Source organism: Zootoca vivipara, chromosome 7, assembly GCF_965207765.1.
Source record: "Zootoca vivipara chromosome 7, rZooViv2.hap1.1, whole genome shotgun sequence".
NCBI lineage: Eukaryota > Metazoa > Chordata > Lepidosauria > Squamata > Lacertidae > Zootoca > Zootoca vivipara.
Window position 1 is genome coordinate 16127656 of NC_142590.1, and position 250486 is coordinate 16378141.

Below are 250486 nucleotides of genomic sequence, written 5' to 3' on the forward strand. Positions count from 1 at the left end.
TTTAGCTTGACTGGCTTTGCCATTCTCTTTGAAAGTGATGGATTTAGGAAGCAAACTGAGGGGGTGTCATCCATTCTAATAATAAGTGTGTGTGTGTGTGTGTGTGTGTGTGTGTGTATTCTGTCAGAAGGGCTCCTCCTGCTGGTGGCATGAAGCATTGCATATTTCTGATTGTATAGCAATATACAATGAGTATCTCAGCCTGAGATAAGTGCTTATCACAGTGAACTCCATATTTCTTTGGAGGCATAACACTATTTCCACTAAAGTGGCTTAAGGTAAAAAGTGATGAAAAGCAGCTTACAACTAGACACTGGACAATAATGTACAGTAATCTTAATTATATATATATATAATCATCTCTCTTTTTGCACAGAGCTGGTTGTAAATATGGAACAATGATTAGATGGTGTTTATTAAGTCATGTACTGTAGAAGTTAGGATACACTTAATATATAAAGATTATTTAGCAATATTTGATTCAGCCTACTGAACCCTTCTTTCTCATTCCCTCACTTTCCCCACTTGGACTCCTCTTTAACCCTCTTCTTCCCTGCTTTTATTTTATTTTAAATTTTCTTGATTTTCTGTGTCTTCATTGTAAGTTATGTCATTATGTCACTGGTTTATTAAGCACTTCATCTGTATGAAAATGTTGTGAGTTGATCCAGACTTGTACTCAGCCGAGTTTCACTAATGCTGGAGGAATAGGGGGACAGGGGCAATTTTTACCAGTTCTCCTTCCCCCACAATACCCCGTAGCACCTGAAAATCTGTTCTGGGTGTTTAGGAGACCCTTTGGACCACCATGAAATGAAAAGGGGGGGTTGCAGGGCAAAGAGGAAACCAGCAAAAAATGAAAAGAAAAGAAAAATCACCTTTCTTCCCTTCTCCAGTGGATCTTGGTGCCTTCTGCCAATAGAAATTATTATTATTATTATTATTATTATTATTATTATTATTCTCCGCCCATCTGACTGGGTTTCCCCAGCCACTCTGGGCGGCTCCCAACAGAATATTAAAAACACGAGAAAACATCAAACATTAAAAACTTCCCTAAACACGGTTGCCTTCAGATGTCTTCTGAAAGCCAGATAGTTGTTTATTTCCTTGACATCTGATGGGAGGGCGTTCCACAGGGCGGGTGCCACTACTGACAAGGCCCTCTGCCTGTTCCCTGTAACCTCACTTCTCGCAGTGAGGGAACCGCCCAAAGGCCCTCGGAGCTGGACCTCAGTGTCCGAGATTAATGATGGGGGCGGAAAGAAACTTTCTATTCGCAGATGGGACCCTCTGTATCCAATCCTATATGTTTTGTATCACAGTATATTTACATTATCCAGGCTCACATTTTTAAAAAAAATGCATCACTGCATTTTAATGGTTATTTGGAGGAGCAAGCAAACCTTTTTTCTATCCAGTACAGGTTTATTACAAATGCCATGAGGAAAAAAATTAATTTTCTCTGCACAGGTTAACTCAGCTTTAAGCTGAATGCTGGACTGACTGTCACTAAGTTGTCAACTGCCGGTTATGAATAGTGTACAGAAGGAGAACAAGTTGACCTTGAACTCACTAAATGTTTTATGACTAGCACCCATTTCCAGGGAGAAAAAATACGAATATGTTTTCCAGATTTTACAGCCCCTCTCTCCTTTCCTTAAGGCTCTCTAGTACCAAATGCTTTTCATCTTATCAAGGTGCTCATTATAGGGAAGGTTCAGAAAGCAAAGAGCATCGTTTTAATGATGAAGGTAATGCTTGGAGAATATAAGGAGCTGACGCCACTGCCTTTCCCCAAAGGCAACACAGAATATTGCAGTTGTCATGCCATGCTTCTGCAAAAGACCATTTGTTTTTGAGGAGATTCCCGTGCAATATATAACATACACAAGTAATAAGGGAAAGTCTGCATTTCAGGGTTTTTCTTCATCCTTTTTCAAAGCCGGGTTTTGATAGGGAACTGCACAGGTATAGGGAGAGCAGCTACTTTACTTCAGTGTAGAATTTATTGGGGCCCTTTCTCCTGACATATCAACAGAATACTTTTGACTCTTTCGGGGATTGCAGACAAAATACTTTATATGGCTCTACCTAAAGTTAATGACTTTGAAAGCTCTGCAAATCCACTGATATGAGTTTATGTATCTTCTTGGGCTGCCACTTTAAGAAGCACAAACCTATTTAATAAAGAAGACACTCTTAAACATCATTTGAAGACACATAACGCTGCCAGTCTGCCTGCCTTTCTATCTAAGATGCTACCAGGAGCAATGCTAATTTGGAGGAGCGAGGAGTGGCAAAGACTATTAGGAGCACCTGGAGGTGGAACAAAGAGGACATGTTTGGCGGAGCACCCTCATGTCAGCCATGGGTGCCGCCTTTCAATTTAATGCATTTCCAGAGCTGGTGGAATGAATTAATGCATTCGCAAATGACATTTTTTTCAAAATAAGGTATAAACACAATAAAACAGGAAGAATGTTGAGGAACAGCAGGTCCAATTGCAATGGTTGGCTCAGGTGATATGTTGGAAGGATTCTCCTGCCATGGAGAAGGTAACCATTTTGGCACCAAGGAAACTTCCCTGGGGAAGCCATTCTACAGGAAGGACACTTCAAGCGAAGGATCGCAAGACACTGCCCATTACTGAGTCTGTCTAGCACAATAAAGTCCATGTATCTGGTTAATACCCACCTAACATCAGTGAATGAGAGGGATCCAGAAAAGAACCACAATGGGTTTATTGAGTATGACTAAGCTGACTATCACCATATAATCTATAATCTTTAATTATCCTCATTTTTTTGTTGGTTTGTTTTAAAGGATTTTTTTTCCTAGTAGAAGCCCCCCACCCTTCATTTCAGGAATCCTTGGCAGGAATCCCTGAGGGGTTGTGCTCTCTAGCAGTAAGATGTTTCCCCTCAGCCACTGGCTCCATTTAGAAAGTTTCATGGGCCATCTGATTATTTGTTTGTTTATTAGGAATTGTAGGAGCAAGAAAGAAGCAGCCTCAGCTGGCTGGCTGAAAATATGATTGTATTTTGAAATATAGTATGGAGAGAATCTATATTGTGTGCCTCATGGAAAGCAGTTTGAAGAAACATCTTGACCCAGAAGTTCCATTACCCATTTTAATTGAAATTGGTTACCTTTTTTTTTCCTTCAGAAGAAGAAGAAAAGAGGAGGGAAAGAAAGAACTGAAGATCAAAATACCCATTTGACATTTCAGTTTGGGCATTTCCTGCTAAAATGCTACTTGTTCCTGTGTGGTAAATGAAGAAATGCTGTTGCCGGAGTTGTCACACACATGGATTGCCAATTGGTTCTGAAAGCACCAGTCCTGGAACTGAATTGTCCCATTCAAGCTCAGGGGAATCTCTGTCCCTTCAACTTCAAGTCAGCTGTACATTAAATCCCAGAGAAGTACATTAGTTCTGTTTATAGGATTGCTAATCTTTTGCCTTAACAGGAACTGGCTCGCAACTTTTGCTGGCTCTAAAAAATCTTTTTCTCACTCTGCCTCCCCACCCCCAGCTTAGCTAACTATGGATACGACTGGACACAAATATTGGGTGAGAATGTGTTGTGAATGTGATCTGGGCAGTCGTGGCGTCTCTTGTCGTATAAAAGATTTCTCTCCTCCTTCTTGGCAACAGGCAAGCTGGTCAAAGTTCACCTCCTGCATTAGGCATGGTGAAAGGAAACCGGAGACCCGTTCCTTGTCTACTGACACACTTACAAGACAAACACATGCTCCATTAAAAATAACACAGCTCTGCTGTGATATGTGGCCCTCCCATGTCTTTGGAGTAAAAATGTGCTTCAGTGTGCAGTGTTGAGCTTCTTAAGATATAAGGTTTCCACTTGGCACTGAGGCAACTCAAAGAGTTATGAGATAGAAGGCAGCTGATTTTTGACTTTTTATTTTGCCAAGGGGGCGCTCCTCACTCACAGCCTCATTCCAAAGCTAAGCACCCTTGTCCCTGATTTTTATCATTTGCTTGTTCTCCATATTTCTCAAGTCAGTCAAGTTCCACATTTGACAAATTCTGGTGACTCCTTTCTTTTCTGTCCCTGGCAGCTGCAAGTGAAGGGGGGGCGGGGGGCGGACAGGTTGTATTTGCTTTTCTTTGTTCCATAATGTGATGGTTGCAGAGTGTAATGTTTCCTTCTTAGCACATCTTGCTATTGTCAAGAAGTCAGAGATTTTAATGCAGGTTATGTTGTGACCATAGCTTAGGGTTCTCTGAAAGAGGGGGTGGGGGTGGAATACCAGCCAGATAATGGCTTCCCATTTTCAGGCACCAAACTCTGATTGCCACATATCACTTGACAAGAACAACAATGCAGAGCCATGACTGAAGACAAAACAAACCTTGATTTATGTATTTTAAACCACTGCTGATTATGAGTGATGTAGTGTGGGTTGCCAGCACCCGGGGCTGCGCAGACTGGGGGGTGGGAGGGAGGGAAATAGACAGCATATGCATGCACATTCAACTACCTAACGGCATCACCCAGGAGCAGGGCCGTCTTAAGCATGTGTGGCGCCCTGGCTGCAGAGAAAAGAAAAGAAGAGTCATTCCATTGTCTGGAGAGGTCACTTCCTGGTTTGCATGGAGAAGCCATTTTCAACGGAGCCCAGCAACGGAAGCACACTGCTGCATTGAGGCAGCATTGGGTGTTGAAATCTTGCACCCCCTAACAATTTTGCGCCTGGGGAAAACACCCCTGTGCCCCCACACACTGCACCACTGCTGATTATTCCCACTGTTTACTTTCATCTGCATTAACGTGGACAGCTTGAAACTGGTCTGGAAGTGGTAAAGTTTAGCGCTGCACAGAACTGGTGCTGGTGCTGGTTGCTGTAAGTGCAGCAGAGAGCTCAAAAATCTCTGGTTCTGGGGCAATGGCCACATCTATGTCTCCTGGGCTTCTCTCTACAACTTTGACACACAAACACTCCTACCTTTCTTCAGCTATCACGGGATTTACTGTGCTGCTGAGTATTTAAGGCTGGACACTTACTTGAGACTGGGGGTAAGTTTCATTGAGTTAAGAAGGGCTTGGGCTATGTAAGGGGCAAGGGCTTTATTTGTGCAGCATGTGGGTAGGTGCAGGACTTTTCCATTTCATCGCTTTTACTGCCTTTCCCAATAATAAGTTGTTAGGCCAATTCCTTCCCCTCTATTCCATGATCAAACTAATATATTTCTGTGTGTCCTGGGAGTATTCTGTGTCCAAATCATAATCTTATTTTGGGTGGCTTCTTCTCACTTCCAGATATATAGACACATGACCAACCAAGCTCAGAATGAGAAGGGATTCCCTCCCTATTACATTTATATTGCACCTTTCTTTCTTCACAGAACCCAAAATGGCACACACATGGTTGCCAGGAGTTTTCCAATCCAGACACTGATCAGACCCAGACCTAATAAGTTTCAAGAAAGTGGTGACCTCATGTGCCTTTCAACCATATCCTGAGAACCACCTTTTTTAAAAACGGGGGAGAGGGGAAAGGAGAAAGTCCTTTACAAGCCATTTGGGTGCGGTACTAAAGGTAAAGGACCCCTGACAGTTAAGTCCAGTCACAAACGACTCTGGGGTTGCGGCGCTCATTTCTCTTTACTGGCCAAGGGAGCCGGCATTTGTCCGCAGACAGTTTTTCCGGGTCATGTGGCCAGCATGACTAACATGCTTCTGGCGAACCCAGAGCAACACACAGAAGCGCCGTTTACCTTCCCACCGCAGCAGTACCTATTTATCTACTTGCACTTTGACGTGCTTTCGAACTGCTAGGTTGGCAGGAGCCAGGACCGAACAACAGGAGCTCACCCCATCGCGGGGATTCAAACTGCCGACCTTCTAATTGGCAACCCTAGGCTCAGTGGTTTAGACCACAGTGCCACCCGCGTCCTTGGGTGTGGTACTAATGTTCTCAATTTATCTTGGACACTATGGGAGCATTCCCCTACTTGGGAGGAAGGGCAGGGAACCCCTCATCTGAAAAAAAACCAAAGGGGGGAACCCACCTGTCAGGGGGCCTGGTATGGCTACTCTAGAGTAACGACTCCAGCATGGTCTTTTAAGGCTTTTATTAAGTGCTGATTATTTACAGTGTTCAGAGCAGTAAAAATGCATCCTTAAGGTGAGGTGTCAGAACTCCCGAATGGCGATTGGCGCGTTTTCTTCCAGCACCACAACTTTGGCAGACCCAACCTCTTCCCCCTACGTTTGCGTCGCAATTCGGGAGTTGGGGGGATTGGCCTCCCCCCCGTGCGTCCAACTTCCTGTCCCACCTGAGGCATGGGCTCCACAACCCTGCCTGAGCCTCGGACACCACTTCCTGACTCTCCGCTGGAGGCAGAGCTCTCCTTACTCTCTCCAGCGCTTGGTGATGGGCTGGAACTTAAGATGGGAGGGACTTCCCTGTATCCCTTGTCCCTCACACCACCTTTGTATCTTTACCAATTACATAATGATATTTTCCCTTTAAATCTGGCAACCCCAGATCCTTAAAAAGAGGCTAATCTGCTCTTCCATAATGCCATTCCTAGTGAAGAATACACAACATGGAGCCCAATTTGAGCTGGCAGCCCTGCCTATGGAGGTGCTACAAAAGTTAGCCATATTCCACTCTGGGAAAATTTCCAGAGAAATCATGAAGGATGTGAGTATGAACTGCAAGAGTAGGCTATACATTGCTGGTGGTGAGCCGGGGGGGGGGGGACCCAAAGGTGACTGCAGATTTATTTATGGAAGCATAGGTGCTGTTCATTGCCTTTGGGGGCAATTACTATTTGAAGGGCTGTTACACTCCAGCAAGGCTTCTTCCCTTTTTTTATGCTCTCCCCATCTATCCTCAAGGCAATAGCTTGAACAGAATCTAATGGATTTAACACAGTTGCTTTAAGCTTAAGTAACAAGCGATAACTGGGAGTTTCCCCCCTCCTTTCAATGGGTTTAGTAATGCAGACACACAAACAGCACACTCACCAAACCACCCAGCAGTAACGAGGACAGTAAAATGGAGATTACAGTGTCACCAGCTAAGGAGCCGAACCATATTAGTTGTTCAAGTCTAAGCATCCTTCAAGCCTTTTAGTCACCCATAAGAGTAGTTTTGTGTCAGGGAGAGTGGGGACAAGCATGCCACGCCCATGCCCTCCATTTCCATTGTTGTCCTGCTTCTCCTTCAGAAGTCAATCAATCAATCAGATTTTATTCGACCGTCAGTCAGAAATAAACATTTATCCATACAAAAATTAAAACATCTAAACATCTAAAGGAACTTAAAACTTAAACCAACAATAAGAAGTAGGCTATACATTTAGAACCATGTCAATGCTGTCGATTTTGACTTTATGCCACTTAAGGGCCAAAAAAAGAAATTTGACCACCAAGGAGGCTGTTGTTCCAGTAAACTTGTTTAGCAGAAACAAAACCTGTCTTTCTCTGGCTGCAGGGCTAAGTTGGCCTAGGAGTGGAGCTATGAGTTTTTGTCTAAAATCTGCATAGAGTGGACAGATTAAAAGAATATGTTCAGTTGACTCAACCACTCTCAGGGCACAATGACAAAATCTCTGGGCATATGGGACTCCCATGTACCTTCCCAACAAAACCTCCGATTCCAGGACATTTAACGTAGCAACAGTGAGGAGTCTACAGTATTCTACATAGTGGATTTCCACAAAATAAGGGGCTGGTGTAATCTGAAATATCTGATCCCCCAAGAACACCCCAGGTTTCACAAGGGCAATGTCCTCTTGTCACTCAATCTTTGAGAGATCACAGCTCTGGCTTGACTAAATGTCATAGACTCCAGGAAAAGATGTGACAATCCGCAGGCCTGCACTTCATTTATGATCTCCTTTTCCCACGATGATTGGAAATCATCCCTCAATTTCAAGGGGGCCATGCCCATTGGGTTGAAGCATAGCTTGAGCAATAGCCAGAGTTTTGCCTTCAAGGCCACATACTTGCCAACCAACCTCTAATCTCATGACCGCCCCCGCTACAGAAGGGGGGATCCTAAGGATGGCTCTAAGAAATCGTGATTGGATAGATTCCAATCTGAGAAAATCCCTACGGGCACCCAGGGAAATGCCCACAAACAGGAAGGGAAGGACTTTCATTTGAAACAGTCTCAAGGTAACTTTCACTGACTGAGCTTGGTTCTTAGCATATAGAGATCTAATCATCATGGTTGCTTTAGACGCGTTTGTAGTTATATAATCTCTATCAGCCAGAAAGGACCTATTTGATCGAATTACTTGTCCCAGATATTTGAAGCAGTTAACCTGCTCCAATATAGCACCATTCATCGACCACGAGTGAAATTTTGGTCTGGCGGAGAAGACCATAATCTTGGTCTTAGCACAATTAGGTTGAAGCTCATGCTGTACACAGTATTCATGGAGTGCTTGTAGCATTCTCCTCAGCCCAATGGGAGATCTGGCTAGGAGTGTGGCATCATCAGCATACAGGAGAACATTTAGTAGACAACCAGCTAATTTAGGGGGGTGGTAAGCATTATTGGCCATGTGGGCCACCAGCGAATTAACGTAGAAATTAAACAGTGCTGGGGCCAACAGGCAGCCCTGTCTTACTCCCCTAGAGGTGGTAACAGGGTTAGACACTAGACCATTATTATCTCTAGCCTGACTCCCAGAAAGGTGTTCGTATGCAGATTAATGATCAGATGAAGAAGACAATGATCAATTGTCAAAGGCCTGTTTAAGGTCAATAAAGGCCACATGCAGAGCTTTTGGGGCTTTGCCTGCATACTTTTCAGCCATGTGGTTTAATATTAAGATTTGGTCCATTGTAGATCTTCCGGGGCAAAACCCTGCCTGTTCATCTGCAATGATATTATTAATCTCCAGCCAGTTTGTTAACTTGTTTAACAAGTACCTGGAGTAAATCTTCCCAATGACATTTAACAGGCTGATCAGCCTGAAGTTGCTTGGCTCTGTGCGTGTGCCTTTCTTGTGGATTACTACAATCAGAGCGGAGCAGAGAGGAATTTTGCTGTATTATTTATATATGTATAAAGAGCCGCTAAAAGCGGGATCCACCAGTCTTTATTGGCTTTGATGGCATCAATAGATATAAGATCATCTCTGGGCCTTCAGAAGTTGAAGGCAGAACTTCTGCAGGAGAGGCTTACTGCGCACAAAGAGGCATTCTCATGTCATTAGAAACCTGATAGGTTCAAAATCACATGGGAAGCTTCCATGTATACTGATGGCCTTCTGCTTTTGGAAGTTCACCCTCCAGCTCATGGATGTTTGACTTTTCTCACACAGTGAGGCAAATTATAATGCCTGAAGAGGACTCTAAGCATCTCTAAATGTGTGAGAAGACCCAGCTTCTTGAAAATCAGTGCAAGTTCTGTCACTGATTTCAATCTAGAGTTCAAGTGACAATATCCTCAAAATTCTTCATTGTGAATGCTGATGTTGAAAATCCTCCAAATCCTCCAAATGCTCAAATATTTGTATTTCAAATCTGTATTTGGCATTCTACCACATTTGGTTCTTCACTAGTTCTTGATAGTTGACGGTATTTGAGACTTGGCATGCAATGCTAATTTAGCGCTTAGCAGTATTTGTTAGCTGGCATATACTGTTATCTGGAATTTAACAGTACTTGATAGCTGCCCTGCTATGGTATTTGACATTCAACATCATTTTATAGATGACATGCAATTATACTTAATATCTGATGGCATTTGACAGCTGACAGATTATGGCAGATTGCCAAGAATCTGAGGTAAGATTTTACATTTGAAAAAAGTAATTTTGACATGCAAAATTTGAGTAAAAAACTGAGAAGTAAAAGTGGAAATTCACTGAATTTTGAATATTTGTGAATATTTTCCACTCTATTTTCCATGTGGGTCCCTTACATAAAGGACCATGTCACTGAAACCCTAGCTGCACATCCTCCCATTGATCCAGATATCTTGGCTTGTATCCAGTGCAGTGCTAAGTAACTGTCCCACCAACACAAGAATTTCTGCTTGCACAACGGGACTTTTCCCCTCTCCTTCCCCCGTACCCCACCCTAAATCTGTTTTGGAGTGCCCCCAAGCTTCTGGAACAAATTTGGGGAGGGTGCAGGGCGTGGTGGAAGGAGGAGAGCAGGGATGTATAATTTTGTAAGTAAAAACCCCTGCACTGACAAGACAGTTACCTACCGGTGCACTGAATACAAGCCCCAGTTAACCAAATATTATGAATGCTCCCTAGGCCATGACATAGTGATGAATGTGGGATACAGATGGCTATACAGTTGTACCTCGGAAGTAAAACGGAATCCGTTCCGGAAGTCTGTTCAACTTCCAAAACGTTTGGAAACCAAGGCACAGCTTCCAATTGGCTGCAGGAAGCTCCTGCAGCCAATCGGAAGCTGCGGAAGCCGCGTCGGACGTTCAGGTTCCAAAGAACGTTCGCAAACCGGAACACTCACTTCCAGGTTTGTGGTGTTTGGGAGCCAAAACATTCGACTTGCAAGGCGTTCGGGATCCAAGGTACGACTGCATTAAAGCTCTTCCTCCCACGCCATAGCATGCCATCATATTGATTGTAGAAAACTTGGTCATGTTTCGTTATAACTCAGGATCGTTTGGTTCTTTTTAGCATGGCATGTGTGCTGTCCTCAGCCATTGTGTAGATTTTTTTGTGACAGCATTCCTGAAAAATAATACGTACCGGTGATTTCAGCAAATATGCCTTCAGCCAGGTAATTTGATTCTCAATCACAAACTTACTTGCCTGTCTTTAGACTTTGCTCACCTGGCAGCTCTTCTCTCCTATGACGACACACATAATGGTGAGAAAAATTCTTGACTCACAAACATTGGGATTTTCACCGTTGTAATGTTCACTCATATTTTATTCATTAAATATTGTCAGTGCATTTGGCTATTTTAGACTTACTGTAAAACACACCATTATCACTTTCACATTTTGAGCATTTGTCAATACTATACCAGCCAGCCTGTGTATTTATAATTATGCACATTTTCTCCCCCTCTCTAAAAGGCCAACAAATTTTCAATTAAGCTTAGTTCAGAAGTGCCCTTATTTAGCAAATTTGTCCTTCAGTGGGATTACTAGTGCTTTTTTTAAAGAGCTCTAAGATACAGCCAGATTGTTTCATTCTGTCAAACCCAAAATAGGATACAATCAAACTCTAAATCAATAGCACTTTTTATTCCTACAGAATTGATGCATGGCATCTTTCTTCACACAAAGACTTAATGTGTTGTAAATTAATTATCTGCAATGAATACAGGGTCAGTGGACCTTGGAATGAGGGGGGTGCAGTGCTAAAGCATTCCGTTACCTCCCACCACTTCACAGATCTTACGAAGTCTTCTATAAATTTGACTGTAAGGCCTACTTTCTGCAGGGGCTGTTAGCAAAAACTGTTAATGCTCATCTAAGGATGGATATGGAAGGGGAGGCATGCATTGCCATAAATTTGCTGCCCAAATTCTTTGCTTAGAATCTTTGCTTAGTATTTGAGATCTAAGGGTGGCATCCATTGTTTCCCATTCCCAGGATAGACCCATTGAAATCAATCTGTTTCTTTGTGTTGGTCTACTCACCCTAAGGCTGCAATCTTATTTCTATGGAATGCACATGGAAACTCCCATAGACTGCAATAAAAGTAAACTGCAATCTGTGGCCCTGATCAAACTTTGTGTGTATATAAGACCCTGATGTTAGGAAAGATGGAGGGCACAAGGAGAAGGGGACGACAGAGGATGAGATGGCTGGACAGTGTTCTTGAAGCTACGAACATGAGTCTGACCAAACTGCGGGAGGCAGTGGAAGACAGGAGTGCCTGTCGTGCTATGGTCCATGGGGTCACGAAGAGTCGTGTCCGACTCAACAACAAAAAGAGCCACTTATGTCTCAAACATTCAGTAGAGAGACAAGGGTAGCATTAAAACCAGCTCCTACTCCCCATCTTGAACACCTGATCTGCATTGCTATGAATATTTCACTGGGTTGCATAGATCACCCTTGGAGTTTGCACACACAGCACTCATTTGCGCATATGACTTTGCATTCAGCTAGGATTGCATGTGCAACTTCCTGTGTCTGCACAAGCATGAGATACAACCTAGACTGATCAATGTGTATCTTTAGGAGTAACGTCTCCTTGTGCCTAGTCCTTGTGTCGAGTTTATTGTGTATTTAAATGATTAAAACACTGGTTTTTCACTAATGGCAGAATTTGACATTACAGCAAACCTGAGTGAGTGCGGGGAGATTGAGGGGAGGGACTGCAGAAGGAAAAGTGATGATAGGTGGGAGGGTTAAATACTTGAGACCACTTTGCATATTAAATACATACTGTATATGAGATGATTTGAATTCCTAAAGCTGCAATCCTGTACAATTGGTCTGCTTAAATCCCATTTGGGTCAGTTCTTCATGCACAGGATTGCAATGTGGGCAAAGAAATGCTTCACTTTTTTATTTTTATTTTTGCTAAAGCAAAAGAAATGGATGGTTGTTGGAGTATTACGGTGTGCAGAAGCGCTACAGAGATAAATGAACTCTCAGCCGTGAACACCTTGATTAAAAAGCTTGAGTTTGCTAACTTCTGGAGTTCTCATTTTAAAAAATAAATAAAACCAAGATGGAGAGGAAACTGCCATTATTTCTCTAGAATTGCTTAGCTATTAGTAGCTATAGAAACAAGGTTACTAGGTAGTAAAGACGAGCTCTCCACAAAACACAATATTACTTAGATTTGAGAATAAGAAAGAGAAACAAGCCACCGTACTCAATTAAATGATTTTTTTTCCTCTCATGATGAATTGACAGGTCAGGGGAGATGGGCCTAGGATTGTGCTGGGAAACCATTCAGTGCTGTGCTGCTTTATTAGATTTGATTTTTTCCTAAACAGATGTCTATTGTGTCCCTGTGTTTTGGGAAACTGAAGAACAACAGGAACTGGGGCTCCAGGCACGCATGCCATTTTTAATGCTATACCTTAGATCCAGCACAGCAGGCATGGGGCAGATGGGGCGGCATGTGGAGCCGGCTCTTCCATTAGTGCCCCCACTTGCTTGCCTTGGCTGCCACCACCAGCCCAACTCTTGTGGGGTTCTTCAAAGCTCTTGCCCACACCCTCCCCACACCCTCACCCTTTGAGGAAGAGGGCCATTCCTCAGAATGAGGGGTTCTGGGTGAGGTACCCCCAAGAGAGTGTATGCACCAGCACACTTTTCTCCTCTGCGCTTGGAAGAGAACTGAGCATATGTGGTGTGCACACAGAAGCTCTAGGGGGCAGGCCTTGCATGGAGGCCCCTGCCTCTCTCCGACCATGAATACGGGGTTTGAATGTTTGGGCAAACATCTGAATGTGCACCCTGCTTCTATGTTAATGTGTAATTTTAAAAACAGCCCACACAAAAATCTGCAATTGCATGCATTTTAAAAAAAACAAACCAAGGTTTTTGAATTCATTGGTTTGTATTCAGTGCATCATTAAGGAGATGGTTGCATCAGTGCAAGCATGTCTGCTTTCCCAACAGAAAAATCTCCCCTCTCCTCCCCGTTTGGGGCTTGTCTCAACCCTCCGGAGCAGATTTAGGGAGGGTGATATAACAGTGTTTGCCATCCTACATTTGTAGATAGCACTTTACTAATCTGTTGTTGGGATTACAGATTTATTTTCTTCGCATTAAAAAGAAGTGCTGTATTTGACAATGACTCCAATTAAACATTAATAAGATGTGAAATTGTGCTACAAAACAATGTATCTTGAGGTACAGCCACATAGGAATGACATCTGGGGTCTATTTCTATTGAGTGTTGAATGATGTTGTCTTCATTTTGGGAAGGGGTTGCACTGGAATGAAGCCTGTTTCACTCCCCTTGACAAAAGGCCCTGCCACTTATAAATCTGTTCTCTCCCAGTCCAGTTGTTAGTGTCAAAGTCTTTCAGATCAGTAGGACATTAAAATTATACAACTACAGTAGGAAGCGAGTGCCCCTAATTCCCAGCTTGTGCATCACAATAAATAAATATATAAATAAAGCAACAGTTTCTAATTTCTAATGAAAGTTCTACCAAAACCTTTTCATCTTTGATTCCTTCTGGCAGATTATATCATTTTACCTGTTTGGTGGAGCTTAATCACAGGGATTTGTTTTATTACTAGCTAGATGCCCACTACTGTATATGGGGAGAATGCTCACACATTGTGCAATTTGCTGTTGCTATCTTGGCACTTTCAAGCATGGGAGTGAGCAGAGGGAGAGGACTGGTCAGCTTGCTGCTGATCTCACAGCAGCCCTTAACTACACTGAGAGTCTCTATCAGTAAATAATCACACTCTCCCAAAATTGTAATCCCAAGATTTCATGTGTGGGCTCCAATTACTCAGGCTCCAATTACTTTAAGATCAGCCCTGATGAGACTGTGGAGGGTTTGGACTGAAAAGCACCTTCTAGGTCCCTGGTGTCACTATTCAGAATACAGACTCAATGACTTCTTATGGAAATGGGGGGGGGCACTTATTGGAAATTTTGTCACCTCTCCCCCACCCCAAACCCCGGGATGATGAACCCAGCCACCTTTTATTTGCAGTTGCATAAGCACTACACTACAGCATGGCCATAAACCTGTACGTTCAACCGCTGAAATACACACCCAATATGTAGCAATGGAGATATATGTTACTGCTTTATGAATGAACACTGTTTTTTATTACTGGACTCTGTATTTTTGGAATTACCTAAGAGCCACCAATAGGGAGCTCTAGAATCTGACAGCTAACCAATCAGGTACTACCAAACAGTGACCCCTATTGCTGAAAGCAGGTAACCAGTAGGAAATACTTCAGCTCAGCCTTTGCACTGTTGACTGAATCCCCCCCCCCCTGCTGTGCAGATAATGGAGAAAGCTCGTAAATTGTATCCCTTCTGGCATCCTGGCCAACTCTATTATGCTAGTGTAAACCCTGGTGCACCTGGAGCCCAGAATAGCAGCAAATAAAATCCGCTCATATGTCAGCTACTGATAAGACTTGTCAAACAGTTCTTCCAAAGTCTTCCTAAATTATAAAGCTCCAAAATACAGGCCAAAAGAGAGCAGGTCTAGGAAGAGCGAGCCATACAATGGGCACCACCAATGAAAAGCCCTGCTCCATGTAGCTCCTGCCCTGTCATTTGATAGGGTGCCCACTTGCCCTCCTTCTTGACATGGAATGATCTCTCTTGGAGTCTCCAGGTCCAATATAAAGACCATAAGAAGGGAGAGCAGGGACCTTGAACTGCTTTTGCAGTTCATCAGAACTATCCAGCAATATCAAGTTATAGGAAAACTGGTGCTATTAACAGTAACCCTTCTAGTTGGTTAATTGATTTGGCAACTTCCATGCACATGATTTCTAATCCTAATTCTCCCCCAAAGAGTTAAATGATAACTCATCAGAGGCAGCTACAGTTGCAAATGGAAACAAAATATCTGTGAAAGAGGAGCAGGTTTACTCAAGTGTGTTGCAGGTAGAAATACTGTTTGTAATGAAGTGAGAGCAGTAGTTGCTCGAAATAACAAATAAGAAAATTTTGAGAATTTACATGCTAGATTAAAATTGATTAATTCATTGAGAAGGGGATTGGTGGGCAATCTCCTCCTTTATTTCCACACTGTGGCTGCAGACCAAATCACCTGTCAAGAGAGCTATGAGATTCAGGTGAGACTTATATGCCTTGTCAATCCCAGCAGGTATATAACAAGAAGACCCGGCCTGCAGCCAGAATCCTAAAGAGAAGCACTCCATAGCATTTTGTCACAGATTCCATTGTAAAGACCCATGGACACCTGCATCCACATGGGCTGAAGTCATGTGGACCTCCTTATCCGCATCTATCTCCCTTGCTGGATCACAGCAATTATGCACATGTTTAATCTGATTTATGATATACCTCTTGGGAATGAAGGAAATTTAATAAATGTGTTGAGGATGTTTGGGAAACCCCTTTGTTCTTTTTATACTTTAAAGCAGAATTGGGTGGATCCAGATCATGAACTTTTCATTGCAAATATAAAATAATGTGCCCACATGTGTCAGGAGCAGTTAAATCTCTAAAATCATCTCTTTCTTCTGAATCAGCTATTTTACACTGCTGCATCAATGCAAGGAAATTTTATTATCCACAGATTTCATTCCAGTCCATCCATTATGGTTTACTGGAAGCTCTACAAAAAATTAGGAGTAACAGCTGGAATGCTACTGGTGGACATCTCATGCTGGGAATGATCAATTGCATCATAAAGGGTTTTTTTAAGTCTTCTGTTCTGGCTATACAGGAGATGGACATCAACTTTTAGTGGTTTTTCACTTCCCCAAAGTCTTGCATACTTGAACTCTTCCATGTGGCAAAACTACGTGCAAAACGAGAAAAAAGATGATTGACAATCTATCAACACGGATATAAAGAAATTTCATAGAATATACAAATAAATTATTTTTGCAGTCTTCTATAGAAAGAAGTGTGCTTGGAGAGGCAAATATTAACTCTTCTTAACTGACATTCAGCATACAGTATTTTTCCTAGCTGGAATTGTTGAATATGTATTAATGTTGATTTTGATTAATATTAGAAGATACCTTTGCTAAAACTCATCACACAGTTGAACACAGTTTTCAAAAGTGAGGGGCCCATACTAGATAGTTGCTTTAAAGACCCGGGTGGACAGAAAGGTATTCACTTGATGCTGAAGGCGTTGGAAGTTTGGATGCAACTCAGCCTGCTGAGAAGGGTTTTCATGGGTTAAGACAGAGAGAGAGAGAGTGGAAACCTCCAGATTCCCAAACTGTCCATGTAACTCCATAGCTATGCCAACTACTCTCTATCTTATTGATGTTTAGACTCATAGGTCTTTGTTTGCTGCCTCTTTACAACTTCCTGCTTCTCCTCACAGTCTTTCTCTGGATCTCGAGGTGAGATGTCATCTTGCATCTGTCTTCTATGAACAAAGAGGAAAGCATGGCTTCTTTGTTTCTCCAACTGGGTAGTTGACTGGGACTGTAGAACCCTTTCATACCCTCCAACATTTTCCCGGTGAAAATAGGGATGGCCTAAGAAAAAGCGGGACATATCGGGATCAAATCAGAAACTAGGGCAGCTTCTGTAAATCCAGGACTTTGCGGATCTGCCCTTTCCTATCAAGAATGTACTTCTTTTAATAAACGTTAACCTTCTTGTGCCATGTCAAGTCTCAGTCTGAATACCATTCAACTCAAGTTGTCCTCCCAGCAAGGATTCATTTAGCTAAAGTTATGCTGCTGCATAAAAGCCCTATATGCCACATAGGTGGCATCAGGCATGCTGCCCTGGGCACACTGTTGCATAATCGGAGTGCTTGTTGTTGTTTAGTCATTTAGTTGTGTCTGACTCTTCATGACCCCATGGACCAGAGCATGCCAAGCACTCCTGCCTTCCACTGCCTCCCGCAGTTTGGTCAGACTCATGTTGGTAGCTTCGAGAACACTGTCCAGCCATCTCATCCTCTGCCGTCCCCTTCTCCTTGTGCCCTCAATCTTTCCCAGCATCAGGGTCTTTTTCCAGGGTGTCTTCTCTTCTCATGAGGTGGAGTGCTACTCCCTAGCTAAGGTGCTCTAAAGACATCATCTTTGGTCAAGATACCAACTACCTCTGTCATGGAGGGTCTGTCAAGGGTATTGTAGTGGGCCAGCAGACTACTTTCCAAAGTTATAGTCCTACGAATAACCAAAACACATATTGGCCTGCATGAATGAGCTCAAAAGTTCAAGTTGATGTGTTTCAGAATAACCAACTATGCATGCTGCATACATTTTTTATTTTTAAAAAAAGTCTATGGAATTCATGAGCCATTGTTTTTTGTAGTGTTTCCCCCCCCCCCCCCATCTTTAAGATTGTGGGACAAAGCCCACACAGAGAAATTACATGCAAAAATGTTGGGAAAATGGAGTGTTTGAAATCAATTCTAATGTTAAATGCAAAGGACATCCTTGGCTCATTAAGTAAAAATATCTCATTTAATGAGCAGGAAAGCACTGGAGCACACTGAACCTTGACACAAAGCAAATTATTTAAGTGATAAATTAAATTTTATGGGGAATGTAAAAGTTAATAATACTCTGGAGTAAGGTAATAAATGCAGAGGTGTAACTAACATCACTGACTGCTTTACTTACAAACATGCCATATGTACTCAGTTACTTTCAAGGGTAATAAAAAGAAGACATGGCAGAAATTTTTGGCAGTGAAGACTTATGTCTCCTTCCCAAGCAACTTCTGTGTTTCTAGCAACGTCTTTCATTTTCCCTTTTCTTCTTTACTTTTCATTCTTCCCCCCCCCCAAAAAAAAATTTGTCTTGTTATCATAAAAGCTAACAGTGCATTCCTACACGTCTATACAGAATTTATTCCAATGATGGCAGGCTTAGTTTACCTTCTGAATCTGGAAAGAGTATAACTGCAAGTGAGCTGCTTCTGAAATGGTCTTCAGAAGGACCACTTGGCCCAGCTGAAAAAGCCAGTGGTTCACGAGTCAGTAGAAAACTATACAAGTTTCTCAGAGTTTAGGAGTGCTGGATATTGTAAACTTGTGTCATGTTGTGACATTGTGTCTAGTGAAAAGACAACCATTTTTATGATTTTTTTTCAACACCTAAAGAGATCTCTATAATAGCTTTTCATGGCAGGTGGTTACTGCTGGGTAGGGTTAGGAACAAATGGTAGTTGGATGTAGCCAGCTTGAGATTTTGCAGCTATCAGAGGAGCTCTGAAGGCATCCTGCTTGCTTATCTGGTCAGGGCCTGCTCTCCCATGGTCTACTGATATATTTGTAAATAAAACAATACTGTTTAAATGTCATAAGTCTCAAGGACATCCCCATCTCAAGATACTGAGCCTGGAAGAATGTGGTTGGTGCTGCATCTGGATCATATTTGCAACCTTATCAACTGACACAAACATAATGGGAGAATGCAAAGTTCTCAGTAAGTGATACGTGACCCATGGACTACAGTCACTATTGTTAGAAAGGGGGTGGCCAGATTGGTTCAGACTCTCACCTTTGACAAAAAATGTCCAACAGTGCAGAAGTTCTGGAACATGATAGATATACATAATAGGTGTTTCTCAATATTTGCATGCAACAGCAAAGTCACGTATAGCACACAACTGAAAGTATCCCAAGCAACCTTCTAAACAGCGCTGAATTGGTAAAAATTGATTATGTTTAAGAAAGTGCAATAAAGCAAGGAATTAAATTTTTAATATCAACACCATGGTTTCCATTTACCTGCTAACTCGAAGTTCGTCAAGCTTCAGGGATTGTTGAACCTGTAAATTTCAGGTTTATCCTAATACACGCATCTTTGCAAAGCCACTTTCACGAATATAATTCATTTTTATACACACTTTACCCCGGCATATGCATTTTATGTGGGTTTACTTAATACCCACATTGCATTGTTTCAGCAGGACAGCTGCATTGCAAAATTCAGAGAAGTGCAAATTTCAAATGGTTTCTGATGTTTGCTTTGCATGTTGTTTTGGAAAGTTGGAATTAGGTAAACTCACCTTTAAATGTAAACTTAGTCAAATTTCTCCCCTGTCCCTACTTCTGATCACATTCCAATCAAATACAAATGCATATTATTATTATTATTCCTAAGAATGATTTGACAATAAAAGTACAACTGTCCTCCCATATACATTTACCTGGAAGTAAGTCCCATTGAACCCAACAGGGGCTCCTTCTGAGTAGACATATTCACTAATTAGTGGAGTTCTCTGAGTGTTTTACTCTAAGCTTACCCTTGATATCCTAAGGACTAATCAATAAGTTTCCTTTTCTTCTTAATTAGTGGTCTTGTGTGTGTTTTCTCTTTTCCCTTGCCTATGTTTATTTCAAAAATAAAATTCCATGTTAAAATGCAGCAGCATTGAGTATCGCAAGATGTTAGTGTCCAAAGATGGTGCGACGTGGCCTCACCTGATTCTAAGATCTCATTCTAAGATCTCCTGTTGGAGGATGTTAAAAACCATGAGGACTAGAAACCAACTCTTCAAAGATAAACTAGATATTATTATGATTTTGCACACAGAATCATCCAATTGTAGAGTTGGAAGGTACCCCGAGGGCCATCTAGTCCAACCCCCTGCAATACAGTTCTTTCCTGTTTCTCAGGGAACAGAAGCACACATGTGAGGAAAGAGCACCACTGTCCAGTGATGTTTGTATCACACCATGCCCATTGGCACGAATGAAATTTAGCATGACATGTCAGTATATCAGTCAAAAAGCCACTACAGTTCCTTAATGCAACAGCTACAGTGTGAAACAAACAAGTGGGACAGAAGCACTTACACAGCATTCCTCACATCTGAATGTACCATCCATAGAATCCATAGAATTGTAGATTTGGAAGGGACACTGAGGGTCATCTACTCTGACCACCTGCAATGCAGGAATCTCAGCTAAACAGTAAATTGCAAGAACTCGGGCCAGGAGGAAGATGAATTTCAAGTAAGTCTTCAAAAGGTTTTATTTATGTAATAAGATGAATTCAAATAGGAATCACTAAAGACAAACATACTTGGTACACTCTGACCATTAAAACATTGCTGATGAAGAATTGGCGAAACAGGGCCTTGTCCTGGGGTTTTTTCACGGGGATTTATTTTAATTTGCCTCACTATCATACTAGAATTGATTCCTATTTGAATTCATCTTATCATTACATAAATAAAACCTTTTTGAAGACTTACTTGAAATTCATCTTCCTCCTGGCCCGAGTTCTTGCAATTTACTGTTTATTTCTGGAATCTCAGCTAAAGCATCCATGACAGATGGCCATCCAACCTCTACTAAAAACCTCCAAGGAAGGAGAGTCCAAAACCTCCCGAGGGAAACCGCTCCACTGTCTAATAGCTTTTGCTGTGAGAAAGTTCTTCCTGATGTTTAGTCGGAATCTCCTTTCTTTTAACTTGAATCCGTTGGTTTGTGTCCTACCTTCCAAAGCAAGAGAAAACAAGCTTGCTCCACCCTCCACCTGACAGCCCTTTATATACTTGAAGATGGCTATCATATCTCCTCTTTTCCAGGCTCCCTCTACTGTTTCTCATAAGGCTTGGTTTCCACACCCTTGATCATCTTGGTTGCCCTACCTACATGATGCAGGGCTGCCGTTGCCTAGCCTTTTCCCCATTCCTACTGCCTCCCTTTCTTCAGGGAAAAAAAATTCAATAGTGTTCTCAATCATGTGTAGATTAAAAGATGCAATCGCACAAGTTAGCTATTTATATATTTCCCGAATCGCACAACCAGATTTGTTTTACACAGCAGTTGCGTGGAAAGCATCCTGCAGAGAAATGCACACACACGCAAGGGACTGGCAACAAAAGGCAGCACTAGCCACATGATTTAAATTAATTAAGGCAGCACTGATGCCTCCAAAAGAGGTTGCATTAGCGTTTTGACTCTTTGCTGGGGGAAAGCTATAATTTACATGTACAATATCCTTTCACGTTGCCTATTAATTACATCTACAGTGTCTCTGTTTACAAGCAATCCATTTGAAAACATATGCTGCAATAATTAAAATGTTATTATGCTGACAGCGCCTTTCTGGAGGAACTTGTAACATCTGTATTGACCGTGATAAGCATTGATTATCTCAAGTGATATAAATATTTGGGGAGCTAATAACAATCAGGTAGGAATTCAGTTCATGCTATAGGCAGCAGAAATAAATTACAGGAAGCCTACATCAAAGCCGCCTCCTGCATAAGTTTGTTTTGATACTTAATGGCTCCCAATAAAGCACACAGAGAGAAAACTCTTTGGAGATTTAACGCATAAGGAAGTGCCTTAAGGAAACTTCCCATCCTGTTGGCATATAGCATTTCAGTACATCTGTAGAAGCTTACATACATGGTGAAGTTAGGAAGCTGGGATGGAAAGGAAAATTAGGACCCTTGGTAAAAATAAAATACCAGCAAACCCAATCCAAATTCACAGTCTTCTAAGATTTTCTTTGAATAGAGTGGGGTGTGTGATCCTAATGGCATGAAAGTATGCAGACTCAATGAGTATAGGAGAGATCAGGATTGTACCCACCTGCCTCTTCCCTGGCCTAGTAGCAAGGATTCAGTTCACATTTAAAGGCAAACCTTCCTAGTTTGCATTTTCTGAAACAAGACCTGAACCAAAACACAGGCACCTTCAAAATATACACTTCTCTGAATTTTATAGTCCTCCAGCCCAGTGATGTGTAAAAAGTACATATACTAGTGAAAATTGAGCATACAGATTCATATATCAGTGAAAATTACATACCCAAAAGGCATTATACTGGGGAAATTGGTTTGCAAAAATGTGTGTATTTGTGGAAATTGCATAGGTTGCCAAAGGCTGCAACTTCAAATATAATCCACATATGCTCTTATTTCGTTTCTTTTAGTTTTTAATGTCTTCTTTTTACATTCTTGGTTGGTGTCTTTCCCACCACCCTACCTCACAACCCACTGTGAGCCAGGCATTATCTTATCTTCCTTATAACCACTGCACAGTCACAGTTTTTCCATGGTGCTTGTTAACAGTTTGTACTATTCAGAAATGCACAGATTAAGCGTCTCCCACTGTTATTGTGTCCTTGTTTCTTTCAGACCAATGCCCTGTGTTTTCTTCCAAAGCAGCCAGATTGGGAAAAAGACATTGCAGTCACAATAGCATGAGCTAATGCTTTGCAGACACAACAATAGCTGCTACTTGCACCTCACATAAACTACATTTAATTACCTTTGGGTTGCTTGTGTCATTCAAAAACATTCATTTACAGCTGCAAATACTTTAAAGAGACTTCTACAGTATATTGCACGGGACTCCATGATAATATGTTATATTGCTTGCTGTTCTAGCACAGAAAAGTATTGTTTTAATTATTTTTATTGATTTTTGGAAGTAATTGAAACTTATAGTTTGCTTAATAGCAGTTTAAACAACCCATTTTGGTTCACTAATAAACTGAACTGAACTTTAGTTTGACATTGGGACTCGATTATTATTATTATTATTATTATTATTATTATACATTAAATAAATTAGGCGTTGAGTAGCAGATTCTCTGGGGGAAACAACAGCAAAATTGACTGAAACATCTCATCCAGAAGTAAAATGTTGAAAGGGGACTATGGTTTTAACTGGTAACTGGTAATGGTAGGCAAAGAAATCTTAAGCATAGGAAGCTGCCAGAACTTATTTAACTTAAACCAGCATTAATTACTCCTATTGAAACAAAATAAAAAAATCATTCCAGTAGCACCTTAGAGACCAACTAAGTTTGTCATAGGTATGAGCTTTCGTGTGCATGCTCTAAGGTGCTACTGGAATGATTTTATTTATTTTTTGTTTTGACTGCGTCAGACCAACAAGGCTACTTACCTGTAACTAGTCCTATTGAAACTGTTCAGTACTGCCAGCTGAGCCTCCTAAGGCGGACAGAGGGAAAATAAGCCTTTTAATCAGAGTTGAATTACACCACCATTTTTGCCAGAGTAAGTTATGCCTGATTGTCAGATCATGTGACCGAGCTGAACTGAGTTAGGATCCAGGGTAACTTCCACCCTGCCTGGTCCAACCCATACCTCTTCAATGGAACACCCAATTTACATGCCTAACATTTCATCTATCCCCCGTATATAAACAGATTGAGCCTTGGGTGCTTCAGATGCCCAGGGGTGATATGAAAATAACAGCCATTCCCAAGACTACCAAAGTTAGTGGGATCCAGATATATTGTTTTCCCCAATCCTGCCTCATTATGGGATTCTAAGAGGAAGGAAAGAATGTTTGCTTGAGTGCGAGGAGAACCCTCTGCATGAGTTTAGAGTGAGGCAACCACCCCAGGCAGCTCATAAAAGCATAGGGGGGGGGCTATTTATTTTATTACTGTGGCATTTTTACTGCCAGGGAGCAAAAAAAAAAAGTGCTCGTGGGATTTCGGCAATTCTATGCCAGGCAATGTATGGCATTGGTTGATGGGTAGCATTCTCCTAGTATTCAGAACTACGCAAGTCGTATCAAAGCTGCCCTAAAATGTTATCACGACAAGATAGATTAACATTATTACTTAGCATTCATGGAATTTGCTCTACTGTGCTAGTTACCAGCTCCCAACCTGAGCATTTTACTGCTGTTGGGAGAGGGTCTGTTTTGAAAAGTGGGGATCTGGACCCTTGCCCCTCTTGGCTGAGAAAAACTTAGCAGGGAGGGGGCAGGTGGCTGGGCCAGGAAGGTTATTAATGCTGCCATGAAGGATAAATGATTTTGCACAGAAGCATTTAGCTCAAGAAACAAAATGAATGAAAACAAGTTGTGGCAACCCTAAACCTTACCAGCTAAGATCTTTCCACCTGGATAAAAGAGCCACTGTGGTTGGGCAGTTAGAGTTGGGGATGGGGACTGCAGAGTCCCATGTTCAAATCCCAAGCAAGCCATGAAGTTCAATGGGTGACCTTGGGTCAGCTGCCATCTCCCAGCCTAATCTACCTTACAAGGTTGTTGTGATGACAAAATGAGTGGGAACCATGTGCCTTGAAAGAAACATAGGAAATACAAATACAATTTTTAAAATGTCATTTGTTGAAGTTTTCCTCTTCTCTACCCCCTCCAAAATACACTGTATATTTCAGAACAACTCTTATTCAGATAATTTCTAACAATATTTTTTGTAAGCAGTCAAACTGATTGAAAAGGTCTGATTCAAAAGAAAAAGAAAGGAAAACTGTGGTAAATGCTCAACAACAAAAGAGAGACAAAATAAGTGGGGGAGTGAAAATTAAAAATTAAAGAAAGTGTAACAGGCTGTTCTAGTGACCTTGATGTAAAATAATCCATTTAGCTGCCAGCAGCTTTCCTGCTATTCATTCTCATAGTCTGTGGATAACTGTGGCAGAAGGAAATTTGTGAAAACATAATTATCTCTTTGTCCCTCTTTTTAAAATAATGATGATGGTGATAAAATAAAATAAAATGAGGGCACTTTGACCATTGCATTGCAAAACCTCTTTGCATTGTCACTGTAAAAAAGAAGCATGATTTGTACACAAGGATAAATCTTTCATGTTTCTATCAAACATTAATAATAAAGGTTTTAATATTTATTGTTACCCATGGCCAAAGACTCTGAGTTCCCACTCCAGTCGGGTTGACACTTCGAAATAGGGATTGCCTTTGGGGTATGACTGATTGGGATGGTGTTCGTAATAGGGATTCCCCTTTGGAATATCACACTGGTCCTCAGTTCTGCTTAATCTTCTTAATATTCACTTTTACATATTCATCTGTAATCAGCCTTTATCTGGAATTCTAATGTGTTCTCAATTTATTTTTCCTCTTTGTTTTAATGCTGGCACAATCCACTCTGGAGAAACTCCCCCATCTTCATCAGGACTTGTTCCATCTTCATAGTAAAATGACCCTCCGTGCTGCATCGATTCCACAGGGCTGTGTTTCTCCCCACTGAAAACTATCACCAAAGTTTCACTTCGTTCCAAAGCACATAAAGACCTTTTCTGTGATATTCAAAAGTGGATTGTTGTTTTTCTAATGCCTGAGCAGTTTTGACCACCACTGCGAGATTTTGGCATCCTCCCCCATGGTGGCCAAGCAACTGTTCAAAGTAACAGGAAAGACACAGTGCCAGAGGGAAGATGGCTCAGGGGAATTAAGATAGGCTGCGACTTTGACCTCCAGGTCATTGTTCTGAATACGACCCAGGAAATGGAGAGATCAAAAGTTACTGCCATCTGACAGCTGGTGCTCTAGCTCAAAAACATTGCATGTTCTGTAGGATAGTATCGGGTCATTTCCACCCATGCATTTACAGTATCTTTTCAGTTTTCCAAATGAAATACATGCAACACCAACAAATATTTAAAATGTTCAGATATATATTGTGGTTGAATCTGCATAGCTCTGCAATTGTTCCCAAGTTAGTTTCCAAGCCCAATTCAAACTGTTCGTTTTGACCTATAAAGCCTTAAACGGCTGAGAACCGCAATACCTCAAGGACCGCCTCTCTCCATATGAACCTTTTGACTACTACTACCAATACTGCTGCTAATAATAATAATAATAATAATAATAATAATAATAATACTTTTTTATTTATAACTTGCCCATCTGGCTGGGTTGCCCCGGCTACAATGGGCAGTTTCCAGCACATATAAAAACATTCAAAATGTATTTTACACATTTGTTTGTTAGCTAAATAGTTGTCTGCCATGCAGATAGTTGCAATTCATGGCAAACATGAGACAAATAAGATGACTAAAATTATATTTTTAGAATGATCAAGGATGGGGGACCTGCAGGCCCTCCAGGTGTTGTTGAACTACAACTTACATCAGCTCAAATGTGCATGCCCAGTGGTAAGGGATGAAGGGAAAGATAGTCCACAAACATTTGGAGGACCACAGCTTCCCCAGACCTGCTTAATACTGATCCATTTCAGGCTAGTTTTTCTAGTTGAAGACTTTTTTTATTGTACAGCATGATATATTAACTGCTCGGAATCATTCTGTACTACTGTTAAATAATTTGATTTAGAGACGAGAGAACAGTAAGCGGAAATATCTATCACTGTGCCATTGATCAGTATTCAGTGAGTGAATTGGACCCTGAATCCAGAGTGTTGAAAAATAGCTGGAGAGCAACTTACCTAATGACAAAGTATACTGTACTTCCTCCATTGGAAGTGATTGTAATCTAATCTTCAATACATTTTCGCAGAATGCTGACATTGTGGATTGCGCCTCATGATATATGTATCATGAAATTACGATTAGCAATAAATTAATGACCATTTAAGGCAAATAGAACCAGCTGAAAGGCTGGCTGTTGCTGTCTTTAAATGTTTAATGATAACATATACGGTATGTATGGGTGTTAGTGATCCCTGAATATATTGCCTATGGAACAATTAAGGCAATATATGCAGAGAATATCCATTTTTCTTTTATGATTTGTGATCATTCTGTGATCAAAAAACTCTTTGAATCACATCTAAGATTACTCAAAGGCTTTACTTAAGGCCCTATAGGATTACTTGTTTTTCTAGTTAACAACTCATCACGGTAAATGCTATGTAAAGCAACACAGGTGGCCGATCCTCTTAAGAGTCACATCAAAGAGGCCACCATGAAGTTTTAGATGTGATGCAACAGTGGTCTGAATTGTGTCTGTCACTGATCACCAAAACACAATGTATGATGCATGATTAACATAACTTTCAGTTCTCAAAACAAAACGGTGGAAATTTGTTTAAACTAGAGTACATAATCACACCCTGTGTTTTTCCTAGGTGTACAGCAATTCATAAAGGCACTATTAATAATAAGCTAGGGCAGGCCTCTCTTCATCTAGGTCCGGTCCTGGTATATACAGGAAATCCTTGAGATGATGGGGTTAAAGAAATCATTTCATTCTATTTTGTTTTCTATATCTTCTTCTTTATTTCTATATTTAGGCCCGGGCAGGCCGCAGGCCTGGTCTTCCTGTTATATACCTGCTGGGATTGACAAGGCATATGACCCTTACCTGAAACTCACTCAGAGTAGTGACTAGTGGGGTGCCACAGGGTTCTGTCTTGGGCCCAGTCTTGTTCAACATCTTTATCAATGACTTGGATGATGGGCTTGAGGGAATCCTGAGCAAGTTTGCAGATGACACCAAATTGGGAGGGGTGGCTAACACCCCAGAGGACAGGATCACACTTCAGAATGACCTTAACAGATTAGACAACTGGGCCAAAGCAAACAAGATGAATTTTAACAAGGAGAAATGTAAAGTACTACACTTGGGCAAAAAAATGAAAGGCACAAATACAGGATGGGAGACACCTGGCTTGAGAGCAGTACATGTGAAAAGGATCTAGGAGTTTTGGTTGACCACAAACTTGACATGAGTCAGCAGTGTGATGCAGCAGCTAAAAAAGCCAATGCAATTCTGGGCTGCATCAATAGGAGTATAGCATCTAGATCAAGAGAAGTAATAGTACCACTGTATTCTGCTCTGGTCAGACCTCACCTGGAGTATTGTGTCCAGTTCTGGGCACCACAGTTCAAGAAGGATACTGATAAGCTGGAACATGTCCAGAAGAGGGCAACCAAAATGGTTAAAGGCCTGGAAACGATGCCTTATGAGGAACGGCTTAGGGAGCTGGGTATGTTTAGCCTGGAGAAGAGAAGGTTAAGGGGTGATATGATAACCATGTTCAAATATATAAAAGGATGTCATATAGAGGAGGGAGAACGGTTGTTTTCTGCTGCTCCAGAGAAGCGGACACGGAGCAACGGATTCAAACTACAAGAAAGAAAATTCCACCTAAACATTAGGAAGAACTTCCTGACAGTAAGAGCTGTTCGGCAGTGGAATTTGCTGCCAAGGAGTGTGGTGGAGTCTCCTTCTTTGGAGGTCTTTAAGCAGAGGCTTGACAGCCATCTGTCAGGAATGCTTTGATGGTGTTTCCTGCTTGGCAGGGGGTTGGACTGGATGGCCCTTGTGGTCTCTTCCAACTCTATGATTCAAAAATAACTCTCCTGACAGGTGATTTGGTCTGCAGCCACAGTGTGGAAATAAAGGAGGAGATTGCCCACCAGAGAGCAGGTACTCTATTATTCTAATTAGGCCCCAGTGTTTTTCTTACAATCCCCTTCTCAATGAATTAATCAATTTTAATCTAGCATGTAAATTCTCAAAACTTTCTTGTTTGTTAATTCGAGCAACTACTGCTCTCACTTCATTACAAACAGTATTTCTACCTGCAACACACTTGAGCAAACCTACTCCTCTTCCTTTCACATATATTTTGTTTCCATTTGCAACTGTAGCTGCCTCTGATGAGTTATCATTTAACTCTTTGGGGGAGAATTAGCATTAGAAGTCATGTGCATGGAAGTTGCCAAATCAATTAACCAACTAGAAGGGTTACTGTTAATAGCACCAGTTTTCCTATAACTTGATATTGCTGGATAGTTCTGATGAACTGCAAAAGCATTTTGAGTTTGCTTTCTGTTGCCACCCTGGAACTTTTCTTTAGTATTGCCACTTTGTTTTGTACGATTCCTTGCAAATGAAGGAAAACAACTTTTCTGCTTGTATATGTTGATAATATAATTTTGGTTACTGAGAACAAACAAGATTGTACAAAAACAAGATTAGGTGTAGGCCTGGCCAGGACTTAGGGCTCCTGTGACAAAGGTGACCTGTGTGCTTGTTTGCTTGCTTAACAGCTGTTAGGAACTTCTAGGTCCCTGCTCTCCCTTCTTATGGTCTTTATATTGGACCTGGAGACTCCAAGAGAGAGCATTCCATGTCAAGAAGGAGGGCAAGTGGGCACCCTATCAAATGACAGGGCAGGAGCTACACGGAGCAGGGCCTTTTCACTGGTGGTGCCCATTGTATGGCTCGTTCTTCCCAGACCTGCTCTCTTTTGGCCTGTATTTTGGAGATTTATAATTTAGAAAGACTTTGGAAGAACTGGTTGACAAGTCTTATCAGTCGCTGACGTATGAGCGGATTTTATTTGCTGCTATTCTGTGCTCTTGGTGCACCAGGGTTTACACTAGTGTACAGAGTTGGCCAGGATGCCAGAAGAGATACAATTTACGAGCTTTCTCTATTATCTGCATAGCAGGGAGTGTTCATTCAACAGTGAAATGTTATAGCCATTGCCACCTGGTGCCCTTCAAATGTTTTGGACTAAAACTCCATTCAGCCCCTGATAGCATTTCTGGCTTTGGCTGATTGGAGTTGTAGTCCAAAATAAATGGAGGGCACCAGGTTGGCAGAGGGTTGTTTGGGAATGTGTGAGACTCTGGAATTGCTGGAGCTAAGCTGCATGGACTTGGTCAGTCCACCGGATGTGAATCCGTGGCACACCACATCAGCATATAATCACTGAACAGAGACATTGGTTGGATAGCCACCTGTCATGGATGCTTTAGCTGAGATTTCCTACATTGCAGGGAGTTGGACTAGATGACCCTTGGGTCCCTTCCAACTCTGTGATTCTATTATTCTATGTTGTTGTCTTTTAAGACAGGGCCACTGCTCATTGTGAGAGGCAACCCAGGACTTTTTCTTGCCTCCTTACCAGCAGCAGCCAACTCTTCCCTGCAGGTTTAGCTATGGGGAGAGGGGGTTTTCCAGTAATAACTATATTTGCATCACCCAGAGTGATATGTGGATTTTACTAACTCAGCTTCTCAGGATGCGAAAATTATCATGTTCTGCAAACAAACAGGTAGAAAACAGTGTACCTTTGATTTTACTGATTTAGTGATTTTAGCCCCAGAGCCTCAAACTGAACTCTCTTAGGGGGATAAAAATGTTCCGTCCAGTTGCTAAACAGCCAGCGTCTGCTGTATGGTAGAGGTTTTTTGTTGTTGTTTTCCACTCCAACCTAGGAGGATAATTCCTCTGTGAGGCTAATTAGTATTCTCTGAAAATGTCTAGAATATCGATCAGAGATTTGAGGATGCTATTGATGTACAGTAGTCAGTTACGGTTGGCTGAAAATTTCCTTTAAGGGGAATTCAAAAGAGGGAAATATATTAAAGTTTTGTGACTTCCATTGTTATGTAAACTGACAGCTTAACTGAAAAATAAAAGGTACATCCTTTCAAATTCTTTGAGCTTTTACAATTCCCATAAGTTCAGAGGCAATCATAGAAATTGCACTGAAATTTTTTACAGAACGAATCCACATTCTAACCATTCAGATACCTTTAATGTTTTCTGGAAACATTTCTGAGCACATAATAACCCCATATATATTGGGGTTTATTGGTACATTGACTAGGGAGGGGGTGCCATCTTCTTCTCCATCTCTGACAGCAAAGTATCTTGAGCCAGTGATGTGTGCATGCATCTCCTTTGATTTTGTGCCCAAGGTGGCATGGTTCATTGCCATCCATCTGTTTCGGGAGTCAGTGGCAGAGTGTGCCTTTGGGGGTGAAGTCAAACCATTGGAGAGTTACAGCACCACCTGTGGCTGCAGAGACCAATGCAGGAGAGACATGTTTTGTTGCAGCTGGGGCAAACAAAGGCATCTGGTTGTGCTGATGGAGGTGTACCATGGCGTTTCTTCTTTCTGCGCTCCTCCCAGTGGTCTTCCCTCCTCTGGTTATTGCTGTGGATACATGACCAAGGCAGCATCATGATGGACATTTTATGCATGTTTCCTTAGACATGCACAACTTGTATCAAGGCAACAGGGAGGACTGGATGGTGATATAGGAATAATAATAATTTATTATTTATACCCCGCCCATTCCCCACAATGGATGTCTGTGTGTATGCCTAGAGAGATTTTGAGATTAGTCTGAGTTGTTGTTTTTTAAGTCCCCACAGTCATGAAAATTCACCAACATTTTAGTGCTTTTAGAATTTCTCCTAAAATCCACATTTAGATGTAGCTTTAACCAACAATAATATCTTTTGCATGTTATTGCTTTAATATATGTGTTTTAATACACACTTTACCTTGGTATGTACCATTTTTTGTACACATTACTAGGCAAACTGCATTACAAAATTCGGAGAAGTGTTAATTTCAAAAATTGTGTTTCGGTTTGTGCATTGGTTCAGTAAGTGCAGATTCGGTACATTCACATTTAAACACAAACTGAATCAACTTTCTCCCCCATCCCAAATCCTCAGGTGTGTGTGCTGTGCCCTGGTGGACTATATTATACCCATATTATACAGTACAGGATATTCCTAAATATGAACACCAAAGTGATCTTGGGCAAGTTGCTCTCAGAAATGCCCCTCCCCAACACTAAAAAATATAGCTGAATAAATGGCAAATTTCTTCCTTCTAATGCTGTTCCCACACCAGCCACCTTTGCCCTGTTTAATCTTAGGACCAGATTACACTCCCTTAAACTCCTTTAGCCTAACTGACCTTACAGGGAAATTGTGAAGCAAAAAATGCTTCTCGGAGCTTCTTAGAGAAAATAATGCTTTTTCTTCATTTAACTCGACTCATCACTTATATGTTGATATAATGCATGTTTTTCTTTGATTTATTTATTTTTACACCATGCCTCCCAAAAGGTTTCCCCATTAATATTAACGGATATTTGAATCTCATTACTCTGATTTATGCCTTTTCAATATATCTAAAGCTCCGTCAATACAAAGTTATCAGTCTCTTGTGAGAGCCTGGCATAGGACTGAAACTAGGAATGCTCTGGGACATATCCAAGAAGCCAAGGAGGTTTTAAAGTATCCCCTGGACTGTAATGGAGAGATATGCTTGCAAAGAATGGCCGTCATTATGTTTCATTATTTAATGCCACCACAGATTTAACCAGTTATAATACAGAATTATTTTTGCGCACAAAAAGTATGAATGGCCATATTAATCTCCTAGCCCTGGATTTGTAGCATGAAGTCTTCTAATCCTTCTGGTTTCAAAACCAGTTTGCAGGGGGAAATTCCACTACTTTTGCTCAGCTCCTTTTGCCATGTAATGTTTAATAATGTTTCCAAAGGAAAATGAGAAATCATTTACATTAATTCAATACAGACAGATGTGTCTATTATAAACTAATTCATTGCATGCATGCGTATGTGTGTGTGTGCTGCATCATTGTTGAACCACTCATTTTGAGGTCCTTTCTGCCCTACAGAAAAATTTTCTGCTGCCAACCTGTTTCCCCCCTACCCTAATGAAAATCAGGTTATTATAGGAACATAGGAAGCTGCCTTATACTGAATGGGGCTTTTGGCCTGTGTGAAGTATTATCTGCACTAGCTATCCAGGGTTTCAGATAGGGGATAGTCCCAGTCCTACCTTGAGAATCTGGGGAGTGAATCTGGGACCTTCTGCATGCAAAGCAGAGCTATGGCCTTTTTTCAGTCCATCGACAGGTGCAGACTTTGGGTCATACAACCAGATTTCTGAGCAAAGGGATAAGAATCTTAATTCCTCTAACTTTCTGGAAATATCCTTGGTTCTAATATTGATTGCTAATTACTAGGCTTGCCTGTTTTCTATTGCTGTGTCAATACGAAGGATAGTGTTGCTGTTGACATACTTCAATAGAATTGATATCTGTATTAAACACTGGCTGTTAGACTATCCCCTATGTGAACTATCTCATATTTACGACGCAAATGGACAAAAACAGATTGGAAACAAGCAGTTATGTTCAATTGCAATAAATACTCTGAAAAGGCTCAATAAGCACATTTCTGGGAATATCAAAAATGATTTGAGCAAATAGCACAGAATTACTAACGGTTTTTCAAAGTTGTTCAGCAGAGCAGGAGTAAAGCCAAGCATTCAGTTTGGCTTTACTCCTGGATGCCTGGGGTTTGGAAGTGGCAAGGAACACTTTTGTACAGCTTTGGCTAGCATGCCAAGGGTATCCATTCCAAGGAATGACAGATCTTGCCACAATGGCATATGCCTTTGTTATATTGGATGGAATTATCAACGTAGCATCAAATGGAGCATGTGCTCGATGGTCCACTCGCCACTGGGCTTTGCCAGGAGACCTGAGCGGAGGGACACCTCTGCCCAATCCAACCTCACTACCAGCCCAGAGTAAGAGGAGTTTGGATTGCTCTGTAAAGCGATATGAGTAGATGCTGTGGCTTTAGTAATAACAGCTTAACTGCTCAACGCTGGCAGTGACTGAAATCAGGGGCAGACTTTGGTCTTTCATATTTCAGCGGTGCCCTATGCAAGGCCAAAATTCACCCCGTGCCAGACACACCTCTGCTGAAATAGAGCAGAGCCTGCTACACGCAGGCAGTGCCCTGCAGAACTGGTTTTGGCTAAGCTCATCTCTTCAGCTGCAATGTTTACCCAGGTGGCACTGTGGGTTAAACCGCAGAGTCTAGGGCTTGCTGATCAGAACATTGGCGGTTCGAATCCCTGCAATGGGGTGCGCTCCCGTTGCTCGGTCCCAGCTCCTGCCTACCTAGCAGCTCGAAAGCACATCAAAGTGCAAGTAGATAAATAGGGACCGCTCCGACGGGAAGGTAAACAGCGTTTCCGTGCGCTGCTCTGGTTCGCCAGAAGCAGCTTTGTCATGCTGGCCACATGACCCGGAAGCTGTCTGCGGACAAACGCTGGCTCCCTCGGCCTATAGAGCGAGATGAGCGCCGCAACCCCAGAGTTGGACACGACTGGACCTGATGGTCAGGGGCCCCTTTACCTTTACCTTTATGTTAACCAGCTTTTCAGCCCCAATGCTGATTACTTGCCTCAACATGCTTTTACTGGTCAAACTAGCATGCAGTGACTGGCCATCCTAGCTGAGTGTAGAGGGAAGTTTGATTAATAAGGCTTTACTATAAATTCTCTAGTGGCCCTGTGTGGATTGAGTCTTACTGATGCTTACAATGGGTCCTATAAATGCTTGTGCTGAGGCCTACAGCCCCTTCCGGGAGAGTGGGCTTGTGGGTATTTTTACTGGGTTTATGTGCTCAGAAACAGTTGCTGGTTCAAAACACACCTGCTAGATTACTAATTGGAAGGAGATGGATGGATCCTGTTAACGCCAGTTTTTTAAAAAGTTGCCATGGCTGTCCATCTTGTTCTGGGTACAATTCAAAGCATTGGTATTGACCTACAAAACCCTAAACGACTCAGAACCCATGTCCTTCAGGGTCTGCCACTTCCCACATGAACCTGCCTGTGAATTAAGATTTGCCTCAGAGACCCTGTTCTGTCCCCACACAAAGAGAGAGGCACACATGGTCCTGAAGGGAAGGTGGATGGTCACTGGAGGTTAAGCCTTCCTCCAGTACTGTTTTTCTAGAAAAAAAGAACTGCCAGAACTGACCATGAACATCTCCCTTGTTCTCTTACAATGGCAGTGGCACCCATCAAAGAGGGGCCGGAACCAAGTTCTGATGAGCTCCAGCGGGGGGGGGGGTGAGCCCTGCTTCCTACATCATGGTGCCCAGGCTGTGGAACTCACTCCTCAGTAAGTTTTGCCTGAGAGCAAGATGGCTGTCTTTTTTACCGTTTTTAATTGTATGAGGCCTTTTAGATTTCTGTGTTTCTTGGATTTTATCTAGTCCGGCTACTGTTGCATCACTCTGTGACTTACTTTATATTTTTGTATTGGCAACTGCTCTGGAATGGGGGTAAAAAGTTCAGCTCAGGAGAACTTACTCCCACCCCATGTAAGAGTGCACACTGTAAAGGTTGCAGCCTTAATAAAATGAATGAATAATTTAAATAAAGTTACAAAACTTTCAGATATTTCTCAGTGCACACCATTTTTTATATCCTGAGGCAACTGATAAAGATCTGTTTCCTTGTTGTGCACCCACAGGCCATATGCTGATCAAATATATTATTTCCAGTTCTCTTCAAAGTTACTTGTGTCCCTCATGCATATATTCTCTCTGCACTTCCTTGCTGATTACTGGTAGGAGATTTAGACAATTCTCTCGCTCTCTCACACACATTCTTATGTCATTGTACTGTTTATGGGTTTGAACAATAGAAAGTTAATAAGTATGTTTATCAGGAAATCTCTCTCTCTCTCTGTGTGTGTGTGTGTGTGTGTGTGTGTCTACAAAATACGTTATAAATGAGGGATTTTTTTATATTTAGATATACCCAGCACACTACTATGCTTCCTCCGCCCCCAATGTGAATGAAATCAACAACTTTACAGTGAAAACCTATGCATGCCTATTCAGATGTAAGTCCGACTGACCTCAGTTATGCTTACTCCCAGGTGAGTATAGGACTGCAGTCTTAATATTCTAAGATGGTGGGTGTTCTCCCCACCCCTGGCTGAGATCTGTAGTTTGGTTTAGGATTTTAAAAATTGTCAGAGCTATCAGAGTGAGGAAAATGCCTCAGGCAGCTGGTTTGGGGTGTCATGAAAGGGCAGCAAATTGCTAGTGATTTAAATTATTATTGCTGCATTTTACTCCCTGGGAGAGGTGTGTGTGGAATTTTCTGTCTAAACATGTGCCAAAGTAACTTGTGTGGGCTTGGGTGCCATGACTCGTGGGGGGGGGCACCATATGATGATGATGCTCCTCCTCAAGCAACAAAATGTCTAGGGCCTGCCCTTGGTGATTCCAAAGGAGAAGACTGAATCCAATGATTGGGGAGGCACTTTGGGAGCCTAGCTCTCTCTGTTAGTGGCTCGTGTATTTCCAGTACACTGTATTGGATATCATAGCTTTGTATGGGATGGTAGTACCTCTCTATTGCTCCCTTGATATCTACCCTCTTGAGCGAAACGAACAAAGGAATATTTCCTTCATCCAGTTAGAATGATGCATTGCAGAAGCAGCTATGACAGATTAGGAACTACATATGCAAACAACTGCCTTTGTTTGTGACTACAGATTGCAGCTGCTTCTGGAGCTACATTCACAACCCCTAAAACTGAAAGGGGAGCTATGAATGCTGCCCCAGTCAAAGGCTGGTCTTCAATCCACTTGTTTGGAGAAAGAGGATGCAGAATCCAGCCCATTCTCACAGATCCTATCAGTCCTATCAAAGTCAACAGCACCTGGAGGGAACAATACTGGGGGGGGGGGAGGAGCTGTAGCACAGACTCATCCCACGGGACCTCAGAGCCAAACAACTAAAGGTAACATTGGAAAGGACTTTGAGGAATTTGCAGCTATTCACAAGCACTGCTGGACTGGATTCAATGCCTTGTCAAGTCCTCCTTCAGCAACAACATAAAAATCAGCCCAATTTTATTTTGTCTTCCTAAAATCGCTAAACCTTAACTGGAAACAAGTCTTTCTTTTAAATATTGGCAGATAAATTCTTGCTGAATGGCTGGTTTAAAGAAAATATTTCAAATGATAAATCCTAACTGCACCACTTCTACTCAAGGTCCCTGCAGCATTATCAAAATTTGGCACTGTTTTACATCCCCGGATTCTTTGAAAAGCAGAAGAATGCTGCAACACTAGATTAGCCGTACCAAGAAGATGCTTTGGTCTGCACCCTCGTCGCAGGATTGTATTTAAAATGCTGACAGCTGTTTGCTTCTCTTGTGATTTTTCTCTTCCTGCTAAATGCTTGTGAGAAAACAGGGTCTTAGAATGCACTAGAAGCAATATACCAATTTCCTTGATGTAGTATTGTGGATAAAGTCCATGATAAAGTACTGTGATAAGAGAACAGAGATAAAACGTATAATAAATGAGGGGATGTTCCTCATGTATCAGACCCAAAGAGTTGGGACAAAGGAACGAGCTGTGATAAGAGCGGCAAGGATAAGGGTCTAGCCAGCAACTGGGGCCATTTGGGGCATTTTGGCCAAGGGCCAAGCAACGTCCATAGCTCATTGTGGCCCTGTTGTTTCTGTCGCCCTCCACCATCTAAGGTGGGGTGACCATTTACGCATCACCAAGAACAAATGCATCGACAAAGAAAAGCAGGCAAGAGAGGACACAGATTTGCATAAAATAATTTATATGTACCAGTACAAATTTTTAAAAGCATCTATAATTTAAATAGAAATAGAATGATCTTGCCGAAGTGCGGGGAGTCTATGACCAGGTGGCCTGTGTGCCTGCTCAGTCTGCTGCTACCGTAATTGTTGATGGGCAACTTCAAGGCTCCTCCTCTCCCTTCTTAGGTTTCTTTATCTTTATATTGGATTTGTACTAGGTAAACCTTCAAACAGAGGACCTTCTGATTCTGCATAACGGGTGGTCTATGCATCCCTCCATATTCCATCTAGACCACCTTGTTCTACTTGGCCAATGTGGGTTCTGGAGTAAATAAACATGTTTCTCAAGCAGGGCTTATGTCCAGATCTGTGGTTGTTCATATTCATACCCAAAAGTAAGATGCTTGGAAGCTTCTGGCACTCTTAACAGTGAAGAAATAAGTCCCATTGAGTTCAGTGAGGCTTACTCTCTGGTAAAGTGGGTACTGGATTGCAGCTGTGCAGAGCAACCTGATTAGGGTAAGGGAGAGAGAATCTGCCGTGGCAGGACCACCAAATCCCAAACTCTCCCAGTTTTGCACTGGCAAGAGCAGAAAATGTAGGACTGCTTGAACATGGAAGAAGTGTGTGTGCTCCAGGGCTAGAGTACCCCCCCCCCCGGGGTCAGAGGAATAAGGGGGCTTTGGATCCTGTGGATCTAATGTATTTCCAAATCTGCCTCTAACATGCCCCCTCCCAAAGGCTGCCTTTTTGCCCTCTGTGCAAGCTACTGGTGGATGGGAAATGGTATGAGTCCTTTCCATGGTGGCTGGGAGGGGGATTCTGCGGGTGGACCTCCTTCTCCACCCACAGAAAAGGAGAGCCACAAAATCCTACAGCCCATGAGATGCCCTTGTGAGACTGCACCCTAAGTCGCTAATTTAACAGAGTTACAAAGTGCAGACCCACTCTTGTTAAGCCAAAACAAGTGAATATTCCCAGCTCATCCTCACGTCTCATGTTATATTGCTAAATGAACACTTTGAGAAAAGGGAATGTTTGTTTTCAGCATTCTGGTTAATCTGCAGGGAAACACAACCAGGGTTGCACAAAAGACAGGCAGGAACCCTCCCACCTGACAGCAACGAGGAAATCTTGATTTCAAATGCTACACAATCGGCTGACACTTTTTATGGTCCAACAGCTGCGTGACTCATTTATATGGGGTGGGAGTGGGGGTGTTTTGTTTTTTTGCCTGCCTTAGCACTAAGAGGACTGGTGTAAATAGGAAGTGATGAGGAAAATCAATTCAAAGCAAACACTTCCTCCTCCCTTCAAGGCTAAAACAGGAAGAGATAGGAAAGCCCAGGAAGATACTTGATAGATATTCAGCTCCGTAAGAGAAAAGGAAGTAGGCATGTTGAAGCACCAGGGTGGTTATTTTTGAGTTGTTGAAAGGAAACGGGATACAGTGCAGAAAGGATGCAGATAGGACGCTTTGTGTTTCATAGCAACAGAAGGGAAGAGAAGCTTCTGTGCAAAACTGAAGCCCATCAGTGGGCATGAAAGAGACAGAACGGATTAAAGGGGTAACAAGGAAGATGCTGCAGAAGGTTTCTGTGCCACCTACTGAAGCCAAGTAGGGATGGGGGAGAAATTCTATTCAGTTCACATTCTCAGGGTCAACCTACCTAATGCCCACTTTCCAAAACAATATGTGAACTGAAACACAGCTGCCCTTCGAAATACTCCAATTTTTCCAATGCAGTTCTCCAGGCAAGTCATGTGTAGAAAAATGAAAAGAAAAAGGAAAAAGTATATTAGGCAAAATTGCAAACAGGTCTGTACATTAGGATAATTTTGCATGGTTCGTTTTCATGAGATATTTTTTTAAAAAAAATCGCAAATTAATGTGGCAATGCAGAGAACTGAACTTAAGTCTGGGGAAATGAAAACTTGAGAGAACTTGAAATTGACAGATTCATCCATAGAACTGTAGAGCTGCAAGGGACCCTGAGAGTCTTCTAGTCCAAGCCCTGTGATGCATGTCTAGCTATAATCCTGCTGTCATTGAGAGCCAGTGTAGTCAGGCCCGGCTCTAGCGGTAGTCTCGGTGGCGCAAAGCCGTGCTGCGCGCTGCGCCCACCCACCAGGGCGGGGGCGCCGGAGTGATCTCCACGCCACGGCACCCGACCTGCTTGAGACGGCCCTGAGTGTGGTGTAGTGCAGGCATCCCCAAACTGGGGCCCTCCAGATGTTTTGGACTACAACTCCCATGATCCCTAGCTAGCAGGATCAGTGGTCGGGGAAGATGGGAACTGTAGTCCAAAACATCTGGAGGGCCGAAGTTTGGGGATGCCTGGTGTAGTGGTTAAGAGTGGTAGACTCGTAATCTGGGGAACCGGGTTCACGTCTCCGCTCCTCCACATGCAGCTGCTGGGTGACCTTGGGCTAGTCACACTTCTCTGAGGTCTCTCAGCCCCACCCACCTCACAGAGTGTTTGTTGTGGGGGAGGAAGGGAAAAGAGATTGTTAGCTGCTTTGAGACTCCTTCGGGTAGTGATAAAGTGGGATATCAAATCCAAACTCTTCTTCTTCTTAATTGATAACAATGATAAATAATGATGAGGTATTAAAAAACTCTTTGCCTTATGGTGTCACAAGGTGTGACAATGGAGCACATAAGTTGTCACAGCACAGTTCCTCCGACCGGGCACTGAGCCAAGGGGGCAGAAAATTGAGAATATCCATAATTGAGAAGATTCATGTGTGGCACCAAATTTGGGGCTCGACTATTACAAAAAAAAATATAGGTTTGCCAAAGTCCGCCCCATTTTACCAAAGTCCGCCCCTAGTTGTAATTAGGAATCATCTGAAATAGGAGTGCTTTTTGTGAACATGTTCAGCAGCCGGGGGGGGGGGGGGAGGACACTACCCTTTCAGTGACTGCATGGAAGCTGTTCAGAAAGCTGGCAAAAGTGTTCATTCATGAAGAAGTCTTGACCAGGGGTAAAAATGGCACCAGTACAGGACAAGAGAAAGAAAACAAACAGCAGCTACCGGTATGTAGAGCTTTGTGGTGGTCATTAAGGAATTGTTTTGGAAAGTTCCCCTGGTATATTTGCAGCCTGAGAAAGTAAAAGGGCAAACATCCTAGCTGAAATACTTGGGGGGGGGGGAATGGTTGTATATTTTTACAGACACCGAATTCCAAATGTATAAGTCCAGCATAGGCAGAATAATGGGGATTCCTTTTTGCAGTGTGCTTCCTTGACAAATTCCCAAGGTTGCCACTTGCCAAATATATTTCCCTGCCCCTTTCTTTAGGTTAAACATTCATTTGAGAGCACTTTAGTTTAAAGGGTCTTTAAAGTGCTACACTGTGAAAACTCACTGATGCACCAATCGCCTAATCATTCAGGGGGAAATGGAGAGGAAAATAACTCTGGATTTGAAAACATAGAAAGCCACGTCATGCAGGTTCAAAGCAAATGCACTTGGACAAACATGGTAAGGAAGTGAAAGACTGGAGGAACCTTCAGGATACAAAGGCATCCTCAAGGAAAGATGGAAAGCCAAAGAAGACTGTGACTCACTGGTATTTGGGGCTGTGTTTAAAGAAGTGTTTCTCCAGAGGTTTACCAGGAATCAGCTGCCTACTCAGACCTTTTCCCCCCTCCTGCAGACCTAAATGTTCTCTAACTAAAATAACATTGCTTTGATAAGATTTCAACAATTAGACAATCTGTGTATAGGAAAAAAAATCTGTTTTTTCCCCCGTAGGCACAGACCTAGAAACCATTCTTAAGAGTGGGCAAGGGACAATTAGGTCTGTAAACAATTCATCTACTTGTTGAATGAAGAGAAGAAATGGCCAAGGACTCTGGGCCAAATTGTTCCACCTGGGATGCCTATAGTTAGAAAATAAAAGCATACCTGGCACCAAAACACAATCAGAGCAGTTGTGTGGTGAAACATCTTGCCGAACTTTAGTTTAGATTCTCTTCCATAAAAATAAACATCCGCAGATATAAAATCGTGTATCAGAGACAAAGCTAGACTAAAACTAGAGCTAGTTTTCTTTGCATACCAGTTTTGTTTCAAAATGATGAAGCGTTCAAAAATGCAATTGCTTGTCTTCTGTCAAAAATTATGCCACAGGATTACACCCCCTGCCTAGTGCATTTGAGGCCTATTGTTGTCAGCACACAGTAGGATCTTCCTGTGGGGGCACCTTTAAGTATATAATATTTTTTTTAAAAAAATCTTCTTCTGCCACCGTGTTTCAGAAAAGAAAAAAAATCTAGCTTGTTTTTGGAAGCAAATATGTTGATCACTTTTCTGAACCTTTATATGGTCATTAAAGTGTCGTTTCATGGGGCCAACAGTGGTCTCAAATCACAGAACTTTCACAAAATATCAGTGGGATCCCATTGCTTATATGGAACTAGTGACTGATGTCACATAAGACAGCTTTCCCTGACTAGCGCCCTCCGAGTGCTGTTGGACTCCAATTCCCATCAGCCCCAGCCCTGATGGCCAGGGATCAAGAATTATGGGAGCAGAAGTCTACAACATTTGGAGGGCACCAGGTTGGGGAAGGATGGCATAAAAGTAGCTAAACTACAACCATCAAACTATGTATTCTCGGATCAGGAAGATAAGAGGATGTGGTCATAAAAAGAGGGTGAAGTTGAGTGGGCAGGGGAGTGCCAGTGCCAACATATTTCCAGCAGCCTTTGTCTTGTCTTATTTTCCTTTGTTTCCTGGCTTCTCCTCTGTATCGTCCCTGATTCCCTAAACCTTGTAGATATCACTTTAATTGTTGTGTACTTCTGTATGCCTGCATTTATTGAAGCTTTGCTTCCAGATCAGTCCCCAAGGCAGGTATTGCTTCTCTCTATGATGTGAGGGGTGTTGTTGCTAATCATGCAAATACTGTAGGTTTTAGCTAGAGAAATGACTGCCATTATCACAAAGGCACTCATGCCCCCCTACAGTCAGGAGTTCCTGTCAAGTTCTCCCTTTTTTAAAGGGAAATTCCCTTATGCTGAATAGGCTTCCTCACGAGAAAAGGGAAAACTTGACAGCTATGGTTCCTGTATATGCATATGTCAGCAGCATGGCACCCTCCAGATGCCGTTGAGACCACAACTCCTATTATCCCTGACTGGTTATGCTGACTATGGCTGATGAGAGTTGTAGCTAGCTCTGCATGAAGGGGAGTTAGGCAGACTGACTCCAAGATGGAGGGTTGCAAGCTCCCCCCAAATACACTATGTTACTTTCTCCTTCATTTCCTGATGGTTTCTTTTCAGCCCCCAGCAACAAGGCAGTTCAGGAGGGCAGGCAGAGTTACTCAGGCCTGGAACACATTGTACGATGGAAACAGTGCAGGCAGGGCTGACCCAAGACATTTTGGCACATAGGGCAGGCCCCAAAATGGCATCTGCCGCCCTGCCAGAGGAGAAGGGGTGAGGGACAATCTACATTAGGAACAAAGTGGGAAAGAGAGATGTTGGCACCAGGATCTGTTGCCCCAGTCAACCCTGCTGCCTGAGGCGGTTGCTTCACCTTACCTCTTAGTTGGGCTGGCCCTGAATAAAGATCTACATGACTGGGATCTGCTACCCCTGTGAATTCTGATGCCTGAGGCAGTCACATCACCTTGCCTCATGAGTGGGCCAGCCCTGAGTGGAGGACTTAGAGCAGGAGTGGGGAACTTCTGGACCTTCAAATGTTGCTGCACTAAAAACTCCCATTAGTTGTAGCAAGCTTGGCCAGTGACCAGGGATGATGGGAGTTGTAGTTCAGCAACAGCCAAAGGTTACCCACCCCTGACTTAGGGAAAAATCAGGGAAGAGAAGAGAGTTGCAGGGGATGCAGAGAACCAGCAAGGGAGGCATTCCCACCCCACCCCACCCCCCTCACACAGCAGAAGGTGAAGCAGAACCAGCTGTCCACATCTCCCTCCCCCTTCCCATTTCTTATAAACCCATTTCAAATGAGGATACAGCTAAGCAGTCATTTTCAGAGCCATCCAGTATGTAATTGTTGAGGAGATAACCGTAATAACTGTCCTCACAAATTTATGGCTGTATATTGTGTGGCTCTGAATGGCTCATAGTTACATTAACGGTGTTCGCTCTGATTGTTTTCTTCACCGGACTGTAACGCAACGTGAGCAAGGGGCAAACCTTATCAGCCTGATATGTGACACATGCTGTGTCATGCTCTCCTAGGGCTGTGAGTTTTTGAACTTTTCTGCGCCTGCACAGGGCACAGTTTAACAAACTAAAGCCGAGTTCCTCTAGGTGTGGCAAAGGCAGCATTTTATGCCCAGGCAAACACTTGATAGAACAAGTCAATGAGGCAAACCTAGAATCATAGAATCATAGAATCATAGAGTTGGAAGAGACCACAAGGGCCATCCAGTCCAACCCCCTGCCAAGCAGGAAACACCATCAAAGCATTCCTGACAGATGGCTGTCAAGCCTCCGCTTAAAGACCTCCAAAGAAGGAAACTCCACCACACTCCTTGGCAGCAAATTCCACTGCCGAACAGCTCTTACTGTCAGGAAGTTCTTCCTAATGTTTAGGTGGAATTTTCTTTCTTGTAGTTTGAATCCGTTGCTCCGTGTCCGCTTCTCTGGAGCAGCAGAAAACAATCTTTCTCCCTCCTCTATATGACATCCTTTTATATATTTGAACATGGCTATCATATCACCCCTTAACCTTCTCTTCTCCAGGCTAAACATACCCAGCTCCCTAAGCCGTTCCTCATAAGGCATCGTTTCCAGGCCTTTGACCATTTTGGTTGCCCTCTTCTGGACACGTTCCAGCTTGTCAATATCCTTCTTGAACTGTGGTGCCCAGAACTGGACACAGTACTCCAGGTGAGGTCTGACCAGAGACTTATTGACTAGCAACCTATCAAGACTTATTGACTAGCAAAACTGCTCTTGGAATGTACCCCTTCAGGCTATGATGGGGGACTGCATGTTTTGATGCTTCCCTGTACAAACAAAACAAGAGCAATAAAACTGGCATGCCAGATAGAAAGCCAGAAGACTTTTCTCTTAACTTCTGGTTTCCTGTGTACAAGGTATTTGCTTTGTTATGTGGACAGCACTCAATCATGCCGTTACTCCACCTGCAGCCTGAAGTGGAACAGTCCAGAAAGTTTTACAGCATGCTCTGCTATTTGTAGAGCCCTGGCCAAAATCTGCCATACTGTGACTAGCACAACAGTGGCAAAGATGCACTTACACTTAAATGAGTGCTATTAATAGGTTTGTCTTCTCTTGCACACCACTAGTAAGCTCTGGTCTTTGGGCTGCACCTAAAAAACAAATGGAACATCACAATGTATTGCAGATGAAGGTCTTGCCAAGAGCATCATTGATGACAAACGGCTTCATCCTTTAGCAAAGACTGCAAGAAGCCTTTGAAGTGTTTGCCTGGAAGTTCAAACAACAAGTTCTTTTTTTCTTGCCCATCTCATTTTATTCTGTGATGAACCTTAAAGTTAGCCCTGTTGCATGGTTTCTAGTGGGACTTCCAGAGCCACTTCATGCCAGTGAGGAAGGAACAGGAAACACCAGTGCCCCATGCTTTCTACTCCTCAGCATTATCTCAGTGTGCAAAATAGATCTCAGCAAGTGAGAGCAGCCCTTCCAATAGGCAGCCTGAGGCAGCAGATGCAAGGGCATGGGCGTACCCAGTATGGGGCAGGGGGGGCAGCTGCCCCCCCACCAAGCAAAAAATTATTGTATTTTACAGACCATAACCAGCACTTTTTTCCTCCAAAAACTGAAGGGGAAAAGTCACTGGGGGTTATAGAGCAAAGGTGGCTTTGCTTTAGCGAGAGCTGCTCGGTCTCCGCTTGCTCGGGGGGAGGGGCGGGAACACAGCTGTAACAAAAACACATCAAATAAATAAAGCAAAGTGGCTACCGGTAGTTAAGCAGTTAAGACAATGGAGCAGATATCATTATCCAGGTGTGGTGAGGGGATTATAGCGGATGAATAGGGAAGGGAGAGAGATTTCCCTGATTGAAACAAAAGATTTTTTCCTGGTGGTTGTCGCTTGACAGGATTTTGGGTTTGACAGGATTTTGGGTAGGTGGGGGTAGGTGGGGGAACTGAAGTCTCTAGCTTCATTTGCTTAATGTGGGATACATGAGTTTAAAAAGTAGAACGAAGGGATACATTTCAGAGATACAGTGTCCAACAATCAAAAATGCATAACCTAAGGGTAACAAGTTTTCCTTTAGGTTTATACATTTGTATCCCCTTTCAGGCAAGATTTGATAGCGGCCCTGTTTAGGGAAGTTTTTAATGTTTGATGCTGTATTGTTTTTAATATTTGGTTGCAAGCCACCCAGAGTGGCTGGGGAAACCCAGCCAGATGGGTGGGGTATGAATAATAAATTGTTGTTGTTGTTGTCGTTGTCGTTGTTGTTGTTAAGGTGTGCCTGTTAAAAAGATCAGCCCTGATCTGAATAAGTGGTAACACCTGTAGATATATCAGAAATATTGAAAACGGAAGCGGCTGGCTTTCCAGCTGTGCAAACATGCACAATCTGATTGACACGAGAGGGTTCTCCACCACCACCACCACCAATATTAAGCTATAACCTTTGAATAATTCTGTATGATCCCATACCCCGTACCATATGCTTAATTTCTATGGCCACATTGCAGCGTCTCTGATGCTTTGCTGGGTGTTCCCTGCCAGAAAACAAAAATTTCTGTCTAGGGGAGCACCTTTTCCAATTGCTATGTAATTTCATAAATTGATTGTGCCATGAAAATTCTGTAACCCTGAACTTTGGTATGTTCAGGTAGTGTCATTATGACAGGAGGGCTGCGGAAGATCTTGCTGAATCTGCCAGATGCAACCCTAGCAAGTGCTCTTGCTACAGGGAAGACGCTGCTCTTAACAGCAATTTTTTCCCCAAATGATTTTTATTCAATTTTCCAAATAAACAAACCAACACACAAACAAAAAATAAAAACACAGTTTCAATTTCTCTTATATCTCCTCATCTCAGTTCAATTCGTTCTGCCGAGCTGTGACTTCCCTGCCTCCCGCCATTCGGCTTTATTGATCACTCTTATCTCGCAGTTCCTTTTTACCCACATTTTAAACCAGTTCATAGGATTTATTTCAGTTCTGCAAGTGTCTTTAAACTTCTACAGTTCTTCTCCATATAGTCAATGAATTTACTCCATTCCCTTTGGTACTTTGTCTCTCCTTGGTCGCGGATCCTGTAGGTCAACTTTGCTAATTCTGCATAGTCTATCATTTTCGTCTGCCACTCCTCAATCGTCGGTGTCTCTTGTAATTTCCATTTTTGGGCTAATAAAGTCCTAGACACAGTTGTGGAATACATAAATAGTCTCTGATCTCTTTTTGCTATTTCCTCTCCCATTAATCCCAATAGAAAAGCCTCTGGTTTTTTGGAAAAAGTATACCTAAACATCTTTTTCAACTCATTATATATTATTTCCCGAAATCTTTTAACTTCTTCGCTTGTCGACCACATATGATAAAATTCACCATCTTTTTCTTGACTTTTCCAGCATGTTTTACTACTCATTCTATACATTTTGGCTAATTTTACTGGTGTTAAATACCATCTATACATCATTTTCATAACATTTTCTTTCAAGGTGGTGCTCTTAACAGCAATTTAACTCAATAGCTCCTGGGAAGGAGAGAGAGCCATTCCTGGCCTCACTAATTGTGACCATTACATTTCCTTCAGTATGGGAAGAAGGTTGTCTATATTAGTGACACAGGGACATAGGGATGGACAAATTTGTCAATTTTTTGTTCCCTCGGTTTCTCGTTTTTCCAATCTTAAATTCAGTTCTCATTTCTGCAGCAATTTCCTTTAAAAAATCCTCATGAAAATTATTCATCATTTTAGTTTAAATTTCTCCAAATAAACATATTTCGGTCTGCAATTTTGAGATATATACACACTTTTTGCAAGCAACTTGTTCTAATATAATGCGCTTTTGGTGTTATCACCAAGATATACATTTATATGCACATTTCCCCTTAATGTATGTATTGTTAACTGGAGAACTGCACTGCAAAATTCAGAGAACCACAAATTTCTAAGGATGTCTGTGTCTGCATATTGTTTTAGAAAGTGTGAATGGAACAAGTTCTCAGTTAAATGCAAATGAACTGAATTTTTGCCCTATCCCTCTGAGCACCTAATAGACATTCCCTGTGGCACCAATGTGATTGGTCATGAGACTCTCACCCCTGTCTTTCTGAATGAGACACTCCAAATATACATTTTTACTTACTTTGTTCCATTTTGGTTTTTTGTTCTCTATTTCCCGCAGCAAGAAAGCTGCTCTACTTCACCAAGGCTATCCCTATCCACTTCCATAAGGTGACAAGAGGTTACTTTCTCCTTCAGGGGAGCTTTTAGACCATGCAATAGGTCACCCTTGCACATAGTCTTCTACCCATCGAAGGGAATTTTAATGATGATGTTTCAATGAAAATGTTATTTGCCTACTACTATTGTTTTAACTGGTCCTCTCCGTGTTGCCATTTATGTCTTATTCCACTGCTTTCGATTCTAAGTTTTAAATATCTTTATGTGAATCCCAGCCTTTCCTAATCTGTTTATATTTGCAGCTAGTTTGCATTTCATACATAGGCTCAGTTTAGCCATATGCCTTATTCTCTATTTATGTTCTGCTTTATATAATCCCTCATGCAACATATAAATAAATTGTATTGCACATGCAGATTAAGGTCTGTGCATTATTGTTGAAGAGATTTCACAGCACTTTGTAATAGGCTTGCAGATTTTATATTTGTTGATGTTGGTAAATTAATGTGTATTTTATTCAGTTGTTAACGCTGCACCCCACTTTGGGACAGTTGGTAGTGAAAAATGAGTAGTAAATCATATGCCAAGCAAGTGCAGAAAAAGTGTTAGCAAAGAATTCAGCACTGTGAGAATCTCATCTTGGTTTTTTGAGCAAGACTCTAGTCCTTATGGCTGGAAAGATGGATTTGAAAATGTGTAGACATTGGATAATGAAATCAGGAAAGTTGCAATGTCCTTTGTGATGAAAAGGAAGAACTCAAAAAGCTCTCTAATATGTTATACAATTTTTCAGTAGTTTTTTTAATTTTTAAAAAACCGCCAAGGACATAAACATATGATTGTGAATAACAGTGTTAAATTTTAGAGTAGGAACTGTAGCAGTCTGCAAATCATAAGGTGGGACAATTTTTTCAGGATAAGTTATGGCCTTAATGTGAAACCTGACATCTATGTCTACAGGATGTGCTGGGAGTACTTAAACAGTGTGTGTGATTTGAAGTGTTTTCTGATCATTACAATCCATTGTATCCATTAGCGGTGCCTCATCCAATCTGGAAGTCAGAACAGTCTTTGAAAAATATATATATAGGAAGGTCATCCATTTGCTTTCAATAACAGTACAATCAATATTTTGCTTGGAAACCTTTCCTCCTCTTTTACATTACCAAAAATAAATAAATAAAGACATTATTTGATCATCATCAGCTTGTAATTGTTTGGATAAAATTATATAGGTACTTGAATTCCTCTTCCCATATACCATTTCTCCAACAATCTTCTGAGCTGACACCTTTAAAAGCTGCTTGCTGAGTTGAGGGGCAGAAGGCTACACTCATTATTTTAGTGCGTCCTTTGGATATTATTGTTGCATAATTATTAGGGTTTGTTGCATTCATTTTATGGCTAACAGCTTTGAGAGCTTCACCAAGAAGCAATCTAGCTTTAAAAAAAAAAAAAAGTGGGTAGGTTGGTAGGTAGATCTGTCAATACCCATGAAAGTATCCTTTCGAACTGAAAACAACTAAGGGCTTATCTACACTTCCTCTTGTCCTGCTCCTTTCCCCACCCCAGGGAAAGCCCCTCTTTAGCACTCAATCAGAGCAAATGGCAATTCGGGTTCTCCCCAGATTGGCATTTGTTCTGGTCTATCGCTAAACAGCAGGTTTTCCCTTGAAAAGGGATGGGGCAAGAGGGAAACTGCTTGGACCTATGCCTAGAAAGTGCAGGTCAAGCAGAAAACAGCTTGGGCCCATGCTTTCTACACATCACACAAACGGAAGTTTGGACAAGCCCTAAGTTGTATCTGTCTCCATCACAAACTGCTCTGTTTCTCTGAGAAGGTAGATAGAAGGGAGCGGGGATTTCTCCAGGGCTGCTCTCCAGTACCAGTGACACTTTACCTTTGCTCTTAATGCAGCCCTTATGCCCAGAATCCCTTTTAACATCTGTGAGGGTAAATAAATGGGCTGCATGTAAATGGATGTGTTAAGAATCACCACACTTGGGGGATCTGTGCAGTGGAGGCAAATCCAACCCCTGCATACCTGACACTTAGGGTCAAACCAACACATGAAGCACTGAAAGTTCCAATGTTTGAAAGTCAGCTTTTTATTTTACTAACAGCAGCTTGGAGGGCTACAGTGCAGGGGAAGAGAGACTCTAACCCAGGCTTCCTCAAACTTGGCCCTCCAGATGTTTTTGGCCTACAACTCCCATGATCCCTAGCTAGTAGGGACCAGTGGTCAGACGATGATGGTGATTGTAGTCTCAAAACATCTTGAGGGCCGAGTTTTAGGTAGCCTGCTCTAACACCACAGTCATAAATGACACTCCCCACCTTCAAATCTGCTTCAGACCACAGAAGGGGAGCCTTGGGGACTTAAGAGGTGAAGCCTGCATATTTTCCCTTCTGCAATTCACAGTAGCTATGGAGTAGGAAGCATTTGGATCAGGGCTCTGGTGTTGGGAAAAAAATTAGGCCTCTCCAGCCCTGTGTTCCGTCTCCCCTCATGGTTTCTTTTTATAGAACAAAAAGCTGTTAATCCATTCCACACATCAGGTGTCATTTGACCCTGTGTGGCCTAGATTTCACAATGTACACCACAAAGGGTGAGTGGAACAGTAGTGACATTTTAAAAGCAGTTCCAGTTTGATAGATCATCCTATTCACCAAGCCAAGCCTTGCTTGCGAATTGACGGTCTTAAAGATACCACCAGCTATCAGCTCCCAGCAATTATTTATCAAAATGGCTTCTCTGTGTTTGGATTTGTTTTCTCATAATGTTCTTGTTGAAGGTAGAAACCCTTCAAGCATCGCACAGTATGTGAGGACCAATCTAAACAACAGAAGGGCATTGGAATAGCACATCCACTAACAGAGATTAAAGCAGAGCCAATTAGATAACATGTTTGACTAACAGGGTCGTCTTGCGTTGCCTCTAGGAACATGGAGTCCTCTTTGTGTTACAATGTGGTTTCCCTCAAGGACAGAGTCCGTATGGGCACTTTATGCTTCATTTCGGGCTGATTATATATTCTATAGACAGAATAGAAAACGTGTTTGCATTTGCAGCCTCTTGCCTCTCTTTATCTAATCAAGGAAGCGCAACCAGATGAACCCATACCCTTGGTGAAATATGCCACCTCTGCTCCTTGTTTCTGAATATCTGCTTATCGCAAGTGATTCGTTCAATGCTCCCACAAATGGAGAGGGGTTGTGTTTGCCAGAGAAAACTGGATAGCACCAGAAAATAGGTTATCCTCTTCAATCGGTACTGCTGAACAAGTGCAAGAATGAAAATAAAAACAGGCCGATATCATAAACTCACTGGGCCAGGACATGGTGGAGAAATATTAACACAAATACACACCCGTTCTCTCCATCACAAATGACCCGATTCACACAAGCTTTACCCCTCAACAAAGAAATACAATGCAATACAAATCAAGTATCTCACATAGATTTGCCTTACCTGTGATGTTAGGTGTGTGGGTGTTGAGAGGGGCATGTGCTTCAAAAGGGGATCTGGTTCACCACAGTGGCCCTCCGGATGTTTTGAACTACAAGTTCCATCATCGTTAACCATTGACAATCCTAGCCGGGGCTGATGGGAACTGGAGTCAAACAACATCTGGAGGATAGTGCTGGACCACATTAATCACACCCTGTGTAGGTTCTGAGGTGCACATACCACAACCTGAGATGGGTAGCACAGTGGCACTGCCACCATTTTCTCTTATTGGTGTATATTTGGATACAAAGTAGACCTTACTGAAACCAATGGGACGTATTAGGTAAAGGTAAAGGGACCTCTGACCATTAGGTCCAGTTGTGACCGACTCTGGGGTTGCAGCGCTCATCTTGCTTTATTGGCCAAGGGAGCCGGCATACAGCTTCCGGGTCATGTGGCCAGCATGACAAAGCCGATTCTGGCGAACGAGAGCAGCACACGGAAACACCGTTTACCTTCCTGCTTTAGTGGTACCTATTTATCTACTTGCACTTTGACATGCGTTCGAACTGCTAGGTTGGTAGGAACTGGGACCGAGCAACGAGAACTCACCATGTCGCAGGGATTCGAACCGCCGACCTTCCGATCGGCAAGCCCAGGCATAGGCAACCTTGGCTCTCCAGATGTTTTGGAACTGCAACTCCTATGATCCCTAGCTAACAGGGCCAGTGGTCAGGGACCATGGGAGTTGTATTTCCAAAACATCTGGAGAGCCAAGGTTGCCTATGCCTGGGCAAGCCCTAGGCTCTGTGGTTTAACCCACAGCGCCACACATTACTTCTGACTAAATACAGTTCCATTTATTTCCATGATTCTACTCTAAGCACAACTGAGTCTTCAACCCACAGCAACCCACAGCAACAAAAAGTTGTAAGTGGGGGATCATGTGTCATGAACTGGAAAGATGATGGTGAGGAGAAAGAGGTAGAGAGGATTCTGGCGAGGGGTGCAGCCAGGACTAGGACACACTGGGGCGGGCAGGGGGTGGGGAAGGAAGTACTCACAGGGTGATGGAGTATGGCAAGGGGATGGTGGCCAATGCACATCACCAGAGCCAGAGGGGCCCCTGTCCCCACAAACACGGTGGCCTCTGAGGTGTAGGGAACAGCAGGAGGCTGAGCAGGCAAGGGCCCACAGCCCAGCTCCCTAGATGGCCAGGTGGGGCTTGTTAACTCTAGGAGGAGATGTGTGATTCCTCTACTGGAGTAGGCTTGGAACAGGTGGGGGTTATATGCCTCATTAAGCCCAGATGCTGCAATCAGCATGCCAAGTACAAAAGGGAAGCAGAGGTCAGGTGCTGTCTGCCCAACTTTCCATGTTAATGGACCTTGGCTTGGATACTCCTGGACCTCTATGAGACTGTGTTTTGAGTTTGACTCTGTATTGTATTCTGACTTCAGACTTGGCTACTTGGATTGATCCTGGACTGTGCTTCCTTTGGACTTTGCTTGTGTGGCTTCACTCCTGGACTTGGACTTTGGGCTTGGTCTGCTGACTTTCTGCCAGGTAGGCCAGGCCATCATGTTGCATTTCTACACAATCTAATTTTTTAAAAAAATACAGCTTGGGGGTAATCCTATATTTTCCCCTGTGTTGGTCCCACTGAACTTGGTGGGGGTTACTTCTGAATATAGGACTTCAATGTTTATCTCAATTAATGCATTACAGCAGGAAAAACAGGATGAATGAAAAAGTAGTAAAGGAATTAATAATGAAATTAAGGAGAATCCTTAGAAGAATCCTTTACTGCTGTGAAAATTGGAAAATGAACTTCCCAGTCAATCTCAGTTCAGTGGATTAACTATTCTGGATGAAGCTGCATTGACAGAGCAGGCACATAATCTGGGCAAAAATGCAGGGGAAGGGGGCAACAGAAATGCTTTTAAAAAACTAAAATATCGTCATCACTTGAATTACTTTGCAGTTAACTTCTCAGTGGATTGTGGCTCAGTGTTCCACAAAATAGCATCTGCAAGCAATTATATGGCTGGTTACTTGAAATAACTACCGATATGTACACTTCTCCTCTCCTTGAGGTGGCAACTTCCTCATTGCAAAAAAAAGGGGGGTGGCGAAGGCGGGGGGGTGATTCAATTTGCATAAAGTTTGCACATGCTTGTGCATGGATGCAAATTTAGCAATTATTTTTAAAATGTAATTTCAGTATATTGGGTGAAGACTGTGACTAGGTCACCGGTGTGCCTGCTCAGTCTGCTGCCCAGGAGATAACTTTGGATGGGCAATTTCAAGGTCCCTCCTGCTATACCTTCTTTGTCTTTGAACTGGACTTGGACTGGACTGTCACCAACTTTAGTTGGTAAGACACCTATGGCCATTTCCGGATCAGGGTGGCCTGACCACTGTCATCCATCCATGGGCTGGCAACCCCCAGGCTCAATTACTCCAATGCACTCTTTGAGGTTGGTCCAGAAGCTGCAGCTAATGCAAAATGCAGCACCTTGGCTGTTTACTGGGGCTGTTGCTGAAAGAATTGCATTGGCTTCCAATTAGATGTGGCTGTGGCATATTGGAACCAGAACACATGAAATATCATCTCGCCCAACCCATCACTGTGTTCTACAGAACAGGACCTCACGCAGATACAATGTTATCAGGCTGTGTGTGTGTGAGAGAGAGAGAGAGACAGAGACAGAGAGATCTGATTCAGGCCTTTAGCGTTGTGGCCCCTACCCTTTCAAATTCTCTCCTATTAAATATTAATCAGGTGTCATCTGTCATCTTTTTGGCGCCTACTGAATACCTTCCTCTTCCAACAAGCCTCCAGCCACCTTAATCCTGTCTTGCCTGGGGTTCTCGGAGCAATACTGCCAATGGCAGCAAGAGACCCTCAGCCTGCAACTCATCATCAACAACAATAACAGCAACACCATCACCCCAACTAAACCCATTAATCTTAGTGCATTGTAAGAGAACTGTTTCAGGAATTTAACACCTTGTCCTGAATGCTATACAATGCTATACAGTGATTTTCAGCAATGGAAACAAAATCCAGTCTACTTGCATTAATTGAGATTTACATGCTTTTTATTCTCGTTTGCAGTTGTGTATGGGGGCTGGCAATACAGGGAGAATGAAGTGTAGCCTTTGTAATACTTTCCAGCACACCAACTAAGCTTAGTGGAAACCCATCCCAAACAAGCTCAAAATAAGTGCAGATTTAATCATACAGTTGATCGATAGTTCTAAAAGAAATAATGGCTTTGCCGTTGTGGCTTGGTTGTAAAAACATTATTTGGCCACAAATATTCTTAAGACACCATTAAAAAAAAAGATCCACTTGTGTAAATCAAAGAGTGTAAACCTTGCAGAGCAATAAGACTGATGTCTATTATCCAGATATGACTGATTATCCGCTTATCCAAAGCCCATCTAAATGCCAATCTCCAATGCACAAGGCAAGCAGAGCTGTTTCTATTTATAGCTGGCAAATAACTTGACCAGACTGGATATCTCAGATACACTTTTTTAAAAACCTCAGAGCTTTCTAGGGAACGAATTATCTCCATAAGAAAGGGCCAAAGTTAGCTATATTTAAGGCACATTGGACTGGATCCAGGCTTAGTTGCACTTGAAGCAGGTCCCCTGAAATCAATGGGATTTAAGTTAGTAATGACCATTGATTTCCATGAGTCTGCTCAAAGTATGACTCTGGATCCAGCCCACTGGAAACAAATCAGCCCTGACTAACTCAGTCAAGTTCCACCGTTCAAACAGAAGTAATTCAAAGAGAGTTAGTCACGCTTGGACCCAGGGCTAATAAATGAAACAATTAGGTTGCTGTAATACTGTATGCAGTATTGGCAATGGTCCATGTTTGCTAGATTATGAACACTTATCTGCCATTCATTATTCGGTATGGTTTCTTCATTTGCACCTTTTCTATCTTATCACAGTTGTCAAAAATTGGTTGAAACCTTTTCGGTTTTTTGGATCTTAGAACCAAGCTGCAGCACTTGTGAAAAAAAACAATAAACCATAAAGTTCATTAAATCATTAAAACTAATTCACATCTTGATCATTATGTTTGGAAGTGAGCTTTGGCTGCAATCCTATGTCTACTCAGAAGTAAGTCCCATTGAATTCAATGGGTCTGGCACACAGAAAAGTGGAGTTAGGACTGCAGCTTTGGTCCTTTGTCAACCTATGAGAATTATTCAGACTGCAGCCTCAATTGTATCAGCTTGTGGAGCTCTTGATTGGCATATTTATGATGGAGTGCTATTGGGGTGATTAGTTTTTTGGCATGAAATGGGATGTAAGAGAAACTGAAACCTGTTTCTTCGCCCCTTACTAGTAGCCAGTTTGTGGGATTTTTGCTCATTTCCAAAAGGGGGTCTGGTTACCCACTGCTCCAGTTTGTTTGTTTGTTAATTTTCTATTCATAGTCCTTCCCATTGGCGGAGGAATGGGGGTGCGGAGGGAGCAGACCGCCCCTGGCACCACTATTCCAGTAGGGTGCCATCATGGCGCCTCCCCCCCCCGAACACGTACCACACACCCGTGCGCACGCCAGGCGCCACGCCCCCACAGGCGCACGTCGCATCCCCAGAACATGCGCCACGCCCTCGCCAGCGGCATACCATGTCCCCGGATGCGTGTCACGCCCCCTGGAGGAGCTGCCAGCCATGCTGCCACCTGCTCTCCACAGAGCATACAGCTTCGCCACTGGTCCTTCCTACCTGTCAGTTACATTCAGTGTGAGACACTGCTGTCAAAGGTATTGTGGGATTGGGTGGGAGAGAAAGAGGAAGCTACTGATTTTTCATTATTTTGCTTAGTGTATGTGCAGAGCTTTTGTATCAGTGTTGCGAGGATAGGTTATTTATCTGTTTGATTGTTGGCGGTGCAAGAGGTTGGAGAGCTCAGCATGATGGGTTACATTTAATTGATTGCAGCAACATTGTATGTACCCTTGTTAACTATGAAAATCCTTTAATAAAAACAACTATAAAGAAAAGGGGGGAAATCTCCTCCCAAAGGAGCCCAGGAATACAAATGCCAAAAAGTTCAAACAATACAATTTAAAATATTTAACAAATTTAAAACCAATCTTAAATCCATCCAGAAACTTTGTAAAACAAGTTTAAAAGGATGTAAAAGCATTTAGAACATCTAAAAACATTTAAAAGCCACCATGGTGGCTAATTTCATCTTTCAGCCATCCAATGCCTAGGTGAAAAGGAATGTTTGTAATTTCTCCTAAAAGTCCAGAATGATTGAGACAAGTCACAGGTCACCAAGGAAGGCCTTCCAAAAATGAGGAACCACCACCAAAAAGGCCCTATTGTGGGTCAACACCAACCAGGCAGCAACCAGAAGTGGCACCTCCAACCACCTCCTACAGATTGGAGAAGAGAACTCTGAAAGTAGCATCCATTAGTACATACAGTTCTTTATCAAGTAGAGATTATTGCATCTACTGCCTCCAGATGGTTTGGGGCAGATATCATGGATATAATACATTAATACATGTTGTGTGTTCTTTATGCTATGGTTTGTTGTTGGTGTTGGGAGAAAATATAAATGTTTGAGGGATGAATAGGGAATTCTATACAGCAAATGATAGTCACTTGCAAATCCTGAGCATTTTGATCAATTGAAAATATTTGGAAGCCTGACTCTCTTCATTTTGCTTACTGCAGCCTTTTCTTGGGCTGCTCACAGAGCACCAGCAATTTTGTTATCATGATAAATGACCCCCCCCCCCATAGATAAGTCACTCTTCTTCTTCTTTTTAACCTAGAGCCACAATTTGCTTCTTCCTTTACGTCACAGACTATTTTTCTTTTCTTTTCTTCTGGGTGACAGATTTATTACTTTCCTTCTATACACACACAAAAAACCAAGTTGCCAACAATTGCCTACTACAACACAATGCTGTCACAAGAACTTTGGGTATTTCCAGCCTGAAATTATGCACAATATGAGATTTCCTGTGTGAGCCTGAAGCAGCAAAATCATGTAGACACATCACAGGACTTTACAGAAAGAGAATGCAACAGCTAATGAGTGCACTAGAATTAAACTATAGAGTATTGCTTTCAAAACAAACAAAAAAATTACCATTAATAAGACATAATTTAAAAATTCAAATATTGGAATATCTATATTCCTTCTTTCCGAGAACCTGGGTTGTTACTCAACTAAAGTTTACTCAGAGTACACCTGCTGAAATTAATATACATAATTAAGTTAGGTTCATTACTTTCAACAGGTCTACTTTGAGTACAACTTGGTTATACTCATAATCACTAATGGAGGAAGTCAACTTAGCATTAAGCAGATCATTCCATCAGCAGAAGCATTTTGACTTGCCTGACGGAATGATCTACCCTAGCCTTCCACTGTGCACTGTTCCAGGAATTCTCCCAAAACTGACCAATCCCCCCAAAGATGTCTGTGTGGCAAGGCTCCCCTGCCCCTCAACTGGATAGGAAGAACTAGATACAACACCACTTACTGGGTCAAATAAGGCCCCAACTTTATTAGTTACAGGTGTATAAGGTTTGGCATGGGCATAAACATTGACCTCCTGCCCACATACAGGGACATACAGGCTGTAAAACCTTAAAATTGTGCCCTTTCCAGTGAATTCTAAAACGTTCCCTTTAAAAGCTTCTTCCAACATTTCCCACTTTCCCAGCATAGAAAAATACCACATGTTTGGTAAGTTATTAAATTATTTACTTACAAAAATATCCAGAGGTCAGATTCATTTGCTTTACCATACATCAGTCAGAAAAAGATGAACAGACAGTAAAACATACTGTAGCTTGGTTACAAAATGGTAAACGTTCCTAAACTATTGGTATAGAAAAATATTAGTTTCAGACTCCATTCTTGCCTGAAAAGAGGTTGGTTAAAGCCATGCAACTGGAGGGAGCAGCCCAGAGCTTCTCACACACTGAACTTAACATGTAGACAGAGGGAACAAAGGCTTTGTTACCTATTTTCTCCCAAGGTGAGGGGAAGCGACATAGGCTAAGCCTGGAAGGACAGTTTACACTGTGACATTAACCTCTTCATGCATTAACTGCTGAGGTGCACAACCTGACAGGGGACCCACTGCTAATCCCTGGAGTAGGGTGTAGAACTAAGAGCCAGAGGCCAAATGCCTCTATCTGGCCCTCAAGACTCGCCCCAGGCTATGCTCCACTTGCAGGCAACAGCTTTCATTGGCCCTGCTTCATTCCCCTCATTGAGTGCTTTCCCTTGGCTGGAATAGGTCCTTAAACTGTGAAAATGCCTCTTGTCTGGGTAGAGGGGTGTGGGTGTAGAAAACCTCTGGCTCCTGCATGCCAACCTCACTTTCCATCTCTCACCACACCCACTTCATGTCTTGTCTCACCGAAAAACAACATGTGGCCCTCAGAAGGTTGGCCAAGAGGGAACGCAGACTGGGATGGAGAAGATTCCCACTCCTGCTCTAAGAGCCTCTTAGCCCTGCCACTCCTGTTGTTGTACTGAGAGGAGCCAAGAAAAGACTAGGACCCCCCCCCCTCTCTCTGATGGTGCTGATTGGGCCAAGAGGAAGAGACAAGCAAGTGGGTCATAGCAACAGTGGCACAGGCATATGGGGTGGACTCGGTCAAGGAGGTAGCAGAATGGGCCTGGTAGCAGCACCATCCCACTCTCTGGTTGGGAGGGAAGTGAGCCACTGATTAACAGGCTATACACAAAAAACAACAAAAGGTCTTGTAGTGCCTCAAGACTAACAGATTAGGCTAACACAGTCGTACTTACACAACAATGACAAGGCGTTCTTTACACTCTGTTGTTTACCCATTTGGTTAATTCCTCTAATCGCTCCTAGATTAGATTAAGCAAAAAGGTAGTTTGCAAATCGCCATCACTTATAAAATGCTAGGGTACCCCCATGTTATAGCATTTATCTTAAAAAAAAACAACCCACAAAAACATAATTTCTCTATATGTCCATCTGTGCACATGTCCAAATTAAATTCTGTGTAGATGGAATCCTTTGGACAGATCACTTTTGGAAAGCACTGGTGGCTGGTATGGTTAAGGTTGGACAGGCCATCTGTTTTGGTACATTGAACAGAACAGATGGTGAGAGACTTGGTTAGTGTAAGGTAGTGGCTAAGAGTGTGAACAGGGAAGTCCCTTAGTTTACAGCTCCCCATAGCTGTGGCCTCCCTGAGGAGCCGTAGGCAAGCCAGAATCTTTGAGCTTCAGTTTCCATCTGCAGTGTGAACGTGTTCATAACACTGAATGCTGAAGTGCCAACCAGTCCTCCTGCCAACTAAGAAGGAATTTCCCCACCAATCTGCGCCTCACTCTATCCAGAAGTAAAATAAAAAAATTCCTTCAGTAGCACCTTAAAGACCAACTAAGTTTTTATTTTGGTATGAGCTTTCGTGTGCATGCACACTTCTTCAGATACCTGAAGAACCAACACGGCTACCTACCTCTATCCAGAAGGCTTGCTACCATAGTACCGGTAGCACCATGGCAGGCAGTAGGGCCAGCCCTATCATAAGGCAAAGTGAGGTGGCTGGCTTAGGTAGCAAATGCTGAAGGTTTGAACACATCAGGTACAGCTCCCTTGGCCATTCCTCCTGAGTACCCTTGCCAGCTGCTTTTCCTCTTTTGGAGGACAGAGATATGGCCTGCCATGCAACCCCAGAGCCGCACAGCCTGCCATGCATCCCCTCATGGGAGGTGGTGGATGCTGTATAGATTTTTACCCAGTATTGAACTAGAGTTCAGCTGCCAGTCTGGTTGGCTTCTGTAGGTGGAAGTAGGTGGTTGGAAGTGTTGCAGTTGTACTGGAGGCTGGTGAGTTTGCATGGGTGGGATTTAGCTAGAGAAGGAGAACTTGCATGCTTCCTAGGCTTCCCTCAAGTGCTAGACTGATAATCTCAAGGTTGCTGGCCTCACTTCCAACTTCTTCTTCATCCTTACCTTGGAAGAGGAGACATCTCTGTATGTCCCTCCCACAGAGATGGAAGAGCAAGCACGACTCTTTGCATATCTACCTTTTTTAGATACTGTACATATAGGATCTTCCCTATCAAACGTGTTTCCTTTAATAAACTTGGATTTCTTATTTTTCTGACGTCTCCATGAGATTGCATCCAAGGGTAAAAGTGTGCTCTTCCAAGCAGGGATTCAGAGTTAAGTTCAAGATCCACTAATGCATTTAATCACCATAATATATACAGAGAGAGGGGGGCTTGTTTTATATGTGGCAAAACATTTCAGCTTCTGCCTTTATCTGCTGCTCTGACAAAAATGAAATTATGTTGCTTCCAAAGTGGCAATTAGAGTTTTTGGGTTGGATTGCTCAGAATGGCTTCAGTCACTGAAGCCAAGCAATGTTGGAACTCTCCTCCAGGTTGAGGCATTGCGGTATTAGTGTGTCCAGGATGTATGTCCAGAAGTTCACTCTCTTTGTTATCTTCCTTGGATCCATAGCAATCACTGATAAGTCTGACAAGCTGTGGCTCTCAGAACTGAAATATTTGTACCAACTGGTTGCTCTGTGTGTATGTGTTCAGACACATACTACATGCATATACATGCTTTTATTCCTTTGTATGTTTCTACCCATGATGCCCGTACTCCCAGTTTCAACACTGCTTATTGCCTTTAGCAAATATGAGAGCATGCTCAAGATGATTTTATGGAATTTAAATTGCCTTCCCAGCTGCAATCTTGTACACACACACAACTGCCTCCAGCTGAAAACACTCCACTCCAATAGAGCTACAACTTGCTTCCCCTCTTTTTTGAATCTGCCCTGGTCTTAGTACAGCTTTCAATGATTTTCACACAAGTTATGCAAGTGTGAGGAATGTCAGAACTAAATATATACAGATGCCTTACATGGTTCCTATGAATTACTTGTCTAGGAGTGGTGAGCATTCTTAAGAGGTGCTTATCTTTATTGATTCACAGAGAAGTCTGTTTTCTCTAAGATGCTTTTGGGACTGTTGAAAGAAATAGTGCCCCCCCCTTTCCCAAGCCCATTCCATGCAAGAAAAGAAAATAAGTTGGGTGATCATTAGCCAGTTTTTATGTTATTTACTGAGATAAGGTTTATAGCTCTGCAAGAAGGCAAAAAAGGGGGATCTCTAGCACTCCTAAGACAGCATTTTAACACAGAAAGGTAGATGCCAACATACAACAAAGATTCTGCCACTGTTTTACCATACAATAGAACTGATGACAATAGGACATTTGTGGTTTCCTGTTGGTGGGTTCTTTCACATGACATGATAGTGGCTTAAGATCATACAATGTTTTGCAGTGGCTGGAAGAGGCAGTGGGATGAGCCTGCAACTGCTTCCTCCAGAGCATGTAAGATGCTCTCCACGGGGGCCCATCTCCTCCTATTCCCTGCTGTTACCATCATCCATTCACTTTCCTCTCAGACCTCAGACGACGTCTACATCCCAGAGAGAGAGAGAGTGCACCAGGCATTTGGAAGTTGGCTGGAACTTAGCCTGCACCCAGTTGAGGCTCATTTACTTGAGGGAGGGCAAGTGAACAGTTGCAACAGCAAGATGTGGAGACTCCATGGTGTGGCAGTAGCCCCCCAATGGTATCAATTTCACACATTTATACACAAACACACATAATTTCTGAAGGGTATGTGGTATGGACCTCCCTTATATCTCTGTCTGTTTCTCTCTCTCTCTCTCTCTCTCTCTCTCTCTCTCTCTCTCTCTCTCTCTCACACACACACACACACACGAATGCCTTGGCATTTGAGAAGTTTCCATCCCAGTTAGCCACTGCCCAGTCTCCATGGTCAATTTCAGACTGAATAGTTTGCTTGCTTCCACCATAAGCATGGTAACTCTTGGCTGTCAAGTCAATGCAGATGTCAAGATGTTGAACCTGGGCTAGAGAGAACTGGATTCAAATTTCACCTCAGATACAATGATCCCTGGATAAATTTGGGGTGGCAGCTCCCTTAATCTACTCTGCCGTACACTCTGTCCAGTCTCAACAATCTGAGATATCTGTGTCCCCAACCCATTGAAATCAATATATGTAATGTCATCTCGGAGTCTTTCTTGAGTGCTTGAAGAACATTATAGAAGAGACGAAGTTATAATGTGCCCATTATATTCACAAGTAAAATAGCAATGATAACAGAGGTCTGTGGTGGGGATATAGTTGAGGGAAACTCAAGTTTGCTACACTGACATCTTTTATGTGCGGGTGGGATACAAACTAATAGCAAGAACAAGCGAGCAATATATTAAAATGGGGATGTTTTATTCCATTCCTGCTTCTACCATGACCAGTTTTCCTTAGGCAAAAGTGAGGAGATTCTAGCATGAAAATATTGCACAACTCAATCAAGTGGGAATTGTCTGGATCAATATGAACCCCACAGATGTCATGAGCAATCTGATGAGATATCAGTGTCCCCAACCCAGGGAAATCAATACCTGTGATGTTGTCTCAGACTTTCTCCTGCAACGTTCTTCAGTCACTCAAGAAAGGCAAGTTAGAATGTGCACCATTAAAACAACTACTACCACCACCAATTCTTCTGATGTTGGGAAACAAACTTTCCTTTTGCACTCTTGCCAACACAGCTGCTAGGACAAAAGTAAATGGATGGGGTGAGATCACTACATCCTGATCTCATTCTGAATATAATTGCTTGGAACATTAAAGACAAGTGATAAGATGGGAATTGAGCACTGAACCCAAGAATGGCTGTTGCTTTTATCCCAGCAAGGAAAATATGCACCTTCATAACAAGGGTTTTGTTTTGCTGGATTCTTGGTTCACTTGGACTGAATGCAACTACAATTCAGATGTACATTTGAATTGTTGGGTGGATAGGGGAGGTGAATAATATTTTGTGGTTCCATTCATGGTGTGGAGGGTTTCCATTCCACTGGAGCACAGACTGTAAAAGAGCATGTCCAATTGCATTTTGAAAGCTCCGTGCAAATATTATTGTGCACAAGTATATCTGTGCTAATGTGATAGCAAATTTATTTTATTAATTTGTATTTATATACTGCTTTCAGGTGCAATTTCCCAAAAGGTTTACAAAAAATAAAGGCATAGTAGTCATTTTTCAAATGAAAAAATGCTCATTTAAACAATGAGTGGCAGCTTTCTTAAATTCAGTTTTCTCTTCTATTAAACTGTGTTCAAAGACCTAAGAAGCCACTCTGTTGAAGTCTTGCTAACAAGCACAAGTTAGCTCATTTAATTGATGAATCAGTTGCAAGCCAGATGTTTATCAACAAAAAGTATTTAATGAATGTACAGCTTTGATAAACACTAAGCGAGGCTAATGAATAAATTAGTAATAAACAATGCAACCCCATACTGTACATGTCTACTTAGAAGTAAGTCCTGTTGAGTTTAGCCTTGTTTCCATGCAAATGCATATGTGCTTGTAGCCCAAGCAATTAATTTCCTTTCTTATGGATTTCTTTTCATATTTTTACCCAACAAGTCTCACGTTATTGGGTTTACTCACAGGTACAGAACTGCAACCAAAGTATATGCATATATACAAATTAACAGTACTAGATGGATAAGACAAAATAACAGTGCACTGAGATATGATGCAGATGGTTTATTTACTATTTACATTACAGTACTGTAATCTAACCTAGAGGTTACCAGAACATAGACAATACTGTATGTTAGGCTATCCCTCTCCAGATGAGACATAGCTGGGCCACCATCCAAAGCCAAAATATTAATGTAGTAGAACATGCATATTAATATTAACTGCATAGATATTTTACATATTATATGTGTTATATTATTTTAATATGAATGTCCAAATAGGCTTCAGAATTAACCTTAGTTGTTATATCTTTTCAAGTTTTAAAAATTAATTACGTGCATTGGTTTCTTTTTCTTGATAAATTTATGATCTGACCTGAATTCACCAAAATGCCATTTACAAGTTAATGGTTAAACTTGCTATTTGTCATGCCATTAATACTAGACAAGCAGCACAATTCTTACAACTGCTGAATGGGAAGGTACATAAAGACACAGTAAGCAGTTCAAGACCTTATTAAAACATGTCTATCAAATGAAGAGGTACAAATAAGGTGTCTGATTCATCAAAAAGATAACTCCTGCAGACAGCACACACAGTTCCCTGGAGTATCTTGCAATATAGCTTTAAAAAAATGGAAAAAAATTCCCTACACAGACACAAACACTTTAAAATGGGGGTGGATTCAGCAAAGTGAGCATTTCAGTGAAAAACTCCAAATAAATGATGAATTCTGCATAAATCTAATCTCTAAAGACTGGAGCAGACAAGCAGCACCAGACCTCAGTCTGGAAATCTGGGTCTTGTCTGCAAATCAATGGGTGGGGGGTGGATTATTTGTAGCAGAGTAGTTGTGGGAGGGGGGTTTCCCATTCCCCCCCCTCCTGTTTACACAATCATATAGTATGATGTTTTGTTCGATTAGATTTTACAATTTCAAACTTATATCTGAATGACAGTCCTCTCGTTCTGTTGATTCCGTCCCACGGGGGTGAAATTTGATTCAGTTTGCATTTAAAGGCGAACTTATTTAATTAGCACTTCCTAAAACAATATGTGAACCAAAACACAGCTCCCCTCAAAATGTGCACTACTTTGGATTTTGCAGTGCTGTTTCCCCAGCAAATTAATGTGTTACAAAAATGTATTTGCTAGAGTTTTCTGCCTAAGAAGGCATTTCCAACGACAATAACTCCCATAGCCCTTGTTGTAAAACAGCAGAACTGGTTGCCACTTTGTTTCCAGGCCCAAGTCAAGGTGCTCACTGTAGTGCTTAAAGACTTAAATGAAACTGCTTGCAAAAATGTGTGTGTTAGGCAAAATTGCATTAAAATGTGTATAATAGGGGAAACTCCTACTGAAATACTAATGAGACTTCCTGAGAATTTTTTCAATCCCTAGGTCAGACTACCTTTCTTCATGACACTGGCATACGAAGGGGGGCGGGGGAGCGCACTGCCCCGGGCACCATTTGGGGGGGAAATGCCATCGCGGCCGCCCCCCGCACAACCCTGGGCGCACGCCATGCCAGCCACGCCCCTGCCTGTTCTCCGCTCTGGGGGCTGCAGCATGTTGGTCCACCACTGCCCTCAGTTCCGTCCTCAACCTGAAGTGGTACAATACAGGTTTCAGCTTTGTTGTGTGGTTATACTTCTCCTACACACTGTTCCCAAGACAAAAATGAATAGTAGATGAGATTATTCTGCTTTTGGGGGGAAGTAAGGTGTTAAAGGGACCCAGGTGGCGCTGTGGTTAAACCACTGAGCCTAGGGCTTGCTGATCAGAAGGTCGGCGGTTCGAATCTCTGTGACGGGGTGAGCTCCCGTTGCTTGGTCCCAGCTCCTGCCAACCTAGCAGTTCGAAAGCACGTCAAAATGCAAGTAGATAAATTGGAACTGCTACAGCAGGAAGGTAAATGGCGTTTCCATGTGCTGCTCTGGTTTGCCAGAAGCGGCTTAGTCATGCTGGCCACATGACCTGGAAGCTATACGCCGGCTCCCTTGGCCAATAATGCGAGATGAGCGCGCAACCCCAGAGTCGGTCACAACTGGACCTAATGGTCAGGGGTCCCTTTACCTTTTTAAGGTGTTAAAAACACATTGTAGCTGTAACATAGATGTCAACCAAAAAGGGAATAGCTCCTTGTGGAATGATCTCCCAGTGGAAATGAGGCAGCTTCTAACCATAGGGCGTTTCCATTGACAGTTGAAAATATACCCGTTTGCCCTGGCATTTGGGCCACTGTGGTTGCTATATTGGTTGACAAGAGGTCCAAAGGGTGGCAGCATGAGAACAGGCCTTTTCTGCAATGGCTCCCCATTTGTGGAACACTCTCCCCAGGGAGGCTCACCTGGCACCTTCATTACATATCTTTGCACAACAGACAAAAATGTTTATCTTCAGCTAGGCCTTTGGCTGATTAACAATTGATGGCCTTTTAAATGTGTTTGTGGGAATTTCATGGAATTCCCTTCCCAGTGGTGTATCTGGCACCTTCATTTTATATCTTTCCTCAAATGCTAAAGGTGCAGCTCGTTATCATGGCATTTGACTCCTGGACTATATTTAAGGGCATTCCTCAATTTTTGTGATTGCAATTTGTTTTAACTGATTTTAATAATATATTTGTACACTATTATAATAACTCATCCTGCAGTGTTATGATGAAATAGAAGCTTGTATTCAATGGTGTGCTAAATAGGCATCTTGTCACAAGATTTCCTGCTTTCCTGCTCCTGTGCACTCCCTAAATCTGTTCTAGAAGCAGAACTCTTGAAGCAGATTTGGGGAGGGCATGGAGTATGCATAATGGAGGGTGGGGAAAGAAAGTCCATTGTGGAAGTAGAAATCCATGTGCTACTGGGATGAGGGAGTTTGAGGAACCCATAATAATGAATAATAGCAATAATAATAGATTCTTTGGTCTTGTTATGTAAAGCACTTACACGTGCCTGTGTAACGTGAGTGAAAATGCTTGTGCCTGAATATATTGTCGTGCCTGTGTAACGTGAGTGAAAATGCTTGTGCCTGTGCAAAAAATTAACTTATTTTGTATGAGATTTAGAGGAAATTTCTGGCGGCTGTGGCAGCTGTGCTCCTCTTAGGCACTTTAGTGTGGTGGAGTGTCTAATAGTATTGCTGTGCAGGGGAAAGAGTAGGGTAAGAAGGCGAGGATTTCCATGACCCCCTTGTCTCCCCTCTCCATACTGAAGCACTGGATAAAAACTGAGGATTTTGAGGCTCTGGACTGAGAATTCTAAACTGATAATCTGGCAACATTGTTCTCCATTGCAAAACAAACGGCAAGCATCTCTTGGGGAAAACCTTTGCTATTCCGCATGGTAAGCCCTTATTGAAAGCTTTTTTTACAGTTTAGCCTCTCTGGCTGATGTGATGAAATTGCCTTCATTGTAGTGCAGATGTTCAGGAAACCCGGCTGCAAGATGGTTCCTCCACAGTGAGATCAAATGAGCTCAGCCCTGTATCTGCATTAAACATTTTGTCATGCTAATGCCTTGTTTTAAAAACGCTTTGCTGGTGATGAAAACAGGAGGCAACGTGTACAACCCAAAGAAGATAAAATAACCCTGCTTCAGCTCCATGGAACTACAGGCCATCTAAAGAAAACTAGGAAGGCCATACATAGGAAGAGGTCAGGACCACCCTGGGCAGAAATAGCCCTCACTGCTATCTATTTCCACTATGTCAGTTCCAGGGAAAGTGAAGTAGATTCATAGGAATGGACCTGCCACTGCATTCATTATCTTCTTCCCACTCATAAAACAGTCTTCAAGAAGGCCTGAGTTTGAAGTATGACCAGCTCAAGACATATGCTGTGTGCACCAAAGGTATGCCCCAGAATCCAGAACAGAGGATGCTGGGACACAACTTCATTGGACCTGCCCAATATATGTCTGCCCCTTGAATTGTTTGTGCGCTCAGGCCGAACTCTGGCCTGGAGACCCACCCACAAACAGCCAACACGTAGCTCACAGAGTGAATGCCATTTGCACGTACCTCACTTAAAAAATGGCTGCAGCATCCAAAATTCATGTGATGCAAACCTGTGCAAAGGGGTGTATTGCCAAAGTTAATGAAGGAGCTGTTTTGATAAAGCAGAATGGGGCAAGTGTCTCTGCAATGGAGTGGGCAGGTTGTTGTCCTTGTCTTCTGCTTAGGGTTGCCAAAAAACCAATCATTTCCCAGACTGGCCATTGAAATGATGTTCATTCAACCAATGCTGAGGACTGAAAAGTTGGCAAGCTTTAGATTCTGTCAGGCAGTATTCCATGAGCCGCTGCATTCTAGTCAGGCTCTTCCTTTAACTTACCAGTTCCATAGATGGTGGACCATGGATGAATATGGTACTGTATTCATCGAGACCAACAAAGTTCTGCATTAAAATTGCCTGCCAGGGCTCCAAACCCCAGCTTATCCTAAAGTGCCAATACTTTTGAAATCAAAAGCTGGCAGCTTCATTTATACTTGTGCAGCTGGTGGCGTGTGACACAAGGGTCTGTGGCATTTGCCTGCAGTATTTTGTGATTCTGTGGTTTGCAAGCAACTTTCTGGTCACAGTATGTGCACCTCATATATATTTTTCTGCAAAGCTGGGGCTGTGAGGAGGAGAGAGATGACTTGAATTTGAAGAAAGACAGACAGTCAGACACATGGTAGGTAGGGCAGCAAGGGCCTCCTGTTGAAGTAATGGACATTATGCTGCAGTGTACAGTGCCAGGGAGGGAGAGAAAACGAGCTCTTGTACCATGTACAGTGCTGCACCCAGTAACCATAGTGTGGATCATGCCCTTGTCAAATTTACTGCCAGTTCCTTGACGCAAAAGAATGTTTTCTTAAAAGGACAGAACAGACATATTCATGAATAGCTAGAAAGTCACTTTGTCTCCCTGAATGTCATTATCCTCTGGGAAAGATTGGTCCTACCTAGATATATGTTGACAGAGGATCCAACACCTAGAGGTTGACCCCCCATAAAATATTTGAGGGGTCTGTGCCCCCCAAAGTTGATGAGCCTGGCCATTCAAATGGGGTGTGGGTGTGTTGTCATGTGATTATGTGGAGCAGGTCTTACACACACTGAGAGCCAGTGTGGTGTAGTGGTTAAGAGCGGTAAACTCATAATCTGGGGAACCGGGTTCGTGTCTCCGCTCTTCCACATGCAGCTGCTGGGTGACCTTGGGCTAGTCACACTTCTCTGAAGTCTCTCAGCCTCACCCACCTCACAGGGTGTCTGTTGTGGGGGAGGAGGGGAAAGGAGATTGTTAGCCGCTTTGAGACTCCTTTGGGTAGTGATAAAGCGGGATATCAAATCCAAACTCCTCCTCCTCCTCCTTCTTCTTCTTCTTCTTCTTCTTCTTCTTCTTCTTCTTCTTCTTCTTCTTCTTCTTCCTCCTCCTCCTCCCCCCTCCCAATATTTTTCTTAGGCTCCCACCCTTGTACATTAGGAAAGGTAGTATCTAGGTAGAAATTAGGAAGGGTAGAAATGTCAAATCAACCACTGCTGCCTGATGGGTAGTCACAGGAGTGAGACCATAGCTAGCCTCTGCGAGTAAGCAAGCGGGTCTTGCTACTGTTTGATGTGCCTGACAGAACTTTGGAAAGCTGTAAATTAGGATATCTCCATCAGAGTGTTTCCACGGCCCATAAGGACAATAAGCCTTTTGTGTGCTTTAGTGACGTTAGGACTATGTTATGCCATCAGAGCGACTCAAAACACCCTAAATAGCTTATTAAAACAATGGTGTCAAAGCAATGGAGGATTAAGGAAAAGTACAAAGTACCATCACGTAGCAGGCCGCTTTCAACATTTGTTGGCGATCAAATCAAATAAGATAAAAGAGAGGACACCTAATTCATTATCAAATCACTTAGGGCCCTGTTCTTTAAGGGAGATTCCCTAAATCTATCTTCGTTTTCTGTAAACTGAGAAACTGAGGGCTCATTTTGGATGAATGCAGGTATATTTTCTAGATTCTAAAGTGTGGTTGAAGTGATTTGAGCACACATTTGCTGCATTTGGAGACATTTGGTTCTTGGGCAGAGAAGGTGGATCACACTATCTCAATACATTTGAAGTACATACATGTGCATGATCTAATATCTCTATCTCCTCCTCTTCTTCTTTTGCCTGAGGCAAAAGCCTCAGAAGTGCTGAAATTTACAAGGGAATTAGGATATCAGATATATCGCTTAAACCCCCTCATCTGATGTAAGGAGACACAAAGGTGTTACAATATTGGTTCCCAGAGATAAACCACATTTACATATATATATATATATATATATATATATATATATATATATATATATATATATGGGAATGGTAAAGTAACACCTTTTCTGGGTTCTAGGAATGTGGATGCTCTTGAGTAATCTAGAGCTCCCAAACTTCCAAAAGAGTTATACTCAAAAAGCTTGCATTCCTCCAAGGAAATCTTGGCATGCCAGTACTGTATATTTGGATGTGAAGTTTATTCTTAAAGGGAGGAAACTATTGCAATGTGGCCTCAACTATTTCTTCAAGTGCACTACCACACTCTCCAGGGCCCTCGGTGCAGCAGAAACATTCCTAAGCTCCTGACCATGTGCGTTCATGCCATTCTAGTACTAGTCTATACCAGAGAGGAAGGCCCATTAAGAACTTTTCCTTAAGGACTTCTGGGAATTGTAGTTGTAGCTGCAAGAATATTTCTGAACATTCTGTGCCATCGCAGCAGTTAATCCAATGATGTGGGACCAGAAGTTCAAGGAAGCAGAAGGGAGAAGCAAGCTGTAGGTGTCAGTTTTTAGTTTACGTTTTAATTGTACACTAATGGACAAATCTTAGACCAGAAAGAGGAACATTCTTTCAGTCATTTCAATCATTTTCCATCTGATACAGTCATAACCAATTAGCCTATTTTTAACTAATGGACTCATAGCCATTTCCCTTTTGAGACACAGGAGGGGGGAAATCTGCCTTACTGTGTTCAAATTGGAATGTCAGATAACAGCACCAAATAGGGAGAATTTCAAGAATGAAAATATAAAAAAATCCCACTGGAAGTCTCATTAGTTCAGTACTAAAAGCTTGTACAATCCCAAGCATGTACACAGGCTTCATTAAATAAACAACTATTGATTATACTCGAAGCCTAGGTGTAATTGCATAAAACTCTTCAGTGGAGGGGAAGAGGATAAAAGAAACCATCAGGATGACATCACTCAGATGCAGGCAGTGTTGTCTTCAATTTTGGGGAGGGCATCAGGCAAGATGTCTTCAGTGAGTATGTGCCCCTTCACCTACCCTAAATTATGAGGGCTGCTGCCATACTGCATACCTATCTGCCAGCATCAAGGAGGTCAAGTCAATGAGGGGAAGTATACCTGTATACTAGTGGGGTAGACATATATGAGAATAAAGGAGAATTTAAAATTGAGAATGCTGAAACAACCATCACTTTCAGAAACATTGCGCTAAACTTGAAGGACAGTTTTTATTATTTGCATGATCATTTGAAAGAGTTCTAAAGAACGGGAGAGCTTGCTGCTATTTTGTGACATTTTTGGTCGTTCCTACTAAGGTATTGCCCTAATATGGATTTTGGAGGTTTTAAAAAAATTATGGACCTTTGCTGAGAAAGCAGAGCTCACTGTATAGACTGGGAATCAAAGGGGTCCTTTGTGTTTTTGCAAAGTTCTTCCAAGCACACAAGCTGGAGGAAATCCCTCTTGAAAAATACAGTTGTGACACATCCGCTGCAAAGTAGTACACCATGACTGTCCTGTTTAATTATTAGTATTTTCCACTATTTACCTGGCTGCAGCAGAACTTTGCATGATTTATTATCTCTCATGCCAGGTGCTGTGCTTCTCACAATACCAAACAAGATGCTCATGAATCAAAATGGCATAACTTCCAAGTTATACACATTTCGGGGGGGGGGGTGGCAGCTTGCCATGCCTCTTAAAGGTTTGCAGCTGTGAAATCTCTTCTCTTTGAATGTGTTGCCCACTGCATTCATATGAGGGAGTAGAGCAGGACCACCTGTGCTGGCACTGGCCCCTCTGTGGTGCCCCTATCACCCAGTCTCGCCCATCTTCCATATGTTGGAGAGAGAAGATTTGCAGCAGGAAGCCTAAAGTCAGAGCTGGCCCAAAACATTTTGGCACCTGAGGTATATCCCAAATTTGTGTCAAGTAAGAAGGCGTAAGGGAAATTCTACATCAGGAACAAGAGGGGAAGATAGATCTACATTGGGATCTGCTGCCAAGGTGGACCCTACAGCCTGAGGCTGTTGCCTTGCCTTGCCTCATGGATGGGCATAGATTTATAATCCTAACCTGAGGGTTTTGGATTGCCTCATTTAATAAGACACTAGTTGCAGGTCACCATGCAGCCAATCCATTTGTGAAACACAACCATGAGACAAATGGGTAGGGTGAGGCAGAGGAAATCTATATGTAGGAAAAACATCCTGTATGAATTCAAACCAATTAACTTTTATAGCGAGCAGAAGTAACATCTAACCTGTTCTGGTCTATTGCGGGTAAGAGGCCGTCTTGGCAGTATGGCTGGTTTCCCTGCAGTTCTCTTCTTTGCCCAAAGCTAGCACAGCACAAAGGCATCCCTTGATTTAGATTAGATTCAGGTTCTTCTGTGGGCTTGCGTCCTTACAGGAGCTGTGAAGTAGCTCCCCGCACAGTTTCAGACTTTGGGGGCCTGTATGTGGAATGGCAGAATGGCATGGTGGAGGCACCAGCTTGTCCTTACCTCAGACAGTAGAATGCCCTCTTCTGTCAAGTCACTTCATCCAAATTGACCCACCAATTGATTCTACTCATTTGCACCTCCAAACATGCAACTAAACGGATGAAATGGGCCTTCCCATGTGAAATGTTGATTCCATCATTCAATGGGATTTCTCCTAACTTAAATTTACTGCATGTTACACCAATACTCAGGCATTAGAGGCATGGGAAGCATAGCTGCCAAGTCTTCCCTTTTCTCACGAGGAAGCCTATTCAGCATAAGGGAATTTCCCTTTAAAAAGGGAGAACTTGGCAGCTATGATGGGAAGCTGCCTTAGATCAAGTCAGGCCATTGGGCCATCAGTACTGTCTTCACAGACACTCAGCCGCTCTCTGGGCTTTTAGGCCCAGAGTCTTTCAAAGCCCTCCCTAGAGATTCCAGGAATCAAACCTAAGACCCAGTGGCAGACCTACATTTTGGGGGTCCTGAAGCTTGAAGTTTTTAATATTAATGCTGTGTTGTTTTAATATTCAATTGGGAGCCACCCAGAGTGGCTGGGGAGACTCAGCCAGGTGGGCGGGGTACAAATAATAAATTATTATTATTATTATTATTATTATTATTATTATTATTATTATTATTTATTGAGATCCCTTTGCAACTAGCAATGAGGTCTGAGTAACCATTGTTATCTTCTTCAATGGGGTTGTTTACAACAACCTTTATAGCAACTGTGCTATTGAGACTCAAATTGTGGGAAATATAAGCAACAAAAAATTAATCAATTTGAGTCATGCAACTCAAATTGGGTCTAGACCTTATTTTTTTAAAGCAATGTGGACTAGTCGCTTCTGCAGCCCCTCCAGGATTACAGGCCCTGAAGTTTAAGCTTTGTTAGTTTCATAGTAGATCTGTCCCTACTGGGACCTGCTGAACAGCCCTTTCTTAAAATCCCATCTTCTAGATAATGCAAGGATGAAACCAAGCCAGTTTAAGCCCTCCTGTTCCATTCCACCTTTGGGAAAAGAAAATCTCTCCTCTGTTATGGACTGAGAACTGCCTGGCGTCCTGAGGTTGGCCTCACAGCACCTGCTGCTTGTTCTGTAAACACAAATTCTTTCCCACCAACTGCCCACTTAATAAGAGGAGGGGGGAGAAATCTGGCATTTTCTCACACTGTGTTCTGCAAAGCTATCGTTTCTAGCAAATGAGCTTTCCAGATAAGCTTCAATGTGGCTAATGTACCTCGTTAATATCATTTCTCTTAGCATGCCAATAGTTTTAGACTGACGAGTCGTTAAAAGGTGGGCAGTTGCCGGGAACGTCTTTAGAAGTTAAGGGCAGGAACATTTGCTGCAGCTTGTATGATGAGCAACCTTTTTCTGTGTGTAGTCTCAGTTCTCCCCCCACCCACCCACCTATGGGCAGCTAGAATGAAGCCTGTTCACCATGAAGTTCCACCAATACAGTTGCAATTATCAAATAGAGGGTTTCCATTAATCAAGCCAGAATCTAACAGCAATACTAGGAAAGGTCAGGTTACGTCCAGCCAAGCCGTGTAGCACCTTTTTCAGAGTGGGGGCTGTATTGCCTTATGCAATGGAGGCTGGTGCCCATTGGAAATGGTAGGGTGGGAAACACACAGCCCAACAGGAAGTGGAGGCAGAGCCAACTGGTTTTGGCTTGGGCCCCCATCTTCCTCCCTGCTGAGTTCTACAGTGGCAACACAGAGATTAAAGAAGAGGTAGCTGCCAGCCAGTGCTACCCTCTGGACTGGATACAAGTAAGAGGGCAGGCAAGTGGAAGATGACTTCCCCAGTGGATCATCCCCCCCACACACACTGCCATCCTGGGGCAACCTTCCAGGGTTGGGTGAGGCAAGAAAACTGGGCAGAGCATGGCCCGCCCCCAAAAAATTTGGCATCTGAGAAGCACCACAAAATGGCAGTGGTAGCGCCCCAGCCAGGGAAGAAGGTTGAGTGAAGACCTATTCCTGTTCTAGCAAAATCACTCATCTCTTAACATTAATAAGTTACCAGCCACATCAGAAAATAGCGTAAACAACACAGTGGAGGTATGGACCAATCTGCTGGCCATGCAAGGACTGACAATAAGGATACATCTACATGGCAGTTTCACACTATCCGTGTCGTAGGGACACAGCCTTAGTCTGTGGATCTGCAAATCTGCCCAAAATTGGGAGGCAGAGTCAAAATACCTCAGAGCACATGCCTGTACTTAGCTTGAGGGATGCTGAGCCGTTGAACTCCTTGCCACAACTAAAATGCTCTGGAAAATAATTTAGCAATTTCCAAATATGGATTAGATATCAATAGAAAACAATATCAGTTAACTGCCAGCTGATTATGCCAAACTCCGCCTCCATCAGCTGCCATTTTGTGACTGGCTCTGCCCCTATACCACAATTTTGTGACTATAGTGGATCTCAGTTGTTTTCAGTCATCTCAAGTGGGTTCTGTGGGGTTGAAGTTTGAGATCGCCTCTTTTACATAATATATAGAGTGGTGATTGGCTCAGTTCTGTGAAATGCATTTCAGCTGCATGGATGTAGGATGACATCCATAGCATTCAGCCATTGTACCTGAGGGGAAAGCACGGTTTAAATTGCATTTTTACTATGTTTTGATGTTATTGACAGCCATTTTACTGCATATTAGGGCTGCAGTTGCATACTGATGAGTCACAGCTGGCTCCTGAATGAGGCTTACTTCGGGTTGCCACCCGTTCCATATAATATGGGATCGTCCTGTATTTCAAAATAAAATGCTGCCTCCCATATTGATTTAATACAGGACATAGTTTGTCCTGTGTTGCTGAATTCATTAGCCTTCACTTCTCCTCCTCCTGCCTCCACACTGTCCCCCCACTCAGAAAGCAGAAAACAAATCCACATCCTCTTTGACCCCACTCTCCTAATCAAGGTGTGAAGGCCTGGCAGACCCCTCAAGTTTCCCATCATAGAATCATAGAGTTGGAAGAGACCACAAGGGCCATCCAGTCCAACCCCCTGCCAAGCAGGAAACACCATCAAATCATCCTCTGCTCCTTTTGCCAATGTGCCAAGAAGAGAAACCAAGTCTCATGGGAAGGAGCAGAATACAGTGTTGGAGTCGCAGGTGTTTGAACTTGCTACCTCCCTCCCACCCCCTGCCCAAAATGTTACGCCTAAGCCACCAATTGGAAAATGAGATGTCCCGCCTACCGCCCGTTAAGCAAGGAGGATAAGGGCGTGAAATGCGGGGATTGTGGAAATCCTAAGCGTGCTTCCTCAGGAGTAAGTCCCAGTGGGCTTTGGTTGCCTAGTAGATGTGCCTGAGGTGGCAGCTGCAACTCGGTATGTTATAACCAGGTATATAATTTATTTTCACCAACAAACAACATCATAACCTTCATAAACTGGAGCTCTCAGGGGAATTAGGGCTTATGTGAACCCTGTTCGGATGTTGGAGGCTCTGAGAGGAAGAGAAGCAGAATTTGTTGCTGTCTCTCCCCACCCCCACCCCCACCCCCACCCCCAATTTCTTTTTTCTTTTCTTTTTTTGCTACGTTTCCACATTTATCATTCTTGGGCAGAAATTCAGCAGGTGGGAAGGATGTGAGTCACTGAAATGAATGCACATTACCAACTTAGATCCATCGGGCTACTCTATGAGTATGACCAACATTGGAAACAACTCATAGTGTTCAATGGGCTTTAATCCCCAGTGTTTAGGATTTATGAAAGCATATTTCGAGAGAGAGAAATATGTTCAATGATACATATTTAAATGCACATCAACATGCAATTTTTGTGTGGATTTTGATCCCTTTGTGAACCACCCCAGGAAGAAGGGTGGTATACAAATTGAACAGTAAATCATTTCAGCACCGGGGGGGAATCCGCCCTGTCCTGTATTTTGCAGCAACAAAGGTGGCAACCCTAGATTTACTAACAAGAAACCAAGCCATTAGTGTCATTGGCCCAGTCCTGTGGAATACTCTGCCAATAGAAATTCAGCAGAAACCGTCTGTTTTGACTTTAAAACTTTAAAAGTTTTTTCTCTTCCACCAGGCCCAATCAAGAATACCTCCTTCCATGTCTGCTTTTAACTTTTATGGTTTTTATTGTACAGTTTTATGCTTTTATTGCTGCAAACCGCTTTGAAATATATGTATTTATGACACAGCATTATGCAAATATTTTAATAAATTAATAAATCAGGTTGCCAGGTTAATAGCCGTGAATACTGGCAATGAAGGCTTAAGCAGGTATTACTTCCATGTCAGGGATTCTAAATCTTAAATAGTGACCAAATTTAGACAAAATTCTGTTGGTGAGTCTTGCTCAGCAAAACGTTCACAAAGAGGACTGAGGAGAAACTTTCTTCATCTTAGTCAGTTTTTTTTTTAAGCCATTCCAACTGCGAGTGAGCCATTATTTTCCCAGGATAATTGTATTTAACCAAGTAATAAAGGGCTTAAGCGATTGAAGAAGAAAAAATACTTTACACTTTTAACCGGTGACTATTCGACAAACAAACTAGGGTTAGTCCCCTGTCTAATGAATAGGTACAATAAAATGTTTGTGTCAGACAGAAAATCGCCATGGGCTAGCCCCCCTTCATATTGCTTTGGGATGTAGAGCAATAAATGGGTTCGCAAGCCTAGGCTAAGGGGGTGAGTGTTTGCTGGTTCTGCCTTCCAAAGGTATTTACAGAAGCCCAAAGAGCCCATGGCTGTTGTTCACTCTGTAAAGAAATGATGACATCAAGAGGCCAGGTCACAGGCATGAGTTTATAGGTATTACACTTTACATTGGGATGGAAGGAGGGAGGGGGTTATCCATTCAGCATGATCTTCTGACCCCCCACAAGTTTACAGCCTTCCTCTCTCTGCTTCATAGCGCCTCTCCAGCCCAGAGTTAATCATTTCTCCGCTTGTTATCTGCCAAGAGTTCTTATCTCTTTTTTGCTGTCACTTTATAACAGGGTCCTCTTATCAACCTGTTTAGAGTCACGTGACCAGGGCAAGCCTATCCCTGCTCCCGATTCCTCTGATTAGGGACCATCATGAAACGGGATGGCTGGTTTACAGAGGGTCACTAATGCTGGAAAAAGTACAGAGTCCATTGAAAAGCAGGCCTGTTACTTTCTGAATTATTGGATTTGTGTATGTGCGTGCGCAAGTGTGTGTGTGTTGTTGATGGACTGTTCCCTGACTTTCACTGAAGGTTACTGTAGCCAGTATCCCAAGGCCAGAAAAGTTTACAAGCCTCACCTTTTGCCGTCCTCAATGCTGTATACCTGAAACCCAAGGGCACTATATATTTGCACCTAATTATGTCTTCTAGTTCGGATACCTGCAACGCACAGGAACCTATAAAACATGGACTTCTTCCAGGTGGTAAGTAAAACCTTTTCTGACTGTTTTGATAAGCCGGTCCAACAGAACTAAATCTCAGCCTTATCAGCCATCTCAGACTAAAACGTCATTATTATGGGATCACTTCCCACTTGTCTAATTTTTGCTTCAAAAGAATATGAATCCCAAAGGATATGATATACATTTAAAAGTGCAAGTGTTGATGTATGAATAAGCATGTTTTTTCTTCAGATGAAATATTTTTAATAAGAGCACACTGCCCTGTAAAGCACTTTGTACTTCAAAGTCACATTTATTTCAATGTGAAACACATGCTTAAATCTCTTACATTTAAGTAAACTGGACTTTAAAGTGAATTGCAGTTAGATTATGCCTGCCAAGTGAACTGTATAATAATGTTTGGGGCGGGGAAGGACAGAAAATTATGCTGGACCATACTTTATTTGTTTATAAAGTTGCTAAGAGGGCATTAGTGGTGTAGGAATAAATTTGAATTCAGGTTGACCCTTGTGAAATGGCAGTTGGCCAAATCCACGATATTTCTAAATTGGTGTAATCTGACTTGTTAAAGAATGATCATTGTCAAACACACATTCATATGGACATTAATCTTTAAAAAGTTGGAGTTACATGACAGTCAGTGAGAAAGTATTTTAGCGTGCTGTTTTGTAATAGTGAGTATAAGAGTTTTTTTATTTAGGCCTTTCCTGCTTTTTTGTGTTGTTTTGCCTTATTTCATGGAAAATTTATTTAGCAATTTCTGGTCCTTGTTTAACACTCCACCATCCATTGGTTAACAAAACTGAAACGTCTGGGTACTTTCAGTCAGTTTTTAAAGTTTGATTATTATTTTTTTACATATCTATAGATAACCCTCTTCATTTGCACTGATATTTGACTGGTTTGATTATATGTAATTTCTCTTGCAATACTTTTGAACCTGTGGTAAAATTCCTGCTCCATTAAAGCCAACAGCTAAACCTCTGAGCATTTTATATCGTATCAGCCTTGTATATAAAATTTTGGATGAAAAGTAGAGCTGCCATATGTCCTCTTTTTCATGGGTAGAGTCATAGCGATCTATAGTTAAAACCAGAAGTCGGCAAATATGTCTTCTTTTTTGCCCTTCAAAATATGGCAACAGGTTGGGCTATACAGTAACTGGAATGTGAACAGTGAATTGGTCTTAGGCTGTTTCTTTTATACATTTAACAGATTAAGGTTGCAATCCTAAACACACATTTATTAGGCAGTGATCCCCAGTGGGACTTAATTCCAAGTAAACACGCCTAGGTACATGGTTATATTCTATCAAGTTGCAAGCAAATTCATGCTTTGCAATACCATCTTACATTGTTTACCTTATGTTTATCTGGGAATAAGCTTAACTGAACACAGTGGGATTTACTTCTGAGTAAGCATGCATAGGATCTGTTTTTAATGTGTTTCTCACGCAAGAAAAATTGAAGTGATATACATGTATGATTGTTTAATATAACACACACACATCCCAACTATTCAGAAATGCAGCGTTTTCATTGTTAGGCAGCTGTGAAAAATACCAATTCTTAAAATCAAATCAAATGTCCAGAATATACCTTAAAATGGGGGGGGGGCCTCACAGAAGGGGGAGTAATGCTATATTGTGTCCCCCTGTAAAGCTTGATACACAGTGTTTAAAATTGTACTCCCAACTCTAGTTGCTCTTGTTATAACTTCCAAGTTTTCTACTGTAAAAATGCCTCCTTTTGCTTAGAGTTCTGTGGTCATTCTGTATGAAAATGACAGATCTGCAATTATCAATCCTTCCTAAGAATCCATCTGTATGAGTTTTACATAAAAGGGATTATTTCCCCCACTATTAAGATTTTATTGCCGAATGGTATGTATGTTGGAGGGAAGCTAATAAGCACGCAATGTCCTGCTCTTTAATACACGTGCAGCCTGATCATCTGTGTGTATATTCAAAAGTAAAACCCGCTGAGTTCCAGAGGACTTAACTGGTGAGTTTAAAAAAAATGTAGAGGGATTATGCTACATGAAGTTTTGTATGCACACAAGTGCGTAAACTCATAACAAATAAAAACTGTACATATGTAAAACATACCACAGCAGAGTATTGTTCTATAAGTATGCACTGTGGTGGAATTATAAGCACTAATGAGAGTAGTGGAGTGGAATTATGTAAACAGCAGCCCTTCCTCAAGCTCTTCACAAATCCCAGTTGGCACTTTCCATGGCAGTTGTAAGTAGTGCTTTATTTTCTTTAAAAATGTTTAGGGGTACTCTCATTTTCCTGCTCATATTGAAATACTGCCCCTCAATGAGGCCAAACTTAGATTCACAAAATGTTTAGGGGTATGCGTTCCGCTGCGTCCCCCCCCCCCAGAAAAAAAGCACTGGTTGTAAGTCTTCTCTGTCCACCTCTCCCAACTGGCAGTGGATTGCCAGTTTGTTTCTTGGCCAATTTCTGGGTACTCGCAATGATGTTTAAAGCCGTAAGTGACTTAGGCCCCAAATAGCTGAAAGACTGTCACCTTCTGTAGACTCCCTTTGGTGTTAAGATCAGCAGAGGCCCTCTGATAGGTCCTTCACCCTTAGAGAAGTTCACAGGTGCGGAGGAGAATCTTCTCTGCGGCAGCTCCTAGGTTGTGGAATTCCCTCCCCTCAGAGATGCAGCTGGTAATTTCATTTTACAGTTTCTATTGCATGCTGGAGACACTCCTCTTTTTTTACCCTAGCCTTTCTCACGCTTGAGATGTATTAGAACACCCTGTACTCTTGTGTCTGTACTGTAATTTCTTTTAAATTATTTTTAATATTATATTTTTAAATTGCTGTAACCCACCCAGGACTTTATAGTGAAGGGCAGGCAAGCTATCAATTAAATAACAATAAAACAGTAGTAGTTGTTGTAGTAGCAATAATCACAACTACTACTACTACTACTGAGTATACTTGGCTAGCCAAGTCTTTTTTTAGTTTGATATTTTGAATGGCTTGGATTACATCTGGGTATACCAGGTATTAAGTATAACGGGTGATCCTCAGAGCTACTCTTGTGAATGTGCTGTTGGGGGGATACATTTTTTAAAAAAATTAAATGGCATTCTAAATTCAGGGATGGGTGATTGTCATCATGGAAACTCAGTGGAAATAACTGATACAGTGGTACCTTGGTTCTCAAACTTAATCCGTTCTGGAACTCTGTTCCAAAACCAAAGCATTCCAAAACCAAGGCACACTTTCCCATAGAAAGTAATGCAAAACAGATTAATCCATTCCAGACATTTAAAAACAACCCCTAAAACAGCAATTTAACATGAATTTTACTACCTAACGAGACCATTGAGCCATAAAATGACAGCAATAATCCATGTAAAGGTAAAGGTAAAGGGACCCCTGACCATTAGGTCCAGTCGTGACCGACTCTGGGGTTGCGTGCTCATCTCGCATTATTGGCCGAGGGAGCCGGCGTATAGCTTCCAGGTCATGTGGCCAGCATGGCAAAGCCGCTTCTGGCAAACCAGAGCAGCAGAAGGTAAACGCCGTTTACCTTCCCGCTGTAGCGGTTCCTATTTATCTACTTGCATTTTGACGTGCTTTCGAACTGCTAGGTTGGCAGGAGCTGGGACCAAGCAACGGGAGCTCACCCCGTCACAGGGATTCGAACCGCCGACCTTCTGATCAGCAAGCCCTAGGCTCAGTGGTTTAACCACAGCGCCACCTGGGTCCATGTACTGTACTATAAAATAAGACAGTATTGTAGATGATAAAAAATAAAATTATTATTTTTTCTTACCTGCACCAATGATAGTCATTGTTTGGATTGTTTAGATCCATTTCCGCAGTCACACAATCAATCAGTAGCTGAACTGGGTTCCACACGGTCACAAAAACAAATTAACCGAAAAAGCCTCAAAAACAAAAACGCAAAATAAATAGCAAAAACAAAAGCGCTGAACTTAATTCATTCTAGAAGTCTGTTTGACTTCCAAAATGTTCAAAAATCAAGGCACAGCTTCTGATTGGTGCAGGCACCACGGAAACAATAGCAGATAACTGCATTGGACATTTGGCTTCCGAAAAACGTTCAAAAACTGGAACACTTACTTCCGTGTTTTCAGCGTTTGGGAACCAAGGCGTTTGAGAACCAAGGTACCACTGTAGTCTGGAGACAATTTTATAGAAGATGGAAATGACAGAAATTTAGAGCAGACTCCCCCCCCCCCCGCCCCGCTCCCCCAGTGTTAAATTCTGAAGTAAGTTTTCCCTGTTCATGTGAAGTTGTTGATTGTTGTTGACCACCATAACAGAAATAAAAGAAAGTGTATTAAAAGCAAATGGGGTGATGTGGGGCGTTGGTTAAAAATAAATAAATAAATAAAGTTCCTATCAGCCCACATAAAACTCACCAAGCAGTCCAAAGCAAAAGTCAGAGGGAGTATCAGATTGATGTGGGCAAATTGGACACAAAATTTCACCTAATTGTTACGCTGCTGTTTTTACTACTTCCCACTATGCCTGAACATACATACATACATACATACATTTTTTATTTCTAACAATGTGCTAGGTGCTATGCAATCATCATCACCAATGTCGGGTATTTATTTATTTATTATTTAAATGCACATTTATGAGGTTATAATTATATTCATGCATGCGTGTATGTGTGTGTGTGTGTAACATACAATGAGTTGTAATTATTATAAGAATATAAAATTATTAATAAGAATATCATTATAGTCCATTTCTATCATACACTTCCTCTCATCAGAAACAATTCAACATCAAATATTTTCACAGCTGAATAATTGCTATGATAATCCGTATAAATTATCTCATGTGTGAGTTCAGAAATTTGTACAAAACTAAAGGCTTTAGGTGGTGCTGTGGGCTAAACCACTGAGCCTAGGGCTTGCTGATCAGAAGGTCAGCGGTTCGAATCCCTGTGACGGGGTGAGCTCCCGTTGCTCGGTCCCAGCTCCTGCCAACCTAGCAGTTCGAAAGCACGTCAAAATGCAAGTAGATAAATAGGAACCGCTACAGCGGGAAGGTAAACGGCGTTTCCATGTGCTGCTCTGGTTTGCCAGAAGTGGCTTTGTCATGCTGGCCACATGACCTGGAAGCTATACGCCGGCTCCCTCGGCCAATAATGCGAGATGAGCGCGCAACCCCAGAGTCGGTCACGACTGGACCTATTGGTCAGGGGTCCCTTTACCTTTACCTAAAGGCTTTACTCCTGGCAGAACCGTAATAAGATAAAAAGAGCCCTGTTGGATCATGATGAGCGCCCATCTAATTCAGCCTTATATTTCCAATGCAAGCCTTCAGATAGCTCTGGGAACCATACTGTACACAGCTAAAATTGAAATTAGTTCCTTCATCCACTTTTGCTTCTGGCCCCGCCCACCACAGGCAAATGGCCCCAAGAATCATAGAATCAGGAAGGTTGCCTAGAAGGGAATGCAGCCCTCCAGCTGAAGAAGGTTCCCCTCACCCCTGGTGTAGATAATATTGAACTAGGTACTATGTCACTTGTCTGGCTCAGTACAAGGCCAGTTCTTATGTTTCTATCACAGGGAGGCCTGGGAACTGGAGCTAAGTAGCCTACTGTGCTGACTTCAGGTTTGGCAGGCACTTTGGTAAGGTGTTCTACTAGAATCATAGAATTTTAGAGTCGAAAGGGACCAAAGGATGATCTTGCCCAACCTCTGCAAAGCTACACTTGTTGTTGTTTCTTGCTGTTATTGTGGACTCGTTTCAAGGCTACCCAGTGAGCTTCATAGCTTAGCTGGGATACACATCTTGGTTTTCTAGAGTCACATTTAACACACCAGTGACCATTGCACACTGATTCTCTTTGGGCTATAGGTGAGCTCTCTAGTCCTTGCCCATTGCCCATTCATTTCAATCAATCAGTCATTTTATTTGTATGCCACCTTTCCACAGTTGAAAGCTCAAGCTAACTTGCAACACATGAAAAAATTACATAGCTACAAACATAACAGAAGCGGTCATAAGCAACAAACAGAACAACAAAAAGCACACAACCAAATTGGACAATTTCCACCTAAATCATTAGGTACAAAATAAAAATACAAAAAAATTAACAGCAACAACTCCACCGCAACAACAACAACAACAACAAAAACCTTAAACAATAGCCCACTCCATTTGCACTTTTCTCTGGACCAAGTTGTCACCATGTCCCAGATGCAGAGGACAAGACAAATGGAGATTACTGCTTCTCCTTCCTCCTTTCAACGCTTGCTTAGACAGGGCATGTAAAGAGAAACCAACAGCAGGAAGGATAATAAACAAGGCCAGGAGTGTCTAGGGATTGGCACTGGGCCTCTTACTGGGTTGTGGACTCCAACAAGTGCCTAATGATGCCAAACCTTGATGCCGGCCCTGCAAACATACCCAAAAATTGGGGGAAATTTAAATCTTGGTTAATTTCTAGCCTTCTCCTTTTATTCCTCTCTTAGTTTCACATAAAACTCGTAAAGGTGGCCTCTAATGCAGTGAGAGAAAGTAAGTCAAACCCCCAGTTATCAACTGGAGTTCTGGAACTATTTTTAAAGTACCCTATATAAAATCACTTACCAGACTTTTTTTTTCTCTCCCACCCATTGTAAAACTACAAACTTCCTGATAATAATGTTTAGGAGTTTGGTATGTTTGACTAAGGGAGGTAAAGCGGAGCACTAACTTGAAAAACTGGCCTGGGTTGGAAGAGAAAAGGAGCCACTCCGTCACTTCTACCTGTGAAATTTTGCAGCTCGTGTAACATTTATTGTTATCCATCTAATACTAATGGCAGCCTGAAGCACCAGCCTATTGCAGGGAGTGCCTTATTGACCTTATCAAAGAGCAGATGATATCCCTAGGGCAGTCTCTAGTAAATATGAGCTTGAGCAGGGAATTGACTCCTTGGGGCAGAGACCTGCCTACATTTGTTTGTTTCTTAGTTCATAGCCTTCCTTTCTTCAGAAAAGATTATAGATGGTTCTTTGGCTTATCTTACTCTGCAACGCACTGTATAATTCAGCCTTCCCCAACGTGGTGCCCTCCCGATGTTTTGGACTCCAGCTCCCCTTATCCCTCAGCTTCAACCACACTGGATGCAACTGATGCAATTTGGAGTGCAAAACATCTGAAGAGCGCCAGGTTGAGGGGAGGAGGTGTAGACCAAAGTTGCGCTAAAAAACGAAAATGATAATAATAAAGTCCCTGGTTCAAATTTTGCCTAAGCCATGAACTGCCTCTGAGCTGTCAGCCACTTTTTCTATGCCTCAGTTCTTCCATCTGCAATACAGAGATAATACTACACTTCCTGAAATATAGAAAAATAATATATGAGAAATTATTTGAATATTCTGAAGTATTATTCTGATATGAATATGGGAGTCTGAATCCTATATCAAGATCAGTAGGAAAGTATAGCCTTTCTACCTTATGTAACTCCTCAAATCAGACTGATTGTGAAAGAAATGCAATTAACACCTCAAGATATTGACTCTGATCCAACCAAAGATAATCATGATTAAGGTTCCAATAAGTCTAAATAAGATCTTTTCAACATACTTCCAAGTTATGTTTATAATCTCGTGAACATTCTGATGAAATCAATGAAACAAGTTAGTCACAGCAACTAGTTGTGTTGAATGTTCTCATGCAAATGTTTATGATGCAAAAGGGAATCTTCAAAGGGGCTGAAATGTTTCCTGAAACTTCCCCAACCTGCTGCTTCAATGCAAGTTAGACCAGAGGTGGGAAGTCTGTAGTCTTCCAGATGTGGTTGGACACCACCAATTATCGTCAGCCAGCATGACTATTGGCCAGAGATAGTGGAAGTTTTAATCCTGAAACATCTGGAGGGTCACAGGTTCTCTACCGCAGGGTTAGTCCGTCTTCCTAGTGGTAAGATCCCTATCAGTTTTGGAGCATAATGACATTTCAACCAAATGGTCAATCAGATATGGCTCTCTATTCAGTGCAAAGCTAGCTCAGAACAAGGAGAATGCTCCCTGCTGTCACTCTGAATGGGTAAACACAGCCTTCAAAAGGGGTGCGCTTACATGGGTTTCAAGGGTGTTTTAAATGCCTCCCCAACTCAACAGCTAATGTTATCTGGCAAATAATATGGCACTTGCCTAAGACTGACTAGAGCAAGGCTTACGTCTAAGTCAAGATTGCAGGATTGCACTGTAAATCCCATTGATCTCAATGGATTCCAGCAGCAATCCTATGCACACTTAGTTGGGGGTTAAGCAACCAAGTGGAATTTGCTTCTGCACAAGCTTATTTAGGATTTTGCCGTTAGTCACAATTAACTTACACTGTCTTGGTTTCATCACCTGGTGACAAATTCCACTGAAATCAAAGGGACATGTAGCCCAGTCCTAGGCAAGCAAGTGTGCAACTTTAATTCCAATTTAGTAATGGATGGGAGGTGGGGAGTGGACTGTTGAAAATTGGCAGGAAATGCATATTGCTTAATACTATAGGAGAGCATTTGGACCAAAGTCCTTCTGTGTTCAATTGAGTTTGCTCCCAGGTATGTGAGCAGAGGAATGCAGCTTTCAACAATGAAATGTCCTCATGCCTTGATGTGGGAAGGAATATAACTTTCTCCGTTGATACACGGGGAAGTCTCCAATGACATTTTCAAGGGATCTATTTTTCTTTTTTTAATATTAATTTTAAAATGTTCTGGTTGCGTTTACACTGAAATAAGGGTTAAGAAAGACTGGGCGACTGGGAGGAGGGAAGTTACACAGCGGGCAGCCAGGAATAGGATTGCAACATCCATCTGCTCGATTATTCACTTTCGCAATCCAAAGCGAAAGAAGGAAAGAAAGAAAGAAAGAAAGAAATGTCAGACCCTATCATCGCGTCTTTTTAGTTTCACTTTGCGCCCCTGTTGTGGACAAGACTTAAATACAGTACAGTATGGGCGGTTCAATTCGAATTCGGTTTTCTTTTTGGAAAGATCCAAGGTTACAGCAACCAGAGACGAAAACGTTCCTGATCCAGAAATTCGGGTTGCAGTTGCTTTGGGACAGGAAGGAAGGAAAAGTTTGGAATGCTGTGTACGATGCGAATGCGGAATGGTGGAAATGGAAACGCACCAGGACATTTAGCCGAGTTGACACCAGCCTTTTCCCAGACAGCTCCGCCGCGCGCGGTTTATAAAAAGAGCCTTGGTGGACTCTGGACCAGACAGTTAAGATCGGCTCTTTCCCCCGCGGCCCCGGCCCCGCCCCCGCGCCTTACGAAAGGCACATTTTTCCACTGTGTGCCAATGTGATCTTTGCATCTTTGTGGAGGTTCGTCAGAGACAAACATTGCCTGCGAGTGGATCTCGACGCGTTCCTCTTCGGTTTTGTGAAAATCGCCTTGCCTTATTAAAAAGATTGTCGCTTAATATAAAAAAGATTTTAAATGCAGAACCCAAAAGCACACTGCTTTGGAAAGAATTCCCAACTGCTTCCAAACTTTGTTTCCAAGTAAGCAGACACAGGAAGGGTCAGTGTGTAATATGTCCCGCCCCCCGCCCCCTTTTCGGGGGATGAGAGTTTGTTAAAACTGCAGTCTTCCACTTACCTGAATGGGGCTCCCATTGAGAATTCACGAGGGAGTAATTTCAGAGTAAGCATAAAAGTAGTTGGTTAAGATCGCACCTCTTTTGTGTGTGTGTGTGTGTGTGTGTGTGTGTGTGTGAGAGAGAGAGAGAGAGAGAGAGAGAGAGAGAGAGAGAGAGATTTCTAATCCGCACAGTGGTTTTGTGTGCTTTTAATATCGGCGTTGGCAATTGACGCTAAGAGATAGGTGACATACCCAAGGCCAGCTACTGAGTCTGTGGCAGAGGAAGGACTTTAAAAAAAACACGCAACTGGGCTAAGTCACTCGCTGCTCACTGGAACGCATAGGCACACTACCATTCTAAGCCATATTACTTGGAGAAAGGTTGAAGTGAGATCAATGTGACACATCCTCCCAAGTAAACATATTTAAGATACCTATTCCCCGCCCCCATGTGTACATTCTTTGAGGATGTAATCTGCTACTACTAAGAAAGAGTGCCTCCAAGTCGTTTATGGGTGAAGTGCGCGAATACACGCAGCATTTTGTGGGATGAAAAAATGAAGAGGAAGCCTGCCTGATCTGATCACCTGAAATCCAAGCAAGTTCTTTGACTCTGAGACGAACGTAAGCAAAGACCTTGCTCTCGACCAGTTTATGATCGGGCAGCGCAATCCTGCACTCCTCTTCTTGTTTACTCAGAAGTAGCTCCTATTATGTGTCTTACTCCCTGGTAAGTGGAACACCAGAGTGAGAAAGTTGGAAGCAGCACGTGCTTAAAACCAGGATCCTGGGACGTCCTATTTTACTGAGTGGCACATATTAAATAGGTTTAGGATGACGTTGCGATCACTTTTTTCCCCTTGGCAGGATTGTGCCCTGTATTTCAAAAGGAAGCGGGGGGGGGGGTTGCGAAAAAGGCGCAACGAAACGTCCTAGAGGGGTGAGAAATGGCAGAGGCCCGGTGACTTGGAAAATGTTTGCTCTGGGGTGAATTCCCGCTGATAGAGAATGAGTTACTGTCCCGCTTCACTTCAAATAAGCTCATGGCAACGTACAGAGAGAACACAATAAGATCTTTCTACTGGATGACACCAAGGGCCCGTCTCTTCCAGCAACCAACCAGGTGCAGGTCCTGAACGCCACAGTACTCTCCCTGCTTGGGATTCCCAGCAAGCGGTGTGCAGAGGTATCCTGCCTCCAACCATGGCTAGTAGCTTTGATTGCCTTATTGTGCAATTGTCCAGTCTCCCTTTCAAAGCCATGTAGGTTAGTGGCCGTCGCTACCTCTTGTGAAAGCGAATCATATGGTTTTAAATGCGCGATGGGTAAAAACAGGACCTCCTTTTGCCCCCCTGACACTGGTCGCGTCTCTCCCCCCCCCCCATGCATGATATTGTATTTCTCTGTCATCCCCCCCCCACTCATCATTTACACCTCCTCCCTAAACTAAAAAGCCACAGATGTCACCTTTCCTCCTAGAGGCGTTATGCAGGCCCCTGGCCATTTGGGTTGCTCTTTTTGCCCACTCTGCAGCACCCTTTTTGGACAGCCATAAACCTGAACTCAACGCAGCGCCATATAGATTTGTCCAAGGACACTGTGGCACCGGTAGTTTTACTCTGAAACCCTCTCCAAATGATCCGTAGCATGGACTCCACCTTGGTCACAGCTGCCACACGCGTGGACCGCCGTTTTCATGGACACCAATAGTTCAAAGCGCCTGAAGTTAGGCGGAGAAAGGGATTCCCCGAGCGCACCGCGCTTCCCACTTTCTTCCACTGACTTGCATTTGCCATCTTCATGCCCATTCATTCACCCAGCTTGAAGAGATCCCCTGGGAGCTCTCCATAATCCCTTCTTGTGCTTACGACCCTGAGCAATTTGGTGCCATCCGCGCACTTCCTCTCCTGTTTCTTCGCAACAACCCTACATTGACCCAAGCTCAGCTGAAGAGCTTTGTGTGCCGGAGGTAGGATTCGAACCTGGCTCTCTCCCCAATCCCAGCCGGACATCTTAGCGCTCTAACGCACTGGCCAACTCAAGTTTCTGAGCTCGGGATCGAAAGACTTTGAAATGCTACAAACTGTATTTATTTGTTATTTTACTCGCTCCGCTGTTTTTCTTTCTTTTCTTTTCCCCTAAAGTGGGCTTCTATCTTGAGTGGAAGGAGGGCGGGTTTATGCTTTCCCCTCCTAACGAAGGCTTCTGAAGCCTCCCTGAGCCATCATCTTTGATAATTGTAAGCGTCAGTCAAAAGCTTCCGCCAAAAGTCTGGGCGAGCTCCGCAAGCTCGGGAGAGCCGCGTAGCGCCGAGAGAAGTTAGCAGAAGTTGGTGGTGAAAGGGATGGGAAAGTGGGCTCGAAGGAAAGGGCGCCAAGGGCCATCGCTCAAGGCGAAGGGAAATGCTAAAGCTCTTGGTTAAATTAAAGGCAGACCCGGGAGAGACTTTGCCTTGAAATTGTCGCTTTGGAGAAACGGACTTGGGCAAACAGGCGCAGCCCTCTAGTAGGTTTACACGGGACAGGGTGTCTCTCTAGTCCTGTAGTCCTGTCTCTGGCCAGCGCGGACTCCAGAGGAAAGGGACGAAAGTCCCTATCTCCCCCATCTCCCTTCTTTCTAGAGGATTTTCGGATAGGTGATAGCGGGGGCCTTCTCCTGTGTTTGCGCCCTAAGGGTGTGGATGGGCAATCTCAGATATAACATCGCAGAGATAATTTTCCTAACACTTTCCCACGGAAAGCGAGTGGTGCCTTGCACGTGTGAACACGGCCTCTAAGCCAATTTATTCCGCGGGCCCTATAATTTTTGGGTCCTAATGCAGCATCTATACCAAATACAGTAAGGCCAAGGCATTTCAGCCCCGCTCCCAACCCCCTATACGCAGAAATGCCGCCCCCCCCCCCATCGCTGCCTTCCAATGAAGTAGGTTGAGGGTCTCGGTCCTGCAATCCGTTCTTCTTATGCAGGTTATGCATTATGTTTGATGTGGCTTATTCCCAAGCCATGGACGGGTCAAGCCCTGGACCGCTGACCTCTGTTGGAATCTTGGCATGCCTTTAGTAGCAAATTGTTCCTCCTCCTCCTGGGAGGAAGGTTTGAAACTATCTAAAAACAAGCGCAAAGAGTCTGGACATTTGGACAAATAAAACTCTCCTTCGCCCTTTGAGGCATTAGCGGTTCGGCGTGGGTTATAGGTGTAAAATAGCTCAGCTATCTGGGTTTGACCTTATTACTTTCTTTCACTATTTTCCATCGTTTAACATCTCTGTAGTTTGCAGAGAGATAACTGCAGAAACATGCCTGCCCTGTGGGCCACGCCCAAGAAGGATGAGGATAAAGATGCTGAGAAGTGTTCTGATTGGTCAAGCATGGCTTCCCCAAGTCTGGCTGGTGAGGCTCTAAACTTCTCCCCGACTTCAGCTCAGGGTCCTTCCTGCCTTTAGGACCAAAACAATGCCTCCAGTCGCTTGGGCTACCTCCTAGAAATCTGGTGTCGCTCTCTTTTACTCTTGTTGTGCAATTGACTAGCCAACAGACTTAACATCAAGGCACTTTCACGGAGCGAACTAGAGGCCCCACACATTCTCCACCCTCAAGCAAATTTAGAGCTGACTTCCTGGTGAAGTTCTACAGTCAAATTAATCTAATATCTAAAAGGGTCTTCTGGAGAGCCTACCATCGTTCAGGCCTGTCCGCCCTTTTCTCTCCCCTTTTGTTTTGTTTTTTTCCTAGTGACCAATGGCATTGGAAGATGAACCGATCCTCAACCCAAAGCGCACGGATTCATCATCATCATCAACAACAACAACACTTTGAGTCCCAGGGAAATGCAAAACAAACAAACAAACAAACAAACCATTGTCAGTCATTTTGGTGGGATCAATGAAAACAAGGCTGCTCTTGGTTGGCTGGTGAATCGGCAGCCTCAGGACTAAGCAGCGAACAGATTTTTTTATTGCACCCATATATTTAAGGTTCGGGAAAAGCCCAAAGCAAAGCCAGGTCCAAGAAAGAAAGAAAGACCTAGGTAAAAAGTGGCCCAATGCTTATCCACGCTGAAGTGACCAAAGGACAAGAAAACCTTTTAAAGAAATAGCCAGATTTCCAAACTGTGAACGGCATCGCTGCCTGTGTCACATATAGAGGATAAAGTTATTAATGTCGTAAGATATTTCCAAGCCTAAACAGTTAAGAGTGAGGAAGCCTAAGGGAGAGACCCTCTTGGGTCCTGGAGTCTAGGAAGATGATTCGCCGTTCCTTTGGGGGCATTTCTGTGCAGCTTGAGAGGGGGCTTGCTGAAAGCAGAGATGGTACGGTAGGGAGTGCAGATGAAAACCTTTGCAAGAAACGCTGATGGGGGCTTTCACTGATTGGCTCTTTTAATTCGCTGCGTGGAGCCACAGGCAGGTCGGAGCGACTGGGTGATCCGGCCTAGCTTGCGGGCCGGCAGAGAGAAATGAAGTCCACGCCATTAAAAGCAAAAGGTCTTAATGCCGCTTAAATAAAACTTGAAGATCAGGATGTCGAGGTTTTAATTAGGTGATGGTGCAAGAAAACTGGAGAACCAATAGCACCCAAATAAAGAGTGCGGTCCTGTTTCTTCGGGACGCTCCTTCACCATCACCTGATTAAGCGTTTCCCAAAATCAGCGGAATTTTTAATGTGTTTCATAAAATCCGTAGAACTTTTAATTAAACCTAAACGCTAGAACCGATTACTTTTGTTGTTGTGGTGGTGATGGTGGTGGTTGTTGTTGTTAAGAGAAGTATAGAAAACATTCATTTTTACAGCCCTGGAAATGGGTTTGCGTTTCTAACTGAGGTGCAACGAGGTCTTCCTGCCCGTTTCCCAGTATGTTAGTTCTGAGCTGTTGTTTCTCCAGCTTGTCACCGAGCAGGAAACAGCAGGTGAAATCTTGATTAATACAGTTGAGAAAACAATAGCCATTGCCAGTCCTAACAGATGCTGATCGGGGCGCAACATCCCCCCTAAAACGGGCTGAGACAGTAGAGAATTCTGCTCACCAAAATGAAAGCGCAGTTAACGCGCTCACAAACCCGGCTGGGAAACATGTCACTTAAAACAGGCGCATCGTGTTCGCTGGTGACTTGGAGGATTCGAAGAGATGCATAAATCAAGCCTTGGCATGGCTCAGTTCCGAGTTCGCCTCAGGGTTGTTTTTTTTAGGAAGGCGTGAGGCGCCCGCCCGATCCACCTCAACTTAAGCACGCTTAACTCCCACGGATGGAAGCCTTAATAAGCACGTGCTTAAGATCTCTTTCGCGGGAACTAAACGTGCTTCATTTTGCCCGGAGTGCCCTATTCATTTATTGTTTTGTTAAACGTTCGTCTTAATGTTTGTGACAGGGCGGCAGTAAGTGGAAATGGCAAGGACCCATCTCCCCGGTCTAATTCAGGGAAACGTAAGCATGCCAGTGGGGGAAGAAGAGGGGAATCTATTTGCAAAACCTTTAAGATTATTTTGCAGCATCTCAGGGGACATAACCGTGACGGCGCCCTCTGGGATCTCGAGCTGCCACGCGCAAAAGAGTTGCAACTCATAAGCGGGGCGCGCCGAGGGAGAGAGAGAGAGAGAGAACTCTGGGTCTGTCTAGACTAGAGAGAGACAGAGCGCAAAGTCTTGAGGTTTCGTACAGAATGAAGCAGGCAAGATCAAGAACAACTACAAACACGCTGCCATAAGCGCCTGTATCTCGTGGCATTTACCCCGGGGTAAAAGCCTTTCAATCACGGCACAATCCGTTTCTGTCCTAAGCGCCTCCTCTTGCTTCCTCTTTCCCACCCGGTCCCTTGGAGTTGGGTTACACAGCAAGGAGGATCCTGATTCCCCGCGCGCCCCAGCCGGGCCAAGGTCTCCTCTGGTCCTGGCACCAGGGCATCTCCTTCCCCAGAAGTGCCTGGCGCACGGCCGCCTGTGCCTGTTTACTCGGAAGTCAGTTCCGAAGTGAGCACCACCATAGCTGCCTCTGAAGATCGCAAAGCCGGAGCAAGAACATTTAGCCAAACAGATGAGTTATCTGCACCTCTGACAGCCCCCGGGAAGAACCAGGGAATCGGAATTGCAGCCTCCGGGACATTTCTTTCTTACAATGGAAAAGAGCAACTCGGAATCACAGTGATCAAATGTGTCAGGCCCTAATCCCTCCCCCCCCCCACCGCAGGAAGGAGCATGAATGTCAACCTTACCCGGGTGGTGGTGGAATAGGAGGAGGAGGATGCAAAAGAGGAGTGGGAGAGGGGGTCGGAAGAATTGTCTGGGCTTCTTCCTCATTGGCTGAACCAGCAGAGTCTGCCCCCGGTTTCCTCCCCCCCCCCGTTACACCCAAACGCTCACATTCACACGCCAGCCCTCCCCCCCCTTCCCTTTCCTCCGCTGGGAAGAGCCTCTTTCCTCGGTACAAAGTGGAGTTGGGCGGCTCCTCGGAATCTATGTGAATCCGGAGTAGGGAGACTTGGAAGTTGGCGACTCTCCCCCAACGCGCGGAGAGGAGGGTTTTTTTGGGGGGAAGAGGTGGACCGGGCGAGCGTGGGGGGGGCTCCGCTGGGCAGGTTGACCTTCCCGCCCCCTCGCCTTCCCTCCCTCCCTCCCCCCGTCCCAAGCCCGACCCCGAGCGAGGCAGCGCTCGCGCCTCATTCCCGAGCCGGGGATCGGGGCGCTCGCAGTGCGTGCAGGCTCCAGCCCACCCGGCTCGGCGTCCGGCAGTTAGCAGGGGGGGAGGAGCGCAGCTGAGAGCAGCAGCAGCAGCCGTCTCCTCTCCGCGCTCCGGTGCTGTCGCTGCGTCCCGGTGCCGCTGTGCCACGGACGCGCAGGCAGCGCCGCCCTGACCGGCTCGCGGCTGCCGCTTTGTCATGCTGCCCAAAGTGGAGACGGAAGCCCTGGGACTCGCCCGGGCGAATGGGGAGCGTGGGCAGACGCCGGAAAACATGCAAGGTAAGCACCGGGTGCTGGGCGCGCCGAGAGGCGAGCGAACGGGTGGGTGCGCTGCCCCGGCAGGAAAGCGGGCGAGCAAAGAAGCCGGCGGTCCGAAACCAAACCGAGCGCCTCCTCTCCCCCTCCGTGCCGGGAGGGCTCCCTGCAGTCTCCTCCCCTCCGGCAACTTCAAGGCTTGGCGGTTTTTGGAGCGCGTTGGTTCCCAAGCGGGGTGGACTCCAAAGTCCACTCGCGGCCGGGTTGTGATGCTCCCGCGCGTGCTTCGCCGGCGAGGGTGAGCGCATTTTTTTTTCCTCGGGAGGAAAACGTTCGGAGAGTCGGGTCGGACCTGGGAACCTGGGCACTTACTCCCAAGTAAACGCTGCCCGGCTCCTCTTTGGAAGGAGCAAGAGGGCACCGGGAAGACCCCGATGAGAATTGGTAGGGCAGCTGGTGGCGAGCGGGTTGCCCGAGCGCACGCGCGTTTTACTCGGAAGCAAGTCTCGCTCATTTGCAGCGCCCTGCTCGCGAGTAACTGAGCACGGCACCGGGTGGCGAGCGAGGGTCCCGCCGCGAATTTGAAAGTTGCAGAGTAAGAGGTGGGACATTTAAAGCGGAGGGCGTTTAAATAGTTTCTGATGGAAAAGGACGGGATCAACTTTTGTTGGGGTGCTAGCTTTCAAGTAACACGGGAATCCTCGTCGGGCACAATCCGCGCGGAAGCGTTCTTTCTTTCTCTGACCTCCTCCCCCCACCCCACTTTCCCAGCATAGTTTTGGGTCCAAAAGCTTGTTTTCGCCAAACGCAGAAGACTACCAAAACGGTCGGTTTTGGTAGCCTATGGTTTATGTTGTTGCCCTGGGGCCAGGGTGGGGGAAGAGAGACTGGACGGCAGGCGGAAATTTGTAAACCTCTACCCGGAAATCACGGGACGCTTGTGCCTTTCTTGGACACCAGCAGCAAAAAGTGAGGTCCTTAAACTTGGGAATAAGTCCTTTTGCTTTGCAAGTAAAAAAGTGAAACACGTGTGCTTAGGGAGAGTATCCAGACAGGTTTGGGGGACAACTATGGGAAGTTTTTTTTACACACGAGTACACACATACACTTTTCTGTAGCAGAGGGTGAGCCGCACTATGACAGAATCAGGAGGCGGCAGCATCGTACATACAGCCTTTCAGTGAGGCAGCCAGTTAAGAGGGCTGGGAGACCTTTCAATGGGGAAGCAAGGTAGTAGAGACCGCCACCCTCGCCGCCCCTGCCCAGGATCAGAGGAGACGTGTACAACTCTGGACAAGGGAACCTGCGGATTCGAGACTGAACTTGAAACTGACAAGGTCACCCTGGTGGTCAGAAGGGAGCTCATTTATTCTAGCCTGCTCATCTCATTCCAGCTCCTATAGATCCCAGTGGGCTGCGATTCCCGGAGAGAGCGGGGCAGGATTGCAGCGGAGAGCTGTTTCCTATCTCTAGAGCCTTGTTTCCTGAGGGGCTTTCCTTCCTAGCAAACTGCCAGCAGCAGGAACCGGAGTGCCCGTCTGCAATGGGGCGACCGATCCGAGGGTCTCTTCTTGTCCCCCCGACCCGTCAGTCCTGGTGACTTCGGACCGTGTCTGCTACCGGGCTAAAAACAATGTTTCCTTTCCACGTTGTTGGCGCGTAGTGGTGCCAGATTGGAAGCACAGACCTACCGAGGAAGAGCGCGCGGGAACCGTTTGGTTCAGCATCCTTCCGGGCTGCAATTCAGCGCCTGGGGCTCAACAGAGTTTTTGAGCGCTTGGCGCTTCTCGGAAGGCAAGAGGGCTTCCTCAAGTTTCTGAGAGGGTCGGCTGGGTCTGGAAGCGGGGATGGGGGTGTGTGCGAGTAGAGTTGCCAGTGTGGGTGTCTTCAGAGCTGGGGAGATAAAAGAGGGACCAGGGAAGCAGGAGAGGTTATTGGGGGGGGTAATTGGGTGTAGAGGTCTCCTAGGTTTTCCCAATAAGATTTAACAGCTGATCTATATCTAGCATACTCTTCAGTCAAGTGGGGGAGGGGAAAGTGGAGAGAAGATGGGGAAGGGTCTCTGGGGAACTAGTACAGGCTTGTCCCAGTGCAGATGCCTATTCTCCATGCACTTGGAGGGCTCAAGGGTGGGTGGGTGGGTGCACTGGTTCCACAAACGGAATAAAAATTACTGCCACAAATATATCCTAGTAGGGACTTCACCAGATCGGTTTGGAGAACCACTTTAGCAACTTACACAAGCCTCCCAGAAGATGTCTAGGAGAAGAGTAACAATTTAGGGGTTGAGAAGTCTGAAATCCTAAGCATTGGGGGGGATTGAACTCCATAGGAGCATCTGCTTCCGAGTAAACATGGTCAGGATTGCACTGTTGACACTGCAACCCTCTCCATGCCTAGTCAGAAATTATTCCCATTGACTTCGCAGGACGGGGGTGGGGGTGGGCTTCTTCTCTAGTATCTAGGATTGCAGACTGACCAGTCAATTGTTTTCCATGGAATTTCCTTCCAGCTGAACATGCTTGAGGACGGGAAGCCCCAGGCTGCGATCTTAAGTGCACTGCTTTGACTTACAGGGAGTTGGGTTCTTTTAAAACCAGGTCCTCCAAGTTAACGTTGTTCCAAGCTGGCGGTTGTCAAACCCCACAGACACAGGCTTGCGGCTCCTAAGCACATCATGTTATCTGGAATTACTTTACCAAGTACTGTACAGTACTGTAATTGCATTAGTTGGGAAAGCCTGTTCGCGCGCCTGGCAGTCGGCGAAACGCGTTTCCGAGCTGGGTGATGCCAGTAGGGATCTCCGTCGCCTCTACAAACTCGATTCCCATAGATTTCGGGGTGGGGGGGGGAATCCATTTGTTTCGGCTTAAATGGGACCTGGGTCGTTCCAAGAGTTGACGCTGGCAGGAGGGACGAAGCGACGGGAGTCCCAGGAAAAACATAACTTTGAGGTGTGAGAAGCGCAAACGGGGTAGGATGGGAAATGAACCCTGAAACTCTCTGCCCTGTTTACCCCCCCCCCCCCACTTATGCAGTGGGACTTGCTTCTGAGCTAGGAAGTTGCCAGACATGAGTGTGCCTCACTCCGGAGCTGCTACACAGGACAGGTCAAGGAAGCAAACCCCTCGAGGCCTTGTTTATTTTTCATTTCCAAGTAGGACCCTCTTTAGTTACAGCAGCCTAAGGCCTGCATCTCTCCATCGCATTTCACCACCAAAGCGATGTAGCTGCAGCATTATGTGAAGGGGGGGGGGGTTGTATGCGTGTGTGCAGAGCACAGCAAAGAGATGCCGAAAGTTCAGAAGTTAGAAAACTGCTTTAAGTCATTTTCCCCCTCTTCTCAATGAATGCACAATATTGGAGCCGGGCAACACTTTCTAAGTGTTTTTAGAACGCGCAGAAACTCAACTGCAAAAAGTGTGGGGCTAGGAGAGGTGTGCGTCTGTAAAGGAGGGGCTGTCAGTCACCTCTTTAGAAAGACCCCAATCCAGTCCCAGAATTAAGTAAAACAAAAACCAACAAAGCAAAACAAAGCTGTCTTTTATTTTAAGGACATTACCTTCCGGTAATGCGGAATGCGGAGGAGTGGGGAGCTTCCAAGTTTGTGTATGTGTCCCTTTTCTTTCTGAAACAGGCAGCCGGAGGCAGCCAGCGGCCCCGCTTTCCCTCAGGCCGCAGGTCCTGAAGTCGCCGGGAGCGCTCCTGAGCTCGCTCTCCCCCTCCTCCCTTGTTCTCTCTCTCCTCGCCTTGTTAATTTCACTTCCCACCTTCTGATCCCCGAAGAGGCTGGCATTGCGGTGGAGAGGGAACCGGGGGTGCTTCGCTTCTTCTCTGACCAAGCTTTTCCCTGCTGGAGAAGTCTGCTTCTCCAAAGGCCCCGCGCGTTCCCGTGAGCCACGCTCGCCACTCCGTTGCTAGACCCAGTTCATGCCCGCGTACATTGCGAAAAGTTGTAAGGAACGGCTTGAATCGCTCGGCTTGACTCGATCATCTAATAATAATAATAAGATCAACCCTCTTTGAATCTTCCTTCCATTCACCCCTGCTTCCGTCTCCCGTCCGCGCATCTATCATTTATTCAAACACCTTCCTGGGACTCTGATCCGCCTCCAGTTGCTGCGCCAAGGAGAGAGCGGAGCGCGCACAGCGGCGTCAACAGAGGGGATCGGGGTTTCCGTTTAGACGATCTGCTGACTGAGCTCTTTTTTGGGGGGTGGTTTGGGGTAAGTCCATCGCTTTCCCACCTCCCCACCCACCTTCGCGACGTCCCAGCCCCTGTAGCCTCCCACCCACAGCATCACCCGGCCCCAGCCTTTTATTTGGGGTTTCTGCTCCCACAGGCAAAGATTTTCCTTCAAAATACCCAGGGAGTGCTTTGTGGGGGGTCGAAGGATAAAGACTCAGGAGACCGGCAGATCTTCCTGTTCGTGTTGCGGGCATCTCCCCCCCACCCTCCTGAGCCGGTGGGACACTCGACCTTTCTCTCCACCCCTTTGCAGGAAACTGGCTCACTTGGTGAGTCTCTCGCCCCAACGCGCTGGGCTTTCCTCTTTGGGCTAACTCTTAGGATCGGAGCAAAGAGTATTTCCTCGGAAGTCTTTCTCTTGGCCACCGAGCAAGAAGATTCGAAGGAGTGGGGGGGCATGCCTGTTGAAGAACTTTATTCCTTGCTTTAGTTGACAGCCTTTGCAAGAGTTTGGAAGCTAACAACTCGGCACGCAGCGGGATCGGACCCTTTCCAAAGCTGGAGGAGTTTGCCTTGCTCAGGTCGAATTAGGCATAGAAGAACTTTTGGTCCGAGGAACGGATTTAGACAAGTTGTAGCGGAATAAGATTTTATAGCTCCCATTTTTCATTTTTGGTACTGTTTAAGAAATTGATTTTCAACTCGGATTAATTGGCTTTATACTGTACAGCTGAATTGGAGGTTAGGTAAATATTAAAAAGTTGGCTGCTGCAACACAGAACTTCGGGGAATGAAACAAAAGCTTCTTATTAAAAACATGGGGACTTTTGATTGTTACGTTTTTCAGATGAAATGCAAATTTTCTTATTTTTATTTGGGGTGGGGGCAGGGAATCTCCTAATAGTAAGTTGAAGAAAGCCTAAGGCTACTGCCCAGTGAACTTGGAAGTGAGCTGCTTTGGGCTTAATGGGACTTACTTGCAAGTAAACATGCCTAGGATCCAGCTTGAAGTCAAATGATTTTGGGGGTGAGGTTGTTGGACTGGGAAAGGTAAACTGAGCAAAGTACTGTCAAAAATGCTGGCTGTGAATGGCTTGGCAGACTTAATTCTCCTAAATGAAATATGGGAAGAAAAGTTATTGGTCACTAATTAAAATGTTTGGTGTTGCTGTTGATTTTTTTATTAATTTCTTTATAGAAAACTTTCTGACTTTGGCTGTGTAAAGGGGATGAATGTCCAGGAATTGTTTCCCAGTCCCAAAAGTACCGTAATAATGGATTAAGTTGAGGTGAAGGGGATATTTGCAAACATTCTCATGGCATGTTATTCTCTTTATTTATTTTCCAGTGTCTCAATTTAAAATGGTGAATTACTCATATGATGAAGATCTTGAAGAACTGTGTCCAGTGTGTGGAGATAAAGTCTCTGGGTATCACTATGGACTCCTTACCTGTGAAAGCTGCAAGGTTTCGTACATTTTTTCCTTTTTTATGGGAAGGGAAGGAGATTGATAACTTTATCAAGAAAAGGCTTGGTAATTGCTATTTCTGTTTCTTTTGATGGGGATGGCAGAATATTGTGAATATAGGTAAAGTTTCTTTTTGGAAGAAGTTTTGTGAAGAGCAGGAAATATCTCCCTTTTTTAGTCAACAGTAAGAAGAACTCAATAGGGTGTTCTGTATACACTGTGGCTATATTTACTGCCTTTAAATATTTGGTTGTCGTGAAGTGATGTAGTTGTAGAGGAGCTTTCGCTCCCAGCTGTCCTCAATATTGATTTTAGTTGATTTATATACATTGAGTATTATTGTTCCTGTATCTTGTTCTTGATAAATTTCAGGGCTGCAGTATTGAAGGCAACAGTTTCAAGTTTTTCATCTTTCAGGATGAAAATGTAAATTTCTGTTGTCATACTTTTTATGCTTGCACACACACACACACACACACACACACACACACAATATTTTATATCAGTATTCATTTGGACGTAAATCAAGTGGAAATCAATTAAATGATTTTTTTAAAACCTCATATATCATGATGAATATTTTTGCATGTGTATTTCATTTTAATACATAATATGTACATAGGATTCAGAATTATAGGCTGCTCCCATGAAGCCAGCTATTAAAGTCAATCAATTTATTTGATCTGAAATAAATAACTGGACAGCTGTAAAAGGCGGTGGTAAAAGAATCATATTTTGAGAGTGAAATGTTCTAGTAAAATGGAATTTAAGACTTGTTTAGTTCCCTGTATCCCTGTACAAAGCAATATAGCTTACAGTAATTTTGCTCGCTGATAGACACGTAATTTTGGGACTATAACATGAAGAAATGCCCCACTAACCTCAGGGATTAACGGTACAGCCCTATGCATGTCTGCTGAGAAGGAAGTCCCACAGATTGCAACCACACTCCTCAAGAAAGTGTGCATAGGGTTGCAGCTTAAATGCTCAATATGCTGTTTTTTCATATTACTGCAAATGATCCTAATTATTAGAATACTTAATTATAGTATAGCACATGACTTTCCCCCCCTTATTAGTAGCCGTTGTAGTTTATATAGTCCCAACAGAAGGTCTCTGCCCCAGTAAGCTTATGCTCTAAATTTATACAGCTTGAAAACAGAGGGAGAAGTGGGCAAGAATAACAAACCAGGGGGGACAAGGAAGGCATCAGTGAAGATAATGGATAGGAGAAAATGTATTTTGCAAGTAGTTAGGTTTTGCCTCAGTGGAATGTTATTGCCTCAGTGGAAGCTGAGAGATGAGGGGTTAAGCCCAAAGCTTTGTGGAAGAGATGGGTGCAGACAACTCCTCTCTCTTGTACTGGGTGAACAGACTTTTTAAAATTCTGCATCAAATCACTCAAAAATACGAATTCAAACATAATTTTAATTCATACCATAAAATTATAAAGACTTTTTCGGCAAACTGTAGAGGATTGCTAGGGATGCAGTAAGGAAGGCTCACTGAAGCCTGTTATAAATCAATACTAATGCAGACTAGCCCCAGAAAACTTCTGTCTGTGGCCTAAGTGGGTTTCCTATAAGAGACTACATGAAGAAATATGGAATCAAGCCTGCTGCTTCATAAGTGCTCAATTGGCATAATGACGGTAGAGAAGTGAGTTTGGTGGAGGTTTTTGAAATATGGCATAGACCCCAGCACCCCGCCTGTCCATGCAAAACAGGTGAACATTTTGTATCTGTTTTACAGGGGTTCTTTAAACGAACAGTCCAGAACAATAAAAGGTACACATGCATAGAAAATCAAAGCTGCCAGATTGACAAAACTCAAAGGAAGCGTTGCCCTTACTGTCGGTTTCAAAAATGTCTAAGTGTTGGGATGAAGTTGGAAGGTAAGGCAAATAGTTGTTTCTGCATATTTGTAAAACACATAATATGTAACTGCTCTGCAGCATATTTAGAGTTGCTGAATTTCTGTCACTCTGGACTATTCCAAGATTCATGGCTGATCAAAACTATTGTTTCTCGTGGCTCCCTGCATGCAACTTTTGTTTTTAAAGGACTCCCCTATAGCATATGTACAGTAGCTATTGTGCTGGGAGGGTGGTTTAAATGTGTGCATTAGAAATGGCAACTCATAAGTACATATAACTTTACAGTTACAGCATAAGACTGTTGAGTATTCAAGCTAACAGTAAATACAAGAACAAATAAAATTCATTCGTTTAAGCAAACAGAATTAAATAAGAGTAGATATCATAGATTATTTAGGGAGAGTTTAACAGTTCCTACAGCAAGATTTCTAGCCATATATGAGAGTTTTAAAAACACAGCATTAGAGGTCTTGTATACTGGCAATTTTTCTCATGCACAATTGGTCATTCTTAGTTATCAATGGAATTCCTTGCATGGACAGGTTGTGCAACTGAGCAAATCATTAACTAAATAATCATTGAAAGTATGACTAGCATTCAATAGAAAGGGACCCTACTTTTGTTTTACTTTGCTTTCCAATAGAAGTCAATAAATATGAGGAAGTATAAAATATATTGGATTGGATTTAAGGTTTTCCTAGTATAGTTTTCCTAGTATATTTTAATAGTTCACTGAAATTATAGTATTCAACATTAGGAAAGACAGCTGTCTCTTCCCCTTTCTAAATTACTAGTTAGTTTGAGTTCATATCTATTTTAACAAGTCACAAATGCAAGATAAGAATTGCATCATGCTGCATTCTTTTACTCATAGCAAATTACCATTCAAATGTCTGGAAAATTCATTTTACTTCAGAACCAAATGTTAGCTTAAACAGAGATTTTGGGTTCTTCTTTATTTACGTGGCTATGGATGTTGCTGACTCAAAGTTGTGATAGCTATAAGGTATATAGTTTGGCCCCAAAATGAAATTCAGTAATGAGTTTAACAATGGATATTGAGATGCTAACACTTTTGCCATATTTTATTATGATTTTATGATGATCTACTTGGTTATGTCTCAGGTGATAGTGATTGCTAATTTGAAGCAAATGCTATATGAAATTTTTATTAGGGTTGCAGTGCTTCAAATATCAAGAAATGGGATTCAAAATGGCAGAAAACTCTGGCCCTATGTGTTATAATTTAGATATATGATGGATAGAATTTTATTTTATTTGCGGCTGATTTCAAGGTTGATTCTGAATGTAGAATGTATTCAGTGTTCCATTTCACAGCTTTTTAACGGTGGAATCCTGGACATCCTTAGCCTACAATCCTACCTGGGAAAAAGAATGATTAAACTCAGTGGAATTTACTTCTGAGTAGACATGTACATGATTGCACTGTTAGCGTGGAGAATGGAACTTGCATGAGATTTTACTGTACATGATTTTGCCAAGGTTTTAAAAATGGACTAGGCATAATTACTGCATTTTAATACTTCTAAACTTTAACTGACAGTAACCTAAGAGTTTATTAATTTGCGGTGACTAATTTTAATCAGTGGGTCTGACAGTTGAGGCAGACTTGTTTATTTCTGAAGCTATTTAGGTTCCAGCATGAATGTGAAATATTTGTCATGCTGATACTAAGGGGTACCTTTTGATAGCTGAACAGTATGGTACCCTACACTTCCTTCAATACCACAGAAAGGCGCCTTTGGTGCTTTCACAATATGGCATTTGATTTAAAGATAATTGATGGAACAATTCATCAGTTACTCACTTAAACACAAGTAATAAGCAAACTTCCTTCAATTAGTAGACAGCCTTATTTTCGTGCACACAGATCTACAATATGTCCCAACGTACTGCTTACAAAGTGTAGTCCACAAACCACTTGTTTCAGAATACTTCTGCGTAACAGGCAGTTGAGCCTACATTTGTTGCAATCTAGGGGGCTGCAGCAGTCCAGTCTATGGTCCACAGAATATAACATACTGTGTTTCTCCGAAAATAAGACACCATCTTATATTTATTTTTCCTCAAAGAAACCCCCACTATGGCTTATTTTCAAGGGATGTCTTTTTTATTATTATTAAGTCTGGTACAGTTTAACCTACAAGGTTAAACTGCCTATCACTATGGCTTATTTTCGGGGTATGGCTTATATTCCTTGAATGCTTAAAAATCCTGCTTTGGCTTATTTTATGGCTATGTCTTATTTTCGGAGAAACAGGGTAGTAGAGGTAATAGAAGTAATCTTGCCAAATACATGCTCAGAATCTGCATTTTGCAAGATATGACATTAATAGAGGAGCAATACGTGGACAGGAAGAAAGGATGCCCAAGCCATCCACCTCCTTTCCTCGCAACCCCCCCCCCCCCCTAGGTAGGCTTGAATCCTATTTCTCAGCTCAGCTGGAGAGAGAAGTATTTAATGGATTTGCAAAGGAGAATCAGATGTCAGGGGCAGGATTAAGCACCACACTGCTAATTTTCTCTTAAAATATTCCCCTCCCATAACAGTGCTATGAGGGAATACCTCACCCAAAATGTTGTGCATAGACTTGGATGTCAGTTCCCCATCAAATCTTCCCTTTACATATATGCCTATCATATTGCTACATAGTCCAGTTGGCACTGTGCAGCTTACCTGTGGTACCCCTGAAAACACACACATGCATACACAGGGAGAGTCTTGTTTCCGGGCAGGATCAGTGCTTCTGATCTTACAAAAGTACAGCAATCAGAAACTGGCCAATGGTGTTTCATGTCGCACACATTGGAACAATTTGTATAAAAATGGTATACCACTGCAGCCAGTTAATAAACCTTCCAAATCAGGTATGCAGTTTTAGTTGCCTGCAGTCAGAAACAGTTGATGCTTTATTATTATTATTATTATTATTTTTAAATTACCTTGCCACCCTTCTGCTCTTGTATCATAATCCAACTTCCCTTTTGTTACCTGCAGAACGGGAAGAAGAAATGCATGCCCTCACAACTGTAAATGCCCGTGACATTTATATACATGTTTCCTTGATTGTGATACATGGACTTAAATTCTAGTTCATAAATTACAGTTTAGGCTGAAATCATTAATTGTTAACGCCTTTATGATAATGTATAGTCCTCTGTGTACCTAGGACTTCTAATACATTTTTAATGGACCACTAATCCTTAAGATAAAAGCTTAGGAACGTAACCTCCAGCCATCTCAGCATGTCACCAAGCTGTCAGAGGCCTTTCTTGCTATCTAATTGCCATTGGGAAGGGCAGGGATGGTGAGACCCTCTCGCTGCCGCTTTCAAAATATGCTGTGGCAGAGACCACTGCTATGTTCCCTAAGGCAACTGTTGGAGTGGGTTTCCTTGACTTCTTCCCCATCCAAATTCTCTTACAAGCTGAATGGCCTCAGCAGTTGCAGAATCAGCTCATCTCTGGGGTGGGTGACACCTGCCTATATACTGTATAGCCTATTTGGAGAAGCATCTCCAGAAGCTAGGGGTGCAGGGAGACTCAAAAGTGTTCTTAGAATGGCTAAACCCAAACAAAATACTGTTAACACTATTATAGCTGTTATTCGCTCACCCACCCCACAAACATTTCAAACAGCATGGAACCCAAAGGCTTTGAGAATTTAGTTAAGAGCCTCAAAATTGCATCCTCTCTATGGGCTGACGGAGATTTTTTAAAAAAATTACAGATTCCTAGGGCGGCTTACCAAAAGTTAGAATTATAGTAAAGCAAATTGAAAGGAAAACATTAAAACACCACAGAATAAAACAGCAGCATTAAAGCAATCAGCAGACTAAATCAACCCAACACTAATGTACAGAGGATTAGTAAGCTTTGGATAACAAAAAGGTTTCAACCTGAACCAAAAATGTTATTAAGATAGGTGGAGAAACCTGAAGAAGAGCCTCTGTTGAAAATATTAGTATGTGGAAACAAACAGCTTTTTAGATGTCAGAGCCAAGCTGTGAAGGGCTTGGAAAGTAAAACAAACAAACAAACAAACAAACACAGCACTTTTGAATTGAACCCACAAACAATCTGAAAGCCAGTGTAGTTGGTGGATCACAGGTATAATGTGATCATAACACCCGGTCAGAGTTAACAGCTTCACCACTGTAATTTGGACTGATTGCAGTTTCTGAACTGCCTTCAAAAGCAACCCCATGTACAAAGCACTGCACTGGTCTAACCTGGAGGTTACACGGATCACTGAGACCTGAATACTTCCGTTCAGGTAAGTTCACAGCTGGTGCTACAGCAGAAGCTGGTAGAAGATGCTCCATGTGCCAAGGAGACAACCTGTACTTCCGGTGACAAATATGGTCCTTTGAGGGGACGGTCCTCTTCCCCCAAGGCATTTATAGTCTAAAAAGATCCATACTGTATTGCTAAATTAATTTGAATACTGTCATTTGCTTCACAGTCATAATTTAACGCCCGTCATTTTTTCACCTCCCCTTTCAACAGCCGTGAGAGCTGACCGGATGCGTGGGGGTCGAAACAAGTTTGGACCAATGTACAAGAGGGACAGGGCACTGAAGCAGCAGAAGAAAGCTCTCATCCGAGCAAATGGACTCAAGTTGGAAGCCATGACTCAGGTGATTCAAGCAATGCCCACTGACCTAACAATATCCTCTGCGATCCAGAATATCCATTCTGCCTCCAAGGGCCTACCTCTGAACCATACAGCCTTGCCTCCCACAGACTATGACCGAAGCCCCTTTGTAACCTCTCCCATTAGCATGACAATGCCGCCGCATGGCAGCCTGCAAGGCTACCAGACCTACAGTCACTTTCCGAGCCGTGCTATCAAGTCTGAGTACCCCGATCCTTACACTAGCTCTCCTGAGTCGATAATGGGCTACTCTTACATGGATGGTTATCATCAGACAAGCTCGCCAGCAAGTATTCCTCACCTGATACTGGAACTCTTGAAGTGTGAGCCAGATGAGCCAGGGGTCCAGGCAAAGATCATGGCATACTTGCAGCAGGAGCAAGCCAACCGAAGCAAACACGAAAAGCTCAATACCTTTGGGCTTATGTGCAAAATGGCTGACCAAACCCTCTTCTCGATTGTCGAGTGGGCCAGGAGTAGCATCTTCTTCAGAGAACTCAAGGTACGCTTCACACTTGTTTTCTATTGCATTACAATGAAATATAAATATGGTTTGCCGTTTTGCTTGGCATGACTTACATTCACTCACTACTCTTTGGTCAAATGGCACTGTATAAGCTGTGAGCGTGGAGCTGTTCTGCTCATCTGTTATCCTCCCAGCATAAGGTATAAAAAAAGTCAGATCTCTATTCTGCAGATTTCCAGATCAACAAGATTCTGGTGAGCTGGAGTGTCTGTCCAAGGGGGGCTTCTTACAGAGTCTACAGCTGTCTAGTACGACACTTGTGGGAGTGGAGGAGAATGTTTGCTGTGGAAGATAGAAGATGTTCTTCCTTTGCAGGCCTTTGGCATATTTGCATGTTCCTCAGAAACGAGATAATGGGGGGTTTTGTGGGGAGAGGGCTACTGATATTAGAGAAATAGGGAAAAGTCAGACCACTGGTAAGGTATCTTAGCAGAAGCAGGACTGAGAGAAAGGTATCTACGAATCTCAGGGTTTGTTGTGAGCTATGAATGGCTTCAAGTTTGGTCACAGACAGCACAGCTTGCTGAAAGAAAAGCATAAACCAGTCACTTGAGCTAATGCCAATCATTCATAAGACCAGATGGAACAAGTATGGGGGAGTCACTGGGCCCAGTAACTCCTGGGTAGGGCAGGATATATAAACATGTTGCAAAGAGAACCAAAATGCCTCAACTTCTGTGGCTCTGTACAGTTCTGATAAAATGAATATTATTCTGGTTGGCACAGTTTCCAGGAGCCTCTCAGCAAAATACTCCAACAACTTGTAGATATCAAAATAACAATAGGTGTGCTATCTGAGGAAGACATTTTGTGCTTTTGAGCACTCCAGAATGCAATGTTTTCAGGACTGGGGAGTACCCTGCGCTTTGCAAGTATCAAATGTGCATTTACTGTGCAACACACACACACACACACACACACACACACACACACACACACACACACACAAACTGCTAGTGTGTAAAGGCCCTCAGAGTTACATTCCTATAATCTTTAAGAGTGTCAGAGAAAAAGGTCTACTCAAGTTCCTGCCCATAGATAAGCAAAAAGAGTAAGAATAAGAAGTCACTGACAGAACTGAAATGGTCAGCTAATGAAGTGGTCAGCAGTTGGCTTAGGAGGAGTGGAATCAATGCAGAACCCTAGAAAGAAAGGAATAATGTGAGATGTGTTGATGGCAGTTTTGAAGGAGGCCAGAAAGGGGGTTGGGGGGCATTTTTGCAATTCACTGACGATAGGACTAGGAACAATGGAGCTTAAACGCTAGGAAAGCAGCTTTCTTTTGAGCATTAGAAAACAACAATAAACAACAATCACTCTCCTGTGGAAGCAGGTGTCCTGGGAGGTTGTGGAATGTTCTTTCTGAGAGACTTTCAGTGGAAGTTGGAAAATGTTTCTGCCAAATATTGTTCACATATAGCACAACCTGCCCTAGGGAAAAGGGCTAGGAGCAGGGGACTCGTTCTGATTCTAAAAGTCTTCCATTCCCAAGTGTTACTGAGGAGTATGTCACATTTCAAGGGGGAGGATGGGAACGAACAGCAGGATTGTTGCAGCCAGGCCTTGGCTGATCTCACGAGTTCGCATTTATATTGCAGTCGTTGCTTATTGCCGATATGTAGTTTTCTTGTTGGTTTGCACAGCATTCCTGCTCCTGAGAGCTGTTCTACACAGATGCAGAATTATTAATATTAATGATTAACTATTGAATTTATATACCGCCCTATACCAGCAGGTCTCATTGTAGTTCACAATATAAAATCAGAATATAAAACCACAAAGTACATTATAAAAATGAAAACAACAATCCAATAACCACCTCCAACCCATTTTAAAAGGGCATGGGTTGTTTTTTTGTGTTTAGTGACACATTATTTCCAAATTAAAAAATTCCTTCAGTAGCACCTTAAAGACCAACTAAGTTTTTATTTTGGTACGAGCTTTCGTGTACATGCACACTTCTTCAGATACCAAAGTAGATGAAAAGCTATTAAGACATATACTGTATAGTGCAAATCTAAACTAAAAGACATTGTCTTAATAGACAGGTAAAAATAACCAGAAGGACTGAAATCATGTGCAAGAGGCTGGGGAGCTAGAAAGGGCTATCCTGGCACCGAAGGGAGAAGAAGACAGCAGGGAGAGCATTCCACAATTGGGGTGCCACTGCTGAGAAGGTCCTCTTAGACAGCAGGCAACTGCAGACGGTACTTTGATATCTTAAAGCACATATGCACATGTGAAAACAGGCAGTTCTTCAAGAACTCTAGTCTAACCTGGATGTTGCCAGAGCATGGATAACTGATGCAAAGCTATCTCTGTCCAGGTAGAACCACATACAAAATGCCCCCCCCCAATGTTCCTTGCTTGCATGAATTAGCATGCCAAGGAAGATGTCTCTATCTTTGCCCTCTGATATACTAGTTTACTCTGCATAAAGAGGTTTGTTTATTTTCTTACTCACTCACTCAGTTTAAGGCCCATGATCCTTCCACTTACAACTTCAGCTGATTCAATCCAGAGTGATGCCACCTCGGTCTGCACGTTCTGCATCACGTGTAGGCCAGCCATTCACCTTTGCTCTTTCAGTTCCACCCCCTCTCTTTATAGTCTATATATGCTTTTTCTGTTTCCCCTTACTCTCCACAGTTTTCCTTACCATCACAAAATGAGGAAGCTCATCCATGGGCAACTCGTTTGCATGAAGGGATTCTTTTGTGCTTTGCTCTTGAGATGGTAAAGAAAAGACACAGGGATTCATTTCTACCACTTCACACCATACTGTCCCTTCCTGAATATGCCGCTGCCGCTGGGGGAAATGTTGTTCCTTCAACCTATACAGTACTGTGGTTATTGATAAGGCCTCTGTGGTTAAGGGAAAGAAATTGAGCGTCCCTCTGGAATTGCTGTCGTAGAATTTCCCCTTGTATAGAAAAGGCTTTTCCCATACTGCACCAAGACTAGTCCATTCTGCTACTGCTACCACATGGGAGGCCAATGAGAAAATGAAGCAACAATATGGAGGGCTGCACATTTTAGAGGCATTCCTAAGGCAGTGCTGCAGCCAAGCTGGCCTTGGTCCTAATCAGTCGATTGCCTGTGAATCCTGTTTGCTGCTTAGAGTAGTTATGGGGAAGAAAACTCTTTATAAGCAAATAAGGGACATATGTAACAAATATTTACAGAGTAAAGGTAAAGGGACCCCTGACCATTAGGTCCAGTCATGACCGACTCTGGGGTTGCGGTGCTCATCTTGCTTTACTGGCCAATGGAGCCGGCGTACAGCTTCCAGGTCATGTGGCCAGCATGACTAAGCTGCTTCTGGCGAACCAGAGCAGCACACAGAAACGGCGTTTACCTTCCCGCTGTAGAGGTACCTATTTATCTACTTGCACTTTGACGTGTTTTTGAACAGCTAGGTTGGCAGGAGCTGGGACCAAGCAACGTGAGCTCACCCCGTCGTGGGGATTTGAACCACCGACCTTCTGATTGGCAAGCCCAAGGCTCAGTGGTTTAACCCACAGCGCCACCCGAGAGTAGAGAGGTCTTATTCAAGATGCCAGCCAGTCAGATATGCCCTTTTTACATTACTCCATTCCATCCCCCTTTTTTTCATGCTACGTCCTCCAGCAAACACTAAGCATTCCACACACACTGATTATGCTCAGTCCTCAATGGGCTATTTGTGTGTGCATTGGGTGGTGCCCTTTTTTTCCCAAGCCTGCTGCAAATGGCATTCAAGGTGCCATTTCCACTCCATAAGATCACACACTCAGAGAATGTGATCACTCCTTGTTTGGTTTCAAAAGTTTTATTGGGGGAATTCCCATGATTTCAGCAAGCCTTAAACACACATGGTTCTGTGAATATTCTGGTAAATGTTTAACTTGCATATTTTCATGAGCGTGCAGATGTTGGATGTGTTGTGCCCAATTCTGTTTTCCTCGGGAACTCATAGCGTGCAGTTTATTTAGTGCAAACAATGCAACAATCGGCATCAAGTTGTAGCATACACTTCTGGTCGTCATTCTATCTCATGCTCTATGCCAGAGGACTTGAGAAACATATAACAAATCTTGAGTGAGAAACCAGAAAATTGTTCTGGGCACAGTCCATACCGGACTGTCTTATAGCCCTCCATCGTTTCAAAGAGGCTTGTGCAAGAAACATACTGCAGGATTACACCCTTATTTCTTGCCTCTCCCTACTGTGGCAACATTGTGGTTGTAGAGTGAGTTATACCATAAATAAAGCAATAAAATATTAGTGGGCATTAAAACACATAGCAATGTGGATGTGTGATGTTAATTAGTTTAGACCTGCTCCTCAGAATCTCCATGTCTAGGGGGAATCTACTGCTGGCTAACAGATGCAAGGGACAAGAGGGTGTGACTGTTCCCTTCCACACCACCCTTGTAAGCTTTCACAGGAGCATTTGGCTGGACACTGTTAGAAAACGAAGGCTGGTCTCTACAGAGCTTTCATAAAATCACAGCATTTTAGTTGGGAGGGACCTTAGAGCTCATCTAGTTCAACCCCTTGCTCAACTGATCTGATCTACAGAACTCTTGTTATTAAGTATTTGTGCCTAAAAATACACTGCTTTATTATATGGAAGGCATGGTCTTTCAAAGGTTATAAAGGAATTCATAAAAGAATGTGAATGTTATGTGTATATTGTACTGAAGCAAAATTAGGAGTCCCTGAGCCAAAGCTGTCTTGCTGAAAAATGCCACCAGGCTCCAAAAAAAGGGAGCAGTTGTAATGTTTTATATAATGCTTTTGGAGCACTGAAAGTAAACTGTACATCAGTCCCAGAGCAAGCATGGCTAGTGGCCAGGGATGATAGGAGCTCTAATTCAGCAGCATCTGGAGAGCCAAAAGTTCTCCATGTCTGACATACATCATAATTGCACTGCAGTTATTAAACAGGCCCTGATGCCTATTTCTTATGCATACAAGAGTTGACAAAATAACAGAATGTTGGGAAGTGGCTAATAATAATAATAATAATAATAATAATAATAATAATAATAATAGAAGTCTCATTGCTTTTGGTGGGTCCACTCTAAGTATGACTAAGTATGGGGAGTGGGTGGCGCTGTGGTCTAAACCGAGCCTCTTGGGCTTGCTGATCAGAAGGTCAGTGGTTCGAATCCACGTGATGGGGTGACCTCCCGTTGCTCTGTCCCGGCTTCTGCCAACCTAGCAGTTCAAAAGCATACCAGTGCAAGTACGTAAATAGGTACCGCTGTGGTGGGAAGTTCAAACGGCATTACCATGCACTCTGGTTTCCGTCATGGTGTTCTATTGTGCCAGAAGTGGTTTAGTCATGCTGACCACATGACCCAGAAAGCTGTCTGTGGACAAACACCAGCTCCCTTGGCCTGAAGCAAGATGAGCGCCACCCCATAGTCATCTTTGACTGGACTTAACTGTCCAGGGGTCCTTTACCTTTTAATCCTAACCCCATTTATCACAGTGTAAGCCCCACTGAACTCGGGAGGACTTACTACTTAGAATTGCACTGTAAGTCTGGATCCAATCCCATATATAGAGTTGTCACCATGAATGTATTCATTTATACAATTATTTTTGTTTGTGGTGCCAGGTGAGAGATTTGTCCAGGCCTTTTAGAACTTTAAAATGGTTTTGTTTTGAATGCTGGGTTTTTACAGCCTGCTGTGATCTCTTTGTACATGGTTTTATTGCATTTTTCTGTTTTGTGTGGAAGATGCTCTGGAAGCTGTAGCTGAAGAGCAGCTAACAAACGATGAAGCCTGTGTGCATAGCACCTTACAGTGTAAGTCAAAAAGGTGCTTATCTTGATTTCTTGTATTAGGTGGCTAGGAGCTTCTAATTCAAGTTTGGCCAGAAAGCAAAAGCAGATGGGGAATAGGTACTGCTGTAGCAAATTTATTCATTTTACATCCACCTTCCTTCAAGGCAGTGTACCCACAGCTGCCAGGCAATCCACAGTCCTCTCAGAAAATGGGATGTAGGAGCACAGAAAGCTGTCTTGTGCCAAGTCAGGCCATTGGTCCATCTAGCTGAAACGGGGACCTTCTGCCTGCTCCATCACTGAGGCCAAATCAGTGCCACCGAGAGATGCTTTCTGGCACCAAGTTGTCAACCTACCAGGGTGAAGGGGAAGCAGAGGAGCAACAAAATCCCTCCCACCTCTTGGTAGAATATTATGTGCGACTAACTTAGCAAGTGGTTAGAAGTACAATCCAGTATGTTGCCTCCAGAAGCAGGCCAAGACACTTGGGTGTCTTGAGGCAACGTCCATATTGGCATTCCATGATGCTAAATGTATCTTAATATCCAAAATAATCAGCATTTTGTTGCCCTTTAATGGTATCCCAAAATCTGCTGCATGGGTAGTCTGTTTCATCCCACTGTGGTGGGTGGTCATCTGTAATCCCCTCACATTCCTTGTCACAACATGGTTCTGGTGTCATTATTGCTATGACCACATTTTATTCCCTTTTCTTGCCACAGTGTAATAAACACTAGGATTGTACCATTAAGACAGCAAAGCTATTACCCATCCTGGCTGCTATTGTAGTCCAGTAACATCCAGAGGTGCTGAGGTGTGTGAGAGAGAGATACAGATTTCCCTATCCCAGAATAATAAAAGCAGAATAATATAGCATTTGTGTCAAGGAAACAACAGGTTGAGTGGGTAAATTTAGTAGGAAAAAATGTTTGGCCAGATGGACAGACATGCTTTTAGCAAAACTTTTATTTACTGCAGTGTTGCTCCTTTCAATGTTGCTCCTAGCAACTGGAATGATACTAAAAGCTTTCTTCATTGACATGAAGGCAGCAATCCTATGCTTCTGTGTCAAGGAGCAAGTCCCACGGAACACAGTGAGGCTTACTTCTAAATAAACACACAGAGAGTCAAGCTACCTAGGAGAGAAGTGATCTGCTTCCAACTAAATCTGGCTCGCTCATTTGGTGAAGGAAAAGTTTCTTTGAAAATGTGTTGCTAAATAAAAATCTTGGATGAAGTTCGCTTAATGATTTTTTTTTAAAAAAAAACCAACAAAACCAACTAGGGTAACAATAAACACAGGAAATATACATGAATAAAGTGTTCTGAAAAGTCAAGCCACAAGTCTTTAACGACTATAAATACCACCTAAGCTAGGTCACTATTATTAGCAAAGGTTGAACAAAAGAAGAGGTCCAGAAATAGATACGGTGGCCTGAGTTAAGGGATGGTATGAAATGTCTTGTTTAACCTTACGCAGATATTGTTGCCATAGCATAGGAAATGGTTTTTGCTGGCTCATGTGTTCTGTGGGGATGAAGGATGTTTCCATGTTGTCTGTTTGCCAAGGAAATTCCTTAACAGGCCTGTTTGCTAAACAGAGGAAATATCAGCCTACTGGGGTGTCGCTGGACGCGATGGGAACATCTATCTTCATTCTGTTGCTGGCTGTGATCAGTTTGGGCTGCAGGCTTGTACGGGCGACTCTATATTTATAGTGACAGTGAGCATTTATGTTGCACATCTGAGTGTTCAAAGTCAGTGGTGTAAAATAGAGAAAAATCTCTTCCAGGTATTGTTGCTCTTGGTCCTTTAACCACCTCGCCGTCCCATTTAGCACCATCTGCTGTCATCCTTCTTCTTTAAAGAAACAGGTGTGATGTAAACATGCCCTCTGTTTCTGATGTCCAGGCTGTGAGTGCCATAGAATCATAGAACGGTAGAGTTGGAAGGAACCACAAGGGTCATTTAGTCCAGCCACCTGCAAGTAGTTTATATAGCCAAAAGGGCTATATAAACTACTCTCAAGAGGAAGGTATTGGTGGCCAAAGGGGTCTCCCTCCTGCAAGGTTTGCGGAAGTACAAATGATCTGGGGGTGGGGTGGGGTGGAGCGGGGAGGGGAGCCTAAGGGAGGAAGGACTCCTAAAAACAGTTCAGTGAGGTTTGAGCATGCTCATTTGCTGATTGACTGTTGGAGCAAAAGAAGGAAAACTTCAGAGGAGGGATGGAGTGGAGATGCTAGCAGTCATGAACAGCAGCATTCCACACCAAATCATTTAGTTGCAGGACCCACTTGTAAAAAGCCTCTGAGTATATATATGCCAAATTCCTTTCTCTCCTTCCTGACCAATTGAAGCCCCCCCCCTCCCCACACACTTAGAAGGAATAGATTTTCTAACAGTTTTTGTCATTGACAGCCTAATACAAAATGATGTTTATGCTGCATAAGTTTGTATCCAAGCTTGTTATGTATTTGAAGGACACATTGGAGAAGGATGTGTTTATTCTCTTCTATTAGCACACATTTACACATTGGAATATTGTTTCAAACAAAAACCTAGCTTCCAATCTATTAAAAAAAAAAGATACAGACCATCCCAGCAGGGTAATAAAGTTTTCCTGTGTTCCAATAATAAAGCCTGTCCATTCCGTACCAGCAGTTTCCAGTTCCTTTGTGGCTGGACAGCTTGGGAAGACGAACTCACTCCTAAGTAGCCAACCTGCAGTATCAGTGAGGGAGTCGGAAACAGATGTTCACCAGGCTGTACAATTTGTTGTCACTGTCAATATTACGTGGCACTTTTCCCAACGGAAATTGTTTGTGGATGGAAAAGAATGCAACGGTGGGGGCATGAGGGGGGGGCATGTCAAAAAGGGCTTGTATTTCTTCTGCTAGGTGTAAAGCTCTTTTTAAGGGAAAATGATTACATGGGAACAGACCTTAATATGCTGTGGACAGGTAGCTTAGATTTCATTAAAATTTAGCATCTGTTCTGCCAAATTCGCCAATATGTTTGCGTACAACTTTTTCTGTTCTCAGAAGTACTGTATTATGAAATATCAGAATATAGCCAGAGTTAAATGTGTTTCAATCTGAATTATTCCAGTTGAAGAGATTTTGAGCATGAGGATAAATCAACTTGATTTCTTAAAAAATGATTTAACTGTGGCAACGTCATGTCCAATATGTTTAAAAAGACAAGAGATTGGGGGCAGGGAACCTTATATCCATTTTAAAACTGCAAAAGAATAATTGTTTTAATGTATTTTTAAAGACACTTTCATAACATAAAGTTTGTGTTGTTTTTTAAAAACCAATTCGATTTAAATGTTTGGCCAGAGCAAAAGAGCCAATCTTATTCCAGGTATCATGAGCGGTATTAAAGATATGCATACACTTTGCTAAAATGCTTTTAGAGTTTTTAAATATCTTTTCCCCGAAACTCCCTAATATATTTAGTTGTGGAACAGATGCAGAAAACCGCCTAGAAAGCTGACTATACCATTTTAATATTCATAAGTATTATTAAAAAGATACATAATATGATCCATGATAAAGGATCTAGATATAATTCTCATGCAATCATATAATTCTTCTGTAATTTCCCATTATCAAACCATTATGCTTATATGTAAGTTAGTTCAACAAAAGTGTTTGGACATTAAACATTGTGTTTAATTTGACTAAAAAAATTCACCTTGAATCAAATACTTTTAGTCTAGCGTAATTCAGTTGCCAATCAGATTTTAAAACAAGATTGTATGTAGCTGACCTTGTTTGTTCCCATGAATATAATATCTGTTTGGGTCTTCAACATAATGATGTCTCAGAAATAAACATGAAGCTTAAAGAAGATTTAGCTATAATTACAAAGTTGTAGTCTGAGTAAAATCATTGTTAAGCCACAAAACAATAGTTGGATCTATTCCTTTTTTTAAAAAAAGGCATTTATATTTCAGTAATGGTTTTTTTTAAGGTATCACCAGCCACATAATTAGCATTACTTTTTAGCAATGTTTAGTATAGGATGTTTGAAATGCTTTTGTCAAAACACAGAAGAAATTGATCTTCAATATATAAGATTTTTTAAACTGCCACATCATTCCTTTTCAAGGGTTCATTGGGTTTCCAGAAACCTTTATAACATTAGACATAATCTCAAGGCATATTGTTAACAGTAAACGGTAGTTTCATTAAACGATTTCCTTTAGACAGCCAGTTTCCCTGCTTCACTTTCTGTTTTCATTTGTGGTAAGAACAGAATAAATAAATGCTGTACCTAGACATTGGCAAAATAACTCTCTAAAAGAGTATGTGAATGTAATCTGGTAAAGATAGAACGCCGGCTTCCCTCAAACCACCATTTTGCAAATCAGGTTCCAGCTTTGGGAAATATATACAATCTCCTCCTCCTTTCTCCACAGCAAATTTCTGCACCTTACCTGTTCAGCATTAACCAGCATGCAGTTGTACATAGTTAAAGCTAACAAAGTTTTCTCATAACTATAGTCTGAAAATGTACTTCAAACCATAGCTTCAAATTCTGATTTACAAAAGAACCATGGTTAGTGTTGGTGTGCAAGTAACTCTAAACCTTGGTTATTGTTGACAAAGGAAGAGGGGGGATAATTTTCTTTAGGGATGGTAGAGGTAGAAGAATTCATCTCTGAGGCTGACTCCTGATTTACAAACCATGGGGAGTTGATGTTACATCTGTACCAAATCTCGGCTACTGACAGTCTTTCAAACTACAGATGCAACCCAGTGAGACTTAATTTGGTTTGAACTATCTTGAAACCCATTCCTAAATACTCGTAGTTGAGTATCTGCCAGAGACACTCATGTAGTATCAATACAATATTGGTGTATTATTGTCACGATTCCAGTCAGCACTGGGTGGCTCAGTATGATTGTTGTCACACTCAGAACTGCTCTGGGGCAACATTAAGCCCTATACTTTGGAATGGGCTAATTGGATTTCAAGTTGGAACCAAACTCAGGTTAGCTGTCACAACCTTTTATACATTTCATTGTAGGCAAGGATTTCTTAGACTAGCCGAATAGACAGGAGGAAAACCTCACCTCCCATCTCACTTTTTGGTTCTTACCTGCCTACATGTTGTTGGGGGTAGGGAGCAGATCTCTTGCTTTGCTCTGATTTTAGAATGCTATTTTCACAGCGATTTGCAGTGTGATTCTAATCATGTCTGCTCAGGATTAAGTCCCAGTGAATTCAGTAGGACTTGCTTTCAGTGGAAAGTGCAACCACTTTCCACGCAAACACTCATTTTTCGCTCCAAAGAATCATAGAATGGTAGAGTTGGAAGGGGTCACAAGGGTCATCTAGTCCAGCTCCCTGCAATGCAGGAATCTTTTGCCTAACGTGGGGCTCAAGCCCTCAATCCTGAGATTAAGCGTCTCATGCTCTATTAGCTTGAGCTATCCTGAGTTCAGAGAAGGGGAGATGATTACTTCACAGCCAATCAGAGTGGGAGGAGCGAGGAGCCCTGCAGACTTTTGGAACTGCTCTGCAAAGCCAGCAACTCACACATTTTGATTTGTAACTCGGTTTATGGAAGGGTTAGTGACATGCATTCATTCATTCATTAAAAAAAAAAAAAGCAAGCTCAGACTCTGGGGCTGCTTGCGGGCATGGGCCCTAGTGCAGTTGCTCTAATCGTACCATGGATACCAGTAATTCAGCCTTGAGTTAGTTGGATTCAACCCTATATTTGAAATTACTCATTTCTTGTCATGCAATTTTAATTGTCATAAGGCCCTGTGAGAGCCAAACTGAGTGCAAAGTCATTAGAATACATAATAACAGGCAGATATGTCTTTACACTGAAGTGTTTCATGGCCAAGCTAGACACAATGTTGGAGAACTGCAACCACATCTCTCATGCATTCATTCAAATGAAGCTGGGGGAGGAGTGTTACTGTTTTCCCAATGATATTTTCCTGATGTAAATATTCCTTTTCTCAATCTCACCCCACCCCAGGAGAGGGGCAGCCCTACCTTCATGCAGAATGAAGCAGTTGCTTCAGGGGGGCAATTTGGGTGTCCTGTAGAGTGCAGCGAATTGTTCGTTATTTAATTGATTGGGTCTGGATTTTATTGTCAGGATGGGGAAGAAGCATTTGTGGGATTAGGTGCCAAAATAACTTTGCATGCCTTGGACATTATGTGCCTTAGTGGGAGAGGGGTACCCTTTGTTGCACTGCCCCAGGTGGAACAATGTCTTGGAATTGGCCCTGCTTGGAAGCTGGTATTTGTAGTATTCAGGAAAATATATGGGTACACATACAGCCAGGGGCGTAGCAAGGGTTGTGTTGGAGGTGGGCCGCCCCAGGTGCCACCCTAGAGGGGGGTGACACTCGCCGCGCCCCCCGCGACTCCCAAGCCACGCCACACCGCTTGGTAAAAAGCCTCCCTGGCCCACCCCTCGCCTCTGCGGCTATGCCCAGCAGGAAGGAAGAAGCAAAGTGTGCGCCAATAGAGCAGGTGACGAGCGAGCAAGCCAGCCGCCACTGTGCCGAGAGAGGCTTTTTACCAGGAGGCTGGAGGCTGGCAGGGAAAAGCGTCCCCTTCTACCCACCCACTGCTCCCAGCTCCGGCACCCCACTATGTAGCACACATGCGTCGATGCGTCACTGAGTAGCAATGCATGTGTCGTACGTAGCAACACTGCGCATGCGTACTATGTAGCGCCGCCCCGCCCCCGGGTGCGCATCACGTTTGCCGCTCCCGGTGCCCGAGCGGCTTCCTACGCCAGTGCATACAGCTTCCCTAGCAGGGATAATTTACACTGAAATAACAACATAGGAAGAAAGAGTCAAATTCTGTGGTTCTAAGGGAATCAGGGGAGGCAAAAAATATGAGATCTAATCATGGATGTCCAACATCTCATCTAGTTTGACCCTCACTGTAAATGTTCACAGGTGTCTCAGAATAAAGTTGAACAGTTACATTCAGGAATCGAGCTTCATCATCATTCACTGGATTGTAAAGGCAGATAATAATTTATGAAAAGGGGGAAAATTAAATATCCATACCAGACAAGCCATTAAGTCACTGCAGGAGTGAGGGTGGATTGTAATAGGCCTTGTTCTTTCATCTGCACCCAGCAGAGAAACCCTGAATGCACAAAACAGCTGGGACATGTCATGTGTACAACTTGAGCTGATGAATTGAAATAATAAATTCATTCTAATTAAGGTTTGGTTCTTTCCAATTGACTATTTCCTGTAGTTGAAAGCCACAGCTTTATACGCTATGCGTTTTCAAATCAGGATTGTAGTGTATATTACATTTTTTTATTGTACAAATATCGTTGTCAGCGAAGTTGTTTCTCAATGTCTACTGCCCTGTGTTCTTTGGGAAAATGATAGCTTTAAATTATTGTGAATTAGAACTTCTTCCTATCCATTGCAGTTATTTTCCGTTTTCAGAATGGGGATGACACAACAAAATAACACTCTGAATTGTATTGCTACACCAATTTGCTCTTTATTATATTAGTTTTCCACATTAAAGCAGTTGTTGCATCATTTTTGAAAAAAAAAATCCTGCCCTACTCTGCAAACATGTAGTTTTGAAATGGAAGGTAGAAGCAAACAAAGTTTGTTTAGGCAAACATTTTATATTTCCTTGAAAATAGGGCATGGGCAAACTCTGTCCATCATAAGTGTTTTAATTATTTAGGATGAGTGCCTGAAAAATGAACAGTCCATGAAAATTATGATTATAACCCTGAACACAGTTCTAGTTCACAGTTTATAGCATAAATACAGTATTTTTTCCGTCTATAAGATGCCCCCATGTATAAGACACCCCCCTATTTTTGGGGACTCAGATTTAAGAAAATGGGGGGAGATATATCCGTGTATAAGATGCCCCCCCCCATTTTCGACATTATTTTTTAGGGAGGAAATCTAGTCTTATACACTGAAAAATATGGTAATCTTTTTTAAACATACACAAACACGCATCAGAATTTGCCCACTGCTGATCTTTGAGATTTCATGCAATCCAACTCTACTTATTTACCATGGACGTTCCTTGTTCTTTTGGTACATGACTGGAAAATAACTCTTCCAGTTTGGTTGGCATTCTGCTTTTGGAGCAGGTGTTAGTCATGTATCTCCAAAATGTTGCTAGTGTGCACTGAAATGCTGTAGAATACTTTGCCAGATTTCAGCGCCTCCTCCAGGGACCCAGAATTAAAATTTCTAAATGATGGGAAGGGGTACATTTTGACACGTGTTGACTCTAGTGCACATTCATGGAATCGGTGATGAGAAGCTCGTACTCCTCCAGATGTTGTCACACTCGTTCCTATCAGCACCAGGTAGCTCAGCCAACATTTTGGTATTGTGGGAACTGTATTCCAACAACATCTGGAGGACCACGTTCCCCACCCCTGATGTAAATGCATGCCCACCTGGATGACTTACAGAAAAATAGCACATATATTAAAACCAACGTAAAAGCTAAAAACATACTTGTATTTATATAAAAGCAGGACTAACACCTCCCACTCACCGAAGAAGGCCACAGATAATTTAAGGCCCCAACGCTAGGTGGAAAAGAAACATTTCTGCCTTGCCTTGACTGTGATGTTACCAAGCATGTCTCCCTGGGAGAGCATTCCGTAAGTGGGGAGCCACTACTGAGAAGGACCATTCTCATGTTGCTGAACTTGCATGAGTTGCAGCTGTTATTAAACAAAGGCAATGTAGAGTGGAGGAATAAGAACCGGTGTGTAACACAGTAGCATGTGGGTGGGTGCCTCAGGCCAGCGTGGTGGTGTGGGTAAGAGCGGTGGACTCGTAATCTGGTGAACCCGGTTCGCTTCCCCGCTCCTCCACATGCAGCTGCTGGGTGACCTTGGGCCAGTCACACTTCTCTGAAGTCTCTCAGCCTCACTCACCTCAGAGTGTTTCTTGTCGGATAGGAAGGGAAAGGAGGTTGTTAGCCGCTTTGAGACTCCTTAAGGAGAGTGAAAGGTGGGATATCAAGTCCAAACTCTTCTTGGTGAGGCTAGGCGTGTGTTAACAAAGTAGATTAGATTTTCACCTGTGAGATGTTTCTAGATAAAAGATTGAAATGGGAGTGGATGGGGGAGTTTAAAACTATTTGTACTATTGTCCCTCTTTGTACATAAGATAAAAAAAGGACACAAAGAAGTTGCCCCCTCCCCGTTTGTTAAGTGTACAAGATTATATGTTGAGAAACAGACTTCCTAGCTGTATTGATTGAGTGGGTGGGAGGCTTTAGAAAAGGGGAAATTTTCAGTTCTTATCTAATATCGCTTTGTAACCCCTCAAGTTAGCCACAGAGCCCTGAGTCTCCTCTTTTGATCTCTGGCGATATTTTTCTCTGTTATGTCATAGAGGTCACCTGGCTCATGTGTGACAAACTGCCTGCATAAGTCACAGTGCCAGTGGCAGAGATTTGTAACCATGTCCCTGGTCCATTGCCTTTGAATTATTTCGCAGGCCCTCTGCTTTACATTTGCACTCTGTCGGAAGATGAACAAGGGAAGGGAGTAAAATCAAGGGCAGGGTCTCATCCTGAAGGACAAGGGGAAACAGGTGGAAGGTTAATGGCCCTGGAGCGTATCCACAAGCCTCTCAGGCTTGATATATGGGCCTCGGGCCTAAAACAGGCATTGGCTTTCAAAGATATATTATTTCATTTGAGGAGAGACATTCTGGAGATCCTGCATTTGTCTGCTGATAGATGATCCTCTGTCCACAATTGGTTATGGCGTGTGAGTTTTCCTTGGGCCTGCTCCCGTACATAAAATTTTTGCTGAGCTCTCCAACCTTTCACATGCCTTTAAGAATGGGACGCGTGCGGGTCTTCTGGCAGGCTGCAGGCTGGATTTTTGCTGCTGCTATTTTAGTCATTTCTTTTGAACAGCTAAGGCAAGTTTGGGAGGAGGGAGAGAGGGATGAAAGGCACTTCTGTTCATTCATACATAACTTGATAAGGGGCGGCCTTGCAAAAGGAAAACAGAAACAATGTTAGGAATCAATTTTGTGTGTGTGTGTGCACGCGCGCAAGGGGGGAAAGGAATCTTAATAAAAGGCTTTATAGTGACCATAGCCTGCATAACGATGCACATAGCAAAGTAACATTTTGGATTTTTTAAGAACAAGAGAACCTCCTACAGATTTGACAAATACTATCACTGTTGTATGGGATTTTATTGTTACTCTTATTTTGATATGTGGCAGTTCAGAACAGAATAAAAAGAATCCTGATGCCAGAAACTGGTTAACAGAAAATGCCTTCTTTTTTCCTTTTTTGAGCCCACTGAAACTTAAATCCTGTATGTGTACACTTGAAAATAAATCTCACTGGTTTCAGCAGAATTCAGTTCTTTGTTTTTATGTGTCCTTAGCTATACAGATGCAAATCCACAGTAATTTTATTTGCCACTGGCAGCATTTAAATATGCCTCCCTGCAACACCCTCTTTCATTCCCTCCCCCTAATTCTACTCCCCCAATGGACAGATATTTAATATTTCTACATTTTTGTTGGTCTAAATAAGTAAATAATAGTACACATTACCAACACCTTTTTTCTATAAGAAAAGCTCTGGTTAGCACCATTGAGAGGAATGGGGAATCACTTAACAAGGAACTGTGATTCAAGTGCTCATACCTGAACACAATTGAGAATACAATTGCAAATCATTTGCACCTTGTTTTATCCATTTCTGTCATCCACCAACAGGATTTTCCCACAGCTACTTTTAAGACTGGGATGTAAAATGAAGCATGGACATTTTCACAGCCTCCAGGCACTTAACACACATCCTTTCAATAATTCTTACAACAACCTTTCTTAGGTGGGAAGAGGGCATATAGCTCAGTGGCAGAGCACATGCTTCACAAGCAAACAGACCCAGGTTCAGCCTTTAAGAGATGTTAAGTAGCTAGGCCAGCAAAGACCCATCCCTGAAACCCTTGTGGCCAATATGAAATAATATTTGGCTGGATGGACCCAATGGTGTGGTTGTATGTTTCTTGGCAATGCATTCATTGAGCTGGTATTTGAACCAGGAGCTTCCACTCATAAGTTACTATGCAACTATTTTCACTGGCTAGCTGGATTGCCTCATCTTCATTAGACGCTCCTTTATCACACAGTGTCCTTCTTCAGGTGGCGCTGTGGTTAAACCACTGAGCCTAGGGCTTGCTGATCAGAAGGTTGGCGGTTCGAATCCCTGCGACGGGGTGAGCTCCCGTTCCTCGGTCCCAGCTCCTGCCAACCTAGCAGTTCGAAAGCACGTCAAAATGCAAGTAGATAAATAGGAACCGCTACAGCGGGAAGGTAAACGGCGTTTCCATGTGCTGCTCTGGTTTGCCAGAAGCGGCTTTGTCATGCTGGCCACATGACCTGGAAGCTATACGCCGGCTCCCTTGGCCAATAATGCGAGATGAGCGCGCAACCCCAGAGTCGGTCACGACTGGACCTAATGGTCAGGGGTCCCTTTACCCCTTTACCTTTATTCCATCTGCAGGAACAAAAAACTACAAGAATAGACTTGGGTTCAGCACTAGAGGAAATGTGCATATCAGAGGAATTCCACAATGAAATGCAATACCAAGGCTAATTGAGGGATCTCCTATGGCAGGGGTAGGCAACCTAAGGCCCGGGGGCCGGATGCGGCCCAATCGCCTTCTCAATCTGGCCCGCGGATGGTTCGGGAATCAGCGTGTTTTTACATGAGTAGAATGTGTCCTTTTAATTGAAATGCATCTCGGGGTTATTTGTGGGGCCTGCCTGGAGTTTTTACATGAGTAGAATGTGTGCTTTTATTTAAAGGGCATCTCTGAGTTATTTGTGGGGCATAGGAATTCGTTCATTCCCCCCCAATATATATATATATATATTCTGCCCCCCCCCCACAAGGTCTGAGGGACGGTGGACCAGCCCATGGCTGAAAAAGGTTGCTGACCCCTGTCCTATGGTTTTCAAAAGGTGGTTGGGGATGTTTTCAGCCTATGCAGAGTGGTGGTGCATTAGATGATCTGTTACTCTCCTTCCAACAGCATATCCAATGTAGGCCCATTAATCCAAGGTGTGATGTTGGCATAGGGACCTTGATCCTATGTTTAACAGGCCAGTTAAGTTCTTCATGTGGTAGACACTTAGTAGAAGAGGATACTCTCCTCCCCTTTCCAGTGCATTCACCATATGCATGATTTGCCCTCCTTTTTTTGAGATTACAGAATCCCCTGTATCTAAAATTTGAACATTGCATGTTGAGTGTTTGCTTCATATTTATGTACATGCTTGAAGGGACAAGAGGGCTGTTTGCTTTGCTTATCTACTATTCAAAGAAGAGCACTGGTACTTTTATCTGGGTTACACTGTGCCTTTTCCTTTTGAACTTGCAATTTAAGCCATATTGGAAGTAGCAATAGTTTGAGCACAGATATATCCTGTAGGTCTGTGACACGCTTACACTCATCTTTTGTGTGTGTGAATCTACAGGCCAGTGCAGAATCATTGCATTGCCCATACAACGCCATATTTCACAGCTTTGTGCTAGTCCAGCAAACTGCATGACCAACTAATGTGCTCATTTTGCTGGGATTGAACTGTAAATGAGCATGCTTAAATCACTCCTGTGCACATATGGGGAATCTGCTTCACCACTTTTTGTTGTGTTGGCCATTATTCAGAAGGGTCTGCTGACATTCCAAGTGTCTTCTTGGGCTGTGATAAAAAGGTCCCCCCCCCAAACCCCAAATATATACAAAGAAGACCATGTGAGCCTATGAATCCCAGCCACTTTTACCTTTACTGTATCTCCCTCTCTCTATCATTTCCCTGTTTTTCTGTTTTTGTCAGTCATTCTCAGTTTCTTCCCACATAGCTGTGCACATATTAGAAATCTGTGTACACGGAGCATGTGTAGAGGAGCGAGCAGGATTGTGCACTCTTTGTGCACATCCTCAGCATAACATCTGCAAAAAGCTACACGTAAACAGAGATTACATGGTTGTTTCTCTTTTGCCCCCCCCCCCACAAATGCCAAAGGTTATAGTGCCCCCAGTGCCACTCATCATGACCCAGTTGTAGGCCACAACTCCCCATGTGCAGATCAGCTTTATCTAGTGTGCTGCCAGATCATGACTATTTTGCTTACTACTTTCAGGAACAAGCTGTTAACAGAGTATGTTTACTGATAAGTCTTTCAGCTGCTGAGATCTACTCCTGCTTCCCTTTCTGACAGGAAACGTGTTTTGTGTGCAAAAGTCGCAGATTGTAGTGGGTTATATAAGAACCTTATTTGACTTACTTGCAGGACATGGCTGTTGGCTGTCTGTGCCAAATAAGACCTTTCAACATTTTAAAAGCCCAAACAGGCAAATTTAGATTCTTAACAGAGTAGTCTTACTGAAATAAAACTAATTCATCCTGGTCACATATTCAACAGGTCTCTGTAGGTGTCATTACTTTGTGTAGTAAGGACTCCAACACCAGGGAGTTCTCCTACAAGAAGTCCGTTTCAGTCTAATACATAGATCAAAATGTTGGTGTTGCTGCTGTTCTGCTGTTTGTAGGTTCCTGTAGATAGCAAAGTTGATCCATCCGTTGTTAACTTAGTTATGTACATTGACTTGCAGAGAACTTGAGTTAACCAGTCAGCTGAGCTCTTGCAAAGCTTCTACTGTATTTCTTACCTTGCCAATGATATGGGGAATGTGTGTAGGAAATGTCAGGGAACACTTAGTATTTTTGATAAATGATCAGAGCAGAAGAAAACTACAAGCTAGTAGATGAGATCCAGATGTCATAAGGAAGCAGATGAGCCCTTATGGTGGGAGTCTAGCACAGCGAGTTCACTGCACATACAGTGATGAATGTTAGCATAAATTGTTGGAGAATCACGGTATTAGTTCAGAGGTAAGTTAGCTAAAATATGTGAATTTTTGTAACCCTGAAGGCATGAATGAGGAGAGCATCTCACAGACAGCACTTCTGTGGCCCAATTTGTAAACATAATCTTCCCTCATTGTCTTTGGCAGATCTTCTTGCATCCCCTTCTCATGTTTTTGGCCTTTTGATCTTCCTTCCTTTCCCCCCTGCCTTTGCACAACTTCCCCCACTGCTGAATCTTAAAACTGTAAGCTCCTTAAGGACAGTGGCCTCTCTCTTTTGGATTATGGTACTCTGTACAGGACTTGAATGGATGTTAAGGGCATGAATGGATGCTTTGGTGGAGCATCTATAGCAGGCATCCCCAAACTTCGGCCCTCCAGATGTTTTGGACTACAATTCCCATCATTCCTGACCACTGGTCCTCTTAACTAGGGATCATGGGAGTTGTAGGCCAAAACATCTGGAGGGCCGCAGTTTGGGGATGCCTGATCTATAGTTTCAGATCTCTGAATGATTGGGGGGACTTTCCAGAGGCGCTTCCCTGCATGCATGCAGAACTCCCTCCATAGGCAGTTGGTTCAGATGCATATTTTTGGGGTGGACCTTTGGAGGAAGAGATACATGATGAGATAAATGGATTAGTTGATGCTGCTGACATTAATAAATCACTATTTAGTGTTACTTGTTGTACTGCATATTTTAGGGTATATCTTATTTTGATGTATTCTTTACATCTTACGTCTTTGTTGTAAACTGCCCTGTGACTTTTGCATAGGCGGCATATCAATTATCTAAATAAGTAAATAATCTTGCTTCTTCCCCTCCTACAAACACCTCACCTAAACTGAGATTTGCATTCTCTGCCAACCTAACACACAATAGCTACCCAGTATTACTGGTTTTCCAGTTCTGCATAAGCACCTTTCACACACAAGTAGCAACTGGGCTGATTCCAGGTACTGTAATCCAAACAGCAAATTAACAGGGGCAGTGACAAAACAAGCCAACTTTTACCTATGGGTTATGAATGTGGCTTGCTTAAACTAAGCTCAGTTAGTGTAAAGAAAAGGTGGCTAATCTGCCCTCGAGATGCTCTTAGTCTACAAATTCCAGCTGGGGCTGGTGGGAGCTGGACTCCAATAACATCCAACTTGAGTTTGGATGCAACGGCAGATCAAGTTTAAGCAAACTGTGCGGCCAGGAGGCAAAGGGACTAAACGTCATGAAGAACTTTCTGACAGTAAGAGCTGTTTGACAGTGAAACAGACTCCTACAAGAGGTGGTGGACTCTGTTTCTTCACTCTGATTTAAGCAGAGGCTGGAGGACCATCTGTTATGTATGACCTGGTTGAGATTCCTGCATTGCAAGGGGATGGACTAAATGATCATCAGGCCCCCTTCCAATTCCACAATTCTGTGATTCTATGACTCTTCAAGTGTGTGTCCTGAGGCTCACTCGGGCTCATTTCAAGTCATATATCACCATAGTTTAATACAGATGTGGGGAGCATCTTGCCATGCTTGCTGGGGATGATGGGAATTGTAGCTGAGCAACATCTGGAGGGCCAAAGGTTCCGCACCCATAGATTAGCATGATATGTGAACTTGGCGTAGAAAATCTGAATGGGAAATAGATGCCTCTTGATTCCATTGCATACCATGCCAAGCCCTGAGTATGAATAGAAAATTCCAATTCCTAGCTTACACTTCATTCTTCCCATAACATCTTGTCGAGCTAGCAAATGTTGCTGAGAACATTTGCAGCTCTTCTATAATACAATCAAATCCACTGCAAGGAAAGCTATCTGATACTCTTTATTTTTAAAACAAATGAACCAAAATGGTCAGTTGATTGACACACATCACTTCCAAAGCCAAATATGTCCCTGTGTTCCGCCATCAAACACTGGATTGTATAAAGCTTTGCCAGTTCAGCGCTGTAGCACCTAACCAGCAACACAGCAGTCTCCAGTGTGGGGAGGTGCCCTTTGTATTCCCTGGACGTATTTGTGTTTGTTTTGTTCTACACTGGTTGTTAAGAGATACTAAAGCTTGAGATAAGTTGAGACCGGAGCAGCAATAAACTTCAAAGAGATATATTGCCACATACAATTTTACGTATCTTTTTAAGGGTCCACTCCTCTTTCTGCTACAGTCATTGGGAAAGCACTCTTGGTCTGCTCAGTAGGAGCAGAGTGCTGCTATCTTGCCTTTTCCTCTCCCTCTCCATAGCTAATATACAGTTGTAAAAACAAACGAGTCTCCATTCCTGTGGAATTCTGCTGAGTTTAGGTTAGACAAGCAGGCTAAAGACTTGAGAGACATCTTTAGAGCCGACAACAGCAGCGGCAAGGAAATCTGAGGGCTTGTTAAACGGGAAGATTTAGCATCCGAAATTCTACAGAGAGAACCGAACAGAGGGTGTTAGAGATCGGGAATATCTGCTTTTCTACTTGTAGCTTTGATAATGGATAAAAGGCTGTCGTGAAGTATAAGTTACCAGCTGGAAGTGGGTAGTATAATCTCAGTAGAAAGGCTGTTCTCTCAGTAGTATAAAAAAATCTTTTATATCATTCTTACCTATTGTGAAGAATACAAAGGAGTTGTTTATATCACAGACATCCTCCCTAATGGGGAGGGAGCTGTCATCCCATATAGGAAGCCTTACAGGTTGCTTTCAATTAATTTTTCATTGACCCCGCTCTGCTCTTTGACCAAGCGCTCATCCGAATGAAGATTCCCATAATTCCAAGGCATTAGATGAAACACGCTGCAACCTTATGATGGATTGGTGGGGCCTGATTTAAACCAAACGACAAATGGGGATACTGTGTAAGGAAACAATGGATATATCCCCTGTGCATCTGTTTGCTTGTTTTCCTTAAGATGTTCTTTATCCACAAATGACTTCAAGGTGACTCATAACAAAACCATTAAAATGCAAACAAATACAATGACAAACAGTAATTAAACCAGAGGTAAAAGAATAATAAGCCATTTTATTGGTTAAGTTAGGTATCAACTATCACATATCCAGTGTGATACAGTGGTTAAGAGTGTTGAATCTAGATGAGGAAAACCCAGATTCAAATTCTTGCTTATCTGTGATACTTTGTGCCATTTCACACTTTCTGTGATAATCATTTTTAATGAACATGTTTAATGCTGCAGCAAACCTATGTAGAAGAGACACATTCCTCGTCCACCCTTCAGTGTGCTCTCACAAACAGCCATTTGTGTCCAGACCATGCTGCTTAAGCAAACAGAAAGGATCTCACATGGCTGAATGCTCTTCCCTGCAGAAGTTCCCTTCATATAGAAAACTAGGTTTCAAAGACAAGGATTTTAGCCTGACCTGTACCCTTATATGCTAGTTTTCTCTGTGTAGGAATCTCCTCTCCCTCAGCCTTGCATGCTGTCATGTGAGCCCCCAGCCTCCGACTGATGTGATGAGTATGGTAGATACAGGAATACAGTACTGGTCTCACCTGCTGTCAAAGTAAACATGTATTGGGGATCCATGTTTGACTGTGGCTGATAGGGACTATAGTATTTCTATCTAGCTTAATTGTATACAGTGGAACCTCGGTTTACAAACACCTCGGTTTACAAATTTTTGGTTTACGAACGCCGCGGACCTATCTGGAACGGATTACTTCACTTTCCAATACAGAACTTTCAATGGGAAAGTTCGCTTCAGTTTATGAACGCTTCAGTTTATGAACAGACTTCCGGAACCAATTGTGTTCATAAACTGAGGTACCACTGTATTTGAAGAAATGCATCTCCTTACCCACACAATGTACCCACAACAAACACAACTGATGTGTAATTATATATATATATATATAATTACACATCAGCTCTTGTGAATACACTTGAATACACTGAATACACAGTCTTGAATACACTGCTGTCTCTAATCTATCTCATAGAATTGTTATCTGTAAAATGAAATGACACACACCACCCATGTATGCTCATTTGAATCTGGGATACAAATGTGACAAATACATAAACAGTCACATTTGCCAATTGTGGATGCCATGTTGGACACCCACATCAATATTATTTTTTTAGGTAAAGGTAAAGGGACCCCTGACCATTAGGTCCAGTCGTGACCGACTCTGGGGTTGCACGCTCATCTCGCATTATTGGCCAAGGGAGCCGGCGTATAGCTTCCAGGTCATGTGGCCAGCATGACAAAGCCACTTCTGGCAAACCAGAGCAGCACATGGAAACGCCGTTTACCTTCCCGCTGTAGCAGTTCCTATTTATCTACTTGCATTTTGACGTGCTTTCGAACTGCTAGGTTGCCAGGAGCTGGGACCAAGCAACGGGAGCTCACCCCGTCACAGGGATTTGAACCGCTGACCTTCTGATCAGCAAGCCCTAGGCTCAGTGGTTTAAACACAGTGCCACCTGGGTCCCTATTAATTTTTTTAAAAAGTTCTTTATTAAAGTACAAGAATTTTTACATACATTATATTCTCTTCTTCCAATTTTTAATTTCCCGTACCATTTTTCCTTTCTCTTCCCACCCCCTCCCCCACAATCCATTGGAAGGGTTCAAACAGTTGTCCTCAGCCACGGGCACAATGTCTTTAATTTCCACTGAATGTCTTCTGATCCAGTAGTTGTTATCCATTGAAGATAGGGGTTCCATCTGGTCCTTATAATAGTTGACTTGGCCCTCCATGTTATTTCCTGTGACGTTACTGCCACGATGTCTGTCTGAATAAATTCAAACAAATAATTATCCAGACCTCTACTGTCCATTTTTCTCTATCTTTCCAACCTAAAGCTATTGTTGCCTTTCCTGCTAGTATCATTGCTTTGAAGGTGTGCTGGTCACCTTTCTCTATGGCCGTGTTTCCTAGTATACCCGTTGTCATGAGACTGAAGTCTATAGGTAACTTCACTTTAAAAACTTCATTAATAACCTTAAGGATTTTATTCCAAAGTCCCCTTACATCTGGGCATTCCCAATCCATATGGGAGAACAACCCCTTGGCTTGTTCACAGTGCCAGCAGTTAGGGTTCAATCCTGGTATCATATTAGCTAGCTGGGCCGGAGTTTTATACCATTTTAGAAAGAATTTTAGTTCGAGCTCCCTAAATTTGCTTACTTTAATCTCATCTATTCCTTTCATTATCCCTTCGACCTTTGATTCGTTAACTTGTTCTTCCTTACTCCACATCTTTTGAATAAGTTGGGTTGTCAGTTCTTTATTTGTAATCATCCTCTTATAGATTTTACCCATCATTCCTTGTTTAGTTTTTTTCCATTTGTTTTCCAATAGTTCCTCTATTGGCTCTTCTAATCTCATATTTCCTATCTCTTGGGCTTTTAGAATTTTATTATATAACCCTCCAATTTTTAACCAGTATTGGTTACCTATGTTCTCTGTTACTTCCTGCAATGACTTTAAGGACTCTCCTCTTTACATATATTGGACTATGTGATATCCCTTAACATTAAGATTTCTCCACCATTTGGGGTCGTCTATTGCCTCATATATGCTTTCTAAGGGTGCCCACAGAGAGATCCTTTTTAACCATATAGGTTGCCATCTCCTCCATATGCCTAATGCCAAATTCCTGGGTCCTATTGCAGATTTCAAATCTTCCTTTACATTATTTGTGAAGATTCCAAATCTTCCTGCACCATTGTATTTGTAACTTCAAGACCACACCAGCTACTGTTGTAGTTGAGTAGTGTTGTGATTTCTTTAAAAATGTATGCCCCACGTCACCAACATTGTTGTATTGTGTTATGAGTCACAAATATCAAATGATGATTATTTTTTAAAAAAAATAAATAACCCAATGGGAAATGTCTAAAATGTTTGCATCATCAGGGGTGTTTCTCACATTCCATTCATAGTTTTGCAAATGTCCTTTACTGGTAAATGATGGAAACATGGAGGACATTTATGGCAGAACGTACAATTACAGGAGAAAGGTGGCTACCACCAAAAACATCAGCCCTGTGTATGCTCTCCTCAACATGAAGTTTATTAAGTAAAAATATGTGACATGACACTTCACGTTTCCCTAATCCCACACCACTTTATGGGTAGCTGCTTGTGGAAGTGTGCAAACTTGGAAGCATGATGACATCACATCACGTTCTTATTTACTTGTTCCTACCAGGGAAGGGGGAAAGAGAGATACAGGAATGCTATTTTGGTGGCAGTCACACATATGTTCGTTTCTGCACTTAGTGAAAATACGCAGACAGGGGAGTGTGATCACACCTGTTAGTCGGCGCACAGAACCTCTGCATGCTGGGCTTAATGCCACACACGATTGGGCTTAATGTCACATACGATATGCCACACAACTTTTAATGATGATGGCTCCCTATCAGAAGCAGAGGCCTTGTATGTGTACAGCTTTTAAGAACGTAAGGAGAGTCCTGCTGGATCAGGCCGAAGGCCCATCGAGTTCAGCATCCTGTTCTCACAGTGGCCAACTAGATTCCTATGGGAAGCCCCAATAAATGACCTATATAAGTGCAATAATGCTGTCCTCATTTGTGATCCTCAGCAACTGGTATTCAGGGGCATACTGCCTTTGACACGAGGTAGAACATAGCCATCGTGGCTGGTAACCTTATCCCCCATAAGGGACGCGAGTGGCGCTGTGGTCTAAACCACTGAGCCTCTTGGGCTTGCTGATCAGAAGGTCGGCGGTTCGAATCCCTGCGACGGGGTGAGCGCCCGTTGCTTGGTCCCGGCTCCTGTCAACCTAGCTGTTCGAAAGCACATCAAAGTGCAAGTAGATAAATAGAGACCGCTCTGGCGGGAAGGTAAGTGGCGTTTCCATGAGCTCTGATTTCTGGAAGAAGAAGTGGTTAAGTCATGCTGGCCACATGACCCGGAAAGCTGCCTGTGGACAAAATGCCGGCTCCCTTAACCTGAAAGCGAGATGAGCGCCACAACCCCATAGTCGCCTTTGACTAGACTTAACAGTCCAGGGGTCCTTTACCTTTACCTTACCTATCCTCCATAAATTTATCCATGGATTTTGCTTTTGGCACTACACTATCAATCTTGCCTCTTTTCCTCTGAACAAATCATTAATATTATTTAAATATGTATATTACCCTTCATCTGTAGATCTCAGGGTGGGTCACAATGTAAAAATACAATATGAACAGCAAAAAATGCACAATAAAAATAAGGACAAAACCAAACCAATACCCCCCCCCGGTCCCACAACACATTTAAAAGAGCATTGAATGCTAATCAGCCAAAAACCTGGTTGAAGGGGAATATTTTCACCTAAAGGTGTATAATGAAGGCGCTAGCTGGACCTCCCTGGGGAAAGCATTCCGCAAATGGGGTCAGCCTTCTGCGCTCCTCTTGAGTCTTGATTGGGCTGGTGGAAGTTTCCTGTCTGAGGAACACAGCGATATAGGAAGCTGCTTTATACTGAGTCAGAGCAGTATCTTCTACACTGACTGGTAGTGGCTCTGCGGGGCTTCAGAAAGGAGCCTCTCCCAGCCCTAACTAAAGATGCCAGGAACTGGACCTGGGATCTTCTGCGGATGCTTTACCACGGAGCTTATGACCTTTCCCCAGCCTTACACAAAGGATTCGGCTCCCTATTTCACCTGACCCATATACAACTCGGCAGCCCACCAGCCACCTATTGTGGTGGCACGCCAGGCCACTTGAAATGCCAGCTCGCTTGGCAGACTCAGGCAGGCAGCAAAAAATGAATAGAGATTTCTCAAACTCCTCAGAGGACAAAATTCCTACTGTGTTCAGCATGCTGTATCAAAAGAGACCTGGGCTTGCACATGCGGCGGTGTAGGGGAGGGGAGAGGCAATCTATGTGCAGGTCGGCTTCCGTGCCAGATCACCCCCTTGCTAGGTCAGGGCCCTGGAGTTTTCAAGTGAGCAGGGGGAGTAGCTGTAACTGAGCTGCATCATAACAGCTATCACTATCCACTTCACATGTACATATTTGAGGGATTGTTATTCGGGTACTTTACTTATGGGGAAACTAATTCCCATGTTTAGAGATATATAGTGTTCATCTGAATAATTGATCAGTCCAGTCAGTCCTCAGTCAAGTCAGGCTTGATTAATTAGCTGATGGCTTTCCAGTACATTCCTTACAAGACACTTGCCATCAGCTGACAATGCAGTCTTCGTTTAATAAAATATGATTATAGAAATATACTGTAAAAAAAAAAAAGAGCTCCAGGCCATCTTTGTCTACAGTCTCTGGAGGCTCGGGGCTGGATCCAAAGAACTACCGTAAGTGACTAGTTCTGCAATATCAGGCTTACTCACTTTCACTTTCCATGACTACACCCAGAAAATCAGTATTGTCCTGGGGCTTCTCTCTTTTCATTCTGGCAGCAGGTTTCTTTTGCTGCAATGGAAGACAAGTTGCTCTGGATTTTTATCGAGGGGCATGGGGAATTGCTTCCAGAATGAGAGTCCTCAATATCCCCACAATGCCCCTGATGTTTCACATGGAGCCATTTGGATTCAACTCTAGTTAATAATCGTGGTTGGGCTGTGAAGGTCGAAAGCATTATGGGAGTCCTCCCAAGCCCACCTCAAATTAACTAAAAATGATCCAGCTTCCACTGTGCATTCAGTGTTGTGGGCCAAAGCTTGTGGAACTGCCTCCTGACTGAGATTAGAGAGGCACCCTCCTTGCTGCACTTCAGGTGCATGATAAGACTTTCTTATTCCAGCAGGCATGTTAAATCTGAGTCTTGTAAAAATGTCCCTCTCCAATCCCCACCTGCCTTTCCAGCTCACAAAGCTCTTACCACCACCAGATCCTCACTCTTCTTTGCCTCCCTGAGGCGATGATCAGCAGACACAGCTAGCCTATGACATTTCGCCACCTGAAGCCATCAAACATCACCCCCCTGTCAAGGTTCATAGGACCCAAAGCCAGCCAAGCTATTTTGGTACCTGAGGCAGAGAGCGCCACAAGCACCACCACCTTACCTTAGAAATTAGTAACAATTTGCTGCCTTGCACGACATCCTGAAGGAGCGTCTCCACCCCCATCGTTCTGCCCGGACACTGAGGTCCAGTGCCGAGGGCCTTTTGGCGGTTCCCTCACTGCGAGAAGCAAAGCTACAGGGAACCAGGCAGAGGGCCTTCTCGGTAGTGGTGCCCACCCTGTGGAATGCCCTCCCATCAGATGTCATCTGAGGGCAGCCCTGTTTAGGGAAGTTTTTAATGTGTGACATTTTAATGTATTTTAATCATTGTTGGAAGCCACCCAGAGTGGCTGGGGAAACCCAGCCGGATGGGCGGGGTACAAATAATAAATTATTTATTTATTTATTTATTTATTTATTTATTTATTATCCAAAGCCAGCCACCGAAGTCAACTGCATTGCTCTGGCTAATTATAGTACTGTACAGGGTCTGGGGACCCCTGTGGCATATAGTTCTCCCACATTTCAGTTTAAACCTCTCTGTACACAAGAACCTCTTTATAGGTTCATTCACCTAAAGACTAAGTGCTCAGAATGGTCAAAATGCCAGTAGTTACTCCTCCATAGTATACAAAGTTAATATAATGCTATTTGGCTGTCAGTTTAAATAACTATAATTTGCACAAGGATAAATACATTTTAAAAAGTCAGAATGATTATATCAAATCAGGTATACATATTTTTTCATGAAGGCCTGTTGTATTCAGGGTAAACTTCAGGTTTTGTGGGAGGGGGAAATTGCTCTCAGGTGAGCCTCCTCCTATTTTAATGGGTTCTGGAAGCAGCTCGTGACAGCAGCAGTATCACTGTGGGGCATTGCGGGAAATTAAAATGGCAGCTTTCCGCTGCTTAATGGTTTTAAAAAGGTGTAATAATAGGGCTCTGTTGGGACTCTGGCAGTCGCTCAAGGATGCCACATACTGGTTATTTTACACACAAAAGGAAGTTTCATCTCAATTGTTGCATTCAGATAATCCTCCAAACCATGGGAAGGAGAATCATGAATGAGCAAGACGCTTGCTTCTCACTCTATCTAACTCCTCCCTCCTCACACATGCATGACTTAATTCATTACATCCTGTTTCTGAGCATCCTTCCAAATCAGGATTGCAAACTGGGATTAAACCAGTTCAATCGTGCCTCAGCTGGCAGTTCATTAGGTGTCCCTTGGCAAGCCATTACTGATCAACCTCAGTTCTCCCAGCAGCAGGTGGGTAATAACACTAACATACCTTATGAGTTGTTCAAAGGAACGTTGAGATACTACACTAGAACTGAATGCTCAAAAGTGCTATATAAATACTAAATATTGTAATTCTAATGAAAGTCTGCTATTCAACTCAGTCTGCATCAGCAAAAGATATTGTGGAAAAATATATTATGCAGTGTGTGCAAGGATAATGAGGGATCAGAGTCATATACAAATTGAGATATTTTTCATTATTACTGCACAATGGTCTCTTGTGTGATAACCCAAGAGTTCAAATACAGATCCCTATAGCGTTGTCTAAGCCGATCTCAACATTTATATCTTGATTCTACAAGAGTGGGATCTTAAAATGCATATAAGGGGAATAAATAATGTATATTTGTTAAACAAATTATCATTTCTTCGCTTAGGCATGTGAACTGGTCATAAGGTGGAGGAAAGATCATATAAATAAACAATGAATTGTAAAGCTAAATGGGATGTCTACGGCTTTTATTTTTTTTCAGTTAAAACTAAATTAGAGCCATTATGCAGGCTTTCAGATAAACTCACCAAGCTCTTATCTGTACAAAGCTGATAGATCTGCCATTATTCTTAGTGAAAAACAGAAGTTATATCATTCTGTGTCATTAAAAATGCATTAATCCTTTTTAGTAACCTTCCTCTAATTCATTGATTCAATTATAGTCTGAAGGATAAAGACATTTTGCTTTAATAAACAGAGTATTAAAGATGGTATTTTATACACAAGAGGTGTATTCGTTAGAGATCTTAAATGGAAGGGAAATACTGAGAAACACAAAAATATAAGTTGAAAAAATAAATATAAAACAGAAACGCAATCCATGGTGGGTCTTGAACTAGTGACCTAAGGAATGTTGGTGGGGATTTAGCCTGTTACTACGGTACCAATAGTTCTGACTTATGCATGAAGACCAAACCTCCTTGCACCAATGGGCCACAGTAGATGATGCCATACTCCCTAGCATAGCCCTGTTACAAGCTTCCAGGGCAGAGTTACTGATCTAAGCAAATAGAAGAACCATTCCCATTGAACACAATTTGGGCTTGTTTTCAAGGGTTAAAGAGCTGAGTCTGACATTAATTTTCATTACAGGTAGGTAGCCGTGTTGGTTTGACGTAGTCGAAACAAAATAAAAAATAAAAAAATTCCTTCCAGTAGCACCTTAAGAGACCAACTTAGTTGGTCTCTAAGGTGCTACTGGAAGGAATTTTAAAATTAATTTTCATTGAAGGTATAAACCCAGAACTTAGATGATGGTTTACGATTCTGATGAGCAGCTCCAAAATTGTTCATTTGTGGTTGTGCTTTTAAATAAGGTAGACATGTTTGTATGAGCCATTGCATGTTGAGCTTTCAATGTTGCAGTGGTTAATATGTAAAAATTATTATGCTATCTACAGATGTGCATGGTTTTAGTGGCAAGCTTCTATGGAAGCATACTTAATTGCCATTTAGACACATGTAAAGCCTTTATAGGGGACGTGGGTGGCGCTGTGGTCTAAACCACAGAGCCTAGAGCTTGTTGATCAGAAGGTCGCCGGTTCTAATCCCCACGACAGAGTGAGCTCCCGTTGCTCGGTCCCAGCTCCTGCCAACCTAGCACTTTGAAAGCACGTCCAAGTGCAAGTAGATAAATAGGTACCGCTCCAGCGGGAAGGTAAACGGTGTTTCCGTGCGCTGCTCTGCTTCGCCAGAAGCGGCTTAGTCATGCAGGTCACATGACCCAGAAGCTGTCTGTGGACAAATGCCGGCTTCTCGGCCTATAGAGTGAGATGAGTGCCACAACCCCAGAGTCGTTCACGACTGGACCTAACGGTCAGGGTTATCTTTACCTTTACCTTTTAAGCCTTTACACCCAAATTGGGCTCAGGAAATCCATTCTGTTGTAGGGTTGTGTTTTTTGCATCAATTGATTTTTGGATCAGATCCCATTAAAAGTTAGTAAATTTTAAGCCTTGGTACTAATGATCAAGATCCTCCAAGGAAGTGCTTTGATGAGCCCTCAGGGCTTCCTTGTGTGAACCTAGCGGTAGGTTACTCATACCTATATCTATCTAGATATATGCATCCATATATATGCATGCATATATACATATAGGTGCAATTTGTATGTATATGAAACTACGGTAGGATCTGTATTAATTCGTTTATTATTTTACGTTCATGGTGAAATATGCAAAACTATATATTAACTTTAGCTATTAAGGCTGATGTTTAGGAATGTCATAAGGAATGTCCCAAACTCTGCTTATGGGTCTGAAATAATATGCTTGTATTGCAGTACAGTACTTTTGTTATATTATTAAAATATATTTTTTCTTTTTAAATTAGTAAATTAGCCTTGGTACTTAATGCTCACAATCCTCAAGGGAAGAGGGCTGTTATGTTTCTATAGTCACTCAGAGCTGTGTGAATTCAGCAAAACTGTAAGAAACACAGTTGTTATCTGACATCAGTTTTATCCCTATGAAATTTTTCAGGAGCTTCCCCCACTCCCCAATAACATGATTCAAGCTTAATTTTTTTCTTTTTTAAATTTTATCATTTAATTATTTGTAATATTATTAAATGACTTCTTTTGCCACAGGAGAACAGCAAGCACATTGTGCTTGTAACACACACACACACACACACACACACACACACTTATGGGTAAAAGTGTGCATTTAGGTCTAGCTAGTATTTATCTATGGCCATTTTCAGGCAGATCCACACTAGTATTTCTGCTGATCCTCTTTTATCTTTACATGTACTTCTCAACAATAAAACAGATTTATTAAAAGCAGTAACCTGAGGTCTTCATTCAGAAACGTGGTTTGCAGTACTGCAGATAATTTGCACTGCAGGGCAGAGGTCACTCTCTTACCGGTCTGTTAATGCAGTTGCTCTGGGATAAGATCAATCTCCATACTTCACTGCATTGATCTAATAGTTCATTGGCACTTCGCTTTGTAGATTGATTAGCTCCAGTGTGGAAAATGATTGATAGATTTCTGGTCCTTAGGATTCTGCTTTGGTCAAGAGTAACAGAGGCTTTTACTACTGCATCTGAATAACCTACATGTTAAAGTGTTGTAACATAGAAGACCTTGATTTGATTTATATTCACTAAAAGCAAGACATACTGATATTTTAATGTTTAATTTTGGTTAGTTCTGCAAAAGCTGTGACAACTTAGTAGTTCCTGAAACCTACAGAGGAAATACATCAAGAGCCAATGAGTTAATTTTAATATTTTAGTTGTATGCGATCAAACTACAGTTTGCCTACCGTTTTCATTACCATTGCTGATGCCATGCAAATGCTGGCTGTATTTCTGAAACACCAGTTCATATGTGCTCTCTTCTCACATTTCTCCAGCACATCTGTGGCTGCTAATTGTGAAAGAACACTATTGTGTCAACTGGCCTTTCAGACGCGCATGAGCAGAAGAACAATGTATTAGGATATCCTTTAATTGTCTTGTTTCCTATTCATTATAATTTATTGAAATACTAAAAACCCATCATTCATCTATATAGATACCAAGGTGGCAGTACAACACATAATATAAATGAACCATGCAATAAAATTATCAAACAATAAAAGCAGAATAAATGGAGGCAGCTTAGAACAAAACAGCAGCAGCAAAGCAGAACAGCAAAACACTTAAAATACCCAAGCAAATAAATAACTCTTGATCTGGTGCCAAAATGATTAGCAGAGTTAGTGATGGTCCTGCTGCTAAACAGAGGGCATTCTACAGATATGCTGCCACCCCAGAGAAGACCCTCTACCATGTCATCACTTAATTCACAGACAATAGTTCCCCCTCATGGTCAGGCTGGTATAGGGAGTGTTTCTTCAGGTGCTTGAGTACTGTGGCATTCAGGGCTTTAAAGAAATAAACAGCCAAACCTGGAATTGGGCTCAGAAGCTGCCAATCTAGCTCTTTCAGAATCTAGGTAACATGATTTCTATGGAGGCGCAGGTTGCAACTGCGGCAAAGGCGGCATTTTTCCACTCACCTCCGCCGTGCTAAGCAGCTGGTTCCTTACCTTTCTCGCCCTGATCTCACCACAGTGATCCATGCGACAGTCACCTCCAGGCTTGATTATTGTAATTCGCTCTACAAGGGGCTGCCCTTGAAGCTGACCCAGAAACTCCAGCGGCTGCAGAAAGCTGCGGTGAGGCTCCACATTCATCCAGTGCTACAGCAGCTGCACTGGCTCCCGATGGAGTACAGGGTCAGGTTTAAAGTGCTGGTTTTAACCTTTAACGCCCTATATGACCTAGGACCCTCGTACTTACGGAACCGGCTCTCCTGGTATGCCCCGTGGAGGACCTTACGTTCCACAAACTTTGGGGGTCCTGGGCTTCAAGGAGGTTAGACTGGCCTCGACCAGGGCCAGAGCCTTTTCAGCCCTGGCCCCAGTCTGGTGAAACACTCTGTCACAAGAGACCAGGGCCCTGTGGGATTTGACATCTTTCCGCAGGGCCTGCAAGACAGAGCTGTTCTGCCAGGCCTTTGGTCTGGGCCCAGTCTGACCCCCTTCTTTCTATGGGACCCTGTATGTAAGTGGCCTCCTTGGCTCTTTCTATCAGCTCATATGGGACCAGCACGAGTGGTCAGGCCTGGTGAACTTTTAATTCCTTACCCCTACGGTTATGATTTGTGGGTTCCCACTTAATTTTATTTTGATTTTAAATGTGATTTCGAACTGTATTTTAAACTAATAGTTTGATTTTTTTAATATATTTGGTGTTAGCCACCCTGAGCCCTGATTCTCAGCCGGGGAAGGCGGGGTACAAATAAATTAAAAATTATTATTATTATTATTATTATTATTATTATTATTATTATTATTATTATATTTTCCAGCTAATTAACATTCTGGAAGCAGCATTGTACACAACTGAAGCTTCTAGGGCAGCCCCACATTCAATGCACTGAAGTAATCCAATTCAGACGTTATAAGAGCATGAGTAGGTCTTTCCTATGCAATGACAGTTTTGAAGCCATATTCTCCTATGTGCTGTATTTCCGCAAACAAGAGAGCTAGAAACCTATGCAAGGTTTTTGATGCTGGAGGTCACAGTTCTAACAGGCAATGTACATTGCTTCCTCCCCCCCCCCCCAATATGGAATTTTATAGTAGGGAAATGCCTGGCATCTGCTGCTGCGGGATCACTGGCCCAATAATTGTTTGGTAGTGACAGGGCAAATCCTGGAGGAGTGCAAGCTGTACCATTTTGCATCTGTGCAGAGGCCTCTGGAGTACCGAGTTCCTGGAATAGCAAGTTCTGATTGAATTCATTGACAGCATTTAATGTATGCTGTGGGTGGGGAGGGGTTAATCCTCAAGGAGGCCAGCTTTTTCTTCTTCTTAGCCTCAGCTAAGAAGTGAACTCCAGAAGTGGGCTGTCAGTCAAATGCAACAGCGGAATTGGCCTGTATATATGTTTTCCCAGAAGCAGCAAGAAACAGAGCCAAGTTCAGTGGTGGCTGATGCGGTGGTGCAGAGATGGTCACCACTGCTGAATGGCAACTGAGAAGCAGGAGTGCTAGAGGCAGCAGTGCTAAAGTTAGTAGTGTAAAGGTGTGCCGCTGTTGACTGGCTCACAGCGCCCATGCATGTGGCATGCAGGCCAATGAATGGCCATAGACATTACCATATGCAATGTTTATGCAAACAGATATCTGCTTTCCTTTTCTTTCTTTCTTTCTTTCTTTCTTTCTTTCTTTCTTTCTTTCTTTCTTTCTCTCTCTCTCTCTCTCTCTCTCTCTCTCTCTCTCTCTCTCTCTCTCTCTCTCTGTGTGTGTGTGTGTCTGTCTCTTGGTAACACAGTTTTTCTTTGGGGGAGATGCATAAGTGGCCTGGGACGACTCCCCCCCCCCTTTGTGAACTTGACACTTATGGCACATAGCACAATCAGTGGAGATACTGATTTCAAATCATTTGAGGGTAAATACTAGCAATGTATAGGCTATTTGCCCCTTACTCCCAGCAAAACAAAACAAAACAACAAAAACATTTTGGAAATGTTTCTCTTTGAATGGTGTATGCTTCCCATTTCTTGTAAAGTGAGGCTAATGGAGTGGAGTGGTCAAGAGAATTGAACTGTGAACCACTGAAGCAGGAAGTTCAAATCTTGCCTCTGCTGCGAACCCCTTCTAAGTTATTAAAAGGTAACCATTCACCCCCCCCTTTAAGTTACTGATTTGTAATACAGTGAACATACTACAGTATTGACTTATTTTACATGGTAGTTGTCAGGATTATTGAAACCAGACTACGCATGGAATGGAATAAGGTGGTAGAGGCCTGAGGTGATCAAATGGACTGTAGCCCCTCAAATTTTTAAATGTTCCCCAGCATAGCAGGGAGAGAGTGTGTGTCTGTGCATTTTGCTTGCTTGCAGGTTTGTTTTTAAGAAAACGCTCACAATTAGCATTCCTCACTTGTAGCCTAAATAGGAAGATGCCACTCATCCACCTTGATATTCTATCTCCTTATTTTGCTGCATGTGTTGTGTAGACCAAGCTTGAGATACTATATTCATTTTATTTAATTTAATATTTCTTACCTGTCCTTCGACCTAAATTTCCAGGAAGGTGTACAAAAGAATAAAAATTGACCTGAAGTGTCTAATGCGTTCTTGACCACAGGATTTTGACCCCAAAATTAGCACAACAACAACAACTAGGAAAACCCTCTGAAACCTTGCAAAAAGCAAACACAGAAGGAAAATATTATTTCAATAAAGCACCTATGGTAACGCAATGCAATATGTAATTAATTGCAATGCAGTTAATATAGTATGGACAGTTATTTGTGTATAATAAATTATTTCCCTAGTTAATTGGGTAAAAGGCGGCTAGCCTTGTTAAACACATCCTTCCTATTTCCTATATCATGAGCACCTTACTACCTTTTAAACTGAAACACAACACAGGGCTGAACCACAGAACTATGAGTGGAAAGAGTAAATCTATTACTATGTATCCATGAACTGTTGCACAAGCTACTGGAAGATTTCTAGCAATGGCATAACGTACGAGTGTGTGTATCTGAGAAATATGGTGAATCATAGAACATTTAAACACCAGTGGTCTGTAACACAGTATTGACAAAGAGCTTGTACGAAGTCTTGCAGAAAGAGCTTTTGTAAATGGAAGAACATTTCTGGATCAGGGGTCACTTTTAGAATCATAGAAGAGTTGGAAGGGACCATAAGGACCATTTAGTCCAACCCCCTGCAATGCGTGGATTTTTCGCCCAAGCCTACAACCCTGAGATTAAGAGTCTCATGCTCTACCAACTGAGCTATACCTCTCAGCAGTACTCTTCTGCTAGTCAGGAACAGAGCACATTTGCATCCAAGCTCTATAGTCTGCCATAAGTTATTTGTCCCTTTGCTTTTGTTTTAAAGTGTGTGTATTTGTGTGCGCATGCGCGCGCGCGCACACACACACACACACACACAATGACTTGAGGTGCTATACTTGAGTATCTGATTTGCCTCAGTCTTCACAGCCATAATGGAAAATACCTAATTTCCACAAGATGTGAATCAAGGGGCCTGGCAAGGAATTGTGCAACTGAGAAGCTAGGTTAAAAATGATAACACACATTTTTTTTTTGAGCTGCATTCCCAGCTGCAAAATGTGCGACGATCGGCTGATCAAAAATTAAACTGTTCACATGCACACTCATTCATAAATGTTCCAGACATAATGCTTCATATATAATGTATTGATTATAATTAAGGAAATAAACAGCACAGTTCAAACTGTAGTGTATTTATGGAAATCCACATATTGTAAATATTTTATTAAACACCAACAAAAAGTTGTTTTCTACATTGTGAATAACACTCTAAACTGCCACTTAGGGCTGCTCCTCTTATTGTTTTGAAAAACCACCCTTGTGTCTTCAGATTTAAACATGATATGTTTTTTAAACAAGTAATGTTAGGAGAGCAACACATGCATTTTCTTCTAAACGTTTCTACATATTCAGGCTGGGTACCACACACCAAAAAAATCTACACTCTGGCAATCCACATTCTCTGTTTTTGTGAAATTTACAGTGAGAACATAAGGGAAACTTTACCTAATTATTTATTGAAACCAACTCCAGCTTGAAAAATAGCAGTGCGGAACAGTGAAATGATTGCATTTGATAAATTGCCAAGCAAGAGACCACTGAATAATATTTGTAAAGAGAAAACACTAGTGACCTGTGGGTGTCAACAGAGAATTCAGTCAAACACATTCATAGTCTATTGATGTCTATAGTGCAATCATTGAAACAATATATTCAGAATAAATTCATCACTGGTATTTTAAAATTCTCTTGCTCCCTCACCCCTAGCCTCTTCTCAGGCATATGTCAGTGTAGATTGTGCAGAGACCCTAGAACTCCCAGGATTGTAAATAAACCTCACTAGACTCAATTCTGATTTCATGCTATACTGAAATAAACAAAAAGTGCATTGTTAAACATGATATTTTGTTGTTTGCACATGACAGGGAAAAGTGAAGGTGACTTGTAGTAAATGACAGTGCGATTTTTATTTTATTTTATTGGTGCACTAAGAAAAGTCTGCTTCTGTAATTAGATTTCAATTTTAAAAATAAAAAATGTCCAGTGACGAATACCTTAGATTTACAAATTCATTATGGCACCAAATTTCATAGATTAGAATCAACTTCAGCAGAAGTTTGTTTCATCACTATATAGGGCCAAATCAGCCTAAATCCTGACAGTCTCAGACAGTTTCAGTTCATTTTACAGCCAGAATCCACAACATATTATATGGAATTGAGGGCTAAATGACACAACCGCTGAATCAGTTAACTTAGAATCATAGTACAGTATTGGAAGGAATTTCAAAGGTCATTACCAATGCAGGAAATCCACTTTTACACAATTCCTAATAATTGACCATCCAGCCTCTGTTTAAAAGTCAATCTTTTTAAAAAGTCTGTTTTTAAATCTCCAACCACTTTCTTCGGCAGTCTGTACTACTCTGGCCACCATGAGGTTTTCCTTAAAGTTTAGTCTTGATCCCATTGCTTTCGGTCCTACCCTCTGGAATGACAGAAAATCAATTTGTTCCATCATCTACATGAATATTTGAATTCAAATATTTGAAATATTTGAAGGTAGCTTTATATCACCTCTTAAGTGATCTGTTCTCCAGGCTAAAAAACCCCAAACTCCTTCAACCTGGTCTCCAGGCCTCTCACCATTTTTGCTGTCCTTCTCTGGAGACATCCCAGTTTGTGCATATATTAAAATGCGGTCCCCAGAACTGGACACAGGTGTTCCAGGTGAGGTTTGACCATTGCTACATTTCCTTCAGGCACTATGTGACTACAGTGATCTCCCTGTACACAGATAACTAGGAAATCAGGAAAAGGTGAGGCTAGAGCTCTTACCTGTAACATGCTCCTTTTTTAATGCATAATTTTCATTTCATTTCATTTTGTTTTGTTATTGCATGGAAAACATTCAAGCATTTTTAATGATGAAAATTGAACAAGAGCTACACATCCCATAACTCTTTTGTTTATGTAACTCAGCTCTAATTCATCTGAAATTATTTCATAATTTCACATAAACATTTGGGGTTCCATTATTGACGTAAGTGGAATTACTGAGCTAGGAAAGAGTAACATGACTGAGAAAGAGCTTTCAGGATGTAGCTCTCAGGAGAATGCTTGCAGAGCATTTCTACAGAACAACACTTGTAATCACTTTGATAAAGAATAGCTCCTGCGTTACCAGTATAATTTTCAGCAGAAATCTTAAAAACCTGCCTTTCTAAAAACAAAAAAGGAAAAACCCTGGAAATTACATTTATAATTCATCAGAAATGATGCTGAGTGTCAAACATGAATAACTTACATGTGATCTAGCATGCAAAGCAAAAAAACACAAAAAAAACACCACCCCAAGTCCCATAAAAGCCCATTTTTAAGTGCCAGGTACTCTGTTTGATGCTTTGAATAATGCAAATATCTAGTGATGACCTTATTTTCTTTCCCACTTAGAAGTCATCTGTGGGTTTGTGTGAAATGCTGAGAACTTGTATTTGTCTACTCTTCAGGAGTTCAGAAACCCTGTTGAATATTAGCATACTGGAAGGAGGCAGTGGTAGGAGGAGAATAAGCTGTCTTGGGGGAAGTTGGCTCTACTCTGCAGGTTACCTAAGCTTTTTGTAAGGAGAGGTTGGACTAGTGACATCTTGCAGTTGTTTGGCATGCATGTATCTGGACCTTAGTTATGTGTGCTAATGGGTGGGTTGGTGTGGCTGCACACCATTGATCATATGAGTGTCCAAATCAAGCCCTTAGGTCGGACAATGGTGTTTTTTCTAGAATAAGGTTACCAGATTTTTTTCAATGAATCCGGGGACACTTTTCAACTTCAATAGATTTTGTATGGGGACTGATTTGTAAATCCAGGGTCTGTCCCTGGGAAACGGGGATGTCTGGTAACCTTATGCTAGAGGAGGAATGGGGAACCTGTGCCCCCCCCCATGTTGTTGAACTCCAACTTACATCAGCCCTAGCCAGCATGCCCAATGGCTAGTTGCAGTCCTACAACATATGGAGAGCCACCGGTTTACCAATGCCTCAGTCTCATAAACTGCTTGTTAACTACAGTATCTGCAAGATTTCTGGGGTTATTCAGCAAGCCTCTGGGGATACACAGGCTGGCTATAGTAGGATTGTTGCTTTAGGGGTCCATGCTGGCCACTATGGTCTGGATGTTCATCCCTGCCTGCCCACTGGGATCCTGGTTCCCATATGTATCTCCTTGACCCACTTACTACAACATCTGGGGACCCAAGGTTGAAGAACACTGGCGAAGAAGACATGCTTGAAAGTATAAGTTAGTCATTAGCCTTGAGTCTTGCTCCTGGGACTCGCTCCGACCAATGGGCCTTGATCCAAGTCCCTTCTACTTGTCCTGTCATCATTGTGCTAAAGAATTCAGGAAGGAGAATTGTGGGTCAGCCAATTGACATGGTTGATAGACTCCAAGGCAGGGGCAGTGCTGGCCTGAGTAACTTGAACCACATGATTCCTTTCTACAGGCAGCGCTAGTGCACTGTAGCATGATATAGCACAATGGGTGGGGTATAAATAATAAATTTATTATTATTATTATTAGCACTGTTAACATGGTTCTGCCACTGCAATGCACCCAAGGAAAGTTCGCAGTGAGTACTCTGCCCCACCTGATGGAACACTGAAATACGCGTGTATTTTAATGGCACCAGAGTGACAGGCTGAGGGTTTCATGCAATACAGGATCACAAATGATGCAGCAAAAAACTAGAACCACAGGGCATGGCAGAAGTGCTTTCCACTTCCATGACTGCTCCATTGAATCCAAGTCTCATATAAACATCTGGTATGCACCAAAATTCTGTAGTACTTGATAATAACGTAAAGTGCAGTTATAACTGCACAATGTTCCATTCTCAAAATTAGATCATCAAAAATAAACAGGAAAAATAGAACTGTGCTTGTTGAATATTTCAATATGCTCTGAGTGACTTTTTTTTATCAGTGTCGTTGCCATTGTTGTTTGCTATTGCTGCTAAAAAATGACTTTTGTATTGGTCTCCCCTCCCTCATTGATAACACCACTACAAAGGTTTTTCATTGTTTTTAATTTTTCAGGTGAGTAACTAACATTTCTGAGATAACATTTCTGAGATAGACTTAGTTCTAACTACAATTGATAACATGCTTTTGGGTTTTGGTGTCAACTGAGACTTGACACTGTGTATTACTGCAGTCCTTGCCAAATCCAAGCAGAATTCTCTGGGAACACATTCCAAAAAGCCTGAGTCTGTGTAGCTTGGACATGTAGGTTTTCAAACAATGAGTAAACCGACACCACAGTGCATCTGATGGTCTTCTGCCAATGTTCCTTCATTTGTCAATGTACCATATCCAATACCAAGCCTTCAGTGCTTCTTGTACTTCCTTTCACTGGCTGTTACCTGCTTCTCTCTTATACATTCCTTCTATCAAGGCTTTCTGTTGCCTCTACAGTATTTTGCAAAGCCAGCGGAAGTGCATATATACAAAGACAGAGCTGGGAAGAGAAGCTGCTGCAGATGTGCTGTTCTTTAGAGAGGGCGTGAGCAATGGCTGCCTTTTGAGGAGCAATGAGCACAAAGTAGACTTAGGTGCATCAGGGAAATACAAATGATGACACTCTTCTCCCACATTGCATAAGAAAACTCCTTAGTTAACAATTAGTAGTCTGCAAGTTGGAAAGCTAATTTGCAATGGGCTTTTAACACAACAGACTTCAGCATAGTCCTCTCCACACCAATCTACCTAGGACTTTTCTGCATTTAATATATCGTATTTTCTTCTTCTACCCAAATCAGTAGAATTGGTTGCTGAGTTGGAGAGGACTCTTTACTAATATTGAATGCGATATGGCATAGATTCAATATATGGTAGCTGTTCCGTGAAGCAGCTACATTAGATTTATAGTGCCCTTTCCTACATATGGCGAACCTGTGACCCTATAGCTGATGTTGAACTACAACTCCCATCATTCCTCCCCACTGGCCATGAAGGCAGAGGCTGATGGGAGTTGGAGTGCAATATCTGGAGGGCCACAGATTAGCCATCCCTGATGTAGATCTTCCAAACACTGGACATAGGACCTCCACGCCAACACCACAGCAGTGCCCATGCAAACTTTTTAACTAGGGCTAACTGCAAAGGTGAAGGAAAATTTTCATTGAGATCATGGTGAGTAGAAGGGTTAAGCCTTGTCTTCCCATGCTCTACATTCTCAGTAATCACCCCCCCCCCCCGGTAATTAAAAGAAGAAGAAGAAAGCTACATGGTTGCAAGCATCATTTGTAGTTAGGCCCAGCTGAGGTAAAGGTTTTGTGAACTACAATTCTGTTTTGCTACATTTATGAGCCTTGTATACAACAGCAGGAGCTGAGCAGTGATTGTTTATTCTGACTTTGCTGTTTCACACTGTTTGCACAGCATTGGCTTGCTAATGAGGTGATACCAGCTTGGGAGGGGAAGATAAGCTTTGATAGCATGCTGATGACTCTCAGAACCTTCAAAAATCCCCCTCCCCGCACCTACTCCACAATGCAAAGTGAATTTTTGGCTTCCAGAGTTGCCGCCTGTGGTTGAGACAGATGTTTGCTGAACGCATTTCTGTATCCAGGTGCTGCATCTTTAAAACACATTTGTTGTTAACTGTGAATATGGTCAGACCCAATACAATTCATACAATGGGATGCAATATTCTGAAAATTTGATTGAGTTGCAAAGTTAAATTAAGCCTAATACAAACTAGGGCTTTCCCTGTGGTGACCCTGGAACACCATGCCCAAAAACATCTGTTAGCAACATTGCACAGCATCCTCCAACTGGAGAATGTCAAGATTCCTTCCCTACATATTGACTAACACATTTTTGAACTTGATTGTGCTGCTGATACAGTTTGGGTCTCTCCAATGTTTCAATTTAGTTTTTCCCCTCTTCACCAAAAAAGACTTATAAAGTCTAATAAGAATAGTAGTTATGGTGCATAGTTTAACTTTTGAAGTCAGCTAAAGATACACCTCTTTGCTCAGACATTCAAAGGGGGTTGATGTAATGAGGTCAGCTGTACATTGACAGATTGTTTCAAAATTTGGTTTGCTCTTTTAACTTCTAGACTGTATAGTGGTACCTCGGGTTGAGTACCCAATCCATTCTGGGGTGCCATTCGCACCCCGAAAAGTACTCAACCCGAGTGGTGTTTTAGCACATGCGCGGAGCGCTGATAAAGCGCTTCTGCGCATGCACGAAGTGCGCAAAACGCTTCTGTGCATGCACGCGCGGTGGAACCTGGAAGTAAACACTTCCAGGTCCGCCAAGTACGCAACCCGCAGCTTACTCAACCCGAGGTATGACTGTAATTTGTTTGTGATTTAGATTTGCAGTATATCTTCTATGTTGTGACCCACCCTGGGAGCATGTATCAAAGCAGTGTAAGCTAGAAATCGCAGGAATAAACAATGATGGGGTATCGAAAGAGTTAAGGGAAAAGTTCTCGACATGTACTAGGGCTTTTCAAACCTTGTTCATTATACACTATAAAAAGCCAGGTATGGAAGACAATATGGGGCACCCACTGGTGTCAAGAGCAGGACTGTGGCTGGAGAAAAACCTCACTTTTCTCCTTGTGTGCATTCACTTAATTATACAGTCTTTATAACCTAATAGGTTACAGCCCAATGCTTTGCACTCATTAACCTGGTAGTACAGATTAGCAGGATATGGAAGAATATTTTTATTTTAGTTTTAGACATCCACGTTCTACTCAGAGTAGACCGTATTGAAATTTATTGATGGACCAATGTTAGCCGTGTCCATTAATTTTAAAGGGTGTACTTTGAGTAGGACTAGCATTGGCGCCAACTCTTTGTTTCTAGATAATCTTTGGAATGTAGATGGGACAACTCTACATGTTTCAAACCAATATCCATCAGTCTTAAATACAGTTACAATTTGTCTTTAAAGCTTCTAATAAAACTGTGCTGAAGAACAAACACAATACTATAACTGAAAGCAATCTGACACATTTGTGGGAATTGAGAAAGGTGCAGTGTGGACCTGTAACTCCTACTTTTTCAACAAAGCACGACTGCAATCTTCTCTTCCAGATAACAGGGGACTTTGTTAGAAATGGCATGGGAGATAAATACAACTCTGGGCAGAGTGAAAAGGAGCTCTTTTTTAATATAGGCTCAGCCTTGTTCTGTGATCTAAGTAAGAATGAATTATTGTGGTTACATGCAGCATGGGGACTGAGCAAGGTTGCTCCTGTGATAACACAAGCTTCACTTTGACTTAGTAATATATCCCTCTGCTATGTACCCCTCCTCTTTCTTTCATCCAGCAATATTGTCAAAGGCTGCACAGCTTGTAAGTAATATTAGAGGGTGTTCATAATAAATTGTCTGCTTTGTGCACCACGCTGGATCCTGCCAAAACCCATGCTGGATCCTGCTGGGTTACTTGACAGGCTGGCTACACGGTGCTTCCAGGCCGAAGGGTCAATCTGTTCTTGAGAAGAGAAAGTTGGATAGGTTCCCAAAACTTAATTAATGTGAGGTTCTCTTGGCTCACAAGCGGGGTCAGACTAGATCAGTGTTTCCCAAGCTCTTTCCCCCATGGACTATTTGAAAATTGCTGAGGGTCCTGGTGGACATTGTAATGATTTTTCTGCCAGCTGTAGCAATTGCAATGTGCCGTGCTAGGTGCTTTGTGATTTTTAATTGTATCTGTCTTGCTTCTTGCTTCTGTATTATATTTGGTTTTATTGAATTCCATAGAAAAAATAAAAGAAGACAAATACAATTAAAACCAATAGGATTATTTAATGTGATAGATGTCTTCAACTCCAAATCTATAGACATGCTGTGTAGCATCTGAATGAAGCTTGTGGACCACGGACCACAATTTGGGAACCCCTGGTGACAATAAAGAGTCTGCTGCCAACAAAAATGGTAGCCGTGCATTTACCTCTCCCCCTTTGTGGAAACATTCAGAACAGGTGCGGGGGACCAAGGGAGAAAAATGGCCCTTCAAGCACTCATCCTACACCACACACCTGGCCATAGCCCCCACTGACCCTTATGATTTTAGCCGGCTGAAATTTGTCCTTGAACTGTGGTTGTAACTCATGGGAGAGTGCTTTGTGTCTGCCACACCAACCACCACCTTCTGTCCACATGTTCAGCAGGAGATGGGCTCAGCCAGCTGAAGTGTGTGAAAGGACACCTCTCCTCAATACAGTCAAACCTTGGTTTCTGAACAGCTTCGTTGCCGAACAAATCGACTCCCGAACGCCGCAAACCCGGAAATAAGTGTTCCAGTTTGCAATCGTTTTTCGGAAGCCAAACATCCAATGTGGCTTCCGCTTAAGTGCAGGAAGCTCTTGCACCCAATCAGAAGCCACGCCTTGGTTTTCTAACCGATAAGTTCAAGAACCAAGGTTTGACTGTACAAGCTCCCATACCTTGGTGTAGGTTGGGTTCAGTTTGCAGCCTAAGATTAAATAGCCACACTTTTCTGGATGCAAAGAGTATCCAAGTGGGGCTACATTGTTAGCCCCCCTCCCAATGAACTTTATAAACCTTTTAAAAATACAGTATTCTGCCTGAGGTAGCAAGTGCACCCCTGAATTTGGCATTTGCTGACATTTTTAAAACTGTCACATCACAAGCAAATCTTCCAAATGACACAGGCACCATTTCGATCGACCATTTTGTTTGAAAACACAGACTGGATTATTTGTCCAGAACACTTATATTTCTGGTTGTTGTGAGTTGTAAAGTGTACTACCGTGTTTCCCCTTTTTTAAGACGTAGTCATAAAGTAAGCCAGGGCAGCAATTTTAAACATTTGTAAAATGTAAGACATACCCCGAAAATAAGACGTACCTCCGTGCCTGCCAGCTCAGGGCCTGGAACTGGCGGCTGCTGCAGCAGCAAGCGTGCGGAGCACCCAAGCCAGCGGCTGGTCCACTGCCGAGCCTGTCCGAGGAGCCTTACACCCCGCCGCCCGGAACCGGCTGCTACTGCAGCGCCGAGCACGCAACATCGCCGAGCACTTGGAGTGCGCGGCAGTGCCGAGCGGAGCCCCTGAAACAGCGGCCAGGCCTCTGCTGAGCCCGGCCGAGGAGCCTTCCACCCCACTGCCCGGAACCGGCGGCTGCTGCAGCGCCAAGCACGCGGCATCGCCAAGCGTTCGGAGCACGCGGCAGCACTGAGCGGAGCCCCCAAACCAGCGGCCGGGCCTCTGCTGAGCCCGGCCGAGGAGCCTTCCACCCCGCCGCCTGGAACCGGCGGCTGCTGCAGCGCCGAGCGCGCGGCAGCGCCGAGCGGAGCCCCTGAGCCTGTGGCCAGGCCTCTGCCGAGCCTGGCCGAGGAGCCTTCCACCCCGCCGCCCGGAACTGGCGGCTGCTGCAGTGCCGAGCGCGCGGCAGCGCCAAGCGGAGCCCCTGAGCCCCGAGGAGCCTTCCACCCCGCCGCCCGGAACCGGCGGCTGCGGCAGCGCTGAGTACTCGGAGCGCGCGGCAGCGCCAAGCGGAGCCCTAGAACCAGCGGCTGGGCCTCTGCCGAGCCCGGCCGAGGAGCCTTCCTCCCTGCCGCCCAGAACCGCCGCTGCTGCATCGCCGAGCGCGCGGCATCGCCGAGCGTGCGGCATCGCCGAGCGCGCAGCAGCGCCAGGCGAAGCGCCAGGCGGAGTGGCCCGCCACCCTGAACCAGCTGCTGGAGCGCACCGAGTGCTCAGCAGCTCGGAGCACCCTTGCCCCTTTCTTCTTCTTCTTCTTCACTCTCTTTTTTTCCCCATACGCCCATCCTGTCAACAGCATATCCTCTGCTTTACCGGTAGGTGATAGAAATAAATGAGAGAAAAGCTACATCAGCAGAAAATAGACAGATTTCTGTCTGATCTTTATTTCCTAGGAAAGTCTTCCCACTGCAAAAGTAGACTGCATGCAGCATTAACTCAGATCTCATGCACATTCAAAGAACTTGCTTTCCCTCAAAGAATTCTGGGCATTATACAGTAGTTTACTCCTCATAAATTTACAGTTCCCAGCCAACCCTTAACAAACTACATTTTTGCATACATTGTATTGTTCTAATACATACAACAGCCTTGTCAGGTAGGACAGAGCCCAGCAGCGCCGTGTGCAGCGCCCAGCAGCGCCCTGAGCCAGCGGCCTGGCCTGGCCAAGGAGACCGTAAGGTAATAAAAACCATAATAAAAAAATAAGACATCCCACCAAAAATAAGCCGCCCTGTGTTTTTTTGAGGAAAAAAAGTTATAAGACGGTGTCTTAAAAAAGGGGAAACACGGTAACAATAAACTTCCACAAAATGCACCTTTCCCCATTTTAATCGTGAAGGATGCTCAAGAGCAAAGCCTTTGCACGTTTGCTGTGAATCTTTCCCCTCCCAAAGCCCAACCCACTGAAATCTTAAACAATGCGCCTGCTGAATTATAGTCAAAGTCATTGCAAGCTTTAATCTTAAAATCAATTCACTTTTATGGTGCCACTGATATCAAGCAAAACTATACTTGAGTTCAGTGGCCCACAAAAGCTCATGCCAGGAATAATGGCACCTTTAAGATGTTGTTGTTTAGTTGTGTCCGACTCTTCGTGACCCCATGGACCATAGCACGCCAGGCACTCCTGTCTTCCACTGCCTCCCGCAGTTTGGTCAAACTCATGTTCGTAGCTTCGAGAACACTGTCTAACCATCTCGTCCTCTGTCGTCCCCTTCTCCTAGTGCCCTCAATCTTTCCCAACATCAGGGTCTTTTCCAGGGAGTCTTCTCTTCTCATGAGGTGGCCAAAGTATTGGAGCCTCAGCTTCAGCTTCACGATCTGTCCTTCCAGTGAGCTCCTTTAAGATACCATAGTGATATTTGTTACTATTGCTTATAAAGATCATTCTTGATCAATCCTCTAGACTGCATTTGCTCCACCAAGGAGTATGCTTTAGTATTGCATTTTGAATTTCCATTATTCTATGATTTAAGGGGGAATAATATGCCTTACAATTCTATGCTGATTTTTTTCATTCAATTTATTTACTTAGTTAAGTTTCATTATTCAATTCCAGTTGGGCAAGCTGGCTGCTGGTAATTATCCTCCTCATGCTCATATGAACAATTTAACATGTGGATTTGGGTATTTTCAGAATCCACTTTCATTAATACAAAGCAAGCCTCAAAAGTGATCCGCTTTAGCCTTGCATTTAGCATTTAAATGAAATAGGTGATTAAACAGTTCACGAAACAGAACTCTACATTGCTTTTTTCTAGCTGCCATTAGACAAATATTATGGTGGAAGACAAATTAAGCTATGTGAGTACAAAAACTTCTTGTCTTGTTGTGTCCATCCATGCTCTAAGGTCAATACTTAGTGACACGACTTGTTTACATTTAACATGTATGCAAGAGATGTTTGTTCAGCATCTGGAAACAACCCATTCCTCAAGGGAAGTTCATCTTGTCCTCTCTCTTATGACATATTGCTGGCAAGCAAAGAACTTTCTTTTCAGCCTGTCGTTTGCTGGTATTTTGTTTATATTATTTGATGCTACTTCTATAAAATCAGTTGCTAATTGATAGTCACAAACAAATAAGTATATTTTCATTTTAGAAAGGCTTAACCTGTTGAATGTGTGCCTGTCATACAGGTGTTAAAATCATTGCTGTCCCCCAGTGCAACAGCTGTTAACCAGTTACTGTAGGTCTTTCATCTATTGATCTCTACCAGTACATTTTGTGCATGAACAGGCATGGTATTTCAGATGGAGACGTGGTGGTCAGAACAGATTTAAGATATTCAGCAACCAATGTTCAGATGCGAATGCTTGGATAAATTCAAAATTTAATTGTTAAAAAGAATGTATTTTATGACCATTTGTTCTGTACTCATTTATAAAATGTAACTACAACAATGTTAACAGTGCAGGTCAATGTACATTTTGTGTGTGAGAGAGAAGCCATAAGAATTGAGCTTTTGAGCTGAACATTTTTAAGTGTTTATGCAAGAAGAAACAACCACTCCTCTCAAGAAATCTATTTTCCCATAGGTGGAAAAGCAATGAATCATCCCTTCCCAGCATGTTATTGTCACAACCAACAGCCCACCCCTGACTGCATTTCCTCCTACAAAGCAAACAAAAAACTCAACACCACCGCAGGATTCTAACACTACTCTCAGTCCTCCAGCAATATTAATATACCTGGGCTACTTTTTCAGGGCTTGGTGAAACTCACAGCTTCTCAACCACAATCTGAATGTACTAATGATTAATTTTATTTGTATTTGCAGGGTAATTTCTTAATGTTTACATACTAATATTTTTCCTTTTCCTTTTTTTGAAATTATTAAATTAAACCTAAATTAGAAGGAATATACCGGTAAATTCCTGTCTTTGCTATTACCTTTTGTTTTTGGGTGGACACAATGCTGCTCAGTTACACTAAAATTCTGATTTTTTAAATTATTTTCTCTGGAAAGTGGGTAACAAAATGAAAATGGGAGAGGAATTCAAAATGAACTAGGCAGTTCTGCGTTACCTGAACTTAAACCCTGCCCCCCCCCCCCAAAAAACTGGATCCATGCATGCATCACAGAAACTGCCCAGAAATCATTTCCCTGTTGTCTGGGGGAAGGGTCATTTTAAACCTGGGTCATTTTTAAACCTGGGTCATTTTAAACCTACTTCTAGATCTTCCCTGGTCCTTATACAACTCTAAATTTCTTTTCAGTGCTCATCAATTACAGCTCTGACTTCATCATTAGCTAAAAGCTGGGAAAGGCTGGAGCAGGCAATTGCTTTGAATGGTGCCTGCATATTTTGCCTCATAACCGTCCTTTCACAAGGACTAGACACTTACCTTTTTTCAGAGTCTGGGCCCCTTTGTGGCCCCCAACCTGGTACAGCAGAGCCACCCTCCCTTCCACAAAAATAGCCCTGAGTATTCCAGTTGCTGGTGTCACTAATAGGAATCACAACAGTACACCATCAGAAGTTCTACATCAGGCATCCCCAGACTTCGGCCCTCCAGATGTTTTGGACTACAATTCCCATCATCCCTGACCACTGGTCCTGTTAGCTAGGGATCATGGGAATTGTGGGCCAAAACATCTGGAGGGCCACAGTTTGGGGATGCCTGTTCTACATCAACCATTCTGAGAAACTAAATTATTCAGGGTCCTCTGAAGAAACCACCAATGAATATCCAATGGTGGTGCTGTAACATTTGAAAGCCCACAGCACAGCAGGTGCTCAGTTCCACCAGGGCAATGATTCTGTAGTAAGGATGCATGTGAATGACTCCACCCATGGGACAGAAAGCTTTAACAGCAGCGGTTTGTGATGAACCTATGGAAAAACAATTCCCACAGTTTTGCCTGGAGAAAATCCTGAGGGTCAGCCTTGGCCAAAGGTTCCTCACCAATGGTTTTAAGAGTACCTAAGTGTACCTAAGTACCTAAGAATTCTGTCACCAGAAAAGTAAATGGCAACAATAAGCCACCAAGGAAATATCATATATTAAAAATATATATTTCTTTGTCTACAGGTTGATGACCAAATGAAGCTGCTTCAGAACTGCTGGAGTGAACTCTTAATTCTAGATCATATTTATCGCCAAGTGGTACATGGGAAAGAAGGCTCCATCCTCCTAATCACTGGGCAACAAGTGAGTTTGCAAACTGAATATTTTGGTTTCATTTTTAAACCTCTTTCCAAACTGTAGGAACTTAACTATGTCACAAACATTCCTGGTATTTACACTGAAAGCCTTTCCTATTTAACCACGGTATTAGCTGCAAAACAACTGAAGTAAAATGATCATCCACACTGTGATCTTCGGATGAAAAAGGGTGGCATATAAATTTAATAAATAAAATTTTAAAAGTAAATTCTGTTCCCGATCCAAACTTGTTACAATAAAAACAAATATAACTTATATAAACATTTACTCATCTACCTCTGTGAGTGAGGCACGGTATGTAAGAAGTGTGATATCTGCAGGATAATGCCAATCGGGTTTTTTTTTTTAAAAAAATGGGAATTTATTTCAGATAAATCTTGAGTCAACATACACCTTTAAAGTACATTCATACTAACAGTCATGACTTTCCCCCAAAGAATCCTGGGAACTGTAGTTTCCCCCAGCTACAATTCCCATCACCCTGAACAAACTCCAGTTCCCAAAATTCTCTTGTGGAAGCCATGTGTTTTAAATGTATGGTTTGTAGAGGGGCTTGGCATAGTGGGAACTAGAAGCAGATGGTATGAATTAAAGGAATCAGCCCATGAAAAGAAAAAATAAGAAAAAACAAGAACTCAGAAAGCAATGAAGAGCAACATTTGTGAGGCCAAACACTGTGATACAAGCCATGAGTTCAAGTTCAGATGTAACATTAAACCAAGCCATGGTTTAGCACCATGTAGATGTATTTCAAATAATCCCATTTTCTCAGCACTTCAGGATTAGACTGCCAGAGAGAACAGTGCACTGTAGTACACTGTCATCTAGTGTGCACTGTGTGCAAACATTTAAAAAAGATTCTGTGCTAAAATATGAATTCAGCTACTTACTGAATTTACCTACCTACTTATTTACTTACTTGGATTCAGAAGCAGCTTGCCAGGTGTGGTGGGAATTGCCTGGCAGATCAGTTGCTGTTGCTTACTGGGTGGGCGAGAGGTAAGGCAGTGGGGAGGTTGGTGCAGTGCTGGTGCACAGGCTCAGCCAATTAGGTGCTCCTGCCACTGCTTTTGCGCCTCACTGACCTCCCCGCCACCTTGCGCCTTTCTGGTAAGCAGCAGTGACCTACCTGCTAGGAAGCTAGCATAGCAACTTCGGCACACACAGCAAGCTACTTCCACTCAGATTAGGAGAATCAGAAGCAGCTTTAAAAGTCAAGCTTAGAAGCCACAGAGGGCACGGACCTCCAGAGAGTTCTGCACAGACAATGTCCAGTTAAACAAACACAACATGCACAAGAGCACTGCCATGATCTTGCGCAGCTTGAGATCACTCTTGACGATTGTGGCGAGAGAAGTTGCTCATAAGTCGTGGCCGGGTTCATTTATAATTTCCAAGAGCCCTGGCAAAGTAAATGAGAGCGACAAGGCAAATTAAATGAAAACGTTACTCTTTGAAAATGTCTTTCAGCTCTAATGGAAAAGAATGTATGGTGTCATGGGAAGGCAGAGTGCATTTTGTGTGTTTTATTTCTGATTCAAAGTGAAACCAAATGATGGTCCACTGGCATTTAAGTAGCTGAAACCTAAACTGCCTCCATTTATATACATATGAGGAAACAGTTGCTTGTTTGGACTGCAAACTACATTATTCAATTGCTATTCAAAATTTGCATAGAGAGACTTAGCCCTAATTTAAACCATGTAGGGTGATTCCTTTGTGCCTACAAGGAGAGTTGCATGTGTTGTGTGCGTCAGGCAGAAAGACATGCACATTATATGAAAGGCAGGTGAATAAACCATTTGATCATGGCTACATTAACCATGGGCATGATCCAGTCAAAGTTAAGTGGTGTTTAGTCCCATTGGTTTCAATGAGCTCTGCCTGGCAATATGCCCTAGGAAATTGATCAAGCCTGGGACAAATTTTCCAAAGCTAAGAACTACTCCATGAGGCTCCATGCCAGATAATTTCTGAACTGCACAAGCCACCTGGATAGCCTTTAAATAAATGAGCAAGGGTTGCAAAGACAAAACAGAGCATTTAATCACATTTAGACAATAACAGGCTCAAGCTCACTAACTACAGATCATAAAATGTCTTTGGAATTCCCCTCCACCCGGACTAAATCAAAATAATTTCTAATTTGGACTGACTCCATTTCTGGCCCTCCCCTCTCAGACCAATTTAAACCCCCAACTTCATGTAAGTTTCTGATTGCATTTGTCATTGTAACTCTGACAGCTATGTAGATTTTATCTTTATTTTTGAGCATCCTATATACACTATTCCTTGAACGCATGATTCAATAGACCCACTGCAAAAGGCAATGTAAACAGAAGAGGAAAGAAGCAAATTTATACTGCGGTCTTGCGCACACTTACCAGGGGAAAAGTGCCACTGAAATCAATAGAGCTTACTTATGAGTAGAAATGTATAGGACTGTGTTGTTAAATGCCAGTTCTTACATAAAGAATTATGATCAGACCCATTAGCAGTTCCTTCAGACCAAGTTATCCATTACTCACTCTTTTCATTCTTTGCACAAAATGCTGCTCATCTGCTACAATGATTACTGTTTTAAAAACAAACAAAGTGCATTCTTTCACTCAAGCATCATTTAAAAAACAGGAATGAATTGTTCTTTGTCAGATGCACAATATTGCAACAGTTATTGTGCCCCATGTATATTTCAGCTTCCAGAGTTATTCTGCACACTTTAAAAGAAAGTTAAATTTCTTCAAGGCTGCAGAATATGAAGATACTACTGTTATTTGCTGTAATTATTATCTTTGTTAAAAGAAAGCAAACAAAAATGCTATGATGGTTTAGTCTGAGATGGAAGTACTCCCTACAGATTATTTTCTGCAAATGCTATTACACAGTTAAGTAGTTGGAAGTCCAGGCAGTCATAAAGAATTCATTGTGTAATAAACTTGCAATGCAATGGTCTACATGCCCACTCAGAGGTAAGTCTCTCTGTGTTAACCAAGTTTACTCCCAGTTTTGGCTCTGCAGCTACTCTGCAGCTTTGCCTTTCTTGTGAAGAAAGAGCAGAGAATTCATGCTTAAGATGTCAGTCTCACTGCAAAACATACAGATCTTAAATATAGACCACCTACAATACAGATACAGTGGTGCCTCGACTTACGAATTTAATCCGTTCCAAAAGCACCTTCATAAGTCGAAAAACGCCATTGGAAACACGATTTCCCATAGGAATACATTGAAAACGCAAAAATTCGTAAGTCGAAGCAACCCTATCTAAAAATTCGTAAGTCGAAAAATCCCTATCTAAAACCGCCATGGTTTTTTTTTTCCGGATGTCAAGTCGAAAAATTCGGTTGTCGAGTCTTTCGTAAGTCGAGGTAGCACTGTATGCAGATGACACAACTTTGATGGCAGAAAGTGAGGAGGAATGAAAGAACCTCTTAATGAGGGTGAAAGAGAGCACAAAATATGGTCTGAAGCTCAACATCAAAAAAACAACAACCTAAGATCATGGCCACTGGTCCCATCACCTCCTGGCAAATAGAAGGGGAAGAAATGGAGGCAGTGAGAGATTTTACTTTCTTGGGCTCCATGATCACTGCAGATGGTGACAGCAGTCACGAAATTAAATGATGCCCGCTTCTTGGGAGAAAAACAATGATTCATTCTTATTTTATAAAAGAGAGTGATAGATAAAATCAACAATAATTTTAACACAATTAAATTATTATTAGGGGGGGCATTATACCATTTAAAAATCATGCTATTTGTATCTCATAGGTTTTGCTGTTAGGGCAGAACATTGGTTAAGTAGGAGCATGCTTTATTTTATTTTTTAATTGGGCAGTCAGGAAAAATACTGACCCCTTACTATTTTACCTTCAAAATCAAAATAGTAAAAGTTTTAAATTAAATTAAAACACACTCCTCTGCTTTCCAAAAGCTTCCCCCTTCCCCAGCAACTAAGCCCTAAGATAATTCCTCTTAGGAATCAATCCTCTGTACAACTGAAGACAAGTAGGACTTGGGTCATCAGTAAAATGTGCTATAATCAAGAAAGATTAAGACTGGTTGAAAAATATGGCCTCTGGGTAGAAGAACCAAAACAGGATGCCTATGATACAAGCAGATACAAGCACCAAATCCACTTTTTGCAGCCATTTTATGCCACCTTCCATGTCGTCACAGTAGCCATGTAGAACAGGTTAGGCTGAGAGTTGGAGACTAACCCAGAATATGGTGAGCTAAAATAATGACAATTGAGTTTTCAATACTGCACAAAACATGCTCAGAGTCTTTTCTTTTTCTTAAGGTTGCCAGAAACTTTTTTGTGTTTTGCAGAGAGTTATGAAACTGCACAGGCTCAGCGTAGTTTTTGTAGTCCATGAAAGCTTATGTAATAATACTGGTTAGTCTTTAAGATATCTCAGGATGTATTTTCTGGTACCTTATTTAATGTATTCATTGAGCAGGGTGTGTGTGTGTGTGTGTGTGTGTGTGTGTGTGTGTGTGTGTGTGTGTGTGTTTGAAATCACCAAGGTCCCCCATCTTCCTTGTATAGCAGGATAAGTGCAAGAGCCACTTCCCTGTCTGCACCTGGGCAGCTTAAAAATAAGGGTATTTCCAGTCAGCTCCTTTACGGTAATTATATATATCCTGCCTTCTTGCCCTGCCAAGCCTGCCAAGGCTATTCATAATACAAATATATTTATTTTCATTTGGAAAGATTGTATAAACCATGTAATCACAAAACTCTCTGGGTGATGTACATAATAAAACACAACTGAAATTCACAGAGCTGTTACAAATATGAAAATATAACTGTGGATGAAACACAGGAAAAAGAAACCCAGTAAAACTTTTTTAAAAATGTAAATAACTGAACTATATGTCTAGGTAGGCCCGCTGAAATTTTAATATAGTGAGGGTGCTTGTCAATGGTCAGGGAGTTCCAAAGTATAAATGCTGCAACTGCGCATAACATGAAGCCATGGTTTAGCACAGTATGGAACAGCCTAAACAAACCGAAGCAAAGGATGAGACTCAAATGCTCCCCTTCCCAAGCGCTCCTCTTCCATAACTAGGAGGAAGAATTTGGCAGTTTAGTTTTGCTTTTACAGGAATCTCTCAGCTCACCATTATAGTCAAGCCAGGAATCCTGGCTTAAAACAAATAATGGTTAGTTTAACAAACCAACTTTTATCATCCTTGGTGTGAAGTTGACTTCTAATGAAACCAGCTGATCCTAAGTATTTCCCCTTCTTTCAGCTTCTCACCTTCAAGCAGTGACAGCTGATGACATTGCACTGATGCAGCAGTCGGAATACCCCTTCCAAAGCACTTAGTTGCTGGTGTAGCAAGTTTTTTGGGGTAGGGCTGTAAATCTTCTTGGTGCCAAGTGCGCATAGTGTGTTAAGTTTCTTGATTCAGTTGTAATAGGATAGGGTCTCACTTGCTCCATGCTAAAGCCATCCAGCTTTGCTTTGCAGCATTCAGCTAGGAATGCACACACACAAGAGCAGACATAGGCAAACTCGGCCCTTCAGATGTTTTGGGAGTACAACTCCCATCATCCCTAGCTAACAGGACTGGTCAGGAGTGCACAAGAGTCTACTAAACAATGGGGAGGTGGAGGATCAGGATCCACTAGTAGACCTATGGTTGCTTTGCAGATCTACACTGAGGTCCAGTGCCGAGGGCCTTCTGGCGGTTCCCTCGCTGCGAGAAGCCAAGTTACAGGGAACCAGGCAGAGGGCCTTCTCGGTAGTGGCACCTGCCCTGTGGAACACCCTCCCACCAGATGTCAAAGAGAAAAAATACCAGACTTTTAGAAGATATCTGAAGGCAGTCCTGTTTAGGGAAGCTTTTAATGTTTAATAGATTATTGTATTTTAATATTCTGTTGGAAGCACCCCAGAGTGGCTGGGGAAACCCAGCCAGATGGGCAGGGTATAAATAAATTATTATTATTATTATTATTTGCTTAGGGCTGCAGCTCAGAGCTGTAACTCAGTGTTAGAGCACCTGCTTTCCAGGTTCAATTCCTGGCATCTCCAAGTATGGCTGGGAAAGCCCCCTGAAGAGCTGCTGCCAGTCACTGTGAACAATACTAGACCAATGCTCTGCTGTCCTACTGCTCTAACCTTAAGGTTATTAACAAACAAAAAATACTTGAGGGGGAGGGAACAGGACTTGGGGGGAACAGGGCTTGGGAGCTTGTTTCTGGTACTGCTCACAGATTCAAGACACCCCCTGGTACTCATCTGCGGCCCTTTTTTGCACTTGGCTCTCTAGCCGGTAGACCACAGGGTTCCAGTAAAAAAAATAAAGCATATCCCACATGCTCACCCCCTACTCTAGCTATTTGGTATCTCCCCTCTATATGTATAGAAGCAGAAACCAGCACAGGAAATGGCATTTTTCATTGTTCGTAATGCACCAATGGCCCATAAATGCATAAGATATTTTATAGCACTTTGAAGCATTATCAGTTTTACTATTTGCATATTAGAACTAGAATCATAGAATCATAGAATCATAGAATCATAGAATCATAGAGTTGGAAGAGACCACAAGGGCCATCCAGTCCAACCCCCTGCCAAGCAGGAAACACCATCAAAGCATTCCTGACAGATGGCTGTCAAGCTTCTGCTTAAAGACCTCCAAAGAAGGAGACTCCACCACACTCCTTGGCAGCAAATTCCACTGCCGAACAGCTCTTACTGTCAGGAAGTTCTTCCTAATGTTTAGGTGGAATCTTCTTTCTTGTAGTTTGAATCCGTTGCTCCGTGTCCGCTTCTCTGGAGCAGCAGAAAACAACCTTTCTCCCTCCTTTATATGACATCCTTTTATATATTTGAACATGGTTATCATATCACCCCTTAACCTTCTCTTCTCCAGGCTAAACATACCCAGCTCCCTAAGCCGTTCCTCATAAGGCATCGTTTCCAGGCCTTTGACCATTTTGGTTGCCCTCTTCTGGACACGTTCCAGCTTATCAGTATCCTTCTTGAACTGTGGTGCCCAGAACTGGACACAATACTCCAGGTGAGGTCTGACCAGAGCAGAATACAGTGGTACTATTACTTCCCTTGATCTAGATGCTATACTCCTATTGATGCAGCCCAGAATTGCATTGGCTTTTTTAGCTGCTGCATCACACTGCTGACTCATGTCAAGTTTGTGGTCAACCAAAACTCCTAGATCCTTTTCACATGTACTGCTCTCAAGCCAGGTGTCTCCCATCCTGTATTTGTGCCTTTCATTTTTTTTGCCCAAATGTAGTACTTTACATTTCTCCTTGTTAAAATTCATCTTGTTTGCTTTGGCCCAGTTGTCTAATCTGTTAAGGTCATTCTGAAGTGTGATCCTGTCCTCTGGGGTGTTAGCCACCCCTCCCAACTTGGTGTCATCTGCAAACTTGCTCAGGATTCCCTCAAGCCCATCATCCAAGTCATTGATAAAGATGTTGAACAAGACTGGGCCCAAGACAGAACCCTGTGGCACCCCACTAGTCACTACTCTCCAGGATGAGGAGGAGCCATTGATGAGCACCCTTTGGGTTCGGTCAGTAATCCAGCTACAAATCCACTGAATGGTAGCATTGTCTAGCCCACATTTTACCAGCTTCTTTACAAGAATATCATGGGGCACCTTGTCAAAGGCCTTGCTGAAATCAAGATAGGCTACATCCACAGCGTTCCCTTCATCTACCAGGCTTGTAATTCTGTCAAAAAATGAGATCAGATTAGTCTGACATGACTTATTTTTCAGGAACCCATGCTGACTTTTAGTGATCACAGAGTTTCTTTCTAGGTGCTCACAGACTGTTTGCTTAATGATCTGCTCTAGAATCTTTCCTGGTATTGATGTCAGGCTGACTGGGCGGTAATTGTTTGGGTCCTCTCTTTTCCCCTTTTTGAAAATAGGGACAACATTTGCCCTCCTCCAGTCTGCTGGAACTTCGCCTGTTCTCCAGGAATTTTCAAAGATTATTGCCAGTGGTTCTGAAATCACCTCTGCCAGTTCTTTTAATACTCTTGGATGTAGTTCATCTGGCCCTGGAGACTTGAATACATCTAAACTAGCCAAGTATTCTTGTACTACCTCCTTACTTATTCTGGGCTGTGTTTCCCCTGCTGAATCATCTGCTCCATATTCTTCAGGTCGGGCGTTGTTTTCTTTCTTGGAGAAGACAGAGGCAAAGAAGGCATTGAGGAGTTCTGCCCTTTCTCTGTCCCCTGTTTGCATTTCACCATCTTCTCCTCTGAGTGACCCCACTGTTTCCTTGTTTTTCCTTTTGCTACGGACATACCCATAAAAGCCCTTTTTGTTGCTTTTAACCTCTCTGGCGAGCCTGAGTTCATTCTGTGCTTTAGCTTTTCTGACTTTGTCTCTACACGTGCTGGCTATATGTTTGAATTCCTCTCTGGAGATTTCCCCCCTTTTCCATTTTTTGTACATATCCCTTTTAAATCTTAACTCAGTCAAAAGTTCTTTAGATAGCCAGCCTGGCTTCTTTAGGCACCTTCCATGTTTCCGTCTCATTGGTATTGCCTGAAGTTGTGCTTTTAATATCTCCCTTTTAACAAACTCCCAACCATCATGAACTCCCTTCCCTTTTAGTATTACTGTCCATGGGATTTCACCCAGCGTTTCCCTAAGTTTTCTGAAGTCGGCTTTCTTAAAGTCTAGAATTTGGACCTTAGTATGCTTGGTTGCTCCTTTCCGCTGGATAATAAACTCCAGAAGAGCATGGTCACTCCCACCTAATGATCCTGCCACTTCTACCCCACTAACCAAGTCATCACTATTGGTTAGGACCAGATCTAAAATGGCTGATCCTCTTGTTGCTTCTCCCACTTTCTGGACAATGAAGTTGTCTGCAAGGCCAGTGAGGAATCTGTTCGACCTTATGCTCTTGGCTGAGTTTGACATCCAACAAATATCAGGATAGTTGAAATCCCCCATTACTACTATCTCACTTCCTTTGGAATGCTTGGCCATCTGTTCCAGGAAGGCATCATCTGTGTCCTCAGTTTGGCTTGGGGATCTATAGTAAACTCCCACAATGAGATCACTGTTGTTTTTCTCTCCCTTAATTTTGACCCAGATACTCTCAATTTGGCTTTGAAGTTTTAAATCCTGGATCTCTTCACAGGTATACATATCCCTAACATATAAAGCTACTCCTCCTCCTTTCCTGTTTGGTCTATTTCTCTTAAATAGATTGTATCCCTCTATTACTACATTCCAGTCATGAGACTCATCCCACCAGGTTTCAGTGATGCCTATTATGTCATATTTAGTTTGCTGTACCAAGAGCTCAAGTTCATCTTGTTTATTTCCCATGCTCTGTGCTAATTAGCAACCTCTGTAACATCATCCTGAGGGAGATGTCTGCTGGCAACTTAATTCTTTATCTTCTATTATTGGCATATCATGTTAAAATGGCAGGCATCGTATACTGTACAAGTCATCACAATTTTAATTAATTTTAATTCATGATGCCTGCTGTCTCTATCTAGGAGGAACCCATTCCCACTCTTAACGTATGAAAGTCCTCTGCTTTCCAGTACTTGCTGAAGAAATATTTATATTATATTTCCATTATATAAATGTTATCTACAATCTTTGCAGATAAAATCTGATTTGTAATCATAAAGTTATCATCATTTATTATGTACATTTGTATTGGGGGGATGCTAAATTAGTTTCACTGACAGTATAATCATTTTAACAGGAAATACTGCTTGAAGAGAATGGTTGCCTAAGACTCATCATAGCACACATGATTAGGCACTACTCATTTGCTTCCAGTGCAACATTCTGACTTGTGAAACTGCACTAGTGCCAAGATCAGATCCTAGTCAAACACTGAGAGAAGAATTTCAGCTACCACCTTCCAAAAATGCAACACACAAGGAAGAAACTAAGATTAAAAATAGAAAAATTAAAGAAAGTTGCCCTTACCTTAATGCATGCAACAACAACAACGACTAAGTTCTAATTAACTACATGGATCATTAACTTTAATCATTCACAGAATTGAAAGCAAATGCCTTTCAACCTCCACTCTGCAAAAACGTTTATCCCAGCTTCTAATAAAGAGAGACTAATGTATTAACAACATGTCACTATTACCTTTCCCAATGCTCAGATAAGCCACTGCAGTTAACTTGCCAATTTCCACTACCTCTAAGACCTTTATCAAATCATTTCTTAGCGGATGGGACACTGGAGGAAGTTACGCTGCTTTGCAACTGTACTCTTAGCTAAAAGATTCATAAACAGATCCCCATTTTTACACTGTTTCCAGCCTGTCAATTTGAACAAGATAACCACAGAATCAACGGATAGGTCATACACTGTTTTTTTTAAAAAAATGACTTTAAGAACCCTTTCCCAATATTGCACAATTGCCATCATAAGCAATTACCATCATAAGTACAGGTTTCCTCTGTATCTTGGGCACCCTTAAGGTTTCTATTTAAGTCTTGCTTTCCCGCAGGCAGGTAAAAACTTTATAACAGCTAGGAACTTATATCAATTCACAGCTGAAATTGAGAAAGAATGTGCTATCTCTTGAAAGGAGTGGAAACGTGTGCAAGAATGTATGCGAGAACAGAACCCAAAGATTTTTCAGCTTCAGTGGATGGGAGAATATTCAGCACATTTGTTTTTTGACCCAGCTAGGACGCCTACACAAATGACACCTATCTGCATGGAACATGTTCACTTCTACTGGAGTATATTTCTCCTGTTGGATGGGAAACATAGCTGCCAAGTATCCCGTATCCGCCGGGAAAACCCCTTTTTTCTTAGCGTTTCCCAGCGGTCTCCCGTTTAGCGAAAAATCCCGGTATTGTCCCTTAAATCGGGATACTTGGCAGCTATGAGTGGAGGTGAATGCAATTGTTAGCAACCCTAATTACCCGGCCATTTTTCTGGTGCCGCTTGCCCTTCTATGGGCACCAGAAAATGGCGGCGCCGGAAGCCGCTTCCGCACATGACCGGAAGTTGCATGATGCGACTTCCGGTGGCGCTTTGCCCTTCTATGGGCATCAGAAAATGGCGGCGCCGGCGCCGGAAGTCGCTTTTACGTGTTTCCGGTCATGCGCGGAAGCGACTTCCGGCGCTGGCGCCGCCATTTTCTGGTGCCCATAGAAGGGCGAAGCGCCACCGGAAGTTGCGTCACGCAACTTCCGGTCATGTGCGCGCTGCCGATCCCGGATCTTTACGATCCGGACTTGGCAGCTATGATGGGAAAGTCCCAGCAGAATCCACCACAGGTTGGAAATTCTAAATGATAGTGAACATTTCCTAGGCACAAACCACAGTTTGAGGCATATTAGCTGCATGAAGCAATCCTTTCTAGAGTTGATTTTTCAGAGAATTGTAGGTCATATGCTAGAGCTACAATTAAGATACTCCACCACCAGTTATACTATTCTATCTGGCCAAGTGGTTCTTTGTTTCCAGTTTTTGAAGCACAGCAAAAACTGTCCAAAACAAAAGCAAAATTAGTGTACTCACCATTCATAACAATACATCTATCAGACCACTTTCAAGTATCTGAAACATACCATTGTCCTGTCCTGAAAAATACCATTGTACTTACTCTGTAAGTACTTACTTACAGAACATCACACAGTCATCATTCTAAAAAGAGTCGCTCAGTGAACATGGTCGTGTATAGGTCTTAAATATCTGGATAATATCCACCCATATGGCAAGCTCATCATCCAAGTGTACATCATATCCCCCCCCCACATCATTTTCATTCACACTCTTAATATATTGGCTCAAAAGGCTACCCTTTTCATAGATAAGTATCCCATAGACTAAGCAGACAAGACAATATTCACTTTAATATTAACACTTCCTCCCCACCCCATCCCCACCCCTGGAAGAGACATTAACTGGGGCTTTTTCATGCACAGTTGAGTTTATATAAACTGATTGACACCTTTGGGGGTCGTCTTTCCACTGACTCATAATTTTGCTCACTCGTGAAAAAGGTTTTCTCGGTGCTCTGTATTCTCTAGTTAAAGCTGAAAATTCAACTCATCATATTTACACAATAAAAAAAAAATCCATTCTGCCTTGTTTTTAATTGCAAATCTGACTCAAGGGACCAATTCTCCTGCTTAGGAGGCATCCCTGTGCCTTCTACTAGGGAACCAAGTGCAGTCAATTATGGTAATGAAATGTCAATAAATATAAAAATTTAATACAGTCGGCTCTGGGTGAGTGGCAGATGAAGACTTGCCTCCCAGACAAATTTGCTGGTTCTGCAAATATTAAATGCATCTGAAAGAACAGCTAGTTGCCTAAGAGCCTTCCAGTAGCAGAGGGTGGAAGAATCTACCTATTGGGGTTTCCCATTATGTTATCATCTCAGTGGTATAGGCAGTGATATTCATGACATTCATCCCAACATCTTAACTTATTATTAAGAAGTGAAGATCATATTTTCTCTTGCGTGGAAACAGCAATTGGTTACCTCACCAAGGGATTCCCACATGCCCTCCCAATACATCACAGAGGGGAAATTCAGCTGAAAATTAGATGTCTCAGCAGGAATTACACTTTTCAAAAAACAATAGCCTAGCTAACGTCCTGGGGCGGGGCTGTAAAATGATTTACATAAATTGTCATTTACAGGCACAGTTTTATGTCTTCATTTATTGAAAAAGGTGGTTCAGCCTACTGTCCAAACTCCCAGTCCACTGGACTAGATGGAGTTTGGGTGAGGCAGAGGTTTCCCTCCACCTAGCCCTGTCTCGTTCCTCTGGCTTCCACTGGTAGGGGAGCTCCACTGGTGCACCTTCCCTGGGTAGGCAGAAGTTTCTGCAGGTGATATCCGTGCCAGAGATACTTAATGAGTCATTCTGGAAGCAAGGTGGTGGGGTATCTGCTGAATCCTTGGTTTTCGAACAATTTCAGAAGTCGAACTGGTTCGAAAACCAAGGTACGACTGTACTGGTGACTTTTATTTATATTTGTTACCTTGATGTTTTTATGAAAACTCCTCAAGGATTATTGTTATTGTTAGCTAAATTAAACAAACACACAATGTTTACTGTTAAAAGTTCCACTACATTCAATGGTGTGTTTAGACTGCAGCATCAAACTCTCAAAAAGTGGTGTATCAATGTTAATAATTACTTTTCTAAGGAAGGCTCAACAGTAGCCTAAAAACAACAAACGAATGAAAAACAGATATGGCAGTTGTGAAAATCAAATTAACTTTTATCTATAGTGGTACCTCTGGTTACAAACTTAATTCGTTCCGGACGTCTGTTCTTACTTAACCTGAAACCGTTCTTAACCTGAGGTACCACTTTAGCTAATGGGGCCTCCCGCTGCTGCCGCGCAATTTCTGTTCTCATCCTAAGGTAAAGTTCTTAACCTGAGGTACTACTTCTGGGTTAGCGGAGTCTGTAACCCGAAATGTTTGTAACCCAAGGTGTAGACCTGAGGTACTACTGTCCAAGGGCCACAGGAGTATAAAGGTTTGAAGAAACAGAAGAGGACACGATAGTTAAGCTGTGCATCAGCTGATACATATTCCCCATTAGCTACTGTCCAGGAAACAATGTAAGGCCTTATTTAAAATAGTTATGTGCCACTCTTCATTATCTAAATTCCAGAGTGGCTCATACTGACATTAAAAATGCTTAAAAATAATGTAATAAAGAATAAAAGCAGCATAGAGCACATAAATAGAGCACTATTTAGCAGTGAGGTATGTTTAGGGTTTTTTATGTGTGAAAAGCATACGTGTCTTTAAAAGTTATATTTGCGTTCCACTCTGTCTCAGAGGAGCTTAGAGGAACATAGTATGGTGTTAAGCCAACAAGCAGAAAAGTAAGTTACCGTAGGCTACATGTGATGTTAAATGCATGCTTTCATTTCATGTGTCTCCACCCCACCCCCCTGCTGTAGTGAAGCTACTATAGCAGAGCCAGGTAAGGATCAAGACCACTGTGTGGTGTTTTTTAAAAAAAACAAAAACAAAAAACAAAACCACAAACAACAGCAAAACCTGATGCTGGGGGCCCAGTGAAAATGACCTTTCCTTCCAAAGCTGTTATAAGTCCCAGGACTAATTCAGCAAAAGTATGAAATAGCAGTATTAACGTATCTGGTTAAGATAACTCAATGTAAATATTACTCTTTTACAGGTGGATTACGCTGTAATAGCATCTCAGGCAGGAGTCACACTCAACAATCTTATGAGCCATGCACAGGAGCTTGTAGCAAAACTACGATCTCTGCAGTTTGATCTACGAGAGTTTGTGTGTCTCAAATTTTTGGTGCTATTCAGTTTAGGTAGGTACTGTCGCCATTTAATTATTGATTATATGTCTCAATATTATTACTTATATGTCTCTAACATTACCTATTTTTCTAAATTAGAATGTATCGTTTGTCAGTGTTGATGTGGGCCCCTCCATGTGTGAGGTCTGGAAAAATACACAATTATTGTATTATATTATATCCATAGTATGGGTCTCTGAGTGATGTAGAAAAAAGGCTATATTATAGAAGACAAAAATACAAATTTTACATGGGGTCACGAAGAGTCGGGCACGACTAAACGACAACAACCATTTTAAAAACACAGCAGAGATTTTTTTAAAAAAAAATCTTAAGAGCAACCACATTCAAATTCATCTAGTCATATGGAGAGTTAAAATTATCACATAAGAGCTAAAAAGTAAGACCAAGACAGTCACAGCCCAAGCAGAGCCAAAGCATCAGAACCAGCCTTACAAAATTATAATAGTGAGACATTGTGACATCAGGTAGAGAGCAGGTAGAGAGGTGGCGGGATCAGCTGTGGAACTGAATTCCACAACCAAATTGACATCAAATGGTTGACAAGTGAGTTGTCCTACACTTGGGAACCACAATATAGGGGGTTTTGCCAGTCCTGGGCGTGGCATATGGGTTGGGCTGCTCTCATGGCCTGCAAGGTCCTTTGTGCATTGCTTCCCAAACTTCAGGCAACCAGCTAGCTGTCGGGCATTTGGAAAACACTGTGCAAAGGGCTTAGCAAGCCCTGAGCATAGGGCTGTACTGTAGGGATTGGCTGTGTGAGCAAGTTCACCATGAGGAACTTGGTGACAAAGCCAGTCCCGCAGGCTTTACTCTGGACAGGCAGAAAGGGTAGAAGTGGCAATGGTTGGCCAACATGAGGGGAAACACCACTGGTAGCAGTACTTCCTTAAAACAAAAGGAACGAAAAAAGAAAAAAAAACATTCCTGGCACTGAATGGAAGGCAAGGAAAGAAAGAAAAATATCCAGGTGCCTTAATGCCCAGTGTAGTACTGGCCGATTCTTCCATCACCCCCACCCACCAGTACCCATTACATGTGAGATTGTAAATAAAAATGTATCACACCAAGGAGGAACAACCAAGATCATGCTTTTCCTAGCTGTCCTGATTTTCTATGCACAGGGAGTTTGCTTACCAGTCAGGAATCATTAAAACAGAGAAGCTAATATTAGGTGAAATCAGAGCCAATGACAGGCAGAGCCAGCACCAATAACAGCTGGTTACCAGGATCAGGCCCCTTCATCATTTCAACAGGTTTCAAAGTTAAAGAAAGTTCATGCCACAAACTGTTCCATACCTTTGAGATGTGCCCAATGTGCAGAACCAAAGGGGTAGACACATTGGTACAAAATGCTATTCTGTGCCCATTAAGGATGTCATGGTCTACTGGCATGCTATGCAGTTTCAGTTGTGGCCATTCTAATTACCTGGACTGCGAAACAGGATGTCAAACTAATGGTCTCTTGTGCACTGTACCTGGCCTCTGCTTGGGGAACTTTCCCCTCAAAGGATTTTCTTAGGCCTATCTTGTCATCAGATCATACCTAGAAATTCAAATGTCATTCTCAGCTGGCTGCATTCTAACTTAATCCCCTCATCCTTCCTCTCATTTTGGAACTCAGCAGTTTTTCCTAAATTTGACAGATTCAAAACATGCACATTTTTAATACTGTAAACCAGGGTGGGTTGACTAAAATCAAGATAATAAAATCACGAAGAAGAAGAAGAAGAAGAAGAAGAAGAAGAAGAAGAAGAAGAAGAAGAAGAAGAAGAAGAAGAAGAAGAAGGAGGAGGAGGAGGAGGAGGAGGAGGAGGAGGAGGAGGAGGAGGAGGAGGAGGAGGAGGAGGAGGAGGAGGAGGAGGGGGAGGAGGACCAATTCATATAAACAACTCACTAGTTTATTATTTAGATACTTCCTCAGTAAAAGTGCATAATTGGTTGCTTTAATCAGAGAAACGTTTATAATTAGGATATTGTCTCTGAAGCAGTTCCTGAATTCAGGTGTTTACTAGGCATGAAATAACCTAAAAAGTAACCTGGATTTATTAGTGTGTGGCACCTGTGGTCATTTGCCAGTCCCTGGCTCCTAGAATCAAGCCATTGGATAAAAACATATAGTGCCACATGGTGACAGATGAAGATGTTTTCCCTACAGTTCTTTCTTTCCAAAGCAAAGCAACCTAAAAAGCACCTTTCATAAGGTGATCAGGAGCTCATAAGAGGGTCGCACATTTCATTTTAAGAAATTGTGGGTTGGATCCAGAGTTAAGTGAGCATAGGGGCTCATGGAAGCTGATTTTCTTCCCCATGGCCATCTCTTACCTTAGTTTAGAATGTAAGATATTTTCACATTAGGCAATGCAACCCAAACGTCTAAGGAGCTATGCAGCCTGCTCTGTGATGAAATATTTAAAGAGATCCTTCGCACTTCAGTGGTATTTTAAATTAGCTGAATATCTGAATTACATTTGGAAAATGCTCACGTTTATTTTAAACAGTCTTTACGTTTGATCACTTTCATCAGCAGCTCCCAGTACTTTGCATTCATTTAGAACATCTACCATTCCGTGTCCTGTCACTTGAGGCTCTCTGGCAAGGAGACAATCTTGGTCTCAAATGAGGCACTGAATGCAACTCTCAGCATTTGACATCTGGTTCTCTTAGTAATCTAAAACATTTGTGTTGCACCTTTCTACCCCTATAAAGCAAGCAAGCAAATAAAAAAAGATAAAAACAGAATAACCAAATAAGCACAGTAAGCAATAAATAATATATAACTACAAATATGAAAACCACAGCAAGCAGCCCCAAAAACAGTTAAAGTGATAAGACAACAGCCACCCAGTCAATTAGCTCAAAGACTCCCTGAAACATTATCATCTTAGCTTGCTGTCTTGATTTTTAGCATGAGGGAACCATGTGAACTACTTTTTGAGAAGAATTGCAGGGCCTTGGTACCCCAACAAACTATGGCTTACTTATGTGTGACCAAGGCCACAGTAACAACTAACCATTTTCTAAGTAAAGTTTGAAATCAGATACTCTAGTTTTACATGGTAATGTAAAGGTAAAGGTAAAGGGACCCCTGGTCGTTAAGTCCAGTCACGGACGACTCTGGGGTTGCGGCGCTCATCTTGCTTTATAGGCCAAGGGAGCCAGCGTTTGTCCCCAGACAGCTTCCGGGTCATGTGGCCAGCATGACTAAGCCGCTACTGGCGAAGCTAGAGCAGCGCACAGAAACGTCGTCTATCTTCCTGCTGGAGAGGTACCTATTTATCTACTTGCATTTTGACATGCTTTCAAACTGCTAGGTTGGCAGGAGCAGGGACCGAACAACGGGAGCTTGCAGGAATTCGAACCGCTGACCTTCTGATCAGCAAGCCTCTGTCTAAACCACAGAGCCATAGTAATAGCTGTTGCTAAATAATGGAGCAATCCTTCGTGTGCCTACTTGAATAGTCCCTTTGGGTTCAGTAGGGCTAACTCCCAAGTAAGGGGGTATAGAATTGCTGCCTAAGATGTTTTCACAATGAACAGAATCACAGAACTGTAAGAAGGGACCCAAGGGTCATCTAGTCCAAACCCCTGCAATACAGAAATAAAATGATAATCTAAACAAAAGTTGCAATATTTCATTTCTTACTTATTCTCTTGTTGTTGTTTTTTAAAAAAAAAACCCATTAACAGTCAGTTCTAGCGTTGTCACATAGTTTTACCGAAAGTGAACTTTAAGGCAAATTTCAATATTTTTGCTCGGGCAGAACAACTGAGAGATGTCAAATGAGCCTCATGACAATTAGTGAAAGCTCAGAATGACTTGGCGACACACCCCTCAGTTACCACAAAATTTTGCCTGAAACCAAAACTTGAGACAACCATGCCATTCACCCTTTTCATCCTGGTATGCTGCAGCGAGTCAGCCAGCTAGGGGTCAGGTAAGCTGTGAAGCTGCAACCATGCCATCTACCACCGCACACAACACTGATGTACTGCATGGAGAGAATATGAACCAAATTTTGGAATGAATGGAATTGGCATTGAAGTCAGCACCTATAAAATAGGCAGAATTGAACCACTAGATATGAAGAACAGCTTTGATGCAAATCTGAATTACAATCTACAGATTAAATTAGTGCTGATTGGTTTCTGCTAATTAATTATTTTCAGCTGTCTTGAAATCCTACCAATTTCTTACCAAATTTTTCTTTCTTTCTTTTTGGACTGCAAGGTATATAATAAGAGCAAATTAATCCTTCCAGTACAAAACAGACCAGCATTTGGTAACCTTTTTAAAAGAAACTTTTTAAAAAAACCAATGAAACATTGTGTTGTGTCCTTTAGCACTATTACGGGCACTCAGTCTGTTAGGACATATTGGGCGATTATAGGCCAGTCTTTTCAGAAAAAGCCATGGGTTTCAAGTTAGCAGTAACCATCTATCAATTCCAGAGATTATGGCATGATTTACTGTCCCGGCATGGTGTATTCTCTGATTTTCTGCCTCCTATGAAACATTGTGCTTTCCTTTTCTATTGATGTATCAACTATAATAGTTACAAGCAGCTACAGAAAAATCAATAGTGGACTTTCATTACTGAGCACATAAAGTAAAAGAGGACCCACGCTGTGATAGTCTCTCGCTGTTAAATAGTCACTGACTGCAAGGTACACAATAAATGTCTGTTATTTTGGTCTAAATGAAGGATGTCTGAATTTGAAACATCAAGTATCTCAGATTTTGGACACAACCAGGGCTTCAAGTCAGGTTATCCTAGCTAGCAATTCTTTCCTAAGGCAGGTAACAAGACCAATCTGTCTTTCCTACGGTGGGATCTGGGTAGTGTGGCTTTTAAAAGCTAAATGGGAAAAATGAACATTCAAATGACATTTTCCATGTGCATTGTGTTGCAATCCCTCTGATGTGTTCACCTGGGTTGAACTGTGCATTTTAATTGTGTTAATGTTCACCGCATCTCAAGAGTACCCTATGGCCTAAGCTGAATGGTGCAATAACCTGTGTGTTGAGCACTTAGAAAAGCAGCAATGATCAAGGGAGGAGAAAAGGTTACAAGGTATCACTATAAATGGCTTAATTTAGGGATAGGGAACATGTATTAGAAGACTAGGATGCCCTGAAATAGTATTAGAGAGCAGAAGCTGTAACATATTTTTCATTTTCATATTTTTATATACCATAATGCCAGCCCATGAATGACAACAAAGCTACCAGTAATATTTCTGAAATGCTTCATGTTTCATGGATGTTTGACCCTATAAATGTTCCATGTTAAGAAATGAATTCCTGACTCTGAGTAGTGCACAAAAGTTCCTTCTTATCCATTAAGACTTCCTAGCAATTGCAGTGAAAAAGAGTTATTCCTAATCTCAAAAGTTCAAAATCAGAAGACTCCTCCTTTGGAATCATTATCTTTATGTAAGATGAGTTGTTTTTAATAGGGAAATGCCACTTCAATGTGACACATCTCCCTCTAATTCTTCTGTGGTTTACTGAAGTACAACAGCACAAAGCTGAATAAATGAAAATTAATGGTCAAGCTCAGTCCCAGCTCCTGCCAACCTAGCAGTTCAAAAGCACATCAAAGTGCAAGTAGAAAAATAGGTACCGCTACAGCGAGAAGGTAAACATGCTAGAGTAGCCTGGCTGAAAGCAGTAAAGAGCTATTGTGATACAGTCAGAAGTATCAGAAGTATTTTCGCCACACGTGCGTTCTGTGCATGCGCAAAGAGTGAAAATCGCGGAAATTGCGCTTTGCGCATGTGCAAAATGGTGCTTCGGGTTACGACCATTTCAGGTTACGAACTGCATCCCGCAACAGATCGTGTTCGTAACCCGAGGTACCACTGTAATCTTAGCGTGATGTGGAGGGGGAATTAGAACCGGGATAATTCAGAATACTACCCCTTCCATATCAAAGCTCAGCCCCTTCCAAAGTTGGGCCTGGATCATATTTGGGTTTGCTCCTCCAGCAAGACCTTGTTGCTGCCACATGCCATCCTCTCCCTGCTGCACAGTCTCTTTCCCTGCTATGTTTACCACTAAACCATACCCAATCATTGTAGTGCAGCAGTAAGAGCAAGGTACTGGGGAAGTTTCCAAAACAGTGTTCCAGGTGCTAGACTAGGAAACAGTTTTCCACACATCGGTCCATAATATACCTCATTGCTCTGCTGCTGCCATGTAGTCTGATGGAAGAGGCAGCAAGAGAAGGGGGGTGTTTTTAGTACACTAGGCTGGGAATTTGTCAAGAGTCTTAGTACAACAGAGTTTCACAATTTGGAACTGGGCGGGGAGGAAACATTAACTGGGGTAGAGGAAACAACTGAACCCATTTCCAAATCAAGCTGAGGGGTGTTTGCCCACCATTTGTGTTAAATGACAGGTTTCTGTAGCTAGAGATGCTGCTGAAACCTGCCACAAGGCAAATCTGTATACACTATGGATCCACAGATACAAATGATATATTTCCCAAGGCATATATGCATAGATGTGTGCATATATTATTAAATTACATAGACCAGGGGCCAAAAGGTTATGTTTGCTTTTCATACATACTGGGAGACCTTTGCCTGTCCCATTGGAATGTCTTTCGCATCCCAAAACCTGCCTCGGAATATCAGAGAATCACATGAGACAACATTCAATAAACCACAAGCAGATGCATTTAGAAAAAGCTGGCCATGTCCACCCCTGCAGAAAAACATGCTTTCCATTTTCATACTGGGCTCTTTGGATCCCAGCCATTATACCAACACTTATTGATGTTAACTTGGCATTAGCAGCCTCTTGAGGAAATCAGGCGTCAGTTTTTGTCCTCTTGTTGTTGATTCGTCATATCCCTGAGTCATATCACCTTTCTTTTGGCATGCAATCTTAATAATGAGGATTCACAGAAGAGGAAGCATGTAAATGCCCTTGAAGTTTGATCATTCCTTTAGCTTAATGCATACCCAGGCAATGAAACATTATTACTGAGACATTTTCTTCCAGTGGCTGTACAGTTGATTAGTAGGGTGAATAGCTGCTGACTCAGACTATCAGTGGCTCAGCATGCTTTGATCCCAAACGGAGTGCTTCCATTTGGTTTATTGTGAACCACTGCATTAAAAAAAAAAACCCCAAAAAACATTTGTGGTCCACTTGGTCTGTCATAATTTGTACCAACATGAACAGTGTTTTATTTCATCTTGACATCATCTGGTACCAGAACCTATAGAACTCAAGATGTAGCTGGACTACAACTCCCATCATCCCAGACCCTGTGGGTTATTGGGAGTTGGAGTCCCAACAACCTGTGGCAAGCAAGAGGTTCCCCTTCCCTGCTCAGTTACTACAGATCTGGATTGCAAAATCACCAAAACAGCTTTAGTATATGTAAACTTTAGACACACATATTTCAGTCAAGGAACCTGCTGTGGGAGGTATTTGGGGCACATATATAAAACAATTTTTCTGGTTTTCAGCAGAAGCTGGATTTGTACTGCGCTATTTGGCAGTATCAGTCACAAAGCCACTCCACCTTACTTTATCTGAGCAAATTTTAAAGCATCAGAGGTGTTGCAGATAAACATGCCAAGCATCAGGCCATCTTCCCTGCCTTCTCAGAGAAGTTAAAAAATATAAGAAAATCGTTGAAAAATAAAGTTGCAAACAAATATTTGAACCGATAAGGAAAATGCTTCAAAATAAAGACAAAGAGGGCAACTCACCTAAAGCTAGGGGGAGTAGCAAATAAGTCAGCATTTGATCTGTTCATGTGCCCCTTTAAGGAGGGAACACAGGGCAGGAAAAGCATTAACTACACAGCAGAGGGAGGGAAACCAATTCCCACTTGTTCCTGTATGCTTCTGTAAACAACCTAGTATACGTTTCTCTCAAGTCCTATAGCTTAGCAAATCTTTCTCATGCAGGGTTTCATATTGTATTACTTTGTTAGGGTCCTTACTACTGTGGAATCCCCAGCCCACTGTCATTATAACAATTAGCAAAGCTAACATTTTAAGCCACTCTCATAAAAGCTTGAAATGCCATTAATTACATGCAAATATCCCACCCCCCAATTCCCAGAGACCAGAGGAATACCTTTGAGCTAATATTTATAACAAGAAGTGTTCGGCTGAGATCTCTTGTAATTTTCATCATACCTGAGGCTGTTTTCCTCATTCGATTAGCTGAATTTATCCTGAGGCAAGCCAGACATCTAGTACCAGCTAAATTCAACAACTGGAGCTTAAAATTTGGCTTAATATATCCCCATTTGGATCTGCCTGCTTAATTCTCTTTCATATGATAACATTGGTTTATTCATACCACGGACTTGCCACTTGAATGAACTTAACCACAGATCTTATTCTAACGACGTAAGAAAACTTCATGGGAGAAAAATCATGTAAGTTCCCAAACGAAACTAAAATGAAAAGTTGAGTATGAGATATAAATATTTTGTAGAGTGATGGCAGAATTTATTCCCCAGGAAAAGCTATTTTTTACATTTTCCCTTTTGGAAGATATATATGAATTTTCCAAATGTACATGGACTGGCTCATGGGGATTCTATAAAAATTGCAGAGCTTTGCTTTGACCACAGAAAACATTTATGCAGATGACTTTCTTCAGAAAAGAAAAGAAAATGCTTCTGTTTCTTTTTATGCAGGCACATTTAGCACTTTGGAGAAGTTGTTATGGCTTGTTCCTTAGACTTTTCATCAAAACAGCTAAGACCTGAGTTTCCAAGTGAAAGATTCACTATAGCGGTTCTCTACAATTGGCAAGAGAACATAATAAATGCCCTGTTGGGTCAGACCAAAGGCCTGTCCAGCATTCTATTCTTCAAATGCTCATCTAGATGCTTATGGGACATCCACAAGATATGAATGATAGCCCTCTCTCACTCATGATCCCCTGGTATTCCAGAGGCATACTCAAATGAACATATGGATACCTCCCACCCATAAGGTGCTTCTTCCCCATTTGGTTCACAGGAGAAGTCATCTCTCTATAGTGGTTACATTTATTGAATAAACTGAAGGAGCCCTGTTCTCTCAATGATGAAAGAAAGGCATATGCTAAGATGCGCACTCATCTTCCCATGTTCAAAACACAGAGCCCTGGAATTGCAAAAGAAGTTATTCCCACATATTCACTGCAGCATGTAGTGATTTGTTACAAGAGACAGCCCAAAATGCTCATCTCTGTATGTCAAAAAGACATTGTTCTTGGTTCAAAGGGTTTCCAATCTAGCAAAAGAAAGAAGGCATAGATGATCTGTTGTGAAAGAAGGTACCATTTTACATGCCTTTTTAAAAAAAAATTAAAAAGAAGAGAATCATAATTTTAAATAATGCACCCGGCAGTCTGATGCCATAAAATGTTGTAAAAGGTGCTTTTATTTGAGTTGTGAACTGGTCTGTAACAAATTGTAATTCTAGCTATCCTTAACAGTTAGAAGCTGAAATGGGATTCACACCAATAATTGCAGCATTCCTCTACTATGTAAGCATCTTAAGCTGCATTTAAGAGAAAATATCATTGAGCCTAGCCTATTATTTCTGCATGACTGAAGCACACTGGTTGTTGTAATGCACTTTAAAAAGGCAAGACTTTCAAAACAATGTATCCATTATTTGACACTCCAATGAACTTTAAAATATTTTATGTCCACAGTAAAAAAAAGGGAGAGAGGGAGGGAGAGGGAGAGAGAGAGAGAGAGAAAATTACGCTTGTGTATTTGGTCTTACACCAGGGACAAAAGTTTTAAGTATTAGTGTTCTTGGCCCAGGTTGCTCACTTGTGGATTCAATTTTTAAAAAATAAAAACAAATCTCCTACTTGCCTAAACCTCAAGAAATTAAAGGCCATTTTCCTTATATAGGAAATGTTGACTGCTCATCAGCTGTTCACTTGTTGACATTTCCTGCTTGCTAATTTTATTAGGTCTTTTTAGTCTTTTACTTTGAAAAAGTGTGACAGCAGCTAGCAGCATCCATGACCTTATCTTCTATTCCCACCCATCTAAGTGTGGGTCTTTCTACCTCACTTCCTATGAGAAATACTGTGGGCATCCATCTAACTTACCTTTTTCCTTCAGATTTTGAGACCTAGTTGACAGCCAACTTGAATAAATTTATCTACATCTAAATCTATTTACAAAGCCCACATACTTGCAGCTAGTTTCCCTTGGCTGCTGCTACCTCAGCATATTTCCTCCCAGATACTGATTTCCTGAATTATTTGCATTGCTGATCTCACCAAATCAGGGACACAGTGAACACAATGATGTTACAAACCTAATAAGATTTGGCTATATGATTATGTCAGCGAGGACAATTGAGAATGAATTGTGTAAATAGTTTTCAAAGGAAGTTAATTTATTTTCATTGTACATCTTGGATGTTGTGCAGCTAACAAGGTGTGTTGGGGGGGGGGGGATCACTAAAATCACCAAAACTGGGAGGCCATGTATCAGCACTTCCACTTGTGAAAGACTTGGAGGAGCTGCAGCTGGCTGATTAATCCACATAATATCTCACAAATGAATGTGCCATGGAAAGCATTAAATTGTATGCAGCTAAGTTATACACATAGTATACTCACTGCAACAGATGGATCTGAACTAATCATGTCCATTCATTTCTTTTCAGGGTATGACTAACAGTAGATATAACCCATTGGTCTAAAGACTTCCATGTGCATAGTGGAACTTCCTCTTCCTCTTCCCCCCTCCATCACCATCACCACACACCCTAAGGAACAGCCCTGAGGCGTTTGGGACCCCCCCCCCCCGAACAGATTTTGGGGGTGTATGGGGAGAGGAAATGGAAGTTCCGATGCACCAGTGGAACCCACTGGCACAGCATTGGATACAACCCACAGTGTCTAAGGTAACATGAGTAATGAGATGCAGTACCAAAATTCCATCTGAAGCAATAGAAAAGCCTACGGCATGCTACCTGTGAATGGCAAGTTACACATGCATGCATCTATGAAGCAATGCTGTCTGTGGAAGTGGTCTCATGGCAGCAATAGCAACATAGGAAAACATCTGTAGCACTGTATCTTCATTCTTCAAGGCCTAACTTCTGATCTTTTCTGTGTGGACATGTTCTATATCAGGCATAGGCAAACTCGGCCCTCCAGATGTTTTGAGACTCCAGTTCCCCACCATCCCTGACCACTGGTCCTGTTAGCTAGGGATGATGGGAGCTGTAGTCCCAAAACATCTGGAGGGCCGAGTTTGCCTATGCCTGTTCTATATTGACCGAGTAAGAGGCCCATTTATTACACTGGCTTTTGGTTATTTAACTACATTCCACTATACATGAAGGTACAAAGCTGTGAGGGCCATGTGTTCAATAAGTGCACCCAGTAAGATATCCAAGAGGCGCAATGAAAATAAATTAACTTTCTTTGAAAAGTACTTACACAGCTCCAGCACAGTAACCATTTTCAGACTTAAATCTCTCATTCCCTTTCATTTTTCCTTTTCAAAATTCCCAAACCAGTCTGCATTCTCTATAGATTAATAGTGCACCAAATTTCAGTTTTTCATGTCTTGAATATAAGAGGGGAAGGAAGCCTCTCTGAAACCTAAATATTTTTATATTTCTCCCCCTCTAAAGGCCAGACCCATTTTTTTAAAAAAAATATATGCTAACACACTCTGTGCAAGCTGAATTTCATATGCAGAAGCTGGAGCTCAAATCTCTGTTTATGGGGGAGGGACAAAGCATTGAAAATTGGGAATGCTGACAGACCTTTAGAGTGACTACAGAACTAATACTGGCACCTCTATTTAAAAAAATAGTCTTTATCTTCAGAAGTAAACTATAGAGGAGACAAAATTCAGTGTTTTGACAGAAATGCTATTGCAAGTGCTTGTAAAAAAAATTATATATTCCACAAGACCTCAGGGTTTACTCTCCAATAAGGATTGGGAAAGAGATGCGCCCCACTGTGAGCACACAGTAAGACAGTTTCACATAAAAAGTTGGTAATTAGTCCCTGAGTGAATAAAGTGGAAGAGATAAGAGATTGGTACTTACTGAGGCAACACAAAAAATGTTTTTCCTTGTAGTTAGAGCTGAAAGGGTGAGTGGGAAGAAGGATGCCATTTCCACCATTTTTAATTGTACAAGACTTTTAGAACTTGGAAGTGCTGATTTCTTAATATTATGCTTAAGCACAGGGACTCACTGTTGAGTATTCAGATGTATAACCCACCTGAATACTACAAAAAAGCAGAAGTGCTTTAAGCTCCAAAGATTGTCTTGTTAAAGTTATAGATTTGATTTCATGACATCGCAGACATCAATACAGTTCTGCTGGCATTGCATTTGTATTTCTCCAACATTTGCCATTAGTTTTTCACAGTCTTTTTTCCAGAAGGTAAATAATTTTCTATAAATAAATCAAATGCCTCCACTGCCATTGGTGTGACTAAAACTCATTTTAAAACATCAGTAACAAAGAGGGTGCTTTTTTGCTTCCCTCCATCTCCCACTACAATGCAAAGGAGAGCAAAATGATCACTTAATATGCATTTTCATGCATAACGTATTATGGATATCATTATTTAAAAGGTACAATCTAAAAAGACAAACCTTATTATGTTGTTTTTTTGCACCAATCTTAAAGTCTTTGCAAGAGACACCAGAAGTTCTCTGAGAGGCATAATTTATTTAATACTTTCCCTTCAGTGTTAAGTCTTGCCAGAAACTTGTCTTTCACCACCTTGCTTGTTTCATTTTTTAAAATAAGACTGCTATGAGACATTTTATTAAAAAGCCATACATTTCCATGACAAAACTATGAATACATTCCAATATGAAATAAGAACATTGGACCTCACTAACTGACTCATCATTGCACATGTAAATTGTTGTAATATATTGCGATTCTTTCCTCCCACACCCACAACTCCTGTTTCATTTTTCTTCATCATTTATTATCAATAGCTATAGAGCTAATGGGATTTGCCTCAAGTCTGGTAATATGACCTCAAAGACATCCAATACTTTATGAATGAATGAATGAATGAAGACTACCTCTGGATCAAACACCTCCAGAGCAGATGGTACTCTGTTCTAAGATCTATGCCATCTTTTCATTGCTACCAAGGAACTCTGTGCAGAAACAGAGATGTAAAGACTAGCCATTCAGAGTAATTTACTTTTGTATACAAAATGCTCTATGCAATGAAAAATGAATGAGAAATGGCCTTACCTATAAATACAAACTGAGGAAGCAGCACAATATTTCAAGTATTTATGCTATGTTGCAAACAGATATGGTCACAAACAAAAAATTGGGACTGCAGGGCAAAGTTAGTTGTTGTCAGTTACATACCTCCTGTCACAAGTAGCAGTGATTGGTTGTCAGCAGTACAGTTAGAAGTCTTTGTCAGGTTAGAAGACCCATCATTTGAGCTGTACCATTTAGTAATGCAATTTAATGCAATGTGATGAAAACACTTTCATTTGGCTGGTTCATGCATATGTGGTGATGGGAGGCCATCATATGATTTTTAAACGTGCTGAAACACCTGAGGATGATCCATCATCTCCCCATATCCCCATGGCTTCATAGCCACAGATTTTTATTTAATTCCTTAAGAGAGAGCTGTGCTGGTGGAGTGGAGGGACAGCGTGTGATGGTTAAATGTGCATTGAAAGTGTGAGAGAGCACCCATCTATACATAAGATCAGAGGTTTTATGCTACGCTCAGCCTGGAATAACCCTCATTAGAGAAGCATTTCCCCCCTCAGTCATTTAGAGACTTGCCTTTTAGAGTGTTACATGCTCCACACCACCCAAGCCTAAAAAGCAGACTTCTAGAGCTGTATGTTGATGTGAGAGAAGGCATTCCAGCAATCAGTTTTGCTCCAGGATTCAGTGGTGACGATACTGAAGCAGATGAGTAAGTACAGGATGTGTGGAAATATTTGCAAACTATTTGACCTCCAGAAAAAGTCAAAATCATCTGACAGCTAGAAAAAAGTAATATATAGACATCCAGCCACCATGTGATGTACTAGTCAATCTGTCTAAAGGACAATGGTTTCAATTCAGGGAGGGGGAGAGAGAGAGAGAGAAGGAAAGAATTTAGTAATTGAAAAATGTATTTTTTAGGGATTCAGGTCAAGCAGGTTATTTTGGCAGTCATTGGAGTGTACCAGATGGTTCATTAGCATAAGGGTAGACAAGTCAAAGGCTTTCAGAATAATTTAGGAAATGTCAAAAAGAAACAAGATCCCTGTCATTTTTTATTAGAATTAACTGCATCATATCCTGGACAGAGACTTCACCTTGGGTCAGAAAAATTAATACAGAATTATATGAATTGTGTAATATGTCGGGTTAAAGCTACGCCTTCCTCTGGGGACTCATTTGCTGGCAATATATTACAGTCCTCTATGTTAGGAGTCTTCAGTCTTTGCCTCCATAAGATGGGGGGGGGGGAGGACAGCTGACCTTGCTTAAAATCCATTGGTGTCTAATTGATCTGAGGTATATGCGGAATTTCAACAAGACGCTCCACTAAAGCTGTGCTGTGATCATTTTCCCAGGAAACTTGGCAGAGGGATTTAACCTGAATATTCAATAGCATGTAAAGCATCCTTTTGTCATGAGTAAAATACAGTGAAATACCATTTTAAATAAACAGGAGTTAAAATATGTCTTTTTATTTTAAATATATATATATATATAATGTGATTCTCTCTCTCTCTTTTTTACTTTTTATTCAGATGTCAAAAACCTAGAGAACTTCCAGCTGGTGGAAGGTGTTCAAGAACAAGTGAATACTGCTTTGCTGGACTACACAATGTGCAACTATCCACAGCAGACAGAAAAATTCGGGCAGCTTCTCCTGCGACTCCCGGAAATCCGGGCAATCAGTATGCAGGCTGAAGAATACCTCTACTATAAACACCTGAACGGGGATGTGCCGTGTAATAACCTCCTCATTGAAATGCTGCATGCAAAAAGAGCATAAATTATATCCTTTTAAAGCCCCTGCTTTTGAGGAGGAAAAGCAAAATACTCTGAACTACTCCAAGCGACACTAATTAAAAAGAACTTGGTTTAAATGAACTTTGTCCACCCCACCCCCAAATGGTGTAATAATCAAATACTTAATAGTAAATAAGTGATGTATCAGGGTATTTGTATTGCAAACTGTGAATCAAACGCTACACAGTCTCCCCAAAGGAACATGTATAGGACTTTATCACTAGAATGAAAGGAGATTACCAATGGATATGGGAACCGTTGCCAATGTCAAACAAACAAAAAAGGAAGGGAGGAACAATTTTTGTAAGTTAAAACTTTTGCCAGTTGCCACTATTGAGAAATTTAGGAACAAGTTTTATCTGTGTTATGCAGCTAACAGAGCAAAGGGATCTGTATGCACTACACCCCTTCTTGTTAGCAGGACTGAAAACACCTCTGATGGACACAAAACTGCAGTCACCCTATGGCATCCTTCCAAGATTTGCATTCTTATCTCTCCTCCAGAAAGGATGTGTAGCACCAATCTAATAAAGATCTCAAGTAGGCCACTTTCATAGTATATATATACACACACTAGCACCACCAAAACAAAAACAGCCTGGGGTGGGGGCTTTGGGGGACTGTCTGTAACTCAGGCCTGCAAACAGCTAATATTTTAAAAAAATGTTCATAAACTAGTGTGACATTCTTAATATGTTTCCAAAGTTTGTTTTTGTCATTGTGTTCATGTTGATCGTCCAGGCAGTATCCCTCTTCCACCAATGGGAGGAGGAATGGCTACAAGCGTCAGAATTAAGCTGCTCCAAAGCAACCGCTGTTGGATCGTGTTTCCAATGCAGCGGCTCAAGCGTTGCTGAAATGGCTTCTTAAAGCTTTTAGTGCCAAATAATAAGCTTGCTGATACTACTCAGCCTCTTGGCTGTCATCGAAAATAAAAACAGTATTTCTTTCTTCAAGGTTTTAGTCAGCAGCATCTCTTGATCTACCGCACTTAATCTGCAACCTAGATAAAATGAATTACTTGGATTTAATAAAGCAATTAATTTCAGTGGCTTCAGACTGTGCCACCGAATTTTGGACACAGTGATGGGATGCACAAGTTGCTCACCAACCTGTGACTGCCACGCCCCATGAGCATCTATGTTGTCATAACAGCAGGGCTGCATTGTAAAGCTAAACACAGACAGCTGGGCATCTACTGCAGCCCCTCAAGGGCTTATCAAGTACTGTACCATATTACATGATTGGTGGGTTTCAGGTTGTGCAGATCTTTTCTGCAATTGCCGGTCGGCCAGTTCTGGCCTGTATCAGGATCCAAAAAGCCAACAAAAGTCAGACATGGCCAATTCCTGGTTAAAGAGGACCTTGGATTTGGAGGGGTCCTCAGACCCGCAAGTGCCCTGCGGTGGGCCCCCTTCTATATTGGTGGGACCTACCTATGGGCTTGCCTGGCAACTGGAAGGGAGGTATGAGATGCCATTTTAAATTCCACACTATGCCCCAGAGTGGGATTGCCAGACACTGGTGCCAGTGGGCCCTGCTGAGGCGTCTTAGTTGCCCAAGGCTGATAACCTGCCAAATTCTACCCTGGTTCTACCCATGATTAACCAGTTCCATCTGGGGTCTACCACCTATCCACTTGCTTCTGAACTCACTATACTTCTAGGGATTTCTGTTCGTTCACTCTGCCCTGAGCTGTGTTCTTATCCCTGGCCCTGCCTCTGGGCCTCACAGTCCTGATGTGGCCCAGGACGCATGTTTTTGAAAAGTTGCCAACTTTAGATGACTTCATCTCAGGGACTGCACCAGTGCAAGGGGAGAATGCAAGGCATTATACAATCATACAGTTCCCTGTACTGGTGTAGCACCCCACTGTGTCAGACAATTCTGCATCTTCTCCCATCCCTACAAGCTCAAATCCAAGTACTTCAGCTTTAACTAAATTCTGGGTCATGTTGTAGGTAATAAAAGACCTTTAAAAATGATTTTACCTATGCAAGATTTAAAAATATTCAAAATGTATAAGTTGTTGGTTAGTATTACTGGTAGTTTTTAGTACAGTCTATGGATTCAAAAAAAAAACATTTTAAACCAATTATTCAAACAAAAATATGTGAGGACAGAAGAGTGATACTGCCAGGTCCATGTAGACCAAAGTCTGCTGCAGAACAAATATTGGAGAAGGACAAATAACTCTCTATCCAAAATGAAGATATCAGTATTATAAATGCAGTGCCACTGTTAAGAAAGCTTTGCCTTATTTCAGAATTCTGAATGGTAACTATACAGATGCAGATCAATGTATGTTTGGGGGGGAAAGTATTAATACTTTACATATTTGAAGAATATGTAAACAAAAAAGATGATGGTTGTTTACATTTGTTAGGTCCTGGGGTGGGGGGAACTGTGATGATGTTGCAAAGCAGTGATTTCCTTAATGTTGCTTTCTGATTGGTAATTAGTTTACCAGTACTTAATTACTGTATGTCGTGAGACACTAAATCAATAAGGGAATCTCATTTATACTTTAATTTTTAAATTTTTAGATTGGCTGCACAATCACTTGTAGAAACTGTATTAAAACTTCTACTCCCTTAGCTTTGTTTGTTTTCATGAGGATTGCTGGCTTTTAAATAGTTTATTTATATTGTATATCACAGTTTTCATTGTAGACAATTATGATGCTAATTTATTGTTCCTTGGTTTCATCTTTATATAAAAATATAGCCAGAATAAAGAAGCCAAATATATGTGTTTATTACAGCATGTCTTCAAGTTAGTGGAACATAGTTCAGGGACATACAAGGATCTTTACAGTTTAAGATCATTTGCTTGATTAAATGTCTGTAAATCTTTATAATTCTAAATGTGGTTTATTTAAATTCTATTGTAAATTTAGTGATTCGCACCTTCCTTTATTTCACGTGAGCCTAGTGAGGTGCATTCTTACCTAAAAATTCTTTTCTAAGCAGTGGACATTGTATACCAAAGACAACGTTTATTTCTTTTGTATTAGTACAGAACAGAGAGTTTTATCACCCCATGAATCTGGTCTAATAATCTTTTACCTTTGGATCAGTGTGTGGGGAAGTGTGGGGAAGAATGAAGTACGAAAAATCCTTGCTTGTACAAAGTGGTATTCCCTTGTCTGCTCTGCTACCAATACTTCTGCTGTCCCATGACTGTCCACCCTCAAACACCGTCACTGAAAGTCAGCCTCAGGCTGACTTTTTTACTGTGGTAAAAATAAATATTTGAGATCAACAGAACCATTTTACCAAGGGTCTTTGGACTAGTGGGCATCAAACAGCAGCTTGCCATGCTACATGGAACATCTCCTTTGAAACTAAGGAGACACTTGGTAGCTCAGTTGGTAGAGCATGAGACCCAATCTCAGGGTTGTGGGTTCAAGCCGCATGTTGGGCAAAAGATTGCTGCATTGCAGGGGGAAACGGCTAGATGACCCTTTTGGTCCCTTCCAACTCTACAGTTCTATGATTATATGAGATTTTGGGGGTCTAGTGTTTAATGAGGGGGTGGGAAATAAAAAATCTCATTAGGCACGCTTAAGCCCTTGGGTGGATCTAAAATAGTTATTTGAATCCCAGCCAATAAAATCCAAATAGTTGGCAAATTACATATAATATCTCACCCTACCAAATGGCAGGACTACTCCACTTCCATCATCCCAAGAATACTAATTATGGTGTTCACCTAGCAGCCGGTGAAGCAGGATTGGTACCTATGCTGAGAATGATGGTTAGGAAGAGCACTTTTTGCTGGTACCCAAGTCTCCTGGAGGATGTCTGTCTGAAGGACTTGCCCTGGATTCTAAAATTTGTTTGTGCAGTAAAGATGGGTGGGGATAGCATATTTAACTAAGTCTAGCATTTGCAGCTCTTAGGTATTTGTCTCATGCACCATCAACTCTGTCTTAAGGATCTTTCACCCTACCTTCTCTTTACAAATGGGAATATTGCTTTTAAAAAGAAGAAAATAAATGAAGTTATCAACAGTGGCATTTAAAAGGTAACTAGGAGAGTGTTCAGTTCGCATATAGAAATGGATGGTGAGGATTTTTACACTGTCACACACCAGTATTTTGTAAGCCCTTAACTTTTTTGTTGAAAACCATGGCATATTTTACTGAAATTATGAAAGCAGAATAAAACCACTAACAAAGCACAATTATCTAATAGACACAACCAGATCATTAATGTAAGGATGTTAAAGGCAAAGAATAATTAATGGAAACGGTTTCAAATAAAATAGAGCACATATTAGTCAATATCTGTGTTTCCAAGAAGCCCAAGCTTGCAACACTAATGTTAATTGTTAACCACTTTGTAACAATACATTTACTTACAATTGCTTTCTTGATTACATATTAGTAAAAGCAGACTAAAATTCAAAGGTTTTGGCTTTGGCTGGTTTCTTATAGTTGTTCAGTGTTTGTAACCAGACAATCTGTAAGTGTCTGAATTTGTATTACAAATATGTTCCGCAGCTGCCTGGCATTTGAATCCATGCAACCCTTTTAGAATGTGCAGTTAGTTACTTGTTAAAGTTCTCTTACTGTATCTGTGAAGTTCATGTTGTCTCATGTCAATTCTTGCCAGGAATTTTCTCAACACCAATGGATTTTTATTTCCAGTATTTCAATAAATATTGATATGGCCATTCTGATCATTTTAAAATTGTTTCTATGACAACTTCATTGTAAAAGAAAAAGAAAGGGAGAGAGATCCTATAGCAGAGGTGGAGAACAATATTGATGCAGAAAGGTCTGTCATGTAGTCTCCTGCCATCACCAGCTAAAATGTTACTACCAGGTCTGGAAAAGACCTCTGCCCAAGTCCGTGGAGAATTGCAGCTAATCAGAGAAGACAATACAAGGCTAAATGGGACAGTGATCTAACTCATTAAGAAAGGCTAACATGGATTAGAATATACACAAAAAAAATATTTCAGACCTGATCCACAGGGAAGTGTAGAAAATTATGTATGGTTTTGTAAAGAAAGAAAAGTTTTCTCTAGAACTTGTGGATATCCAATGGAGTTGAATAATGGAGGATTCTGGAAAAAGACAAAGGACTTTTTCACATAGTTAAAACTTGTGTTATTCATTCCCACAGAAGGCAGCAATGGCCACCAATTTGGATGCCTTTCAAAGGAGATTAAAATCAATGGAGAATAGGGCTATCAATGGCTGCTAACCCTGATGACTATGTTCCACCTCCGCTGTCAAAGGCAGCATGCTTCTGAACACCAGTCGCTGGCAACAGCAGGTAAAGCAGTACTCCAGGTCCTGCTTACAGTCTTTGTATGGGCACCTGGTTGGCCTCTGTGAGAACAGGGTGCTGGAATAGATGGACTCTTTTTACATTCCTGTGGCATCAAAAGCAGCCTTCATCTACAAGCTGAATGCCACCTGACTTAATAACCCGTTTTGCAGTCCTGGGCAACAAAACTTGGCTTACTTGAAGCCTTGTGAGCTATACAGTACACGATCTTAAAGCTCTTACCACGCACATCATTACATGCAGCCAAGCCCCTGTCATCAGCCACCCATTTTAAATCTACTCTTTTTATCTTTTAAAATGTGGCTCTGAGCAGCTCTCCTAACAATTCTAGGCACCCTTAGCAAGCCATGACTGTAAAGTTGTATAAGAGTGCTTTAAGCATATGGGGTGGATGTGACTTTGGGCTAAGCAGTGGGGCAGCAAGTAGAGACTCCGAATGTCTCTGGTTTGCACTTTCAAAACGTGGCATCTGCCTTGCACCTGTGGCTTAAAAGTAAAATACATGATCACCATCTATTATACATGTGGTATCCCTGTTCCTGAATGTAAAAAAAAGAATGTAAATGACAAGGCTATATACCAGAACCTTCTCCATGGGAAATATTTTATTTTAATGTGAGATATTATTCAAGTTACAGGTTGGTCTGACGTAGTCGAAACAAAATAAAAAAAATTCCTTCCAGTAGCACCTTAGAGACCAACTAAGTTTGCCACTGGTATCAGCTTTCGTGTGCATGCACACTTCTTCAGATACACTGTGTATCTGAAGAAGTGTGCATGCACACGAAAGCTCATACCAATGGCAAACTTAGTTGGTCTCTATGGTGCTACTGGAAGATATTATTCAAACACTCATTCCCACACTAGCAGACTGAAATCACACAGATAGTCATTTAGGGATGATGACTGTGTAGCTTGGTTTTCATTTATTGCTACCTCTCCAGTTATGCTTAATAAAATATTACGGCTGGAATACTATATCCACTTCTAAGTCGGGCTTAATTCTCAGTAAACATACATAGGATTGCATTGTTAGGCTGCAATCCTATACAAAGTTATATGGGAGTCAATGGGACTTGCTATAGATAAGCATTCTCAGAGGATAACTAATGAAAACGATCAACTCACATATTTGGTTCTCCTTCCTAGCCAACTGCTTTTACTTTGGGGGGGGGGGGGCGGCAGAGGAAAGAAATGGCAAGACAATAGAAGAGGCAGGCAGCAAACACAAGAGTTCAGCATAACCTCTCATCAATGTAAATATACCTGATAGAGCCAAGGGCAATTCCTGAGTTCTCCAAACAATTGCCAGGAGAGCCTGCCAAGAAGACAGATGTTGCTGCTACTAGAAAGCATGGCATTTTGGCTCCTGATCACCACTTCAAAAACAGAGGTGGCATTGCTGCGTGGGAGGTCAATCAGATACTGCTGAAGGAAGATCAGTCTCCCCTCTCTGGCTGCTCTCTGGGCTTTCTGAGTACATCCTCTGAGACAAAAATACCACTTCAGTGCAAGTGGGTGAGAGGGGGCGAAGCGGGGAGACACTACCCTAAAGTAAGAAGCCCACGTTCAACATCAAAATTTGTATCCACAAACTGTGGGGAGAACTTTGGCAGCAGATGTCTTCTTTTGGTTCTCCCTACCTGCAGTAGCTGAGGTAGATCATCTCCCTCTGCTATGCTAGTGCTCTACATGCAGGGAGTTTGTGCGGAAGCATTCAAAAACAGCATCCCCTTTAGCTACATAGTTGTACATTCTAGTCTGCCCACTCATTCTGATAAGATTTAGGACATTTCCATTTAAAAGTTGAGGAAGCCAGGCCTAAAGCTTAAGAGAGCTGGCCCTCAGCAGGCATAGGCAGTATAATGTTATTACTAGTTATTTAATAAATACCATTTTATTTTAGTGATTCCTCTTAGCCTAGGGGCTAAGCTCCCTTCAGCCCCACCCCCCAATCCAATAAAATATCTGAGGGATTCCCCGCCCCCAAGTTGATGGGCATTGCCATTCAGATGGTGTGCATGTACCACATCATGTAAGTGGGGCTTACTTGGGGCCCCCAATATTTTATTCAAGTTGGCACCTCTGGCCTAGGGCTATCACCTGGCTGGCACACACTCTTGCAGCTGCAAGGCCCCCAGCACCCTGGCGCTGATACTTACCCTGACCTAAGGTGGCAGGGTTGCCTAGCAACGGCAGGCAGTCATTTTTATTTCCTAGAATGATCGGGTCCTATGGGATATTTGTGGATTATTAAAAACAATTGTTTGCCACTGCTACCCTCAGGTAAACCGACCACTGATGACCTACTGCAGGGCCCCCAAACTAAGGCCCGGGGGCCGGATGCGGCCCAATCGCCTTCTCAATCCGGCCCGCGGACGGTCCAGGAATCAGCATGCTTTTACATGAGTAGAATGTGTCCTTTTATTTAAAATGTATCTCTGGGTTATTTGTGGGGCCTGCCTGGTGTTTTTACATGAGTAGAATGTATCCTTTTATTTAAAATGCATCTCTGGGTTATTTGTGGGGCATAGGAATTTGTTCATATTTTTTTCCAAAATATAGTCCCGCCCACCACATGGTCTGAGGGACAGTGGACCGGCCCCCTGCTGAAAAAGTTTGCTGACCCCTGACCCACTGTTTTAGGAAGGGCCCCCTCAAGGGGCACTTTCCCGCCTCAAATCTCCTCAGACCAACTCCACCTAGTGTGATCATTAAACAATGCAATTCCATAGTCACAGAAATAAGTAACTTAAGGGACAAGCTACACAGAATCCATTCCACAACTGGAATACTGCACAACACAATACATTACCAACCAGCCTTCACCTACCTCGTTATCTCCTTATGTTTTGTACTACAACTTCCATCAGCCTGAGTCATGTGCTGAATGAGGCTGATGGGAGTTGTAGTTCAAAACATCAGGAGGGCATTAGGTTAGCAAAGGATGTTATAAACAATGTATTCAAGGTATGGGAGAAAATTGTGGCTGATTAATTCATTGCCCTCATTCCCCACCCTTCCTCCTTGCAAATCCCACACCATTAATTTTGTTCCTGAAGCCACTTTCAAGGAAGTTGTTGTTCCTACTGCAGCCTGCATCAAATTCAGCATGCAATGGACCATGGGAGTCAAATCCAAGGCAGAAAGAGAAACTTCCTGTATAGTATGTCAATCATGTATTAACTGTAGTTTCAGAAACATATGTTCCCGGGATGGCATCAATCCACATTGTCAGATATAATAATATAGCAAACTCTAACATTGCTTTGGATAGCTGGGAGTGAAATTTGTGTCATAGACTCAAGTGAAGTTTGAGTATGTTATATATCAAATCACAATCATCAGCAAAACCCATACCCCCAATTCCGTTTTTCCAGGGTATAATTAAAAGATAGAATAGAGAATAGTAAAGTGAGTGCAATACACTAGCAATGTAGTACCAGGAGAAGTTTACTCTGATTAGCATCTGATTTAACTTCCAGCTGTACACAGAAATAATGAGCAGTGGATTTCTTTTACTTATTTAACTGCAGAGACTATGCTATGCACAAGGCTCAGGGCAAGGCACACATATTCACATTACAACCAGAGATAAAATGAGATGCCTTCTTAGAATGGAGGGTTCACAGCATCAATTGTCAGCTTGAATTTATTTATTTGTTCAGATTCCATCTCATCTTAGGGGCTAGAGACAGCAGCACTCACAATTTTCTGGATCAGGGCACATATACATGGTGCTCCTTGATGAACCTCTTTGACTTTAATTCTGGTGGTAGCACCAAACACACGGTGGCCTGCTTCACATGTAACACCAATCTATGGTTTGCTGCTAGTGAGCCTCCAGCTTTCTTGCTCTCCCTACTCTTTGCCCATGTGCCAGTTTGATTACTTATCTCTTAAATTACTTCCCGAACTGTGCTTCAGAGCATCCCATTAGTGCAGGAGTGCATTTAGCCCAAGGGCCACTTTTCCTTTTAGACACCTTCTGAGGGCCACATGCCAGCAGCAGATGGTGCCAGAGACAGAAGTGGGCAAATCAACCCATGTAAATTTTACCTTTACATGCATAAAGCCCTATTTACTCTCCCTTCCAGGTAAACAAGAAGCATGATCAGAATTCAAAGAGATATTCCAGTCAGGGGTAAAGCAGGGATGCTAAGGGGTATGATCTGGGGAGATTTCCAGATAAGAGACACCTGTGCTCAGTCCCAGAACTGAGGTTCTTCACCCCTGTGTTGGTGCAAAGGTCTGAAGTGATTTTTTTTTAATGTGCTTAACCGAACACACTTAGAAACTCTGCAATCCTGATAAGATAGGATTCCCACTCACAGGAAAGACTGCAAGCTCATTAAAACAGATCTGCTTGAAAACTATATTCAGATGTTTATGCTAATCAGCATGAAGATCTGAAGTGTACCCCAGGAATATTGGGGGTAGGGCTTTCTATGTACCCCCCTGCTCCCAGGTAAATGCCTGAACACAACTATAGCCTGCCATTCCATCCACACTAGTTATAGTTTCTTTTGCCAACTTTCAAATCAAGTAACTAGCTGAAATTAAATAAGCAAGGGAAGGAGAAACGGTGTTAGACTTGAACTAGGAGAATACAAGTATGATGCTTCACCTTCCACTAAATTCAATGGGCACACATGAGCCCCGCGAGTGCATGTGTCCACAGTCCCTTCACCCTGAGGAAGACAGGCTGGGAAGAAGAATGCTTTTGTACCCAACTTACTGGGATGTGGTTTGTGCTTGGTTTTGGTGTGTGTGTGTGTGTGTGTGTGTGTGTGTGTGTGTGTGTGTGTTTGAGGTGCCCACTACAACCTCTTGTGTTTGCAAATGGGCTCATGGGACCAAAAAAGTCTGGTGACCCTTTACCTACGCACACAAGCTCTCTTGAACTAATAAACATGCCCATAAGGTTAAGCGACCTGATCTGGAGGATCACATAGGTCAGCTAAGTGGATGACTGACATCAGACTGTCATGTAAATACTGGGTTTGAACTTTTCTATGGTGTTGCCCAGCTACTTCATTTCCGCCTGAAATGGAAAGCCAGGAGGGACCAGAGAGAAAATAACAATACAGTAAAACAACAACATTTATAAGGCTTCATTAATATTTATCCTGATTCACTTTGAATCTAGAAGAAATACCGGTACAAGTTATAAAGTGTGTTGTATTATTATAATTGCTTTGAAGTTATTGGACTAGGTCGGGGGGGGGGGAATTGTTTATGTATTTCGGAGAGTTTCTCTATTAAGTGGTACTGCTATTAACTTATATCTGACATACAATGTTCTGCTCTATCCTATATGTCCAGAACAAATTGTTCTCCAATACTGTACATTAAAAGGTAGAATTGTTCTCTTGAAATATCACACCTAAATGCAACCAGCCTTTTTTGTTTTTTTGCAGTACAATCTCTACCCCACCCCTCATTAAAAGAGTTTCACTGCAAGCTGATGTTGGCTGTAATGGGCTGCAGTGATAGAGTTCATCTGTTTCAAAGTATGGAAACAATTTGGAAGTCTTAGCCTACTTCTCTATAAACAGAATGTCACCATATCCAAGTTCAAGGAGACCTTGATCTAGCAAAACATATAAATGCACGATCCTCTTCTGAATCTTGTGAATGGCTTCACTGATATTGAAAGGTTTTTTTCATGCAGTGCTGGCCCACAGCTGCAGGATGTCTTAGGTGAACATCCCTAAAAGAAGCTACTGAAACTGCCCACCTCTTGCCTTGGTTCCCATTACTTGCTTGCAGCCCAACAACATCTGGCAGTCACACCTTTGGCTACCCCGAGTTCTGTCTGAAAGACTATCACAGGGCAGTCTTCTTTCTGAAGTTTGGTAGCTCCTTTCAGTGATAACCTGCTCAGAACTGAAGCATGTGGCGGAACTTCCAAGCCTGCCTGCAATTCTCTTGTCTGACCAGTTACCTCAGATGACCCAGAAAGCTGTCTGCGGACAAACGCCGGCTCCCTTGGCCCATAGCTGCCAAGTTATCCCTTTTTTTAAGGGAAATTCCCTTATGCTGAATAGGCTTCCTCGTGAGAAAAGGGAAAACTTGGCAGCTATGCCTTGGCCTGAAAGTGAGATGAGTGCCGCACCCCATAGTCACCTTTGACAGGACTTAACCGTTCAGGGGTCCTTTACCTTCATCTCAGTAAGTGTTGTACAATGAACAGAATGCATAACATAAACAAACCAAAAAACCCCACTAGTTCAGTAATTAGTATTTTATTATTTTGTAAATCACTTTGGGATGCCTGCTGGGAAGTACTTCATAAATGAAATAAATCATAGTAGTGATAAATTAGTATTAGTTTAGTTATTATTTGCAGACTAGCTAAACTGAAATTAATGGGAGTTCTGCAAAAGCACACAACCTGAAATGCTTAAATATTTCGCTTTTGAATTCAGTGGTTGTCCTACTTAGAATAAACCCACTGAAATTAATGAGCAAAAGTTAATAATGTCTAGTAACTTCAACGTGTCTACTCGGAGTAGAACTAGCACTGCATACAACCCCTAACTTTAAATTAAAATGTAAGTTAGAAAATATGAAATAGAACTGAAACAATTTTGCTGCAAAAAACCTCCTTGAACGTTCTCTTTGAAATATTTATCTTGCAACATTAACAAATATTTATTACCAAATTTAAGAGAATTTCAATTTTGAGTTTCTACGTCAGTGCATTGCATTTCAGCACATTCTGAAATATTTGAGCTATCTGTTGCTCACTCACTTCCCCTTCCAATTCCAAACATTTTAATTCTCACTTTTTTTCAGTCTCTCAAAACTTTCTCTTCTTCCCTTCTCTTTCGTTATTTTCCCTTTCTTTTTGGGATGTCAGATCAACTTCATGAAAGGTGTCAGGGTGTCATTTTACAGAATCTTAAAACATTAATATTCATTGTAGGCTCTCTACAGATGTTTGTGAAACTGGTGGGAGAAATATGCTATCTACTATAAACTCAATGCTATGTTTATTATTTTTGTGGAGACTGTATTAAATTTTATTTAATGATAATAATAACAATAAATGAAAGGTGTCAAGGCTACCATGGAAGTAACCATCATCATGTGCTCTTACGGCCCACAAATAGAATGAAAAATGCAAGGTAGAAACTTGTGCAGGCCTTAAATAAAGAAAATGCCAGAGAATGTCAAAACAGGAAAAGCAACGGTTGGAAGTGACCAGGTTGAAGAGTAATCTGGCTAACAGTAAAGATAAGGTCATGGGTCCAGATGACAGCATCTGGCTGGAAGGCTAGTACTTTCCTTTGCTAGACCAAGGAAATGGGCTGTTTTCAGAGACAGTCACATCTGTAGGTTTAAGCCAGGAAATAATTCTCACATTGAATCAAGTCGATGGAAGAATAGCCTTAAGCAGAGCTTTCCAAACTTTTCATGTTGGTGACAGACTTTTTAAACATGCATCATTTTGTAACACAGTAATTCAGTTTTACTAGCAAACCGGAGGTTAAACCCACCCCTTCCCAGCCCCAAGAGAAGCACGGGGAGCGTTCGCACATAACAGCAAACACTGCAGCTGACACACTACGGTAACATCTCGCGACATACTGAAAGCTCTGCCTTAGGAGTTAGAACTGAGCAGTCTTAAGACCAATTTAGCAGAATCAAAACAAAATAAAAAAATTCCTTCCAGTAGCACCTTAGAGACCAACTAAGTTTGTCATTGGTATGAGCTTTCGTGTGCATGCACACTTCTTCAGATCTGAAGAATATCTGAAGAAGTGTGTATGCACACGAAAGCTCATACCAATGACAAACTTAGTTGGTCTCTAAGGTGCTACTGGAAGGATTTTTTTTTATTTTGTTTCGACTATGGCAGACCAACATGGCTACCTACCTGTAATTAGCAAAATCAGTTACACATGCAGCACAAATAGTGCTTACATATTAATACTTCAGGAGTAAGAATGCCTTACTTCTGTCACTTATATTTTCAGTATATTACATGCTAGGATTATGCAACTCGTCTCATCCCATGCATCCAAGTGGGCTTTTGGCTTAATTTCCTTGAACAGCAGCTCCTGTTACCACACAGCAACCACTTTTCAAAGTCCAGGGGGACTTTCACATAGCAGTTTATGAGATGGCATGGGCTCTGCTGTTTAAAAGGCGGAAGTCAAAAATTCCTCTAGATATGTCACACTTTTGGGGTACACCTACAATAGCTGGGGGACGCGGGTGGCGCTGTGGGTTAAACCACAGAGCCTAGGGCTTGCCGATCAGAAGGTCGGTGGTTCGAATCCCTGCGATGGGGTGGGCTCCCGTTGTTCGGTCCCTGCTCCTGCCAACCTAGCAGTTCAAAAGCACGTCAAAGTGCAAGTAGATAAATAGGTACTGCTACAGCGGGAAGGTAAACGACATTTCCGTGTGCTGCTCTGGTTCGCCAGAAACAGCTTTGTCATGCTGGCCACATGACCTGGAAGCTGTACGCCGGCTCCCTCGGGCAATAAAGCGAGATGAGCGCCGCAACCCCAGAGTCGGTCACGACTGGACCTAATGGTCAGGGGTCCCTTTACTTGTACAATACCTGGACCCGCCAGTGGGCCCCTAAAATGCAGGTGCATATGGCGCACCAAGTGAAAAAGCACCCAACAGCCCTCTGTCATATGATGCATGCAAGCAAGCCAAACTATTTTGTTATCTGAATGCCATATCACTTAAAAAATAAGAAAAATCTACCAGTACCCAAAGGAGATCCGCTCCATTCTCAATTCCAGCGCTGTCCTTTAGTCACACAGTGCTACGAACATAGAATGGTTTTGTTTGAAGGTTCTGTTCAGATTCCACAGGTGTTCGCAACACCATGGCACTTGTTGCCTTCTGGAACCAGCCATGGCTTTGGGCAGGTCTTAGGCCCCATTGAAAGCCACTTTTGAAACTGCATATTCTCCCAAGCAGTGCTCAATATGGTATGGGGCTCTGCTGTTCAAAGCAAAATCCAGGACTCTGGAAGGCCTACAGCATCTCTTTTGAAGGAAGGTATAGTTTTCTCCCTTGGTTATTATACTATTCATTACCTGCTTTCTATCTCTAGTATAACTCAAGAGGTAGATGGCAACTACTGTGAAAAGAAAGCCCCTCCAAACATGGAATGTCGTGTTCTAAAACAACCAGAAGCCATTCTTATGTGAATTACTTGCATTTTTTCTTTAATATAAATTCCACAAAATTTTACCGAGCCATTCCACACCCCACCGATGGGGGGTAATGAAGGCAGCATCCATTTTTTTGGTTAGAATTCTTTAAAAACAAAAAACAAAACCTTCACTTGTTCCCAAATAGGGTGTCTTTTGCTAATCTCCCTTTTTTAACATAAACATCCCAAAAGAAACTGGATCATTGGGTAAAGGGGGATTTTTTATTATTATGTCTAGCGCATATACCCTAAGGAGACATCTCGTTCCCATGTAATGCAGACCGCCGTTTCAGTCCCAGCGGATTTCACTTGATATCAGAAGTAGTTCGCTGCCGTAATGAAAACGACACACTTGCAGCGGCAATACCTCTTTAGCAGCCATGTAGTGATCAAAGGGAATAGCGTAGCAGCATCTGTTAGGTTGGAGAACTGCTTCTCGTCACTGAATGTGCCAAGTTGTCAAAGCTGCCTGTGACCTATCACAGCTACTTGTAACACTGCCACCCTACTTGAGTTGCCGTCAAAGCCAAACAAGGCTCTCAGGAACCAACACACACACACACACACACACACACACACACACACACACACACACACATATTGGTAGAGGGAAGTTTTTTGAACTACTCTGTTACCTGCAAAGGTGTATTGTGGAGGGCGGGCAGGGACTAGGAAACTGAAAAGCAAAGACATACCTTTCTTCCTTGCCTTCTGAAAGGCAACCTTTTTCATGTCATTTAAAAAGAGAGAGTAGGAAATTGTAGCAGTCCACCAGGCTATGAACAGAAAGAGCTATATAGCAGCCAAACACTTGCCACAGAACTAACATCACACATTCCAGGTAGGCCTGCCTACCATGTTTCCACCGCCTAGAAAGTCGAGTATGTTTCCCACTCCCCCAGCAGCAACCACCACCACACACAAAAACACTTTATCTCTCAATATTCCAGAGGGAAGTATCTCAGCTATAACTAACAGGCTACTGTAGACATTAATGTATAACTCTTGTTTAGAAGTTTAATTGTGTACACAATGCAAAATTTCTGGAAAATCGAAGCGTGCCATGTATTCCCTTTTTAATCCCCATAAATCTTGCAAGGGTAGATATGTCACAGGTGAACAACTGGAGTCTGAGCTGTTGTTGCTTCAGATGCAGACATGATGGGTATGGCCAAAACACCAATGCAACTCATCTGCTCTATGTCTGTTACCAGCACTCATCAAATGTGCAACCTAGCAGTATGCTAAAAGTTTATCCCACATTTCTGTCCGATGTTCTCCATCAATCATAGAATTGTAAAGATGGAAAGGTCCCCAAGGATCATCCAAACCCCTGCATTGTAATTCATGCAATGAATTGGGGGGGAGGGGGAGAAAGTCTCCTTTGTTAATTTTCAAATGCAGAGAAAATGATCAAAGGGAAATTCTCCGGGGGGGGGGGGGGGTGGTTTGTTTGTTTTTTGAGGGGGTCACATTGACCTTATTTTTAAGGTGGTTGAGCAGTGGTTGAGAGTGAGTGTTCTTTCTTCATTATACAAATCATCTCAGCAGCAGTCTACAATCTGCAGCCTCCCTGGGTGACTACACTTAAAGCCCAAGAAAAGGCATCATTCCTCCCATGGGGATATTTCATATCAACAAGAATAAGCAGTCAAGGAAAGCTGCAAAAGTTCATTGGAAAACAACAACAACAACAACAACGCCACCCTTGACCACCTGCCAGTGATGAAGTAAAACAGCTACACCCAGCAAATTCTAAATAAATTCTAAAGTGCCCTAAGAATAAAACAAATAATGAAAATCATGTTTTGCAGGAAAGGGGGGGGGAACCTTTTCAGAAACTGGAGGACAGCTTTCAGCACAGCACTAGTGCAACCAGCCCGTGGCTCAGCAACACCAGAAGATGCACCACAGCGCTGCAGGTTTTCACTTAATGAAAAATGCATGTCAGCGTATTTGACCTGTGTCGTTACACCATATTTACAAGTAATACAACTAATAAAACAGTGGTGCTAACAGCTATACCATCTCTTTCTTTGAACAAAGCCCATTTTATTTCAGTGGAACTGGCTCTGGGGAATAGCTTCAGACACTCTATACAATTATCAGTGGGATTTGTATCCCCCTGCTTGTAGGGGCACTGCCAGGTTCAAGAGCCCTGAGCAGGGTGTTAGTAGCAGGGCGTGGTGCTGACTTGACATCACTGGCCCACACCACTGCTGCATGATGAAACAGAGAAGGGGGAGTACAAGGTGGCGGTGAGATTGGTATGGTGGACACATGGTAGGAGCACCAGATTGGGTCTGCTGGTACCTTTGCAGTGCCCCAACCTCCCCTCTTGCCATGGTTTCTTCTTTCCTGGCTACTCACTTGGCAACCACACTCTACACTGGAGTTGGTTTCACCCGCCAGGTTTCCAACTGCTGCCACTATGCAGCATAGCTCACGTCCTCTTGGCTGCATTTCCAAAATGTCAGCCAGCCACCAAAACAGCTATTACTGGGATCTCAATAACAACGCCACCATTTTGCTGAGAGATCGCTCCATGCGGCCATCCCAAGTTCAGCCGAGTGCCGAGGGGGCGTGGACAACAGGGTGCTTTGTTTGGGCCTCCCTGAGAGCTGAGCAGCAGGACCCAAGTCCATGCCTAATGGCACTGCTGTGTGTTTATATCACTTGTGGTACCATGAGAAGAGGGTGGTGCTCATTTCCCACACAATGTGAGAGCACAACCGCATGTGATGTGTGATGCAGATTGATGATTAGGATCTCCCAGTTTCTTAAAAAAAACCAAAAAACAGTAGCCTACAGCAGTGGACAAATCAGATTGGGGTGTGTTTATTATTTAATCCTTTCCCATGTACAATTTCTCCAAAGCTGCTGTTTGACACCTGGTATAAAACTTACAAGCACCAATACTGAAATCTGTGTAAGATGCGTAAATCCCATGCTAATGTGCAGCTTTCTCTTTGCACATCACACAAAAAAGTGTGTGCTTCTGTGCAGTATCAAAAGCTATCTGAAGAGTAGCCAGGATCAAGTCTTCCGGCTCCTATTTTGGCATTTATGAATTTTACAACTTCAGTCTGGCTCTTCTTTATTTTTATTTCACAAACTATGCAATGCCATTGCTTCCTCCAGATACATCTAGTTTTCAGCTGCATTTGTCTATGCATCCCCTTTGCAAAAACTCAACACCTTAGCCATTAGAAACATTTCCCTCCTTCCCAGGTCGAGCAAATCTAGATGCCCTAGGTAGTGCTTCAATAGTATAGGAATATTTTGAGCTATATGTCATAAGAGCAATGGCGCCTTAACGATGTATTACATTAATACATCATCAGGGTTGAGGCATTCTTATGAAATATTAGTTTAATGCATCTTAGGAATGCCTGTTGGTTTGACAACATATTACTCAAATACATAGCAACACCTAGAAAGATCAAGATAAGTTTTGTATTTTTTTTCTTTTCAACTTAAATTTTGATGTGTCTTTTTTAACATTTAAAAATAAAGTGTTTGTTCATGAAAGGGCGGAAGATTTAATAAATATTTAATGTTGGCCCAAAACATTATTTGCAACAAAAATAATAATTGCAAAATGTTTAATCCAACTTTATGAAGTGAGGACATCTCCAAGTACCCTTGACATAAGATTCTACACTACTCTTTGAAACCATTTGTATTATTGTATTCTCAAGCATAGTTTCACCTGGCAGTGGTTCTCTCATGTCTGTAAATCAAATGAAAAAGCTACATTGATAATGATGCTCATTTCAGGCTCTTTCCTGTACCTCATATTGACATTCACAAGTTAGCTTGATATCAAAAATAATTTAGATTCCATTCTTCCCTCTAAGGAGATCGGAGCAGTATACAATAACAGCAGTTAAAAAATAAACCAAAACCCACAATCAAATTTCATTCATTCATTCATTCATTCATTCATTCATTCATACCTTGCCCATCTGGCTGGGTTTCCTGAGCCACTCTGGGTGTCTCCCAAAAGAATTATAAATAAAACAGGGCTGCCTTCAGATGTCTTCTAAAAGTCAGATAGCTGTTTATTTCCTTGACATTTGATAGGAGGGCATTCCACAGGGCGGGAGCCATTACTGAGACAGCCCTCTACAGACTATATATATATATTTATGAGAGCTGAGGAGTTTCAAGGGATGTACCACTGGGTATCTTTTCTCTGAATAAAATAAAAAAATCCTTCCAGCAGCACCTTAAAGACCAACTAAGTTTTGTTTTTTTTCCTCTGAATGATAGGGCACTGGAGATGTAAGGTTGTATATTAACAGATTGAAAAGCAGAGTGTGAACAATATTAACAGAATGAAAAGCAGAGTGTGCCGTGTCACCTGTAAGATTATACTGCCGGTTCTCCCAGTTTCTGTAGATGTGGTTGTGTGTGGTTGTGCCAATTTTCCCTTCACCTCAAACAGCAAAATGACTTGGGCTGACCCTGGTCGCCACACAATCTACCAAGCATGCCTCTTAGGGGCCACCCTTGCAGGTGAATGAACCATTCGGAGGATCAACCACAGCCAAAGAAAGAAACAAGAACCTTCCTTTTGTCAAATTCTGGATTCTAAGCAGGCAATTCTAATCTTCAAGGCAAACCATAACGACAGAAGCATTTTCAATAGTGAGACAGCAAGGCTTTCATCAATACGCTAAGCGCACTGTGAAGCCACCTCTATAAACGTTAAGATAGCGTGATGCTTTCAAGGCCATGCCTTTTTCACATTTTGCAAAACATTTTCAGAGTCTCAAAAACAACATCTCAACATCTAGCAGCAGAATTGTTTCCCTTTTGTCTGTTCTTGGCCTTCCTTCCTGCTAGCACTTGTATCCTCTGCTTGTTTATAGGTTGTTTTCTGCAACACGCTAGTTTTATGCGAAAACTGCCATGTTTTCTGTGTAGATGTCGGAAGGGGAACATCACTGTTATCAGTAAGCCAAAAGTTCCTTCTATCTCCATCTGTGCTTGTTTGGCAGACCAGTCAGGAAACTGAAAGTTAGCATAATAGGCTGCTCAAAAGGACCAGGGACCCACTCAGATGCTATGCACCACAAAACTAATTATTGGCAAACAATAGTCTCTCAGTGAAAGCCCCGAGTCTGAACCCTGATAACAAGGATATTTTTAGGAGCTAAATGACAAGTTTGTAAAGAAAGTAGGAAATGATTGAAAGGGCAAGGAGGGTGATGAAGCGTGTGAAAGAAAAAATATTATGGTGTCTAAGCTGTCCACTACAAAACCAATCATAGCAATTTAAATCTGAAAATGGAAAATGGAAGAAGTGTATGTTAGAAACTCAAACCATTCAGGGGCTCCCTCCATGTGTACATGGGTGGCGCTGTGGTCTAGACCACTGAGCCTCTTGGGCTTGCCAGTCGGAAGGTTGGCAGTTTGAATCCCTGTCTCACTTACCCCCCTTGAACTCCCATACTGCCTTATATCTTACAAGTATCTCCCTACATAACAGGTGACCTCCCTGGGCCTAGAAGTGTTAATTATGTACCACCCAGTGGCAAATATGTCGAGCAAGATGCTCAAGGAGGTGGTGGTGGTGGTACAGCTTCAGGCACACTTGGAGGAAACTGATTACTTGGATCCATCCCAGACTGGTCTCAGGCCCAGCCATGACACTGAAACCACCACCTTGGTTGCCCTGATTGGTAACGTTTGTCAGAAACAAGATAGGGGAGTATGACCTTGATCTTTTAACAGCTTCTGATACTGCTAAATGTGGTATCCTCCTCCTCCTCCTCCTCCTCCTCCTCCTCCTCCTCCTCCTCCTCCTCCTCACAGTGGTACCTCGGGTTACAGACGCTTCAGGTTGCAGATGCTTCAGGTTACAGACTCCACTAACCCAGAAATAGTACCTTGGGTTAAGAACTTTGCTTCAGGATGAGAACAGAAATCGCACAGTGGCAGCACGGCAGCAGTGGGAGGACCCATTAGCTAAAGTGGTACCTCAGGTTAAGAACAGTTTCAGGTTAAGAACGGACCTCCAGAACAAATTAAGTTCTTAACCCGAGGTACCACTGTATTATTATTATTATTATTATTAATCATAATCACCACTTGGATCGGCGACTTTCTCCATTTCTCATGAAACCTAATGGCAAATGGTACTTGTGCTGGTATGGAGAAAATTGCCCAGGTTGCATGCTATGTAACTACACAACAAATACGTCATCATGAAGCATCACCACCCGCATGGAACTATATAAAAATGAGCTCCAGTTGGCAACCATACTGTGCAAGTACGCCCTAGATCTGGGATAGCCAATGCAAAGTCTTCCGGATGCTTTGGACTCCAACTTTTATCATTGCCAAACACCAGCCATACTGATTGAGTCTGATAGGATTTGTAGTCCCAAATATGTTGACTGCCATTGTCCTAGCTGCTTTAAGCTTATGTAAAACAGGAAGAAAGTGTGGGGTGTATCATCACTGAAGCAGTCAAGTACAACATTTCCTGTTGCCTAGAGTGGACACACAGAAGAATGTGGCTCCAGACAAGGAGGACTTCCTGTCATACCTGCTCTGGAGTCTCCTCTCTTTGTGTGTGACCAGGTAGATGGGTGTGACCCTAGCTGACCATGTAAAAGCTGACTATGTAACTATAACCACAAGATAAAGCCTGCCTACAGATTACTGCTGTGAACTGAATGTTTACTCTTACTTTTACAGGAGACCGCCATGTTATTATTATTTTAAGGAGGAAATAAAAGGGAAACTTACCAGCAACAATCCAGACTGGATTGCTTAATTTAAATGATTCTAACGAATCATTGACATGCTTCCAACAAGCTGCAAGGGAATGTGCTCTGCTGCTTGCTCACTAAAGTGAGTGAGGAGGGATAATATTTAATCAATATATCCTCTCCTACCTTCTTCAACATTCCCACAGAAAGCTGCACTTCAAGAGAGTTTGCATTTAGGTAGCAGGATCAGCCCAACTATTTGGCAGGAAGAAACAGTTCACCTCAGACACCATGTTTTGGAATATCACTAAAAGGCACCAAAATGTCAATTATTTAGTTTTAATACTCTGACCACCATTGGCATACCATTAGGATAGTATTTTTGGACATCAAAATGTTTTGGGACATCACTATTAGGAAGGTGCTGTTATAATGCATGCTGCTGGAGATATGCTGATATTATCAAATGAATGAAATCCCCTGTTAACAAAAAAAAATAATCTGCTAAGAAACAGCAGTCAATACAAAGGTCTTTAAAAAGATGATCAAAAGTTTCACAGTGCTCATTACCTTTCATAGTCTCAGCCAACACTTTCACTCCTCTTATGTCAGCTTTTGCAGCAAAGTCTAGTTCAGATAGCTGCCAAAATTTATTGCAAATTTTGCAAAGCTTTTGACCTGTATCGTCTTATTAAACTTTTATGAAAAATCAATGGAGTTCAATCATGTTATGGGCTGTTCCTCACACACGTGTCAGTGGTAAACGGAGAAGTCTATTTATCCCAAAGTCTGAAGGGAAGATGTTTCAACTGATGAAGGGCTCTGTTTGTAGCTACGGTACATGTTTTGTGCTGCCTGTGAACTTCAAGCCAAGTTCTTACCAAAATGACATAAAATAATCAACTGGATGGGGTGGAGTGGAAATCAAAGTGAAGTGTGCTAGTGACAAATTCTCTTCTAATGACATGAATCGATATGTAAGTTCCAGTGTGTTCAGTGGGGCTAACTCCCAGGTAAGTGTGTATATTGCAGACTTAGAATAATTTAGGATTATTTTCCTGTTGTTTGGAACACTTACTGAACTCCATGAACTTTGTTTTAAATAGAAGTTTCTTCAATGCTACGCAGTTTTTCTTTGCACAATTTAGAAACAAAACTTAACCTCTGATAGAGACAACTGTATAAATGAACTGGGAAATTGCACAGCATTAAAGTGAAGTTTAGCAGTGTGTGCATATATGTGTGTTCAGAATTAATCCACAGAAATTAAGATTTTGCAGATTAGTAACTGAGATTTGCTCTTTTACAAAGAACCTTACAATAGAAGTAAAACCAACATTACTGTCATCGTCCATCAACTTTCCCACACAGTACTAAATTAAGAATGCAGCTGAGACTTTCCATGCTTACAGGCATAGTGTGCCACCCTACCATCAATGAAAGAGCTTTTTCTGAGGAACCCTTTGAAGCACACAACAAATTAATCTGTCTCTGTTCTCTTGCTTGCCAAACTTGGTGGATGTGTTTGTTTTCATTCCAGCTGCTTTCAGAGAGGCATCACACATCCTCATTGCAACAGAAATATAAGCATTATGACAAATGAACAGGAGATGAAAGCCGTGTGTGGGATCAGCACTAATTCTTAATATAATAGCTAGACTCATTGTTATTGTTGGTTTTACTATAATAATAAAAAAACAGAAACCATATTTTGCAACATATGTTTTTCTGACCAAAACAACAACAACATGAAAATGTTTCAGAAAACATAGGGCGAAAGGGAATAAAAAGGGTTGCTGAACTGGTGGCAGAGTTAATAAAGTCATTACAAGATGATTTTATTTCAATCTGGATGTTTTCATATGAATATTTTGGCACGCACAAAGTACATTCTTAACATGGTCTATGATTAGGCTAAAGCATTGAAACCAATAGTTGTTCAGTCCCCCCAAGCCACTTTGCGGTGACTCTACCTCCTTTGATGTCCATCTAAATTAACCTTAGGGTTAGCAATACAGCCGTACCTTGTTTTGCGACCGGGATCTGTTCCGGAGCCCCAGCCGCTAGCCAAAAAGGATGCAGGGCAAAGTGCTGTGTCTGTGCATGTGTGTGGAGCAGTTTGCGCTTCTGCACATGCGCGAGCAGCAAACCCGGAAGTAACCCGTTCCGGTACTTCCAGGTTTGCCCGCAGGCGTTAGCCGGAATGGATGCTAGATGAGGCGGACATTCACGGAGGTATTACTGTAGATATTAAATGAAAGTATTGAAAATTAAGTCCATAAATTTCACATTCACATTCTGGTTCCTAAATTTTGCCAATCTGAAGCCGGCAAGCAGTATGTGGATGCCATTCTGTCTGTGATCCGCAGGAACTGCCTCTGATAGTTGAGGCAGAATACAGGCATCATGGCTAGTAGCCATTGAGAGCCTAATGCGCCATAAATCGGTCTAATCTCATTTTAAAGCCATCTAAGTTGGTGGCCATTGCTACATCTTGGAGAGCTCCAACTCCTGCCCAAAGAAGCTTCATGTTGTTGCTGGACTTTGTGATATATTTCTGGAGACAGATGAAAACCTTTTAATTTTCCCAATCTTTTAACTGCTGATGTAACATTTATCTTCTCATTTTTTTTAATGCTGCCTTTAATTGTTGTTCTATGTTGCTTTATTACTATTGTATTTTATTAATAAAGTGTTACTTGAAGGGTAGTACAGTATATATAAGGGACACGGGTGGCGCTGTGGGTTAAACCTCTGAGCCTAGGGCTTGCTGATCAGAAGGTCAGCGGTTCAAATCCCCGCGATGGGGTGAGCTCCCGTTGCTCGGTCCCAGCTCCTGTTGCCTTTTATATTACATGTGACTGTATCCAATGTTTGTCCTACTCAAAATACAACGACGCAGAAATAATTTTCTAAAATTAACTTTCTCTTTTTATATATAAAGTGCCATTTTGGAGAGATTTCAATATTAATTGTGGTAGCCCAAGAAAAGTGATAAGGACATGGGTGGCGCTGCGGTCTAAACCACAGAGCCTAGGGCTTGCCCTACGGTTCGAATCCCCGCAACAGGGTGAGCTCCCATTGCTCGGTCCCTGTTCTTGCCAACCTAGCAGCTCAAAAACACGTCAAAGTGCAAGTAGATAAATAGGTACTGCTCCTGCGGGCAGGTAAACGGCATTTCTGTGCACTGCTATGGTTCGCCAGAAGCGGCTTAGTCATGCTAGCCACATGACCCGGAAGCTGTACGCCGGCTCCCTCGGCCAATAAAGTGAGATGAGCGCCACAACCCTAGAGTTGTCCATGACTGGACCTAATGGTCAGGGGTCCCTTTACCTTTAAGAAAAGTTATAGTTATAGCATTAAAAAATCAGTAAGGAAATCCCATATTTATTAGCACATATTGTATAGATTTAATCAGTATAAACAACAATTATCTTATTTATTTATTTATTTATTTGATTGATTCATTCATTCATTCATTTCTTACCCACCCTATGCCCTAGATCCTAGGTTAGTTTAGCACTACTGTATTTAAAATTATAAGATAAAACAATTGCAATTATAAAGCACATAAAACCATTCCAAATGGAATAGAATGGTATAAATTTAGCCAAAGTCACCTTCACTGCCAAAGGCCGGGGGAGGGGGGGAAGCTGCTTCTTTAACATACAGCAAAGGCTGCACAGTGAAGAAGCAAGATGCATTTTATGGGGACTGAGTTCCCCAATTTAAGGGCTGCCATAGAAAAAGCTCTCTCCCAGGCCTCCATTGTCCACAGTTCCAAGGGTAGGGAAAATACTAAGAGAGCCCCCTCTAGAGATCTTAACATTATTCAACTAAAGCCTTAGTTCTGCATAAAGGAAACAGGAAATGAAAAATAAAATACTAAGCTTCCCTTCCAATGAGTGACACCTTTTTATTAAATTGCAAGCTATGTCACATTGCCTTCAAAATCTCAGAGGACATCAGGTTTGGCAATATGCAAAGTTATTTAAATTTAGTTGTTTAAATTTAATTATTACTTAATTGGTTAAATTGCAGTTGATCAATCAAACATTATTTAAACAGTGTGGAGCCTGAACACTTACGTTTGAAAGCTACTCTATATTCATTAGGAACATCTCTTAAGATAACACGACAGTCATTAAGTTCAATAATTATTCCTTTCTGCGTGCAAGTCTATACACAACGGCCACAATGAGAACACTCCCTGGAGCCCAGTATATTCATAGCTTCCTGTTCTCTTTTACATGATAGGAAGCTTCATTGTGCAGTCACAAATTCCCCACTGTGCACACCAAATTGTGTGCTCTTCAGGAAGACCCACACAGAAGAGAGATGGCTCTGGATAGCAAACATAACGTAGTTATGCGACCCCTGAACTATGCGCCAGGCAAAATCTTTCCTATTTAACCAGGCCTTTGGCTAATTGACATCCAGTGCCCTTTTAAAATGTGTGTGTGTGGGGGGGGTGTTATTGGGTTGTTTTTGTTTTATTTTGATTATGTATTTGGGGTTTTTTATATTGTGATTTTATCCTGTGAACCGCCCTGAGACCTGCAGATATAGGGCGGTATACAAAACAACAACAACAACAACAACAACAACAACAACAACAACAACAACAATCATGGTGGCAGGGGTGTGTAAAGACAGATGAGGATTTACTGATAGATAGTTTGGTGTTTCCATCTTGTATCTTTATGTCGTGAATATAAGATCTATATATAATAATAAATTAATGAAATTGTGGGTAGCCTCCTCAACCTAGTCATCAGCAGATATTAGGGACAAAACTGCCATCATCCTGGACAATAGACCATGCCAGCTGGGGTTGATGGGAATTGTAGTTCAAAATATCTGGAGGGACCAAGCTGCTTTAATGCTTTCCCTCCCTTCGTTGCACCAACATATTATTCTATTCAGATGGTACAAGGACACACACACACACACACACACACACACAGACCCCTACTGCTGGCTTAACTGCTTAGAGCCTTAGACAAATTCTCTTCTGTATACAATGCTTCCTTTGGCACTTCCACTGTAGACGGCTGAATTATTTATTCAAAAATCACTTCTTGCACCTTTGCCAGAGGCTACTGACTCTATACAAAGGGTCAGGGCTTAAAACGTGACACCTTTGCTCAGTGGTGGATTGCCTTCATATTTAATATACGCAGTGTAAATATTTAGCCTTGTGCACAACATTTGATGACAGTGTAGTATTCAACGCTGGATATTTGCTTGTTCCAATAACACTTAAAAATTGATGTGCTGGTATTCAATTCAATTTGACTTTTAGACCAAACTGCCTCCCATCATATCAATGCATATTCATAAAATCCAGCAATAATTCCCTTTAAACATTTGAAATATACACCTCCGTCCAACAGTATATAGTCAGTATAGTGTACAATAGAAAATAAAACGACCAATTTACAGATTGGCTCCCAAGGGCCATGATAAAAAGATGGCTATTTAAGGACGGTGTAAAACTGCCAAGGGATGAGGCCTGACGGATCATGTTTAGAATACAGTTCTGTAACTGGGAGGCCACCTCTGAAAAGGTGTGGCATGTGTAATTGCATTTGCTCACCTGGCTAACTTGTCTCTTTCAGCTTAGGCTTCTTCTTCTGTTGCTTGCTCCCAGTGTTTGATTTTAGATGGCAAAAGCGCAGTACTACCGTAGTAGGATTCATCATCAGCAGCTAGTGGAGAGATTATCGGTTTTAAAACCACTTGTAGTGTCAGCCGAAATTAACCTTGAGGTGCAAGGATAGTATTTTTAAAGGTACTCAAAACGGTCATCAGCAAAATCCTAACTACAACTTAAATTTTACAAGATCACACTTTCATTGATAGCAACTTGAGGTCAGTTTACAGGAAGTGCCCTTAACAGGTAATCAAACTATTGCATTTAATGCCCTCTCTGATCGCACATTGATATTTAAATCACCTTTTCGTAACACTGTACGGCCTGTGTAGCCAATGCAGAACTTCACATGTGTTAAGTGAAACAGGAATTAGCAAAATTCCAGCAGCCTGCTTAAATGATAAGAAACCATTTTAAGGAAGGGATCTCCTAGGGAGTACGGAAAAACCTGCAGCTGAAGGCAAGGAAGTCCGGATATGTAACTCAGCACAGGCATAAACAGGAAGTTGAGCAGCTTGCATTTGGATTGACAAACTGGCTCCAAGGGCTCATCTAAAGGCACGAGGTTTGACCTCTGTCAAGCATGAATGCAGAGGCTTTGGAACAGTCTGATACACTTGAAGGTGTATATAAAGCAAATGGGCAGCAAGCAGAACTGGAGCTCTCCAAGCACACAGGACTGGCTTACTCCAGAATAAATCTCTTCTATGTAATGGACTGAACAAAGTCACATTGTGTATGCAGACAAGCACTCCTATTTTAGTTCATTTCAGTTTTATCCTATTTGCTACCCTTCTTCTAACCTTTACACATTTCCCAAACACACCTACTTCTCCCAAAATGGCACTCTTCTTTTTTTGCTTTCATTTTTTTTTTTAAAAAAATGTGAAATAGCACCTATACATACATCCACACACATTTGATACAGTTTGCTAGTAAAAGTGGGGAACCTGGAGCAGTCATGTCCTGGAATCATGAACTAGACAGCCTTTTAAAAAAGAAATTTGGTGTAAATAACAAGCAGATGAAAACCCTCACCTGCAAATTCATTTTTAAAAAAGGTAATGGAAGAAGCTCCAATAATGAAGGCACATGGAAAACTGCCTTAGATTAAGCCAGATCATTAGTCCATCCACCTCAGTAACGGCCAACTTGTTCTTTCACTAAGCTGCAGCACTTATCCAAGAATGGGTGGAACAATAAGCAACTTAGGGAGAAAGAGACATCTCTCCAAATCAACTTCCAGAAAATGTGAAGAACTAGTTCGGCTATGTAAGTCTGCAAGAGTTTTTCTTATGTATATATTATAGCTGTATATCTGCCTGTTGGGATTCAACAGGTTAAGCTTTTTCTAGTACAGAAACACAATTATGGGTAAAGCATCATTCCTTGAAATTCCATCTCATCTGACATCATCTTACTTCTGCGCAGCAAATTTGCATATGGCACAAGGTGTGTGCAGATTTGCAAGTGGGAAGCAAAATAAAATAAAACAAATCCTGATGGTTCACCTGTCGGTTAGAATAATAGTAAGGCTGGAAAGAAGTCTGCAAAGGAGATCTGCTAACTAGAAACTGAGATCATTTAAAATACTTGGGAATAAGCAATTTGCATACAATGGACTGTTCCCTGCTGTTTAAATGCTCCGTAGCACGTACAGCATTTTCATACATAAGCAACAATAGTTTACAAAAGTGTCGGCAGGCAGTGGATGGAGCTAAGAGGTGACACAATATAAACTTCACCACATGAAATACTGGAAGTTGATGTAAACAGCTTTTAATAGCATTGAACGTTTGCTCACTTTGTTTAGCCCATCTGGATGTTCCATTGTGCTCAGTTCAGCAGTGACTGACATTGGGCGACAGTTGATATATGTTAAGTACAAGCAAAGTGCTGCAGCCCATTTGTGGGACCCTCAGGAGAACATTTACTGTTTCGCGAAATATTCTGTCAAGCCTGCTACAAGCGTCACCTGCATCCTTAATGGCTCTGTGCCAAAGTCCTCTGGCTTTATTATTATTATTTTAATCAAAGGCGAGTTTAGCTTTTACTGTTTGTAAGGTTAGGCAAACTATGCCAAAGTTCTTCCAAGCTACTTGGGAGAGTATCAGCTAACAGGAATGGTTTTCAATATGGCTCGAAGAATAAAGAAAGAGAGCCACTCATTCCAAGGGACTTTGGCTCATTTGATATGTAACCGGCCCAACAAATAATCAAACTGTCTGGAAGCAACAAAAGAGCAATTTAGTAATAAATAAAACAATGGAGCTCTACTTAAACAAAAGGGGGGGAATTGATATTTTAAAATCTATAGACTGTTCCATCTACAAAAAACAATGTGCTGCACTGAATTTTTGTAGCATTGTCATCACGGTAGGTTATGCAGCCCTAACAGACCTCATCAGCAATTAGGGATTTTTTGGAAGGTTGCTTTAAGAAATTTAGTGGCGGGCGAAGACCTTAATTCCAGTCCCTATTATTGCACCCAGGGCAGAGATTAGACAAACTCAGGCAAACAGATGCTAGAGGTTGGCAGTATCACTAGCCCTGCATAATCATTTCACCTAAACCACCCTCCTCCCTCAACTAGGATAGGATAGGTTCCTCATAAAGGCAGCAGAATGGGGGCATAGCATTTATAAACCCATAGGATATACTTTATAGTGAAATTATCCCTAGCCCTCTTCAGTTCTTTGTGATAGGGGTCCTATCAATCCTATGGGATAGTATAGCCATGTTCCTTCTGAAATAAAATGTTCCTTTTGTGTATCTTCAGGGACACTGAATTAGTCAAAAATATCAACCCCATGTCTTCATTGAGGGAACTAATGCACTATGACTTGAGGGTGTATGTGGGGTTGTCTTAGCTTAGCTCCCATTAGTACTTAAGAGCTTCCATCAACCCTTCTTTTTTCCTTTCAGAATTTATGGTTGTGGGGCCAGAGATCACCACCACTATCCTGGGATATAATCCTGCATTCCTCACCTAGCCCATCCCACACGCGGACATCCTATGTTAAGGACTTCTGTTAGGTTAATTCTCCATGAGCCAGCAGAGATTACTCATTCCCTACAATGCACCTGCAGGCATATTGAGACTGTCTTATGTGTACTACTGGGCAGATTTGACAAGTAACTTTGTGTACAAAAGGGCTCAGGTTACAGAATAGTGTGTTGGTTGTGGTAGGAGATAGCATTCAACAATTCCTGTGGTGTTCGTACATCACAGTGCACCATAAACCATGGCTTTCTGTGCACTAGCAAAACTGCTTAATTACACCAGAGATAGCAAACCACCATCTTGGATTCATCACTACATCCAATGGCCTGTAAGCCAATAATAAAATTTGGCTACAGATTTGTTTGGAGTAACACTAAACCTGGCAGGGACCGTGTTTCCCTCCCTCTTAGGCTCTGTACACGTTAAGATTGAAGATTGAATGTGGTTTGTGGGGGAAACACATCAAAATGTAGCATTTCATTACAAACGACAGGATAAAGATTTGTTGTGGTTAATGCTGCCAGACCTGCAGCAGGAGTGCACTGGATGACGAGTAAACAGGAGCATATACACAGCCTTAGTGTGAGCTGGGAGAGGGCAGGAACCTTGTGGTTTATGGCTTATAATGTGTGAACATTGCCATTTCCACTCTCTTCCCTCTTTGTTTCTTCTATTAGATTAGCAAAGGGGCTGGTATACTTAGCTTGTATGTTACTTAAGATCCTGAGAAAATGCGCATTGCTGAATAATTCAATAACTGGTGCATAATCATACAGGAAAATTCAACACATCACTCTAATTGTTAAGCTATGGAAAACAAACAAGCATGTAATTTCAACAAAAGTCAAAAGGGATGGTCAGTTAGGGCTGCAGTTCTATACCCACTTACCTGGGAGTAAGCCCTATCAAACTCAGTTGGCCTTATTTCTAAGCAGACATATCTATTGTAAATTATACATTTAAAAGGCACTGGTGTGTGTGTGTGTGTGTGTGTTTCTTTTTATGCAGACCAAGTAAGTAAAGTAGGGGTCACCAGCCTTTTTTGAGGGGAGGGGGTGGTGAGTGTAGGGCATGCCTCTACTTGTTACTTTAAGGTAGAAACTGCTTGCATCCTTTCCAGGTACCAAGCAGCTGAAATATGTTATTACAGGTTTTAGTTGGGTTCTGCTTGATGTCAGGAGTTTTTAGACTGGTTTCAATGTAATGTTGCTTTAATTGACTATATCTTATTTATGGTGTGTTCCACTCTGGGCTCCCAACCAGGAGGAAGGGCCATACGGAAATAAAATAATAACAATTAGAATACAGTATTAGTAGTAGAAATAATAATAGTCATTCTAAGCTAGCACTCACCTGCAAAACCTCACACTTCTTTATGTCATATCTCAATTGCTCACAGTGTAAAACAGCACACTTCAAAAAGAAGAAAAGAGCAGCACAGTCCCAAATTGTCTATTCAAATGTAATGGGGGCTGCATTGCAAGCACATCACATAGGATTTTCGTTACTGTTGACTAGAGCACACCAGTCAAGTTAATAGAAGCTGAAGCTTTCCATTTACTTACAAGGCAGGTATTTTGTGAGCAGCTGTTCTACACATTCCTCTGTATCACTCCAAGTCTCAGCCCTCTGCTATATACTCTGTATTTCTTCCTTTCCTTCCTTGTCTTTGGTCATTTTGTGTGTGTGTGGCTGTCAATGCAAAGCTGTCTATCAAAACAAGCTCCCATTGTCACCGGAGCCTCGGTTCCAACCATTATTGTGTTGGGTTTTTAACTTCAGGTACTATTTTAAAAACCTATGTTGAGAGTAAATAAATGCATTGTGATATAGCCTCATCCTATGCCAGAATTCAGTGTGGCTTTCTTTGAGTACGCCTTACTGAACTTACACATACAATCAGGCTGTATATATGCGTGTATCAGACTGCAGTCATAATGCCTTCCCCCAAAAGTCAATTTTGATAAATGTACAAAATAAAATTGCTGATGCGAATTTTTTTTAAAAAAGAACCTCCCTTTGTTGGCTTCACTTCAAAAGCTAACCAAATCAATGCCTTTCATGACATAGTTACCAAAACATTTGGTCCAGCAACAAGAAGAATACAAGAAATCAATAGAATACATGTTAAAACATTTCTTCTGGCAAAATTCATAGCATTTTTTTGCATTAAAAAGATAATTGGATGCATAGCTTCATCCTGTTTATTTTCATGCCGTCTCTTGCCTTTCTAGCATAGTGTAATCTTTTGTGCTTTAAAAATAAAAGTGACTAGACTTGCCCTTTGAAACAAATGACTATTATAAAAGAGGAAGTGTAGTCAGTGACACTGAAGTTCTCCAACAGCTGATGGATGTCAGTACTGTAAAACTGAATGCCACCTAGTTGGTTGTGGGAGGGGGGGTTAAGCAAAGATGCTAATTCTGCTGATTAAGATATTGTTTTCCCCCTCTTGTGCCCTATTCATTATGCAAGGCTGCAGAATATGAAGTGTGGTGTGTGATCCGGGCAATCTAATGATCTCCCACACCTGCTCATCTGGTACAATTTTAATTAACACTCCAAGGAGGTTTGTCAAGAGTAATCAAAAACATTGTCGCTTATAAAGCTGTGGCAAGAAATCAATAGTTTTCATCAGAAAAGGTAAGGTCTGGCATAACTGAACCATTTAATTGCTTCATTCCAATAAACAAAAAAACCTGCACATTTTAATGACTTGATTCTGGAGATCAATATCGAGCCGCATATTGCATTAAACAGCAACATGTGGTGGGGACGTTCGCAGTCATTTCCATTCAGAAGGCTGCATTCCTCTTTTTTATTTTCATCCTGAATGGCAATGGGTTGCTGAGCCCATGCAGTGCTATGATTTATATCAAATGAGTGACCTCTAGGGCTGTAAGACTCGAACGGGTGACTAGTTCTCAATGGTAAGCTACTGGCACTTGACAAAGTGCCTGGAGCAGAATGAATTTACTTCTCTTTTCCTCAATCATCAACAGGCTCTGCCCTGACCCCCATACTGACTCCTATAACAAGATCCCCTGTCTGGGACTGAAAAATTTACTGTCATGTCTACTTCTCATTGAGCTCAAGTGAGTACTTCTGTCACCTTCAGTGAACTGAGTCTGTAAAAGATTTAACTAAACACCAGTCACACTTTAAAAACTAAGTAAGTAAATCTCATATAACAAAGATAACCTTTGAGCACATCACTTCTTAAAAGCTACTTTGCAGCTACTGGTGTTGGCAAAGCCAGATCTATTATTGCTGCTTTGTTCTGCCTTTCTGTTACATGTGCAAACACATGCCGTGGCAATCATTTACTCTAGAATAAATTGTTCTAAAAGATAGGGGATTGCACCAGAGAAAGTCCGTTCACGATTGCAGCCAGTTCTGTAAAATCTCTTAAAATTGTTTCATTGTGAAGTATTATAACAAAACACAATAAAGACCTCTCAGTAGGCTAAATACTTGGGCTGATTTAATTTCCTGGGGATACTGTTATGCAGTTGTTTTTCACATATACTACCCTGAGCCCCAGGATGATAACCTAATGCTGAAAATCCTACCAGAGTTCTTGAAGAGAAGCTTACTTCCAAATTAGTATACTCAAGAATTGCAATCCAAGGATGAGATCCTAAACCGAGTTAACCTGAAAAGCTCAAACTACCTGCTATGGACTAACCACATTTAAACCAATAGGTGGTTTGAAGGCTGTATCTTAAAAACTTTGTGATTGCATCAACTGCTGTAGAAATAAATAAAATCACTCCCTTGGGCTGTGATTTGCGAATGCACACAAAACCTGTAAACAATAAATAAATAAATATCCAGGCTAAAGTTTAACGGGTTTGAATTTATTTAGCTTCTCTGAAATAAAAGTAAAATATATGCTTTTACCAATATGAATAAAATATGGGGATACCTTTTAAATACATTTAACGCACTATATATTGCATACACAATGCTCATATGCATACAGAGAGCCAGAGAAAGAGAGAAATTGTACTTTCATGAACTTGTGCATTTACATTTTTGCAATAGCTTTTAACATTTTTAGTGTTTTTTTCTAAACCCTTTTTTCACTATTACAACAAGCAATGGAACAGAGTACACAAAAGCTAGCCAAATATGTAAAACACATGGGGTGTGGGGGTGTATATATATCTAGAGAGAGAGAGAGAGAGCTGACCTACCCACAAATACAGTGTGTTATTTAATCATTTTAACTAGGCTGTTTAAAGTCATAAAAATTAAAATTTCAAGACCCCCCTACATCAACAATAAGGCAATTAAACGAGTGACATTTGATGTTTTATTCCAACCTCTCACTAAAGCCTTACACCAAATTTTCACTCCCTCTTTAATTTTCAATTCTTCTGCCCTCCCTGCTTCATAGCTCCTAGCTATTGGCTTTTACAATCTGTCCCTAGAGAGCCAGGAGTTATTACCCCTGTCGATGGAAGAGAAAGGGATGTTATTCCCTTGTCACCCTCTTCGGCTCCAGCAGATTCCTAGGTCTGATCTATAGCCTTCATTGGAGAAAAGCGTCTGACACGCTGTTAGTTCTCAGTCCTGTCAGATCCATCTACCTGTGCTACCCGCATTAGTTACTGGAGCTGGAATGACACTCAAGACTCACAAGAGTCAGACCAAAGGATTTCAGGAACAAAACTCCACAAGCACACTTTTTAGTACCGTGTTTCTCATATTATAAGACACGTCTTATATTTATTTTTTCCTCAAAAAAACACACTATGGCTTATTTTCAAGGGATGTCTTATTTTTTTCCTCCTCCTCCTGCCGCGGCCGGCATTGCTGCTGCTCCTATCACTATGTCTTATTTTCGGGGTATGGCTTATATTCCTTGAATGCTTAAAAATCCTGCTATGGCTTATTTTATGGGGATGCCTTAAAATATGAGAAACAGGGTAGACATGTAAAATCAGCAGCGAGAGACATGTGCAGCATGTGTAAATTCATCAGACTAATTCCTGGGCAGCTGGGAAACTTATTTCATCTGAGAAGTGATTATCAAAGCTTTCATTTGTTTATTTCCAATTTCTGTCCTGTCCCTTCCCAAAATCCCACTCTTTAAGACAGGTCATATATAGTTCTTTTTAAATAGGGGGGGGGGGAGATTCCACCCACTCTACATATATGTTGCAATTCATGTCCAAAATTTGGTGAATGTCAACTTGCACATATGTGATCAACCCTAGCTGAATTATATGAGACCCAAACAAAGATATATACTTCCCCCCCAGTTTTTAGACATTTTTGAGTTAATGCTCATGATTACATTTGGGTGAAGGCAACATTCATCAGCGCTATTGAGTTTTCAGACACTCATAAAAATTCAAATGGGATTGTCAATATTCACATGTGAATAGGGGCATTAACTGGTGTGTGTGTGTGTGTGTGTGTGTGTGTGTGTGTGAGAGAGAGAGAGAGAGAGAGAGAGAGAGAGAGAGAGAGAGAGAGAGAGAGAGAGCTCCTAAACTCTGGCTGCTAAAATATAACCCATATTAGGACATCTTACAATACTTCCAGAAAGCATAACCGGTTGGACTTTGGCTGCATTCAGATGTGGGGATTATTGTATTTGTTTTCATAGAATCATATAATTGACTAGTGCCACTCAGCCCGTTTAATAAACGGGCGCTAGAACATTCGGCCTTTTTCGGTGGCAGCGGCGCGTGGGGGGCTTTTATTCCTTGTCTAATTGATTGTTCCTTCCCCCCTCCCTTTGATCCTTAATTTATCCCTAATTTTCTCCCCCCCCCCCGTTCCCAAACCCCAAGCCAAAGTCCCCCCCCCTTTTTACCTTTACAGCCCGGGCTCGGCTGGGAGTACGGGGGGTATTTCTTCCTTTACCCCCTCCGAAGCTTGTGTTTGGAGTGCGGATCCCTCCCCACCCTGTTTTCACGCACTTCTTGCACCTGCCGTTTGGTTCCTAATTTCCCCCCGTCAATAGCGCTGCTGCTGCCAGGGCCCAGTGGCCGAATTCTGGCTCCTGGACGGCCCAGGCGGCTGCTCCGGGGTATACGCCCAGTTTTTTGGGGGAGGTGGGGGTGGCTCCCGCTACTTTTGTTGGCCTCCGCGGCTGTTTTTCAGTCACCTGCTGCGTCCGAGAGGGAGCTTTGCCGTCCGGGGGGCTTGCGCCCGCCCCGGCGCTTTCTGAGAGTCCTGCGGCTGGCGCTGAGCATTCGGTGGCCTCCCCGCGCCTTTACTGGCCGTTCCAGCCCAGCGGGGGTCTCCCGGTTGCTTGTGCTGTTTGGGCCTCAATTTCGGGCCTGTTAGTGAGGAGAAGCCAGGGCCTCGATTTTTTGGTCGTCCCGGCTTCCTCCACAGGCCCTTGGGCACGTTGAGAGAGGGCCTGCCCTGCTTAGGAGCCTTGCTGCCTGCTCCTGCCTTCCACCTGGTGGCCTCTGTTTTAACTGCTTATTGAACCAGTGCAGGGCAGAGGGGTGGGGGTGGGGTGGGGAGAGCGTGTGTGTGTGTGTGTGTGTGTGTGTGCGTGCGTGCAGTCTCTGCGTCCAATCCCTGTGTCCCTGGGGCACATGCTCAGTAGCGCGGAAAATGGGACACAGGGAATCTGGATGCAGAGACACTTGCATATTATTATATAGGATGAGTTGGAAGGGAGTAAAAGGGTCATCTAGTCCAACCCCCTGAAATGCAAAAATCCCAGCGAAAGCATTCATGACAGATGGCCATCCAACCTCTGCTTAAAAACCTCCAAGGAAGGAGAGTCCACAACCTCCCAAGGGAAACTGTTCCACTGTCGAACAGCTCTTACTTGGGTCCCTTCCAACTTTAAGATTCTATGAACTATGTGTGGTGTAAACAGGTACCTTCCTTTGTGTGTCTTGAATCTTCCAACAGCCAACCTCACTGGATGTTTATAAAATAGGGAGAAAAGCTTCTCTATCCACTTTCTTAGCTCATCGTCCCAGGGGAGCACACAAACCCAAGACTCACTGTGGCTTGCTTTTTTGCTTGCTCATGTTCCACTAAACTATGGTTTAGCATGACATACAAATGCGGTCACTGTACAACAGTGGACAGAACTGGTCTCTGCAGTCAGCAGTTTGACTTCACCTCCATTGTCTCTTACACCTTTGCGCTCCACTGTTTCTCAAGACAGACGGATGCCAACAAATTCATCACAGTTGCATCTGAAACTCAGGGCAGTTTATAGGGAATTCTGTAATTTTCTGCTCATGTGAATCTTGTAAGAGGAAAGTGACCTGTTCAGAACCACTGATGGAGCTTTATTGTTCTGTGAACTGCCCTGAGGGCTTATGATGAAGGGCAGTATATCAATCAATCAATCAAATAAATAAATAATAAATAAATAAATGGTGGAGGGAGGGGCATTTGAACTTGGGTTTCCTATGAAAGCCCATCCTAAATCACTCCACTCCAATCTCTCAAAACTGAATAATTACAAAGCCTTTCCTTTCCTGCACAAAGTTGCACTTAAATTTGTCAGTTCATTTTGTCAATGACATTTTATACAGTAGTTCCGGAAGTCTGTACTTAACCTGAAGCGAATTTTCCCATTGAAAGTAATGGAAAGTGGATTAATCCGTTCCAGACGGGTCCGCGGAGTACTCAACCTGAAGCGTACTTAACCCGAAGTATGAGTGTAATTGGTTCTGCAAGTCCGTACTTAACCTGAAGCATACTTAACCTGAAGCAAACTTTCCTATTGAAAGTAATGGAAAGTGGATTAATCCGTTCCAGACGGGTCCGCGGAGTACTCAAACCGAAGCGTACTTAAACCAAGGTATGACTGTACTATTACGATTCATGTGTTCATGGCACGGCCTAGGACCCAGAAAACTTCACATTTTTTTCTTCAATCACTGCTTAATTAAGAGTTAAAAAATAGGGATTAACAAATTCATTCTTTGTTTACAGTATTATATTTATATTCCGCCCCCGAAACGCTAACTGACAAAGTGGATCACAGCAGCTGAAAGTCAATACAAATAGTTCCACATCCAAAATACTGCTTACATAGTCAAGTGAAATTTCATCTGGAGCCAACCACAAGTAGCTTCTTGAATAACGTTCAAAACAGATTCCCCACAAGAATTAAATCATTTTTCTAAACGCTCCAACATTAAAGGAAATTCAGCTCCTGAAGCACTACATTTCCAACCCTCTAGGGTATACTCATTTCAATCTTACCTGCAATGAATACAATATGTAAACAATTTTGTAATACTTTCCTTTTCAATTTGGCAGAAATCAAATAAATAGGTCATTTGGGGGGGGGGGCAATAAAGCAGCCGAAGGTATTTTTGCACATTTCTATTGCATCCAACCACTTGGCTGAACAGGTTTTAAAAAGAAAAGCAGCCTGCATGTTTCATCATGGCTATAGTAAAAGCTTTCCAAACCACTTCTGTCTGTCTTCCTCATCCCCACCTATAGATGCCTATAAGGTAAAGTCCAGTCGTGACTGACTCTGGGGTTGCGCGCTCATCTCGCATTATTGGCCGAGGGAGCCGGCGTACAGCTTCCAGGTCATGTGGCCAGCATGAAAAAGCCGCTTCTGGCGAACCAGAGCAGCACACGGAAACGCCGTTTACCGTCCCACTGTAGCGGTCCCTATTTATCTACTTGCACTTTAACGTGCTTTTGAACTGCTAGGTTGGCAGGAGCTGGGACCGAGCAACGGGAGGTCACCCCGTCACAGGGATTCGAACCGCCAACCTTCTGATCAGCAAGGTTGGATTAAATCAGGGGTCAGCAAACTTTTTCAGCAGGGGGCTGGTCCACTGTCCCTCAGACCTTGTGGGGGTCCAGACTATATTTTGAAAAAAATCACACCAAATTCCTATGCCCCACAAATAACCCAGAGGTGCATTTTAAATAAAAGGACACATCCTACTCATGTAAAAACACCAGGCAGACCTCACAAATAACCCAGAGATGCATTTTAAATAAAAGGACACATTCTACTCATGTAAAAACACCAGGCAGACCTCACAAATAACCCAGAGATGTATTTTAAATAAAAGGACACATTATACTCATGTAAAAACATGCTGATTCCCGGACCCTCCGCGGGCCGGATTTAGAAGGCCATTGGGCCGCATCCAGCCCCTAGTTTGGGGACCCCTGGATTAAATCTTAGCTTTCCCCAAGTACCACTCCCCTAGATATGGTGGGAAACAAGACCATGTCTCTCCTCCTCACATGTACATCCTGCACTTCAACACTACCGGAGGTCAGTTCACAAATGGGCACCATGTCCTTAATGCATAAATCCATAAAATCCCAAGTACTGGGGCTCATATCAAGCATGCAATTCCTGGATTTTATCTAGGATCATCTCAAATTTAATCTGGAACTAGTTGGCCCTGCCACGCGTTGTGGTGGCTCAGTTTGTTAAATAGAGCCTCAGAGTCCCACTTCAGACTCCCCTCACCTTCAGAGTCCCCCTGTTTTTCGTGTGTTATTTTTACATAGGCGCATCCCTGTGTCTCTCCCCACCCTGTTCTGTCCCTCCCCCCATCCCCCGGTTCATCCCTGTGATTGGGCCCAACCTATGACCTATTCGGTCCCCCCCATCCCCCACCCAGGCAGGCCCCCGCCTCCACTTGGCCTAGTCTGGAAAGTGGCCTAGTCTGCAAAGCCGAGGCGAGATACTGTGGAGAGGGCAGGTTTCATCCCTGTGTCTTCCCCCACCCTGTTCTGACCCATTACCTATCCCTGCCCCCTATTCGGGGGCCCCCATCCCCCCCCAGGCAGGCCCATACCTCCACTTGGCCTAGTCTGGAAAGCAGCCTAGTCTGCTGCGGCCTATTCAGTCTGCTGGGCAATGTTGGGTCTTGTTGCTGTAAAAGGCCTGTTTTCAGTTGGTTGCTGTGGAATTTTGTGATGGAGGCAGCAGCGTGCAATCTGCCTTTCTATTGGATGCTGCTGGAGTCTTCAGAGCTTCTGCTGGTGATGTATAATTTGGGCGCCACTTCTTTGTGTATTTAATCATTATTTTAGGTGTGAAAGGTGTGCTTTTTTGGGGAAAAAATTTATGCCAGATCCCTCCCTGATGGGCATGGAACGTTGTGGCCAAATCTGGAATTCAGTTCAGCAGTTACAAAGGAAGGGTGTTACGTTCGCGCGCACAGTGGGAACATATATATATTGACTAAATTATCTGGACTTGGGCACATCTAAGACTGTTGTGCCCACACATGGATATTCAGTGTTGTCAGATTCAAGACAGTCAGATGGGATAGAAGACAAGGGAAGGAGCATTATTACTCTGCATAAAGGAACAGATCTGGATTAATGTATCCTCTGATCTCTCCTTAGTACTACGGGCTTACTGAAAGCCAGTGTCTTCCTCAACACAAAGACAGGCTTGTGGTTTAAACAGGGCTGCCTTCTGTAGTTCAACTTTTCTTCTGTTCATTTATAAGTGCAGCACAAAGTAATACTAATGGCTGGTTTTTAATTTTAAAAAAGTTTAAATGTGGTAACAAATAATCTCATTTTGTATGTAAATGAATTAGCAGAACCTTCCAGTAAATCACAAAGGTCCTTACAGCCAAATGCTGCAAAATAATGTTTCTAAATACATGCACTGATAACATTATTACAACTGAAAAGGGATACCAAGTATGGGGAGCAAAAAATCAAACCCCACAAATAATCTTCATTTCAAGAGAAGTGTGTGTCTGAGGCCCTTTAAACCTTGGAAGTGAACCTAAAATGCATTCTAAATCCTAGGTCCCAGCAGTAAACACCTCAAGTAAGCCCATTACGTATTCTAAGTGGTACCAATTTATCTTATCATATAAACCTAGAATATTAATAGTTAAACAGCCAGAGTTTAAAGTATGTGGAACAGTGGAATTATTATTCATTTACATGCCTCCGCACCATCCTTCACTTCTCTACAGTATCTGGCTGTTGCGAGTCTCACATGCAATGCATCCGAGTGCTAAATTACCAAGTCTATGCACAACCAGAATATATCCTTTGTCGGTCCATTAAGACATCTATATTAGAACTAGATTGTTCAAAGTTTTCCATCTAGCCTCCCACGAGGCAGACAGAAAGGTTGGGATAGAAGAAGACTCAAGGACACACAACACAGAGAGGGGAAATGCCACGGGGAAAGGAATGAGGTGGAAACAAAGGAGATGTTACGTTGAAAAGAATGGGAGAAGCATATCGTGCAACTAGGATCAAGCACCACTTTGTAGGCAGCAATCAATTCTACAAGACCTTAAATGGTGAGAGTATTAAGCTCGAAGTGTAAGGCAAAGACAAAAAGGAAAGTAGTGGAAAAAAATGGAACGGGATATGCAAGGTGATCAAAGTAGAGGTAATTTGTATGGAAATGTGAGAGGCAAGGTGAGCAAAGGGCAATATGTGTTATGTTGGAGAAGTTAGGATCAATTTGCTCAGAAGGATGCCAACAAAGCAGTGACACACTTTAACAACCTGCAATCCAAAGCAGTCAGCAACCTGTATCCAATTCTTGTTAATTTAGGCCACAGAAGCAGTAATCCTGGCAGTAGCAAGAGTGCTACTGGAAAAAGGATGAAGAAGAGAGGTGTTAGAGATATAAAAATAAATATAAAGCCATTGGATTCATAGCTGCCAAGTTCTCCCTTTTTTAAGGGAAATTCCCTTATGCTGAATAGGCTTCCTCGCGAGAAAAGGGAAAACTTGGCAGCTATGATTGGATTTTTAGAAGCCATAAAATTCAACAACATCTGCTGGGACATTATTGCTTTAAGGCTGAGGTCTTGTGCATACATGCTTGGAAGTAAGACCCATGGCAATGAGATTTTACTTCCAGGTAAAAATGCAGAAGACTGCAGAGTGAAACATTCCCTGCACCCTCTTCCTTGACCCCAAGCTTTTCCTCTGTTGCAGAACAGAAAACACACAGAGCAAATCTACACGGCAGTCTTTTGCATCTACATTTAGCTGTTGTAGTGCTAAGTAACAGCATGTACACCAATCACTTGTTGGTTTCTGGCCAGATCACATAGAGGCAAGGGCTATGGAAGGCTGTAGAGTTAGCAAAGTAACCTCTGGCACTGCACCATTCCAGCTTTTGGGCGGACGTTCCCTTCTACTCTTTTAACTACTGGAGCAGAAAGCTGATATGAAGGGGTAGCTACATCTCCAGAACAGTTTATACCTTTAAGGGCAAGAAATGAGATTCTTACTAAACATCAGGTGGTAAGAGCTGTTCAACAGTGGAACAGACTGCCTTGGAAGGTGGTGGATTCTCCTTCAATGAAGATTTGTAAACAGAGATTGGCTGGTCATCTGTCAGGGATTCTTTAGCTATGATTCTTGTATTGCAGGTGGTTGGACTGAATGACGCTTCAGGTCCCTTCCATCTCTACAATTTTGTGTTTCTGTGAAATATTAGAGCTTCATGTAGAATTAATGTACTTTCTCACTACACAAGAAACCAAAATTATTAATTGTTGAGAATGCTAAACTGGGAAATCTGAATTCGAATACAGACCATTGTGGGAGTTCTCACCTCCTTTTACATTTTACTAATAACTAACAGCAGTAGATAGTAAGGAACAGACCATTGTGGGAGTTCTCACCTCCTTTTACATTTTACTAAATCCCTGCAACGGGGTGAGCTCCCGTTGCTCGGTCCCAGCTCCTGCCCACCTAGCAGTTCTAAAGCACATCAAAGTGCAAGTAGATAAATAGGGACCGCTCCAGCGGGAAAGGTAAACGGCGTTTCCGTGCGCTGCTCTGGTTCGCCAGTAGCAGCTTTGTCATGCTGGCCACATGACCCGGAAGCTGTCTGCGGACAAACGCCGGTTCCCTCGGCCTATAGAGCAAGATGAGCGCCGCAACCCCAGAGTCAGACACGACTGGACCTGATGGTCAGGGGCCCTTTACCTTTTAATAACTAACAGCAGTAGATAGTAAGCAACATCTATCACTCCTCTCTACAAAGACAACGTAATTTTTCATCAAATTCCCAATGTACTTCTACAAGCCTGTAACATAACAGCCCCAAAATGGAAACTCCATGTTCAAAGGCAGTGCACCTTGAATAACACATGCTAGGGATAAAATGGTGACTTTTCCCATCATACCATTCTTGAAAACTTATGACAGCATCTGGCTTGCCACAGGGTGTTGGACTCAATGCACTAGCAAGCCAATTTTTTATGTTCTTAACACTGTACTTTGTTTTCAGAAGCCGATCATGCAGACAATCCAGCACATCTGGTAAAAAGTTGACAAAGAGAGGAAGTCAGATGCTGAGATTGGCTTGCATTTTATGGTTCCATAAGGAATCAGGCTCTAAAATTCAATGTGTATTATTAAAAACAAACTGCTTTCAGTAATAGTAACAACAACAAAAATCTATTTCTGGGGATTGTTTGCAGAAATAAAATGTTTATTCCCTACGGCAGTATTACAAACTGTAAAGATAAGTGGTAAACTCTTCCTGAACAGATAAATCAAGTGCTGTAATGCAACAGAGAAAAGAAGAAATGGAATATCAGATTTGCATTAGCTAATTGAGTAGAATGCTATGCCTCCCAGAGTCATCATCCCATTCTAGAAACTTTTAATCCATGTCATCCATAGTCCAAAATATGCTGATTACAAGAAAAATATGACAACATATTTGTACATCTCTTTCTTTGCCATATGCTAGAGTGCTGGCCTCTGTTATGATGTGAACTTTATAGGACAGGTTTTGACAGCTAGATATAATACTGTCCCATTTTCAGACTTTTCAGAACCACCGTAGTCATATTTGAGCAGTCACTCCTGGTAATTAGTAATTATGTGGGGGAGAATGCCATCCTCCAGTGTTGTGCCCCACCACGGATGAATGGGAGTAAATATCTGCAGAGAGGAGGCACGTATGCAAACTAGTCACCAGTGATTACTTTCAATCTGTCAGCACTTTAGAGCATATCTTTCACCCATTCAGGTAGATGCCAATATATGCCCTCCATGCAATAAAGTACACCTTCATAACCAACCCAAGAAAGTGGTACATTGTGATAAACACTCATGTTCAACAAATGTGCTTTAAAAAAAAATGACTTTTTACAGTAAAAGGAAAAAGTAATGGAGAAATGTATTTTAGAGTGTGGGATTACTACCACTTGACAGTGATATAATATATAATCCATGCAAATTTTGTGCAAACAGATCAGGAGTAACACTCAATAAACAGATCAATCTGGAAGCAATCAGAGAAAAGGTTAAGAACAGCACTAGCAGTCAGAGCATTAAAAGGGAAGAGAACTTTGCTACTTTCACTTCCACGCTTTGGTGCATGGAATAGTGACAAAGGACCAGGCTCTGAACCTTCTGAACCAGTAGGAACATCCTGTCCCCAAACGCATCATCCAGTTATGACACCAAGACTAGCTGTTGTCCCAGGAGTGGAATATTCAAACCAGGCCATTGCATGTGATGTTTCAATGTCAGTAAGGATGGCTGCAAATGGTTTTCTCCTTGTGATGCTGCTCGTGTTACAGCTCAAGGATGAGAGTAGCATTTTAGCTGTCTTTTGGTCAAGCCAAGGTGATGTTAAATAAGAATTTTCTCAAAATGAAAAAGGTGAGAGGTAAAAATGCCCCAGGTGGGAGCTTGGTCTTTAAGGAATAGCAGGAATCTATAGTGCCAGACAAGCTTCCTTGGGAAGGGAATTCATTCGATGGGGCACCATGGCTGAAAGTGTGATTTGACTGTTCAAAGATGGTACAGAAATTGATTGATCAATTACCATTCCTCTCATGTTGATCAGAAGTAGAGAGGATTATTGAGGTACGGAGAAGAAAGAAAAAATGAAGGAAGAACTGCAGTAGCAAACAGCAATCTGTAACAAACACCAACATCAGCATTTCAAATAAATTAAGTAATTCAGTTCATGACAAGCACTCAAAATCAACTATTATAATAATTCATCAAAATACAAAATGTTTCAACAAAAGCAGTACAGTGGTATCTTGGTTTACAAATTTAATCCATTCCGGAAGTCCGTTCTTAAGCCAAAGCATTCTTAAACCAAGGTGTGCTTTCCCATAGCAGCGGGGGGGGGGGCACGATTTACAAATGGAACACACTCAACAGGAAGCGAAACATGTTCTGCTTCCAAGACAAAGTTCACAAACCAAAACACCTACTTCCGGGTTTGCAGCGTTCTTAATCCAAGTTGTTCATAAACTAAGCTGTTCTTAAACCAAGGTACCACTGTACATAATATGGTATAAGAATAATTTTTCAGAAAAATCTAACTGATAATCATAATTCAATTGTTATATATCATAACTAACACAACAAAACTATATTAAAAACTCTGCAGAACTCTAAAAAATAAAAGCCTTATTCACAAAACCTTCATGAATTCAATGAATGAACGAGGAGGGTGGAACCACTCTCATTAGCCACACTCGAGCATCAGCATGTGCCTTCGGCATTCAGCTGAATGCGTGAAAACGGTTTCTGCACATGTCTTTTTCTTTTTAGAGATCCATTTTACTTCAAACTGTACTCCTGAGTAATACTTCTGTGCAACAAAGGGAGGGGGGGACTACTGAGGGTGTTTGTCAGCCTTACTGTCAAGGAAGTCAAAGGCAGATATGTAGGAGAAGAAAGATTATCACATTAGACACAGGAGAAGAAAGATTAACTTATGAGAGCTATGAGACCAGAAAGATGAGTGGACTGCAGGAGACTGGGTGGCTCAGGGAGATTGGTGATGGGCCACAGAAGCTTTTTGCCTCTGGATCATTGGTTCATAGCCAGCCTACCTCAGCTGTGACTGAACACTATTAACATCTGATGGGCTTCAGATGCCCTCCAAAGAAACAAATTGGTAGTACCCATAAGGGCCAGTGCAGAAGTCTATTAAAAGCAGAGTTCAGCTCACATGCTGCAGTTTTGTTAAACTGTTGTGGTGTGCCGAAACAGCTGTGTGGCTTCCGTCATCCATTTATATTTTTTTGTTAAACCTGCTACCCGTGCATTTACTGTGTCGGCATTCTAGTGATGCTGTTGTCATCCCTGCAATGAGCGGAGAAGAGGGAGAACTTTAAGGGGTTAAGTTTTAAGACTATGAAACTCAAGATACAGCAGCACTGCCACACGCATACCCAAAGTCCACGAGGCTGCAAATCTTCCTAATTCGCTTACCTGGGAGTAAGTCTCACTGACCTCAAAGATAAAATCACAACCATAAAACCTTCCACTGTGAGTGGTTTCATCCTTGTGACATTTCAACCCCTTTCTGCATGCAGCAAAATGCTTCCTTACACTGTGCAGGACTGACCATAAAAACTATTAAACAAAACGCACACAAGTGACACCCAATGCCTTTAGTTGATGCAGACAATTAATTATACTGAAGGGATGGCTGCTTAAAGGAAAACAACTAGACTCTGAATAGACAGAAGGATTTTCTGCAACTATCGACCGCTCAAGGCTGGGGAAATAGATTTACAAAGCAACCCAAATCCTGCTTAGGCTGAGCTATGTGAGGCTTAGATTAAGTGGAGCCGGTGTCCCTCAGCTCAGCTCTGACAAGCGAGTCAGCCTCCTGCTGGCCACCAAATAGCCAGGAGGCCTGCTGTTGATATCCTCAATGAGGAAAACCCAGCAAAAAGCCCCAAAGAGAAAGGAAGGGTGGGGAGAGGCTGAGTTGGCCTCCGATCTGTTGGATCCAAAGCCAATCTCATAGTCATCGGCGGCTGGCATTGGGCACAGTTCGAACTCAACTAGTGTACCAGCCTGGAGATGTCACAGAGACTGGGCCCAATTGTCCTGCCTCCTCACACAAACTATAAGTGGCTAGGCCAGGCATAGGCAAACTCGGCCCTCCAGATGTTTTGAGACTACAATTCCCATCATCCCTGACCACTGGTCTTGTTAGCTAGGGATGATGGGAGTTGTAGTCCCAAAACATCTGGAGGGCCGAGTTTGCCTGTGCCTGTGCTAGGCAATGAATGTACCAGTAGTTCCACCACTTTGCAAAGCCCTACTAGTGGTGGGGGACTGTTAGGATTTCATTCTTATAAAATCAATATTTTTCACATGCCTAATACCTAATTTCAATTTGATTCATAATAAACAAGTATTTTATTCATTAAATTTCTACCGCAAAGGAGCCCAGGAGTTGCAAACAACCACTATTAAAACAATTAAACTTGTAAAAACAATCAATTATCCACACAGTTAATAAATTCAAAGTTACCAGGGGTGTGTGTTTCAGCCATCAAAATTATATACATAATCCCTTTCTCTACCGTTCACTCTGTTGCTATGTTTGTTTTCTTCAATATCTTGGAAGCAAAAGCAACGTATAACCTACTCGAGTTGTCATGGCCCAGAGAATAAAAAAAGGCTGATCACATCCAATTCTTAAGATAATTTACTAATTGCACGTATAGTGCTCAGGTATAAAAAGTGTGTGAGGGCTTTCCAGCTGTTTCTGAGGACCAATATGGGCATGACGTTAATTGCATTTTTACAATTAACATCTCTCGTTTGTAACTTTTATAAATAGCAGGGTAAGGAAAGCCAAGCAGCAGTGAGGCTGTGGTATGTGAGAATAGTGGGATTTAACCCCCCCCCCCACACACACACATTGCAGTCTTGATGAATATCACTTCTCAACTGAAGTTGCCATTTCTCACACTGGAAATGAGTGTCTTCCAATGGGGTCAAATATAAGCTACGTGAGGGGATTTTCACAAAGACTGTGGCATGGGGGGGAAAGGCTTTAAGAAAAATCCTGCACAGCATGGCCCCAATCCTTATTGCCCCTTTATTCAACATCCCTGAAGGTGCTACCAACCCAGGACAAATAATGACCTTTGAAGGATTTTCAAGAAGGTATATGAAGCTGCTTGCTGGCTGCCAGAGATGATAAATAAACTGCAATTGGCTTGCAAGTTAGTGTTGGTGTGACTTTGAAGTCAATAAATACCACTATGGTCAGTGAATATTACTTTAGAAAGGCGAGGGGACAACGCTTAGCAATAAAGAGCTTTCCATGAAAAAGGTCCTAGATTCAATCTATGGTAGGGTTGGGAAACCTTGGAGAGCCACTGCCAATCAGCAAAGAGAATACTGAGCGCAATGAACCAGTGGTCTGGCTCGACATAAGACAGCTTCCTTTGCGGTGTGTTTGCTTTCACTTATGCATTGCCTTATTCGATAGAAGCAAACAAGTCGGCATGGAAAACCAGGCACTGCTGCAGTTATGTGGTTCATGCTTGGTAAATAGAGTAATTTCAGTCACTGGCAATCTAGCACATTTCAGGAGCACTAAATTTATTTAAAATTTGACATGTGCCATCATCTATCACAGGCATCATTGCAAGTAGCATTATCTATCTCTCCACACTTCCAGTCTATTCAAATGCTCACCCATTTACCATGGAAATAGTTCATTTCAAAGGAAGCCCATTCACAAACAGCCCATTTTATTAAATGAATAAAGCAGCAAATGAGAACTGATTTCTATTACGTTCATTTTTTTTCCTTGATCAAATTTTATATTCAAAGAGCCAGGAAGGAAATGCAGGGAGCACTTTATTTAGAGAGAAGCCCTTCAGTCCTTTGGAGCCCTGGAAGATTCACGGAACTACTCTGCAATTTTCTTTTTATTCTATCAATAGAGGATTTCTTGGCTACAAAAACAATGGCTGTTTGCACACCTCCCCATCACCTCCTGCATCAAAGGTATCTCATATATATATTTCTTATTTTCACTTTCCCCTCCATTCTCTTGAATCTAAGATATATCCCTTTCTGTGTAACTACTCAGAAGACACAAAAATGAATTTCTATTTCAGGAATAAGACAGATGTGTCCATATAATTGGAACCTTACGCTTCCCAAGCCCCCCCCCCAACCACAAAAAAATATTTGCTCTAGAGGGTTGAGGAGCCCTCCAAGACAGTGTGGGAGGTGACACTGGGGAGCATCCATTCTGTGTAATGGGAACCTCCTTAGAACCTAACTCGCTTCCACATATCAAAAGAGTCCTTACATTTGTGAAACAGCAAGCCTACATTCAATCCATGATCTCTACTGCTCCTTTATGAAAACACAACATTTGAAGAAATTGCATTTAGTGTAGAGTACCATAAAAGCTTCAAGTTTTGTTTGATCATCTGGAAAAGCTGGTGCAAAGTAAAACTAGTGAAAGACACTGCGGAGCAATGGTCAGAGTGTTGGACTGGGGGTTCTTGATTCGAATCTCCATTCAGCCATGAGGCTTATTGGTCACTTTGAACTAGCTATAGTGCTTCTCCTTCTAATCTACCTCCTAGTACAGTCTAGAACAAAAAGAGAACAGTCCCATGTATTCTGTACTGCCCAGAAACCCTTGGCTGGGGCACAAAGCTAATAATAAAACAATATCAAGATCACAAAAACAGGGATTATGTGCTGCAGCCTGCACCGTGTGGGAAGAGAGGAAACAACATTAGACAGACCAAACCCCTCATTCTTCTTAAATGGGCATCTTTATTTTTATCAGGCTGTCTCTGCTAATCAGTCTTCTAATCTTCTGGACTTGGCCCAACCTACTCCCAATACTGGGGTGGCATTAAAAGTGCTGGATGAATAAGGCGGCATCAGACCAAATTATGCAAAACACCCTAAAGCAAAAAGCAGCTGTTTTGCACAACCCAAGTTATGCAACCAAAAACCAAACACAAAATGGCTGAAAGCCCTATTCTTTTCACAGGTGGCTATTAAATTTAGTATCTATTACCCTTTTCAAATGTCTTAAAATATGGCTATATTATAAATTGTTGCAGTTTTGTGGCCACCTCAATTTTTAACCCTGACTTCCTCTGAGATGACTCCCTTCTTTTGTGCAACAGAGAGCTCTCCATGATTCCACATAGCTTGAGAGTCTAGCCTTGAACAAAAGACATGGTGCATATTGTATTCATTTTTATTTCATCAGTTTTTATTTTTAAAAGGGATTAAACTGGCTGAAATGTAGGTTAGGGTGTTACCCTCTGGATACTGAAGTCCTATTGAATACAGTGCAATTTACTCCCATGCAAGCATGCCTAGGATCCATGGCTCTACAGTACTTGATATAGACCTTGGAGCCCAATCCCAGTTTAACTAAGCACCAACTTTACACTAAGATCTCAGAAGCCTCTTTTGTACATTTTGCAGCAAATGGGAAAAGGAACTTACATGCTTAATGATCATCTTTTCATTTGCAATAACTTCCGGTGCCATTTTCAAATTGGCAGGAGATTGCCAAAGCTGTTGCTGCTGAGGAGGAGACCTTCCTGGCCTGAGTTTACAAACCTACATTTGCTGATCAACCTAGTGCTCAGAGAAGGGAAGAACTTCTTTGCTGCAACAGGAAGCCCGTCAATTTCTGCCTTCTGCCACGCCCCACATAGCAATTGCTGCAGCTGCAGCCACCCTGATGAAGAATATGGCCAGCTGGCTGGTGTGCTCATCATGCAAACACACACATAGGCAAACCAAGCAGCCAAGCAGGAAGTCATGTGTGTAGAAACCATGGTGGTGTTAGAGGGAAGAAACTGTGGCCTGGGCAGAGAATGTGTGCTCTGGGAGGCTACTAGAACTTCAAGTAAACCAGGAAGCAGTGTGGTGAGGGCTATTAGCCACTACCTACTGTATTTCCAAATTAAGGACTATCACTTATGCTTGAAAGTTGTGGGGGCTATAGCCACTCCATTTTTTTTTTCTGTTTCTTGGAGCCAGGTGGAGGAATACCCTTTAATAATGATTTGCCAAAATATTGCTTGGGTCAAAAACAAGATAACAGCCACAAAGTTCACATTAAGAGCTGGCAAAGACAAACAAATCCATTTTTAAAGAGATAAGATGATGTATTTGGCATGGGCAAGAGTTTTTGACAGTGGGGTTTTGCAAATCAAACACCTGTGTAAATTACGATAGTCAAAACGTTTGTGAAGTGTATTAATTCTGCTCATTTGGTGGCTTTAAATTAACATAACATATACAGTACATCATTCTCATGTACATGGGAGGGGTTGAAATGTAGCTATTTCACTTGTTCGACAATACTCTGGTTCTTATATATATATATATATAAATATATAGCAGGTTTTTTTTAAAAAAATCTTATTGAGCTTTGTCATCACATTTGTGAATACATCAGGACTGCACACTCACTTTCGTTAAGTGAAGATTTTCAGTTTCAAATAAGTGTCTGCTGACTTCATGGAATTGTTCGGAGGCCTGCCAACCATGCATTGCCTATCCCTCACACACATGATATAAACACTGTTAAAACAAGTGTATGATCAATATTACAACAATAATGAGCATGCTCAAATGGGGGGAACGACAAGGCCCAGTGAGCAATCTTAACACCTGCTATATCTGGATTGTTCCTAGTTTTCTATTAAAACTGTTATTTTCCCATGGAGTGACTTTTGTTTGATCCTTCCAGTTTCCTACTTAGCATGTTTTTGAGGTGTTAAAAATAGATGCAAGAACAGGAGGGGGGGAAACAACAGAGGTAGATTCTGCTTTCTACAGATGGGAAAAATACAGCTCTTTCTATTAAACAGATTGCCCAAATAAACATCAAAAGCTCAGATATGTTAACAGGGAAACTATTTGCACGAGATGCTTGAAAGCAGACAGATCATGCCAAGAATGAGAAGACCAAACATAGCTGCCAAGTTTTCCCTTTTCTCGCGAGGAAGCCTATTCAGCATAAGGGAAAATCCCTTAAAAAAAGGGATAACTTGGCAGCTATGAGACCAAAACAATTACACATTAATAAATGTAAAAGAAAAAAAACCAGAGGCTGAAAGGTGAATAATGCCTCTATGAACTCCTGGTACAGTTATTCCTTAATTTTGATGACATGAGTGAAAAAATAAAATTAAATTATGTCCTTGTAGCAAACTTTACCTAAAGGCACCGTCTCAGCCCACCAGCCCAATTTTTTCCCCAGGAGGCTAATGTGGAAATATAATGGCTTATCTAGGGCCATCAGCATACACTCCAACATTTCTCCAATGAAAACAGGGGTGTCCTATTTCATAATAATAATAATAATACTTTTATTATTTATACCGCAGCCATCTGTCTGGGTTGACCCAGTCACTCTGGGTGGCTTCCAAAATATATAAAACATAATAAAGCAACAAACATTTTTAAAAAAACTAAACTTCCCTATATATTCAGATGCCTGGATGTATAGTTTACTTATCTCCTTGGCTCAGGGGTTGCATAACTCCATACCCTCCAACATTTCTGTGATGAAAACAGGGACATCCTAAGGAAAAGCAGGACATTCCGGGATCAAATAAAAAACCTGGATGGCTTCTGTAAATCCATGGAAAATAGGGACACTTGAGGGAAGACTTTTAATGGGGGACCTACTTTCTGCCTTCTTGTCATTTTATAAAGAGACAGCGGAGGCCTTTAATAATCAATTTTCTTCCTCAGACTTAGGATGAGAATATCACCCAAAAAACCCCCCACAACCCACTATTTTTATATTGCCTATGGTTTTACGGAGACAAACACACACTGCATTAAAACAGAAAAAAAAACAAGCAAGTTACTGATTCAGAAAGAAAGCTTAAGGAAAGCTGTTTTGGTTTCTTTGACTTCCATCTTCTATTCTCCACAGCACCTTCAGTTCTGGTAGCTGCGAAGTGAGCCCCTAAAGCTTTTTCATTAGAGTAGATTTCAGTTACTGGTTCACAGTAATTCCAGCAAAGTGAACCAAATGGACCACGCTCAGTCGCCTGGAACCCTTTTCTTCAGAATTTGCTCCCCTCGGGAATACTGTATAGGCTATAAAAATCAGTCTACTTACCTGGCGTGACAAGATCCAGAAATCAGCTACTAGATAGGCCCCCCAATTACAGTTCCTTCTCAACCATTAGGGAATCCATTAAACTCTCTTAAAAGATATCAGGCACACTGCATTTAAACCCCCCCCCCCACACACACACACACATTGCCCCACTAAGCTTTAAAAAGACTTGTTTACTCATATAGTATTTTGCTCAGTGCTATTTTTCTAGAAACCATGAACACCTTCCATGTTCTCTTATAATAGCAATGGCGCCCACCTGAGAGGTGGAAAAAAGCCCTGATTTTACTATTGTAAATTAGCACTAGTGTTATTTAGCGAACCAGGAAGACTCTGGGTTAAACTACTACTTCTGCCAAAAACATGACTTGAGACAAGCTGCTTAACCTCAGCCCTCCACACACATAATAATAATAATAATAATAATAATAATAATAATAATAATAATAATAATTCTACCTTACAAGATGTGAACCCTCTCAAGTATGCATGCCAGGAATAATCACACTTGCTTCTTCACTTTGTCAAGAGTTCCTGGAGTTGGTTTATGTCTGAGTTTAACTTGGAGATTAACATGATTTCCATTTTCTCTCCACCCCACACCTCATATCTTCCTTAGCTGCTTTTGAGGGCACTTAGGGGGTGGGGCTGTGTAGGGCAGGAGAGGAAGAGGAAGTTCTTTTGCAGAAAGAGGAAGTCTGTTGCAGGAGCAAACATACCTACAGCAGAGCATGTGCAGACTATCGTTCTTGGTATTTTGACTTACTAGCCATCTTGAGTAGGTGAAATACCATCATTTTAAATAACTAGATTACCTGCAATTTTAATCTCTTTTATTTTTCAGCTGACTAGATTGCAACTTGCAGATTCTGCCTACCTCTTTAAACATTCTGAGGCTGTGGGAAAACAAGCTGCTGCCATGCCTCCTTGCCTGCTAAAAAACCAGGGCCTTTTTTTTTGCAGCTGGAACGCACCGGAACTCAGGTGGGTACGATTGGCATTAGGAGAGGCTTTCGTGGTAAGTTCCAGCACCTCTTTTTCTTGAAAAATAGCATTGCATAGAATCATAAAGTTGTAGAATTGGAAGGGCTGCAAGGGCCATATAGTCCAACCCCCTGCAATACAGGCAAAATGACTTTTGCCTAATATGAGGCTTGACCCCCATGCTCAGGGATTCTTTTGTGTGTGTGTGTGTGTGTGTGTGTGTGTTAGCCAGAACTTAGTTTCGGCACCTGGTGTGCACCATTCTAAGAGAATGAGGGAGGTGTCCATGGTGAGTTCTGGCACCTCTTCTTTTTTTAGAAAAATAGCACTGCTCATGCTGTGTGGACTGAACTATCCATAGAAAATCAGAACAGTGAAGCTCAGTGGTAGGCACTTGTACCAGCCCTCACACTGGGTTGGAGGGGGTCATGGGCAAGGTGACCACAGCAAGGCCTCAAGTAGGCTTACCAGGCAATGGTGGGCATTAGTAGTGAAACTGGAACTAGGAAGCACTTGGTAAAGTAGCAAGAACAGCACCATCTTCGATTCCCCAAAATGACTCAAGATCCTGATAGAGCCCAGTTATTCTGTATTTCCCTGCTTGTTATACATAGGTCAGAAGCCACTTTCTTAGCCATTTGTCTGATTGACATGGTAGAAAAGGAACAAAACGATGTTGCAACTCTTTAATCATTTTTTAACAAAACAGAAAAAGCCTTCCTTTTGTTTGATCTCCCACATCCCATATATTACCAATTCTGGAACAAGCTCCACCAAGGATCTATAAACTAACATCTCAACATACCATGCCATGCCATTTTCTAAGTTAACTTTGACAGGAACTAACACAATCTTCAAAAACATCGTAAACTTTGCTTTGGAGCTGCTTTGTGCATTACAGAAGTCGTATCCGGAGCTGTGGAAAGCCTATCTAGTGCTGGTCAGATATATGCCTTTTTGTCATCACCTCGAGACGCTATCTTTCAATTAGATTTAAAAAGAAGAAGACTGAGCCGGGGGGGGGGGGGGGACAAGAGAAGCAGCTATAAGGAATTGCCTTCTGGAAATGTTCTTTGGTACTCCATATGTAGGTTAGATCTGCTGCTGTCGATGCTAACTATGGTGGCTAAGCAAACTGGCAGCTGAGCAGTAGTGTGTGTGTTTTGCTATGCCATTTAGGAAGCCAGCATTCATTCATCATCATGGCTTCGCTCCCAGGTCAAGTGGGGTTGAAGCTACAAAGGAAACAAGTTCATTCAGCCCCAGTGGGACAGTGTGTTTCACGTTACACAAGAGTGTCCTCGAATGTTCAACAAATATAATGTGCTTTATTATCACTCACTCCAGGGGAGGGCAAGGAATGGTTGATCAGCCACACTAGAAAGTTTTTAGTTATTACTGTACTTTTAAGAAACAATAACTCCCCCCCCCCGTTTCTCTAAAAATGCAAATTATGCATGAGAGGTAGGTATGGCTACGTATAGCCCTCGTCTCAGTTCACAGGGAGGGGGCAGTAAAAGCAAAACCATCACCTTATACTAATTTGAAGTCTTCATATGTGTAGAAATACATGTATGACATTGAACTGGTCCATAGTTAAGGGCTAGGATGACCAGATGCAAAGGAAAACGGGGTGCATGTATGTTTAAAAGTTGTAGTGTAGAGGGAAATGCAATATTTCCTTTATTCCATTATTAACAGTGCAAGAGCCTTGTCCTTCTTTGCATTTTATCAGTGGTCAGGAGAGTATCAATATTTGGAAATCATGCTAGAATACTTTTTTGGAAGGTCTTCTTTGTTGGGAGATAAGTCTTCCCATTATGCAGTGTGAGGCCCATGAAAAGTAAGCATTTTTACATCATCATCATCATCTACAACAATTATATCACAAAATTATTATATCACAACATCAAAAAAACCAAGACCATGGCCACTGGTCCCATCCCCCCCTGGCAAATAGAATGGGAATAAATGGAGGCAGTGAGAGATTTTACTTTCTTGGGCTCCTTGATCACTGCAGATGGTGACAGCAGTCACGAAATTAAAAGACGCCTGCTTCTTGGGAGAAAAGCAATGACAAACCTAAACAGCATCTTAAAAAGCAGAGACATCACCTTGCCTACAAAGGTCCGTATAGTTAAAGCTATGGTTTTCCCAGTAGTGATGTATGGAAGTGAGAGCTGGACCATCATCAAGGCTGATCGCCGAAGAATTGATGCTTTTGAATTATGGTGCTGGAGGAGACTCTTGAGAGTCCCATGGACTGCAAGAAGATCTAACCTATCCATTCTGAAGGAAATCAGCCCTGAGTGCTCACTGGAAGGACAGATCCTGAAGCTGAGGCTCCAATACTTTGGCCACCTCATGAGAAGAGAAGAATCCTTGGAAAAGACCCTGATGTTGGGAAAGTTTGAGGGCACTAGGAGAAGGGGACGACAGAGGACGAGATGGTTGGACAGTGTTCTCGAAGCTACGAACATGAGTTTGACCAAACTGCAGGAGGCAGTGCAAGACAGGAGTGCCTGGCGTGCTCTGGTCCATGGGGTCACGAAGAGTCGGAAACGACTAAACAACAACATATCACAAAATAAGGCACTTGCGGGATTTTCTGGCTCAGGTACCAAAACAACTTGACAGGCGATACAACAATTCTGTATATAACGTAACATGTGATTGGTTTGAATTAAGTCTGTAATACATTATCCAGCAATGTATAGGTCTAAGTGATCTAAGCAGTTGAAATGCACAACTCACAAGTTTAGCTTCTCCCTTCTTGCTGGTCATTGATGGGCGCTTTGTTGTATCTGTGTTCTTTTTTAACAGTGTATATATATACAGAAAAGCAGAAGGGCAATGACAATGGAAATAGTGCTGCCATCTTTTGGTCATCAACATTAATAGTGCTACATGGGAAGACAGCACACAAGTAATCCTTCAGGGGGGAATTTCCTACTAGTAGAAAAGTGGAAAAACAATCCTGTTAAGCTCATGAAGACAATAGACGTCAGATAATTTAAATAACAAATTGGAAGGAGATGCAAAATGTTGTAATTCCTGCTTTTAGCGGTCAGCAGGATAGCACTGCTGCAGCAGGAGACAGTAAAAGGGAGAGAGAATCTCAACAAAACACAGAAGAGCCTGCCTAAGAACCATTTGACGCTGGAAAAGAGAAATAAGGAAACAGCTAATTCACATACACCTGCTCGCGACATGATCTCTCTCAATTTGATTATGCAGTACATTATGATTCTGAGGAAAATGTGTGATCTGTGTCCATTGGAAATTGTTGTATTTGAATTAACATTGGGTGGCACAAATATTCTGTCATTCTTAACCTGGGATGGCACACATGCAAGTCATTGCTTGGTGCAACAAATCAGTAAGTGATGTGCAAACACGTGATCTGGCTCTTCACTGAGCTACAACCCAGGAAAATAAGGGGGGAGGGGATTAAAATGCAATGTATTACTTTACAATCATTATTACAATCAGCACCTGTCAATTTTCCCCTTCATGGATCAATGCCTTGTCGTGGCGAAGGGGCTTGAATAACTCAGAGAAGCTATGAGCTATGCCATGCAGGGCCACCCAAGATGGACAGGTCATAGTGGAGAGTTTTGACTAAACGTGATCCACCTGGAGAAGGAACTGGCAAGCCACTCCAGTATCCCTGCCAAGAAAACTCCATGGACAAAGACAACAGGCATATAAAAGTTATGACGCTGGAAGATGAGCCCCTCAGGTCGGAAGGCGTCCAACATGCTACTGAGGAAGAGCGGAGGACAAGTACAAGTAGATTCAGAGCTGATGAAGCGGCTGGGCCAAAGCCGAAAGGACGCTCAGTTGCGGATATGCCTGGAAGCGAAAGGAAAGTCCGATGCTGTAAAGAAAAATATTGCATAGGAACCTGGAATGTAAGAACCATGAATAGAGGTAAGCTGGATGTGGTCAAAAATGAGATGACAAGAATAAATATCGACATCCTGGGCATCAGTGAACTAAAATGGAAGGGAATGGGTGAATTCAGTTCGGGTGACTATCATATCTACTACTGTGGGCAAGAATCCTGTAGAAGAAATGGAGTGGCCCTCATAGTCAACAAAAGAGTGGCAAAAGCTGTGATGGGATGCAATCTCAAAAATGACAGAATGATCTCGATACGAATCCAAGGCAGACCTTTTAACATCACAGTAATCCAAGTTTATGCACCAACTACCGGTGCTGAAGAAAGTGAAATTGACCAATTCTATGAAGACCTACAACACCTTCTAGAAATGGCACCAAAGAAGGATGTTCTTCTCATTACAGGGGATTGGAATGCTAAAGTAGGGAATCAAGAGATAAAAGGAACAACTGGCAAGTTTGGCCTTGGAGTTCAAAATGAAGCAGGGCAAAGGCTAATAGAGTTCTGTCAAGAGAACAAGCTGGTCATCACAAACACTCTCTTCCAACAACACAAGAGACGACTCTACACATGGATATCACCAAATGGGCAGCATCGAAATCAGATTGATTATATTCTCTGCAGCCAAAGATGGAGAAGCTCTATACAGTCAGCAAAAACAAGACCTGGAGCTGACTGTAACTCAGATCATCAGCTTCTTATAGCAAAATTCCAGCTTAAAATGAAGAAAGTAGGAAAAACCACTGGGCCAGTAAGATACAATCTGAATCAAATCCCTTATGAATACACAGTGGAAGTGAGGAACAGGTTTAAGGATTTAGATTTGGTGGACAGAGTGCCTGAAGAACTATGGATGGAGGCTCGTAACATTATACAGGAGGCAGCAACAAAAACCATCCCAAGGAAAAGGAAATGCAAGAAAGCAAAATGGCTGTCCAACGAGGCCTTACAAATAGCGGAGGAGAGGAGGCAAGCAAAATGCAAGGGAGATAGGGAAAGATACAGGAAACTGAATGCAGATTTCCAAAAAACAGCAAGGAGAGACAAGAGGGTCTTCTTAAATGAGCAATGCAAAGAAATAGAGGAAAACAATAGAATGGGGAAAACCAGAGATCTGTTCAAGAAAATTGGAGATATGAAAGGAACATTTCGTACAAAGATTACCATAATCAAGGACAAAAGTGGTAAGGACCTAACAGAAGCAGAAGACATCAAGAAGAGGTGGCAAGAATACACAGAGGAATTATACCAGAAAGATATGGAGGTCTCGTACACCCCAGGTAGTGTGGTTGCTGACCTTGAGCCAGACATCTTGGAGAGTGAAGTCAAATGGGCCTTAGAAAGCACTGCTAATAACAAGGCCAGTGGAAGTGATGATATTCCAGCTGAACTATTTAAAATTTTAAAAGATGATGCTGTTAAGGTGCTACACCCAATATGCCAGCAAGTTTGGAAAACTCAGCAATGGCCAGAGGATTGGAGAAGATCAGTCTACATCCCAATTCCAAAAAAGGGCAGTGCCAAAGAATGCTCCAACTACCGCACAATTGCCCTCATTTCACACGCTAGCAAGGTTATGCTTAAAATTCTACAAGGCAGGCTTAGGCAGTATGTGGACCGAGAACTCCCAGAAGTGCAAGCTGGATTTCGAAAGGGCAGAGGAACCAGAGACCAAATAGCAAACATGCGCTGGATTATGGAGAAAGCTAGAGAGTTCCAGAAAAACGTCTACTTCTGCTTCATTGACTATGCAAAAGCCTTTGACTGTGTCGACCACAGCAAACTATGGCAAGTTCTTAAAGAAATGGGAGTGCCTGATCACCTCATCTGTCTCCTGAGAAATCTCTATGTGGGACAAGAAGCTACAGTTAGAACTGGATATGGAACAACCGATTGGTTCAAAATTGGGAAAGGAGTACGACAAGGTTGTATATTGTCTCCCTGCTTATTTAACTTATATGCAGAATTCATCATGCGAAAGGCTGGACTAGATGAATCCCAAGCAGGAATTAAGATTGCCGGAAGAAATATCAACAACCTCAGATATGCAGATGACACAACCTTGATGGCAGAAAGTGAGGAGGAATTAAAGAACCTTTTAATGAGGGTGAAAGAGGAGAGCGCAAAATATGGTCTGAAGCTCAACATCAAAAAAACCAAGATCATGGCCACTGGTCCCATCACCTCCTGGCAAATAGAAGGGGAAGAAATGGAGGCAGTGAGAGATTTTACTTTCTTGGGCTCCTTGATCACTGCAGATGGTGACAGCAGTCACGAAATTAAAAGACGCCTGCTTCTTGGGAGAAAAGCAATGACAAACCTAGACAGCATCTTAAAAAGCAGAGACATCACCTTGCCGACAAAGGTCCGTATAGTTAAAGCTATGGTTTTCCCAGTAGTGATGTATGGAAGTGAGAGCTGGACCATAAAGAAGGCTGATCGCCGAAGAATTGATGCTTTTGAATTATGGTGCTGGAGGAGACTCTTGAGAGTCCCATGGACTGCTAGAAGATCAAACCTATCCATTCTTAAGGAAATCAGCCCTGAGTGCTCCCTGGAAGGACAGATCGTGAAGCTGAGGCTCCAATACTTTGGCCACCTCATGAGAAGAGAAGAATCCTTGGAAAAGACCCTGATGTTGGGAAAGATTGAGGGCACTAGGAGAAGGGGACGACAGAGGACGAGATGGTTGGACAGTGTTCTCGAGGCTACGGACATGAGTTTGACCGAACTGCGGGAGGCAGTGGAAGACAGGAGTGCCTGGCGTGCTATGGTCCGTGGGGTCACGAAGAGTCGGACACGACTAAACGACTAAACAACAACAACAACAACACCTGTCAATTTTAAAGATTCCCCGACTACTGATTCACTTAAAGCAGGCATCCCCCAACTTCGGCCCTCCAGATGTTTTGGACTACAATTCTCATCGTCCCTGACCACTGGTCCTCTTAGCTAGGGATCATGGGAGTTGTAGGCCAAAACATCTGGAGGGCCGCAGTTTGGGGATGCCTGACTTAAAGGATTGGCTCTGGAGATCTTACCAGTGTGTCGTGTAGTGGTTAAGAGCGGTAGACTCGTGATCTGCGGAACCGGGTTCACGTCTCCGCTCCTCCACATGCAGCTGCTGGGTGACCTTGGGCTAGTCACACTTCTCTGAAGTCTCTCAGCCCCACTAACCTTACAGAGTGTTTGTTGTGGGGGAGGAAGGGAAAGGAGACTGTTAGCCGCTTTGAGACTACTTAAGGTAGTGATAAAGCGGGATATCAAATCCAAACTCCTCCTCCTCCTCCTCCTCCTCTTCTTCCTTAACAGCCAAAGTTTTTAAAAAGTGTAGAAATGCTGCTTCATTTTGGATTGGCTTTCTCTTTCAAAGTTTAATCTCTCCCCCCCCAAATTGTCATTTAATCTGTGCCTTAACTCGGCATCCTATTGTCAAGTATTTTAGGGTGCTGCATGTTGCTGAAGGAGTATCCTGAACAGAGACAAGCTGCTACTTGCAGCCTAAACAACTCCAGCCAGAGCTGTCAAAAGGCCACAGTTTCTGTTTTTTCCCTCTCCCTCAGCTTTATTTCTGCCTCCTTAATGCCCTGCTTTTGATTCTTCCCTTTGAGCCTTCTGCCTCAGTTGAGAATTGCTCCTTTCCCTCTGCCCCCATGTTATTGAGCCAAGCCACAGCTTCTCCCATATTGGTCACAGATCCAAGCCAGAGGCTGGCTGTGTGTAATGTCTGCTCACACACAGTGAGGACAATTATATTACACATTCACAGTAGAAATCCTTTGGAAGGTGCATAACTACCTTTGCAGGAGAATCCATGTAGCCATTTATATTTATACTGGAAAATGGCAACTCGGCTACCTCCCTTTCAGGAAGGTGGCCTTTCCTGGCACAAGATTACATATGGATGGAGCAGCATGTGGTTGTCACTGAGAAATTGCCGGTAGACTGAACAGGTTTTAGGCAAACAGGGGTCTCTGTCCTGGGAGCACAATCAACATCCTGTAGCAAGTAAAAGGTTAATGTTTTCTTTTTACTGTGGGACTACTAAGCAAGTTTTTAGATGAAGTGCCAGTGATTCAGCAAGCTGCTAGTTAGAAAGATTGCCCTGAGGCACATTGGAACAAAGCTTATATACCGGTTTCAAAGAGTCATAAAACTTCAAAATAATATTCTACATACTCAAGAAAGGTTACAGTTCATGGAATGTAAAACAAGGTGCCATACTGATAGGTAAAGGTAAAGGGACCCCTGACCGTTAGGTCCAGTCGTGACCGACTCTGGGGTTGCGGCGCTCATCTCGCGTTATTGGCCGAGGGAGCCGGCGTACAGCACACAGAAATGCCGTTTACCTATTTATCTACTTGCACCTTGACTTGCTTTCGAACTGCTAGGTTGGCAGGAGCTGGGACCAAGCAACGGGAGCTCACCCCGTCACGGGGATTCAAACTGCCAACCTTCTGATCAGTACTCCCCCAAAATTACCTTGGGGTGCCCCAAAGTGCCCAGGCCATTTGTCGTACTTTAACACTGTTTCCTTTACAACCAGGCCTTCAGCAGGGCTGTTGACATTCCATTCCTTCTATTACTTCCCTCGTCCGTGGGATATCTCAGGAAGCTTCCTGGAGATGCTGGATTTACACTCCAGTGTTAACTTAAAACAGACATAGTGAACCGCCTTCCTTGGAGGTTTTTTAACAGAGGACCGATGGTCATCTGTCGTGGATGCTTTAGCTGAGATTCCGGCGTTGCAAGGGGTTGGACTAGATGACCCCTGGGGCAGGGGCATAGGAAACTGGGGGGGGGTGACAAAATGGCCGGTGGCACTCACCACGGGGCCTGCAGCATGCACGAGCCACGCATCTCGGCGCCCGCAGGCTCCGCATTGTCTGCTGGCTACCTCCCCCACCCCCAGCTGTAGGGTGGCTGGCACCCTGCGGCACTCCCCGACCTCATGGGCACCAGGACAGGGTTCACAGCGCCCAAAGGGACGGGGCGCG

General features: G+C 42.3%; 1 protein-coding gene and 1 long non-coding RNA gene across 7 annotated transcripts; one reads left to right on the forward strand and one right to left on the reverse strand.

Annotated features, from left to right (window-relative positions):
- The first annotated feature begins 77753 nt into the window (after positions 1–77753).
- On the forward strand, positions 77754–192571 carry NR5A2 (nuclear receptor subfamily 5 group A member 2). 4 transcript variants are annotated; one of them, XM_035124043.3, is made up of 7 exons: positions 77754–78059; positions 100101–100219; positions 101974–102115; positions 106628–107277; positions 158372–158491; positions 172687–172834; positions 187610–192571. In XM_035124043.3, the coding sequence occupies exons 1-7, from the start codon at positions 77996–77998 to the stop codon at positions 187855–187857; spliced, it is 1491 nt and encodes a 496-aa protein (XP_034979934.2). In that variant the 5' UTR covers positions 77754–77995; the 3' UTR covers positions 187858–192571. The 4 variants fall into 4 exon arrangements, with proteins under 4 accessions (XP_034979934.2, XP_034979933.2, XP_034979938.2 ...); XM_035124042.3 differs by lacking the exon at positions 77754–78059 and adding an exon at positions 94008–94587; XM_035124047.3 differs by lacking the exon at positions 77754–78059 and adding an exon at positions 94587–94861.
- LOC148684990 (uncharacterized) lies at positions 131596–219435 on the reverse strand. 3 transcript variants are annotated; one of them, XR_015950953.1, is made up of 3 exons: positions 219312–219435; positions 214686–214797; positions 131596–131730 (listed from the first exon to the last, which is right to left on the reverse strand). It is a non-coding gene; the product is annotated as an uncharacterized LOC148684990 (long non-coding RNA). The 3 variants fall into 3 exon arrangements; XR_015950955.1 differs by lacking the exon at positions 131596–131730 and adding an exon at positions 155538–155675; XR_015950954.1 differs by lacking the exon at positions 131596–131730 and adding an exon at positions 159782–159908.
- Positions 219436–250486: the final 31051 nt, after the last annotated feature.

Coding starts and splice junctions, on each gene's coding strand:
- NR5A2 (XM_035124042.3), top strand. CDS start 94,506: ATGCTGCCCAAAGTGGAGACGGAAGCCCTGGGACTCGCCCGGGCGAAT. Junction 107,278..158,371: donor TCTTCTTCAGAGAACTCAAG/GTACGCTTCACA, acceptor CTTTGTCTACAG/GTTGATGACCAAATGAAGCT. Junction 172,835..187,609: donor TTTGGTGCTATTCAGTTTAG/GTAGGTACTGTC, acceptor CTTTTTATTCAG/ATGTCAAAAACCTAGAGAAC.